The sequence below is a fragment of the Saccopteryx leptura genome, chromosome 9 (genome assembly GCF_036850995.1).
Source record: "Saccopteryx leptura isolate mSacLep1 chromosome 9, mSacLep1_pri_phased_curated, whole genome shotgun sequence".
Taxonomy (NCBI): Eukaryota; Metazoa; Chordata; class Mammalia; order Chiroptera; family Emballonuridae; genus Saccopteryx; species Saccopteryx leptura.
The window spans coordinates 23,987,007-24,229,331 of NC_089511.1; the positions used below are offsets into that span (position 1 = coordinate 23,987,007).

The following is a 242,325-nucleotide window of genomic DNA, read 5'->3' on the forward strand; positions in this document are numbered from 1 at the left end:
AGAAAGCAGTCAATGAACAACTAAGGGGCCGCAACAAATAATTAATGCTTCTCATCTCCCTTCCTGTCTGTCCCTCTCTCTGACACACACACACACACACACACACACACACACACTCTCTCTCTCTCTCTCTCTCTCTCTCTCTCTCACACACACACACACACACACACACACACACACACACACACACACGGCAAACAGGGCGATGTGGCAGGAGGGCAAGGGTGGGTAGGGAACTTCTAAGATAATGAAGTGGATTTCTTTTCCCCAAGCTAGAAAGATGCAGAGTAAGATCCTAACAGAAGCAGGGCAGCAGACCGCATTTTCAATCTGCTCTGCTAGAGTCTCGCCAAGGAAGACCCTAGCGGCTGCCAGGGACAAAGCGACTGTCAGTCCCAGAAGCCTTTTAACCCCTGGACTAGAGGGGCTTTGGCCTGCTATTTCTCATAGGACCTGGAAAGGCTCTCAAGGGCAGACAGAGCCCCCACACTCCTCACACTCCAGAGAGGCTGCGGCCCATCTCGGATATCCCGGTTGCACTTGCAGAAATTAACAGGTGTCCAGAATCTAGTTCTAAAGAGGCCTCCAAATCGCCTTCACCTTGGCGCAAAGAAAGACCGAGCGAGACCCTAACAAGCCCCCACGTGCAGGGGCGGGGCCGCAGCGGTGACGCCACGGCGCGTGCGCGAGTGAGATCACGCGCCGGCGTACCCTTGCTTGGGGGGCCGTAAAGCGCGGAAGGTCGCGGTCTCCGCTCCCCCGGAACACTTTGTCCCCTCCGTCCCACCCTTTCCCATTCCCTGTTCCCCCCTCACTTTTCCGCCCCGGGACCCCTGGTGACGGTTGTGGCTGCTGCCAGTCTTCCGCCGGGTGTTGCCGAGCGCGGAGCCCGTGGGGCCCGTGAGGTAAGGAGACAGCTGCGGCGCCGCTCTGACGGCCCCGGCCGCAGGGGCCTTAGCGCCCCGACCGCGGCGTCCTGTCTTTCCGCTTCGGTCTCGCTCGGGGTCCGCGCCGTCCCTCGTTTCCTGTCGGTTCTGCCTGGTTCTCCCGGGGAGACGCGTCCTGGCGCCAGGTCTCGGCCGGCGCGGCCGAGAGAGGCCCCGCCTGATGCCTCATACCCCGCGGCTCGGCTCCGCTCGCCGAGGCTGTCCCGGCCCCGGGACCTGTACTCGGCCGCCCCCTCCGGGTGTTCGGGGTGACCCCGCTTGTGCCCCGCGCCGCGGGCTGGCACCCCCGCAGCGCAGGTGAGGCCGGTCCAGCCGGGTCTTCCTCTGCAGGTGGAATGGTTTCCCGCGCTGAGACGTGCGGTCCACCTGTGCTTGACTAACTCGTGCGACTGCTGCAGAGTCCTGCAGTCAAGTCACCCGGGAAACCTCGGCTGGGGCAGCGTCTTAATGCTTGTCCGCTCGGGTCTGACGCGAATGACACTCGGAGTTGCTTCAGGAATCTTGAAGTCCATTTGCTAAGCATGTACGCCGGCCACACGGGGATGCGGGTGGGCCGGGCCCCAAGGCACGCTTTTCCCGTGCGGGGACTTACACTGGTTTGTTCAACTTGCCTGATGGCCTGGTACACTTGTTGAAAAATACAGCACCGTGTGAAAAAGAAAAAAAAAAAAAAGAAGAAAACAAGAAAAATACAGCACCGTGGACCAGGAGGATCAGAATCGCCGGAGAGGGAGCTCGCGAAATGTTTTTTTGTGTTTTTTAAAGAAGTGTCCTAGGTGGCTCTTCAACCGAGGCAGGTGTGGGAAATGTTCTGTTAATCCGTCTGTCCCCGCCCGGTCTTCCTTGGGGCCAGCAGCCCTGTGCACAGGGTGCGGTACCGTCCCGAGGAACAGCTCGGAGACTGGTTGATCTCTTCCTTTCTTTCACAGCATTCACATTAATTTTTTTTTTTTTTTTTTTTTTTTTTAAGAGGGAGAGAGACAGGAAGGGAGAGAGATGAGAAGCATCAACTGGTGGTTGTGTCACTTTAATTGTTCATTGATTGTTTCTCATACATGCCTTGACTGGGGCTGGGGCCTCAAGTTTAGCCAGTGACCTGTTGCTTAATTCAGCGACCTTGGGCTTCAAGCCAGTGACCACGGGATCATGTTCATGATCTCACACTCAAGCCGGCGACCTCAGGATTTCAAACCTGGGACCTCAGTATCCCAGGTCCACTCTACCCACTGTGCCACCATTGGTCAGGCTTCCCTCTCTTTTTTTAACTCACTACTTCATTGACTTTATATTTTTCCACTAACAAATACAGTATCGCCCCCCCCCCTTGCTTTCAGTCTGGCACTTTAAAGGAAAATTAAAAATTTTTTGATATACAATATTATATTAATTTCAGGTGTACAACATAGTAATTAGACATTTAACTTAAAAAGTGATCACCCCCATAAGTCTAGTACCCATTGATACCCTACATAGTTATTACGATATTATTGATTATCTTCCCTGTGCTCTACTTCTCTGTGATTATATTGATATATATATTTAAAGATTTTATTCATTGATTTTTATGGAGAGAAATGGTGGGGAAGAGAAGTATCAACTCATAGTTGCTTTACTTTAGTTCATTGATTGCTTCTTGTATGTACCTTGACTGGGCAAGCCCAGGGTTTTGAACCAGTGGCCTCAGCATTCCGTGTCCTGGCTCTGTTCACTGTGCCATCACAGGCCAGGCAGTATGACTATTTTTATTACTGGCAATATGTGCTTCTTAATCCCTTTCTCTCCCATCCAGCAACCATCAATTTGTTCTCTGTATCTATGAATGTGTTTATTTTGCTTATTTTGTTTTTTAGATTTCACATATAAGTGAAATCATATGGTATTTGTTTTTCTGTCTGACTTATTTTACTTAGCATAATACCTCTAGGTCCATATGACAAGATTTCATTCTTCATTGTGGCTGAGTAACATTCCATTGTATACGTGTACCACAGCTTTTTACCCGTTCATCTGTTGATGGACACTTAGGTTGCTTGCATATCTTGGCTGTTGTAAATAATGCTGCAATAAACATAGGGGTTCATACACCTTTTAAAATTAGTATTTTGGATTTCTTTGAATAAATACCCAGAAGTGGAATTGCTGGGTCATATGATAGTTCTATTTTTAATTTTTTGAGGACCCTCCATACTGTTTTGCATAGTGGCTGCACCATTTACAGTCTCACCAACAGTGCACAAAGGTTCTCTTTTCTCCACATTGTTGCCAACACTTGTTTGCTGATTTATTTATTTATTTACTTATTTTGAGAGAGGCAGAGAGAGAGAGAGAGAAAGAGAAAGGAAAAGAATGTCGAGCTGCTCTTCTGTGTGCCCTGACCAGGAATTGAACTGGCCACCTTTGCGCTCTGGAATGACATTCCAACCAACTCGGCTATCTGGCCAGAGCTGTTTATTGATTTATTGATGGTGGCTATTCTGGCAGGTGTGAGGTGACAATCTCTTTGTGGTTTTAATTTACATTTCCTTGATGATTAGTGAGATTGTCATAGTGTATAATCATTTTAATGTGTTGCTGAATTTGGTTTGCTAATATTTTGTTGGGGATTTTTGCGTCTATATTTATCAGGGATATTGGCCTATAATTTTTTTTTGTAATGTCTTTGGTGGTTTTGGTATCAGGATAACAAATGGTGGCCTTGTTAAATGAGTTCGGAAGCCTTCTCTCCAGTTTTTTGGAATTGTTTTTAGAAGGATCAGTATTCTTTGAATGTTTGGCAAAATTGTGAGCCATCTGGGCTTTTTGTTAGTTGGGAGTGTTTTGATAACTGATTTTGATTTTGTTAGTAGTTATCTGTTCAGATTTTCTGTTTCTGATTCAGCCTTGGAAGATTGTGTGTTTCTAGGAATTCATTCTTCCAGGTTGTCCACTTTCTTGTCATATAGTTGTTTGTGGTTTCCCTTCTTGAGTCATACACAGCAGTGAAATATCCTTAACTGCTCCCATCTAAATGCTCCACCCCAGTGGTTTTCAACCTCTTTACACTTGAGGACTGGTGAAAATACGAGAATTATTTTGGGGACCCCAAAGGCAGAACTCATCCTGAGCATAAGTGAATTTGACTAGGAGCATTGGGTCTGTAATCTTCATGCAACATCAGTGTGGTTAACTCTTTCGTGGACCGCTCTGACATTTCTGGCGGACCTGTCCACGGACTGGTTCTTGAAAAACACTGAAAACACTGCTCTGCCCCACATTCTCCCTCACTTCTGCCCCACATTTCCGCTTCTGTCAGAGGAACTGTAACGGAGCCGTCCGCACTCCACATCTCGCTTATCTTCAGTTTGCTCTTGTCTGTATTTCATCCCGTTCTCTTCCCTGAGAACATTCTTCCTGAGGACGCTGGGGCTTCTGTGCTGTCAAATCCCGGTGGCCACTTGGCTACCTGGCTCACCTCTCAGCACCCTCTGTAGTTCTCCACTTGGAACACTTCCTCTCTCGGCTGTGTGATACCTCAGCCTGGTTTTCCTCCTACCTAACTAACCGCTCCTTCCTCGTCTCTGTAGCCGCTGTCTTATGTGAACACACTGTTCTGCCCCAGCAGTCAGTCCTGTGTCTAGTCTTGTCTTTCTCCTCCCAATCTGTAAACATGCGAAGCCTCGGAGTTCTTGTTCCTCCAAGTGTTAGGCTTTAAATATTGTACTGATGTGTTACTGATCCCAAACCCCTTCCCGGTTTCCGACGTGTATCCACCGCTGCTTAGCGTGTCTGTGTGGATGCGGGATGGGTATATTTTACTTAACATCTAAAAGTTGAACATTCGAATGTCCACATACACACACACACTCACACACACACACACACTCACTCACACATACACACTCACACACACACTCACTCAATCCCCCACAGCCTCACAGCCTTGTTCCCTGTTCCTTCCCTTTCCTTCATGCTAGAGTAAGTGGCCTCAGTTGCTTAACTCAGAAACGACACTTCATCCTTAGTTTTCCCTTCATCACCTTTTTTTTTAATTTTTAAATTTATTTATTTATTTATTTTTTACAGAGACAGTGAGTCAGAGAGAGGGATAGACAGGGACAGACAGACAGGAACAGAGAGATGAGAAGCATCAATCATTAGTTTTTCGTTGCGCGTTGTGACACCTTAGTTGTTCATTGATTGCTTTCTCATATGTGCCTTGACCATGGGCCTTCAGCAGACCAAGAAACCCCTTGCTGGGGCCAGTGACCTTGGGTTCAAGCTGGTGGGCTTTTGCTCAAACCAGATGAGCCCGCGCTCAAGCTGGGGACCTCGGGGTCTCGAACCTGGGTCTTCCGCATCCCAGTCCGACGCTCTATCCACTGCACCACCACCTGGTCAGGCCCTTTGTCACATTTTAACACGCAGTTTGTTGACAACTGAGTTCTAGCACTTTTACTTCAAGACAATCCAGTCATGTCTCTGACTCCACTGCCATCATCCTTGTCCACCATGATGTCCCCCCCGGATTCCTGTCATAGCTTCCTAACCCACCTCAGCTTTTCCTCTCTTCCCACAATGCAGGCTCCACATGGAGCCAGAGTGATCTTGGAAGATGTATCCAATCATTTCGTTTTCTCCTTTAGTATTTTCCTTAGCACCTAGAATACAATGCCCCTATGCAGGGCAGTGCGTAACAGCGTCTGCCCGCCTTCCAGCTTTCTCTCAGACCATCTTCCCCTCACTCCTCATGCTGGGACATGCTGGCCTCCTTTCTGTGCTCGGGCTCACATTGGTCGGTGTCACGTCAGGGCTTTTTTTTCAGAGTCAGAGAGAGGGACAGATAGGGACAGACAGGAACAGAGAGAGATGAGAAGCATCAATCATCAGTTTTTCGTTGTGACACCTTGGTTGTTCATTGATTGCTTTCTCATATGTGCCTTGACCGTGGGCCTTCAGCGGACCAAGTAACCCCTTGCTCGAGCCAGCGACCTTGGGTCCAAGCTGGTGAGCTTTGCTCAAACCAGATGAGCCTGCGCTCAAGCTGGTGACCTTGGGGTCTCGAACCTGGGTCCTCCGCATCCCAGTCTGATGCTCTGTCCACTGCACCACCTCCTGGTCAGGCACGTTAGGGTCTTTGACACACTCCTTCCTCTGTCTGGAACACTCATAGCTGGTTCCATTTCGTCCGTCATGTCTTTTCAAATGTCATCTTCTTTCCTGACCATGGCATTAATAATGCTGCTAGTTACTCCTTGTGACATGTTTTATTTGTCTATTTCTGCCCCCCCCCCCAGTCATGTCACTCCCTCTCTCTCAGATGTGAGCTGCTAAAGGCAGGGACGCCTTTATTATTGCTCACTGCTGTATCGAACCTAGCACAATGTCTGGGATTAAGTCGGTCCTCACGTATTGGTTGAATGAACCATGATTGTTTTCTGTTGCATTGTTTTTCAGGAATCCTTTGCGCTCAGTCTATTGGAATGAACTGTGTTTGGTTTTTCTGTCTAGTTCGAATGCTGGGGATCTCCTGAGCTGAGTGAGAGCACATCTCCCATTGCTGACAGACATGATGTTCTACCGGTTGCTCTTGGTGGTCCGAAGACAGAGAACCAGCCTAAGATGGCAGAACTGGTGCTTGGCCAGAAGCAGTGCGTCAGCGGCCGAGGCGCATTCTGTCGCTCTGCCTGTGCAGGCGCAGGTGGTCATTTGTGGTGGTGGAATCATGGGCACATCCGTGGCCTATCACCTGTCCAAGATGGGGTGGAAGGACATCATCCTTTTGGAGCAGGGCAGGTAAGGGTCCAAGTGGACATGGATTCCCTCCTTCCCTCTCCTTTGGTGACATCTCACCACTCACTAATCGGTGTTGCTAAGTAACATGAGAAGAATCACAGCTAGAAATCATCTTATACTTTGCTTGGTTTGGCAATGCCTAACACACATGTTGTCGGCTTTAGAGAGCTGGCCAATTCCAACAACCATGTCTCTGAGACGTGGATTCATTCAGGGTTGCAGCACATCTGCTGTCTTGGCCTCCTTGTAGGCAGGCCGCAGCCTAAATCCTGTGCACCAAGGACTTCCTCTAGGGGTTGAAATGAAATTGCCTACATTCATGCTCTATTTCTTTTTTTTTCCCATTTAAGTAACTTATTTTGAAAGTTTTAGATTTACAGAACAATTGAGAAGATAGGAGGATGTTCCCATGTAACTCACTGCAGTTTGACTTGTTATTAACATCTTAATGTTAGTGTTACCATCTCAATAATATGAACCAACATTGACCCATTATTTACTGTAGTTCATAGTTAATTTAAAGATTTTATTCATTGATTTTAGAGAGAGGCGAAAGAAAGGTGGGGTAGGAGTGGGAAGCATCAACTCGTAGTAGTTGCTTGTTGTCATAAGTGCCTTGACCAGTCAAGCCTGGGATTTCAAACCAGCAACTTTAGCGTTCCAGGCCTACGCTTTATCTACTGTGCCACCACAGTTCAGGCTATAGTTCATTTATTTAAATTGTTTCATTTTCCCCATAGTGTTCTTTATCTGTTTCAGGCTTTTTATGTTCTATTGCTTACAACAAATTAGACATTTAAAAAAATTTAATATTTGGCCTTGGCCAGGTGGCTTGGTTTGGTTAGAGCATTATCCTGAAGCACAGAGGTTTCTGGTTCGATCCCTGGTCAGGGCACATACAGGAGCAGGTTGATGTTTCTGTCTCTCTCTCTCTCTCAAATCAATAAAATAAACATTAAAAAAACTTTTTTTAAATTTAATATTTGTTTCTTAAAAGGCAATACATGAGTCAATAGAAAATTGTAATAAAGTGTATAGAGAATACTCTGTCCCAACCCGACCTCTAGCCTGTTTCTCTTGGTTTAGGCAATGCGAGGGAATGGTCTGGTTGTATTGATTCAGATCCTCTCTCTGTATATAAACAGACACGTGTTTGTCAGGAAGCACTGGTGTGTATGGTGTTCGTTTATTTGTTCCCTGTTTTATACAAGGGGTAGCATTCCTTAAATACTGTTCCTTACCTTGCTTTTCTCAGTAAGATTGTTCCACATTGTTGCATAAAGCCTATTCATTCCTTTCTTTATGGCCGTGTAGTATCCCATTGCGAGGGTGAACTCCACAATTTGAAATCAGTGTCATGTTAGTGGCCATGTAGGTTGTTTCCACCTTTCAATATGACAAAACAGTGCTATAGTGTGGAACTTGAACTTGCTGCATTCACTGATGTGTGGGTCCACCTAATAGCCTTCGGCTCCATCCTGCAGGCTGGCTGCTGGCTCCACGAGGTTCTGTGCTGGCATTGTAAGTACCGCCAGGCACTTGAGCATCGAGCAGAAGATGGCAGACTATTCAAACAAACTGTACCATCAGTTGGAGCAGGAGACAGGGATCCAAACAGGTAAGTAGTGCTCTGCAGTTTTCTTGTCTGCCTGTCCATCCCCCATTCTTTCACTCAGTGTCATGTCTGATCCCATATGAGCTGGCCAGGTGATTGCTAATTCAGACCAGAGTGGTCGTCCAGGCTCTGCCACTAGTCAGTGTATTACCTGGACAGATTATTTCACTTTTGAGCTGTCTTCAGTTCCCTATTTTCAAAATGAGGGGATTCAGTTAGTATTCCAGATCCTTTTTAGATGCTGTAATTCTTACGAAAGTTTTCCTGGGCCATTTCCTCTGTATTTCACTCACTGAAGCATAGTCAGTGGCAGGACTGGTTCCTTCATGGTGAGGAGGGGGTGAGGTGTAGCTTAAGTTTAGGTGCTTGGTAGTTGAATCATAGTTTGACCCAGTGGACTCCACCAATTGCTATTAAGGATATTTTTTATTTTAAAGCATGACCACATTCTTCTTACCTGTGCAGTTAGGAGAAAGGCCACAGGGAGTTGTAAGCTACCCTGCACTGGAATACACTGGACTGTTCTAGGAGGCAGACTCATCTACGCTGTGGTCCCACATGGTCGAAGGTGGAAAGAATGGCTCTGTTTGTTGTAAGGTGACGGATTAGCCGGAAGCCCAGAGTCGAGCCTCTCCCGTGGCCGATGACACCGTTTGGTGAGCGCACTGATTATCATGAAGGAGCGAGGCCCAGTGGTGACATTTCTGGACACTCGCATCTGTCATGGTTGCTCTTTAGGAGACTTTGTATAGTTTAGATCGTGGATAAGTCAAGGCTGACCCTGACAAAGGATGGTAGGTTTTTCTTTTGCCAACTAAAGTGGCTCTGCCACGTGATCAGAATGAGCACAGTGCATGGTTCACCTACACAGCCCATGTAGAAATCATGTGACAGGTGACAGCATTTCATTAGAGGAAGACAGGTTTGAATTATCTGAAATTTTTACCGCAAAGTAAGCATTTGTAACATTTCCATTTTATATAGTTCATGCTTTCATGAAGTGTAACCTGATTGTAAACTGTAGAGTAAGACCACCTAGTGAGTCAGATTTGTTAGCCATGGATGGAGGTGCAGAAAGGAGGGCCAGGAGAGGAACTAGAGGCCTGGGGGGAAGGGGCCGTGTAACTTGAACACATCACTGGGCCAGGACTGGGGTGAGGCAAGTATGTATCCTAGGGTGACCCTGTACTGTCACAGCGCTGAGTGAGTGCCTCCTTATACGGTGTGCCTGGGCATCTTGAATCCCCACAGTATCATTGGTCTTGGCCAGGCCTCTTGTTGAGAGCCAGGGATCTCCAGTGAACAAAGTAAAAGTACTTCCTGCTGCTGCACTGTCTCTGGCTTTTATCACTTACTCGGCTACAGGCCGGATGGTCAGGAAACATTTTCTTTGGTTGGATTTAATGATGGCAACAAGGTACCTGAATCAGGTGTTAACCAGGGTTTGAGTTGACATAGGCAATGCCTGTTGGGTCAGACACTGGTACGTTGCTGAGCCTTGAATCCCTCAGGTGGTTGGATTCCAGAGGAATCAGGGTCATAGGCTTCTTCTGTAAGGTAAGTTAGCTTAGCTTCCTCTCTTGGTCACCGTCTGGAACCCTTATTGGGCCTGATTTCTTGCTGCTTGTGAGGCAGTCAGGGAGTCAGGGAAGTGAGAGTAGCAGATCTCCTCATCCCCCCCCCCCCATAGCTCACCAGCAGTGCAGTGACAGGTGACGCAGGGGCCTCCCTGGCGGAGAGGGCTCCTGTCCCACAGTGGTGCAGGTGTGCCTTGCCATGGTCACTTCATTCAGTGGACTGACATTGAGTTGTTAAATAGAGGTAGAATGATGTATGTCCATCTAAGGAGAAGATATTATCTGCATATCCTCTGAAACTAGTTCATTTACTTGAGGTTCATGTTAACTCTAATCAGTGTGACCAAATAATCCAAGTCCGCATTCCCCGATGTGGGAGTTAGTGTCCAGAGTGCCTCTATTTGAACGTGAGAGAACTCTGGTCAAGTGAATGAATGTGGTTGTGTAAAAGTTATAATCTTTTCTTTTCTTTTTTTTTTTTTTTTTGTATTTTTCTGAAGCTGGAAACAGGGAGAGACAGTCAGACAGACTCCCGCATGCGCCCGACCGGGATCCACCCGGCACGCCCACCAGGGGGCGACGCTCTGCCCACCAGGGGGCGATGCTCTGCCCCTCCTGGGGGTCGCTCTGCTGCGACCAGAGCCACTCTAGCGCCTGGGGCAGAGGCCAAGGAGCCATCCCCAGCGCTCGGGCCATCTTTGCTCCAGTGGAGCCTCGGCTGCGGGAGGGAAAGAGAGAGACAGAGAGGAAGGGGGGAGAGGCGGTGAAGAAGCAAATGGGCGCTTCTCCTATGTGCCCTGGCCAGGAATCGAACCCAGGTCCCCCGCACGCCAGGCCCGACGCTCTACTGCTGAGCCAACCGACCAGGGCAAAGTTATAATCTTTTCAAAGTGTTCCATTTATTACTTGATCTTATAATAAGGGCCATCCTTTTACAGCTAAAGAAGCCTAGATTCAGGGAGATTGAGCCATTTGGTCAAGTCAGTGATAATGCAATTTAAAAAAACGAATGGGTTAAAGGGAACATAAACAGTGGTACTTTTATGCCTAATCTATCGCAGTAAGTAGAAAATAATTCCAGAACCTTTAGTCTCTTGATATGAAATTCAGAGTGTGACTAGCCCACAAATCATGGACAAGTCAGGCAAATATACTTTATTTAAACACCAGTCTCTGACATTTCAGTTCTTCAAACTGAGACATTCTTGTCATGTCAGTGAAGGGTGTATTTATCTGAGGATTTCAATAAATTAAGAAAATAAATTACTCACTGTACTTCCTTTAGAAAGGTAACTGACTCAAGTCTTTCTTCATAAGAAGTAATAGTCTTCACGTTGTAGGAGGATTGTCTTTGACCCTAGTATAGTAATCATTGTGTCAGGTAGGTTGATTACAACCGGCAGAAAATGACCACTTTGGGCAAAGAGCGTTTGTTGGAAGGTTGTTGGGTGCCTGTTGATTTGGCAGGAGGGTGCAGCCGGCGGCAGCCTGGCCCCGGAATGTGGGTCCCACAGCAGGCAGTGCCTCAGCTGGAACAGAGCCATGGGCATGGATGCTCGCACACGAGACCAGTGACCTCCTGTGCTTCAACTACTGGCAAGCCCAATATTCCAGGGGTCTGACTGGCTGAGCTTAGGTCTCATGCCCACTGGCTGTACTGGGGAAGGCGGTGGGGCCCAACCCCCTGGGGGCTGATGTCCTGAGTTCCCTTCACCAAGGGTTACAGTCCCACCAAAACTACGGGAGAAAAACCTTTTTTAAAAAGAGTGAAGAATATGGTGGAATCTGGGTTCTATTCTTCCCCCAAACGGTTTTTAGCAATGGCATCTTTTATTTTTGAGATTGATTTTATGTGCATTAAAATTTCATTTGATCCTCACAAAACTCTGAGCTGAGATGGTTTGGATGGTGGCAGTCCCGGGACTCATCACAGGTCTCCTCTCTTATAATCTCGCGGGCTTGCGTCTTTGCCGTGGTACATTTGTCCTGGTCTGTCTCAGTCCGGGCTGACTTTTCTCGCAGGTTACATGAGGACAGGCTCCATCTTTCTGGCCCAGACGCAGGACCGGCTGGTCTCCCTGAAGCGCATCAACTCAAGACTGAAGTACGTATGAGGCTGGAAGCCAATCCCGGCTTTCCTGTCACACTGACCTCTGCCAGAGGGCCAGTGAATGTCATTGTCCCCTTGTGTTCTGTGGCAGTGTTATAGGCATCCCTTCTGAGATCATCTCCCTCAAGAAAGTGACGGAACTCCACCCTCTCCTCAACGTGCACGACCTGGTGGGGGCCATGCACGTGCCCGAGGATGCGGTGGTGTCCTCTGCCGACGTGGCTCTTGCCCTGGCAAGCGCTGCCTCCCAGCAAGGTAAGCCGGTTTGGGGTCAGGAAGGAAGCGGTTGTCTAGGAGAGCGTCTCACATTAGCCAGCTGCACCCCAGCCACTCCTTGTACACTGGGTCTTTGTTTTACTGTACTATCTGTTGATATTTTTCCTCGGGGGCACGCACTGCTTCTGGTACTGATTTAGTCCACATCAGACTTACGGGGCTCCTTTCCCCCACTGAGCCTGGAAGCTTCAAGGTAGAGCACACCATGGCGTTTATCCCCAGCAGGGATCGCGCCCTGGGTTTGGAATGACTGAGGGGAAGTCAGAGCAGTGTCCATGGGGTTGTGACTTTGAATGAATTGATTCACGATGTGGTTAGATTAGATTTCAGATGTCATATTTGAACTTTTTCTCTCTTGCCCCTTCTGTGATTCCTGGAGTTTAATTGTGCACTAAAGGCAGTTATTAAATTTGCCTGCCATTTTTAACTTTGGGAAGGTCTCATTTGTAGTCCCCAGATATGGGTCCTAGCAGTTTTTTGGTTTTTTTTTTTCTATCCATTGATTCTAGGGAGAGGGGAAGAGAGACAGACAGAGAGAAAGATAGACAGATATTTATCGGTTCCTGTATGTATCCTGACTGGGGATCGAACCAATAACGTCTGCGCTTTGGGATGATGCCCTAACCACCAAGCTATCCAGTGTAGGGTAGTATTTGTTTTTTGGAGTTAAAGCATTGACCTGGCCTTTTCATTTTCTTTTCTTTTGTATTTTTCCATTGATGTGAAAGAGAGAGAAACATCAACTCATTGTTCCACTTAGTTGCTCATTTAGTTGTGCATTTATTGATTGCTTCTCTTATGTGCCCTGACCGGGGATGGAACCTGTGACCTCGGTGTGCCAGGATGATGTTCTATTCACCGAACCACCAGCCAGGACGTGGCCTTTTCAATATTCCTTTTTTTTTTTTAGTGGGAGACAGAGAGCATAGAGAGGAACAGACAGGGACAGACACTCAAGAGGGATGAGAAGCATCAGTTCTTCTTTGCGGCACCTTAGTTCTTCATTGATTGCTTTGTCATATGTGCCTTGACCCGGGAGCTGCAGCCAAGCCAGTGACCTTGGGTTCAAGCCATTTTCCTTGAGGTTCAAGCCAGCGACCCCTGTGCTCAAGATGGTGAGCCCGCGCTAAAGCCAGATGAGCCCACGTTCAAGCCAATGACCTCGGGGTTTCAAACCTTGGTCCTCTGCATCCTAGGCTGACAGTCTATATCCATTGTGTCACTTCCTGGTCAGGCCTTTTCAATATTTCTTATGATTGAGAATCTGCAGTGCCTGACCTGTGGTGGCGCGGTGGATAAAGCGTCGACCTGGAACACTGAGATCGTCAGTTCAAAACCCTGGCCTTGCCTGGTCAAGGCACATATAACAGTTGATGCTTCCTGCTTCTCCCCCTCCACCCCCCCACGCTCTCTCTCCTCTCTCTAAAATAAATAAAACTTTAAAAAATTAAAAAAATTAAAAAAGAATCTGCTATAGATGCCTTAGTTCTGGAACAGCAGAGAACCGATGCCCCAACCCTGTCTTTACCTTGGAACAGGTGTTCAGATCTATGACCGGACAAGTGTTCTTCATGTGATGGTCAAAAAAGGTCAAGTTACTGGCGTGGAGACAGATAAAGGACAGATTGAATGCCAGTATTTTGTCAACTGTGCTGGTCAGGTAGGTGAGCATTAATAGGGGTCACCGGTTTTCTTATTTACCTTTTATCTCTGGGATTTTGGGTATTGATACTTTAGATTATACAGTGACAAACTAAGCAGATGCCGGGACCACTGTTTCTTTTTTTTTTTTTTTTTTTTCTGAAGCTGGAAACGGGGAGAGACAGTCAGACAGACTCCTGCATGCGCCCGACCGGGATCCACCCGGCTCGCCCACCAGGGGCGACGCTCTGCCCCTCCGGGGCGTCGCTCTGTGAGCGACCAGAGCCACTCTAGCGCCTGGGGCAGAGGCCAAGGAGCCATCCCCAGCGCCCGGGCCATCTTTGCTCCAATGGAGCCCTGGCTGCGGGAGGGGAAGAGAGAGACAGAGAGGAAGGAGGGGGTGGGGGTGGAGAAGCAAATGGGCGCTTCTCCTATGTGCCCTGGCGGGAATTGAACCCGGGTCCCCCGCACGCCAGGCGGACGCTCTACCGCTGAGCCAACCGGCCAGGGCCCGGGACCACTGTTTCTTGTGTGGGCTGGGAAGCTCAGAGTTCTCGCCCTTTACGTAGAAACCTGCCCTGTTCCTTCCTCCTCCCTGGGGATGGTGCCCTCCTGTCCAGAGGGCCAGCGGGCACTTGGGCTTTGATAGAAATCCTGGGCATTGGGTCTTTCTGTGGTGTTTTATTTCATTTTACGACCTAGTAAATAAAGTATTAGGCTGTTTTATTATGTCAGGAACATGGATTCAATTTTTCAGAACATTAAGCTGCTTCTGCTTTAAAGACAAATTTGTCCTTTCCGTCCACTCTGCAATCTAAAGTGAGCTGGGAATACTTTCTGTCATGTGAAGGTCATTTATAACTGGTACTTGGGGTTTGCAGTTGAGGCCAGGCATTTTTTTTAAAAGGTCTCATTGGCTTTTAAAAGGCCTCTTTTTAGCTGATAAATATTTCTTCTTTTGATCTAGGAGTAAGTTTTATGGTTAAAAAGTCTAGTGTTGCTCCCTACCCAAATTAAACTAAAGCAGGCTGAGTCTTGGCTTCCTACACCTGACGTAGTGGGAGCACTCATAAGCCACTTGAAATTAAACTTTTTGAGTGGCTGAACTTGCTCATTTGTCTTTCTGTTCCTCTTCCACCCACAAATCAATCTGTCCATTTGTAGTGGGCATACGAGCTGGGTCTGTCCAACGAGGAGCCGGTTAGTATCCCGTTACATGCCTGCGAACACTTCTACCTCCTGACTCGCCCCTGGGAGACCCCTCTGCAGAGCAACACACCAAGTGAGGACCTGCACTTTGTTGTTAATCTTGTTTCCTTGCCACTGCCCTGTCCTGGAAAGGAAGCCTTTCCTCCAAGGACAGACTTTGCCCAAAAGAGTCTTTCTAGAGCATGTTACAGAGAGGTAGCCCAGTTCTGACTTTTCTTTAAGAACTCTTTATGAAAGGATGGCCAATGTGGTCATTCCACTTAAGCAATTGTTTGGGGTTTTTTGCAAGCTAATTGTAGTTTCAGACCTACCTCTAAATTGGCAAGATTTGGAGTATAACCTGGAGTGTTTTATTTGAATGCCATTCATTGTAGGAACGTCATAGGTAAGCTATAAACTCAGAATCGTCAGTGACCGCGAGTGCTGTAGGAGAGGGCTTGAGTGCACTTGTAAGGTCTGAATCCCTGGAACGGGCCCAGCAGTGCCCCCTTTTTGGGGCTTTATGTGGCACAGTGGCAGTTGTGTAGTTTGTTAGTGAGGACTAGTCAAAGCTTCTAGGTAAGTGATCAGGTAAGGGGTAATCACAGAAACAGTCTCCACTATAACCTTGAGAGAGAGAGGCCTCCCAGATGGCCTGGAAAGGTATTTTAAAGCTACTATGTTCATGGATGCTGTTTTGTTAATAAAGCCAATGGCGGGAGTTTTTGCTTTGCCTTTTTCTGTCTATTTAGGAAGCTGCATACCTTTAACCCCTGTTTTTCTCTTCTACTCCCCACTCCCTTGTTATTTCTCTTCCTCAGCTGTTGTGGATGCTGATGGCAGAATTTATGTTCGGAACTGGCAGGGTGGCATCTTGTCTGGGGGCTTTGAGAAAACCCCGAAGCCAATTTTCACTGAGGGCAAGAACCAGCTGGAGATCCAGAACCTACAGGAAGACTGGGATCACTTCGGTGTGTGAACCAGATAATGATAATACCGCCTTGTACTTGTACAGTTGTCACAGCTTTCAAAGCATTTGCAAGAACAGTACCTTATTTGATCTTTGTAACGGCCCCATGTGGAGGTTCCAGAGTGCAGGTGACAGGGTTTGTCTGGTCACAGGACAGTTACTAGGTAGCAGGTTCAGGAAACCAAATCTTGGTTAATGGACTTTTGGCTTATTATTCATCTAAAATCACCGTGGAAATTTTAGGCTATAGGAGGAAACCTTTTCTTAGGATTTCATATAAGATTAAGAAATTTTTAGAAAGCATAATTATTTTGTTAATTTGGTCTTCTCAATTAAAACATAATCATAATTTTATTGAATAGTTAATATAGTCACATGGTTCCAAAATTTAAAAATATGATATGGTCTGTAATGAAGTTTCCTTTCCAACCTTAATGGAATTTTTTTTTTTTTTTTTAAGAGAGGGAGAGAGAAGAGTGAGAAGCATCAATTTGTAGTTGTGTCACTTTGTACATTGAACTTCTCATTCGTTCCTTGACTGGGGCCATGCCAGTGACCTTTGGGCTCAAGCTGGCAAATTTTGGGATTGTGTGAATGATTCCCCTGTTCAGGCCAGCGACCACATGCTGATGAGCCTGTGCTCAGGCCAGCGACTTTGGGGTTTCTAACCTGCAACCTCGGTATTCCAAGTCAGTGTTTTATCCATTTGCACCACCACCAGTCAGGCATGCATTTTTTTTAAAAAATACTTTTTTTTTTTTTTTGCATTTTTCTGAAGCTGGAAACAGGGAGAGACAGTCAGACAGACTCCCGCATGCGCCCGACCGGGATCCACCCGGCACGCCCACCATGGGGCGATGCTCTGCCCATCCTGGGCGTCGCCATGTTGCAACCAGAGCCACTCTAGAGCCTGAGGCAGAGGCCACAGAGCCATCCCCAGCGCCCGGGCCATCTTTGCTCCAATGGAGCCTTGGCTGCCGGAGGGGAAGAGAGAGACAGAGAGGAAGGTGCAGCAGAGGGGTGGAGAAGCAAATAGGCGCTTCTCCTGTGTGCCCTGGCCGGGAATCGAGCCCGGGTCCTCCGCACGCTAGGCCGACGCTCTACCGCTGAGCCAACCGGCCAGGGCAAAAAAATACTTTTTATTGTAGAAAATTTCAAACTTTGAGAAGTGGATAGGATGACATAAGGAAAGCCCACGTGCCCACCAAGCAGCTTCAGTCGGGGGTCATGTCACTGCCTCCCACTGGGTTACTCCAGATGACGGACTGACTGGAGACCAGGCTGAGCATCTGTCTCTGCGGCAGTTCCCGCTGAGGGAAGCCTGCCGGCAGTGCCTCTCTGTGTGCCATGTGAGAGCGTCACTGAGCCCCTCAAACCCACATGAGAGCGTCAGCTGAGCCCCTCAGACCCACGTGAGAGTGTTAGCTGAGCCCCTCGAGACCCTTGTCTGCAGCCCTCGCGTGTCGTTCACTGTTCCGTGGCTCCTTCCTTCCCAGAGAGGAGCTCTGTCTCGGTCTTCGTGCCGAGTACTCCGTAGGTGTTCCGTAATTCCACCCAGGTTTCTGCTTTCTGGTACACGGGTCAGTTGGCTCTTCTCAGAATACCTCTTCCAAGAGATTTCACGAAAGGCAAGGGAGTGGAGTAGGGAGGGACCAGGCGTGTAAGAAGGATCAGGAGTGGGAAGTTCTGCAGTCCCCGAAGCTGAGGACTCAGTTGGGCTTTGTTTCATTGCTCAGAGCCCCTGCTGAGCTCCCTCCTGCGCAGGATGCCGGAACTGGAGACTCTGGAGATCCTGAAGTTGGTGAATTGCCCCGAGACCTTCACTCCAGACATGAGGTGCATCATGGGCGAGTCCCCTCTGGCCCAGGGCTACTTTGTGCTGGCAGGAATGAACTCTGCCGGCCTCTCGTTTGGTGGAGGAGCTGGAAAGTAAGTCTTTCTCACACTCAGTTTGCTCGGCCTTTTTCTTTCTAGAGTTACTCGTTAAAATGGCATATAATATAAATATAATTTGATATGTTAGTAGTAAGAAGTAATTACCATAGAAGGCTTCTATGATATTCTTGAAATGATGATGTACAAAATGTTTTTGGAATTCCCAATTTGGAATAAGCTTTGGAGACTAAGATGGAGATTCTTGTGTATTCTTTCACTTGCAACAATTTTGAGTCCTTTGAGGGTGTATTTGAATTTGGAAATATCCAAGTGTGGTGAGATAGATGATCACACTGAGAATTTTAAGTTTTTATTTAAAACCAAGGTAATAAAAATTAGATAAGCCATTCATAAAAGGACAAATGTTGTGTGATTCACTTAAATGAGATCCTTAGAGTAGTCTAATTCATAAAGCCAGACAGTGAAGAGGTGGTTGCCAGGACTGGGGTCGGGCGTGGAGAGGGGCTGCTTGGATAGCGAGTTTGCGTTTGAGAAGATGAAGAGTTTAGAGATGGGTGGTGAAGGTTACACACACAATAATGTGCATGTACTTAATGTTACTGAGCTGTACACTTGAAAATGGTTGAGATAGTCAATTTATGTTATGTGTATTTCCACAATTAAAAAATTGTTTTTAGTTAATGAGGCCATTTTTCTTGAGTGAGTGATTTGTAGAATGTCTCTGAAAACAGTTTTGGAAGTAGAGTTTCCAAAACCCTTTGGAGCAGAGGAGGTATGGTCAGATAACTGTGTAATCTCCTGAGGAGACTGTTTTACAGAAAGAAAAATAAAAAACATACTGGGTGCATGAATTAGAGTACATTTGTATATATTTTAGTCATTTCTTTCTAGATGTGCTTGTGTCTTAAACACGTTCTAGGGAATATTAGAGCTAAAATCCTCATAGTGCTCTTGTGAGAGCAGCAGACAGTCCATGTTTGTTTCTTCTGGAAAAGTTAAGGAATTCCTCAACCAGTCCTGTTGGTTCTTGATTCCTGGTACAGTGCTGAGAGAATCACACCTGAGGGCCATCCCCCACCCTCACCCCCACCCCCGCCCAACAGGTACCTCGCTGAGTGGATGGTGCACGGTTACCCCTCAGAAAACGTCTGGGAGTTGGACCTGAAACGTTTTGGGGCCCTGCAGAGCAGCCGCACCTTTCTGCGCCATCGGGTCATGGAAGTCATGCGTAAGTGAAGCTTTATCCCAGCTGCACCTACTTGCACGTGTCTTATTTGGGGCCTGTTGTCATTCAGAGGGGCAGATTTTCCCTCAGTTCTTTAATAATTGCTTCAACTTGAGCTGATGTTTGACTGTTTTAGGCCTGTGTTGGGGATGTTGTGCCCCATGTGATATTTATGGAACACTTTCTTTTGTATATTATACCCGTTTTTACTTTAGGGGGCAGGACAATAGAATAGGGCGTACAGTGGTAACTCCTGTCAGACTCTGGACAGAAGCTCTCTCCCCCAACCCCCATTGATTTGAGGAGTGGAGAGGGAGAGAGAGAGAGAAAGAGAGAAGCGTCAACTTGTTCACTCAGTTCTATTTAATTGTGCACTCATTGGTTGCTTCACATATGTGCCTTGACCAGGGATTGAACCTGCAACTCAGCACGCTAGCCCAATGCTCTATCCATGATAGAGCATTTGGCTGACCTTTGATACCTGTATGGCCTATGGCAGAGAAGTCCTATATGTGGGAGAGATAGGACATGGCAGCAGTATGTGTAACTGCTAAGCTGATTGATTGATTGATTGATTGATTGTATTTTTCCGAGGTTAGTAGTGGGGAGGCAGTCAGACAGACTCCTACATGTGCCCTACCAGGATCCACTCGGCATGCCCACCAGGGAGCGATGCTCTGCCCATCTGGGGCGTTGTTCTGCTGCTCCTGGAGCCATTCTAGCGCCTGAGGTGGAGGCCATAGAGCCTTTCTCAGCGCCTGGGCCACCTTTTTTGCTCCAGTGGAGCCTTGGCTGCAGGAGGGGAAGAGAGAGACAGAGAGGAAGGAGAGGGGGAGGGGTGGAGAAGCAGATGGGCCCTTCTCCTGTGTGCCCTGACTGGGAATTGAACCTGGGCCTTCTACACACCAGGCCAATGCTCTACCGCTGAGCTAACTGGCCAGGGCCTGTTTTATTTATTGTTAAATATTTTAATTACTAAATTTAGAGAGAGGAGAGAGAAAGGGGGGGGAATGGGAAGCATCAACTTGTAGTTACTTCTTGTATGTGCCTTGACCGGTAAACCCAGGGTTTCAAACTGGTGACCTCAGCATTCTAGGTTGATGCTTTATCCACTGCGCCACCACAGGCCAGGCATGATCCTTTACCTTTAGCAAATACTTGGTTTAAAATGTTGAACTATCATAAGTTTAGATTTCCCCATCCATAGTTATTTTAGAACCTTTGCAGATCATAACTAAGCCTGAATTTTCTCAAGTTTGGTGTCGTTTTCTGATTCTCTTAAAATAGAAATGACAGGCATGATAGAAAATGGGGAAGGAGAAAGTAGAACCTAAAATACCAGAGATAGTCAGATTATCACAAGGTAAGAAAACCAGCATGGCTTCCTGTTTGTTTTTTGGTGATAGAGACAGAGAGAAGGACAAATAGGGACAGACAGGAAGGGAGAGATGAGAAGCATCAGTTCTTCGTTATGGCTACTTAGTTGTTCATTGATTGCTTTCTCACATGTGCCTTGACCGGGGGGCTACAGCCAAGCCAGTGACCCCTTACTCAAGCCAGTGATCTCTGGGCTCAAGCCAGTGACCATGGGGTCAGTCTATGATCCTACACTCAAGTCAGTGACCCCACACTCAAACCAGATGTGCCTTCACTCAAGCTAGTGACCTTGGGGTTTTGAACCTGGGTCTTTTGCATCCTAGTCCGAGGCTCTACCCACTGCACCACTGCTTGGTTAGGCTTGCTTTCTTTTTTAAATTTTAATGGAGAGAGAGAAGGGGGGTGAGGGGTGAGTAGTGGGAAACATCAGCTTGTAGCAGTTGATTCTCATGTGTGCCTTGACCCGGCAAGCCTGGGGTTTCAAACCAATGACCTCAGCATTCCAGGTTGACGCTTTATCCACTGCGTGACTACAGGCCAGTGGCTTCCTGATCTTTAGTCTGCCGCCTTCCCCCACTGCCCCAATGTACCTTCTGTGTGGAATGATGTGAGGTCAGTTCTCTTCAGGAGAGACTAGTCACACTCTTTCTGGCTATTTTTACTCATTGCTGTTGCAGATTGGACATTAGGAGAAATGAATTCTGATCCTAGCTTTGTTATGTGAATAATGTCACTGGGACAATGCTATGCAACCTGTCAGATTTTAGAGCCACCAAATCAAGGTATGCTATGTGCCCTTTCACTTCAGAAATGGGTTAAATACTAGTGAGAGAATGTAATGGGTCTGAGATCCCCAACAACACAGGCACTGTAAAGAATAAAGTGCCATTTATTTCACACTTTGTGACCACTGTGACCCTTTTTTTTTTTCTTAATTTTTTTTAAATTTTATTTATTCATTTTGAGAGAGGAGAGAGACAGAGAGAGAGGAGAGACAGAGAGAGAGAAGGGGGGAGGAGCTGGAAGCATCAACTCCCATATGTGCCTTGACCAGGCAAGCCCAGGGTTTTGAACCAGCGACCTCAGCATTTCCAGATCGATGCTTTATTCACTGCGCTGTGACCCTCTTAGATATCACCTTCATCTCTGCTGTGGGGCTTAGCAAAGTTTAGAACTATGACCTTTCTCCCATTGTTTCTCCTAGTAATTAGGAGCCATAATTGTGAACAGGGACATACAGTCATCGTGTGACTGATAGCTATATAACTATGAAGGGCTGACACCAGGTCTTGCAATATATCCTTTCCTCTACAGCTTGCTGGTTATACTGGCTGGGTTCTGCTTGGTAAATTATGCTACATTTACATGGAAAGGAAGCTCTTTTGAATAGGAGCAACTCAGTCTAATAGATAGTGGCTACTCAGCTCGGTGGCTTGGGCTTTCATAGACTCTTCTTACCTGTTCTAGCTCTGCTGTATGATTTGAAGGTTCCTCGCTGGGACTTCCAGACAGGGAGGCAGTTACGCACATCTCCTCTCTATGACCGGCTGGATGCACAAGGAGCCAGATGGATGGAAAAACATGGATTTGAGAGGCCAAAGTACTTTGTGCCACCAGACAAGGGTAAAAAGACACTTTCTCATTTTTGCTCATTTTCTTTGCTTTGAGGATTAATAAAACTTATTTTTTAAGTGTATATAGTGAGAATGTGGTCCTGGAAGAATAAATAGTAAAAACAGGTTCTATTAAACTAGACATGGAGATTTCCCAATATAAACCCCCTCCTTTTCTCTCTCCCTTTTGTCTTTCTGTTCCGTAGACCTCCTGGCATTGGAACAGAGCAAGACTTTCTACAAACCAGACTGGTTTGACATTGTGCAGTCCGAAGTCAAGTGCTGCAAGGAAGCTGTGTGTGTCATTGACATGTCCTCTTTCACAAAGTTTGAAATAGCAGTAAGTATGTGGGAACCAGTGTGACAGACTTGAAAATGGTGCATATTTATTAAATGTCTCCTTTATTCATCTCTTTAAACCTGATCATGTAAGAACTCTGATATGTATTTTATTTATTTATTTATTTAATTTTTCCCATTGATTTGAGAGAGAGGAAGGGAGAGAAGGAAGAGAGGGGAGGGAAGAGAGAGAGAAGCATCAATTCATTGTTCCATTTAGTTGTGCCATTGGCTACTTCTCATATGTGCCCTGACTAGGACTCAAACTGGTGACCCCAGGGTCAAGAAGGCATTCTCAGGATCAAACCAGTGACCCCAGGATTGAACCAGTGACCTTGGTGCTCTGGGATAGTGCTCTATCCACTGCACCACCAGCCAGGGCTTTGTTTTTTTACTGAATTTATTGGGGTGACATTAGTTAACAAAATTATATGAGTTTCAGGTGCCCAGTTTTACAACATATCTACACTGTATTGTGTGTTTACCCCTGACCCCCAAGTCAAAGAACTTGGGTATATTTTAAGGTCTTTTTTTTTTTTTGTATTTTTCTGAAGCTAGAAACAGGGAGAGACAGTCAGACAGACTCCCACATGCGCCCGACCAGGATCCACCTGGCATGCCCACCAGGGGGCGACGCTCTGCCCCTCCGGGGCGTCGCTCTGCCGCGACCAGAGCCACTCTAGCGCCTGAGGCAGAGGCCAAGGAGCCATCCCCAGCGCCCGGGCCATCTTTGCTCCAATGGAGCCTCGGCTGCGGGAGAGGAAGAGAGAGACAGAGAGGAAGGAGAGGGGGAGGGGTGGAGAAGCAGATGGGCGCTTCTCCTGTGTGCCCTGGCTGGGAATCGAACCTGGGACTTCTACACGCCAGGCCAACGCTCTACCACTGAGCCAACCGGCCAGGGCCTATTTTAAGGTCTTTATTACAACATTTTTCTGAATTTTAGCTCTGTTTTTGGTTTTTAATCTGCCTCCAGAGGCCCATTTATCATTAGAATCAATAGCTAGCTTTCTGTGGTGGTGCTTGCAGTGGTGTAAATCTGCAAATACTATTACGTGAGTCCTGGCTAGCTGAATTTTCTTAGCAAGTTGCATTGCTCATCAGGCCGTGTTACCAGCCTAATGCTCTCGTGCTATCTGCTTTGTTTCTTAACCCCGCAGTCCACCGGAGATCAGGCATTAGAAATTCTACAGTACCTCTTCTCCAATGACCTTGACGTGCCCGTGGGCCACATTGTGCATACCGGCATGCTCAACGAGGGTGGAGGGTATGAGAATGACTGCAGTATCGCACGCCTGAACAAGCGCAGGTGAGTCCGCTCCCCATGTGCCCCTCCAGCACTGCTTCCCTCAGGGCTCTGCAGCGGAGCAGAACACCAGCTTGTTTTTCCAGGAAACCAGAATTGTACCAAGGATAAAAACATTTCATTACCTCACGGCCAGTTCATTAGCAGTTCAGCACAAAAAGAAATCACTAGGAAAAAAAAAGAAAAAACTCACCAGATTATGTAAAACTCAATATGGAATGTTAGTTACCCTACTGGGAGAAGACATCTTGTCTTAGTAGGTCTGTGCAGTAACAGAAACCAGTCTCCCATTTGCCCTTCTGTGGCGTATCCCGGGCTTCTGTGCTCCTGGCCCTCCTTGAAAGCTAAGAGCTCATTTGCTAGTATACTACTCATTGCTTTGAAACAAGCTGAGAACTCCGTTGTTTCCTGATCCTATTTTCTGCTGCCTGGTTTTGATTACTTGTGGGTCTTACTTTCAGTTTCTTCATGATCTCGCCAACTGACCAGCAGGTCCACTGTTGGGCCTGGCTTACGAAATACATGCAAGACAGCAACGTGCTTCTGGAGGACGTCACCTGGAAATACACTGGTATTCCTTCCTGGGGGTCCTCTGGGGCACCTGAGTGAGGAGAGGCCAGCTGATCCAGATTTGTGAGAGTTAGAAGCATGGAAGAGGCTCTCTGGTTATAAAAAATTGGTCTCTAATACTTCCTGTGGTTTTAAGATTTTATTTATTAACTTTAGAGAGAAAGGAGAGAGAGGGAAAGAGAAAAAGAAAGGGTGGGGAGGAGCTGGAAGCATCAACCTGTAGTTGCTTCCTGTATGTGCCTTGACCAGGCAAGCCTAGGGTTTTGAACCGGCGACCTCAGCATTCCAGGTTGACGCTTTACCCACTGTGCCACCACGGGTCAGGCCTTCCTGTGTTTTTTAAGTGAAGAATGGAACGAGTTGTTTAGTTACTGTGTTCATTATTGTGCCCCCTACCGCCAGTATGTAGGAACGCAAGTATTTGTTGAATGAATGAGTAAATTTTTTTCTTTTGTTTTCTGGTCTAGAGTAAATTTCTAGAGCATTTTTATATTTATTACTTTCTTCAGATTTTCCCCTTAGTTTTTTTTCTGAGTGAATAATTTTTAAGGTTGACTTAAATTTACTATTATCTCTGTTATGTCAGGGAGCAGCCATCCTCTGTGCCACCCCATTCCAGGTCTAACCCCTTCCTCCCTTCACCCCAACAGGCCCTCATTCTCAAATTCATTGTGGCAGTAAATACGATAAACTCTTGCTACCAGATTGGCAAACTACAGAATCTTATTGAGCCAAAGCTGTTTTCTGGCCCTGTAAGGGTAGTTGAAGTGTAATTAGCACATGTTTGCTGTTGCAAACATGACAGAATCCACAGTGACTGAGCAGTCCTCAGGGCTCTCGTCCTGGTTTGGGATTGGGGCACTTTCCATCGTCCAGCCCCACTGGGAAGATGAGGGCAATGGGAACTGCGCAGGGGGTTACGCCCAGCCCTGGCAGTGGGCTCCCATCTCATTGGCTAGGATGTAGTCTCATGATCCAGCTGACTGCAGAGGAGGCTGTGGAATGTTGCTTTCCTGTGTCCCTGGGAGAGGGAACAGTCCGGTCAGGCCCTCCTGGGCCAGCAGTCAGTAGCTGATTCAGCAGGCCTGTCGGGGGAGGATCAGATGTACATTGGATTGCCTAAGCAAAGGGGTGCTTTTGTGGTCTTGCCACCCAGGTCTGCTCGTAGCTGAGCGGGTGCCCAGCAGACCTTTCCCACTGGCTCAGCTGTTTACCTGGAGCAGCCAGATATCACTTGTTCTTTTCCTTTTAGCTCTCAATCTGATTGGTCCTCGAGCTGTGGATGTGCTGTCCGAGTTGTCCTATGCTCCTATGACTCCAGACCACTTCCCTAGTCTCTTCTGCAAGGTGCGTACTGGTCAAGTTCTACTTTTTAAATGGGCAGGGACTCTTTTATAGAGATGACTCCATGCTCTTACTCTGGTGTTAACATCCACAGAGTATGTTGACTTTTTATTTAGTAAACAAATGACAGAATAAATTTATTTTTTACCCTTCAAGGTCTCTTAGCATTGGGATATATTTGAAGTGGATTTAACTTCTCTGAATATGAGTTCTGTATATTTATTGCTTTCTATAGCAGTAGATTAAAATTCTAAGTTAGCCCTGGCCGGTTGGCTCAGTGGTAGAGCGTTGGCCTGGTGTGCAGGAGTCCCATGTTCGATTCCCGGCCAGGACACACAGGAGAAGCACCCATCTGCTTCTCCACCCCTTCCCCTTTCCTTCCTCTCTGTCTCTCTCTTTCCCTCCCGCAGCCAAGGCTCCATTGGAGCAAAGTTGCCCGGGCACTGAGGATGGCTGTATGGCCTCTGCCTCAGGCGCTAGAATGGCTCTAGATGCAACAGAACAATGCCCTAGATGGGCAGAACATCGCCCCCTGGTGGGCATGCCGGGTGGATCCCAGTCGGGCGCATGAGGGAGTCTGTCTGACCACCTCCCCGTTTCCAACTTCAGAAAAATACAAAAAAAAAAATCCTAAGTTATATGGCACTGATGCCAGAAGATAACAGTCTGATCAGGTCCCTTCACTGTGCAGCGCTTCCTCTTCCCCGTACCCAGAGGCAGAGGGAAGCCCTAAACTACTATGTAATTTCCTTTCTTAGATTGAGTGAAATACACTGTGACTGAGGAAATAGCTGAATACTCTCTAGAAAGTAGCTGATTTGAAGTCCAAATAGATGTTTTTGTCCACCTATAACAAGCAGCTTTGGGGCAGTTACTGATGTAGGCACTTTGAAGTTCAAACCAAAGTTGGGATCCACCTGCTAATTGGATTTAAGGTTTTCCTTTTGTCCATGGCAGAGTGAAAGCAACGGTAACTGACTGTTCGCCATCAGTGACTCCTTCACAGCGCCTTCTGCGCTTCTTGAAGGAGCGCTCCACGTGTGTGCCTACAGAGGACCACGTGATGTCTGCTTCCTGTGCAGTTTGCTTTCATGCCATCTGAGACTTAGCACTTTCCTTTAAAAGAACAATAATTGAGACAGAGATAACTGAGCTCCTGTGACATGTTTTCAACATCAGAAGCCCAGTCTTAGACCCCTGGGGAGCAGTTAAACCATGTTCTGTGGGCATCAGACATCGTCTTTTGTGGGCAGCTGTCCCAGGACTGTCTGCCGGGACCCCAGAGGAGACGTTTGGCTGGTCTTCACTGCTCTGGGTGCACCTGACAAATCTTGAGCAGGCCTTTGCAAAATGTATTATTTCATGCTTGTCAAAGACTTTGCCTCCACTTCCCACCAGCAGCTTGGCTAGCACCCCTGAAGTTGATGATACTCATGAGAAGAGATATTATAAATTTCTAATGACCTGGATATCTGGAAACAGACCATTAAGAGGATGAAATTCATTCACGTGTCTCCTTTAAGGTCAAAGAGAGGTGTGTATTTCAGGCATCATCCTTCTTCCCTTGGAGTGTTGACGCGCTCCCTTTGTTCCCACAGGAGATGAGTGTGGGCTATGCCAACGGGATCCGGGTGATGAGCATGACTCACACGGGAGAGCCGGGCTTCATGCTGTACATCCCCATAGAGGTGAGAAACACGGAGAAGGGTGCCGGCCACCTGCCTGCTGAGCACTGGCAGTGAGAGAGCCGTGTGGCATTGAGCCTTGGTAACTGAAGAGGCTGTGTTAATACATTTTAACATGTTTAGGTTATTTGTTTTGAATAGGCAGTACATCACATGGTTTAAAAATAAAGGTCCAAAGTGACTTGAGTTCTACTTGACCAGTTCCCACCAGCTGCCACCAATGATCTTAGTTTTTAATGTCCTGTCAGAGATATCTGTGCAGATGGAAGCAAGTTCAAAGACATATTTTAAACCCCTTTTTAGAATCACAGAAGCATATTGTTGTTCTTTATCTTTTTTCTTAACAATTTATCTTAGAGATCTTTTCCTATGAAAACCTAAAGAGAGAGCCTCTTTTTAAAAAAAAAAAAAAATTTATTTTGTGACAGAGACAGAGTCAGAGAGAGGGACAGACAGACAGGAAGGGAGAGAGATGAGAAGAATCAATTCTTCGTTGAGGCACCTTAGTTGTTCATTGATTGTTTTCTCATATGTGCCTTGACTGGGGGGCTACAGCAGAGCCTTGGGTTCAAGCTGGTGAGCCTTGCTCAAACCAGATGAGCCTGTGCTCAAGCTAGTGACCTTGGGGTCTCGAACCTGGGTCCCCTCCACATCCCAGTCTGATACTCTGTCCACTGCACCACCACCTGGTCAGGCCTCAAATGCAAAACAGTTTGTCAGTACAGCTTTAATTTCCCTCATGTGGGAGACTGAGCTACTTTTCAAAACTGTCTCACTCCAAGTAAAAGCCTATCTACAGGGCCCTTCTCAGTTCTGCCCACTGTTCCCACTTATTCTCTTCTGATCTTATCCAACATGTCTCCTCTGCCTCTCTCACTCCCTGCCAGTCTTTGAACATGCTAGACTGATTTTGCCTCTGGGCCTTTCGACTCGCTGCTCCCTTCCCAGGCACATCTCTCTGCCAGACAGATACTCCTAAGCTCATGGCTGAATCTGCTTCAGGTCTTATTCACATGTCACCTTCTTGGTGACACCTTAAAGTTGCAACCCTATCCCTACCCCTACTCCCAGTACTCCCCATCCACATTTCCCGTCTTCTTTTTCCTTCATAGTGCTTACCACTTAATATATTTTATTTTGTTCATCGGATTACTCATTTAAATATAAGTTCCCTGAGAGCAGGGGTATTTGCCTGTTTTAACTTTATATTCCCAGCTGTTGGAGAAGTACTTGGCATATAATAATGCTTAATACATGCTGTATGAACAAATATTTTGGTACTATCCTTTGTCTGGTTTTGTATCAAATGGGTCTTTTTACCAATTTCTAGGCATTTTCTGACTCAAACCAACAGTCCTTGTTGAGTTGCAAATTTTTTTGCCAGTTTGCTGTTTGTCTTTTGACTTGTACTTTTTTGCCATGTAGAAGGATTTTTAAATGTTTCATCTATTGCAGAAATTGTTTTTTAAATGTGGTTGAATTGATCAATCTTGGCTTTGTGGCTTCCAGAGGTTATGTGGAAGGGACTTCCCCACTCCTAAGCTATAGCTTTCTTCTGGTGCCTTAAAGTTTTTTGTTGCTGTTTATGAATTTGTGGGTTTCTTTTTTGTTTTCTGGGAGAGTCAGGGAGAGAGAGGCAGGAACACCAAGTTGCTCCTGTATGTGCCCTGACCGGCACTCTGCATTGACACTCCAACCAGCCGAGTTATCTGGCCAGAGCTGGTATTTAAAAAAAAAAAATTTAAGTGCTCCATTCTCTTGCACTGTCTCTTGGTGTGTGTTATAATATATGGATCAAACTTTTTTTCCACATGGATAACCAATTGATTTTTGATTCTGCTCTTACCAGACACTAAGTTCCTATGTGTATTTAGGGTTTATTTCTGGACTCTTACTTTATTGGTCTATTCATGATCTAGGATCATACTGTTTTGTTATTATATATTTTAATATTTGTAGGTATTTATCCTCCCTCATAGCTTAGAAAGCTCTGGAAAAGGAAAATAATTGTCTCTTTATTTTCCCTGTGAACTTTATAATCATGTAGTTAAAACAATACCGTTTTTGGATTGTGTTATACTGTATTTACAAATTAGGGAGAATTGACCCGGCACATTCTTATGTGTTGAATCTTGGAAAGTATGCCTTTTATTTTTTATTCATTTTTTGGTAACCTTCAGAGAGATTTTGTTTTCATGTAGATGTTCTACTTTCTTATTTATTTGTTGTTACTTCTGTCATTGGGAAGGTTATCTGTGTTATCTTCTGTGATTGTGATTTATGAAAGCTATTTTTCCTATATATTGATTCTTTAACCTAATTCCTTACTACTGTTTATAGTTGTTTTTCTGGAATTTCCAGGGTGCACTCTTATCATATAAAGATAGTAAGTTTTTAACAATTTTTGTTCCTAAACTTTCTTTCCCTGTCCAGTTGTGAAAGCAGTGATCGCAGGCATCCTTGTCCTATTCTTAACAATCATATTCCGCATAGTGCTGGGTTTTAATTATTGAAATGAAATTTCATCTGCTTTTCCACACATAGATATACTACAACAGTAGGAAGATGAGGGGATTATTCACAATAAAAGAAGAGCTGATACAGGTGTAGCTGATATGTTCTGCCTGTGTGGACAGGGGTTGATTCTGAAGTGCCAGACAGCCATGCAGGGTTTACCACCTGGGGTCCGTGTCACTGGCCAGACCCTCTCAGGACAGGGAGGCTCTGTGGCTCCAGCAGTTTCCTTACTTGGAGGCCCTGGTTTCTGCCTTCTGATTTTCCTGGACTGGTCCCACTCTTGTGATTGTCACAGCATTAGTGAGATGAGTCAGTGATGGGGATCCACTTTTCGCTTCTCATCAAGCCCAAGCAAGATTGGTCACCTGCTTTAAATCATTCCTTTGTCGACCTCTTAATTCAGGTACCGAGTATTACAGCTCAAGCCACTCAAGCCCCAAACCCACCAGAGATTCTGGCTCTTTATTCTCCTTTCCCCGCCCAGCTCCCACTGGCCTCCACTCCCACTTTGCTCATTTAGGTGTTTCACTCCCATGTGCCACAGGCTCTTTCTCCTTTCCCACGTTTGCAGTTGTCTTGACCACAGTGGTGTGTTGGTAGTCACCCATTCAGCTGTAGTAGTGAAATTATAGAGCAGCATCCATTGCCAGAGTAAAGAATTATAATACCAGTGAAGCTGATGTTTTCTGGGTTTCCCCCCCAGTTTTATTGAGATATAATTGGCATATATCGCTGTATAAGTTTAAGTTTAGGCCTGACCAGGTGGTGGCGCAGTGGATAGAGCGTCGGACTGGGATGCGGAAGGACCCAGGTTCGAGACCCCGAGCTCACCAGCTTGAGCGCGGGCTCATCTGGCTTGAGCAAAGAGCTCACCAGCTTGGACCCAAGGTCGCTGGCTCCAGCAGGGGGTTACTCGGTCTGCTGAAGGCCCACGGTCAAGGCACATGTGAGAAAGCAATCAATGAACAACTAAGAAGTCGCAACGCGCAACAAGAAACTGATGATTGATGCTTCTCATCTCTCTCTGTTCCTGTCTATCTATCCCTGTCTATCTCTACCTCTGTAAAATAAATAAGTTTAGTTAGCATCCATCTCAAAGGTACAATAAGCCTTGGCCGGTCAGCCTGGCGTCCAGGAGTCCCGGGTTCGATTCCTGGCCAGGGCACACAGGAGAAGCGCCTATCTGCTTCTCCACCCCTCCCCCTCTCCTTCCTCTCTGTCTCTCTCCTCCCCTTCCGCAGCCAAGGCTCCATTGGAGCCAAGTTTGCCCGGGCACTGAGGATAGCTCCATGGCCTCTGCCTCAGGCGCTAGAATGGCTCTGATTGTGGCAGAGCGACACCCCCTGGTGGGCATGCCAGGTGGATCCCGGTCGGGCGCATGCGGGAGTCTGTCTTACTGCCTCCCCGTTTCCAGCTTCGGAAAAATACAAAAAACCCCACAAAAACAATAAAAAGAAAATGCAAAAAAGTTTTTTTTCTAGTGGTGAGAACTTGTAAAATTGACTCTTAATGTTCTTAAATATCGTACAGCAGTATTATCTCTAGTGCTGAGAGATTGTACATTATATCCCTACTCTTTTTTAAAAAGATATTTTTTTAGATAGAGGAGAGAGGTGGGGTAGGGAGGAGCAGGAAGCATCAGCTCGTAGTAGTTGCTTCTTGTATGTGCCTTGACCCGGCAAGCCCAAGGTTTAGAACTGATGACCTCAGCATCCCAGGACAACACTTGATCCACTGCGCCACCATGATTGATTCTTCTGAGTTTTAATTCCATATATAAATGAGATCATATAATACTTACCTTTCTCTGACTTGTATCTTTTCTTTTGTCTTTTTTACTTGTACAGTTTTTAAAAGTGCAGCCTATTCTTGGGCTTTAGACTTAACAGAGTATATTTAGATAGGGATTGAATATTTTGCTTTCAATTTGGAAAGCTTTCTTTCCATTTGTTATCTGATACATATTTTTGGAACCAAGAAAAGAACAATGTGAAAGGCTGGATGTTGTGGGCCATGAGTAGGAGAGCTCTGCCTTCCTGGTTCCTTCTTCTGTGACTCTAAGATATGCTGTAATCTGTGTGGAAAATCAGAAAATCAGATGTTATGCACACACATCTAGGGTGATGTGTAACACGTTTCATAGCATGGGCCAGCGCATAAGGGAGTTGGGTGAGAACACAGCCGGAACTGGAACAAAGCCAGTGGAGGGTGAGCGGGTTACTGGAGAAGCAGTTCTGAGGCTGGCCATTAGTTTGGAACTGTTCTGTTAAGTCCTTTGGGTATTCGCCTAGACAGTTTTGAGATGTGGAAAGGTATAGATGAATGCTGCTTCACAGAGCTGAAGTCTGGGTTAAGGGTAACCCTGGTTCATTACTCCTGGGCTGTAGCGCTTTGATTTGCTGAGACATCCTGAGACTCTTGTACAGTGCCCTCCCCTGTCTAGGTTAACAGTGTCAGCAATCAGACATGCTCCATGTTGAAAGCCGAAGGTCTGCTGTTCACTAACCTTTCCTCTCCCTCCAGTACGCTCTACATGTCTACAATGAAGTGATGAGTGTTGGGCAGAAATACGGAATCCGGAATGCTGGGTATTATGCTCTTCGTAGTCTCCGAATTGAGAAGTTTTTTGCCTTCTGGGGTCAGGACTTGAACACCCTCACCACCCCCCTAGAGTGTGGACGAGAGTCTCGGGTGAAGTTAGACAAGGTACTGTGTCCGTGGGCAAGCCGTGGTCACTCACCTCCCTGAGCAGGGCATATGCGTTCGAGCTGGTGGGAGCTGGGAGGTGTGACATCAAGCGAGCAGTGATGGGAGGATGGCCTTAGGATGAAGAGTACCTACAGGATAAAACACCCTAAGATGAAAACAGTTAACCAACAGCACTTGTTTTCAGCATTTTCTCTTTTTTAGACTGAGTGCTTTCTGGGGAAGTTTTTCTGAATTGATTATGGTAATGCATTAATGTGCCATGATCATTTGTAGAAATTAGTCACCTTCCATTCAACTGCCTCACATTTTCTTTTCAAAGTAATATATAAACATGACTTTTTAAAAAGTCATAATTTAAGAGAGTGTTCAGCAAAGTCTTTTTTCCACCTCTGACCCCCACCCACATCACAGCTACCTGACCCAGCAGTCCGCCTCTTAGAGCTGTGGTGTGGAGCAACAGCTGAGGGTACCATTTCCCCTCGCCACTTTCTAAGACCCAGATGGTTGATCACTACACACTTGCTCTCTTACTTTAGCAATCTGTCCCCTATCATTACAGTAGATCTACAGTATTCTTTTTGCGAAAATGTAGATAACTATTTTTCTGATATAAAAGTAATGACTGCTCATTTTGGAAAATAGGGAAAAGTACATATAAAGAAAATCATATTTTATCTGTTGAGGTGATCACTATTGTGATCATTCTGCTCTTATTTTTGTGCACAAGCACGGTAAGGACAGGTATACGTGCATGGACTTTTTGGTGGAGTTATATAAAAACATTGAATGCTTTTATATTGTGAATGCAGTTTTTCACATGGGAAACAGTTTCTCCAAAGCCCACTGGGGGACAGGGGAAGAGCATCGTACGCCACCACAGTGACACAGGCAGGGCCCCTCCCGTTGTGCTGCCTTTCTGAATTGATTATGGTGATACATTAATGTGCCATGATCATTTGTAGAAATTAGTCACCTTCAACTGCCTCACTTTTTCCTCTCTTAGGGGATGGACTTCATTGGCCGAGATGCCCTACTGCAGCAGAGGCAGAACGGGGTGTATAAGCGCCTCACTATGTTCATCCTGGATGACCACGACACAGACCTGGACCTCTGGCCTTGGTGGGGAGAGCCCATTTACCGAAACGGGCAGTATGCTGGCAAGACTACCAGCAGTGCCTATAGCTACACCCTGGAGCGCCATGTTTGCCTGGGCTTCGTGCACAATTTCTCTGAGGACACTGGGGAAGAACAGGTGGTAACAGCAGATTTCATTAACCGGGGAGAGTACGAGATTGACATTGCGGGGCATCGGTTCCAGGCCAAGGCAAGGCTGTACCCAGTCGCCTCCCTCTTCACCCATAAGCGCCGAAAGGATGACATTGAGCTAAGTGACTTGCACGGCAAGTAATGCCAGGCAGTCTCACCTCCTCTTGACTTAACCTTTGCCTCCCATCTCTTATCTCGTTGACATAATTTTAAACTTTGCTTTGCATCCTTTCTTGTCCTTTCACCTCCTCTGTTGCAGTTCCCTGTGTCCTAACACTCGCCTGGCTGTTTGTCCTGTCCCTCCACTCCTCGGATTCCCATGGAGATAGGAAACATGTGTGACAGGCAGGACAGGAACAAGCCTCACCTGTGCAAGCAGGCGATAGTCTGGTTTCAAGTGCTGTGACTGGAAGCGAGAGAAGCTAGTGGGAATAGGAAAGAGTCCGTCTCTGTGGGGCCGTGTTCTCAGAGTAGCCTGTTCGCACTGGTGGGTGCTGTGTGTTTGCTACAGGCCGTGGAGCAGTTTGTGCCTTCCAGCCAGGCAGCTTGTCCTCCTGTTCCCCTGTGCTGCAGGTTGGCACCCTGATCTAGAGTCTCTAGCAAGATGACCATCTACCTCACTGACGAGAGGCATTGTGTGGGTGTCCTTGGGCTGCAGCAGAGATAGTTAACCTGGCACCATTGCCGGCCTCCGTACCAAACCAGTTATCAGATGGTAGGGCCAGTGCCACCTGCCTATAATTTTCTTCATCTCGTGTTAATCCCTATAGTGAGGGGTTTTGTTTAGCTGAGTGAACAAGCCACAGTACTTGAAAGGGAAAAGCCATGTTGCCTTTTGTGTTGCTTTTTCCAGATGAAACGAAAGGTCTTAACCTCAGAAAGCACCAACACCAAACAATGCTGTTTTCTATTAAACTGTGCTGCTTTTCTTCCAACTGCTCAAAGTTCAGTCATTCCCATCTTGATTTTTCTCATCAGTTTCCTCATCTGTCCCTTCTGTAGTAGGCCCACTAACTCAGCAACGACTCTCTCCCTTGAGAAAAGGGAGGGGAAGTTGGGCATGCCGTTCTGGTTGAGTAACTAAACCTTGTTGGCCATGATGAGTTTAGGAGTGCTGGAATCCCCAGTTTGGCTTCTTCAGGCACAGGACAGAAAGGCCCACAGGTGACCCACATCGGTCTAGAGCAGCGGTTCTCAACCTGTGGGTTGTGACCCAGAGGTTGAGAACCGCTGCTCTAGAGAGTTCTGCTGGTCTAGAGAGTTCTGCGTGTGGACGGTGTGTGTTGTGAGCCTAGCAGACTGCTTTCCACCATTATTTCCCATCTCCTCTGTAACAGTGACTTGGATGCCCCCAAGAGAGGGCCATGCACAATTGCAGGGACCTTGTTCAGGGGTGAAACTTGAATGTATTAGTGACTGTACTGTCTATCCCAACACTTAATTTTCCCTTGAACCTAAGCTGCCCCTATTCTGATTTTTTAAAAGTATAAAGTGCTGTTAGATTTAAGTAATTAAACTAGCTTTTGTTGTCCTGGCTTCTTAGCAGCATTAGCTCGGATAGGTCTGTACGTATGCTAAAAGATGCTTTCGGGTGCCAGCCTGCTCTGGCATTTGTTTACCCACTTAATCAGACTGGACTGTTCTAGACATTTCTTGCCATTTCTCCAGCCGGACAACACCTACTTGATCAGTGTGCACCTTTTTAGGAAGACTTAGTTGATTTATTAAGGGAGCATATGATTAGAATCGCCCGGAGGGCCTTGCCATTTTGGAACAAAAGTATATTTGACTAGCTGAGAGATGCTGCTCCTACGCAGAGAGGAGAGAGGCGGGCGGTGTTGCCGGCTGGACAGCAGAGCTGTGAGAAGGAGCCATGCCGATGCAGGTGTCACCAGTAGGAATGGAAACGGTCATAACAGAGCTAAAGGTATTGCATACTCCGCATCATTACAAAACCATCTTTTCTAGACTTATGTATAAATTTCATTTTGCCCATAAGCAGAGGTCATACTCCTAATACTGACAAAATTATACTCTTTCCAGGGTGTCACTGTCTACTGAGCCCTAAAGTACACATTTTTTTGGCACTTTAAAGTTCATCCTTGAAGTCTCTTTTTCTTCATTCAAATACAGGCAATATGAATCTGGCAGTTTTCGCTATTTGGTTCTAAATCTGAAGGGGAGGACAATCAAAACATAGAATTGTGTGTCATTTCCATCTCTGGGGCAGTGGGGTCACACGCATTTGTCTTGTGGGACAACTCACCTCTCTCTAGGGACAAGTGGGGGCTGGACTTGTTTCAGGAGGCAGTGCTTTTTTTTTTTCTCTGAAATGACCCGGCCTCACATGAGCCATCTTGGGGAGGGAATCTGCACGTTTCTTCTACCTTGCCAGCAGATTCAATTGAGTAATCTTTGAAAACCTAGAAACACAAAGTGTGTTAGCCTCAAACAGATGTGGACCCAAGGCTGTACTCTCCTGTGCACCTTCTCCTTCCTTGAAATATCTTCTCAGCCCTTTGTTACTCGTGCCACATGTATGTCCTGTTTCATGGCATTGCCACAGTCATTTGACTTAAATTGCAACTTGCATCAGAAAGATTTCCTATTTGTGATGTCACTGAAGTCAGAAAAGCTCTAATTGGGCACATTTTATGAGCAAAAAGGGACAGAAACTACATGCTTGTAATAGCCTGTCTGATATCCTGTAACTAGTGATGAGTCGCATACTCTGCATGGGCAGGACATGTTCCGGGAGATGAGGGAACAAGTGTTAGTGTCCTGGGAGTGTCTGTACCGTACTGCAAATGTGAGCAATGCCATTCGGGCTGAGGCTCCAAGACCCTTTAGCCCAGCGATGAACCTGTTTCTGCAGGAGTAGAGCAATCAATCACCAAGCCTGACTCACCGTCTGCCTTCCCCCTGGGGCTCAGACCCCTGCTGGCAGCTGAGTGCGTCTTCCGTCCCTTCAAGAACCCGTGGCAGATCAAAGGAATCTGCTACGACCTGCTGGAACAGCTGCACTGGTTTGCACAGGGGTCAGCTAAAGGTTCATTTTTACATCTTTGTTGCTTCTTTGGCAGTGTAGTCAGCCAGGATCCTAATTACTGTCAAAGGTAGAGGCTTGGTCAACAGAGCATAATACTAAAAAACAACCTTGTTTTTCACTTTTTTCCCTGTATCTCACCCCCAATCCCTCACAAACTTTGATATAAGCAGCATTTTATCAGCATGAGATAGGGAACTTTTCATCTCACACATGTCATTTCCAGGCACATGGATTCAGAAGCACAATCGAATAGAAGAAACGGTAGGTGACAGTAAGATGTTTTAGGCATGAACGACCCCTAGCAATGAGCTGTGACTAACCGGTGGCCACCGGCCGGTGCTGCCTGCCACCCCCACTTCCAGGTGCTGAGTTACACGGCTCCTTCACTGTTGCAACCCCACGTCACTACCCAATGCACTACTTCTCCAGAGGACTGATATTTTTGTATGTGTCTGCCCTCTCCTTGTCCATGAAATGTCAGAGTTGTATAATGATTCTTGACTTCTCTGAGCAGAGTCTCTGCATTCTTTAGAGAAGTGCACATTTCTCATGGGCCATTAATCTCATGACATTTAGGGGCAGCTATTTTTATCCTTTGCAAATCTTCTGCCTTCTCTCTTTTCTGTCCCTCAAGGACAGAAATGACAAGAGATAGGAAGGATATTTTTAGCTTCCATTTCAAAAGATCTAAGCCAAGAATTCCCTCGCACACCAAGGACTGGGGCTTGGAGCACGTCCTTTCTCCACGCCAGTTCTCGTGCCTTAATGTCCCGTGCTGGGTGGAGAGAAGATGGATGAAAAAGAAACTCCATTTCAGTCTGAGGGTTCCCCTTACCCTGCTCAGCCTCTCCTTCCCCAGAGCAGGTGGGTGTGGGGTAGAAGCTGCCACAGCCTGTCTCAGCTCACACTTGACTCTGGTCAACTCTCGGGATGTATCAAAGCACCGTTGTAATTACTGTAAAGTGCCATACTCATTATTTGCATATGTAAATGTGCGGTTCCGTTCAGCCCCTTTCTGTCCTTGTGTGGCATTAGCGTGTGGTCCAGATGACATTTGGGGCGCTGAGGTAAATGGGATCTTTTCTCAAGAGCCCTGGTGACGTTGGGCACCCAGGTGACTGAGCCTTTCTGCCCTCCACGAGCACGCTGTTAACTGCGCATTGTGTTTGTCAGGCCAGATTTCAATTAACGTTTTCTTTTCATGTCATTAGGTTTGTAAATGAATAAACAGACATTTTAATTACTCTTACCATGTCCATGAAATACTCTTCATCTGTATGTGTTTGATTCCTCTGTTACCAAACTGGAGAGAATGTGGAAACCGAGGTAAAGCAGACACGGGCGTTCCGCGCCCTGCACGCAGTGGGGCCTCCGTCCTCCTCCTGCAGTCCCTGTCTGCCTCTGGATTTGACATCATGCCTTATGAATGACTTCACATTAAGAACCTGGTACTTGACTAACTGCTGACATAGCTGTGAGCCGCTGTCTGAGAGGGAAACAGAGCGTGCATTTTTAGTCATTCCTGTGCGGACAGAACATTATCTGAGAAAAGCAGCCAGCGAGCTTCTACTATCCTGAGATGCCATCCATGCATTCAGTCACTGCACTTTATTGTTTATCCTTTTTTTTTTTTTTTTTTTGTATTTTTCTGAAGCTGGAAACGGGGAGGCAGTCAGACAGACTCCCGCACGTGCCCGGCACGCCCACCAGGGGGTGATGCTCTGCCCATCCGGGGTGTTGCTCTGTTGCGACCAGAGCCATTCTAGTGCCTGGGGCAGAGGCCAAGGAGCCATCCCCAGAGCCCGGGCCATCTTTTGCTCCAATGGAGCCTCGGCTGTGGGAGGGGAAGAGAGAGACAGAGAGGAAGGAGAGGGGGAGGGGTGGAGAAGCAGATGGGCGCCTCTCCTGTGTGCCCTGGCCGGGAATCGAACCCGGGACTTCTGCACGCCAGGCTGACGCTCTACCACTGAGCCAACCGGCCAGGGCCTATCCAAATATATTTTTTAGCAACTACATCTGGGAGTCCATAGGTAAGCTAACATGTCTATACCAATTTCATAGTGTTCTAAACCTACCCCTTTAATTTCCGATTTCAATACTGACCCACATTTCTTACGACTGAAAGAGTACACAGAACATTCCAGTCTCTGTGGCTAACTCTAAAAGAGGAATTCCAAAAACATTTTGCACAGTGATATTTCGGGAATACTGGGAAAGCCTCCCATGGTGACAGCTTTAAAGAACATACACTCAAATCACATGTACTTCTTATTACATGGCATACAATACATTAACCTAGTATGTTAATGAGTAACTCTAGAAAGAAAAAGGCCCAGCCCGGCATCTGCTTAGTTTGTGTCACCATCAAAAATCCCAAAGATAGGTACATAAAAAACCAGTGACCCCTATTGTTGCTAACCTACCTGACCAGCACAGTTGACAAAATACTGGCATTCGATCCTGTCCTTTATCTGTCTCCACGCCAATAACTTGATTTTTTTCTTTTTAATTTTATTTATTGATTTTATGAAGAGAGAAACAGAACATTGATCTGTTACTGTATGTGCCCTGACCGGGAATCAAACCGGAACCTCTGCGCTTCACAGTGACGCTAACCAACAGAGCTTTCGGCCAGGTGTAACTTGACCTTTTTTGACCATCCCATGAAGAACGCTTGTCCAGTCACAGATCTGAACACCTGTTCCAAGGTAAAGACAGGGTTGGAGCATCGATCCTCTGCTTTCCCAGAATTAAGGTATTTGCTACAGACCGCCAATCATAAATGGTGAAGCCTGGCCTGTGGCGGCGCAGTAGATAAAGTATTGACTTGGAATGCTGAGGTCGCCAGTTCAAAACCTTGGGCTTGCCCGGTAAAGGCACATATGAGGCTTGATATTTCCTGCTCCTTCCCAATTCTCTCTCTCTCTCAAATTTATAAAGTCTTTAAAAAAATTTTTTTCTTTAAAGAAAAACATTTTAAAAAATACTGAAAAACAGGCCCTGGCTGGGTTGTTTAGTGGGTAGAGCGTGATCTTGGTGTGCCTAGGTCACAAGTTCTATCCCCGGTCAGGGAACATACAAGAAGTAACCAATAAGTGCACAATTAAATGGAACAACTAGGTAGAACAATGACTTAATTCATTCTCCCTCTCTCATCTCCTTCTGCCTCTCTGTTTCAAATCAATGGTAAAATTTAAAAAAAAACTGAAAAGGCTGGGTCAGTGCTTTAACTGAACAAAAAAACTGCTAGGACCCATATCTGGAGACTACAAATGAGACCTTCCCAAGGTTAAAAATGGCAGGCAAATTTAATAACTGCCTTTAGTGCACAATTAAACTCCAGGAATCACAGAAGGGGCAAGAGAGAAAAAGTTCAAATATGACATCTGCAGTCTAATCTAACCACATCGTGAATCAGTTCATTCAAAGTCACAACCCCATGGACACTGCTGTGACTTCCCCTCAGTCATTTCAAACCCAGGGTGAGATCCCTGCTGGGGATAAATGCCACGGTGTACTCTACCTTGAAGCTTCCAGGCTCAGTGGGGGAAAGGAGCCCCGTAAGTCTGATGTGGACTAAATCAGTACCAGAAGCAGTGCGTGCCCCCGAGGAAAAATATCAACAGATAGTACATTAAAACAAAGACCCAGCCTGACCAGGCGGTGGCGCAGTGGATAGAGCGTCAGACTGGGATGCGAAAGAGCCAGGTTCCAGGCCCCGAGGTCGCCAGCTTGAGTGCGGGATCATCTGGTTTGAGCAAAGCTCACCAGCTTCGACCCAAGGTCACTGGCTCAAGCAAGGAGTTACTCGGTCTGCTGAAGGCCCACGGTCAAGGCACATATAAGAAAGCAATCAATGAACAACTCAGGTGTTGCAATACGCAACGAAAAACTAATGATGCTTCTCATCTTTCTGTTCCTGTCTATCTGTCCCTGTCTCTCTCTCTGTAAAAAAAAACACACACACAAAAAAAACGAAGACCCAGTGTACAAGGAGTGGCTGGGGTGCAGCTGGCTAATGTGAGACGCTCTCCTAGACAACCGCTTCCTTCCTGACCCCAAACCGGCTTACCTTGTTGGGAGGCAGCGCTTGCCAGGGCAAGAGCCACGTCGGCAGAGGACACCACCGCATCCTCGGGCACGTGCATGGCCCCCACCAGGTCGTGCACGTTGAGGAGAGGGTGGAGTTCCGTCACTTTCTTGAGGGAGATGATCTCAGAAGGGATGCCTATAACACTGCCACAGAACACAAGGGGACAATGACATTCACTGGCCCTCTGGCAGAGGTCAGTGTGACAGGAAAGCCGGGATTGGCTTCCAGCCTCATACGTACTTCAGTCTTGAGTTGATGCGCTTCAGGGAGACCAGCCGGTCCTGCGTCTGGGCCAGAAAGATGGAGCCTGTCCTCATGTAACCTGCGAGAAAAGTCAGCCCGGACTGAGACAGACCAGGACAAATGTACCACGTCAAAGACGCAAGCCCACGAGATTATAAGAGAGGAGACCTGTGATGAGTCCCGGGACTGCCACCATCCAAACAATCTCAGCTCAGAGTTTTGTGAGGATCAAATGAAATTTTAATGCACATAAAATCAATCTCAAAAATAAAAGATGCCATTACTAAAAACCGTTTGGGGGAAGAATAGAACCCAGATTCCACCATATTCTTCACTCTTTTTAAAAGGTTTTTCTCCCGTAGTTTTGGTGGGACTGTAACCCTTGGTGAAGGGAACTCAGGACATCAGCCCCCAGGGGGTTGGGCCCCACCGCCTTCCCCAGTACAGCCAGTGGGCATGAGACCTAAGCTCAGCCAGTCAGACCCCTGGAATATTGGGCTTGCCAGTAGTTGAAGCACAGGAGGTCACTGGTCTCGTGTGCGAGCATCCATGCCCATGGCTCTGTTCCAGCTGAGGCACTGCCTGCTGTGGGACCCACATTCCGGGGCCAGGCTGCCGCCGGCTGCACCCTCCTGCCAAATCAACAGGCACCCAACAACCTTCCAACAAACGCTCTTTGCCCAAAGTGGTCATTTTCTGCCGGTTGTAATCAACCTACCTGACACAATGATTACTATACTAGGGTCAAAGACAATCCTCCTACAATGTGAAGACTATTACTTCTTATGAAGAAAGACTTGAATCAGTTACCTTTCTAAAGGAAGTACAGTGAGTAATTTATTTTCTTAATTTATTGAAATCCTCAGATAAATACACCCTTCACTGACAATCAGGTTACACTGCAGGAAAGCATGATCTATATAAAATGGAAATGTTAGGCCCTGACTGGCTGGCTCGGTGGTATAGCATCAGCCCGGCGTGTGGAAATCCCAAGTTTGATTCCTGGCCAAGGCACAGGAGAAGCGCCCATCTGCTTCTCCACCCCTCCCCCTCTCCTTCCTCTCTGTCTCTCTCTTCTCCTCCTGTAGCCAAGGCTCCATTGGAGTAAAGTTGGCCCAGGTGCTGAGGATGGCTCCATGGCCTCCGCCTCAGGTGCTACAATGAATCCGGCTGCAACAGAGCAACATCCCAGATGTGCAGAGCCATCACCCCCTGTTGGGCATGCTGGATGGACCCCGGTCGGGCACATGTGGGAGTCTGTCTGCCTGCCTCCCCACTTCTCACTTCAGAAAAAAAAAATTGAAATGTTATAAATGCTTACTTTCTTTTCAAAATTTCAGATAATTCAAACCTGTCTTCCTTAATGAAATGCTGTCACCTGTCACATGGTTTCTAAATGGGCTGTGCAGGTGAACCATGCACTGTGCTCATTCTGATCATGTGGCAGAGCCACTTTAGGTGGCAAAAGAAAAACCTACCAACCTTTGTCAGGGTCAGCCTTGACTTATCCACGATCTAAACTATACAAAGTCTCCTACAGAGCAACCGTGACAGATGTGAGTGTCCAGAAATGTCACCACTGGGCCTCGCTCCTTCATGATAATCAGTGCGCTCACCAAACGGTGTCATCGGCCATGGGAGAGGCTCGACTCTGGGCTTCTGGCTAATCCGTCACCTTACAACAAACAGAGCCATTCTTTCTACCTTCGACCATGTGGGACCACAGCGTAGATGAGTCTGCCTCCTAGAACAGTCCAGCGTATTCCAGTGCAGGGTAGCTTACAACTCCCTGTGGCCTTTCCCCTAACTGCACAGGTAAGAAGAATTTGGTCATGCTTTAAAATAAAAAATATCCTTAATAGCAATTGGTGGAGTCCACTGGGTCAAACTATGATTCAACTACCAAGCACCTAAACTTAAGCTCCGCCTCACTCCCTCCCCCCCATGTAGGAACCAGTCCTGCCACTGACTATGCTTCAGTGAGTGAAATACAGAGGAAATGGCCCAGGAAAACTTTCATAAGAATGATAGCATCTGAGCCCTGCCTGGATAGCTCGGTTGGTTAGAGCATTGTCCAGAAGCACACAGTTTGCCAGTTCAATTCCCACTTAGGGCACATACAGAAACAGCTCAATGTGACTCTCTCTCTCACTCACTCCCTCTCTTCCTATCTCACTGAAATCAATGTTAAAAAATAAAATTATAGCATATGAAAAGGATTTGGAATACTGATTGAATCCCCTCATTTTAAATATAGGAAACTGACCCTGGCTGGTGGCTCAGTGGATAAAGTGGTGGCCCAGCATGCAGACGTCCTGGGTTCAATTCCCAGTCAGTACTCACAGGAGAAGCGACAATCTGCCTCACTCCACACCATCTCTTCTCTTTCTCTTTCTCTTCCCCTCCTATAGCCAGTGGCTTGATTGGTTTGAGCATGGCCCCTGGTGCTGAGGATAGCTCCATTGGAGTGCATCAGTCTCAGGCACTAAAAATAGCTTTGTACTCAAGCATCAGCCATAGTTGGGGTTTCCAGGTGGATCCCAGTCGGGGTGCATGCTGGAGTCTGTCACACTATCTCCCCCCCCCCCCCATCATCTTAGAAACAAGCAAACAAAAATACAAAACCTAAGGCAGCTCAAAAATGAAAAAAAAAAAAGTGAAATAACCTGTCCAGGTAATACACTGACTAGTGGCAGAGCCTGGACGACCACTCTGGTCTGAATTAGCAATCACCTGGCCAGCTCATATGGGATCAGACATGGCACTGAGTGAAAAGTGGGGGATGGACAGGCAGACAAGAAAACTGCAGAGCACTACTTACCTGTTTGGATCCCTGTCTCCTGCTCCAACTGATGGTACAGTCTGTTTGAATAGTCTGCCATCTTCTGCTCGATGCTCAAATGCCTGGCGGTGCTTACAATGCCAGCACAGAACCTCGTGGAGCCAGCAGCCAGCCTGCAGGATGGAGCCGAAGGCTATTAGGTGGACCCACACATCAGTGAATGCAGCAAGTTCAAGTTCCACACTATAGCACTGTTTTGTCATATTGAAAGGTGGAAACAACCTACATGGCCACTAACATGACACTGATTTCAAATTGTGGAGTTCACCCTTGCAATAGGATACTACACGGCCATAAAGAAAGGAATGGGAAGCAGTGTGTGTCACTCTGTGTGTGTGTGTGGGGGGGGACAGCAATAGACAAAATGTCCCAAGGGAGTAACTAGCAGCATTATTAATACCATGGTCAGGAAAGAAGGTGACATTTGAAAAGACGTGATGGATGAAATGGAACCAGCTATGAGTGTTCCAGACAGAGGAAGGAGTGTGTCAAAGGCCCTGACGTGACACTGACCATGGTGAGCCCGAGCACAGAAAGGAGGCCAGCATGTCCCAGCATGAGGAGCGAGGGGGAGACGGTCTGAGAGAAAGCTGGAAGGCGGGCAGACGCTGTTACGCACTGCCCTGCATAGGGGCATTGTATTCTAGGTGCTAAGGAAAATACTAAAGGAGAAAAAGAAATGTTCGGATACGTCTTCCAAGATCACTCTGGCTCCATGTGGAGCCTGCATTGTGAGAAGAGAGGAAAAGCTGAGGTGGGTTAGGAAGCTATGACAGGAGTCCGGGGGGGACATCATGGTGGCTTAGCCAAGGATGATAGCAGTGGAGTCAGAGACATGACTGGCTTGTCTTGGAGGTAAAGGTGCTAGAACTCAGTTGCCAACAAACTGCATGTTAAAATGTGATGAAGGGAGAACTAAGGATGAAGTGTCTTTTCTGAGTTAAGCAACTGGGGCCACTTTAGCATGAAGGAGAGGGAAGGAACAGGGAACAAGGCTGTGAGGCTGTGGGGGATCGAGTGAGTGTGTGAGTGTGTATGTGTGAGTGAGTGTGTGTGTGAGTGTTCAACTTTTAGATGTTAAGTAAAATATACCCATCCCGCATCCACACAGACACGCTAAGCAGCGGTGGATACACGTCGAAAACCGGGAAGGGGTTTGGGATCAGTAACATATCAGTACAATATTTAAAGCCTAACACTTGGAGGAACAAGAACTCCGAGGCTCCGCATGTTTACAGATTGGGAGGAGAAAAGACTAGACACAGGACTGACTGCTGGGGCAGAACAGAGTGTTCACATAAAGACAGCAGTTACTGATACTGGTAGAGGGGCAAAGACACAGAATGGGCAGGTCCCCCATCCATGGTGTGTTGATCGAGAATCAGGAGGGAAACCCGACCGGTTTGCTCAGTGGTAGAGCGTCAGCCCGGTGTGTGGATGTCCCAGGTTCGATTCCCAGTCAGGGCACACAAGAGAATACCCATCTGCTTCTCCAGCCCCTCCTCACATCTCCTTTCCCCTCTCTCACTCTCTTCCCTTCTTGCAGCCATGGCTCAACTGGAGCAAGTTGGCCTCAGGTGCTGAGGATGGCTCTACAGACTCCAACTCAAGCACTAAGAAGAGCTCAGTTGCTGAACAACAGAGTAAAATCCCATATGGGCAGAGCATTGACCCCTAGTGGACTTGCCGGGTGGATTCAGGTCGCATGTGAGAGTCTTGTCTGTCTGCCTCTTGTCCTCCCACTAAAAAAATAAAAGAGGCTCTGGCCAGTTGGCTTAGTAGAGCTTTGGCCTAGTGTATGGAAGTCCCGGGTTCACTTTCCGACCAGGGCACACAGGAAAAGCGCCCATTTGCTTCTCTACCTTTCCCCCCCTCCTTTCTCTCTCTCTCTCCCCCTCCTGCAGCCAAGGCTCCATTGGAGCAAAGTTGGCCTGGGCGCTGAGGATGGATCCATGGCCTCCGCCTCAGGTGCTAGAATGGCTCCGGTTGCAATGGAGCAATGCCCCAGATGGTTAGAGTGTCTCACTTCAGAAAAAAGAAAAGAAAGAAAAAGGAAAAAGAGAGTCAGGAGATATTTCTCAGTTGCAAAGATCCTCCATGAGGAGTAGAGCCAGGCCCCCCACCTCAGGGCACCATTGCTGGGAAGACGAGACCCCACAACACCTGGCTGTGTTAACCAGTGGGGACTGGGGCTGAGCTAGAGGGCTGCTGGAGTCCCAGGGGTTCCTCTTGAGGGGCCATACATGTACTGGCTTCTCACAGACCCACTAGATTTGGGCTCCACGACAGGGGTAGCAGCTCACAAAGCACCAGAGACATGAGGAGGAGCTAAACAGACTAGCTTCAGGGCAAGTTCTGGTGGGCAGAGGTCAGGGTCAGGGCAATTTTCTCTGAGGACAGAGTGTGGCAGTTGCCATGCGTTCCCTTGTTGTACTCTCCTCCCACCCAGTGCAGGAAGGGGCCAAATCCGAGCTCTCCATTAACACTGCTAACACCATTCCCTGACCTGGTGAGATCCTCAGACCCGGCCCCACTCAACTCGAGCACCCAGCTGGAGCTGCGCCTAGCCGGAGCTCTTCCAGCAGCTTTTCCATAGGCGCAGACAGCCTTGCCTCCCAGAGTGGACATTTCTAAAATGTCTCAAAGATCCACAAACCCCAAACAAGCATCAGCTTGCCTCAGCGAGCCCTGTACTTCTTACTAAGCGACTCCAGCCCTGGCACAGGTGGTAACTGGTATCAACTTGCATGTACTTCCCACCAGGTGGCCCCAAGCCTGCCATAAGCTGCAGTCAGTGCTGGCCTGGAATGAAGCTTTGACTAAGCAGCCATAAGCCCAGCACAGTGATGGCCAGCCTCAACACACATCATGCTGCCCATCAAAGAATGTCAAGCTCAGTGCTAGTGACAACTGGCCTCAGTTCACAGCACAGCCTCTCCTAAGTACCTCAAAGCACATGTGGTGACCACCCCACAAAACACTTTGTAGCTCCCACCAGGTGGCCCCATGCTAGACACAAACCGTGCTGACCTTGACTAGCACCAGAGCTCCTTCTGAGGGGCTAAAGAAACACCACATCCAGGCCCTGGCCGGTTGGCTCAGTGGTAGAGCATCGGCCTGGCGTGCAGGAGTCCCGGGTTCGATTCCCGGCCAAGGCACACAGGAGAAGTGCCCATTTGCTTCTCCACCCCTCCCCCTCTCCTTCCTCCCTCTCTCTTCCCCTCCCGCAGTGAGGCTCCATTGGAGCAAAGATGGCCCGGGCGCTGGGGATGGCTCTGTGGCCTCTGCCTCAGGTGCTAGAATGGCTCTGGATGCAACAGAGCGATGCCCCAGAGGGGCAAAGCATCACCCCCTGGTGGGCATGCCGGGTGGATCCCAGTCAGGCGCATGCGGGAGTCTGACTGCCTCCCCGTTTCCAGCTTTGGAAAAATGAAAAAAAAAGAAAAAAAAATTAGAAACACCACATCCAGTAGCCAGCTTCAAACCACTGCAGAGCACCACCTAACCAGCTCCACAATGAGACACTCCAAGGGCAGATTTGGTTGGCACCAAAGTCCTGCTAAAGCGACTCATACTCCATGGGGTCAGTCCCCACACAACAGCTTGCCCACTGTAGTCACGACCAGCCCTCACAGCTAGTTAGCCTGGGGGTCAATCCTCCCATTGACATGCCAATAGCAATCAGGGCTCAACTACAACCTCAATGCACAAACAACCCACACAAGGGACACCTCTAAAGCACCCAGCTCGGGTGACTGAGGGAGTCTTCGCCACTGGGCCTCACAAGACACCTACTACAGAAGGCCACTCTACCAAGACCGGGAGGCATAAGAGATCTACCTATAACACAGAAACAAAGAGCGGTAGCCAGAAGGAGGAGGCAAAGAAACATGCCTCAAATGAAAGAACAGGACAAAACTACGGAAAGAGGACTAAACAAAATGCAGAAAAGCAATCTACTGGATACAGAGTTGAAAACACTGGTTAAAAGAATGCTCAATGACCATAGGGGAAGAAGAGATGAACTCAGTGCGAACTTCCAACAGAAAGAGAACATAAAAAAACTAATGAGAAATGAGGAATGCAATAACTGAAATGAAGAATGCATTAGAGGGAATCAACAGCACATCAGATGAAGCAAAGGAACAAATCAGCTATCCAGATGACAAAGAGGCAGAAAACACACAATCAAAACAGCAAAAAGGAAAAAACGTTTTAAATGAGAATAGTTTAAATGGGACAACATCCAGTGTACTGACAGTCACATCATAGGGGTACCAGAAGGAGAAGCAATAGAGCAAAGAATTTAAAACTTATTTGAAGAAATAACAGCTGAACTACCCTAATCTAGTAAAGGAAACACATACAAGTCCAGGAAGTGCAGAGTCTCCAACAAGATGAACCCAAAGAGGCCCAAACCAAGACACATCATAATTACATTACCAAAAGTTAAAGACAAAGAAAAACTATTAAAATATCAACAGAAAAGCAGTCAGTCACATACCAGGCAGCTCCCATAACTATCAGCTGATTTCTCAACAGAAACTCCGCAGGCCAGAAGGGACTGGCACAAAATATTCAGTGATGAAAAGCAAAGACCTATAACCAAGATTACTCTATGCCACAAGACTATCATTTAGCCTGACCAAGTGGTGGCACAGTGGATAGAGCATCAGACTGGGATGCGCAGGACCCAGGTTCGAGATCTCGAGGTCACCAGTGTGAGCGCGGGCTGATCTGGTTTGAGCAAAGCTCACCAGCTTGGACCCAAGGTCGCTGGCTCAAGCAAGGGGTCACTTGGTCTGCTGAAGGCCCACAGTCAAGGCACATATGAGAAAGCAATCAATGAACAACTAAGGTGTCGCAATGAAAAACTGATGATTGATGCTTCTCATATCTCTCCATTCCTGTCTGTCTGTCCCTATATATCCCTCTCTCTCTCTCTCTCTGTAAAAAAAAAAAAAAAGACTATCATTTAGACTCAAAGGAGAAAGTTTCCTAGACAAGATAAAGCTAAAGGCGTTCATCACCACTTCACCAGCATTAGAAGATGTTAAAGGGACTTCTTTAAGTAGAAAACATCAAAATTATGAGTAAGAAAATATAGGAAAGGAAAAAATTCTCACTAGCAATGGCAAATTTAGTAAAAGCAGTCCATCAACTAACTATAAAACTAGTATAAAGGTTAAAAGACTAAAGTAGAAAGATCATGTGTAATTACAACAATAAATCAAGGGACATATCAATACATACACACAGAAGTCAAAAGTAGTGACAAAAACGGGGAGCGGATACATAAAAATTGTAGTGATTCAGAATGTGTTCAAACTTAAGTAATCATCAACTTAAAACAGACCGTGATACACACAGCTGGGTACACAGGAAGCACAAGGCAGCCACAAAGCAAGAAAGCTACAAGATACATATGAGAAATAAGAGAAAAGGATCCAAACACAACACTAGAAAGTCACCAACGTACAAGAGGATACAGCAAGAGAATAAAAAAGGAACAGAGAAGGATTACAAAACAATCACAAAACAGTTAATAAATGACAATAACTACATACCATTTTCCCCCCATGTATAAAATGCACATTTTTCTAAAAAATTTGGGGTCTAAAACCTGGGTGAGTCTTATACAGAGGTTGTAGATTTTTTTTACTTGCATTTCCCACTTTTTCACGCTTGTTTTTACGCTCATTGTTGAAGACAGTGATTCGTCATCAGACACAGATGAGGACAAGCTAATAGATGGGAGTTTTGACAGTGATGAGGAGTTGTATGAATTTTATGATGACTAAAACCTGAATTCAATAACTTTAATACATTTTTTTTCAAATTTCGGGTCCCAGAATTAAGGTGCATCTTACACATGGCAGCGTCTTATACATGGGGAAATATGGTACCTATCAGTAATTCTTTAAATGTTAATGGACTAAATGCGCCACTCAAAAGACATAGGGTGCCTGGATAGATTAAAAAAAAAAGACCCATACATATGCTGCTTACAAGAGACCCAGTTCAGAAGAAATACACATGCTGAAAGTAAAGAGATAGAAAACGGTATTTCATGCAAATGAAAAAATTTTAAAAGGGTAGCAATCCTATAACAGATAAACAGACCTAAAAACAAGGGCTATAACAAGAAACACAGGTCAAGGTCATTTTATAATAATAAAGGGATTAATCCAATAAGAAGATATAAACATCTATGCACCCAACACAGAAACACCTAAAAAAATTTTTTTAGTGAGGGGGTGAGGTGGGGGGTGGAGGGGAAGAGCAGGAGAGATGGAGGGTGGAAGACGAGAAGCATCAACTCATACTTGAGTCACTTTAGTTGTTCACTGACTGCTTTTCTTATGTACCTTAAGCAGGAGAGTGGGGGATTCGCACGAAGCCAGTGATCCCTTGTTCAAGCCCACGACCATCGGATCATTTTGATGATCCCGTGCTCAAGTTGGCAACCTCAAGGTTTCGAACCTGGGACCTCAGTGTTCCAGACTGACGCTCTATCCACTGTGTCACCAGTTTGATGGACAGAAAGGGACAGAGTGACAGTACTACAGTCATAATAGGAGATTTTAACATCCCATTGACAACGATGGGTAGATCATTCAGACAGAAAATCGACAAGGACACAGTGGCCATAAATGACACATTAGACTAAGGTGGACTTAATTCAAAGGCAGCAGAATACACATTATTTCAAGTGCACATGGAACATTTCCCAGGATAGACTACATGTTAGGACACAAAAGACGTCTCAATAAATTTAAGAAGACTGAAATCAGATCAAGCATCTTCTCTGATCACAATGGTATAAATCTGGAAATCAATGACAAGAAGAAAACTGAAAAACACTAAAATGTGGAGGTTAAATAACATGCCACTAAACAATGAATGAGTTAACAAAATCAAGGGAAAAAAATCAATAGATACCTTCAGACAATTGAAAATGACTCAAAATCTGTGGGACAAAGTAAAAGCACTTCTAAGAGTGAAATACATAGCAACAACACATGCCCACCTCAAGAAACAAGAAAAATTTAAAATAAACAACCTAAATGTAAAAGAGAGAGAGAGAGAGAGGAAATATCTAAATGTACACTTAAAGTAACTAGAAAAAAAGCCCAAAGTGAGTAGAAGAAAGGAAATAATAAAGACCACAGTAGAGCCTGACCAGGCGGTGGCAGTGGACAGAGCATCAGACTGGGACATGGAAGACCCAGATTTGAAACCCCCAGGGCGCTGGCTTGAGTGTGGGATCATGGACATGACCCCATGGTTGCTGGCTTGAGCCCAAAGGTTGCTGGCTTGTGCAAGGGGTCACTCGCTCTGCTGTACACGCTCCCCCCCCCCCCCCCCGTCAAGACACATGAGAAAGCAATCAATAAACAACTAAGGTGCTGCAATGAAGAACTGATGCTTCCCATCTCTCTCCCTTCTTGTCTGTCCCTATCTGTCCCTCCCTGACTCTGTCACAAAAAAGAAAAAAAGAAAATTAAAGGCCAATATTCCTGATAAACATAGACACAAAAAGCCCCAACAAAATATTAACAAACTGCCTGACCAGACGGTGGCACAGTGGATAGAGCGCTGGACTGGGATGTGGAGGACCCAGGTTCGAGACCCAGAGGTTGCCAACTTGAGTGCGGGCTCATCTGGCTTGAGCATAAAAAGAAAAAGCTCACCAGCTTGGACCCAAGGTCGCTGGCTCGAGCAAGGGGTTACTTGGTCTGCTGAAGGCCTGCGGTCAAGGCACATATGAGAAAGCAATCAATGAACAATTAAGGTGTCGCAACAAAAAACTGATGATTAATGCTTCTCATCTCCCTCCGTTCCTGTCTGTCTGTCCCTATCTGTCCCTCTCTCTGACTCTCTGTCCCTGTAAAAAAAAAAAAAAAATTAACAAACCAAATTCAGCAACACATTAAAATGATTATACACTATGACAACATCACTAATCATCAGAGAAACAAAAATTAAAACCACAATGAGATTGTCACCTCACACCTGTCAGAATGGCCATCATCAATAAATTAACAAACAGCCCTGGCCGGATAGCTCAATTGGTTGGGCATCATTTCAGAGCATGAAGTTGCCAGTTCGACCCCAGGTCAAGGCACATACAGGAGCAGCTCGATGTTCTGTTCCTGTCTCTCTCTCTCCCTGCCTCTCTCTCCCAATAAACAAACAGATAAATACACTGATCTACAAACAACAAGTGTTGACAACGATGTGGAGAAAAGGGAACCTCTGTGCACTGCTGGTGAGACCATAAATGGTGCAGCCACTATGCAAAACAGTAGGGAGGGTCCTGAAAAAATTAAAAATGAACCTACCAAATTACCCAGCAATTCCACTGCTGAGTATTTATTCAAAGAAATCCAAAATACTAATTTTAAAAGGTATATGCACCCATTTATTGTGGCATTATTTACAACAGCCAAGATGTGCAAGCAAACGAAGGGTCCATCAACAGATGAATGGGTAAAAAAGCTGTGGTACACCTATACAATGGAATGTTACTCAGCCACAATGAAGAATGAAATCTTGTCATATGGACCTAGAGGTATTATGCTAAGTAAAATAAGTCAGACAGAAAAACAAATACCATATGATTTCACTTATATGTGAAATCTTAAAAAGCAAAATAAAACAAAAACACATTCACATATACAGAGAACAAATTGATAGTTGCCAGATGGGAGGGAGGTTGGGGGAGAGGGTTAAAAAAAAAAGGATTAAGAAACACAAATTGCCAGTAATAAAAATAGTCATAGCCCTGGCCAGATAGCTCAGCCTGGCCTGTGATGGCACAGTGAATAGAGTGTCAACCTGCCATGCTGAGGACACTGGTTCCAAGTCCTGGGCTTGCCAGGTCAAGGCATATACAATAGGCAACCAATGAACTACAGTGAAGCAACTATGAGTTGATACTTCTCATCTCGCCACTTCTCTCTGTAAAATCAATAAATAAAATCTTTGAAAAAATATATATAGTCAAAGAGAAGTTCAGTAAAGGGAATATAGTCAATAATATTGTAATAACTATGTAAGGTGTCACACAGGTACTAGACTTATTGGGTTGATCACTTCGTAAGAAATGTCTAATCACTACGTGGTACACCTGAAACTAGTAATATATGTCAAAAATTTAAAAAAAAAAATTTAAGTGCCAGACAGAAAGCAAAGGGCATGGGGTGGGGGCAATACTATAGTTGTTAGTTGAAAAAAAATAAAGCCAGTGAAGAGCAAGGGTCACTGGCTCAGCTTGAGCCCCCAGCCGCAGTCAAGGCATGTATGAGAAGCAATCAATGAACAACTAAACTGCAACTATCAGTTGATGCTTCTCATCTACCTCCTTGAAAAAAAAAATTAAAGTGGATGCAAACTGAAGGAAAGGAAGGGACCAACCAGTCTAGCCTAGTCCGTTTGGAAACAAAAGCAAAGTGAAGCTTGATAGCAAAGAAGGTAAAGCCACTGGAGAAAAAAAAACAAAATAAGATGTATAATCTCGTTTAAAATAAACTTTAAAAATAATAATAAAAAGAAAATGACTGCATAATGTTCCCTGCTAAGAATAACTTCTGCTATAAACAACGTCAATACTGGGGCTGGTTATGCTCAGATCCGTTCACACCAGCAAGAGCAAGAGGCCAGCTCTAACTCTCTCCGAGCTGTTCCTCGGGACGGTACCGCACCCTGTGCACAGGGCTGCTGGCCCCAAGGAAGACCGGGCGGGGACAGACGGATTAACAGAACATTTCCCACATCTGCCTCGGTTGAAGAGCCACCTGGGACACTTCTTAAAAAAAAAAAATTCGCGAGCTCCCTCTCCGGCGATTCTGATCCTCCTGGTCCACGGTGCTGTATTTTTCTTGTTTTCTTTTTTTTTTCTTTTTCACACGGTGCTGTATTTTTCAACAAGTGTACCAGGCCATCAGGCAAGCTGAACAAACCAGTGTAAGTCCCCGCACGGGAAAAGCGTGCCTTGGGGCCCGGCCCACCCGCATCCCCGTGTGGCCGGCGTACATGCTTAGCAAATGGACTTCAAGATTCCTGAAGCAACTCCGAGTGTCATTCGCGTCAGACCCGAGCGGACAAGCATTAAGACGCTGCCCCAGCCGAGGTTTCCCGGGTGACTTGACTGCAGGACTCTGCAGCAGTCGCACGAGTTAGTAAAGCACAGGTGGACCGCACGTCTCAGCGCGGGAAACCATTCCACCTGCAGAGGAAGACCCGGCTGGACCGGCCTCACCTGCGCTGCGGGGGTGCCAGCCCGAGGCGCGGGGCACAAGCGGGGTCACCCCGAACACCCGGAGGGGGCGGCCGAGTACGGGTCCCGGGGCCGGGACAGCCTCCGCGAGCGGAGCCGAGCCGCGGGGTATGAGGCATCAGGCGGGGCCTCTCTCGGCCGCGCCGGCCGAGACCTGGCGCCAGGACGCGTCTCCCCGGGAGAACCAGGCAGAACCGACAGGAAACGAGGGACGGCGCGGACCCCCGAGCGAGACCGAAGCGGAAAGACAGGACGCCGCGGTCGGGGCGCTAAGGCCCCTGCGGCCGGGGCCGTCAGAGCGGCGCCGCAGCTGTCTCCTTACCTCACAGACCCCACGGGCTCCGCGCTCGGCAACACCCGGCGGAGGACTGGCAGCAGCCACAACCGTCACCAGGGGTCCCGGGGCGGAAAAGTGAGGGGGGAACAGGGAATGGGAAAGGGTGGGACGGAGGGGACAAAGTGTTCCGGGGGAGCGGAGACCGCGACCTTCCGCGCTTTACGATCCCCCCCCCCCCCCCCCCCAGCAAGAGTACGCCGGCGCGTTATCTCACTCGCGCACGCGCCCTGGCGTCACCGCTGCAGCCCCGCCCCTGCACGTGGGGCTTGTTAGGGTCTCGCTCGGTCTTTCTTTGCGCCAAGGTGAAGGCGAGTTGGAGGCCTCCTTAGAACTTGATCCTGGGCACCTGTTAATTTCTGCAAGTGCAACCGGGATGTCCGAGATGGGCCGCAGCCCCTCCGGGGTGTGTGGAAGCGCGGGAGTTCTGTCTACCTTCGAGGAGCGTTTCAGGTCTAGTCCCACGTGGGTCTGCAGCCCCAAACTACCATAGTCTTAGGGCATTAAAAGGCTTCTAGGACTGACAGTCGCCTTTTTTCTGGAAGTTGTTCTGACGCTTCTGGACGAGACCCTGGCTAAACTGATTGGAAATCTTGTGGGTTGTATTGCCTCTATCTGGAAGGCGGGATTGTACTCTGCACCATTCACCATTCTAGCTTGTCTGGGCCAGAGAAAAAGGAATCACCCACCGCTCCCTTATTATCACATGACCCTGCTTTTTTTCTTTCTATAAAATCAAGAAATTCATCATTACATAAAGTATGTAAGTGTTTGCTGGCTGTCTTTCCTGCTGAATGCAAGCTCTCTTCCCACATGACAGAACCTTAATCTGAAGCAGAGCAGTGCTAAACACTTAGTACAGTGTTTGGCACACAGCCCAGTAAATGTTTCTTTAAATGGTTAGCATCTAAGAATATATACCTGTTCCTGAATGTTGCATCACACACTTCAGGTTCTCATTCTATGGATTCAGATCCATCTCACCATATAAGCCAATCTTATTTTATGGATGGCCTCTTGTGGCCAGGCACTCTGTTGGGTGATAGGATTCAGCAGTGCACAAGAAATGTGGCTTCTGCCTTTCTAGACTGGCAGTAATGTTCCAGGGACCCCTGTGTCACCATACCAGCCCACCAATCTGCATGCTTTATACACTCGTCAATTAATTCACACAAGACAGCCCAAATGAGATCCAGCTGCCTGAGAAGAGAAACTATGCCTCTTGCTAATTTGGCTTCAATGAAAGTTCAAGGCATTCTGGGTTTTTTGTCCTAGAATCTAGGACAAATATTTAATCTATAGATAAATATTTAATTTTTAGGCCCTGGCCAGTTAGCTCAGTGGTAGAGTGTCAGCCTGGTGTGTGGATGTTCCGGGTTCCATTCCTGGTCAGGGCATACAGGAAAAGTGCCCACAGCTTCTTCACCCCTCCTCCTCTTACTTCTCTTTTTCTCTTCTCCCCTCTTGCAGCCACAGCTCAATTGGACCGAGTTGGCCCTGGGTGCTGAGTATGGCTCCATGACCTTCACCTGAGGTGCTAAAAAATGGCTCTGGGCCCTGGCTGGTTGGCTCAGTGGTAGAGCGTCGGCCTGGTGTGCAGGAGTCCCGGGTTCGATTCCCAGCCAGGGCACACAGGAGAAGCACCCATCTGCTTCTCCACCCCTCCCCCTCTCCTTCCTCTCTGTCTCTTTCTTTCTCTCCCACAACCAAGGCTCCACTGGAGCAAAGTTTGCCCGGGCGCTGAGGATGGCTCTGTGGCCTCTGCCTCAGGCGCTAGAATGGCTCTGATTGCTGCAGAGGGACGCCCTAAGATGGGCAGATCATCACCCCCTGCTGGGCATGCTGGGTGGATCCCGGTCGGGCACATGCGGGAGTCTGTCTGACTGCCTTCCTGTTTCCAGCTTCGGAAAAATACAAAAAAAAAAAAAAAAAAGGCTCTGGTTGCAAGGGAGCAAGGGACCCAGATAGCAGAGCATTGCTCCCAAGTGGGCTTGCCAGGTGGATGGGTTGACCCCAGTGGGGGCACTTGCAGGGGAGTCTATCTCTGTCTCCCCTCCTCTCACTAAATTTAAAAAAAAATGTTTTTTTTAATAGGCTGCCTGGCCAGTGGCTGTGCGATGGATAGAGCACCAACCTGGAACACTGAGGTCACTGATTTAAGACCCTGGGCTTGCCTGGTCAAGGCACATACTCAAGCAACCAATGAACAGCTGGAACCGGGGTCGGGAACCTATGGCTTGCGAGCCAGATGTGGCTCTTTTGATGGCTGCATCTGGCTTGCAGACAAATCTTTAATAAAATAAATAAATAAATATATAATGGCCTGACCAGGCGGTGGCCCAGTGGATACAGTGTAGGACTGGGATGCGGAGGACCCAGGTTTGAGACCCTGAGGTCGCCAGCTTGAGTGCGGGCTCATCTGGTTTGAGCAAAGCTGACCAGCTTGGACCCAAGGTCGCTGGCTTGAGCAAGGGGTTACTCAGTCTGCTGAAGGCCCGCGGTCAAGGCACATATGAGAAAGCAATCAATGAACAACTAAGGTGTCACAACGAAAAACTGATGATTGATGCTTATCTCTCTATATTCCTGTCTGTCCCTATCTATCCCTCTCTCTGACTCTATCTCTGTAAAAAAAAATAATAATGTTAAAAATATAAAACATTCTCATGTATTACAATCCATTCATTTCCTACCGCTCATGTTCATGGTTGTGAGTAGCTGGAGCCAATCACAGCTGTCCTCCGGGACAACACCAAATTTTTATTGGATAATACATAACGGCCCTGGCCGGTTGGCTCAGCGGTAGAGCGTCGGCCTAGCGTGCGGAGGACCCGGGTTCGATTCCCAGCCAGGGCACACAGGAGAAGCGCCCATTTGCTTCTCCACCCCTCCGCCGCACTTTCCTCTCTGTCTCTCTCTTCCCCTCCCGCAGCCAAGGCTCCATTGGAGCAAAGATGGCCCGGGCGCTGGGGATGGCTCTGTGGCCTCTGCCCCAGGCGCTAGAGTGGCTCTGGTCGCAATATGGCGACGCCCAGGATGGGCAGAGCATCGCCCCCTGGTGGGCAGAGCGTCGCCCCATGGTGGGCGTGCCGGGTGGATCCCGGTCGGGCGCATGCGGGAGTCTGTCTGACTGTCTCTCCCCGTTTCCAGCTTCAGAAAAATGAAAAAAAAAAAAAAAAAATACATAACGTGCACAGATTGTGTGAGGTCAGGAAGTAAACTTCCCTCCTTTTAATCAAGTAGTCAGCTAGCTAATTGCAGAAACCCTTTTGACGAAGAAGATGGCTAAAAGAAAAAAAGATGAGGAGTATCGTACTTTTCAGCAGGAATGGACAGAGGAATTTGCCTTTGTGGAGAAAGCAGGTTCTGCAGTGTGTCTAATATGCAATGATAAAATTGCATTGGTGAAACGGTCAAATATAAAGCGGCACTTTGACAGACACCATATTACATTTGCATCGACATATCCAGCAGGGGACATCAGGAAGAAAGCATGTTGAGAGCTACTGTGCAGAGTGCAAGCTAGTCAGCAACAACTCCATGTTTGGACCCAACAAGGTGACTGGAATTTGGCTAGCTTTGCTGGTGCTTTAGCAATTGTGAGAAACGGAAAGCCATTCACAGATAGGGAGTATGCCAAAACATTCATGCTTGATGTTGCCAGTGAACTTTTTGACGACTTTTCGGATAAAGACAAGATAATCAAACGAATAAAAGACATGCCTTTGTCGGCAAGAACTGTTCACAATCATACCATCATGATGGCAAATCAAATTGAGGCAACACAAGTGAAGGACATAAATACAGCACCATTCTTTTCTCTCGCTTTGGATGAGTCAACAGACGTAAGCCATTTATCCCAGTTCAGTGTGATTGCAAGGTATGCTGTCGGTGACACACTACGTGAGGAAAGTCTTGCTGTTTTGCCTATGAAAGAGACAACAAGAGGGGAGGATTTATTCCAGTCTTTCACTGAGTTTGCTAAAGAAAAAAATCTACCAATGGATAAACTTATTTCGGTGTGTACTGATGGTGCTCCGTGCATGGTGGGGGAAAAACAGAGGATCCGTAGCGCTTCTTCGTGAACATGAAAAGAGACCCATCCTAAGTTTTCACTGCATCCTACATCAGGAGGCGCTTTGTGCTCAGATGTGTGGCGAGCAGCTTGGTGAGGTGATGTCGCTGGTCATTCGAGTGGTCGACTTTATTGTTGCCCGAGCTTTAAATGATCGCCAGTTTAAAACACTGCTGGATAAAGTTGGGAATAATTATCCTGATCTGCTTCTGCACAGCAATGTGCGTTGGTTGTCAAGAGGGAAGGTGCTCAGCTGTCTCGCAGCTTGTCTGAGCGAAATCTGGACTTTTCTTGAAATGAAAAACATTGAGTATCCTGAGTTAGCTAACACTGAGTGGCTCCTGAAGTTCTACTATCTTGTACTGAACATCTGAACCAGCTCAAGGTGAAAATGCAAGGTGTTGGAAATAGTCTTATCCCTTCAACAAGCAGTGTTTGCATTTGATAACAAGCTGGAACTCTTCATCGCTGACATTGAAACAGGTCGTTTACTACACTTTGAAAAATTGGGAGAGTTTAAAGATGCATGCACAGCAAGTGACCCTGCTAAACATCTTGATCTCCAGCAGCTGGCAGGCTTCACATCTAATCTCCTGCAGTCATTCAAAGCGCACTTTGGAGAATTTAATGAGCACACTCGTCTTTTTAAGTTCATCACCCATCCACACGAGTGTGCAGTGGACAGTGCCGACCTGAGTTACATCCCCGGTGTCTCTGTCAGAGATTCTGAGCTACAAGCTGCTGACCTGAAGGCCTCAGACATGTGGGTGAATAAGTTCAAGTCACTGAATGAAGATTTGGAAAGACTTGCACGACAGCAAGCAGAGTTGGCGAGCAAACACAAGTGGGGAGAAATGAAAAAACTTCAACCCGCGGACCAGCTGATTGTCAAAACTTTGAATGCGCTTCCCGTCACATACCACACACTGCAGTGTGTGAGTATTGCTGTACTGACAATGTTTGGCTCTACGTATGCGTGTGAGCAGTCTTTCTCACATCTAAAGAACGTTAAGACCAACCTATGATCACGTTTAATGGATGGAAGTCTCAACACCTGCATGAAGCTTAACCTCACCACGTATCAACCAGACTACAAAGCCATCAGCAAAACCATGCAGCACCAGAAGTCGCATCAATGGTAAGAAGTACTTTATTCATCATTGGTTAGCAACAGTATAACAACGTTATTAAAAAGAATTCAGAGACTTATTGTACTTTAAAAGTGTTGGTCTTACATAAAGTGCACACGTTTACTTGTATTTAGTGTTAAACATATTGTATGGCTCTCACGGAATTACATTTTAAAATATGTGGCGTTCATGGCTCTCTCAGCCAAAAAGGTTCCTGACCCCTGGGCTAGAATGAAGCAACTACTTCTGATCCCCTCACCCCGGTAAAATCAATCAATAAGTAAAATGTTTTAAATATATATATTTAAGGCATTAAGCTAAAGTTTTAAAGCTTGGGGTCATCAACCTGCCCAGAAAGAAGAAGTGATAGACTTACAGATCTGAGGTATAGTCTTGAGGTAGCCCTTTCTAATACCCAGATGTGGCAATTTGAGTAGAAAAACTTCACAAGTTTTTTTAGAAGAGTCCGTCATTTGGCCTGTGCCATTTCTGTGCATAGGAATTTGGGAGCAACCTAGTTGTCTGTAGGAAATGGTGGATGCAATGGAGTGAAATCTAATGTGTTAATTACATTTTGTTTACATGCAGTAATTTGTGAACAAGCTGTATAGATTTCTGCCTGCTTCCTCACCTGTCACCATTTTTTACCTCCACTTAAAAATGCTAAGTCCTGCCCTAGCCGGGTAGCTCAGTTGGTTAGGGCATCATTCAGCATGTCAGGGTTGCAGGTTCAATCCCCAGTCAGGGCACATACAAGAAAAATACCAATGATTGCATAAATAAGTGGAACAACAAATTGATGTTTTCTTTTTTCTCTCCTCTCTCTAAAATCAATCAATTAAAAGAATTTGCTAAGTCCTAAAGCTGCTTTCAGTTGTCACTGTTGACCTGTACTTTGCAGGCTGTCATAACCACCAGTGCACTATTTTTCAAGAAGATGAGTGTTTTTGGCTTTTCTTTTTCCATAAAATGTCAGTTGTCAGTTATACCTTGTGTGATTTTTGACCTCTCAGAGCAGAATTACACATTTCTCATGAGCCATTTTTCTCATGATATTTAGGTGCAGCTATTTTTATCCTTTGCAAACCTTCTGCCTTCTCTTTTCTGTCTCTTAAGAACAGAAATTACAAGAGGTGGGAAGGAAGCGCCCTGGCTGGCCAGCTCAGTGGTAGAGCATTGGCCCGGTGTGTGGAAGTCCCAGGTTCGATTCCTAGCCTGGACACAAAGGAGAAGCGTCCATTTGCTTCTCCACCCTTCCCTCTCTACTTTCTCTCTGTCTCTCTCTTCCCCTCCCGCAGCCAAGGCTCCATTGGAGCAAAGTTGGCCAAGGCACTGAGGGTGGCTCCATGGCCTCCACCTCAGGCACTAGAATGGCTCCTGTTGCAACGGAGCAACGCCCTAGATGGGCAGAGTATCGCCCCCTGGTGGGCATGCAAGGTGGATCCCAGTCAGGTGTATGCAGGAGTCCGTCTCTCTGCCTCCCTGCTTCTCACTTCAGAAAAATACAAAAAAAAAAAAAAAAAAGACAAGGTGGAAAGGATATTTTTAGCATTTGTTTTAAAAGATCTAAGACAGCCCTGGCCGTTGGCTCAGCGGTAGAGCGTCGGCCTGGTGTGCTGGGGACCCGGGTTCGATTCCCGGCCAGGGCACATAGGAGAAGCGCCCATTTGCTTCTCCGCCCCCACCCCCTTCTTCCTCTCTGTCTCTCTCTTCCCCTCCCACAGCCAAGGCTCCATTGGAGCAAAGATGGCCCGGGTGCTGGGGATGGCTCCTTGGCCTCTGCCCCAGGTGCTAGAGTGGCTCTGGTCGCTGCAGAGCGACGCCCCGGAAGGGCAGAGCATCGCCCCCTGGTGGGCAGAGCGTCACCCCTGGTGGGCGTGCTGGGTGAATCCCGGTTGGGCGCATGTGGGAGTCTGTCTGACTGTCTCTCCCCGTTTCCAGCTTCAGAAAAATACAAAAACAAAAACAAAACATAAAAGATCTAAGACAGGAATTCCTTTGCACAGGAAGGACTGGGGCTTGGAGCACACCTTTTCTCCACATCAGGTTCTCATGTCTTACATTCCAGAATGTCACATGGTGGGAGAGAGGAAGGATGTTAGGCACCCAGGGTGACTGAGCATCTGTGCCCTCCATTAACACAGTATTAATATTGTGCACTGTCTTGATATCAAGCCAGATTTCAATTAAGATTTTCTGTACATGTCACTAGGTTTGTAAATGAATAAACACACATTTTAATTATTTTTGCCATGTGTGCTTGTGAAATATTCTTTATCTATAGTAACTCAGTGTACGTATTTGCCTTCACAAAAGATAAACATGATACATGAAACTGTGATGTTACCAGGTGTGGAACAGAATTTGGAAACCAAGGTAAAGTAGATGTAGGCATTATGCAGTGGTGGCCAGGCTGGAGAGAGAAAGCCTCCAATCCTTCTTCCTAAGTTACTACTGCTGTCACTGGATTTGGCATCCTGTCATGCCGGAAGGACTGCCTTGCACATCTTATGTTTCAAATCTTTAGAATGTTAAAACAGGGCAAAATAACCTTTGGAATGGGTCTAAAGCAACCTTGTTTTCCAAAGAACTGTTTGCAAACATAATAAGAAAGCAGTTGTTATGACTACTGGACTATGAATTTAAAATATTATTTAGGGCTCTGGCTGGGTAGCTCAGTTGGTGAGAGCATCGTCCTAATACAGCAAGGTCAGGGCACATGCAGAATCAACAAATAAATGCATAAATAACTGGAACAACAAATCAATGTTTTTCTCTCTTTCCCTTTAGAAGCAATAAATTTAAAACAGTAAAATAAATATTACTTAGAATTAACATCACTATGTTGTTATATGCACCAACAGAAATGCCTTATTTCCATTGATATAATTGTTGCAGTTTGCCTTTGTCTCCTAAATGAAAAACTGTTAGAGTTTCTTCCTGAATCAATGTATCCTGAATATTCTTTTTTATCTTAAATAAATGTTTGTTCCCTCTCATTTTTAAAAGTCTTTTAAAAATTTTAGGTTATCAAATAAATTGGAAAAAGTGGAGAGCAAAAGCTCTGTTTGCCCATCTGTGAAATGAGGTTAAGATTAGAATCAAATTAAGATTTCTTTACTGCCTTTGTCCATGTTAATTGAACAGTAGGTGGTGCTGTGGCACAGGGATTTACGGTATTTCCCCCTGGTGGGATACTCTGTATAAGATGCCTCCTTATAAACTGACCAGGTGGTGGCTCAGTGGATAGAGCATCGGACTGGGATGCAGAGGACCCAGGTTCAAGACCCCGAGCTCACCAGCTTGAGCGCGGGCTCATCTGGTTTGAGCAAAAGCCCACCAGCTTCAACCCAATGTCGCTGGCTCGAGCAAGGGGTTACTTGGCCTGCTGAAGGACCGCGGTCAAGGCACATATGAGAAAGCAATCAATGAACAACGCGTAATGAAAAACTAATGATTGATGCTTCTCATCTCTCCAATCCTGTCTATCCCTCTCTCTGACTCTCTTTCTGTACAAAAAAAAACCAAAAACCAAAAAACAAACCTTCCTTATATAAGACGCACCTTAATTTGGGGCCCAAATTTGAAAAAAAAAGTATTACATAGTTATTGAACTCAAGTTTTTTTTTGTTTGTTTGTTTTGTATTTTTCTGAAGCTGGAAACCGGGAGAGACAGTCAGACAGACCGGGATCCGCCCGGCACGCCCACCAGGGGGCGTCGCTCTGTTGCGACCAGAGCCACTCTAGTGCCTGGGGCAGAGGCCAAGGAGCCATCCCCAGCGCCCAGGCCATCTTTGCTCCAATGGAGCTTCGGCTGCGGGAGGGGAAGAGACAGAGAGGAAGGAGAGGAGGAGGGGTGGAGAAGCAGATGGGCACTTCCCCTGTGTGCCCTGGCCAGGAATCGAACCCGGGACTTCTGCACGCCAGGCCGACGCTCTACCACTGAGCCAACCAGCCAGGGCCGAACTCAAGTTTTATTCATCATAAAATTCATACAACTCCTCATCACTGTCAAAACTCCCATCCATTAGCTTGTCCTCATCTGTGTCTGATGATGAATCACTGTCTTCAACAATGAGCACAAAAACAGGCGCAAAAAAGCAGGAAATGCAAGTAAAAAAATTACCACCCCTGTATAAGACTCACCTAGTTTGTAGACCCCCAATTTTTCGGAAAATATGTGCGTCTTATACATGGGAAATATGGTAGGTTTCCTGGGTTCACAGGCCTGTCATAGTGTCAGGATTAATTAGAAACCTAGGTCAGACCAATAAAATCTCCCCTGACAGGTGATAACCCAATGTGGCCCCTGTGGCACAGAAAGGACTGAGCAGAAGCTCCTTTGGTGCAGCCTTGAAAAGAGGGATGTGACCTTTCCCTCCCACTGTCCCCATGAGAGGCGTTAGGGACCCTCAGACATCATTGGACTGAAACCCCTCACAGTCCACGATAAAAGGTTTTTTTGAGGTTGGTCAAGAGCATGACTTTGGAGCTGATCTGTCTGGGTCTGAATGTCAGCATTGCCTCTTGGTGGGTGACCCTGGGACGCTATGTAACCTGAGCTTCCGCATTAGTCACCAGTAGAGACTATATGTGAAGAGAGTGAATCAGTAGGGTGTGCGTGTGTATAGAGAAAAATTTATCTTAAAAAATTATAAACTTCTACCCTGGCTAGTTAGCTCAGTGGTAGAAAGTTGGCCCGGTGTGTGGAAGTCCTGGGTTCGATTCCTGGTCAGGGCACACAGGAGAAGCGCCTATCTGCTTCTCCACCCTTCCCCCTCTCCTTCCTCTCTATCTCTTTCTTCCCCTCCTGCAGCCAAAGCTCCTTTGGAGCAAAGATGGCCTGGGCACTGACGATGGCTCCATGGCCTCTGCCTCAGGCACTAGAATGGCTTTGGCAGTAACGGAGCTACGCCCCAGATGGGCAGGGCATTGCCCCCTGGTGGGCATGCCTGGTGGATTCTGGTCGGGTGCATGCGGGAGTCAGTCTGTCTGCCTCCCAGCTTCTAACTTCGGAAAAATAGAAATAAATAAAATAAAATAAAATAAAATAAAATAAAATAATAAACTTCCAGTCAAGATGGCCATGTAGTAAATAATGAGAATACTAAAATTGTAAAAATAAATGTTAAATTTCCCTTAAAAAAAAGTTAATACAGAAGAAGAATTCCCTCACAGGACTGTGGGGGCCGGTAAGTCAGAAATGTGCAGGGCAGTCTGGCAGGCTGGAAAGCCAGGGAAGAGTCGGTGTTGTGGTCTCACATCTGAAAGCACATCTGAGATCTGGAGGATCTCAGTCTTTTCCCAGGGCCTTCAAATGAATGGATGATGCCCACCCACATCAGGGAAGATAATGTACTTTATTCAAAGTCTACTGATCTAAATGTTAATCACATCTAGAAAATATCTTTACAACAATATCTACAGTGGTGTTTGACCCAAGATCAGAACCATGGCCTAGCCAAGTTGTCACATAAAATTAATAATCACAGCCACTATTTACTTGCTTGTGAATGGGCAATGATACACTTTTTTTTTGCAAGATTTAAATAATGTGTAAAAATACTTGGCCTAAAATAGAATACATGACAAAAGAGACTTAAAAAAATTCTACTGGCCTGACCTGTGGTGGCGCAGTGGATAAAGCGTTGACCTGGAATGCTGAGGTCACCGGTTTGAAACCCTGCACTTGTCTGGTCAAGGCACATATGGGAGTTAATGCTTCCTGCTCCTCCCCCCTTTCTCTCTCTCTCTCTCTCTCTCTCTCTCTCACTCTCCTCTCTAAAATGAATAAATAATTTTTAAAAATTTCTACTGTGGTGTTTCATTACCAAATTTACTTATACTTGTCCTGTTATCTCAAAAATTGAAAAGGAAAAAAACAAAAAGTTTTGAATTTTGTTGGTCTAACAAAAACAAGGATTAATTTAAAAACTGAACTTAAGTACATGTACTATGAATAAATTACTACAGATTCTAACGTGTTATAATGAATGTATATCATGTCCAAATGCGATGGTTAAGATTTACTTGGCTATATTATGTTTCCTACTATTTTATAAGTATGTTTTATATGATAAATTTTATAGTCAATGTTTAACTTGTGCACTAATATGTTAAAATTTGCTTAATAAATGTTTTTTTAAAATGAAAAAACAAGTACTTGGCTTATTGCAAAATTTTTCAATGCATAGCAGTGTTTTTTTTTTTATTATTTTCACGAGGAGAACTGCCAGGCCTAGCACCGGAGGCTCCCAGATTGTGGGAGATCGTGGGAGATGAGCAGAACTGACTGTCCTAGGAGGCTGAGACGTGCAGCTCGAGGAGCAGAGGGCTCGAGCCCAGACCTGTTAGCCAGAAGCTCAGAATGGAGCTGGGCTGGAGTCCCCAGGTGCCACTGGAGCTGATGTCTGTTAACTGAGCTCTTAGTGACTTGCTTATGAACTACTTGGGCTTGGTGTAGGCTTACTCCAGGGAGTTCAGTGCAACTGTCTGAGCTCAGTGCGTATCTTTCCATGCACAGGACACGCACCTGAGTGGGTGATCTGGGAGCAGCTCTAGTCCAGGCCCCTAGTGACCTTGGTTGACTTCGCCTCTGTGCTTTCCAGCTTCTTTAGGGCTCTGCATGAACTGCATGATGGCGCTTCATGCCCTGCTTGGGCCAGCTGGACCCACTCTGCTGGCTCTGCTTAGAACTTCTTCACCGGCTGACCAGTTTGGACCCCCGACCTCTGCGCCCAGACTCTGGGTGGAAACACCACAGCAGCCTCCCAGAGAGACTGTTCAGTCTCCCCAGCCCATCACCACAAGGGACCAGCTCCTTGAGGAATAAAGGCAGCCAGGACCCCTGGTCACAGAGAAGAGTGTGCACATGGGGGAGCCTGGCCAGCGTCCCACCCAGTGACATGTTCCCCTTCTGGTGGCTTTTTAAAACTGAAGCTCAGCAGAATCATGGGAGGGAGAACTCCCAGTGGCAGCAGGCATGGAGGACTTGGAAAAGCACGGTCCTAGCCTCTTCTCCAGTCTGCTTACTCCAGATCTCTGGGCCTGACAGCATGCTTGCTTGTTCTAGGTGCCACCTCCTCTTCTCAAAATCCTTTCTAAATGTCTCCTCAGTAAGGATTTTGCTAGACTCTCTCCATATAAACTGGTGTCACACTTCATCTCAGATATAAAATTCTCATTACCTAGCCAAACCATGCTTTCCTCCTTCAGGCAGGCCTCCAGGATCACCAGCTGCAGCTGCACAGCCAGTCAAAAACCCAGATGAACAAGAGAGGCAAATAGGGATATAGCCACCAAGCTCCTGCAACCTCCAATTCCCAGAGCACCAGCTGAGGCAGGGGCAGTGTCTGGAGACTCTGGATGGTGAGGGGCCCCTGCAGCCCCCTCAGCAGCCAGGAACCCTTCCCAAGGAAGCCAGCCTCGGGCAACTTGCTTTCACTCCTCACCTTCCACCCCAACCAGGTGAAGGCCTCCAGCTGTAGACTCACATAGGACTTGCTTATAACGTTTCTTAGAGCTTAAGTATTGGCTTTTTTTTTTTTTTTTTTTTCATTTTTCCGAAGCTGGAAACGGGGAGGCAGTCAGACAGACTCCCGCATGCGCCCGACTGGGATCCACCCGGCATGCCCACCAGGGGGCGATGCTCTGCCCCTCTGGGGCGTCGCTCTGTTGCATCCAGAGCCATTCCAGCGCCTGAGGCAGAGGCTACAGAGCCATCCCCAGCGCCCGGGCCATCTCTGCTCCAATGGAGCCTCGGCTGCGGGAGGGGAAGAGAGAGACAGAGAGGAAGGAGAGGAGGAGGGGTGCAGAAGCAGACGGGCGCCTCTCCTGTGTGCCCTAGCCGGGAATCAAACCTGGGACTCCCGCACGCCAGGCCAACACTCTACCACTGAGCCAACTGGCCAGGGCCAAGTATTGGCTTTTTGTTACTACCTTTTAAAATTTAACTCTTATCAATCAATATAGACACTTAGCTTTAAGTCAAGTAATACTACAAGGCTTATAATGATGAACAGCAATTCTGTGACCCACCCCAACCTTGTGATTCTCTACCTGCAGGGGTGACCAGTCAACTCATAACTCTTTCTTCTGGAAGCAAATTCTTCATTTTTTTTTTAAAGATTCTTTTATTGATTTTACAGAGAGGAGGTGTACGGGGAACAAGAGTATCAACTTATGGTTGCTTCACTTTAGTTGTTTGTTGATTGCTTGTTGTATGTTCCTTGACCGGGCAAACCCAGGGTCTTGAACCGGCTCCCCTGGACCTCAGTGTTTCAGGTGAGACACCCTCTTCACTGTGCTACCACAGGCCAGGCTAAAGCAATACTTATTTTAAAATTTGCCTGTTTAACCTGACCAGGTGGTGGTGCAGTGGATAGAATGTCAGACTGGGATGCAGAGGACCCAGGTTTGAAACCCTGAGGTAGCTGGCTTGAGTGCAGGTTCGCTGACTTGAACATGGGATCATAGACGTGACTTCATGGTCGCTGGCTGGAGCCCAAGGTCGCTGGCTTGAGCAAGGGGTCATTCGCTCTGCTGTAGGTGCTCCCCCCTCCCCAGTCAAGGCACATATGAAAAAGCAGTCAATGAACAACTAAGGAGCCACAACAAAGAATTGATGCTTCTCATTTCTCTCTCTTCCTGTCTGTTCCTCTCTCTAATTCTGTCTCTGTCAAAAAAAAAATTGCCTGTTTACAAAATAAGATCTGAGTAGATGAGTTGGTTAGAGTCGTCTGATATACCAAGGTTATTGGTTCCCTCTCTGGTCAGGGCACATATAAGAATAAAACAATGAATGCAGAAATAAGTGGGACAACAGATTCATGTTTTTCTTTCTCTCCCTCTCTCTAAAAATCAATCAATAAAAATATATATATATATATATTTTTTTTGTATTTTTCTGTAGCTGGAAACGGGGAAAGACAGTCAGACAGACTCCCACATGTGCCCGACCGGGATCCACCCGGCACGCCCACCAGGGGGCGATGCTCTGCCCATCTGGGGCGTCACTCTGTTGTGACCAGAGCCACTCTAGCGCCTGGGGCAGAGGCCAAGGAGCCATCCCCAGCGCCCTGGCCATCTTTGCTCCAATGGAGCCTCGGCTGCGGGAGAGGAAGAGAGAGACAGAGAGGAAGAATAGGGGGAGGGGTGGAGAAGCAGATGGGCGCTTCTCCTGTGTGCCCTAGCCTGGAATCGAACCTGGGACTTCTGCACGCCAGGCCGACACTCTAGCACTGAGCCAATCGGCCAGGGCCAAAATATTTTTAAAATTTAAAAATAAAATTTCTTGCTTTTCTTCCTGTCCTTCTCTGGGGTTAGGGTTTAAGCTCTCCAGTGGCAGCCTGTGATGAGGGCACTGGCATCAAGCCACATGCTCTGTCAGCGGATGGATCAGTTAGAACAGCGCTACTTGGCTATGGTATCCTTGAGTCACACCTGATAGTGGATGCTTCTAGAATCTTCTTTTCCCTTCAAAGTGTAAATGAATCCGTTTCACTGCTGCTCCTGGGAACACTTTGGAACACTTGCACAGTTATGTTGATGGTGTGTCATTGAGCAAAACCTGTTTTGCCTCCATTTTGAAGACTCCTGCCCTCACTAGACAGCCAGATGCCCCACATTGAGGTTTTTTTGTTTGTTTGTTTGCTTAACCAGAAATTTATTTTTTCACAGTTCTGGAAGCTAGATGTCCAAGCTCAAGGCGTTATCGGGTCGGTCTATGGTGCAGCCTCTCTCCTCAGCTTCCATGTTCACTTTCTTCACTGTGTCTCACGGGGCCTTTCCTTTGTGTGCCTATGAAGAGCCCACACTGAGCTCTTATGTCACAGGGAGAGGGGGCTTGTAGCTGTTTTCTGCCTCTTACCATGCTTGACTAAGTGACTACACCTTTTCAGGAAGACTCGAATACCACTGCAATGCGCTCCCTTCGCTCTCCACTGTTCACTTACACACAGCACACCCTGAGTCTTAGGGGGAGAATCTGCCCGTTATTGGTCAATTTCTGCTTACTGACTTGTTCCTCAGTTAGGAGACTTGATATACATTTTCCTGCCTATAAATTGCAACAATAGCTGAGTGACAAATTGTAACTGAATAAAAGAAAGGATAACTGAATACTCTCTAGAAAGCAGCTGACCTATATGTGCAAGGAGGAGACAGTTTCCTCATGGAGGCTCTCGGAAGTTCAAACCAACATTGGGATCCTCCTGCAAACTGTTTTTACACGTTTCCCCTTTCTGCACAGCAGAGCGAGAGCGAGAGCAAGCTCTCCACGGTAGGCCATCAGCGGCCCCTTCGCAGCACTCTGATGCGCAGAGGAGCAGTCCGTACGTTTGTTCCTAGAAGGGCCCCATTATGTCAGGTTTCTTCTGGAAGCGGTTTGCTTTAGTCACAGATAGATTGTCTAGTAGAAATTAATGAGGGGCCTTGAGAAGTAGGGGTTTCAGGACTTGCCTGGAAGCTCTTTCATTATTTTGGGGGGAAGAGCTGATGGCAATTCCGGGGGCTCTAAAGCGCTTCCAAACTTGCACCTCATTGGTGCCAGCAGTTGGGCTCTGGAATTGGGACGCTGCCTAGATGAGATTGTGAGTTAATGAGCCTGGGAGAAGGGGGCTGCCAGCAGTTGTCTACACCTCTGAAGGGGCTGCTCAGTCCTAGACACAGCTGCTGCTCAAGAGGTGGGGACCCCATGGAGCAAATGTGGGAGGGCCAGGAGACCAGGACACCCCACTGGAAGATTTCCAGAGATGCCCCATCTTCAGAAGTCTAAGGAGCACTGGGCACAGGCCAGCTTCTCACTGGGAAGCCAAGTTCAAGATGCTGCTCCCTGACCACCAAAGTGCTGCTCACCCGAACACCAGACAGTGAACACTGGAAAAGGCCACAGGAATTAGACTCAGACAGACCTGGGTTCCCATTCTGGTTCCGGCTCTGGCTGGCTGCTTGATCCCGGGCAAGCTATTCCACTCTTTGAGACTCAGTTTCTTCATCTATAAAATGGGGTAAAATAGTTATCTGGCACACAGTATAGAAGAAAACTGTATTTAATATTTTTTATGTATTAGTAATTTGAATTTGCCCTGGCCAGGTAGCTTGGTTGGATAGAGCGTCATCCTGATACACAAAGGTTGCGGGTTCCACCCCCAGTCAGGGCACAGATTGGTGTTTCTCTTTTTCTCCCTTCCTCTCTCCCTAAAATTAATCAAAAAAATAATAATTTGAGTTTACTGACTTTATTAAAATTTATTAAAATTTGCATTTCAGTTTTTAAACAACTTAGATAATACAAAAATTTTAAGTTCCAAAAAATATACATTGAAAAGTCACCCCCCACACACACTCTTATTCACTCTCCTTCCTGAGTAACATGTTACTTTTTGCATCACAGGGTAAATGGTAGTAGTGTTAATAGCTACTACCTATCTGGGGCTCACCCTGTATCAGGATGGTGCCTTATAACATTCACCCCTGTTTGGTAGACAGTGTCACCCCTATCCTGGGGTCAGGAAATAGGCTCAGAGGGGTGGAACATTTTGCCTGGCAATAGGAGAGAAGCCAGGATTTAAAAGTCCCAAGTGATTTCATGTTTGTAAATCACCTGAAAGAGTCGGTATTATCTCCTCCCACTCATACACCTGATGCTCTTCCTTCAGGAGCGGACCAGCCAAGCTCCCCAGGAGTGAGGGAGGGAGGGTATTTTCATATCCACACAGATATTAGACAACACCATAGTCAAAACAACAGTACCAGGTGTCAGGCTAAGTCTGCTATGTTCTTTACATGGATCCTCTCATTTAAACTCCATAACCACTTTCTTAGGTAGGTACTACCGTTCTCATTTTTATAGAAGATACTTTTGAGGCTCAGAAAGGTTAAAGTATTTGGTTAACTTCTTATAGCTTAGAAGAGACAAGATTAAAACCCAGGCAGTCCAACAGGAGAGCCTATGCTCTTCAACCTTCTATTCTGTTCCCTGGGGAGGTGGCTAAGAGAAGGTGAAGGGTGGGAGGCGGGACGAACACGAGGGAGCTAGAGTAATAGACCTGGAGAATGTGCTGGGTCTGCGGGAGGGGGGTTGCCATGAGGAGAGGGTGAGTGGTCAGACCTGTCTTATCCGGCAGCACAGTCAGGAACAAGGCTCTGGGGTTAGGATTCCAGAAATGAAAGACATGGTGTCTGTATTCTAGGGGCTGAGGGTTTATCGAGACAACAAATATAAACTGCGTGTGAATGAACAGAACTAGGTCACTAGTAATGACAACATCACAGCTATCAGATTTGCTCTTCCACTTACTATTGCTGCACAAAGCCACCCCCAGCAAAGTGGTTTAAAATATCAATCATCTGGCTTTATGCAGTGACAGTATCATAACCAATGAGGTTTATCTGAGGTGCAATTATTGCTAATTAAAATACCAAGAATCTATTTTGCCTATGAATTGGCAGTTTGGGCTGGGTCTGGCAGTGGGGGTGGGAGTGTCAGCTTGTTTCTGACCGTATGGCATCAGCAGGGTTGGCTTGAACATTAGGGGTTGAAACAATTGGGGGGTCTGCTCACTTACATGTCTAGCAGTTGAAGCTGGTCATTGGCCTCTCCCTGCCGCTGCTTGGCCTCCTCCCAGCACGGTGACTGGGTGACATCATTAGTCATTAGGGAATGCAAATTAAAAACACAGTGAAATACCACTACAGACTTAGTAGAATGTCTAAAATAAATAAATAAAAAGACGCACCGTACCCAGTGTTGTCAAAGATATACAACCACTTTGGAAAATGGCTTGGCAATTTCTTAGGAAATTAAACACATACGTAGCATATGACCCAGCCACGCCACTCCCACATAGCTACCCAAGAGAAATGAAAGCACGTGTCTGTCACACAGACTTAAACATGAATATTCACAGCAGCTTTATTGGACTAGCCCATAATGGGAAACAATTCAAATGTCCATCAACAGGTGAATGGATAAGTCAATTATGGCAAAGCTACACAATGAAATACACAATTCAGCAACAAAAATGAATTAACTATCGATAACATGCAACAACATGGATGGCTCTCAAAATTATGCTGAGTGAAGTCAGACAAAAGTGTATGTGCAGTATTACTCAACTTATATAAAAGCTTAGAAAATGCGAACTAACCCATAGTGTCAGAAAGCACACCAACAGTTGCCTAGGTGCTAAGCGTAGGGTGGAGGGAGACATGCCAAAGGGGCACGGGGACACTTTTGGGGTTGATATTATAGATATGTTCAATTTTTTTTATAGTGGTGATGGTTTCGCAGGGGTATACATAACAAAATTTACCAAATTGTACACTTTCAATTAGGTGCAGTTTACTGTGTGTCAATGTCAGCTTTTAAAATAACAAAATACTAGGATGGCAAAGAAAGAAGGGCATGTGAGATGAGGTGTGTGGTGGTGGACCTCTTGGAAAACACAACCTACCTCCATTCACCAAGTGTTCCCAACATGCCAGGTACTGTGTGTGCTAAGTGCTTCACAGGACTGTCACTGAATCGCCCAACAACCCAAGCTGAGGGGGAGATGAGGAGGTGGCCAGTTATCTATTATTGTCATCTTGGCTGTTCTCATGTTGCCATGAGGCCTTGGTCCCTTGGAGGGAAGGGTGTCTCAGGGTTCTGGTGATCAGGACCTCAGGGTTTTTCTACCTGAGCTGCAAGAGAAACTGCCGCCCACTTCTTGGGACCTATAAGAAAACAGAGGTATACTTTAGGGGAGCGACATGAGAGGCAGTGAGGTGGAGACTGGGAGCAGAGGTCACCCTCCTCAGCAGGGGTGGTCCCCCTTTTTCTGTTATATTAGCCCCTTTATAATATAACAGGCCGACAGGTAGCCGCCGGCTCACCACCCTTTAGTAACTAAATCCAGCTTTCCTCTGGGAACCACCATGTTGTGACTTGAAATCCTCAGATTAGCTGACATTGTCCCCCACCCTTAGCTTCTAGAGGGCACAAGGTACCCAGGCCTAGCTAGCCTCCTGCCCACAGATATTGGTTTGGGCAAACACATTATCCAGGCTCAGGTGAACCAGAACCACCCTCGGACCTGTGCTCTAGGTAACAGGAAGGAGATTTGCCCTTGCTGCTGGGGTGGCTAACTGGGCAGACTTGACTCTTTGGTGCCTGGTGGACATTTCTCCACCTCATGTGGACAGCTTGACCGAGAACCAAACCGAAACAAGGGAGGCAGAACAGAGAGAAGGAAAGGGATGTTTCTGACATCACAGTTGAAGTCCAAGGATCCAGCCATGCCTGAAGTTGGGGCCTCCCAACTTGTTTTATAGGACCAATAAACTGCCTCCTTTGTTTAAATCAATTGTAGCTGTGTTTCTGTCCCTTGCAAATGAAGTGGTCCTCTGCCCTTCAGCCCAGCACTGACATGCCCTACCCCTCAACTCCAGGGCCCAGACTAGGGGCTTTCTGATACCGGGTATTGGGGTCGGCACACAATTGCACTGCATCTGTGCCTGCCCGCCCCTTCCACACCAAGGGAGGAAGCAGATACCGAGCCTTTGGTTCCAAGGCCACAAGGAGAGGTGCTTTAGAAGTGCTGCACCCTCTGTCCTGGGGCTAATGTGGAAATGTTAACCCGCCCAAAGCTTCAGATAGGAGCCACGATGCCCCACCTGGCTGGGCCCTGCCAATCTAGCGGCTGCTCTCTGCCGCAGGTGAGGTCCTCCTTTCCCTCTGCCAGGTCCTGAGCCTCTCTCTTCCTCCTTCTTAGTAGAGGTGGGGGTCTTCCCAGCAGACACATTCTGGTTTAGGAGACCACGAAGGAGAGGTCTCTCAGGCTGAGGTGAATATTGGAGGCCAGGGGCCAAAGCAGCTGGTGCACATCCTGTGGCCCCTCAGCGCCACCCCGTGAACACAGGTCTGAGTGATGGGAGGGCAGCAGGAAGGGAGCGGGCGCTGGAGAAAGCATCATCCGCCAGGTGTCTGGGCCAGACCTGGAAGGCAGCGATCTTGGGAAGGGCACCAGGCAGAGAGGCAGTGCTCTGACAATGGGGAGCCACCTGTGCAACGCTGTCCAACTAAGCCTAACAGAAACAGTAGACATAGGTGACACTGACACTTTATTTCACTTAATCGTGATGACAATTCTGTGAGGTAGGTTTTACAATCCCCACTTTACAGCTGAAACTGGGGCTCAAGTACTGAGTCCACAGTCACTCAGCCAGGGCCGGCAGGACTGATCTGGAGGGAGGTGGATGGGTGGGTGGGCCGCCGTGCCAGAGGAAGGTGCGGGACTGGAGGTGGGAGAGGCTGGTCTGCAGGCTGGTGAGGCCCCTGTCTGAGGTGGGGAACGGGCGGCGCCTGCTCCTCGCTCGAACTGTGGAGACGAGACCAGAGACACACTGCGGAGTACGCAGCAAATAGTGACCGTGGTGCACTTGCACTGGAGACGGGAGAGACGACGTGGTGAGGGAGAGAGCAGCCAGGGACCAGGACGGAAGGCACCGCAGGGACTGATGGGAGAAGAGGGAGGAGAAGCCTAGGGTGGTGAGGACAGAGAAGGATTTGACAGAGGTGGTCGTGGGTAAGGGCTGCAGAGAGTTCAGGAGGGATGAAGGTGAGGGGACACTGTTAGGCATTGGGTGCTCATGTGTGGTGCGAGAGAGGGGCTTTTCTTTTCATAATGTAAAACTTGTTATTTTTGTTTGGTTGTAATAGTAAAACATGAAAAATACAATTAAACCCAGGACTAGAAATATGATATTAAAAGGTTTAAGACCTCCCATAATCTTAAGCCCACACACTGCTATTATTGATGGTTTCAAACATTTCTGCTAGATTTTGAAATATGAACAAAGACAGATAAATCCATATGTATGAGAATTCCAGTTGATCCACATCATTGACAAATAACAACTGGTTTTTTTCCCCTTCATTTTAGCCATTCAGGTGTGTATGCATCTGATCTCATTGTAGTCTTAATTTCAGTTTCCCTGATAACTAATGAGACTGAGCTGTTTCATATGTTCATTGAAATTTTTTTTGGATGTCCTTTCTAGTGAAGATCCTGTTCAAATCTTTTGTCTATTATCTATTAGTTTGACTTTTTCTTACTGATTTGTAAGAGGTCTTTATGTATAGTCTAAATAGGACTCCTCTGCTGATTATATGGGTTGTGAATACTCCATGGCTCTTTTCACTATTGTTAATGGTGTCTTGATCAACAGAAGCTCCAGTTTTACTGTTGTTCAATTTATAGTTTCTTCCATTATCACTGACTTGGTTTTTGGTGTTGTATTTTAAAATCTTTGCCTGCTAAAATTTCTAAGATTCTTTCTAAGATTTACGCTCATAAAGATAATCTTTGTTCTTTTCTAGAAGTCTTCCTGTTTTACCTCCTACACTTTTATACACAATCCAACTGAAACTGGCTCTTGGCTGTAATCTAAGAGTAAAGGTTAATATTCATTTCCTGTGGATATCAAGTTGAGCCAGCACCACCTGTTGAAAGGACCATCCTTTCCACACAGCCTTGTGGTATCCCTCTGTCCTCAAACTGCATACAAATTTTGGGTTCTGCCTTCTGTTCCAATGGCCCATTGTCTATCCTTGCACCACAACACAAAAACCAAAATAAAACTCTAACATGTTCACCCATGAGTTTTACCACCTACTGATGTTCCTTGCCTGAGCAATTATTACTATGGTGGTTGCTGAATTGTTCCTAGGGCTTTGCTTTGCCCTTTAGGTGAGCTTTCAACAGAAATCCTGGTGTATTCACTGGGGTGTCTCCTTTTGAGAGATCTTGAATCTGATCTTTATTTTCTTGGCACTGTGGTTCTGCAAAATTCTGGTCTGCTTTACAGAGGTTTGGGCTTAGCATTTTAGGTTCCCAACTTGTCAAGTTTAAGACTTCAGTACATGGTATAAAACCTGAACCTATTTTTAAGGTCCCTAAAGCCTTCAACTTTGTCACTCCAGCCTGTGAGACTATTAAACAACTCCAATTTCTCTTGTCCCCCCAGAAGCCTTCTGCCTGGGCAACACCTGATCCCCAGCCTCTTGCCAGAACTGGCAAATCCAAGTGGCTGCAGACTGTCCACTTGCCTCTCCCTGGTTCTCTCCTCTCTGCAATCTCAACTTCCCTGGTTACTGTTGCTTCTGCAACTCTCCTATACCACAAAAACCTTGTTTCACAGCTTTTCTAGTTGTTCTCACTGGGAGCATTATGCAGCTGCAAACTACTCTATCCTTCCCAGAAGTAGAATCCTACATTTTCCTTTCTGGAGGCTGGCATAGTATCGCTCTAATTATAGTTGTGTAGTTTCTCATTACACTAACGCAGGGGTCAGGAACCCATGGCTTAGAACCCGTGGCTCTTTTTTTTTTTTTTTAATTTATTTTATTTATTCATTTTAGAGAGGAGAGAGAGAGAGAGAGAGAGAGAGAGAGAGAGAGAGAGGGAGGGAGGAGAGAGACAGGGGGAGGAGCTGGAAGCATCAACTCCCATATGTGCCTTGACCAGGCAAGCCCAGGGTTTCGAACCGGCGACCTTAGCATTTCCAGGTTGACGCTTTATCCACTGCGCCACCACAAGTTAGGCTTTTTTTTTAAAAATTTATTTTATTTTATTTATTCATTTTAGAGAGGAGAGGGGGGGGGAGGGAGGAGAGAGACAGGGGTAGGAGCTGGAAGCATCAACTCCCATATGTGCCTTGACCAGGCAAGCCCAGGGTTTCGAACCAGCGACCTCAGCATTTCCAGGTTGACACTTTATCCACTGCGCCACCACAAGTTAGGCTTTTTTTTTTAATTTATTTTATTTTATTTATTCATTTTAGAGAGGAGAGAGAGAGAGAGAGAGAGAGAGAGAGAGAGAGAGGAACCCATGGCTCTTTTGATGGCTGCATCTGGCTCGAAGACAAATCTTTAATAATAAAAAAAAAAAAGTTAAAAAAAAATGTTAAAAATATAAAACATTTTCATGTATTACAATCGATTCATATCCTACTGCTTATGTTCACGGTTGCAGGTGGCTGTAGCAATCACAGTTGTCCTCTGGGACAACACCAATTTTTATTGGATAATGCGTAATGTACATGGGTCATTGTATGGCTCTCACGGAATTGCATTTTTTTTTTACCCTTTTTTTTTTTTTTTGGTATTTTTCTGAAGTTGGAAACCGGGAGGTAGTCAGACAGACTCCCGCATGCGCCTGACCAGGATCCACCCGGCATGCCCATCAGGGGGTGATGCTCTGCCCATCTGGGGCATTGCTCTGTTGCAACCAGAGCCATTCTAGCACCTGAGGCAGAGGCCATAGAGCCATCCCCAGCGCCCGGGCCAACTTGTGCTCCAATGGAGCCTTGGCTGCGGGAGGGGAAGAGAGAGACAGAGAGGAAGGAGAGGGGGAGGGGTGGAGAAGCAGATGGGCGCTTCTCCTGTGTACCCTGGCCAGGAATCGAACCCGGGACTTCCTGCACGCCAGGCTGACGCTCTACCACTGTGCCAACCAGTCAGGGCCAGAATTACATTTTAAAGTATGTGGCATTCATGGCTCTCTCAGCCAAAAAGGTTCCTGACCCCTGCTCTAAAGATTATTATAATAATAGCCTTGTAGGCATACCAATATACATGAGTTCAATTCTTTTTATAGGATAAATTTATGAAAGTAGAATTGCTAGAGCAGAGGGTATGATGAAGTATAGTTTTCACAGGTATTGCCAAATGGCTCTCCAGAAAGACCTCACACTAGTCTGAGCTGAAAAGAAATGTGTAGTAAATGACCACAGAGTAATTTCAAGTGGTCACTATCCTTTCTGCCTCTTTAGGGGCCTCCAGCCTCTGCCTTCTGTGATGAGTTAACAAGGTGACCCGCAGATCTGGTATGTCGTGCAGGGCAGCTTTGCCAGGGCCCATGTCTCGTCTTGGTACCAGCAGCTGGTGATTCAGCTCCTGAGTCAGAGAGAAGGGCTCCCCTGACCTACAGTTTCAGTATGAATCCTCCTTCCTGGCAGATACTGACCTGGCCCAGAATGCCAGATACCTTACTGTGGGCAATGCCAGCCCTGCTGACAAGGGCATCTACTGCTTGCCATGTGGTTTTCAGGCCAGTGTATCTTTGGAGAAGGTACCCATCTGTTTTATCACGGTGAGTCTGAGGGTGTAGGGCCCCAGGGACCCTGGTGTGTAGGACTGCAATGGAGTGGGTGGCAGTGGGTTTGGGAAGGTGTAGATGGTGCAGCCCCCTAGAAGAAAGCTCTGGTTGGTAGTGATGGGAGAAGAGGGGGAGGCAGGCTCAGAAGAGTGGACTGCTGTCAGAGCAGAAGCCCACGGCTTTTGATGAGGGAACAGGCCAGCAGCATCTGAGCATGGACCTAGACACCTTAAACCAAGACTTTCACACCCAGCCCAAACCATCTCTGCCCTTACAGAACTTAAGTCTAACTTTTCCATCTGTGAATGGGGAATAACACAGCCTCTAGGAGGATAAAGTGAGCCTGAGGAAAGCTCTTTGGAAGGAGGCAGTGAATGGCAGGGAGGAGAAGACCATGAAAGCATAGTGTCTGAGGGCTAGGTGGGCCCACTGTTCACCCTACGCCTCTCTTTCCTGCAGTGGAGCTGGGACAGACTCCTGGTGCCATTAACTACTGCCAACTGGGGCTGCTGGGCGCAGCTCTGGTCTGGTACTGACTGCTCTCTGGATGAATCACTGCTGTTGGGACACACCCTAGGGAGCCCCGCACCCGAGAGGGTCAAGGAGCAGCCCCCGGCACCAGGATGCAGGCAGGTGGAAGGTGCACTTCAACCTGGAGTGTGCGTGCTGGAGCCCAGCAGCTCCAACATCCTCCTAGGAGCTGCCCTAGAACTCCCTCCTGGCTCCAGCCAGCTTTTCTCCTAGTCTTTGCTTTTTGTTACCCCCTCAGACCCCTCTTTTCTCTCCAAGACTGTACAATTTTCTCCCCCAAAACAGGGAATCTGAGAAGACACTGCTGTGCTGTGGGTTGTTTTGGGTAAGGTGAGAACCCAGGACCAAAGCCAACAGCTCCCAGGGGACGCCAGTTCAGGGTCTGCAAACTTGGAGCCAGGTCAGCTGACCCTGGCTGGAGCTGATAGGGCTGGGATTTTAGCTTGGTCATTCGGGTCCCAAAGCCAATCTGGGTGGTCAGAGGAAAAAGCATATGGAGCAGCAGGCCTTCTCATCTTGCTAATTAGCTGTCTGTGAAAACAAGGCCCCTTCCCTTCTGTGCACCTCACTCTTCATCCAAATTTTAGAGAGTTAGAAGTCTAAGGTTCTCCCCTTTTGGGCTAAAATCCTTTTTGTTCTTAGTTCTTTTTGAGAATTAATGCTAAATGCCTCTGAGGACTGAAGCTGGCCAAGGATCTTTTACCAGAAAAATCAAAGACCCAAAACTTGGGGTGGGGCAACTGCTGAGACTTCAGCTGGGCAGTGAGGTCCCTGTCACAGCTGCACATCCCCATGGGGGGGCTGCGTGCAGCTGTGCTAGGCACACCACTTCTCCCTTGCGGGGTACTGGGACAGACAGCTTAAACCCTGCACCTCATTTCCCACACTTACACCAAAGAAGGCAGCTTCACCAGGACATCTGAGAGCACCTGGAACTAGAATGCTCTCATCAGGACTGAGAGCTGCCCGCGCTCCCTACACAGAAGGAACTGAAAAGGCCCTCAAACCCTCTTCCTCCTTTCTTCTTTTTACCTTCTCCTGGCCTCCACTCTATACCCAGGCCCAATACCTCTTAGGTGACAGCTGCCAAAATGGATTTGAGGAGTTCTAAGGAAAACCTTAGGTCCCAGGTTACTCATTCCTTTCTCACTGAACATCCCATTACTCGAATCCTAGTATGGATATTACGACTTCAAGAAATCTTTGCTACTATGCCAATTCAATAAGCTATTGCTTTTTACTGTAATTTTTATTTTTTTATGCAGGGGGAAAGGAGGGAGGGGGAAGGAGGGAAGGAAGGCAGATGAGAAGCATCAACTTGTAGTTGCATCACTTAAAGTGCTCACTGACTGCTTCTCATACATGCCTTGATGGCAGTGCAGGGGTTCCAGCCAAGCCTGTGACCCTCTGCTCAAGCCAGTGACCTTGGGCTCAAGCCAGTGACCTCAGGCTTAAGCCACATAACATAGGATCATGTCAATGATCTCATGCTCAACCCAGCGACCCCGTGCTCAATCCAGCGACCTCAAGGTTTTGAATCTGGGACCTCAGTGTCCCTGGTCAAAGCTCTATCCACCGAGCCACCCATCAGTCAGGTAAGCTATTGCTTTTTATACACTCAGCTGCAAATTATCTTTGCTGAGTGGAGGAGGTAGAAGAAAAGGCTCAGCAAGGGTGTCACAGCAGCCACTGACTCCAGGACTGTGAAAATAAATGTAGCCTAGCTCAGGGCCTGAAATGGAAGGCGGCCAATAGACCAGGCACCATCCATATGTCATACCTCTAAGGGGATGTTCCAGGTAGGTGCTCTACCCAGGAAGGAGCCTCAGGACATGGATAAAACATATCAGCAGAATGAGTAATTCTGGATACATCAGCCTGAGTGTCAGAAAAACCCAGATCTGACTTCCATCTCTCCTCTAAAAGTCCTATGGTCCTCATCTCCTTGACTTAATTAGGCAAAAATACTAAAAACCTAACAGTAGGTTTTGTGAGCATCAGTGACAAGTTCACAGCCAGTGCTCATAGCTCTGTAGACACCTACTAGCAGAGCAGGTGGTTGGAGAGTCCTCCCAGTCACCACAGAGAAGATTTAACAAGTAAAAACCTGCAAACTCTTTATTAAATTCTCCCATTTCATCTGTACAGAAAAAAAATGCACATTATGTTCAGAATCTCAGTAACATCTCAAAATTACACAGCATGAACATGTAAAAACAAGAAACTGCAGGGACTTTATACACAGAAAGGAAAACCATTTACAAAAGAGGCTTGTTACTTTTACTTTTCTCTCTTAAAAAAAAAGTTAAAAGCCTAAGATCTGACGCACTTGCTGCACGGTCTGCTTTCCTGCTGGGACTGACCCGTGGGCCTGTTCAGACCACCCTCACAAGTCTGGCATAGGGCCTACTGGGCTCGGGAGCCAGGTGTCAATTCTATGTTGGGGGAAGGCAAAAACAGAATATAGAGGCACTGTCTGAATTTTCTCCTTGCTCAGGGAGATTTCTCCACTGCCTGTACCCCAATATCCCTTCCTGTGCGTCGTGGTGGGTCTTGGGAAGGGGTAAAATGCTGCCACCACCAGCTCAAGCTGACCATTGACCTTTGTGCTCCGAATGTAAACAGGCCCTGGGTCTCCACAGCGATCTCACTAAATGGCCTGGGAGAACCTGTCACTCTGAACAGTCAGTTGAGGTTGCTAATGACTTAATCTGCTGTCTGAGGTCTAGGCATGATGGGAGATTAGGCTTCACACTTGATTGCCCTAACATGTGACTCTTGATTGCCCTAGTGGAGAGGAGGAGGACCAACAGCAGTGTAGAGAGGTGGTCAACCCAAGACAAATGAGAGAGAGAGAGGCAGGCCAGAACTTCTGCTCTGGGCCCAGGCCTTTGGGAATTAAAGAGCAGTGTGGAGGTGAGGAGCACCCCTTAAAGTCCCAGGAGAAACTCAGGGCACTGGAGTGCTGCATTTTATAAAACTACTTTGGTACTGTCCAAATGATTAAAAATAAAAGAGATCTTTGAGGTTTTTCACATTTGAGGTTTTTACAATTTACAAGAATCTGAAATACAAGTAAACGTACCAAAAATACATATCATTCAAAAGCCCTAGTCGTCTTTTTGTTCTATGGCCAAAATTTAGGTTGAATGTGTCAGGCTAGGCTGGCTGGCTTCCAAGGGTCCCTACTGCAGCTTCCTTCTCCATATCTGCTTACTCAGTGTAAGTTAAATGTGAAGAATGTGCATGTTTTTGGTGGGGCGGGGGTAGAAGAAATGGGAAATGAAGGCCTTTTCTCAGAGGAACTTGAGGTCAGCTAAGGAGGGCCCATGAAGCAATCTACCCTCCCTGGTGACTCAACAGGGAGACCTTTGGGCTAGAAGTAGTATCACAGCCTGGGGGTGGGGAGGATGGGAGACATCTCTAGAATTCACACTCACACAGGAGAGGGACTTCTCTTGGGAAGATAGAGGAACTCAGCACATAACTCCCTTTCTACTTTGTCTGATAAAATGTAAAGAAAGGGATGCTACAGACCTCCTGACCATTGCAGTAACTATGTGACTTCAGGAAATGGGAAGAGATAAAATCTAATAGTAATTTTCTGTCGCATCTTCCAGGAAAGCAGAATCTCCCTCTCTCCCCACTATTAGAACTGCGCTCTGTCCCCCAGAAGAGTAAGTGCAGGATGTGAGATCACTGAAGGCCTGCAATGAATTCAAGTCAACACGTGCTAAGTACCAGAATTCCCCTAGCTTCTAAGGATGCACTGGCTCAGAGCAAGCTGACTGGATCCACAGAACTGGCACTGGGAATGCTGGCAGAGGGGCCCTGGGGAATGCAAAGAACTTGAGCCTCTGCTGGGGCTTCCGTGTCGGCACATCTTGCTAACAGGTTTCTCCTGGGACAGCAGCAATAGCAGAGGAGGGCCAGGGACGCAGCAGGGTGAAGTCTCCCTCCCAGAGCCATCCTCTGTGGGAGATGCTCCAGTACAGAGAGCAGTCTTGTTCTTGACATTCTGCCCAGATTTCTGATTTCCTATACACAGCACCTCCAGCCTAGGAGACTGACCTCCTGGTGCCTCTGGAATGTCATGGAGCACACTTAAGTGTGAGTCCCTGAGACACTGGAGTGAGCTAGTAAGGCCAGGTGAGTCACCTGGCTCCTGTAATTTTCAGCAACTGCCAGGAGCCTTGGCCCTGGCCAAACACCCCACCTGATGCTTATGTTATTGTTCATAGGCTAGATATCAGAAGAGATCACTGTCATGGTCTGTCACCAGCTCCTTACTAGGGCCATGGTTTCTTCTTCTTGATTAGTTCTTGACTAGTTGATTTACTCCTGACTGAACTATGAGGCTGATAACCAGAGGTGCCACAGAACCTGTTCTGTTCTACCTAATGCAGTACAGAATAGATACAGTGGGGCTGCAGGTTCAGATGGGCTGGGTGTGGAAAACTGCTCAGGACCCTGCCAGAGTCTCAAAAACCAGTCATATAAAATTATTCATTCCAAGTAGGATGGGGAAATGTTTCTTGCAACAAGCAATTAAAGATACAGGTAGAATTATCCCTTCTATTCTGACCATTTCTGAAGGTGCCAAGTGTTTCAAGAATCAAACTCCTTTCAAACTTCCAGATCTGTTGCAGACATGAATGGGATCATCTCAGTTCAGATAGAACAGAAGCATCAAGCAAGACACATTAAACTACAGAGATGTTCTTCATGTACTGGGAGTGAGACAGCAGAGATGAGAATATCTGTCTCTCCACATGGTGGACATGATTAACCCTCTCCAGTAAACCATACCAGACACGTCGGTGGGGGCCGGTGTTCAGAGGACATTCCCACTTCTTGATGCCAAGCCTGAGCAGCCCCCCCTGGAAACCCCTGGGACAAACTGTTGGGACCAGCTCAATTCAGTCCAACAGTGGTGGTGGTAGGGGGTGTTACTCAGACTCCAAGAGTTTCAAGTTTTATGAGAATAAAGAATCTCACGACAGTTGCCGAGAATCAGGAAGACCCTAAGAGCAGAACTGAGGGGATCAAGCAGCTTAGCAGCCCCCCTCAGTGACTTGTATTACCCTAGGCAGGGGGGATATACAGCTGGCTTCTGGAACCTACTGCCTCCAGGAAGGGCAGCAAGGAGAAATGAAAGAAAAAGAAGAAAACCACAGTATCAAATATACATCAGTCAGGTTAGACAAGGAGTAATTTGGACCAACTGATCCACAAATTGAGCCACCTTGTATTAAACACATTTCAGGGAAGACAAATGCTGCGTAAGTCCGGAGCACACGTGGACAGTGGCAGAAGGGCGCCATGGTCTATGTAGACAGTTTTAGGCACATGATTTATAATACTTTGTGGACGTCTATCAGGTTAATAAAATATATATGATATAAATATATCTCCTACTGTACATGCCACCCTCTTGTGCAGCCACTGTGACTCCATGCCCCGAACGCAAGCCAGGTGTGCCAGGGAGAGTCGTGAGGCCTGTTCATCTCCCTCTGTACACTCCAAACTGGAGGGCTGAGGGAGGGTGGCCAGGAATATTGCTTCCATTAAGCTCAGATTCTGAAAAGATTGATGTATCACCAAAGTACAACATTTAGCCAAAGCCTACTACAGTGGGTGTACACAGCAAATGGACAGAAAGGAAAAAAGAAGGGGGGAAAATAACGAAGAAAAGCCTCCATCGTTTAATGAAATAACTTCCACGCCCTCTCCATGTAGAGGCATAAAGGAGCTTGTCTTGGAAGGTGGCCTTGAGCCTGCAGAAAGGTCAGGTTGGACTGCCAGTCACACCGAGACCACACTATATCTTTATACGCCATTGTCTCTGACCTGCATCGTTGCCAGAAAAATAAAGCAAAGTAAATCAATCCTATGCTCCTCCTTCCTGCCCCCAGCCCACTCCCCCACACTCACTGCTTCCTGGTAGGACTTCTGGAGCAACTGCTACCCCAGCAGGGTCCATCCCAATGCAGCTGAATCCTGCACTAGCCTGGAAGAGGACAGTCACTGGGACTCTGCTGCCTGGGGACTCAGGAACCAGCCTCTCAGTGCAGAGCAGCATCACAGCTTTTTCATCCCCTCCCCAATCCACTTGCCCTTGGCTTAGGGAGGCTCATGCTTTACTTCACTGAGGTGAGGAGGTCACAGAAATACCCATGGCCTTGGGGGTCTTGACCAGCAGTGGCTCTATTAGGGTGGAAATTGGAAGGCATCGCTGTTTCAGCAGAAGAAAACAGGACCCAAATCAGGCTGATTAGTGGTTTCCCACCACTCAGTGAAGTCCACGGCCCTGACACGGCCCAAAGATGCTTTGGAGAAATGAGCAAGACATCCCAGTTATAGCATATGGGGCGGTATGTTTCCCCTCTAACGTCCTGTCTTCATTTTACAGTCACACGACGAAATAACCCCATTGCCCAAAGCAAGCCAGGAGGAGATGTGTTACTATATACATTTTTTTTTTCTTTCTTCAAAAAAATCTTTTTTGGGGTGTTTTTTTTTTAAAAAAAAAATCATTTGAGTTGCAGGTCAGGTGAGTTGGTTCTGGAAGAACTGGTAGTTCCACTGATATGAGAAAGACTTGTCTACAGGCAGGTAAACCCAAGTTTGCCAACAAAGGCGATAACCAAAGCGGCCAGCTGCTGATGCTGCACAGATGGTTGAGAGGAGAGGGACACCATGACATGGGCGAAGTTCGAGATGGGACAATGCAGTGGATACCTGCTGTTGCTCTAACACGGGTGTTGGTGGCACCTCTGAGAAGAACGAGGTGAGTGGGTACGCTATACAGGAGGGCTGTACAAACTGGGCACTGGACAGGTAGTTCCTTTGGTGGTCAAAGTGGCTCTACCTGTCCTTGAGCTCTCGTGTCACTCGTTTGGTGATACGTCCACACATCAGGCCAATCAGGAACAATATACAGATGCTCCCACTGATCACAGAGAGAATGTAGTTCTTTGATGGGGATGTCATCACTTGCATGGCTAGGTCAGAGAAGCCATCTGCTGGAGCCACCTGGAATGACATAAAATAGCATCACCCTCTGAGAGAGAACCAGGCTGGAGGTGGTGTGAGCTATAACCCACCATACCTTGATTTAACATATGTCATTTCTTTTGAGGAGCAAGGGCAAGGAACAAGAGCTACAATTCTTTTCTCTGATCATAATATTGTATGTATCTACTGTGCAATATAGATGGACCTGGAGAATGTTATGCTAAGTGAAACAAACCAGTCAGAGAAACCCAAATACCATATGATCTTACTTATATGTACAATTTTATTTATTTTTTATCTTTTTTTTTTTTTTTTTTTTTTTTAGCAAAAGAGAAAGAGACAGAAAGGAAGAGAGAGAGATGAGAAGCATCAACTCATAGTTGTGGCATTTTAGTTGTTCACTGATTGCTTTCTCATATGTACCTTGACTTGGGTGCTACAGCTGAGCCAGTGACCCCTTGCTCAAGCCAGCCACCTTGGGCTCAAGCCCAAGCAACCATGGGGTCATGTTTGCGATTTCACGCTCAAGCCGGATGAGCCTGTGCTCAATCAAGTCATCTACCTCAGGGTTTTGAACCTGTGTTCTCAGCATACCAGGCCGATGTTCTATCCACTGTGCCACCACCTGGTCAGGCAAAACTTATATGTGAACTTTTTTTTTTTACAAAGACAGAGAGAGAGTCAGAGAGAGGGATAGCTAGGGACAGACAGGCAGGAACAGAGAGAGATGAGAAGCATCAATTATTAGTTTTTCGTTGCAACACCTTAGTTGTTCATTGATTGCTTTCTCATATGTGCCTTGACCGTGGAGCTACAGCAGGCCGACTAACTCCTTACTCGAGCCAGCGACCTTGGGTCTAAGCTGGTAAGCTTTTGCTCAAACCAGATGAGCGCGCACTCAAGCTGGCGACCTCAGGGTTTCGAACCTGGGTCCTGCGCATCCCAGTCTGACACTCTATCCACTGTGCCACCGCCCAGTCAGGCTATATGTGGACTTTTAATGAACAAAATAATTTAATATACAAAATAGAAACAGAAGCATAGATACAGAGAACAGACTGACAGCTGTCAGGGGGATTGGCTGAAAAAAGGTGATGGGACTAAGAAAAAAATATATATATATAAACCACACAGACACAGACAACAGTGTGGTGATAGCCAGAGGGGAAAAGGGTTGGGGAGGTGGAAGGGGACAAAGGGAGGGATAAATGGGGACAGAAAGAAATTTTGCTTTGGGCCATGGGCACATGATACAGTGTGCACATGTTTTGTTGAATTGTACATTTGAAACCTGTACGGGTTTGTTAACCAGTGTCACCCGAATAAATTCAATTTAAGTAAAAAATTTTTAAAAAAAGGGACTGTTAAGAAAATTTTTTAAAAAAGGAAAAATAGGTTAGAAAATACACACAAATCCAAAGAGGAGGACTCAGTGCAGCAATCATTACCACTAACAAAGTAAGACCCTCACACTGAGGACGACCACATGCTGGACCCCAGCATGGGCGCAGCCTGTTTCATCCTGTATCCTCACACGGATCCTCGCAAGTAGACTTTATGCCTCCCATATTACAGATGAAGACCCAGAGGCCCAAGGAGTGGGAGGTGTTTTAGTGACTTGCAAAAGATCACAGGTTCTTATGTATTCTGATTTATTTTCTTCATCATGTTTGCTGCTTTTAAAAAAACAACTGAATTTGTATTGTATGATAATTCTATATCTTGACTTGTTTACACTAATTATTATATCATAATTGTTCCCCTACATCAAAAATAACGCACATGGATGCACTTGAGAACATTATACTAAGTTAAGTAAGTATATCAGAAAAAGCTAAGAACTCTAGGATTTCACACATAGGTGGCATATAAAAAACTGAGACTCATGGACATAGATAAAAGTGAAATAATTACCAAGGGGAGGGAAGTGGGGTGTGGGGAGTAAAGAGGGACAAATATATGGTGACAGAAAATGATTTGATTTTGGGTGATGGGTACACAACACAATCAACAGTTCAAATGCCACAGATATGTTCACCTGAAACCTATATACTCTTGTTTTGTTTTGTTTTGTTTTTTTCTTTCATTTTTCTGAAGCTGGAAACAGGGAGAGACAGTCAGACAGACTCCCGCATGCGCCCGACCGGGATCCACCCGGCACGCCCACCAGGGGCGACGCTCTGCCCACCAGGGGGCGATGCTCTGCCCATCCTGGGCGTCGCCATGTTGCGACCAGAGCCACTCTAGCGCCTGAGGCAGAGGCCACAGAGCCATCCCCAGCGCCCGGGCCATCTTTGCTCCAATGGAGCCTTGGCTGCGGGAGGGGAAGAGAGAGACAGAGAGGAAAGCGCGGCGGAGGGGTGGAGAAGCAAATGGGCGCTTCTCCTATGTGCCCTGGCCGGGAATCGAACCCGGGTCCTCCGCACGCTAGGCCGACGCTCTACCGCTGAGCCAACCGGCCAGGGCTGAAACCTATATACTCTTTTTTTTCTTCTTTTCTTCTTTTCCCAAGGGAGAGGGGGGGAGACAGTCTCCCACATGTACCCTGACCGAGATCCACCTGATGACCCCTATCTGGGGTTGATGCTCTGCCCATCTGGGGCCATGCCCGCAAGTAAGCTATTTTTAGTGCCTGAGGCGAAGGCTCCACAAAGCCATCCTCAGCACCCAGGGCTGATGTGCTTGAATCAATTGGGCCATGGCTGTGGGAGAGGAAGAGAGAGAGAAAGAGAGAGAGAGAAAGAGAGAAAGGGTAGGGGGAGGGTGGAGAAGTAGACAGTCGCTTCTTCTTTGTGCCCTGAACTGGAATCAAACCTGGGCCATCCATATGCTGGGCTGATGCTCTACCACTGAGATAACCAGCCAGGGCCAAAACCTATGTACTCCTATTGATCAATGTAACCTCATTAAATTCAATTAAAAGAACAGAAGAAAAAAATTTTAAGAAAAAAATAAACAAGAAATGTCTGTCCCAGTGCAAGGAGATATAAAGAGAGTGGATCCAGACACCTGACTTCATCACCCTGGGCAAGTAATAATTTCTGAAGTCACAGTTTCCTATACCATAAAGTGAGAAAATAATCATTTCACTTACCTCGTAGGGTTTCAAGGTTTAAATGAGGTACTATATCCATCAAAGTGATGTGCAAACTACAAAGCAATGTGTACATGAGAAGAATTATCATTCTTCTCACGAAGGGGGAACTGTTGAAAAGTCTCCCCCAGCCCAGCCCTGCCTGGTATCATACACTTTCACTAGTGTCCTGATGTTTCTCTTTATCCTATTATTTTCCATGTTCCAGGCTAGCTGAGGGGCAGCCTCACATACATATTCTTCTCCCACAGATCGTGTATAATTAGAAAACAAATCATACAACAGAGTGGCTGGATTTCTTTCTTCTCCCTGGGCATGATGGCTAGTTTTTCTTTGCACAGTTGGCTTAAGTCACATCCTTCGAGTGACTCACTTTTTTTTTTTTTGTATTTTTCTGAAGCTGGAAACGGGGAGAGACAGTCAGACAGACTCCCGCATGCGCCCGACCGGGATCCACCCGGCACGCCCACCAGGGGCGACGCTCTGCCCACCAGGGGGCGATGCTTTGCCCCTCTGGGGCGTCGCTCTGCCGTGACCAGAGCCACTCTAGCGCCTGGGGCAGAGGCCAAGGAGCCATCCCCAGTGCCCGGGCCATCTTTGCTCCAATGGAGCCTTGGCTGCGGGAGGGGAAGAGAGAGACAGAGAGAAAGGAGGGGGTGGGGGTGCAGAAGCAAATGGGCACTTCTCCTGTGTGCCCTGGCCGGGAATCGAACCCGGGTCCCCCGCACGCCAGGCTGACGCTCTTATCGCTGAGCCAACCGGCCAGGGCCGAGTGACTCACTTTTTAGAGGTGGACTACAGGCAACTGAGAGAAGAAAGTAATGGTCCTGGAAAAGCCTTGTAGACACAGCCAGTGCAAAGCAAGATGGTGGTTTCAGATTGATAGATGGACAAGGAGGCTTAAAGGTACACTGATGGATTTTTCACTTACAGCTCCTGCCAGCCTCACACGGACAGGAAAACCAGTACATAATCTACCCGATCTTGAGGAGACTAGGAATGTGACAGAAGAGATGGCCACTTCAGGAGATTCTTGTGGTCGTTACCTTTGCTGCGTAACTCCACATTTCAATCCGATCATTGAGGCGTTTCTTGCACTCAGGTTGTAGCCTCACCCGCTTATCCTCCAGGGCCTCCATGAGGCAGGACATTTCTGTGAAGGAAAGGGACAAGACGAATCTGAAACCACACAGAACAGAAGTTTTGGTAAGGTTGGCAGAAGGGTACCTAACCACTAGAAACTTCAGATTTATTGGACAAAGTAAACTCATTCTAGGAGATGTGACCCAAGATCTAACATGGAGAATAATGATACTTCATTTCCAAGATGGACTGTCCAAAGTCTCTCCTAAAGATCTCTCTTATTTTTACAGGGCATGCATTGCACAGAAACAGCTTTACACCTGTCCAGGTTCTATTCATGTAGAACCTGTTTACTGGGCCCAAAGTGGCCGCTGGAGAAGCAGATGAAGCTGTTCTAGACTGGACAAGGTGGGGCAGAGGTCCATGATGATGGCTTCACTTATGCATCCCTGATACTTCAATGTCATGGCTAGGTCAGTTCAAATTGCAGGATTATTCCAAAGTTTCTTTTGCCACAAAGGCCTAGTCCCAGCATCAACCAGGCTCCCAGAGGATGTTGTCTGTAGTTGAGCTGCAGTTACAGAACAGAGGGAGTCTTTGCTTCTCCCAAGATAGTTCAGACAGGGTCAGGGTGAACACAGTGACTTACGACGCCCTCGGCCAGGGGTGATGGCTGCACAGTGGTGTTTAATGTCCAGGGCACAAGCTGTATGAAGAACTGGGTCCACAAAGATGTCTGCTTTGCTTTCCTTCAGCATGTTTAACACTTCCTAGGAAGGGAAGAGTGTTGCAGAGAAAAATTTTATAGAGAAAATACATTAAATCTGTTGTTGGCAAATACTTTAGGTATAAACAAAAAGTAGAGAAGGCTGAGGGTTAACAACAGAGCCTACTCTGAGACAGACAGCAATGTTGTAATGATGCAAAGAGTGCATTTTTTTTTGTATTGTTCTGAAGTGAAGCAGGGAGGCAGACAGACACCCACCATGCGCCTGACCAGGATTCACCCAGCATGCTGACTAGGGGGTGATGCTCTGCCCATCTGGGGCATTGCGCCATTGTAACCAGAGCCATTCTAGCACCTGAGGCGGAGGCCATGGAGCCATCCTCAGCGCCCGGGCAAACTTTGCTCCAATGGAGCCTTGGCTGCGGGAGGGGAAGAGAGAGTCAGAGAGGAAGGAGAGGTGGAGGGGTGGAGAAGCAGATGGGCACTTCTCCTGTGTGTCCTGGCTGGGAATCGAACCCAGGACTTCCACACACTGGGCTGATGCTCTATTGCTGAGCCAACCAGCCAGGGCCAAAGAATGCAGATTTTTAGAATCCAATTTAATTCAATAAACACACTTGGAGATCTAGTGAATGCAAAGCTGTTTGCCAAGCAAAGCAGGAGATTTTAAGATTGGAATTGGGGTTTTGACATTCTGGTAGACCATACTATTAAATATTAAATGTTAGTTATTCATTATGGTGTAATAGTTATTTTGTTACTTTAAGAAGTAAGAAAATGGCCTGACCAGGCAGTGGCGCAGCAGATAAAGCGTCAGACTGGGATGTGGAGGACCCACTTTCAAGACTCCAAGGTCGCCAGCTTGAGCGCAGGCTCATCTGGTTTGAGCAAGGCTCTCGAGCTTGAGCCCAAGGTCACTGGCTTGAGCAAGGGGTCACTCAGTCTGCTGTAGCCCCCCCCCCCCCCCCGTCAAGGTACATATGAGAAAGCAATCAATGAACAACTAAAGTGCCGCAACTAGTAATTCATGCTTATCTCTCTCCCTTCCTGTCTGTCTGTCCCTATCTGTCCCTTTCTTTGTTGCTATCACACACAAAAAGAATCAGCACACAATATTTACAATGACTCAACAATGACATCACCAAAACACTTCAAAAAAAGATAAAACGTTTTAAAAAAAAGATCAATTATTTCATTTAAAAATTTGCAAGATAATGTATGCTTAGCAGTCATATTTAGATAAATGCTTTTATATGATGTTTCTGAAATGAATTAAATTTTGTTTCATTGATTTTTATGAATTCAATATACTTACTGATATATTGAAATTGACATTTTGCTTTGGCATTTCACTCAGAGTGCCCTTTAAAATGATCTAGTCATGAAAATGAGACATTCACAAATAATTAGTACACGTGAAAGACTAAGTTATAGGCCATTAATGGTCAAGAACCAAATTAAAGTTTGGTAAGAGGGAAGAACATAGTGTGCTGGGAAGGAAGATTTAGATTTTATAACTAAGAAGTGCAGACTATAGCATTAAAAGGAAAAAGAAAAAGAGAGAAAAGCCAGTGGAGGAAAATGGTGATCAATGGTGATTACCTTTTTACACATTTCTGTTTTGATTTTGAGCAGGTTAACTTTGAGGCACTCCTCTACTTGACCTGTCTGCTCCTGGGCTGCTGCTTCCTCGGCACACAGACTGGAGATCTGTTCAGGAGACACAAAGAAACAAGGCACCCTGCTCTCACCGGAAAACTTGTCTCTGAAACGTGTAGATTTGGTGGTCCTCCCACACATGTGCCTGGGGCTCTTCTCAGACAGATTCTTGGAGGATTTCACTCCCCTCCCTCCAGAATGAAACACCAAGCTCTGTTTTCCTTCACAAGGACTGGTACACAGAGTCAAAAACCAGTCAATGCATGCATCTGTATGCCATCAACCCTGAGGCCTGAGACAGACTGTCCTAGGACTGGTCAAGGACTAGAATCAAGGACTACTCCCTGATTCCACAAAAGGAAAAGGAAGGTTATATAGCCAAGTGAAATACTAAAAGCAAATAATTGACATTTACAGAGTTTCAGGGCCAACCCAGACTCACAACTTAGAAACACACACACACACCCACACCCACACAGGGGTCCTGAAACACAGCCTGCAGCATTGACTAAAAAACTGAATTTTCAAAAAAAAAACCCAAAAAAAGAAAACTGAATTTTCTTTGGATAGCTTTGAGTAATCTTTTTTTGAGGTACTTTTAGCTATGATTCACTAAAATTCACATATATTGAACAAGGTTCTCCACATGGCCTTTCTAACTAGGAAGTCAACAGGCACTTCTTAAGAGTTATTACAAGAGCACTTCTATCTTTCTGACAAGTCTTGAAGTATTCTGGTTGACCATAAGAATAAGGAGAAGGGAAGAACAAACTATGTATAGATCGATTCAATAATAGAATGCTATTGTTTAATAGAGAAAATGGAATCAACACAATATAGTGACAGGACTAGTGGCAAGTCTAATTCAGTGTCACAGAGAACCAGGAACTCAGACAATAGAGAGCCTAAAAGATGAGGCTTCAACTAACCATGAAGTTAGGACTCAGGCAAATAGAGTAAAGAAGTTTTCTCAAAAAATACTTCTCTGACCAGCTCTGTTAACAACCAGTGTCATACCCAAATCCTACCTCATCTGAGCAGTGTAGCTGGAGCTGAGGATCAAGTCGGTAATCTAGGGCAGACTCCTGGATAATAATCCGGATCTGGTCTTCACAGTCAGAAGACAGGCGCTACACGTGACAAAGAAATAATATGTCAGCCTGTTAGACAACCACAGCTTTTTATCTGACTTGGGGAAGGTCTTGTGAAAGTAGAGGTGGGACCTTTCAAAGAGAACCACTGCCAGGAATAGAGGTGGCTCCACAAATATATCTCTGTGGAGATCCCAGCCAATTTACCTGATCAGCATATCTCAGCTTGAGGCAAGAGATGACTTGACCTTCTAGCTCCGAATCCTCCTTGGCCTTAGTCAGGATACCGTGACAGAACTTAGGAATGTCAGCCTTACAGGCTTTCCTTAACACAGGGTTTAAGCGGTAATCTAGAGCAGAAAGTAGTAAAACCATGACAAAATATTCCAACAGAATTCACGAATTTTTAGAGACCCATCTTCCAAAAAGTGGCATAGTATATTAATGACTATAAATAAACCACTGATTTGTTTATTCAGTAAATGTTTACTGAGCTCTCACTTAGTTGTTATTAGAACTATAAATCAGGAATCCTTCTACATTGCAGCAGTTCTGTAGGGCCTTAGACTGCTATTCTAAGCAGTCCTCACAAAAAACAATCAGATATCAACAATCTTCCCCATACCAGCTATTTTTAAAAACCCTGAGAACAGAATATGCAACTCACCTGGCTCATTAAGGTACAAGGTCTTGCAACTCAGAGATAAAATTTGTCTATTCTAAAATGGATTACCCAAATATGCATCTGCCATATACAGGAAGTTTTATTAATCTCTAGACTTTTCAAGAAATATAGCCCTGATTTCTTTTTTTTTTTTTTCTTCTGAAGCTGGAAACGGGGAGAGACAGTCAGACTCCCGCATGCGCCCGACCGGGATCCACCCGGCATGCCCACCAGGGGCCACGCTCTGCCCACCAGGGGGCGATGCTCTGCCCCTCCGGGGCGTCGCTCCGCCATGACCAGAGACACTCTAGCACCTGGGGCAGAGGCCAAGGAGCCATCCCCAGCGCCTGGGCCATCTTTGCTCCAATGGAGCCTTGGCTGCGGGAGGGGAAGAGAGAGACAGAGAGGAAGGAGGGGGTGGGGGTGGAGAAGCAAATGGGTGCTTCTCCTGTGTGCCCTGGCTGGGAATCGAACCCGGGTCCCCCGCATGCCAGGCCGACGCTCTACCGCTGAGCCAACTGGCCAGGGCCAGCCCTGATTTCTTTTGTATGCCTTTCAACGGCAGCTTTCCATTTTTTCAGCCTCTTTTTCTTCTTTTTATTTTTAACGTTTATTTTATTGATTTTAGAGGAAGTGAGAGACGGAGAGAGAGGCAGGAACATTTATCTGTTCCTGTATGTGCCCTGACTGGCAATTGAAACAGCAACCTCTGCATTTGGGACGATGCTCTAACCAACCAAACTCTCTGGCCAGGGCCAGCCTCTTCTTTCCCATGGCTTTCGTTCTGTTCCTCTGGATACTATTCAAGGAAGGAGTAAATCATTTTGCTTACATTCAGGCTCTCCATTAAAATTCAGAAACAACAGAGCTTCTACAGTTTAATTAGGCAAGGATATGCCCACTCAATTCCACTGAAGTGTGGGACCAGGAAATCCAAGCCAAGACATTACCTGTGTTCTGGGTGATCTGGCGCTTGGTTATCATCTGTTTGCATTTGGGATCCATCAGTTCGCTGTTTTTATTTTGCTTCAAGCACTGCAACATGGTTTTGGAATCTGCTTCTGGACAGAATCTCTGCAAAATCAAAGTTTTACAAAAACAGCTATTCAAACACTGCAATTAACACCATTTATATCACCTATATCACTCAGACATCTACTGAGAAGCTTACCACAGAAGCAGCCTGAACATATCACCTGGTATAAGAAATGGCTTAGCCTGAATAAGCACTCAGCCTCCAGTTCCCATTCTTTACTCATTCTCTACTGTGGTTCTCACCTTTCTTTCTCTCACCTCTGTGTTTCCTACTTTGCACTGGATTGATTTCTTACCTTCATGGCTGTTACATTACATGGCATCTCAAGAGCTTAAACATTAAGCATGAATATAACAACTGTACCATGTGGCCAAATATCTACCCAATTCCAATGGGAAACTCAGGACTTACCCACTAACCAATGCGGACAGGAATGTGTAGAAAGGGTTATTTCTTATCTACAGAGCTAGTCTCTATACACTTGTTAGTGTCCTTGAAGTCAGAGCCTCATCTGGATAAGTAAAAACCCCATCTCTACCTGTTAATTACAGTCTACTGACATCTGAAATGGGTGTGGATTGCTGAACGATTTATATAAAAGTTATCAAAATCTTATAGTTCTCGCAAATCATAGCCTGATATTTCCTCTATTACAGAGGACTGAATTCTACCAGGCCCAGCTAGAAACTTCTAACTTCGACAATTATCTCTGTTATCTATTTGAAAGGATGAAAAGAAGCATTTATTTTACAGGGAAGCTGAAATAAGGAGATAGAACCTTAAGCTGAATCTCTCTGTATATATGGACAGATCCAGGAACTGACACTAGGTGATTCCAGTACATGGCAGAGAATGTTCTCTGGAGAAGTAAACAAAGCAAAAAACCTGTGGATGGAGAAGCCTTCTTGATTGTGGTGGATGAATGAGCAGGACATCTGATAGTAGCTTTCTCAGTATACTACCACGAATCACCCCCAAAACCAACCATTTATTCATTGGGCCTCTTATTACTTGTGGCTCAGGTCAAAGAAAGGCCAGTTATCTCAGCTCGAGGGTCTCACTATTGAGCATCAGAACTGCCTGGACAGCCTGCTAAACCAGACTGCTCCACTCCCAGAGCCTCTGATTCAGTAGATCTGGGGGGGGGGGGGGGGGGGGGGGCAGGAAGCTGTCTATTTCCCAGGTGATGCTGACACTGCTGGTCTAGGCAATCAGACTTTGAGAACCCAGCTTTGGACCCCTTACCTTTATCATCTGCTTGCAGACTCTCATGAGCGTATAATCTAATTCTGGGTCCATCATCTCTGTCTCCTGCAGCTTAAAAACTTTCTGGTGGCAACGGTTACTTAGCTGCTTCTTGTTTTCTTTCAGACATTCAATAATCTAGGGCGTAAGAATTATGGTCAGGTTAAGGGGTGTATCCAAAATTGATAATCCACATATTTTTTTTTTTTTTTCCATTTTTCTGAAGCTGGAAACAGGGAGAGACAGTCAGACAGACTCCTGCATGCGCCCGACCGGGATCCACCCGGCACGCCCACCAGGGGGCGACGCTCTGCCCACCAGGGGGCGATGCTCTGCCCATCCTGGGCGTCGCCATATTGCGACCAGAGCCACTCTAGCGCCTGGGGCAGAGGCCACAGAGCCATCCCCAGCGCCCGGGCCATCTTTGCTCCAATGGAGCCTTGGCTGCGGGAGGGGAAGAGAGAGACAGAGAGGAAAGCGCGGCGGAGGGGTGGAGAAGCAAATGGGCGCTTCTCCTGTGTGCCCTGGCCGGGAATCGAACCCGGGTCCTCCGCACGCTAGGCCGACGCTCTACCGCTGAGCCAACCGGCCAGGGCCGATAATCCACATATTTTGACTAAAGTATTCAGATCTTGTGCATCCCTATTTTTCTATCCAAGTACCTTTCATTTCTAATTCCTAGGTAATAGAAATCAGGATTTCCTTATCAAGAAGAATTATATTTATAGATTTACAACTTCATAGCTAATAGCAAACCAAACTGCATAAAAATAATGGATGAATGGCAGGCTGCACTGGACTCTAAATGGAAGGAAACCCACTCAGGATTCCTGGTTTCTTTTGCCTTCTAGAGCTGTCCCTTGTCAAGATTCCTCCTGGAGCACACATGAGGCTGACTTTCCCTGGAGCAACAACCCTGACAAGACAGCAAGCACAAGCGAGGAGGTTCAGTTCAACTCACCACTTACCACACAAGAATACAGTATTAGATGCCAGTTATGAATTAGACCCAGTCCTTACCCCTCATAGGGCAAACTCATAAAAACAAACAACTACAATAAAAAAGATGAGTGGATAAACATAAAAGCATAAAGCACCACAGGATGGGTTTTTTTCTTTCTCTCTTTTTTTTTTTTTTGTATTTTTCTGAAGCTGGAAATGGGGAGGCAGTCAGACTCCCGCATGCGCCCGACCGGGATCCACCCGGCACAACCACCAGGGGGCGATGCTCTGCCCATCCGGGGCGTCGCCATGTTGCGACCAGAGCCACTCTAGCACCTGAGGCAGAGGCCATAGAGCCATCCCCAGCGCCCGGGCCATCTTTGCTCCAATGGAGCCTTGGCTCTTGGCTGCGGGAGGGGATGAGAGAGACAGAGAGGAAGGAGAGGGGGAGGGGTGGAGAAGCAGATGGGTGCTTCTTCTGTGTGCCCTGGCCGGGAACTGAACCCAGGACTTCTGCACACCAGGCCGACGCTCTACCACTGAGCCAACCGGCCAGGGCCGGATGGGTTTTATGACAGTGAATTAAGTCCATCCTGGAATCTCCCCATTCCCCTGTCATCTGTAAACGATATAGAAAGGAGGCAGAAGGCAAGCTGCCTGCAGTGGCCACAGCTGTAGCACAAAGTCAGGAGACTGCTAGGAAATCCTTAAAGCACAACCAAGAATCATCAAATAAGCAAGGGAAAAGGTAACAGAGTAATTAAAACATGTTTTTTTTTTTGTATTTTTCTGAAGCTGGAAACGGGGAGAGACAGTCAGACAGACTCCCGCATGCGCCCGACCGGGATCCACCCGGCACGCCCACCAGGGGCTACGCTCTGCCCACCAGGGGGCAATGCTCTGCCCCTCCTGGGCGTCGCTCTGCCGCGACTAGAGCCACTCTAGCGCCTGGGGCAGAGGCCAAGGAGCCATTCCCAGCACCCGGGCCATCTCCGCTCCAATGGAGCTTTGGCTGCGGGAGGGGAAGAGAGAGACAGAGAGGAAGGAGGGGGTGGGGGTGGAGAAGCAAATGGGCGCCTCTCCTATGTGCCCTGGCCGGGAATCGAACCCGGGTCCCCCGCACGCCAGGCCGATGCTCTACCGCTGAGCCAACCGGCCAGGGCCTAAAACATCTTATTTAATATCCTCAGAACAACACAGAAGAAAATAGTAAGAATTAAGAAGAGGTTATGAAAAGAATCAATTACAGATCTTGGGAATGAACACTGCAGAATGACATGCATTCTGAGATGGAAAGAGCCAACCAGAATAAAGAAATTTTAAAAACCACACCTAATTATATCACAGGGAAATTCCATATTATTAAAGAGGAACTCAGATATAGATGAACCACATAGAAATGAGAATCAGATTGACTTTACACATCAGCAATAGTAGAGACAAGACAACGAAACCCTTATCTCAAAGAAAAGCTCCATGGCAATGCCCTGAGCTAAAAGAGGTAGCCGAGTCACTGGGAGAACACTAAAAAAAAACATTTGTTTGCATTTCATTCCTGATGATTCTGGGTAGGACCCTGTTCCATGTATTTTTAAAAAAGTGTCCTAGGTGAGCCCTGGCCAGGTAGCTCCAGTTGGTTAGAGTGTTGTTCCAATACACCAAAGGTTGTAGGTTCGATCTCCAGTCAAGGCACATATAAGAATCAACCAATGAGTACATAAATAAGTATAACAACAAATCGATGTCTCTCTCTCTCTAAAAAAACTCAATTAAAAAAAACCTTGAAAAAAAGTTTTCTAGCCTGGCCTGTGGTGGTGCAGTGGGTAAAGCATCAACCTAGAACGCTGAGGCTACCAGTTCAAAACCTCGAGCTTGCCCAGTCAAGGCGCATACAAGAAGCAACTACTATGAGTTAATGCTTCCTGCTCCTCCCCCACCTTCTCTCTCTCCTCTCTCTAAAATCAATCAATAAAAATCTTTTAAAAAATAGTTTCCTAGGTGATTCTTGTGGGGTTTTTTTTGTATTTTTCCGAAGCTGGAAACGGGGAGGCAGTCAGACAGACTCCTGCATGCGCCTGACCAGGATCTACCCAGCATACCCACCAGGAGGCGATGCTCTGCCCATCTGGGGCGTTGCTCTGTTGCAACCAGAGCTACTCTAGCAACTCTAGCACCTGAGGCAGAAGCCACAGAGCCATCCTCAGTGCCTGGGCCAACTTTGCTCCAATGGAGCCTTGGCTGCAGGAGGGGAAGAGAGAGAGAGAGGAAGGAGAGGGGGAGGGGTGGAGAAGCAGATGGGCGCTTCTCCTGTGTGCCCTGGCTGGGAATCGAACCTGGGACTCCTGCACACCAGGCTGACGCTCTACCACTGAGCCAAACGGCCAGGGTCTTTTGTGCTATCTTTAATTAAGAACAATGCAATAGCTGCCAGGCCTGTGGTGGCACAGTGAATAAAACGTCGACCTGGAATGCTGAGGTCACTGGTTCAAAACCCCAGGGTTGCCTAGTCAAGGCACATACGAGAAGCAACTACTTATACTACGAGCTGATACTTCCCACTCTTCCCCCTCTTTCTTTCTATCCTCTCTCTAAAATCAATAAATAAAATCTTTAAAAAAATAAAAAAGAACTGCAATGGTAACACAGTGAGTGAATAATTAATTATGGAGGTGCAGAGTATTGGGAAAGCTATAGTAAAGAGGAGGCATTTGTAGGATTATTAAGAGGCTATTAGGCAAACAAGGTAACCTGAAAGAGGAAAGAGAATAAAGAGGAGACAAAGAGAAACTTTTGGAAAAGTCTGACTGCAGCTTGTGAAGGGATGATTAGGCTTAGATAGGATGTGATGAGGCCTATCCCACCAGAGAACACCACCTTCACATTACTTTCACAGTTAAAAAATAACACAAAGTTACCTGAGCATTGCCATACTGCACAGAGGAACAGTAGTTCTTAATGTCACTCTTGCAGGCTTCATACAGATCTGGTTCCAGACGGATGTCCTCTGTCTGCATGAGGGAACCAGCACAGTAAAGGGAGGTTACTCTGAACTGGAGATGTCAAAGGTTCTATATACTTATTTGTTGACTGGCTCTTGTTTATAACCACAACTTCTACACAGAGAAGTGGCAGGAACAGGGGTTTAGTTTCAGTTCTGCCACTAACTAGCTACATGGCCTTGGGCTTTCTTTGCCCAAATAAATGCTACATTTATACTAACCTCCCCCACAGAACTGCTGTGAGATGATCTAATACGATGTGGAAATCACTTTAGAAAGTTAAAACCTTTATATACATGTAGGATTCTTCGTTTATTATAATTATTTTACCGAAAGAGCTAGGTTGAAAGCTAGGAACCCAAAGTCCCAATTACATGAGACATTTAGGCCAGCTCCACTTAAACATAGTTATCACTGAATCACTACCACTATATGTGAAAATCTGGTAATTCAACTTTTGTGATATTAATGGTGTTTGTTCATTACTAGTTTTTGCTTAGACTGAGGTAAAATAAGTATGATTCACAACATAAACAAATTAAAAATATTTTTAGCTGTTTCCTTAACATAGTTTGGGCTTAACCACAAAAGCAAAGCAAGAATTTTTCTCTAACAGTGCACACTGGGGGGACTTCCATTTTACCCCAGTGATCAGTCAGCCCATCAGGGCATGGCACAGCTTGGCATAGCATAGCACACCCCAGGTGACAGCGGTTGGCCAGAGAGTAGACACAGACCTCCAATCAACACAATCAGATTGAAGGGAAAGGCCTTTGTTTCACGCTGGGGGAGATATCTCTTGTTTATTTCCCTGCTGTAGATGAATTCTGGAGCAGGTGGCCCAGGTGTCACAGGCAGCTGACATGAGGGAAACAAGCCTCATGACAAAGCTGGTACAAGGACAGGAGAAAGGGAGAGACCCTTGAACCTTGAGGACGTTACTGATGCAACGATCGCACTGCATGCTTACAGCTTTGTCTTACTCTGGACTTCAGTTACACGCAGTAAAAAAACACTTTATCGTTCAAAAAGAAAAGTAAAACAAGCTGTCATGTGGTAATATTTTAGCACACGGTTCCAAGTCTTAACCATCACAACAGTGGCTAAAATCTTTCAATTCGCCCTCGCCCCTCTCCCAACTCTCGATCTCCTGCCCGGTGGTTTTGGGGACTGGAGGCTGTGGTATGAGGCATTACCATCTCCAGCTCCTCCACCCGCAGCTGCTTGCGGCACTTCAGGGACACCCTGTGCTCTTTGGCTTCCTGTAGAGTATCGTTGCGCACGGTGGTGCTCAGGCAGATCACCACGTCCACCCTGCCAAAGAAAGGAGAAGGCCTGAGATGGGCTGGAGCCACAGAAGGGCAGACAGCTGAGAGCTGAGCCAGGCCAGGGGCAACACCACCTCCCAGAACGCATGTCCCCCTTTCCCACCTTTCTGAGTGCCTTTCATGTAAGCCTCACTGTGTTTTTAGAGCCCTAAAAGTAGCAATTTGTATACATCATAAAAGCCAGGAGGCCACAGTCCAAATGCTGACTATATTCCTGACTGGCAGGGAGGCCAGAGAGGAAACATGCATGCCAGGGCAGTTCAACTCTTGTTTTGTTAAAAACATGTGACCAGAGAGGAATGCTGCTCTTAACTCTGGACTGTGACTCTGATGTACTGTGAAACTCATTCCTGAAGTACAGAAACCTGAGCAAAATGGGAATGTGGTTTATATGGGAGGTAGTGTGTTCTAGAAACGTGATTTTGCTAAGAGTGGTCTACATGGAAGGATCTGTGTAGCCATGCTATACAAGTTCACCACTTTCCTCATTAAGATGTCATTCTTAGCCCTGGCGGTTGGCCCAGCAGTAGAAAGTCGGCCTGGTGTGTGGAAGTTCCAGGTTCGATTCCCGGTCAGGGCACACACGAGAAGCGCCCATCTGCTTCTCCACCCTTCTCCTCCTCCTTTCTCTCTGTCTCTTCTTCCCCTCCCGCAGCCAAGGCTCCATGGGGGCAAAGTTGGTCTGGGCACTGAGGATGGCTCCATGGCCTCTGCCTCAGGTGCCAGAAGGGCTCTGGTTGCCACAGAGCAATGCCCCAGATGGGCAGAGCATCGCCCCTTGGTGGGCATGCTGGGTGGATCCCGGTCAGACACATGTGGGAGTCTGACTGCCTCCCCGCTTCTAACTTGGGGTAAAGAAAAAAAAAATATATATATGTCATTCTTAATAAACAAAGTTTTTGTTTCTTTACTAGAGCTCTAACGCAGTAAAAGCCTCTGCTCCTTCCCTGAAGAGATAACATAATGGAATTAGGTCAGGAGGAAGCCAGCTAACCTCTTATAGCCACACTGCAATTCGTTCCTCTAAGTACACAATCTGTATCTGCTTCATGAGTTACAGAGCCTGCACTGGAAAAATTAAAAATGCTCCTTTAACCTCCAGGCTTCCATATCACAACTACAACCACCACCAGGTGTGGCTCTCAGCAGCTTTAATGATGACGTCCAGTCAATGCAAGTGTCGGGCCACAGTTCCAAAGGAGTGTGTAGGAGGCCTGGGCTGTCAGACAGTGGGAGACCTACTGACATCTTGGATATTCATTCAGTAGCTAAGAGGGATTTTTAGAGAAGCAGAACAAATCAATTAAGTTCTACGTACTTCTTCTTTATGTTGGGGCAAAGTTTTAACACGTCCTCTTTGCAGGCCATTTTAAACTTGTAAGAGAACCGAAAATCCTTCATCTGCACCTAAAAACAATGGTGAAGAAAATCAGAAGCTCTGTGGCAAGTTCTAACAAGCAGCACTGGGTGACATTGTGTTCGTCTAGTTTGCAGGAGCCAGCTTTCCAGGCTCTGCACAACTGGCCCTCCTGTCCCCCCACAGGCATCACAAACTGCTAACCTCCCCGCTGCTCCCCTGCTACCCGTGCACCAGTTCCCTGCCACTCCCATCACAGACAGCCCGTTCCCTCGGCCAAAAGGACCCTTCCCCTAGATCTTCCCAGTTCCCTGCCATCACAGACAGCCCGTTCCCTCGGCCAAAAGGACCCTTCCCCCAGATCTTCCCAGTTCCCTGCCACTCCCATCACAGACAGCCCGTTCCCTCAGCCAAAAGGACCCTTCCCCCAGGTCTTCCCAGTTCCCTGCCACTCCCATCACAGACAGCCCGTTCCCTCGGCCAAAGGACCCTTCCCCCAGGTCTTCCCAGTTTTCTGTCACTTCCATCACAGACAGCCTGTTCCCTCGGCCAAAAGGACCCTTCCCCCAGGTCTTCCCAGTTTTCTGTCACTTCCTTGGCATTTCTATTCAAGTACCTCCTTCTGAAGTCCCTTGTCTCCCTCACCCTCCAGTCCTTACACTGTGTTATTTTTCTCCATAGGCTCACCTGAGACTAAATATATCTACTTGTAAAAGTGTTTTGTGTCTTTCTCTTACTAAAGCATTGTCGAAAAGGGCTTGTTCCGCCGCTGTGTCCTGGTGCCCGTACTCCCAAGGCTCCGAGTCCAATTGTTAAAGGCTATATGCCCTAGAAGAGGGCAATTTTACCCAGATGCCTGGATTTCATCCTCCCAGGAAGGAAATGCTTGCTTTACCACTTCCTTTAGACATATGGTAACAATGACAAGTATGATTTAACTTTCTTATTCAAATGTCAGAACTGGGTAGTATGACTTTTAAAAAAAGGCTTAAAATCCAGTGTATTGATACCTATTTGGGTTGCTGCAATGAACAGTAATCCAAAACAGCATATCTCACTGATACCGTTAAAGGAAAGGCTAAAATACCTATAAAAGCAAACGATGTGACTGAAGCAGGAAATGCCTATTCACTTGTCCTATCCCAGTAGACTATATGCTCCCTAAGGTACAAACTATGTATTTATCACTGAATTTCCAGGAGTTTAACACAGTGCCTGACCACAGCAGATAAAAACCACATTTACTGAGAACTAACCAAAACAGGACATGTATTGAGAAAAAAAAAATTTTCACAGGAGGTGCTCTGATGTCCTAAAAGAGGAAGGGATTTAGTAACCATCCAAGCAGTCAAGACAAGAAGGCTCTGCCAGGTGTTACTGACCAGTTGGAAGTGGGTGACTCCAATGGCACACTTCTCATTCATGTCCTTCTGGTGTTTGTTTTGTATCAGACACTCCATCAGGTCCCCAGAGTCTATCTGGTTATCTGCCACATCCTGGAAAAGATAGTGCACATTTATACTTATCTGTAAACAATGAACAAATCTTGTACCCCAGTCTATGAAAAATGCAAACATGACTGATTCTAGAGCCTATGCAAACAAGGTAGGTATTAAATTATGTCAAAATAAGCCTGAGAGCCTGACCTGTGGTAGCACAGTGGATAAAGCGTCAACCTGGAAACACTGAGGTTGCTGGTTCAAAACCCTGGGCTTGCCTGGTCAAGGCACATATGGGAGTTGATGCTTTCTGCTCCTCCCCCCCCCCCTCTCTATAATGAATAAATAAAATCTTTAAAAAAAAATAAGCCTGAGAAATCACAAGGGACAAACATCTGGGGAAAGGACACAGCAAGCTGCCCTGCATGAAGCTCCAACAAGAACATATGATATATGCAGCCCTTTCACGCCTTTCCTTATATGATGTCAGCAGCAGGCTTTGCTTCCTGGCTGTCAGATCCTCACAGTCCCTGGGTGTGTTTTGCTCCCACAACTTAGGTAATTCAAGAAATGAATAAACCAATAAAGTAACAGAATTTGCTTAATATCCAGGTACAAGAACCCAGCTGGAAGGGAAGCTACTATTACTGGTAACAAATCCTACACTGATGTATTGGAAGCAACTCCACCATGTCAGTGGGCAGTTCCCAGGTCCCTCTTCCACGTAAAGCATGTCAACAGCTGCTGCTAAGCACATATCTGGGCACCTTCAAAAGATAATCAAATAAGGTTTCCCAGGACAGAGGCGTCCCTTATTGGTTTTGTTTACTTCTCAAAGTTAGCCACTCAGGAGTAATGTATGCTGAAGACAGAGATCTCCAACACACTGGAAGTCAGAGTCCTAGTAAATTTGGTTTCATTTCTAACTCTTGTTTCCCCAGACATCACTTACGTGGCAAAAGTTCTGAATTATGGGCTCGCAGGCTCTCATCAGCAAGGCTTCTATCTGAATATCCTGTAGAAGATTAAATATATTAATTCTGCCTTAGAAAGAACCAGGGGTGGGAAGAGGAGCAGTTTCTTTCTCTGAATCAGTCACATCTGATGGGCAAATAATCTGATATGTACATTTGGAGACTATTCTAGCCTTTACACTAGGTAGCCCCACCAGCAGAGACAGAACTGCACCTCCACTGTACTCGGAAAGGCTAGTTTCCTAGAAGTAGATGCAGTATTAAGAAGAGTGAGGAAAAAATAAACATTTAATAATAATACTAGAGTATATAAAGCCTTTCAAGTTTTGCCAAAAAGCTAAGTAGTTCAAAATGAAAACAGGGGTAGCTGACATCTAACTTTAGTTTATGAGCTCCTAAACCAGATCACTATCCTCGAACCAATGATAAACCTCTGCCTCTGGGGAACACACACCATACCTTTAAGCAGAGAGTAAGCCCTGGACAGCACTAGCTGCTGAAATAACACCTTCCTTTAAGGATTTACACCCCCAACATGTCCTCATAAGCCCACAGGACAATGTGAATGGAGAGGAGATGACAGAAGATGAAAGAAAGCAATAAGCTTTTGAAAAATAAAAAGCACACACAAAAAAGAAAAAGATAAAGAAGAAAAGAAAAAGACTTGCCAATTTTGACAATTCAAATAGTTCTAAAAGGCTTATGATGAAAAAAAAGCAATTCCCTGATTTCTGCCTCACAAGACAATTAAACATTTTCAGCTGCCTCCTCCCCAGTAATAATCCCTACATTTTAAATACTATGCCTATGCTGAAAAAAACCCAAACATTAAAAATAAATAAATGCTATGCCTATGCTTATGAGGTTTTTAATGCCATTATACATATTTTAATGGGTTTCAGGATGGAACAGGGATAAACACATTTGTTTAATCTTCAATGTGTAACTAACTATAAGTCCCAGGCTTTTATTTTATCAAACACAAACATTAACAAATGACCTAACTGAAAGAGCTAATGATAACAGGAATGCTTAGACTCTTCCTGAATGTGATTAAGAGATTTAAAGTATAGCCTCTATCTTTTCTTTTTTTTTTGTATTTTTCCGAAGTTAGAAGCGGGGAGGCAGTCAGACGCCTGCATGCTCCGGACCAAGATCCACCCAGCATGCCCACCAGGGGGCAATGCTCTGTCCCTCTGGGGCGTTGCTCTGTTGTGGCCGGAAACATTCTAGCACCTGAGGCAGAACCCATAGAGCCATCCTCAGTGCCTGGGCCAATTTTGCTCCAATGGAGCCTTGGCTGCAGGACAGGAAGAGAGAGAGAGAGAAGAAGGAGAGAGGGAAGGGTGGAGAAGCAGATGGGTGCTTCTCCTGTGTGCTCTGGCTGGGAATCGAACCAGGAACTTCCACACGCTGGGCCGACGCTCTACCTCTGAGCCAACTGGCCAGGGCCTCTATCTTTTCTTAAAGTGGAAAAAAATGATTGGTCTAATGACTGTGACAAATCTAATTTACAAGGTAAACCAAAGGGCTAACTATAGAGTGTTTTTCTGGAGAAATGAGAAAAGGGGTTCAGGAAGCATCACAATATTCTTTATAAAGCAAACAGAGAATCTGACGAGATTTCTTCTGTTTTCCAGAGAATCTGTACTCTCAAGAGAAACAGGACCAAGGAGAAAGGAAAATCTGCTGACAGGGCACTCTCCTACGAGCTGCAAACTGCTTACCTCAGATTCTAACTCGGTGAGGTTGCCGACTATATCTCTGCACTCTACAGCCAAGTCATCAAGATGGTCCTGGAGGCACTCAAGCTCCTGCAAACAAAAAGGCAATCCCTTGCGGTTTGTCAATTACATAAATGATCAAGGGAAGCTGAGATATCAGTAATAGACAGCATCAGTCTATTACTATTTCTCTTAGAATTTTAGAGGTGTTTAAGTATAACAGCTCATTTTCCTAAAGCACACCGATAGCTGTTTCTCAGCAAAGGGCTCCGTTAAAGGACCACGCTTAACTTACTATTCTGCAAGAATCTGTTTTGAAATTAGAATGGGAAGGGAGGAGAATGGCCATGGGAATTATACAACCTAAAGGAAAATGCATACTTTTGGGAGTAAAATAAATGGCTAAGGGAAAATCACCATTCATGGAATCCTGTCCTAAGTTTAACTTCACTGGGATGAGCTGCAACATGGGGCAACTTTCTCAGTGTTCCTTTACAGGGGGCACAAAAGGAACCTGTTTCCTGGGATTCTGTATGGCCACATTCCTTGTTTCATTAGACAGAGGCAGCAGAAAGCACAACAAGAGGTATTTTCTAACAATAAACTTGATAGAGCTGGAATAGGCCTGGGGAGCAGACTGCTAAAAATTATATTCCCAGGTTTAACAGAAATGTGTAAGCAGCCATTGCTTCTTAAAAATGTCCAACTCCTGTACATCTGACTTTTCAATAGTTGAATCCCAGAGAGTGTTTTGGAGTGGTACAAATGGAACCTGGAAACCTAGGTTCATGCCTTGCTAGTATCAATGGGCTTTAAACAAGTAGCTACTCCTCACTACTTGGTTTCCTGCATGAAAATAGAAGATAAGCTACCTTCCCACTTAATTTGATAGAATGCAGTAATGTACCATTTTTTTTAAAAACTAGGAACAAAACCCTAAGGAACCACTCACAGCTTGCATATAATTCTTGAGGGTCACTTCTTCTTCGTACTTTCCTGTACGGAAGGCAGTTATAATGTAATGGAACAAATGCCTCGCTAGGATTAGACCTGTGTTTTAGGTAAGAAAGTCAATACACTTTACTTCTCTGAGCCTCAATTTTATCAATTACTAGATAGAAAAATCCCATTCCTGCTTAACTTGTAAAACAGTTGTAAGGCATGTGCACCATTCACGCACACCAGTATTTACATAAATATGCATGCATCTATATACTCTGCCTTCCCTCAAAAGGGCATAGTGTGGCTTATAAAAGTAAGAAAAGGAAAAAAAGGCAAGATAAAATAAATAAAAAATGAGCAAAAAGAGAGGAGAAAAAAGAGAAAAGAAAAGGAAATTATGTTAAAGAAAGTGGGATGGAGCAAGTAGTAAGAATGTAAAACGCCTACCATAAAATCTTATGTATTTGCTAGAGGTAGGCCATATTTCTTTTGGCTCTAGGCTTTTTAAGAGGCAACACAAAGAGGGAAACAATTATAAAATACAGTAACTATAATGTAAAAACAAACTACTCAAGAAAAGTACCATTTTTCCTGATTACATAGACAAAGCAGAAAATTTTCCTGAGGATTCTGTATAGAGAGAACATCAAATAATATAACAAACCATATAAACAAATATAGATTTTATGAGGGTTTGTACTCTGTACAAAACGTTAATCATGGATATTATTAATATCATGTCTACAAGGTAAATAGGCAGCTGTATCGCCTACCTGTCCAGTCTCTGTTTTTTCGCTGCACCATTTCCCCAGATCAATCAGGCATTTATCTTGGAGAGCAGGGTCCAGCTTAACGTCCATGGCACGTTGGTGTAGGATCCTTTGGACTTCAGCTCGGCACTCCCGTGAGAGCTACATAAGAACAAGCAAAGCACTCTACAGGTACCAAAACTGAAACCAGAGACACTTGATAATGTCAGGAAACTAACAAGTAACTCTATACTTTGAATCTCTTCCAGAATAAGAATTAAATCTTCTAGGAGGCTTCTAAAAACCCACCTCTCTTGGAATGAGATTATACATTTAGCCTATTCTACTATATGAAACAACATCCTTTTTCCAGAGTATCTTGATAAAAAGGAAACTAAATTTGTTCAAGATTAGGTTAGAGAGTTTTTGTTTAGCAAAATCAATCTGCTATTACTTCAGGAATGCAGAGTAGAATGCTGGGTCCAATTCAGGAGAGAATATACATGGGTCAGGAGAACTGAGTTCAAATTTACCTAAACTCAGAACAAGCAGGCAACAACAGAAGCAACAGTTATCATGAGTCAGGACCAGACTTTTCTAGATGAGTTAGAAAAAATTAGCGGAGGGTAAAACAGATGAAAACTAATATTTTTGGAAGGGTTGTAAGAAAGCCGTCGTTGACAGGTAGAGGGTCCCTCTTCCTCAAAGGGCCCACACACCTGGGGAGGGGGAGAAAGGTGGGGAGGGGTTTCTTTTTAGAGACATGGAAATGTTTTAGAAGTAGGCAGATGTGATGGTTGCACAACTTTGTCAATGTAAGAAATACCATTGTTTTTCTCTTTAAAATGGTTCGTTTTATGTCATATGAATTTCACCTCAATTTTTTTTTTTTTTTACAGAGACAGAGAGAAAGTCAGAGAGAGGGATAGACAGGAACAGATAGAAACAGAGAGATGAGAAGCATCAATCATTAGTTCTTCATTGCGTGTTGCAACACTTTAGTTGTTCATTGATTGCTTTCTCATATGTGCCTTGACCGCGGGCCTTCAGCAGACCGAGTAACCCCTTGCTCGAGCCAGTGACCTTGGGCTCAAGCCGGTGAGCTTTTTGCTCAAACCAGATGAGCTCACGCTCAAGCTGGCGACCTCGGGGTCTCGAACTTGGGTCTTCCGCATCCCAGTCCGACACTCTATCCACTGTGCCACCGCCTGGTCAGGCCATCTCAATTTTTAAAGAATATTAAAAGAAAAATACAGCATACCAGATTCCAACCCTTTCTTCATTTATAAGGCAAGGAACTTCCTACTATAGTGGCTATAAGATGCCAGCTCCTGTGATTAATGATGAGCTCATTATATGAATAAAAAAGTAACAAATTCCCATATTTTCTTATATAGCAGTATAGAAACTGGGTTAAGACTGCAGTAACTGAAGTATAACATTTATTTCTGAGTCTCCTCATTCTGAACACTAAACTTAGTCAGACTTTTGTATTAAACTTAGAAGGGGTATTAGTTAACATGCATGTGAAATAACACCACCTCAATTTTCTGTAACAAATGCAGGACTAAAATGCAGTCGAGACCTCAGAAGGTTTAAAAAAGCCATCACGGAGAGTAAGCAGCACGTCAGTGTGACACCAGATGGCATTAAATATTGCTTGAGAGCTAAGTTCACACAAATATCCCAACAACAGGTGGCCATCAGGGCAGACAAATACCAGAGATTGGGGCATGGAGGTTTCTGCCCCAACCAGTGTGCTGTGAGACAGGCCTATTAATATAGGCATTATGTGCTCTGATGCCAAGAGCAGAAGACTAAAAACCATTTGTATCGTGGCTAAGAGCTTCTAATGGATCATTAAAGCTAAATAAAGTGAGGGCAGCAGAATTTAATTGTTTATTTGTGATTTAGATTTTGGTAATTTAAAGAAAAAAATGGAAATGCCCTTACTTTGTTTAAAAACAAAAAATCAGACAGAAAGAAGCTGGTAGAACAACTCACTGAATGAAGAAGTTTCTATTGTAGTAGTGCAGCAACCCTTACCCACCCAATACTCTAAAAAAGTTTTCCTAGGATGACAGAAATCAACAATATATAGCAAACTAATTAAAAAACAAGTGACGATCAGACGAAATGAAGTCAACAGTGACGCATACCCTCCTGCCCTGTTCCTCAGTGCGGTAGGCATGTCTATACAAGCAAGAGAACACAGCTCCAGGAGGCATCAGTTCACTGGTTTCATTCCAACCGTGGGTGTGGCAAAGACGTGATGCATCTCCCTGGCACTTGCGGTATAAGACAGGGTCCAGCCTATAAAGTTAAGAGTTAAAAGATAACCACTCTTTACTGTACCTTTACTTCTAACACATGCTAAAGGTTTTTACAATGTGCTTGTGTACTCATTAATAATCACCTCCAGGTTAGTGGAGACAGTAGGTAAGCAAAAGTATATTCCTCAATCTGTCCTTCATGAACACATAGTGGTCAATCTGCAGAAGTATTTTAACCTTAGTATAGAAGGTTTAAATTCTACCTCAAAGAGATTATCTTAGCTATGTAAGGTACATATTTCACTAACAGGCTCAATACTCTAACATGCCCTGGCTGAAATGAGAAAATAAGGGTTGTAGCTACCAGCAGGCAAGTCACAATTTTTTACTCAAAGTATAAATGAAGTTCAATCCTACCTGACATACTAGATTCAGTAAGATCAGGAAATGGCAAGGTAAACAGAATCTCTCATTCAACTTCCTTTCTAGTAAAACTGTTCCTCTTTTTTTCCCATGCAAGATAAGGCCATTATCATTTTAGTTGACCTGAATATGCTTATCAATTTCAAAATCTTGACATTTAACTTTGACTCTGGAAACAGTGGTTTAATCAATGAGCCTGCTGCTTCTCTGAATCAAGACCAATGGATGCTAATTCTGTCCACATCATAAAGTCAACTTTGGGGAAGGGCTACTTAATGTGAGGAGTAAGGCTAATATATAGTTAATGAGTAGCTTGTAAGACTATGAAGCATCTTTTAATCATGGTTGAAGGAATTATTGAAGAGGAAAAAAACAGGATTTGGTTAAGGTAGTAAACTCTGTTATTTTGGTTTGGATGGTCTGAATAAGCACGGGGAAATTCCGACCAGCTTTCTATAGTGTTCTCCAGAACAAATTCGAGGAAACAGAAACAGAAATACATTGAATCTTCAAGTAATCTTTCCAGTCAAGTAGATGAGTAAAATATATTAATCACCAGGAAAAGTTAATGACTAAAATACCATGGCTTAAACCACTGAATCAGGAAGGAGCTGCCCTTGGGAAGCAGGAGGAAGAGCCTGCTCCTACTGGCTGCTGGGGAAGTGGGGGGTGGGGGTGGAAAGGCAAAATAAGGCCTGGGAAGAGGAGGGAATTGCAGCCAATAAGCTACAGTGATTATGGTAGTAATTTATTCCTTCTCCTATCTCATCTCCTCCCCCTATTTTTTGGCTAACAGGATGAGAAGAGAATCAAGTTATCACTTATTGATTAAGAGCCTTTTAAGGTAGAATAAATTCAGTAACTCTGAATAAAGAAATAAAAGCAAATTGCCACACCTAGTGCAAATCAATAAAAATAAAAATAAAAATAAAAATAAAAATGCACTATTATCTTCTTAGAAACATATCTGAAGATGCTTCTGCTGCCCTAAAGGTGCCTGAGTTCCTTCTAGGTAGATGTTTGTGCTATCAGAAACATTTGATCTTGACCTCCAAAGTAACAGTGAATGAGGACACCTGGGGACAGACCTGCAAGGGCTACCTCTGCTTTTAGACACTGTTCCAAAAGTAAGAAAGAGGTTTTTCAGGGAATTAAAGTTCTCAGCTATCCTATAAATTAATAAAACAAACTCCTACTGATTATTTTTAGAAAAGCAAATACAAGGGATACTGACTACACAGGAGAACAGGCTGAGGCTTACACTTATTCTGGCTTCAAAATACTCACTTCCAATCTCGAGAGATGAAATACTGTAGCTCTAATAGACGGTGCTCACAGTCCTCTACCATCTTCTCAGTGTATAAATGTTCCATCAGGCATGAAAGGATCCTGGGCATAAAACAAGGGTGAAATTGTAGCAAGAGACAGAAGAGTTCTGACAACATGTGCAGGACTCTCACATCAGTATTTTCTTGGCCTGTAGAAAAAGCCACTTAGCTATTTTCCTAGGGCAATGAGGCACTTACTCTGACAGTGATCAATTATATCAACTTCAGAGCCACTTTGCACTTAGGATTCAGCTTGCACAAGGCCCTACGTAGCTGCTTTATTTTTAACTGTTTATTATGAACACAGAGGTGGAGAATCATGGGACATCAACCTCTCCTTCCCATAACTTCATCTACTTATGGCCCAGGTTGTTTTTAACCTTGTACCCCTCTGCGGATATTTTGAAATCTCACATAGCATATAATTTCGTGATAAGGGCTACAGCATGTTTCTCTATAACATGAGATGATAACAGCATTATCTACCAAAAGAAATTAATTTTTAGACGTCTATAATGTTATGTACTGGCTGACCAGGCAGTGGCGCAGTAGACAGAGCGTTGGACTGGGATGCCGAGGACCCAGGTTCGAGACCCCGAGGTAGCCAGCTTGAGCACGGGCTCATCTGGCTTGAGCAAAAATAAAAAATGCTCACCAGCTTAGACCCAAGGTCACTGGCTTGAGCAAGGGGTTACTCGGTCTGCTGAAGGCCTGCGGTCAAGGCACATATGAGAAAGCAATCAATGAACAACTAAGGTGTCACAACGAAAAACTGATGACTGATGCTTCTCATCTCTCTCCGTTCCTGTCTGTCTGTCCCTATCTATCCCTCTCTCTGACTCTCTCTCTCTGTCCCGGTAAATAAAAATTAAAAAATATATATATATCATGTACTATCCAGTCAGCTTTCAAAATTTTTCAATTACTCCATGCCTTTTTATACATTTGTTCAAATCAAGACCCAGAAAAGATCCACACACTGCATTTAATTGATAGTATCTTAAATTTCTTTTAATCTGTAGTAGTTCCCTCCTTCCTTCCTCTCCCTTGCCCCCTTCATAGCTGACATAGTTATTTTTATATTGGTAAATATGCTTAATTAGTTTTAAATGTATATGTCTATCTCCTCCAAACACACAAAAAGCTTTAAGACAGTGGTTCTCAACCTGTGGGTCGCAACCCCAGCGGGGGTCGAACTACCAAAACACAGGGGTCGCCTAAAGCCATCGGAAATACATATATTATTTAAAAATGTAATGTAACCTGGGGTCGCGACCCACAGGTTGAGAACCGCTGCTTTAAGGGAAAATACCTTTTTAAATCCCCTATCTCAGTGTGAACAGCAGAGCGCATGCATAGCAAAATGATGATAACCACAGACTACATTCACTTTATTGTTGGGCACTGCCAGCTGTAGGCTATAAAGATTTCTGCAGAATGGGAAACCTGTTCTAACTTGCCACCTGGTTTCATTAGGAATAAAACTAATGCATGCGCTTTACATACTTCATTATGGAATTTTACAGCTTTCCTAGATCTTGGATACAACTTCAGAGTTCATTTTGTCCCTGATTCCCCCTTCCAACCACCACATTTTGCTTTATATTTCAATAAAGATTACTCTTAAATGATTATCAGGTAACCAATATATATGTCAATATACAAACAGGATAAAAAGACTAGAGTCAAAATATGCATGGCACTTTATTTTGAGTTCCTCTAATTTTTATTTGACCATCAAATGGAATTATTCAGTGATATAATGGCCCAACTCTGCTTAGTCACTGTCAACAAACATCATCACAATGCTGGGTCTGGGTGTGTCCACACCATGGATGAGGCATACCAGTTTTAACAAAAGTTGGTATTTAACAAATAGTGTTGCCCTTTAACAAAATCCCAATTGTAATGTTGAGGGAGTGTTCCCTGTGTTACGCTGCCAAATAGAATACAATACAGATAAATATCACAGATGAGATAACCTACATTGGATCTCCCGATCTTATGTGTTTGCAGGCGGTCTGTATGACAGATTCACAAGCTTCATTCAAAGCTCTGTCAATGCGGTAATCTGCACCAGGGTCAGTCTCCTGAATCAGTGTTTGAAGCTGAATTAAAAAAAAGAATAAGAAAAGAAAGAAAGCCACTTACACATTAGGAAAGAGCAATGTCATCTCTTCACAGAATTAGTTACTAAGTCTGGTACATCACAATGACTCTTAACAAGGTCCTGCAAGTATCACTGGCCAACCTCAAGAGCTTTTACCAAATACAGGGATGGGCAAAAGTAGGTTTACAGTTATAATACAAATAAGTACAGTAATTAATAAATAATAATACAAGAATAAACTGTTTCATGTCCCCAAGACTATAAACCTACTTTTGCCCACCTGTGTAGTTGCCAACTGGTTTTTCTCCCTTGATTAAGAGTTTTTCTGTTTAAGCCATTATGGAAATTATTTGCCTACTAATCTGAATCATTCCCGGACATTGGCAAAAGGCTTTTACAATATAAAGGCTGCCTTTCCCCTCATATTCACCTATCTATTAATCAGATTACTAAGTCTCACACTCACTGCCAAGAAAGAACTTACTATAGAAAAGTAAACAGAAGACATTTCCAGTAAGAGACCTAATTTGGTCATAAGAATCTAGAATTTAAATTTTGCTGCAAAGACACAGGTATTAAAACAAGCATACTCTGGTTTTATTAAAGATCGCTGTGAGACTTCATTTAGCTTGCAAGAAATATCAATCAGTTACAAAAAATAAGAATATAACACTTATAATTTCCTATTTTCCCTTAGCTATCTTTTTACAACCAAGAGGTAAACCAGAGCTCACTTATAATAAGTATACAGAAAAATATCTATCACCATGCAGTTGAAAATGAGAATATAGTCTTTAAGATTTACGCCTAACCAGGCGGCGGTGCAGTGGATAGAGTGTCGGACTGGGATGCAGAGGACCCAGTTTCAAGACCCCGAGGTTGCCAGCTTGAGCACAGGCTCATCTGGTTTGAGCAAAAGCTCACCAGCTTGGACCCAAGGTCACTGGCTTGAGCAAGGGGTTACTCGGTCTGCTGTAGCCCCACGGTCAAGGCACATATAAGAAAGCAATCAATGAACAACTAAGGTGTCGCAACGAAAAACTGATGATTGATGCTTCTCATCTCTCTCCGTTCCTGTCCATCTCTATCTATCCCTCTCTCTGACTCTGTATCTGTAAAAAAAAAAAAAAAAAAAAAAAGATTTACTTTTCACTCGGTTCATACCTTGTCATGTCATAAGCGAAAGTATGAGATATGCCTTAAACTCTTTTTTCCTGTCTTTGAGCAGAAAGCAGTAGGGGCACAGAGGAAACAGCTCTAAATTAAGAATCAGAGGACTTGGGTTCTATTAATAGTTCTGGCTCTGGCACATATTAGCTTTGAGAACATTGGCAGGTTGATTAACCTCTAAATTCCAGTTTTTTTTAACTGCAGAGGATTATAAGAATATATAAAAGGTTGTATAAACTGTATTTGACAGATGCAAAAGATCATTATTACTAAAGATGGGTAGCAGATGGTGTTTCGGGGTGGTGATCTTAAATAACAGAAAGAAAGATTGAAAATTATAATCCTGGTTTGGGTTCCTTTTTGTCCAAGTTAAAGACCTGGAACCCTTTCTGTGTAAGAGCCTTCTCTGATCCTCATACATTTGACCCACGATCCTACAAGGTCTCATATGAAAGTACTGACCCCATCACATATTGATCAGAACACAGATCAGAAAGAAATGAAGAAAGAAAGTCTCCCATTCTGTTGCCCTGACTGGATAGTTCAGTTGGCTAGAGCAGTGGTCCCCAACCTTTTTTGGGCCATGGACTGGTTTAATGTCAGAAAATATTTTCACGGACCGGCCTTTAGGGTGGGACGGATAAATGTATCATGTGACTGAGACAAGCGTCAAGAGTGAGTCTTGGATGTAACAGAGGGAATCTGGTCATTTTAAAAAAATAAAACATCGTTCAGACTTAAATATAAATAAAACGGAAATAATATAAGTTATTTATTCTTTCTCTGCGGACCCGTACCAAATGGCCCATGGACCAGTACCAGTCTGCGGCCCAGGGGGTTGGGGACCACTGGGCTAGAACATCATGCTGAAGCACAGAGGTTGCCGGTTTGATCCCCAGTCAGGGCACATACAGGAACAGTTCAATGTTCCTGTCGTATCTGTCTCTCTATTGCCTTTCCTCTCTCTCTAAAATCAATAAAATAAACATTAAAAAAATAGAAAAAAAGAAAATCCGATTCTGTCTATTTTAAAAGAAATCAATAACCAGATGAGAGAAATATGAAAGATTTCCAGTATTCTGGGATGAAAGTCATTTAAACCAATTCTTGGTGGCAATTTGGAGAAGCTACAGAATGCTGTGGTTAGTGGATAGGATTATTACTGTCAAAGAATTATCGATTTTAGCAATAATGTTTGTTGACAAAGATGAAATTTCCCTTTTTCTGAGAGAAATTATAAGCATCTTGGGAGTATGAAAGTCTCTGCAAGAACTGTATCAGTTAAATATCCAAGACTGATGACTCACAGGCAAACTTGGAGTATTCAGAATAAATGCACCAGACTGCAACTACTAAAATGATGCAATGAATGAACTATAAACTCTAGTAGGCTAATGACTTCAGAGATCACTACCACTCTGAAATCCAATGACAACAGTGTGGGAAATTAACACTAAGAATGTAAATTGCTATACGATTATATACATACTCCAGTAGCTGACTGCTTAGGAAAAACCTGGGTAAATGCTTTTTAGAAATTATCAGTCTAGACCAGTGGTAGTCAACCCAATCCCTACCACCCACTAGTGGGCATTCCAGCTTTCATGGTGGGCGGTAGCGGAACAACCAAAGTATAAATAAAAAGATAGATTTAACTATAGTAAGTTGTTTTATAAAGATTTATTCTGGCCCTGGCCGGTTGGCTCAGCGGTAGAGCGTCGGCCTGGCGTGCAGGGGACCCGGGTTCTATTCCCGGCCAGGGCACATAGGAGAAGCGCCCATTTGCTTCTCCACCCCCCACTTTCTCTCTGTCTCTCTCTTCCCCTCCCGCAACCAAGGCTCCATTGGAGCAAAGATGGCCCGGGCGCTGGGGATGGCTCCTTGGCCTCTGCCCCAGGCGCTAGAGTGGCTCTGGTCGCGGCAGAGCGAAGCCCTGGAGGGGCAGAGCATCGCCCCCTGGTGGGCAGAGCATAGCCCCTGGTGGGCGTGCCGGGTGGATCCCGGTCGGGCGCATGCAGGAGTCTGACTGTCTCTCCCCGTTTCCAGCTTCAGAAAAATACAAAAAAAAAAAAAGATTTATTCTGCCAAACTTAGCAAAAATCTGACATAAAGTACTTGGTAAGTAATTACTATTATATGCTTTAACTTGCTGTAATTCTGCTTTATAAATTTTATAAAGTAAAGTTACTTCCCTACTTTATAAATCACCATTACTGTGGAACCAGCGGGCAGTTAGAAAATTTTCCTACTAACAGAGATACAAAAGTGGGCGGTAGGTATAAAAAGGTTGATAACCCCTGGTCTAGAGAATAGACTGGACAGTTGTCCTTGGTCTGGGAGAAACTGGGCCCAGACTCGTTTAGCCATAACTAAAAAGAATTTAACAATTTCATGATTATAGTGAGTTTGGAAAAGTATGTACTCATTAAGATAACATTTATTTTTATGCCTCACAGTTTTAGTATTTGTTAAGAGGTCACTACATCAAAGCACAGCCAAGCAGAAAATAGAGAAAATAGTCAACCACAGACAGATATGAAAGTCTACTATATCAGGGAAGAAAACTTTTAAGAAGAAAAAAACCCACTCAAAATAAATTATTTCAAAACTTTCTTCCATTTGACTAAGAATGGATAATGTAAAAATTTTTCCTTTTCTTCAATTCTTAAAAACCACAGACCCACAGAAACCCAAATACTGTACAGTGTTTATTTCCCACTTGGCTAAAGTTAATGTGGGCAAAACCACATATTCACTATCTGAGGTTTGGAAAGCACCTTTATTCCGGCAAAAAGGATGAGTGAGGTAGGCTGTACTTTAACTTTCAATTGTTGAGTCACTAGCTCTTTTAACAAGCCAAATTTCTTTTTTATTTTTATTTTATTTATTGATTTTAGAGAGGGGAAAGGGGGAGAGGGGGAGAGAAAGAAAGAGAGGGAAAGAGAGGGGTGGTTTGTTTTTCCACCTATTTATGCATTCATTGGTTCTTTTTTTTTTTGTGGCAGAGACAGAGAGTCAGAGAGAGGGACACATAGGGACAGACAGACAGGAAGGGAGGGAGATGAGAAACATCAATTCTTCGTTGCGGCTCCTCAGTTGTTCACTGACTGCTTTCTCATATGTGCCTTAATGGGGGGGGGGCCTACAGCAGACCAAGTGACCCCCTGCTCGAGCCAGCGACCTTGGGTCCAAACTGGTGAGCCTTGCTCAAACCAGATGAGCCCACACTCAAGCTGGCGATCTAGGGGTCTTGAATCTGGGTCCTCTGCATCCCAGTCCAATGCTCTATCCACTGTGCCACAGCCTGGTCAGGCCAAGCCAAATTTCAAAAAGCCCTAGAGATGAGCTAGATGCTGCAAAATAGAATCAAACCAGTTTATTTTCTTTTTTCTGTACACCTTAGTAAAAGTGTAGCCTCACTAAAAAAGAGGGGGTTTATTCCTAACCACTCCCTCCCCTTTCCATGAATTAAGGATGAAATGCAAATATAGGATGCCTTGATTAATTCTTGGCCTGAGGCCCAGACACACATATTGTCACAGAGGTTTCCTAGGACAATCACCAGCAAGGACTGCTCCTGAGGAACTACACCCAGCTTTCCGTCTAGCTAGGCTTGCTATCTAATACTCACTGTGATACCAGAAATGATGCAGATACAGCTGAGACAGTGTCAGGAAGAGGCTCCTCAGCTGATAAAATGTGACATTCAAAATGGCAGAAAAATTCTCCTTACCGCCTGCTGGCAGTTCATTCCAAGGTTCCCTTTCTCCCCTCGAACTACTTTCATCAGGCAATGCAGGGTTCGCCCTTTTCGATGTAACCCAGAACAGTGGTGTTCAATCTCCCCCCGGCAGCTCAGGATGATCTCAGGGCTCAAAGAAAAGTCTTCCATCAACATGCGTCGGTAATCTAACATCTCCCCCTGGCACTCACTGCTCACTTGTCGCCCTAGATTAGGAATTAAACCACAACATTATGATGAGCATTAAAATCCAGTATCACTACATATGAAACGTACAGACTTTCCCCTGGAATATAATATACCAATCATGCAATTATCTAGACTGAAAAGCTTAGAATTTAGCAAAAGCTTTATCTGCATAAAATGAGTTTAAGATTCCAGAAACTAGGATTTATCTTTTTAGTGTCTGGATAATACAGCTTTTTTTTTTTTTTTTTTTTTTTTTTTTTAAACAGAGACGGAGAGTCAGAGAGAGGGATAGACAGGGACAGACAGACAGAAACGGAGAGATGAGAAGCATCAATCATTAGATTTTCGTTGCGTGTTGCGACACCTTAGTTGCTCATTGATTGCTTTCTCATATCTGCCTTGACCGCGGGCCTTCAGCAGACGGAGTAACCCCTTGCTCAAGCCAGCGACCTTGGGTCCAAGCTGGTGAGCTTTTGCTCAAATCAGAAGAGCCCATGTTCAAGCTGGCAACCTCGGGGTCTCGAACCTGGGTCCTCGGCATCCCAGTCTGACTCTCTATCCACTGTGCCACCACCTGGTCTGGCAGGATCATACTGCTTTTATACTAATAAAATAATAATGCAAATGTTTTGCCAATGAAAGTCTTAACAATAAGATAACTATTTGGGTAAAAATGAAAGCCAAGAACAATCTCTACTGACCTACATAGTTAAAGCTTGTGGGAAAGACTATACTTCAAATATTCCCTATAGCTTCCTACCTTCCCTCAGCTATAAATACCAATTGGGAAAACTAAGACATGTTTTTAAACACAGCTTTGTTGCACTGTCATATAATAAACTATACTTTTAGAAAAACAATTGGTAAAGTTTGACATATATATACATTGGTGAAACCATCACCATCAAGTACTGAACATACCCATTAATTTCAAGTTTCCTTATGCTCCTCTAGAATCCCTCCTTTTCTTTCCTCTCCACCCCACCCACCCCATTCCCAATCAACCATGGATCTGTTTACTGTGACAATAAATTATTTTACTAGTTTGCTTTTTTTTTTTTTTTTTTGCATTTTTCCGAAGCTGGAAATGGGGAGGCAGTCAGACAGACTCCCACATGCGCCCGACCAGGATCCACATGGCATGCCCACCAGGGGGCTATGCTCTGCCCCTCTGGGGCGTTGCTCTGTTGCATCCAGAGCCATTCAAGCGCCTGAGGCAGAGGCCACAGAGCCATCCTCAGCACCCGGGCAAACTTTTGCTCCAGTGGAGGCTTGGCTGCAGGAGGGGAAGAGAGAGACAGAGAGGAAGAAGGGGGGGGGGGGGTGGAGAAGCAGATGAGCGCTTCTCCTGTGTGCCCTGGCCAGGAATCAAACCCGGGACTCCCGCACGCCAGGCCGACGCTCTACCACTCAGCCAACCGGCCAGGGCCAACTAGTTTGCATTTTTTAGAAGTTTCTATAGTCTGACCAGGCGGTGGTGCAGTGGACTGGGATGCAGAGGACCCAGGTTTGAAACCCCTACAGGCTCTTCCAGCTTGAGTGAAGGCTCACCAGATTGAGTGTAGAGTCACTGGCTTGAGCAAGGGATCACTTGCTCTGCTGTAGCCCCTCACCCCCCCCCCCCCCAGTCAAAGCACATATAAGAAAACAATCAGCCTGACCAGGCGGTGGCGCAGTGGATAGAGCGTCGGACTGGGATGCAGAGGACCAGGTTCGAGACCCCGAGGTTGCCAGCTTGAGTGCGGGCTCATCTGGTTTGAGCAAAAGCTCACCAGCTTGGACCCAAGGTCACTCGGTCTGTTGAAGGCCACGGTCAAGGCACATATAAGAAAGCAATCAATAAACAACTAAGGTGTTGCAACGGAAAACTGATGATTGATGCTTATCTCTCTCCGTTCCTGTCTGTCTGTCCCTATCTAGCCCTCTCTCTGACTCTGTCTCTGTAAAAAAGAAAGAAAAGAAAACAATCAGTGAACAACTAAGGAGCCGCAATAAAGAATTGATGCTTCTCATCTCTCTCCCTTCCTGTCTGTCTGTCCTTATTTGTCCCTCTCTCTGTCTCTGTCACAAAAATAAAAAAAAAGTTTCTATAAACAGAATTATGTCGACCTGATGAGGCAGTGGTGCAGTGAATAGAGTCAGACTGGGATGCAGGGGACCCAGGTTCAAAACACCGAGGTCGATGACTTGAGTGCGGGCTTATCAGCTTGAGCACAGGGTCCCTGGCTTGAGCTCAAGGTCACTGGCTTAAGGGGTCACTCACTCTGCTGTAGCTCCCTCTACTCAAGGCACATATGAGAAAGCAATCAATGTACAACTAACGAGCCACAACAAAGAACTGATGCTTCTCTTCTCCCTTCCTGTCTGTCTGTCCCTATCTGTCCCTTTCTCTGTCTCTATCACAAAGAAAAAAAGAAAAACCAGAATCATATCGTATGGACTCTTTTTTGTTTGATTTCTTTCAATCAGCTTAACTATTCTGAGATTCATCCATGTATTGACAGTTCCTTCCTTTATTTCTTTTTACTTCTAACTAATATTATTCCAATATGTAGATATATTAATTGTTTATCATTTCAACTATTGATGAACATTTGGATTATTTCTAGTTTTGGGCTACTAAAAATAAGCTTTACTAGTATTCATGTACAAGAGTTTACAGGGACATATGCTTTCATGTCTTGGGCAAATACCTAGGAGTTACATGCTTGGGCCATATGGGAAATACATGTTTTTTTAAGAAGCTGGCAAACTATTTTCCAAAGTGGTTGCACCACTTTAGATTCCCATCAGCAATGTATGATAGTTATAGTTTTCCCACATCCTTGTCAACACTTAATATCTTTTTTTAACAACATGTACAACTTTGCCAAATTATCCGTTCCTATCCTTTGTTCATTTATTTACTAAGTCTCTTCTGTGCTTTTCTTGTTTGTAGTTTAAGGACATTAACTCTCTATTTTTCAAATACTAAATTAGATTATATTATGCATACTGTTTTATAATATGCTTTCACTAACTAGTTAATAATCTCCACCTTTCCATTTTAGGTAAATTTCACCTAATACTCAGACCATAATCAACATTACCCAATTGTTTCCAAAGTGTCCTTTGTTTGGTATTCACTCCAACACCATAAATTGGCTCTAGTTGCTATTCCATTGTTTTTAACATCCAGATATGAAAAAAAAAAAAAAATCACCAAAAAGTTCTGTGTTTTCTTTAATGATTGATTTTTCCCCACAAAACTTTTTAATCACTAATCAAGTGTTCCAGCACTATTTATTCAATAAGAGGTAGAAATGTCATTTTTGCAGCCTATAGTCATTTTTAAGAAAGACAACCCCGGCCTTCTTTCTATACCCACCCTTCTCGGTTCCTTTGTCAGGGATTGCCTTTCGGACTAATCCGAGCATAAGCCTGACTCTCCTTTCACCTTTTACTGTTTAATTTAATATCATCATTTTTATAATAATAACATTACCTATCACTTATCATGCCAAATAACCTCATGAAGTCATGCTCAGCTGATTTCAACTGTTCACATGTATCTCTCATGGCCAAGTACATGTCAACAACTGTAACAAAACTCAACATAGGTAATACTATTTTTTAAAGATAAAAAAAAAAGGTTTGGAGAAATTAAAAAATGAAAACAATGAACAATCAGCATTAGTCTGATGACAGAGCCATAACTTAAAGAGATGTCTCTCTGACCCAGAGCTCATGTGTTAAATCATTACATGACACCAACTCTCCTGAAAATGCTGTATAATATATACATATTTTAAAAAATTAAAATATTTGGATTTGAGAAGTATTCTTCACTTTGTATTTTTTAAAAAAGCAAGCCACGATATATAAGAAAAAGAAATTTGGGGACTGTTGAGCTAAGAGGAACGGCCTTCAACAAGGTGTAGGGATACCAACCCTTCAGTTCCCAGAGTCATGCTTATAAAGACTCCTAAGTCACAAGGCAAAGCTGTACTCAAAACAGCAAATACAGGCAAAAGGTATGGTACTCAGAACTTTAGACTGTGAATCCAAAAGGAATAGAAAGGATAAAAAGAAAGAAATCTCACCTCTATGCACAGCTGACTCCAGACACATCAGAAGGTAGGACAGCCTGGCTTCTCGGGACCGGGGAAGGTTTTCCACGTTGCACCGGTATTTTTTTAGGTCACTTTTACAGGATTTGGCCAATGAATAACTGACCTTGTAATCTTGGGCAATCAGCTTTTGGCGGGTTGTTAGTGCTTCTCGACACTGAGTAGAGAGTGCAGCAGTAGAGTTGTAGGACTGCTCAGCTGATTTCAACTGTTCACATGTATCTCTCACGGCCAAGTACATGTCAACAACTGTAGTTGTTACCAAAATGCCTATCCTTTTAAGTTTGGTTAAAATTGAACACAAACATGCTAGTACGGTAAGAGGCAGAGGTAAATGGGTGGGGAGCCCCGGAATGCTATAGTGAATGGCTGATTGTTGCTGCAACAGCAGCTGTCCTAAACACATACATATTTGGTAGACTCTAAAACATGAACCTGACAAAGTATTCTTTCCCTCTTCACCAATATCCCTAAAATAAATTTCACCAGAATCAAAGTGGCACTAACATAATACTCTGGAAGAGATCATATATATATATTCATATATATATATATATGAATATATATATATGAATATATATATATATATATAATTTATTTATTTTAAACAGAGACAGAGAGAGGGATCGATAGGGACAGACAGACAGGAAGGGAGAGAGATGAGAAGCATCAGTTCTTTATTGCAGCAACTTAGCTGTTCATTGATTGCTTTCTCATGTATGCCTTGGCCAGGGGGCAATAGCCTGAGCCAGTGACCTGGGCTTCAAGCCAGAGACCTTTGGGCTCAAACCAGCAACTATGGGGTCATGTCTATGATTCCATGCTCAAGCCAGCAACCCCTCCCTAAGCCGGATGAACCCTTGCTAAAGCCAGCAACCTTGGGGTTTCAAACCTGGGTCCTCTGCTTCCCAGTCCAATGCTCTATCCACTGTGCCACTGCCTGGTCAGGCTCTATTCTATACTTTCTATATAATTACTCAACATTAAAGGAACTGAAATGAAAAACATTTCTTTAGCTGCATAGGGAAGTATCTGACAGGGTAAAAAATAAAACCAAAAATAATTACTTTTAAAAGTTATAAAAAGATTCTTGAGCCTGACTGGCTTGAGCATGGGATCACAGACATGACCCTATGGTCGCTGGCTTGAGCCTAAGATTGCTGGCTTGAGCAAGGGGTCACTTACTCTGCTATAACCCCCACCCACCCCTTGGTCAAGACACATATGAGAAAGCAGTCAATGAAAAACTAAGGTCCCGCAACGAAAAATTGATGCTCTTCATCTCTCTGCCTTCCTGTCTGTCCCTCTGTCTCTGTCACCCCCCCAAAAAAGATTCTTGCAGTCATCTAGGAACAGAGGACTAGCAGTAATGAAAATACTTAATGAGGCCCTGGCCGGTTGGCTCAGCGGAAGAGCGTCGGCCTGGCGTGCAGGAGTCCCGGGTTCAATTCCCGGCCAGGGCACACAGGAGAGGCGCCCATTTGCTTCTCCACCCCTCCACCTCTCCTTCCTCTCTGTCTCTCTCTTCCCCTCCCGCAGCGAGGCTCCATTGGAGCAAAGATGGCCCGGGCACTGGGGATGGCTCTGTGGCCTCTGCCTCAGGCGCTAGAATGGCTCTGGACACAACAGAGTGACTCCCCAGAGGGGCAAAGCATCGCCCCCTGGTGGGCATGCCGGGTGGATCCCGGTCGGGCGCATGCGGGAGTTTGTCTGACTGCCTCCCCGTTTCCAGCTTCGGAAAAATGAAAAAAAAAAAAGAAAGAAAATACTTAATGAGAGATCTGCTGAAAAATTAAATAGCTAATTACCCATGAAACATACTGGTTTGGTTAGCCTAAACTTCCTGAGTATGTAGGACTGACTTCAATGTGATTCCAAAATAAAATTCATCCATTTTATTCTCCATACCGATTCCCAACTGGCTTTCCAATGTCCAGATATTACACATAAAGCTTCATATTCTTGGCTTCAGCAAAAGATGCTTTAGTTCCCTACTAAAAGCCAAGTATCTTGCCTCTAAAAAGGGTAATCTTTATCAGTAATTTATTTATATCAGTTTATAAGAATATTATTGGAGATGAATTGAGGAAGCTTTTAAGAAATAAGCAAAATACTGATTTGTTTTAAACTAATACTTACCTTTTCACTCATGGATTCTTCAAATTTATGGTTGAAGAGGCACTTATATACTCTGCCTTCACCAGCTTGCGTCTACAAGATGAAACACAGACATTAAGGTGATGATGATTAGCTAAGTAATTATGCTGGACATTACTCATAATACTATATAGAACTTTCTGTTAAATTTTTTTTTTTAAGATTTTTAAAAAAATTTTATTTATTCATTTTAGAGAGAAGAGAGAAAGGGAGGGAGAGAGAGAGGAGAGAGAGACAGAGAGAGAAGGTGGGGAGGAGCTGGAAGCATCAACTCCCATATGTGCCTTGACCAGGCAAGCCCAGGGTTTTGAACCGGCGACCTCAGCATTTCCAGGTCGACGCTTTATCCACTGCACCACCAGAGGTCAGGCTTCTGTTAAATTAATATATATAATTTGAGTACCTTTGAACAAATGGCTCAGCCATTTATAAAATATACTAGCCTTGAAAGAAAATAGTGCCTATAGTAAAGATGAATTTTTCCCCCCATGACTGACTATTGTCATTTATTCCCAGATAGACTGTTAATTAGGGAATCAAGAGATGTGTCAATGAGTCTACCTTTTTGCAACATAAAACTCTTATAATTAGCGGCTTTGACAGTTAAAGCTGTTAAATCAAAAAACAACAGGCAGTGGGAGTGTACACAAGTTATGCTCAGTTCTGTGCTGTAAAGATAGAGACTCTTATTTTTAAAGTGTTAGTTGTCCAGTAAGGGTCTATGGGTAATAATCAGGAATTTGGTTTTAAAAACTAGCCAACTGTTGTTCTTTTTCATCTTAGTCAAAAACATATAGCTATAAATATGCAACACGGAAAAGTTTTAGCAATGGAATAGATGTGAATGGGATTCCCTGCTAAAACAGGATTCCTATCGATAAAATAGATTCCTAAGAACTGAAATTGAGAAGTTAGATAAAGTAAAAAAAAATGAGTGGAGACTGTCAGAAGCCTAATGTTAACTAGATGTTAAATCAAAGCTGAGCATCATGTATCATTTTCTGTTACCCTGATACCAGTTATACCTTCCATTTTCAGTAGCTTTTCTACATGTGAGGTTTCTGTTAGGTTTTTGTTGTTGTTGTTGTTGTTTAAATTTTGGAATAGAGTACTTAAAAATATTTAAAAAGAAAAAAGAACAGTTTCTGAATTGACTTACATTTTCACAAAACCGTTCCCGATCATCTCGGCAAGCAAAGTATAAATGCCGATCTAAATGAAAGTCATCTGAGGACAGCTCCGCCACTCGGAGAATGGCTTTCTTGCAGAGGTCAGAGACTTGAATCTTGGGATCTCTTTCTTCTGCTTCCTTCACCAGGCCTTTCTCCAAGCATGATACCACCTCACCTTGTGAATGTGCATCCTAAAATAGTAAGGATGCTAATATTTTATTATTCATTCATTCATTCATTCATTCATTTTAAAGATACTAATATTTTAAAACTCTCACAATGACTTTCAAATAAACATCATTTGCATAAAAAAGAAACCTGAACATATAGTTACTGGTGTGTGTGTGTGTGTTTAAATTTTATTTATTGACTTTTGAGACAGAGGCAGGGGGGAGAGAGAGGCAGAGACATCCATCTCTTCATTGAATGTGCCCTGACTGGGGTTGAACCTGCAACCTCTGCGAATTGGGACGATAATCTAACCAACTGTGCTACCGGCCAGGGCTGGAGCTTGATGTTCTATTGAGAAATCAGGTAGGAACCAATCACACTATGGAAGTTACAGAAAATGTCAATAATCTTTGGTTAGAATGTAATACTTGAACGGTAAAAATGGAAATAGAGATCCTGGGAAATTACGTAGAGCTTAGTTAGCATTAGAAATATTATAGGAATCTGAGTTTTTCAAGTTTAAAATGTCAGAAACATTTAAAAGAATTAAATCAGCTGAATGCTCTAATCATAGCTCATGTCCATACTGAAATAACATTGCATAAATCTGTTTATTTACCTCTGAAAGGCTAAGTATTTCCCAAGTAATATGGTGCTTTTAGTCAAGTTAAAAAAAACAAACAAACAAACCACAGAATCCATAGATATAATAAAGACTCTTCTTTCTCTTTTCGTCTATTCTATTCTGCTCACAAAGACCCAAATATGTACAATCTGTAGTATAATATTCACTTTGATGTTTGGATTTATCTTAATGTGATTTTAGAAAGATTACCATCACTTATACAAACCGCTTTTGAGAGCTTTCCTAAAACTATCCAATTACTTTTCATTGTACAATGCATCATCCCCGTAGCAACCACAGTATTCATTCATTCAAAATGAGAAACTTCCCCTAGATAGTTTCTATTCAATCCTAATCTTCTATATTCAAAAGATATGATTCAATAATTTGAGAGGTACTATAACCATTACTACAGCAAGCCAAAGCAGCAGAAAATACAGTGCTATCATTTATTTACACACATATAAAAAATCTTGTTATAGTAAGATACCATGCCTATAAAGTCATCTGTACATGATAAAAAGATACCTAACATCTACTTTAAACAAAATTTTAATTCAACCAGAAAAAGTATAGTTTTTTTCCCCATTTTGTTGTAATAGAGGTTGTTCTATAGCACACTACTTTCCAAGTAGTTCATGAAAATTTTCACATTACATTCTTTCCTAATAGACTTGTGAAGAGGTGGTAAGAGAGGTGGTACTGGCCTGGCTGGTTGGCTGCTAGAGTGTTGGCCCAGCATGTGGATGTCCCGGGTTTGATTCCTGGTCGGGGCACACAGAAGTGCCCATCTGCTTCTCCATACGCCCACCCCGCTTCTCTCTCTCTCTCTCCCTCCTGCAGCCATGGCTCGATTAGAGCGAGCTGGCCTCAGGTGCTGAGGCTGACTCCATGGCCTCCACCTCAGGTACTAAGAAGGGCTTGGTTGCTGAGCAATGGGGCAATGCCCCAGATGGGTAGAGCATCACCCCCTAGTGGGTTTGCTGGGTGGATCCTGGTTGGGATGCATGCAGAAACCTGTCTCTCTCTCTCCTCCTCTCACTGAATTATAAAAAGAAAAAAAAGAGTGGTGATATCTATTGTGCGGATGAGTAAATAGAGGCTTAGAGAAGTTTATAAACTTATCCAAGTTGCAGAATGTAAGGTGCTTGGCTAAAACCTGGGGTTCTATGAGACTCCTAAAATTTGTATGTGGGTTTTGTATATTTTTCCCAAGGAAGATTCATAGCTTTCATTAAATTTCAAAAGGTTTGGTGATCCAAAAAAAGATGAGGAAGCAGAGTATACTAGCAGATTCTCATGTTTTTTCTATTTTGTTGTTTTCTTTGACAGACACAGAGAGTCAGAGAGAGAGATGAGAAGCATCAATTCTTCATTGCAGATCCTTACTTGCTCAGTGACTGCTTTCTCATATGTGCCTTGACGAGGGGGCTCCAGCAGAGCAAGTGACCCCTTGCTTAAGCCAGCGACCTTGGGCTCAAGATGGCAACCATGGGGTATTGTCTATGATCCCATGTTCAAGCCAGCGACCCCGCACTCAAGCTGGTGACCTCAGGGTTTTGAACCTGGATCCTCTGTGTCCCAGGCTGATGCTCTATCCACTGCACCACCACCTACCTGGTCAGGCATCTTTTGTTATTTTAACATACAACCCTCACTGTTCTGTCTTTGGGCTCTAGCACTACTATTTTCTGCAATCATTTCATTCACTGCAAACTTAACTCATACATGACACTAAAAGCAGGTTTTATGTTGACAATTCAGATGGCTAGTGGGAAGCTAACTAGTGACTGATTATCCTGGCAGCCAAGAGGAAAGAACTACAAAGAGAAGTGAATTGTAATGGTCTACTCAGCAGCATGGACCACTAATCAAAAATATGGAAAAGTACTGGCCAGACCTGTGGTAGTGCAATGGATGGGATGTCGACCTGGAATGATGAGGTTGCTGGTTTGAAACCCTGGGCTTGCCCAGTCGGGGCACATGCAAGAGGCAACTACTAAGAGTTGAGGCGCTTCCCACTCTTCCCTCTACCACTTCCCTAAAACCAATAAAAAATCTTTAAAAAAATAAAATAAAAAATATGAAAAAGTATCATTACTGATTCCTGAAAAGTGTGTCCGGAACACTTACGTGAAGATTTTAAAAAGAGTGAGTGTGGCTGCCTGACCACGTGGTGGTGCAGTGGATAGAGCTTTGGACTGGGACGTGGAGGACCCAGGTTCAAAATCCTAAGGGTGCTAGTTTGAGTGTGGGCTCATCCGACTTGAGTGTGAGGTTGGTGGTTTGAGCGTGGGATAACAGACATGACCCCATGGTTGCTGGCTTGAGCCCAAAGGTCACTGGCTTGAGCAAAAGGTCACTGGCTCAGGCTGTTGCCTCCTGGCCAAGGCACATATGAGAAAGCAATCAATGAACAACTAAGGAGCTACAACAAAAAATCGATGCTTCTCATCTCTCTCCCTTTCTGTCTGACCCTATCTGTCCCTCTCTCTCTGTCTCTGTCACACACACACACATACACACACAAGAGTAAAAGTGGAAATTGGATATAATCTCCAATAACCCTAAGTAAGTCAAAGAAGCTCCCTGAATTATCAGGGTGACTTAAGTGCTTCTGTGCCATTTCTAGAATCTGCTGGAAAGGGAAAAAAAGTCTGCCTTCATTATTAAACCATGGCCTTCTTTTTTATTTAGCTGCCTGAAAACTTCACGCCAAGTTCACAGTGCTCTCAAGATAGAGGTACCCTGAGAAAGGGCCAGAGCCCTGTGCTGGTATGAGGGAAAGGGCACTTGGTGACAGCAAGACAATAACCAGCACTAAAACCTTTATCTGAACTGTGCGTGCAGTTTGCAGCTCTGGCATACAACACCAGGCCCCCTTTCCTCCGCGATGGAAGCCTGCCAAGCATGGTGCAATGAATACACAGGGCAGAGACAAAAGTATTTTATTTTTCTTCCTATTTCCTAAACAGCAAATTAATGAACAACGGCAATTAATACCTGATGCCATACACGGCCCTGGACTACCTTTCTTACTGGAATCTGTTAACTTCTCAGGAGTTTCTCTCATATTTTCTGAGCAAACAATTCAGATTAAACCTGGTCAAACCTCCATTGTGACCTTCTGAACAACAGACTAATAAAGATAAAAATTAGAACAGATATAATTAAGGAAGAAGAAACTACTTAGGTAGTTATTTTCTTTTCTGTCTTTACTAAAACAAGTTCTTCTGATGATGAAGATAATATATATATTTATGTATATCACATTTATAGAGTACCTTTCTTCTAACTAGAAGTTCTTTCAAATATCTTAAAATTTTCTAATATTTAAAAATCTTCCTTTGTACTGGCATGCTGAGAGTTTTTTTTAATGGCAACAGTGAGGTGTATTCACAGAAAGTCTTGAGAACTCAAGTCTCTCCTAACCCAACTACTATTCCCACAAGACTACAAAATGCCTTGCCAGAGAATGTTATAGGTAACCAGCAAATGTTTTAGTATTCTGAAGGTAACACTACTCTTAGCAGGCATTAATTCTTCTATTTCTCTATAGTTTTGAAACATTTTGTCTCAAAAAGATAAAATGCATTCACAGGTCAACTAGCTTTGGATATTGAGACTGTCTGAACTTCAACTTAAGGGCCACCTCCAGCCCTAAATTTTTTTCCCAAGCCAGTTATACAAAGTTTTTCATTTATTAATTCATAATACCCCTTTGGTGAGGCCAGTGTAGTACACACCTTTTCTCCAAGCCGAATGCTGCCACATTTCAGAATGTTGATGTCATTTTTACAGTCATCCATGAAGCCACATATTAGACGGTAATCACTGAAAATGATGGCTGTCATCTTGGTGATGTACTGGTGACATTGGTACTCAGTGATGTTGCCTCGGTGATCCACCAAGCATGAAACCAAGTAACCTTTTCCTACTGGTTCATCAGCACATTCTTTAATCTGCTCAACAGAAAGTGGATGGTTTACACAAATATTCTGTTCTCACATCAAACAACTTTTACAAAAGAAAGAGTTTCTGATACTTTCTTGTTGATGGTGTGTGATACCTATTCAGATTGTTTTGCCCTCTAGGAAATACCTCATTAATGTGTTTTTACAAGACGTTAGATAGAACTCATGTCCAAGTGTAGTTAAAAGAGCTGTTAAAATTTTCAGCTTTGTTGCCCTGGCTTGTTGGCTCAGCAGAACTTCGGCCCACCGTATGGATGTCAAAGATCTGATTCCTGGTTAGAGCACACAGAAAAAGCAACCATCTGCTTCTCCACCTCTCCTACAGCATGGCTCAACTGGTTCGAGCGCATAAGCCCAGGCACTGAGGACGGCTCTGTGGAGCCTCCACCTAAGGTGCTAAAAAATAGCTCAGTTGCGAGCATGGCCCCAGATGGGCAGAGCATAGGCCCCAGACAGGGGTTGCTCGGTGGATCCTGGCAGAGGCACTTGCGGGAGTCTGTCTCTCTTATCTCCCCTCCTCTCACTTGGAAAAAAAGGAAAAAAAAATTCAGCTTTGCCCAGGTTGGTTAGTTCAGTCGGTTAAGAGTGTCATCCCAAAACAACAAGGTTGCACGTTTGATCCCTGGTCAGGCACACATGGGAAGCAACCAAAGAATGCATGACTGGAGCGGAATAACAAATGAATGCTTCTCTTCTCCCTCCCTCTCTCTCCCTTCCTCTCTCTCTCTAAAAATCAAGAAAAATTAAGCCCTGGCCCAGATAGCTCAGCTGGTTGGAGTGTTGTCCTGGAGAGCAGAGGTTGTCTGTTTGATTCCCTGGTCAGGGCACATACAGGAGCAGCTCGATGTTCCTGTCTCTCTCTCCCTTCCTTGCTCTCAAAAAACAAACAACCCAGCTTTACTGAGATATAATTAAAGAGAGCTTTTAACATTCTAAATGGTTCTACTGAGAAATTCCTTTATGCATGCAAAGAATGCAATGGACAGTGAAGAGATTAATCTGCAGGGGTCCCCAAACTTTTTACACAGAGGGCCAGTTCACTGTCCCTCAGACCGTTGGAGGGCCGCCACATACAGTGCTCCTCTCACTGACCACCAGTGAAAGAGGTGGCCCTTCCGGAAGTGCGGTGGGGGGCCGGATAAATGGCCTCAGGGGGCCGCATGTAGCCTGTAGGCCGTAGTTTGGGGAAGCCTGAAAAGAATAGGTCTGAAAAACAGGTGCAAAACTGAAGTCAGGCTGCATGTCCCAAGCCAAGCTACAAAGCAAACTTGTATTGTTAGATAAACCTAATGGCCAAGGGGAGGAAGGAGGAAAGGCATAATATTACTTCTTGACATGACATTAATGTGTTCTGAATGAATTACAAATATGGACATGTGTTTTTGAACTTATTAAAACCTCAGCTTCACCACTGTGGTTTGGAAAAGAATCATGTTTAAAGTGATGTTTAGTGCAGTCTGGCAAGAAGTTTGGGAAGAGAAAAGCCACTGCAGATCTAATTTGGGTGGTTTAGACATAATCTAGTAGATCAAGCACACAGTGATTCCACATGGTTAGGGGTCCTGCAAAGTGCATATCAAACCACAAGTTCTAATGGAGCAAACTAACCAAAAGACATTGAAATTCAGGCATAAAAAAGTGAAATTCACTTGTAGGGTTACAAGTTTGAAACAAAAAGAAGGTTATTTGGAAAAAGCCTATTATTACATTTAGAGCAATAAATGAAAACAAACAAAAACGGCAGTTTGACAAGAGAGGAAGGAACCAAATGTAAATATTTATTCTGAATATAAATCAGAAGGGAATTTTTTCATTCTATTGGTTTTCTGAAATCAAGGGAGACCATTCTCCACTATTACATCACTTACCATAAATGTGTACTATAGGGCTAAACAAAAACAATCTCTCCCAAAAGGTGCTGCATGAGGACATCTGATACACTTACTACCCTATGGGCCACTGGGTCTCTTTATGTCTAACTCCAGACCAAGTCAAAGACTCAGTTCAAGACAGAGAGTTGTGTTTACTTTTAAAGAAGCAAACTTTGGAATTTAAGTAAATAATTTTACACTGGCTTCAAAGAGGCAGTATGGATATTCAACAGTCAAGATGAATGCCATTCTTTCAGCCTAACCTGAGTTCTTCCCCCACCCCCGCCTGCCCCAACGCCTAAAAGGACGGCTAATAAATGTTATTCCCAGGAACAGAATTTTTTTTTTGAGCAAAACAGAGTTCATTTTCAAAAGTGAAAGGGAAAATAGCTCCTTGTAAAATCTCATCATTTGTAATTCAACCACTGAAAAAATCATGTATTTAAAAACAAAACAAAATAGGACTAATGGCAGACACCTGGGTATAAAATTTTACTGCAGCAGAAGCATACAGATAGGCTCTAGTAGTGGGTAACTGGCAGTTTAAAAATCTGAAGAAAAAACAAGAGCACAATTTGAACGGAGCCCCAATAAGAAATTAAACATATATTTACTTTAAATCACTTGAGATTTTACTGAAACACAGAGGTATCTGTATTCAGTTCACCACCAACTAAAATAGGATAGTGCTTGAATTAGAAGTTTATGCTTTTCTTTAGGCATTCTACTGGACAGAAGTTTAATATGATAAAAGGAAAATTTCTAGGAGTAATAGCAAAAACCAGCATTAAATCATCAACATATTTATGATTGAGAGTAAACCTGAAGTGGCTGGGGAACTCTATTTCTGACATGAAGCAGGAGGAAAATAGGTAGTATTTGGCTCAATCATGGACAGTATATAAAAGCTTGGTTTGCAGGTATTCTTGTGATGTTGTTTTTCTCCTTGAAAGTAGTATTCCAAAAATTAAAAAAGAAGATAGAAGGGAGATGTAGAATAAAATATCTATTTGTTAACTGTGTTTCTCCTGATATTTAATTTTCCTGACCCTGTTACAATCTCCCTCTAGGAAGGGGAGAGTGCCCTTGTTATTTGAATCTTTTATAGAATCACAACACCCCAAAAAGTTACAAGAGGATTATCATTACATATGTATTATAAGGAAGTCAGCGTGTGTGTGTGTGTGTGTGTGAGAGAGAGAGAGAGAGAGAGAGAGAGAGAGAGAGAGAGATTCCAGAGTCTAGTTTCCAGGCATACCTATCTTCACTCCTTTAAACCCTTTGACCATATATATTATAAGCAAGCAAAGAGTGAAATTATTCTGATGAATCTGCATATACTCTGAGTTACATTCGCCCATGGCAGTCAAACTGGTATGTATAGCTAGTCATATAGCTAGCCAAGTTATTCTGAGGAGCGGAATACTGAAACTAAAGCTAAAAATCAATGTTTCAAAGATAGAACATTCTATTCTGAAGCCCGAGGGTAAACATGAAGAAGGGTCAGAGAATAAAACATACCTAATCCAAGATTAGAAGGTTTGAGGAAGAAACAGTTTCTACAAAATCCCATAATGACTTAAGTGAGGAACACAAGCTGAGAGCTTATCTGGTTGGAACAGAGTCTTAAGAGCTCAGGACAGAACGGTCCCAATTTAAGTCATCAAATAGGGTAGTGTGAGGACAGATCTACATGTTGCAAGATCTATGATTATTAACTTTGAGGTGGAAAATAGCACCTGTGGGCTTTGTGATTCTTATACATCAATATGCAGAAATCTCTGACTTCCCAGAATTTCAATCATGGATTACAAAAAATACAATAAAAATTTCTATATCACAATTTTTCACTAGTATTAGTTGTTCATACTAAGCCAAGAGAAATAACTGAAAAACTTTCCCAATTAGCATCTATCTCTACAATGCTAAATATTTTCATTAATTGTCTTTATATTCAACATCCATTTATAACAATCTATATAATCTTTTTATACACCTTTTTAATACTGACTCCTATTATTTGAAGCACATGCCTCTGTAATTCAATGGATCTAACTATATAGTCAAAATACTTAGAAATATTTACAAGCCTCCTGGGGAAACCACACTGGTATGCCTCAGACATAAGCAGACTATAAAATGTGGGAGAGCAGCGCTGATGACAGAAGCAGTTGTATTCTCTGGGTACCAACAGAGCCTGATTATCAACTTGTCTGAATCAACAGCATCCTACTATTAAGTGTAGGTGAATGTTAACAAAAAGAAGTCGAATTACACTGTCCTTGTTCTATCTTTCAATCAATACAGATGTGAATTCCAAGAAAAGTAAAGTAACTGAATGAGTCATTCCTCCCTTAATGACTAGTCTGGTAAAGAGATGTAATTTTCTCTTCTATCACATTAAATGTCCACAAAATTCTTTTACAACCTACCTCTGATATAGTAGATTTGCAAACCTCTCTGGCCACCGATTCAAATTTGGGATCTGTAGTTAGGTTCAGCTTATAATTCCACAACAACTAGGTACAAGAGAAAGAACAAATAAACTTCAGTTAGAATTATATGAAATTTACCATCAATTATAACAAATATAAGTGATTTATGATAAACTATCACACAAATAAATTATAAAAGTTCTTTGTACAAAGTCAGATAAAGTATAGTCACACTTCAGCTAAGAAACATATAAGGAAAACAAAATGTATTTGCATTTTATAGATTATAAAAAGGTACAGGCAAAATAAAACACTACCATTCAGACTTTTTTTTTTTAGCAAGAGACAGGGTGAGAAAAATGAGAAGCATCAACTTGTAGCTACATCACCTTAGTTGTTCATTGATTGCTTTCTCATATGTGCCTTGACGGGGGGCTCCAGCTAAGTCAGTGACCCCTTGCACAAGCCACTGACCTGGGACTCAAGCCAGCGACCATGGAGTCATGTCTATCCACACTCAAGCCAGTGACCCCCACGCTCAAGCTAGTGAGCCTGCGCTCAAGCCAGATAAGCCCATGCTCAGGGCAGTGACCTTGGGGTTTCACCACCAGGGTCCTCAGCGTCCAAGCTCAATGCTCTATCCACTGCGCCACCACATCATCAGGCTCACTGCTTACTCTCTCTTTCTCTTAAATTGATTTCAGAGAGAAAGCAAGGGAAAGAGAACCAAAAACATTAATCTGTTCCTGTATGTGCCCCGACCAGGGATCAAACCCACAACCTCTGCTTTTTAGGACGTTTTAAGCAACTGAGCTATCTGGCCAGGGCATACTTTTTTTTTTTTTTTAATTAAGGAAATTTTTTTTTAAAAGTCAAGAAAAAGATTAAAACCAAAAATCCCTGATGAAGTTTTCAGAGAAAATATAAATAGGTAGTAGAAGATAAATTCTGCTTAAACCAAAAGGTCTAACTGTGAGCTTAGTTTTTGGGGTTTAGCCACAGATTTCTCAATCAACAATACTTTCATAGATCAGTTTTTATGACAGAGAGTGGCCAGAGTCTAGTTTCCAGGCATATTTATCTCCATTCCTTTAAAAACCTTGACACCATAAGCTTAACTACATTCCTTTTGTTATATTCATTCCTATATATTTGATTCATTTTTGATGCTACTGTAAATAAAATTTTCTTAATTTTATTTTCAATTATTCATTGCTGCTTAACAGGAATACGACTGATTTTTGTAGATTAACCTAGACTGCAATCTTTAGTCTAATTATGCATGTGGAAAATTTCCCATATTAAAAGCTCAAAAAACTAGTATTGAATTTAACCAAATGGTTTTTAAATATGTATGTTTACTGAGAAAACATAATTTTTCTTCTTCATTGAAATTAATTTTATAAATATTAAATTTAATCCTAGTTCTAGAGTGAAAGCAATTCAGTCTTGATGTATTTCCCTTCTTATATTTTAATGGATTCAATCTGCTACTAATTTGCTTACCATTTTTCCATCTATGGTTCATGAGTGACACTGCTCTGTGTTTTCTTTCTTGTTACATCCTTGTTGGGAGATATTAAGGTTCTGTTAGCCTCATAATGAACAGGAAAATGTTTCCATGTTTTTATTCTCTGAAAGACTGGTGTTATTCTTCCTTAAATTTTTGTAAAAATTAACCGATAAATCTATCTGGTCCTGGAGTTTTGTTTATTGGGAAGGTATTTATTTACAGATTCAATTTCTAAAATAAATATTGGGTTAATATGAATAACCATATTCATATTTTTGAATTCTTACATTAGTTTTGCTAAGTTTATTTTTTTAGGAATTTGTCCACTGCATCAATATTTTCAATTTCATTGGCCAAAAATTTGTTCATAACTATCTTATTTCTTTCTTAATGACATTAATTCATCCCTGAACTCCCTATTAAGTGTAAAGTTATTCATTTTAAAAAATTTGTTCCATTACCTATAATGGGAAAATTATAGTGCCAAACCACAAAGGCTGTCATAAAAATACAGACTGAGTGGCTTAAACACAGAAATTTATTTTCTCACAATTCTGGAGGCTATAAGTCTGAGATCAAGGTGTTGACAGTACTGATTTTTCTGAGGCCTCTCCTCTTTCAGATGGCCATCTTCCCCTTGTATATTCATTCACAAGTTCTTCTCTGTGTGTGTCCTAATCTTTTTATGACATCGGCTCTCCTGTTTTCTGTATACTATTTGTCCTTACTTTCCTTTCATATCCTTCATATTCTCTAGCCCTTGGGGCTCTAAGGCACACATCAGCTTTGTTTTGGGCTTTCTCTCTGCCAGATTGAGTTTATTGATGAATTTTGACTTTTCCCCCCCTAATCTTTTGCTTTATAAATAATGCCATAACAAATATCCTTTTTATAAATAGTTTTTAATCTAGCCTGACCTGTGGTGGCACAGTGGATAAAGCGTCGACCTAGAACGCTAAGGTCACCAGTTCGAATCCCTGGGCTTGCCCTGTGAAGGCACATACAGGAAGCAACTACTACAAGTAGATACTTCTTGTTTCTCCCCCCTTTTTTTTACTCTCCCTCTCTTTATCTCTCTCCGCTCTCTTCAAAAATAATAAAATCTAAAAAAAAAGAGACACTTTTAAACCATTTTTAAAGTATAACTACACATAAATTCCCAGAAGGAGAAATGTGAGGCCAAAGCATATATACACATTTTAAAATGACTGATTTACGTTGACCTGGAATGCTGAGGTCGCTGGTTTGAGGCCCCGGGCTTGCCCGGTCAAGGCACATGTGGGAGAGTTAATGCTTCCTGCCCCTTTCTCTCCCTCTTTCTCTCTCTTCTCTCTAAAAAAATCAATAAATATTTTTAAAAGACTGCTTTAGCCTAACTGGTGGTGGTGCAGTGGATAAAGCATCAAAACAGGGAACACTGAGGTCGCCAGTTCGAAGCCCAGAGGTCTCCAGCTCTGAGTGAGGGCTCATTAGTGTGGGGTCACTGGCTTGAGTGGGGAAATTGTCCACATGATCCCAAAACTCCCCAGCTTAAGCCTAAAGGTCACTGGCATGAAAAGCCCAAGGTTGCTGGCTTGAGAAAGGGGACACTGGCATGGCCCCAGTCAAGGCAGGTTGGGAAACTCAAGGCATAACTCTCAAGTGAAAGCAACTATGAGTTGCATTCCTCTCTCTCTGCTCCCTCTTTCGGAAGCAATAATCAATGCACAAATAAAGTAAAAGCAGGCCCTGGCAGGTTGGCTCAGTGGACAGTGTTGGCCTGGCATGCTGACATCTTGGGTTTAATTCTCGGTCAGGACACATGTGAGAAGTGGTCACCTGCTTCTCTTCCCCTCATTCTGACCCTTCCCTCTCTTTTCTCCTATCATAGCCAGTGGTTCCAGTGGTTCAAGCATCAGCCCTGGGTGTTGAGGATAGCTCAGCTGGTTCCAGCATTGGCCTCAGGTGCTGAGGATAGTTTAGTTAATTCGAGCATCTACCCCAGACAGGGGTTGCCAGATGGATCCTGGTCGAGGTGCCTATGGGAGTCTGTCTCTCTATCTCCCTTCTTCTTACTTAAAATAAATAAATAAATAAATAAATAAATAAATAGTGAAAGCAACTATGAGTTGATGTTTCTCTCTCTCAAAAATAAAAAACTGCTTTAATAAGTTTTCTTATTTATATTGCTATCCATAGGACAGAGCAGTTTAGCAAACCTTTTCTGCAAAAGGCCAGAGAGTAAACAGTTTAGGCTTTGAGGAAACTACAGTCACTTACGTAACTATTAGATGATTTTATGATGACTAAATGAAAGAACTTTAAAATACAGAAATTTATTTTGTAAACTTCATAAGCACAGAAACAATTATCAATACTTCATATGGTAGCTAAAGAAAAACTTAAACTTAAGTATAGAAATTTTACTTGGCAGAACTTGCTGGTTTCTACAGTGAAAGGGTATTTTTAAATTACCATGGTCTGTAAAAAAAGTTTATTATCCTCTTTTTAAGATTAAAAAATTTAAAAAACATAATGTTCCCCACAACAACAGGAAAAGTATCCAAATATTTGTCATCATATATAGATACATATATATAGCACATATAGCAAATTATAAGAAAATCATACTTACATGATTACAATCTGAAGAAATTTCATTATCAGGCTAAAAGGAAAAAAAAGAAGAGATGATGTTTTAAAAAATCTCTAATCTCAAGTTTTCAAACACCACCAAAATAAACTCAAATCAATAAATCTGAATATTCAACTACATGTTTTTTCATTAATGTAAGGCGTAAAATGGGGCTTATATAGCTTTAAGATTTCTGGGGAGAAATACACCAAGAAAGTAGATGAGATATAATCTCTTCCCAATCAATGTTACCATCTGGAAATGGAGAAAATGAAGAAGAATGTATTTGTAATAAAGCAAAGTGACATAAGGATCCTTGTACGACACTTCATAATTCTGAAAGCTAAAAAGGATCAGGCACAAAAAGGGTGTCCTTTCTTTAAAGAAAGTTAGGTATTTAAAAAGCAGGCTTATTAGAGAAGACAAAAAAGATTCATCTATTATTTAAAAATTAGTCACCTGTCACCATCAGGAGAAGCCAGGTGACGGGTACATAGGACTTCTATGTACTATGTTTGTAACTTCTATGAATCTATAATCTTTCAAGTCTATAATTAAAAACAGAATTTATATATATTGCCATGAACACATTTATTTTATAAGTCAGATACATGTACCAGAAATAAAATAAACTTTTTTAAAAATTTTACAACACTGCACATTATTTAATGTACAATTGCAAAGCAAGTTATAAAATAGTGTATTTGTTTAATATCTTTACAAAGTAAATATACAGTAGAAAAAGTCTGAAAGGATTTAATCAGTTTCAAATGGCCATGAGGTTCAGATAAACCAATTTTAAATAGCTTAAACAAACAGGTGTTTTTGATTTATGGGTGGCTTTTTTGTTTATTTATTTTTGAACTTTCAATTCCGTGACAAAAAAGTTTTGAACTTTCAATTCCATGACTAGGTTATGCTTAATACTGCACATAGCTTTGCAATACACATCTCCTTTAATTTCCTTGTTCATAACATTAAAGGAGATACAATACACATCACAACAATACATATCATAATAAAGCACCATTTCCTCTGAGTTTCTATAGCATTCCAACCTGCTCAAAGTGAATTCTGTATGTCTTCTATGAAATATTACTAATGTAGGTTGTAAAAGGTGTCATTTTCAAAATAAAAATTTTCTATTTAAGAATAAATATAAGGCAAAAAGAAAATAATAAATATTAACAAACTGAGCAGTCACACCTAGCATCACTGCAAGAAGAAAAAAGCTTCTAGGGAACTACTAATTCCACTGCAGGATTTAGTAGGCATCAATACTAATATAAAAACTCATTTTTGTACTTAATAAGAAAATATTGGCCCTGGCCAGTTGGCTCAGTGGTAGAGTATCAGCCTGGTATATAGATGTCCCAGGTTTGATTCCTGGTCACGGAACACAAGAGAAGCAGCCATCAGCTTCTCCATCTCTCTACCTCCCCATTCTATCTCTCTCTCTCTTCCCCTCCTGCAGCCATGGCTCCATTGGTTCCAGTAAGCTGACTACCTCAGACACTAAAAATAGCTTGGTTGCCAAGCAACATCCCAAAATAGGAAGAGCATCAGCTGGTAGGGGGCTTGCCAGGTGGATCCCAGTCCAGCAAATGTGGGAGTCTGTATCTCTGTCTCTTTTCCTCTTACTTAATAAAAAAAATGTTATTTAATACTGCTTTTAATAAATTGCTAATCAGCCTGACCTGTGGTGGCGCAGTGGATAAAGCGTTGACCTGGAATGCTGAGGTTGCCGGTTCAAAACCCTGGGCTTGCCTGGTCAAGGCACATATGGGAGTTGATGCTTCCTGCTCCTCCCCCTGTTCTCTCTATCTCTTTCCTCCCTCCCTCTCTCTCTCTCTCTCTCTCCAATAAAAATGAATAAATAAAATCTTTAAAAAAAAATAAATTGCTAATCATACAATTATAACATAGCACTTCTGAACTATACCCCTACTTGTCTAAATAACAATAGATATTTTTAATGTCTTTTCTGCAGTGCCTTTCTGCATTTCTGAAATCAACCTTCACACTAAGAATTAATCCAACTTAACTCTGTCTCTCTACTTCAATTCCAAGTGCTTAATTTATATTAAGCTTACTAACAAGAATGCTTTCTGTTTAGGCAGTTTTCTACTTTATCCCCCTTTAATCCCTCCCTTAAATTTTTTCAATCAGCAATTCTACTTCTTTTTCAAACAAAGCATGGAAGGCAACTAATATTGCTATCATTTCTACTCATATTTATTTCTACTAAAAAATAACTTTAAAGAGGTATTCTTGAAAGAAATTCAGATCATTGGAGAATTTTCAAAATAAGGTAGTCAAATAAGATATGTTACCTATGGAAAAATAGTGTTGTCATTTTTACAGTCCAAAAGAACCTATAGTAGCACATTTATGATTGTTTTAATGGCATGCTTCCCTACAGTGGTAGACTGAATTATTTCCATCAGTTTTTCACTCTTTAATATGATTTGATATCCAGATCCTTTGCCCTGTAACTCTGCACAGCCTCCTGCTGTGGAGTGAGCACACATAAAACCTGCTCCACTGACGTTAGCCTAGGCCACTCACTGACTTGCCTTAGCTAATGGGATTTTACCAGACATAATAGAAGCATAGACTTTGAATGTGCTTGGGTGGTTTGACTTGTACTCTCGCACTCTTGAGAAGAACATGTCCAGGATGCTGCTGGTACAAGAAGATAAATGGAGCAGACCTAATCTAACCCCTAGCCCAGAGCAGAACCATCCCAACTGACCTGCACAGCCATGAGCAAGAAAAAGAAATATTTATCATTATAAGCCCTTGAAATTTTGAAACAAAAAGGTGACTGATACATCTGTCAGGCAAATTCCAACACCTTTACATTGCAATTGGTAACAGTGATCTAATTTAGTGAATTTTATTGGTAAGTACAAAGTAGTGTACTTTTTATGAAAGAATGATGTAATTCACAAAGACACCAAAGAACTCTAAACTGGGAGACCAGCATTTGGCTTTCATCTATTTTGTTATTCTGATTTGCAGTTGACAATAAACTTCTTATTTTTTTTGTTCTAGATTTAGTTTCTCTACTGAGAATAAGAAGATGACTATAGAAATATCATAACAACAAGGTTATGATGTTAACACACTGATAATCATACAACTGAATAGCTACGATTTCTAAGTTAATTGCAAATAATTTTAATTTTTTAATTTTATTTATAAAATTAACTTTAATATGGTGACATTGATAAATAAAGAGTACATGTTTCAGGTAAACATTTTTATAGCATTTGAACTGTTGATTATGTTGTATACCCATCACCCAAAGTCAAATCATTTTCCATCAGTTTATAAATTGCAAATAATTAATTTCAAAAAAAAATTTATTTTTTTTGTATTTTTCTGAAGCTGGAAACAAGGAGAGACGGTCAGACAGACTCCCGCATGCGCCTGACCGGGATCCACCCAGCACGCCCACCAGGGGCAACGCTCTGCCCACCAGGGGGCGACGCTCTGCCGTGACCAGAGCCACTCTAGCGCCTGGGGCATAGGCCAAGGAGCCATCCCCAGTGCCCGGGCCATCTTTGCTCCAATGGAGCCTTGGCTGCAGGAGGGGAAGAGAGAGACAGAGAGGAAGGAGGGGGTGGGGGTGGAGAAGCAAATGGGTGCTTCTCCTATATGCCCTGGCCGGGAATCGAACCTGGGTCCCCCGCACGCCAGGCCAACGCTCTACCGCTGAGCCAACCAGCCAGGGCCTAATTTCAAAAATTTAAAAGGGCTTTTACAATCAAAGGAGATAATATTGGCCCAGAACAGCAATCTTCAACCTTTTACATCTTATGGCACACATAAACTAATTACTAAAATTCTGCAGCACACCCAAAAAATATACTTTTTGCTTATCTGACCAAAAAAAAAAAAAAAAAAAAAAGGTATAATTTTGATTCATTCACACCAGACAGCTATTGTGTTGGCTGTTGACATTTTTTTTCTATTTGAGGGAAAAAGAGGTCAGCGCCACTGGCTGAACAGTTCAGTATTACTGCACACTTTAAAATTTTTGCAGCACACTGGTTGAAATTCACCGGATCAGAACAGAAATCTGCAAGATATAAAATATAAAAGCAGTACACTCAAACAGAGGGAGCATGTATAACACCATCACAAATTAACTATACAGAAAGTAGAAAAAGAAAATGCTATGGGTTAGCACTCAGCCATTATTTGGTAAGACACTAAAAGATAGAAATTTTTAATTATTTATTTATTTTTAGAGAGACAGGTAGGGAGGGGGAGAGACAGAAACATCACCCTGTTTCTGTATGTGCCCTGGCCAGGGATCAAACCGGCAACCTCTGGATATCTGGATGATGCTCTCACCAACCAAGCTATCCAGCCAGGGCAAAGACAGAAATCTTAAGAAACAGAAACAGATGTGGGTGCTGATATAGGTGTTCTCAAATGGGTATTCCTGTGATACCTCAATCAAATCATTTAATCATTAGACATAGTATATCTATTTCCACAAAATTGTAAATGGAGATAGACTTGATTATCCTTACTCATACTAGATGAATAATATGAGAAATAAAATCCGTAACTGCTAAGGTAGAATAGGGCTAAGGATGTTTTTTCCCTTTTGTTAATAATCAATGAAATGCTACTCTGAAATGACTCCACTAAATGAACCAACAAGTACATACAGTACTGAATAGTTACGATGTACACAAAACTGTGCTAAGCATTGTTGTTGGATACAGAAGATAAGACATTGTCTCTAACCTTGGGTACTTTATAATTCAGTTTTAGAAATGAAATGGTGTAAGCTACAGTGCTCACAAAAATTAGGGGATATTTATAGCTTCATATTCATTTTGAAATACTCCCTCATTTTTGTAAGCAGTATATTAAACAGGAGTCAGGGCTTGAGCTGGGTCCAAAGGATTAGACAAAAGAATGATTTCCAAAGACAATGCAAGTTAGATGAGCCCCCAGTGCTCAGGAAGAAAAGAATAGAACCTCCCTTAAAAAAACTCATCCTAGCCCTGGCCGGTTGGCTCAGCGGTAGAGCGTCGGCCTAGCGTGCGGAGGACCCGGGTTCGATTCCCGGCCAGGGCACACAGGAGAAGCGCCTATTTGCTTCTCCACCCCTCCGCCACGCCTTCCTCTCTGTCTCTCTCTTCCCCTCCCGCAGCCAAGGCTCCATTGGAGCAAAGATGGCCCGGGCGCTGGGGATGGCTCTGTGGCCTCTGCCCCAGGCGCTAGAGTGGCTCTGGTCGCAACATGGCGACGCCCAGGATGGGCAGAGCATCGCCCCCTGGTGGGCAGAGCGTCACCCCTGGTGGGCGTGCCGGGTGGATCCCGGTCGGGCGCATGCGGGAGTCTGTCTGACTGTCTCTCCCTGTTTCCAGCTTCAGAAAAAAAACAAAAAAAAAAACTCATCCTAGCCTGACCTGTGGTGGCGCAGTGGATAAAGCGTCGACCTGGAAATGCTGAGGTCGCCGGTTCGAAACCCTGGGCTTGCCTGGTCAAGGCACATATGGGAGTTGATGCTTCCAGCTCCTCCCCCTCTTCTCTTTCTCTGTCTCTCCTCTTTCTCTCTCTGTCTCTCCCTCTCCTCTCTAAAAAAATGAAAAGAAAAAAAAAACCTCATCCTAATTTACATTTTAATTTTTTATAATGTCTATGTTGGAATAATTAACATATTATGAATAACTACATAACTACTAAGGGTAAGCTTAATATTTTCAAATAATAAGAACATAATCAAGATCAAGGATTAAGAGCTGAAATTTTTCTTATCATATTACAAGTTCTACCCCCACCCCTTCAAATCAGAGACAAAGTGGTGGCTCTTGGCCTGTGTAAGCATCAAATCAGAAGCTCAGCTTTGCCCCATTTTAGCTGTTCTCTATCACTTTAGAGATAGAAACTTGGACTTCAAAAAGAAGAATCTCTTATATCAAGTATTTCCTTATTGGAAATAAAATAATTGTCATCTTAACAATAAAAAACTAAGAGCAGAAAATTTTATATAAAGCTTCATAACTAGTTTTCTGTTAATTTAATGACCAAATATTGTAGAAAAGATGGCTTAAGTTGCTATTAGTATCAATAAAGAAATTATGAGAGACGAAAATGAGAACATGACATATCCCCCAACCCAACACAGCAGTGACTAAAATGAAGAAACTTTGTTAATGCTGAATAAATGATCCAACAATACTGCAAAGGAGATAAGCACTGAGTACAGGGCCACACCCGCCTAGCTCCAATCAAGAATGTGACGGCCTGACCAGGTGGTGGCGCAGTAGATACAGCATTGGACTGGGATGAGGAGAGCCCAGGTTTGAAACCCTGAGGTCTCTGGCTTGAGCGTGGGCTCATCTGGTTTGAGCAAGGCTCACCAGCTTGAGCCCAAGGTCGCTGGCTCGAGCAAGGGGTCACTCGGTCTGCTATAGCCCCCAGTCAAGGCACACATAAGAAAGCAATCAATGAACAACTAAGGTGTCGCAATGAGGAATTGATGCTTCTCATCTCTCTCCCTTCCTGTCTGTCTGTCCCTCTCTCTATCTCTGTCTGTTACCAAAAAAAAAAAAAAAAAAAAAAGAATGTGACAGATGTTAGCAGGAAATAGTGAAAGTTGTCGCTTATTTGAACCGGTGCTACATTTATTTTTACAACATGATGGCTGTAAGATAAATGGTAATATGTTCAATTTTATAGATGAAGATATTAAAATACAGAGAAACTGAGTAATGCGATGACAGGTACATTCCTAGGAGACAACAAAACCAGAGTTAGCTAATGAGAGTAAGTGGCAACTTACACTTACTGTGATGTTTTCCACTTGGTACCTCCTCCAAAAGGCTCGGTAAGTCAGGATGAGCACAGTAATTGTGTGTGGGGGGGTGGAAACTTTCGGAGGTACAAGAAAAAGAAAGGTAGACAGGACGAATAAACAGAACTAGTGCTCTAGAGCAGCAATTTTCAACTGGTGTGCCGGCAAAAAATTTTAAAACACGTAATATTTGACTGTTTAGTCAGGGGCACTGACCTCTTTTCCCTTAGTCAAATAAAAAAATGACAACAGGCAACAAAACCCATCCTATGTGAATGAATCAAAATTATACCTATATTTCTGTCAGATAGGAAAAAAATATATTCTTTGGTGTACTGCACAATTTTAGTAATCAGTTTATGTGTGCCATGAGAGGAGAAAGGTTGAAAATCACTACTTGTGATTTGACAGACGTATGATGAATTTATATGTAAGCAGCCTACATCAACTAGGGATCTTGGATTAGCCCTTGAATAACCACAGCAAATAATAAAAAAAAACTTTTCTTAGTTCTCTGGCTTTTCTAAATCAATGATTTAAATATTTTGGGGCCCCTGGCTAGGTAGCTCAGGTAGTTAAAGAGTGTCGTCTCAACATGCTGAAGTTGTGGGTTCGATCCCCTGTCAGGGCACATAAAAGAATCAACCAATGAATGCATAAATAAGTGGAACAATGAATCAATGCTTCTCTCTTCGTTTCTTTATAAAATCAATAAAAATTTTAAAAAATGTTGTGTCTTACTGTACTTTAATCTCCTAGATGGGTAAACCAAAGCTGAAACAGTTGATTTTAAACTTAAAACTCCTAGTCCTTTCTTTAAGTTTTGTAAATTCATAACTGGTTTTAAGGACAGAAACAGAATGGTGGAAGAACAATAGATGAATAGAAGCGGTCAGCTAGAGGAGTGCTTGTGGATGGGTCACATAACTTCTCCTGACCCCTGAGGACAGGCTTGGAACTAGAACAGGGATTTCTTTCACCTAGGATCTGTGAACAGACTAGGAGTGAGAATATCTTAAATCTAAACAAACTTTTGTATGCGAGTATATTTTTCTGACAAGAGAATCCATAGCTGTCATGATAATCTCAGTAAGATCCATAAGAAAAGATTAAAAAACAGTGATCTAAAATGATTGATTCTTTTTATTTAATTTTATTTTTTAAATTTAAGTGAGAGGAGGGGAGATAGAGAGACAAACACCCACATGTGCCCCAACTGGGATCCACCAGGCAACACTTGTCTGGGGCTGATGTTTTGCACTTCAACTGATCTGTGGCCAGTTGAGGGGTTTTATTTGTGGTGTGTTTTTTTTTTAAGATTTATTGATTTTAGAGAGAGGAGAGAGAGAAAGGCAGGGGAAGAGCAGGAAACATCAGCTCATAGTTGCCTCTTGACAGGTCAAGTCCACAGCCTTGAACCAGCAAACTCAGCATTCCAGGACAAATGCTCTCTATCTACTGCGCCATCACAGGTCAGGTTGGTTGAGATTCCTTTTTAAAAATAATTAATTATTTTTATTGATTTTAGTGAGAGAGAGAGAGAGAGACAGGAATATCAAGCTGTTCCTATATGTGCTCTGATCTGGGATCAAACTGGCAACCTCTGCACTTCGGCATGATGTTCTAACCAACTGAGCTGTAAGGCCAGAGCTGGTTGAGATTCTTTTCAGCTTTGAGTCTTAAAATCTGAGATGTGGAATATAAAAACAGAAATATTTCTTGAATTCCACATCTTTTAATGTTGGTAATTTACATATTATAATTTTGGTTTCCTTCTTCATCTTAATCATTTTCTGCTGTCAAAGTCACAGCAAACAGGTTTCAGGATAAATTACTGAAAAGCTTGAGTCTGAATGTTGAACCACCACATTCATTGAAGGGGATGGTTTGTACAGAAAGTATAAATAAGAGTCTGGAACTATGCTTTTCCCAAGGTAAACAAACTGAATTAATGAGTCTGGCAGGAGATATTAAAGGATTCACAAAACTAACTTGGAAGTTGTCCCAGTTACTGAAACAAAAATTCTTGGGAGTTGGATTATGTCTAAAATATAGAACATTTTAGACACTTCAACTGAAGTTGAACTACCCACCAGATCATACCTAGTACTAACTTAAGTTCTGTTTATTAAACACAACAGGTTCTGTTTATTAAGCACAGGGGAGAAAACAAACAGAAAACATCAATAGTATCATCAGTACTTTCATGGCCTTGCAAAAATCTGAAGGCTGGGCAACAAATCAATGTCTTCTGATTAGAGACATTCTGCTGCAGTATTAAGTAAATTCTTCTGGGAGTTTATTCATGAAGAACCTGGTAAACTATATAAACAAACCATTTATTAACTTGGCCCAAACTACCTGCCCACCAAAAAAGCAAAGTCAATATAATATAGTTAACAATGTTAGATAAACACAGTCTTTTAGTCTTGATAAACTTTCCCTGAACAATTATAAAGTGAATCTGAACTCTTAGTCATAATTAAGTTCCTTTTAGTGCCTTATTCTGGACTCAGAATTAATTTTTATTTGTACCCAGAAATAGCTTCTAAGTATTTTTACCAAAAGGACAGTGATCAACATGAGCTTTGTGCCCTTCAACAATGTTCTGATTCACTGAAGAGCTTTTCTTTTTTTTCTTTTTCCTAAGTGAGAGGCGGGGGAGATAGAGAGACAGAGCCCTGCACATGTCCTGACCTGGATCCACCTGGCAACCCCTGTCTGGGGCCAATGCTCTACCATCTGGGGCCATGCTCGAAACTGAGCTGTTTTTAGCACCAGACACGAAGGCTCTACTGAGCCATCCTCAGCACCAGGGCTGATGAGCTTGAGTCAATCGAGCAACGGCTGTGGGAGAAGAAAAGAGAGAGAAAGAGAAGGGAAAGAGATAGAGAAGCAGCTGGGCACTTCTCCTGGATGCCCTGACCGGGAACTGAACCTGGAACATCCACATGCCGGGCCAATGCTCTACCACTGAGCCAATGGGCCAGGACCAGAGCTGTTCTTTTGTATATTCTTTAGCATTCATCCATCTTTTCAAGAAAGATATACAGGTTTAGTAGGAGAATACCAAAAGGTATGAGACAGAGATTCCAGATGCTACCTCTCAAGTAAACTGTGATAAAGGAAATAAAACACAAGTCTGTACCTAAGCATCATACAAAGCTTAATGTGAAGTTTGTGGGCATATGGGAGGGCCTGATATTTTCAAGAATGAAAAAAGTAACACCATCCCTTAGGAGCCAGATGACAGAAAGGAAATCAGAAAGTCTAATGGAGGAGAGTACATTTGAGTTGAACCTTAAAAGGAGGTTGTGATTTGATGCTGTAATGCTGTGTATGTTGAGGAAGACAAGATGAGGGCTGTGAGTTGGAAAGGCACATTCTGGGCAGAGGGCAGGACTTGAGTGAGATAGTGAAGAACCTATAGTTACCACTCTTAGGTTTTTTTATTTGGCATCGCCTAATATGTGATGGGATAACTACAAAGTTCCCCCCCCCCCAAAGCTAGAAACGGGGAGAGACAGTCAGACAGACTCCCGCATGCGCCCAACCGGGATCCATCCGGCACGCCCACCAGGGGGCGACGCTCTGCCCACCAGGGGGCGATGTTCTGCCCCTCCGGGGCATCGCTCTGCCGCAACCAAAGCCACTCTAGCGCCTGGGGCAGAGGCCAAGGAGCCATCCCCAGCGCCCGGGCCATCTTTGCTCCAATGGAGCCTCGGCTGCGGGAGGGGAAGAGAGAGACAGAGAGGAAGGAGATGGGGAGGGGTGGAGAAGCAGATGGGCGCTTCTCCTGTGTGCCTTGGCCGGGAATCAAACCCGGGACTTCTGCACGCCAGGTCGACGCTCTACCACTGAGCCAACCGGCCAGGGCCAAACTACAAAGTTTTAATAAAATCTGAACACTGGCCCAATGGTTCCTAATCCAAATTAATGTTATACTAAACACAGTGTAGAGAACAAGGATTTAATTTACTGTTATTTACCTATGGACTTCCCCAATGGGTGATGGGATAGCAGCAGGGAAATACTGTACAGTTATGTCTTCCTCTTTTTAACCTGTAAACATTTTAACTTTAAAGAAGGCATAAGAACAGCTATTTAAGAAACTAGAAAGCCCGGCAGTCATACGAAATGACCGCTGTTCTAGATATTATAAATTGTAATTAAAATGATTTGTGCAAAGGTGTCTGCTAATTCAAACTGAATTACCCAGGGCAGGCGGCGAGGACACCCCTTTGCTTAGTGCCCCACGGGGTTTCCCCCTTCTACTTGCTTAATTGCTTAAAGTAGAGTGCAATGAAGGAAACCACTGGCGGTACATTTCTTAAGAGCCACCGCTAGCTCAATAAATAAAGGTGGTTTAAATATGTTTTAATCCTTTTTGCGTTTCGGTCAGCATTACTCCGTCGTTTTTTTTGCATTTCTCTCCTGCCTTTGTTCAAGGGACTCATTTTGTCGAGACAGGCTTTTTTGTCTTGCATCTGAGGCAAGCCTTGTTTCTCTATGCTCATCAGTCTCATTTTGCCGAGAAAGATGCATTTGCTCTGCGACTGAAGCAAACCTTGTCTTTCACTGCTCAGTGGTTTCTTTTTGTCGAGAAAGCCATTTTTGTGCAGCTTTAGCTCCTTTTCTCTCCTCTTCAGTGCTGTATTTTCTAGGAGGCATTCTTAAAAGAAATTACGTTAAGACGTAGTTTTTATGTAAAACAGATGATTGCCAATGCAAACAAATGTTCACCTTCGACCTGACATGCTCAATTTGCGTTCAGCCTTAAATTGTTTCAAAAGCAGATGATTGCCAATGCAAACAAATGTTCACCTTCCCCTTGACCCGCTCAATTTGCATTCAGCCGTGGCAACTTCACCCCATTGGCTAGTACAGTTACACAAGCAACCAATAAGCTATCGGCAACAGACAGACACTTAAGCCGCATATAATAAAGATTATACTGTCCCCTAATTTTTGTGAGCAGTATAGAAACACTCAAGTACTGATCATTCATAGAGACTCTAAAAGCTGAAGAAGCTTAAAAAGTTTACATTAAATGGACAAAAATAATACAGAAGACTTAAATACATAAAGATTTCAAAAAATCCATGTCTAGAAAGCAGGTCAGATGGACTCAAAGACCTCAGTGAATGTAGCAGAATCAATGGGAAGCAATGTAAAGCCTTCTGCTGGGGCATAAAGGTAGAAACCAGTCCACATAGTCAAGATAACGTTCCTTTCCTCCTGATCTAAATGTTTGCCTCTGGTCTGGGTTCAGAGAAAGGGCCTGATCATTTGAACTGGTTGTCAGTCAAGGTCCCCTTCATTTTCGCTTTCTTGGTTTCCAGTTCAGCCAGCTCTTGCAGACTCCTTCTGCTCAAGTCCTTGAGCTCCAGCTGTTATTCAATCACTTTGGTATTCTGTGCATAAATGTCAGCAACTTCCCTACCCTGAGTCTCCTCTTCTTCACAAATAGTAGACACACTGACAAAGCTGAACCTGTCCATGTCTTTGGTATCTTTAGTCATCAGAGGCTCTTGTTTCTGAGTATATATATTTGTTTTCCCCAAACCCCGGCCAGCCCTCACTACTGCTACATTCACAATGAAGGTCACGAGAGCATTTTTCTACTGGGACTGGTAGAAGAGCAGCAGCCCACACAGTATACTTTCTCCTCTTCTGTCATTCAATGACTTTAGGGCTCCAAAGATAGCTCCTCATCTTCTGTGTTACAAAACTTGTGGGTGTATTTGGCACCATCAACTACACAGGACAGATGCCGGGGCCTGATGGGCAATTTCTCTTATAGACCAGGACCATCTGGCTGCAAAACAGTAGATATGCAGAGGCTTCTTGTCATTGTCATATTCCTCTCAGTCCCAGGTGCTGGAGGAGACTACTGACCAGGACGCTACTCTAGGCATAGCTCAAAGGAGCAGCCAAGAATAACGTACAGTTACTTATATATTGAATAGTTTTAAAAGGGGTAAAGATGATAGGCAAGACCCTAAAAATTAGGGTCCATTTATCCCTGATTCTTAGGGCTATGTTGAGGTCAAAACTTACCTGTCTTATATTCTTTTTTTTTATTAATTTTAATGGGGTGACATTGATAAATCAGGGTACATATGTTCAGAGAAAACAGCTCTAGGTTATTTTGATATTTGCTTATGCTGTATTCCCACCACCCAAAGACCAATTGTCTTCCATCACCTTCTAACTGGTTTTCTTTGAGCCCCTCCCCTCCCCCAACCCGCTCCTTTTCCAACGCCTGCCCCGTAACCCCCACACTCTTGTCCATGTCTCTGAGTCTCATTTTTATGTCCCACCTATGTATGGAATCATATAGTTGTTTTTTTCTGATTTATTTCATTCAGTATAATGTTATCAAGGTTCATCCATGTTGTTGTAAATGATCCGATGTCATCATTTCTTATGGCTGAGTAGTATTCCATAGTATATATGTACCAAGGCTTTTTAATCCACTCGTCCGCTGATGGACACTTGGGCTGTTTCCAGGTCTTCGCTATTGTGAACAATGCTGCCATAAACATGGGGGTGCATTTCTTCTTTTCAAACAGTGCTATGGTGTTCTTGGGGTATATTCCTAACAGTGTGGATAGCTGGGTCAAAAGGCATTTCGATTTTTAATTTTTTGAGGAATCTCCATACTATTTTCCACAGTGGCTGCACCAGTTTGCATTCCCACCAGCAGTGCAGGAGGGTTCTCTTTTCTCCACATCCTCGCCAGCACTTATTCTGTGTGGTTTTGTTGATGAGCGCCACTCTGACTGGTGTGAGGTGATATCTCATTGTGGTTTTAATTTGCATTTCTCTAATGATTAGTGATGTTGAGCATTTTTTCATATGCCTATCGGCCATCTGTATGTCCTCTTTGGAGAAGTGTCTATTCATGTCTTTTGCCCATTTTTGGATTGGATTGTTTGTCTTCCTGGTATTAAGTTTTACAAGTTCTTTATAAATTTTGGTTATTAATCCCTTATCAGACGTATTGTCAAATATATTCTCCCATTGTGTAGTTTGTCTTTTTATTCTGTTCTTATTGTCTTTAGCTGTGCAAAGCTTTTTAGTTTGATATAGTCCCATTTGTTTACCTTGTCTCTTATTTCACTTGCCTGTGGAGATAAATCAGCAAATATATTGCTGCGAGAAATGTCAGAGAGCTTACTGCCTATGTTTTCTTCTAAGATGCTTATGGTTTCACAGCTTACATTTAAGTCTTTTATCCATTTTGAGTTTATTTTTGTGAATGGTGTAAGTTGGTAGTCTAGTTTCATTTTTTTGCAGGTAGCTGTCCAATTTTCCCAACACCATTTGTTGAAGAGGCTGTCTTTACTCCAATGTATGCTCTTACCTCCTCTGTCAAATATCAGTTGTCCATAAAGGGGTGGGTTTATTTCTGGGTTCTCAGTTCTGTTCCATTGATCTATATGCCTGTTCTTATGCCAGTAGCAGGCTGTTTTGAGTACAATGGCCTTATAATATAACTTGATATCAGGAAGTGTGATACCTCCCACTTTATTCTTCCTTTTCAAGATAGCTGAGGCTATTCATGTTCTCTTTTGGTTCCATATAAATTTTTGTAATATGTGTTCTGTATCTTTGAAGTAAATCATTGATATTTTAATTGGTATTGCATTGAATTATAAATTGCTTTGGGTAATATAGACTCTTTTTTTTTTTTCATTTTTCTGAAGCTGGGAACAGGGAGAAACAGTCAGACAGAACACCCGCATGCGCCCGACCGGGATCCACCCGGCACGCCCACCATGGGGCTACGCTCTGCCCATCCTGGGCGTCGCCATGTTGTGACCAGAGCCACTCTAGCGCCTGAGGCAGAGGCCACAGAGCCATCCCCAGCGCTCGGGCCATCTTTGCTCCAATGGAGCCTTGGCTGTGGGAGGGGAAGAGAGAGACAGAGAGGAAAGCGCGGCAGAGGGGTGGAGAAGCAAATGGGCGCTTCTCCTGTGTGCCCTGGCCGGGAATCGAACCCGGGTCCTCCGCACGCTAGGCCGAAGCTCTACCGCTGAGCCAACCGGCCAGGGCCAATATAGACATTTTAATGATATTCTTCCTAACCATGAGCACGGTATATGCTTTCACTTGTTTGTATCTTCCCTGATTTCTTTTATCAATGTTTTATCATTTTCTGAGTACAAGTCTTTAATCTCCCTGGTTAAATTTATTCCTAGGTACTTTATTTTTTTGGTTGCAATGGTAAAGGGGATTGATTCCTTAATTTCTCTTTCTGACAGTTCATTGTTAGTGTATAAAAATGCCTCTGATTTCTGAGTATTAACTTTATATCCTGCCACCTTGCTGAATTCATTTATCAGGTCTAGTAGTTTTTTGACTGCAACTTTAGGGTTTTCAATACACAATATCATATCATCTGCAAATGATAGTTTTACTTCTTCTTTTCCAATTTGGATGCCTTTTATTTCTTTTTCTTGTCTGATTGCTGTGGCTAGGACTTCCAGAACTATGTTGAATAAGAGTGGTGAAAGGGGGCACCCCTGCCTTGTTCCTGATCTTAAGGGGATTGCTTTTAATTTTTGCCCATTGACTATGATGTTGGCAGTGGGTTTGTCATAGATGGCCTATATCATGTTGAGGTATGTTCCCTGTATTCCCACTTTGCTCAGAGTTTTGATCATGAATGGGTGCTAGATTTTATCAAATGCTTTTTCTGCATCTATTGAAATTATCATGTGGTTTCTCTCCTTCCTTTTGTTTATATGATGAATCACAATGATTGATTTGCGAATATTGTACCAGCTTTGCCTCCCAAGAATAAATCCCACTTGATCCTGGTGTATGATTTTTTTCATATATTGCTGGATCCGGTTGCTAATATTTTGTTGAGGATTTTAGCATCTAAATTCATCAGGGATATTGGCCTATAATTTTCTTTCTTTGTGTTGTCTTTGCCTGGTTTTGGAATCAGAATTATGCTCGCCTCATAAAAGAAGCTTGGAAGTCTCCCTTCCTCTTGAATTTTTTGAAATAGCTTGAGAAGGATAGGAGTTAGTTCCTCTTTGATTATTTGGTAGAATTCACTTGTGGAGCCATCAGGCCCAGGACTTTTCTTTTTTGGGAGTTTTTTGATAACTGTTTCAATCTCATTTGTTGTAATTGGTCTGTTTAGGTTTTCTGATTCTTCCAGATTAATTTTTGGAAGATTATATGTTTCAAGGAATTTGTCCATTTCATCTAGGTTGTCTAGTTTTTTGGTGTACAGTTCTTCATAGTATTTTCTTAAAATATTTTGTATTTCTGTTGTGTCAGTTGTTATTTCTCTACTCTCGTTTCTAATTTTATTTATTTGAGTCCTCTCTCTTTTTTTCTTGGTGAGTCTGGTTAAAGGTTCATCGATCTTGTTTACCTTTTCAAAGAACCAGCTCCTGGTTTCATTGATCCTCTGTATTGTTTCTTTAGCCTCTATGTAATTTATTCTGCTCTGATCTTTATTATTTCCTTCCTTCTCCTAGCTCTAGGCTTTACTTGCTGTTCTTTTAGATGTAGGGTCAAGTTGTTTATTTGACCTTTTTCTAGCTTCTTGAGGTATGCCTGTAATGCTATATGAACTTCCCTCTCAAGACTGCTTTTTCAATGTCCCATAAATTTTGAGTTGATATATGCTCATTATCGTTCGTTTCTAGGAATTTTTTAACTTCTTCTTTGATCTCATTGTTTACCCATTCTTTATTTAATAACTTGCTATTTAGTTTCCAAGTGCTTGAGTATTTTTCAGTTTTTCTGTTGTGGTTGATTTCTAGTTTCATGCCATTGAAAGTGCTTGATATGATTTCAATCTTCTTAAATTTGTGGAGACCGCTTTTGTGCTCTAATATGTGGTCTATTCTAGAGAATGTACCATGAGCACTTGAAAAGAATGTATATTCTGCTGCTTTAGGGTGAAAGGTTCTGAAGATATCTATTAAATCGAGTTGATCTAGTATGTCCTTTAAGTCTGCTGTTTCTTTGTTAATTTTCTTTCTTGAGGATCTATCTAGTGATGTTAGTGGGGTATTGAAATCCCTACTATTATAGTATTGCTGTTGATCTCACCCTTTAAATCCATCAAAGTCTGCTTTATATATTTAGGTGCTCCTATATTTATAACGGTTATATCTTCCTGTTGGATTGCTCCCTTTATCACTATGTAGTGACCTTCTTTATCTCTTACTATAGTCTTTGTTTTAAAGTCCACTTTGTCTGATATAAGTATTGCTACCCCAGCTTTTTTTCATTTCCATTTGCGTGAAATATTTTTTCCATCCTTTTATCTTCAGTCTATGTGCATCTTTTGTTTTAAGGTGTGTCTCTTGTAGACAGCATATGTATGGGTCCTGTTTCCTTATCCATGCAGCTTCCCTATGTCTTTTGATCGGATCATTTAATCTATTTACATTTAAGGTTATTACTGATATGTAATTGTTTGTTGCCATTTTATTCTTTAAAATTGTATTCCTCTTTTGCCATATTCTTTTTCTCCTTTGATCTGTTTACAACAGGCCCCTTAGCATTTCTTGCAGCCTTGGTTTGGTTGTAGTGAATTCCTTGAGGTATTTTTTTGGTCTGGAAAGCTTTTTATTTCTCCTTCAATTTTAAATGATAGCTTTGCTGGATAAAGTAGTCTTGGTTGTAGGCTATTGTTCTGCATTACTTTGAATATTTCTTGCCATTCCCTTCTGGCCTCAAGTGTTACTGTTAAGAAGTCGGAAGTCATCCTTATGGGGGCTCCATTGTAGGTGATAGTCTTTTTCTTTTTTTCTCTAGCAGCTTTTAATATTTTCTTTTTATTACTTAGCTTTGGTATTTTATTTTATTGGGGTTTTTTTTTTTTAATTTATTCGTTTTCAGAGAGGAGAGAGAGAGAGAGAGAGAGGAGAGAGAAAGACAGAGAGAGAGAAGGGGGGAGGAGCTGAAAGCATCAACTCCCATATGTGCCTTGACCAGGCAAGCCCAGGGTTTCGAACCAGCGACCTCAGCATTTCCAGGTCGACGCTTTCTCCACTGCGCCACCACAGGTCAGGCAGCTTTGGTATTTTAATTATGATGTGTTTTGGTGTTGATTTCTTTGGGTTTCTCTTTAATGGAGTTCTCTGTGCTTCCTGAACATGTGAGATGTTTTCCTGCCTTAACGGAGGGCAGTTTTCAGCTATGATATGCTTGAACAAAGTCTTATCCCTTGTTCTTTCTCTTCTTCTTCAGGAACCCCTGATGCGGATGTTATTTCTCTTCATGTTGTCACTGAGCTCTCTTAAGAGTTTCCTCAGACTTTTTGAGTCTCTTTTATTTTTTTTGCTCTGCTTCCATGCCTTTATTTATCGTGTCCTCTAACTTGCTGATTTGATTCTCAGCTTCATCCATCCTGCTTTTAATTCCTTCCACTGTGTTCTTCATTTCTGATATTGTGTTTGTCATTTCTGACTGATTCTTTTTTATTATTTCAATGTCCTTTTTTATATTTGCTATCTCTATTTAGGTGTTCGTAATGACCATCTATTGTTGTTCTAATATCTTTGAGCATCCTAACAATCTTTATTTTAAACTCTGCATCTGGTTATTTGGTTATATCTGATTCATTCAGGTCCTTTTCTGGGGATTTCTCTTGATTCATTTGTGTTGCATTTCTCTGCCTTCTCATCTTCTCTGTGTAAAAGAAGGTCTTGGCCACTGGAGTCCACTGGGTGTGGCCTCTGTTCCCTAGGTATGGTCTGTCTGCAGGCCCACCACCCCCTCTGCTGTTGCTGCCTAGGGTGTTTGGGTATGGGCATTGCCAGTGCCTGCCCACTGGGGCTATTGCTGTGGTTTCCACCTCTCCTTCACGGGGTGGCTGTGATCACGTGCTCGGGTGTACAAGCCTTGGTGGCCTTGGCATTCGCCCCGCCCCCATGGGTGGCATTATGCTCAGCCCTGAGGGCAGTGACAAGCACCTTTGCTCAGCTGCAGGTCTCCGCCTGTTTCCAGGCTTTCGCCTCGCTCTTGCAGGAAGAGCCCGCTCGTGGAACGGCTGCAAGCCTTGGCTCCACAGGCAAGGCGGGACTGCGTGCCCATGCTCAGTAGCAGGACTCTGCCTGTTCTTGGTTTTTGGCTCCACCCCTGTGGGAGGAGCTGGCTCCCAAGTCAGGCCACAAGCCTCAGTTCCGCAGGCAGGGCAGTGCTGCACTCCTGTGCCCTTGCTCAAGGGTTGGTCTCCACCCCTTCCGGGGTTCCTGCCCTTCCCCTGCAGGCTGGATTACAGGTGGCCCAAAGCTGGGCTTGACCACTTTTGCACGCCCCCTTCTCCACAGCTGGGCAAGACTGAGCTCACACTTGGGCCCAGTGGTGGCCACCTGGCTTCCGCCCTGCCGAAAGAACCGCGCTTCTGTGTCCCGCCGCCGCCCACCCTCCGGCGAGCCCACAGCCGTGTGGGTGGGGGCGCTGCAGCTCAGACCCTAACACTCACTACTGTATTCCTGAAAGCTCCCTCCTTCTAAGCGACTCTGCTCTGAGTACCTAGGGAGAGCTTGTTTGGCTGGTGTCCTGTTTCCCTTTGCTGGTATTGCTGTTTCTGGGGGAAATATTCACTTCAGATTTGGGGAGTGACTTGTCCAGGGGTTAGGGTGGCTGTCTCCCAAAATGTTTCTCCCTGTGCCTCCTAGATTACACTCTCCTCCTGTTACTCCGGTCCTCTCCTCTCTACCTGACCCCCAGAGCTCTGGGTGAGTGGTTGTGAGAGAGGTGTTCTGCGCAGTCCCTTTAAGAAGAATCTTGGGTCTGAGAAATCAGTCTCTTTCTCACAAACAGTATCTTGACTTGTTTTCAGCTAAATACTGTCCATACGCCTCTTCTAGGCTCTGGGGCTGCAGGCTAGGTCTTTGTTCCTGGGACTCAGGACCCTCCCCTCTGTGCTAAACTCACTTCCCGCCACGCGAGTCTCTCCCGGCTGCCGTTCGCTCCAGGGAGCTGGGCAGCCCTCTCCAGTTTCCGCTTTTCCTACCAGTCTTGGTGTGGCTTCTTCAGTGTTCCTTGGCTGAAAAGTCCTCTTAGTTTAGTCCAAAGTTAGTTTTTCCAGATGATAGTTCTTAAAATTAGTTTGTAATCCACTTTGGTTCTGGGAGGTGGGAGTTGGTATGTCCGCCTACTCCATCGCCATCTTCATCAATGCTGTCTTATATTCTTAAAATGAAATTACCCTCGCCTTGGCCAGTTTGCTCAGTAGATAGAGCATCAGCCCAGCATGTATATGTCCTGAGTTTGATCTCTAGTCAGGGCACACATGAGAAGCAACCATCTGCTTCTCTTCCTCTCACTCTCCCCTTCTCTCTCTTTTTCCCTCTTGCTGCTAGTGGCTCAACTGGTTGTAGCATCAATCCCGAGTGTTGAGGATAGTTTGGTTGATTCCAGCACTGGCCCAAGATGAGGGATCCCGGATGGCGTGCATGTGGGAGTGCTTTCTCTATCTCCCCTCCTCTTACTATTAAAAAAAAAAAAAAAAAAAAGCCAGGCCCTGGCCGGTTGGCTCAGTGGTAGAGCGTCGGCCTGGCGTGCAGAAGTCCCGGGTTTGATTCCCGGCCAGGGCACACAGGAGAAACGCCCATCTGCTTCTCCACCCCTCCCCCTCTCCTTCCTCTCTGTCTCTCTCTTCCCCTCCCGCAGCCGAGGCTCCATTGGAGCAAAGATAGCCCGGGCGCTGGGGATGGCTCCTTGGCCTCTGCCCCAGGTGCTAGAGTGGCTCTGGTCGCAACAGAGCAACACCCCGGAGGGGCAGAGCATCGCCCCCTGGTGGGCAGAGCGTCGCCCATGGTGGGCGTGCCAGGTGGATCTGGGTCGGGCGCATGCGGGAGTCTGTCTGACTGTCTCTCCCCATTTCCAGCTTCGGAAAAATACAAAAAAAATAATAATAAGCCAAAGATATAGTACAGTAGTCCACCCTAATCCATGGGAGTATGTTGCAAGACCCCCCAGTGGCTGCCTGAAACCATGGTACCAAACCCTACATACACTACTTTGTTTCTGTACATACATACATCCATACCTACGATAGAGTTTTATAAATTAAGCACAGTAAGAGATTACTAACAATAACTTAAACAATAATAACAATATACTATAATAAAAGTTACGTGAATATGGTTTCTCAAAATGTCTTATTATACTAGACTCATCTTTTCACTTAAAAGCAGCACATTACAGCTTCTCTTTGGCACACCGAAATTGCTACCATCACTACTCTCGCACTTTGGGGCCATTATTAAGTAAAACAAGGGTGACTTGAACACAAGCACAGCAATACCATGAAGTTTGATCAGATAATCAAGATAACTAACAGACAAGTAGCAAACACAGAGTGGATATGCTGAACAAAGGGATGATTTACACCTGGGTGGACAACATGGAGCGGCACTGAGATTTCATCACACTAGTCAGAACAGCATGCAATCTAAAACTTATAAATTGTTTATTTCTGGGATTTTCTTTTAGTATTTTCAGCAGCACAGTTGTCCGGAAGTAACTGAAACCTTGGAAAGCAAAACCATGGATAATGGGGGACTACTGTAATCTAGTTATTAAATTAAAAATATCATTATGGCAAAAGGGCACACATTAGACTATGGTTTTACACACCTTACAATTTATAAAGAATGTAAATTACAAAAAAACATGTACTTTATTATAAGAAACACTGTTAACTCTTTTCCCATATTCCTCTCTATTTTAATAGACATAGCTATAAACTGTAGGAAACAGATCATCATCAAAAGGATTTTAGAGATTATTTCTTTTCACACATAGAGTTCAGTCAACCTTTTCATCAATTTCCTTTTTGGGACTGCCCAAATATTCAAGAAACATAAAACTGTTTTGTAATAACAAGCATTTTAAAATCCAACCATGGCCTTGCAAGGACTCTGCCTCATTTCCCCATTGTGAATGAATGAATTTCTCTGGGAGTAACTCACCAGCATGAAAGCATACTGTCAGCAGGAGGAGTTACCTTCCACACTCATTTTTTCTTCCTAGAAGTTAACACAGAAATCTATCCAGTTTGATGATGCCGGTGGGGAGTATTTTGACCTAATTTATGGGGAAAGGAAACAAAGTCAAATATTCTATGAAATGCCTAGCCTAAATTCCCCTGTAGCCTCAAGGGAAACCATCTTGGACAAGTCTATCAACTTGGTTCCCAGCCATGGCCGGCACACAGCTCTAAAGGGATAAAACCTTTGTTCTCCATTGCCCAGTCCCCTAGTCAGTTTTGGTGCCTATGTTACAAGAGTGGCATTATTATTTAGTCTTTAAGTGGCTAACATTTATAAAATGTTTTGTAGGAAATTCACCAAAAAGGCCATACAACAGGTACTAGAATAACACTGTTTCATTTGCTGTCATTTCGTTATAATGTTGGTGAGGTGCTATAGGAACTTAACCCTTGTTTATGTAGATTATGTTCCTTATTTTCACCTCAGGAAGCAAGAAAAAAGGTTGCTTGCATTTATGTGAGATACACCCTATCTCTAATATATACTACATAAAGTCCACAAAATGCAACAAAGACAGTTTACACACCTAGGTTGTAAACAGTACTGTACACACAAAGAAGCTTACTCTTCTGAGTCTTTTGGTGAGAACTCTTCCAACGCATGGGTGGTCAGCTCTACCATCAACACAAAGGATTCAGAAGCATAAACACAAGTCAATTTATGTGCTTCAGGAAAGATTTTTTTTTTTTAATATAGAGACAGAGAGAGAGAGAGGGATAGATAGGGACAGACAGACAGGAACAGAGAGAGATGAGAAGCATCAATCATCGGTTTTTCGTTGCGACACCTTAGTTGTTCATTGATTGTTTTCTCACATGTGCCTTGACCATGGGGCTACAGCAGACCGAGTAACCCCTTGCTTGAGCCAGTGACCTTGGGTCCAAGCTGGTGAGCTTCGCTCAAACCAGATGAGCCCGCACTCAAGCTGGCGACCTCGGGGTCTCGAACCTGGGTTCTCTGCATCCCAGTCCGATGCTCTATCGACTGTGCCACCACCTGGTCAGGCAGGACAGATTTTTTTTTTTTTTTTTTCATTTTTCTGAAGCTGGAAACAGGGAGAGACAGTCAGACAGACTCCTGCATGCGCCCGACCGGGATCCACCCGGCACGCCCACCAGGGGTGATGCTCTGCCCACCAGGGGGCGATGCTCTGCCCATCCTGGGCGTCGCCATGTTGCGACCAGAGCCACTCTAGCGCCTGAGGCAGAGGCCACAGAGCCATCCCCAGCGCCTGGGCCATCTTTTGCTCCAATGGAGCCTTGGCTGCGGGAGGGGAAGAGAGAGACAGAGAGGAAAGCGCGGTGGAGGGGTGGAGAAGCAAATGGGCGCTTCTCCTGTGTGCCCTGGCCGGGAATTGAACCCAGGTCCTCCGCACGCTAGGCCGATGCTCTACCACTGAGCCAACCGGCCAGGGAGGACAGATTTTTAAAATAAAAATTTAGGACATAACTCACACTGCGATAGTTTAGAATATTTTATATAATTAAGACACTAAAAAAACCAAAAAAACAAAACCTTAGCCAGAATTTTTTAAACTTTACCTAAAAATATACATTTTTTTAAAGCAAGGGGGTGGGGGTTAGGGGATGAGGGAGAGAGAGAAAAAGCATCAATCCGTAGTTGCATCACTTTTAGTTGTTCACTGATTGTCTCTCATACGTGCCTTGACTCGGGGGGTTCAGTTGAGCCAGTTGATGCCTTGCTCAAGCCAACAACCTTTGGGCTCAAGTCAGTGACCATGGAATCATGTCCATGCTCAAGTCAGCGACCTCAGGGTTTCGAACCTGAGGTCCCGTGTCAACACTCTGTCTATCCACTGCATCACCACCAGTCAGGCTATTAAAAACAAAACAAAACATTTATCTCTGGTAGTTTCTTTCTTTCTCTTTTTTTGACAGAGGCAGAGAGAGAGAGTCAGAGAGAGGGACAGATAGGGACAGACAGATCATAAAGGGAGATGAGAAGCATCAATTCTTCATCTCTTTCTTTCCTTCTTTCTTTTTTATAAAGATTTTATTTATTGATTTTAAAGAGAGGAGAGAGAAAGGGGCAGAGGAGAGGGAAGCACCAACTTGTAGTAGTTGCTTCTCGTACGTGCCTTGATGGAGCAAGCCCAGGATATCGAACCAGCAACCTCAGTGTTCCAGGTCAATCCACTGTGCCACCACAGGTCAGGCCAAAGACACATTTTAAAACATAAAATAAATTGGATAATTCTGGTCTAAGAGCAAGTTAATAAAGTTTGAAAAGAGACCTGTGGTGGCTCAGTGGATAAAGCGTCGACCTGGAAATGCTGAGGTCGCCAGTTCGAAACCCTGGGCTTGCCTGGTCAAGGCACATATGGGAGTTGATGATTCCAGCTCCTCCCCCCTTCTCTCTCTCTGTCTCTCTCTCCTCTCTCTCCCTCTCTGTCTCTCTCCTCTCTAAAAATGAATAAATAAAATTAAAAAGAAAAAAGTTTGAAAAGAAAGAAGTAAGTCTGACTAGGCGATGGCGTAGTGGATAGAGCATCAGCTTGGGACGTAGAGAATCCCGGTTTTAAACTCCAAGATTGCTGGCTTGAGCGCAGGCTCATTCTGCTTGAGCATGGGCTCACCAGCTTGAGCATGGGGTTGCCGACTTGAGCGTGGGATCACAGACATGACCCCATGGTCGCTGGCTTGAGCAAATGGTTACTCAGTCTGCTGCAGCCCCCCAAGTCAAGGCACATATGAGAAAGCAATCAATGAACAACTAAGAATGAAGAACTGATGCTTCTCATCTCCTTTACTGTCTGTCTGTCCCTGTCTGTCCCTCTCTCTTACTAAAAAAAAAAAAGAGAGAAAAGTGAATATAAATATATTAATAATTTCTTTCTACAAGGCTTAACAATGAACAAATGATTTTAATATTCATGACTTACAAAATAAACTTATTCAACTGGTTACTAAAATTGTCCCTGCTTTTAGAACAAGGAAACATTGTGTTAGAAAGTTGACTTCCCTGGCTTAAAACTGCTTCCTATTAGTTCATTCTGGGGCCATTAAAAATGTCTAAGCTCTTCTAGCTTTATTTTATTCCTCTATCCCCTTGAAGGTGGTAGTACCACAATTAAAAACAAAAATAATTCCTATAAATGTTAAGTTACTTCCTCAACCTGTTCCGTTTCACCAAAAGTTTATTTAATATAATTCTAATCCTCTCTAAAAATATCAGAAAAACCAAAACAGAAAAAACAAACAGAAGATTCTTTTTCCAAAGATGACTAATAACCATTGCCTTAGAATTTAGATTAAGTATATAGAGCTTACATAATTAATTGCCACCAAAATAGATCAGATACAACAAAAGTGTCTTGCATCTGTACACTGGCTTAAGGGTAGGGACTGTTTCCATTTATGACAAAAAAATTTTTTCATAGTTTTCTTTCTGCATAATGAGGAAAGCAGCTGACTGGGTAAGACTATGCAATTGTTCATTCCAATTCCTATTCTACCAGTTAACTCATGCAATGGTTTAGGAGAAGCCAATCATTAATCCCATCCTCTGCCATTAGAATGCCTGAATTTGAACTATGGTGAAAAAGGAAAAACACATATTTTAAACCTAATTTTCAAAATTAGAGGCATACCTTTCTGAAACCCTCTGACAATCCCAATAGCAGAATTCCCAGCTCACAACAGTTTACATCTGTGAAAAATATTTACTTCCAAACAGAAGAATCATTCAAATTGTCTGATACCAAAAGCTGTATTCTTGTGATACATATAAAGAATTTACTTCATCCATGAATGACAGCTTAAACTTGTGTTTTTTTAGAAAAGAATAATTCAGAATGAAAAAGTGAAAGTCTGAAAGTTGATATTCAATATCAGTTTCTGAATGAGATTCTGATTCACAGCAAGCTTTTGCAGCTCTGCCATTCTAAAAATATTTGGAACACCTTATTCAACTGAAATTGAATAAGAATTTCAAATCTATATTCTTTATTCTTACATGGCATCACAGAGCAGGCAATGGCACAAATAACTGTTGATATAACTTCAGCTCCGAGTTATATACTGAAATTCTTTCTGAAAATATTAGAAACCTAATGAAATAAATCCTTGGTTGATCACAAGAACGTTATCATCTCTGGGAAGAATTTTTCTTCTTCTTAAATTATACTTAAGGGAGATCCAAAAAGGCAGTAATTACAGGCTGAGCTACCATAATACCAGAAACATACAGTAGCATTCTATATACATTTGTTACGTGGTTGACAGAAATTCTATCTGATCTCTAGGTTTCCAAAGGCAAACAAACTGTCAGTCACTGAGGTCACAATGAAATAAGTGCTTCTCCCAATTTTTTTCCTTTCTGGTCTATTTTTCAAGCAATTAAAATTTAACATTAATTCTCTAATATAGTCCCAAATTAAGACCAAAACTGTGCAATAACTTCAAGCTGACAGGACAAGAAATAGAGGACTAGTCTCAGAAATTAAGTCCACTAATTTTGATTTCTTGATGAAAAAGAACTAGGATGGGAAAGAAAAAGATTATCAAGAAATACATAGCTAGGGGGGAAAAAAGAATTAAATTTCTGGGGTTTGCCTGACCTGTAGTGGCACAGTGGATAGAGCGTTGATCTAGAATGCTGAGGTGGCCTGTTCAAGATCCTGGACTTGCCTGGTCAAGGCACATATGGGAGTTGACACTTCTTACTCCTCACCTCTTCTCTCTCTCCCTTCTCTTTCTCTCTCTCCCCCCTCTAAAATAAATAAAATCTCAAAAAAAAAAGTAAATTTCTGGAGTTCCTCTGCATACCTCTAAAGGAATTCATTACCATTATGCATTTAAATCCAATTCTCCCAGGAGAAACTGCTCATCACAAATAAACACCAATAAATTAGATCTGAAGGGGAAAAGAGAGAGAGAACTTCTGAATGAAGTTATAGACCTATTTGTTTTATGAGGACAACTTTATGTTGGTTTATTTATTTTTTTTATTGAGAGACAGAGAGACAGACAGACATAGAGAGAGACAGACAGGAAGGAAGAAAAATGAGAAGCATCAATTTTTTGTATTGCATGGCCTTGGTGACATTCAAATGCAAGTCACCCACGTACCCAGAGGCCAAGGGGTAGCTGCTGGCTGCAGCATTCATCTCACCAGTCCCCACCACCAGAGTCCACTAGAGGACTTCTTATAAGGTACCACACAAGGCAGAAGTGATTCTTCTCAGCACCGCGACTCACAGGTGGCAGAGTGAAGCTGAGAAACTAGAGCAGTTCAGAGACAGTGGACTGACTGGGCCGAGGACTACTGGACGGCTTGTTCAAGACTGCAAGACTGCAGACAAAGGGCTCTCAGAAACAATATGGCCCTACCTGGGAGTTTGTAATCTTCAGCTGTCCTAGTCCAAACCTCCAAATTTCCAAAAACCAAATTTTTTAATTGAAATTGGGACTCCTTCCAAAATAAAAAAAAATTCAGGAAGCTACCAAACTGTGCCCACAAGGCCCCGGGATACCCGTTTCTAAGTATAGACCTTGGGCTCCTGGTAGTTTAAGATTACAGCAGCCAAGGAAAGAGAAATAAAATATGCCAGAGCTGATCTGGGGAGCCCTGGGACCCAGTGCAAGAGGAGGGCGGGGCCAGCCTGAGAGGAGGTGCCTGGACGCTGCAGGGCAGCACAGAGACCGACAGACCCCCAAACACAGCAGCAGGCCCCTGCAGAAGCGGCAGGCCAGGTGCTTGCAGAAGTGACTTCTTCGCATGTTCTCCGAGAAGGATTCACTTTTTCTTTTTTTTCTTCAGATTTTAAAACATTTTTAGGTTAAAAAAATCTTTTTTCCTCTTTTTATTCAAGCTGCTGGGCCCGAAAGCAGTGTAGGCTACAGCGATCCTGGACAGAGAGAGGCAGCCAGTCAAAGGGCACATGGCAACCTGGGCCCAACTTTCTCTTTTAACTTCCTCTCCAAATACACCCTTTAAAAAATTTCTAATAATTAGTTATAAGCTGGTTACAATATAAGTATAAGGTAACTTTCTGCTTTACAAATATCTTCATGTGAAATCTCAGGAAATTCTCCTTCATTTCTTTCTTTTTTTTTTTTTCTTTTTTTTTTTCCCCCATTTTTCTGAAGCTGGAAACAGGGAGAGACAGTCAGACAGACTCCCGCATGCACCCGACCGGGATCCACCCGGCACGCCCACCATGGGGCGACGCTCTGCCCACCAGGGGGGATGCTCTGCCCATCCTGGGCATCGCCATGTTGCGACCAGAGCCACTCTAGCGCCTGAGGCAGCGGCCACAGAGCCATCCCCAGCGCCCGGGCCATCTTTGCTCCAATGGAGCCTTGGCTGCAGGAGGGGAAGAGAGAGACAGAGAGGAAAACGCGGCGGAGGGGTGGAGAAACAAATGGGCGCTTCTCCTGTGTGCCCTGGCCGGGAATCAAACCCGGGTCCTCCGCACGCTAGGCCGACGCTCTACCGCTGAGCCAACCGGCCAGGGCTCATTTCTTTCTTAAAAGCACCTATTTAGGAAAGTTAGAAGGCAGGTATCCCCAGCGCTGGTAGAGAGGTGCACGGCCAGGACGTGGAGAAGTACCAGTCAATCTCATATAAGGGGCAGAAAAGACCTGTATTTTCTCAGGCCTATATGGAGAGGGAAGAAATATTGAAAAGGGAGAGAGATTGAAAAGTAAGAGAGAAAAAGAGAACAGAATGAAACAGCAAAAGGTGATGATTATGTCTCTAAGATAACAAATGGAAAAGTAATTTAAAAGGTAAAAGGAAATAATGGAAAAGCCATCTCTTATAAAGAAAAGCCCCTTTCCTTAGTTTCTCAACAGTTACCTAGAAAAGACATTCTTGCTTGCTTCTACCGATTCCAATAAGCCATTTCTTTTTTGTAATTGACTGATTTTAGGAACACAGAGAGAAAAAGCAGCATTCATTTGTTGTTCCACTTAGTTGTGCATTCATTGGTTGCTTCCCTTATGTGACAGGCAATGGAACCTGCAACCTTTGGCATTTGGGGGACACTCAAACCGACTGAGCAAACTGGCCAGGTCCCAATAATTCATTTCTAATTCTATTCCCTTTCCCACTCTGTTCTTCACCAGTTCACTCTGTGTTCATGAACCAAGTATCCTGAAAGTCTAAGTAAACAAAGATTCTGGCCTGACTGTGGTTGTGCAGTAGATAAAGCATCAACCTGGAATGCTGAGGTTGCCGGTTTGAAACCCCTGGTCAAGGCACATATGGGAGTTGATGCTTCCTGCTCCTCCTCCCTTCTCTCTCTCTCTTCACTCTAAAATAAATAAATAAAATCTAAAAAAAAAATGACATTCACTAAATTTTAAAACATTAAAAAATGATTCTGCATAAAGCTTAAAATATTCTCTATTCAACTAAAATGTGCTGCTAAATAAATGAATAAAAGAGAATTTACTCTTTTGTAAAGGGAAAAATACAAATAGTGGTATTTACTTACTACACAGGAAATTGCCTCTACCTGTATCAAACCTCTGCAAACATTCATTTTATGTGAGTGGCAATTTTGTTTTGTGAGAAATGAAACTATAAACTATGCTTCTGTTCTATAGAAGTAGAAGGCTTTTCTTATAAGAGAGGGGAGATAAAAGCCAGAAAAATCCGTTTTAGCCTTAATTAAAAAATAATTATAAGGGAAATACAGATTGCTATGTGTCTTTAACTTTATAGGATCTACTGATTCTTTAGATTATGTGTAACTTTAATAAAAACTAAAACTTAAAATTAAAAAAAAATTTATTTTGCATTTTTCCAAAGTGAGAAGCAGGGGACGGCAGACAGACAGACAGACTCTCGCATGTGCCCTACCGGCATGCCCAACAGGGGGCAATGCTCGGCCCATCTGGGGCACTGCTCTGCGGCAGCGGGAGCCGTTCTAGTGCCTGAAGTGGAGATCACGGAGCCACCCTCAGCACCTGAGCCAACTCTGCTCCACTGGAGCCTTGGCTGTGGGAGAGGAAAAGAGAATAGAGAGAAAGGAGAGAGGGAAGGGTGGAGAAGCAGCTGGGCGCTTCTCCTGCATGCTCTGGCTGGGAATTGAACCCGGGACTTTCAAAACTTAGAAAATTTAAACTCGGTCCTAGCCAGCTGGCTCAGTGGGAGAGCATTGGCCTGGCTTGGGGATGTCCCAGGTTTGATTTCTGATCAGGACACACAGGAGAAGGAACCATCTGCTTCTCTACACTTCTCCCTCCTCCTCTTTCTCTCTCTCTTCCCCTCCTGCAGCCATGACTTGATTGGTTCACGCATTGGCTGGGGCACTGAGGATGGCTCCATGGAGCCTCTACCTCAGGTGCTAAAAATAGCTCAGTTGCGAGCATGACCCCAAATGGGCACAGCATCAGCCCAGATGGGGGTTGCCATGTGGATCCCAGTCGGGGGACATGCAGGAGTCTGTCTCTGTATCTCCCCTCCTCTCACCTGGAAAATAAAATAAAAAGTTTAACCTAAATTATAATAAAATTAAAGCTGATAAAAAGAATTCTGAAACTTGTTAAAGATATCTTTTTTGTGTGTGTGACAGAGACAGAGAAAGGGACAGGAACAGACAGACAGGATGAGAGAAAGATGAGAAGCATCAATTCTTCATTGCAGCACCTTAGTTGTTCATTGACTGCTTTCTCTTATGTGCCTTGATCGGGGGGACTACAGCAGAGCAAGTGACCCCTTACTCAATCCAGCGACCTGGGGCTCAAGCCAGTGCCCTTTAGGCTCAAGCCAGTAACCCCACGCTCAAGCTGGTGACCCATACTCAAGCAGGATGAGCCCGCACTCAAGCTGGTGACCTCGGTGTTTTGAACCTGGGTTCTTTGCGTCCCAGTCTGATGTGCTATCCACTGCATCACTGCCTGATCAGGCAAGATATCTTGTTACTAAAACTTTGCTGAGTTTATTCTTGTGAATTTCAAAACCTAAAACTGCTGTTAGAATAAGCATTAACTATACTTTCTATTAAGGCTTGATCTTTTTTTTTTTTTTTCTTACAGAGACAGAGAGAGGGATAGACAGGGACAGACAGACAGGAATGGAGAGATGAGAAGCATCAATCATTAGTTTTTTGTTGCGCATTGCGACACCTTAGTTGTTCATTGATTGCTTTCTCATATGTGCCTTGACCGTGGGCCTTCAGGAGACCGAGTAACCCCTTGCTCTTGTCTAGCCAGAGACCTTGGGTCCAAGCTGGTGAGCTTTTTTTTTTTTTTTTTTTTTTTGGTGAGCTTTTGCTCAAACCAGATGAGCCGGCACTCAAGCTGGCGACCTCGGGGTCTCGAACCCGGGTCCTTGGCATCCCAGTCCAACGCTCTATCCACTGCGCCACCACCTGGTCAGGCTTAAGGCTTGATCTTGATTTAGTGTGAGAAAAGGTCTGGTGATTTTGTAGGGGAACAATCAAAATTATAAGCACCTGCATCAAGAAAGCTAGAAACCCCACCCATAGATATCAAAGCATGTATTCTATTTTTTAAAAAAGAGAGGCCCTGGCCAGTTAGCTCAGCAACAGAGCGTCAACCCAGCGTGTGGAAATCTTGGGTACAATTCCCAGCCAGGGCACACAGGAGAAGCACCCATCTGTTTCTCCACCCTTCCCCCTCTCCTTCCTCTCTATTTCTCTCTTCCTCTCCCACAGCCAAAGCTCCATTGGAGCAAAAGTTGTCCCAGGTGCTGAGAACGGCTCCATGGCCTCTGTCTCAGGTGCTAGAATGGCTCTGGCCACAACAGAGCAACACCCCAGATGGGTAGAGCATCGCCCCCTGGTGGGCATGCCAGGTGGATCCCAGTAGGGCACATGTGGGAGTCTAACCGCCTCCCGCTTCTAACTTCGGAAAAATACAAAAATAAAAAGAGAGAGAGAGAGAGAGAGAATTTTATTTATTACAGTTCAGGGCAACCCTCGAAGTTCAAAAAGTAAACTTTGGTACACATGTACAGATGCCAAAGGTATTTTATAGTAAGTAGATGATCAATTCCCAATCAGATACGTTTGGAAATGTGATAAAGAGACACTTTTGTTTATCACACTGACTTGGGAAGCAACACTGGCATTTAGAAGGCAATGTCAGAACTATAATTTACTGCTTTCAGAAACAGTAAATTAGCCTGACCTGTGGTGGTGCAGTGGATAAAGAGTTGACCTGGAATGCTGAGGTCACTGGTTTGAAAACCTGGACTTGCCTGGTCAAGGCACATATGGGAGTTGATGCTTCCTGCTCCCCTCCCATTCTCTCTCTCTCTCCTCCCCTAAAATAAACAAATAAAAATCTTTTAAAAATATAGTAAATCAGGAATACATAATGATATTGACTTATATTTAATAAAAATACTAATTTAAACCATGTTCCTACTGTGTTACCCTGAAAATAAGACATTGTCTTATATTAATTTTTGCTCCAAAAGACAAGCTAGGTCTTATTTTCAGGGGAGGCCTTATATTTCTAAGCTTGAAAAAGATTGCACTAGGTCTTATTTTGGGGGGATGTCTTATTTTTGGGGAAAAGGGTAGATGGTTAGCATCTCAAAAGATAAAGTACCTACAGACTTTTATTTTATTTTTTTAGATTTTATTTATTCATTTTAGAGAGAAGAGTGAGTGAGAGAGAGAGCGAGAACGGGGGAGAAGTAGGAAGAATTAACTCCCTTGACTGGGCAAGCCCAGGGTTTTGAACTGGCAACCTCAGGGTTCCAGGTCGACACTTTATCCACTGCGCCACCACAGGTCAGGCGTACCTATAGACTCTTATTCTAAAATATTTAAATAAAATTTATTTATTTATTTATTTATTTATTTTTCATTTTCCCGAAGCTTGAAACGGGGAGGCAGTCAGACAGACTACCGCATGCACCCGACCGGGATCCACTCGACATGCCCACCAGGGGGCGATGTTCTGCCCCTCTGGGGCATCGCTCTGTTGCATCCAGAGCCATTCTAGCGCCTGAGGCAGAGGCCACAGAGCCATCCCCAGCGCCCGGGCCATCTTTGCTCCAATGGAGCCTCGGCTGCGGGAGGGGAAGAGAGAGAGAGGAAGGAGAGGGGGAGGGGTGGAGAAGCAGATGGGCGCTTCTCCTGTGTGCCCTGGCCGGAAATCGAACCCGGGACTCCTGCACACCAGGCCAACGCTCTACCGCTGAGCCAACCGGCCAGGGCCTAAATAAAATATTTAACCTTAAAAATCACAACTACTATTCAAATTTTAGAAATAACATCAAATATTTAAAGACAGCCTGACCAAAAAAATAAATAAATAAAAAATAAAGACAGCCTGACCAGACAGAGTAGGGCACAGAGGACTCAGGTTTGAAACCCCAAGGTCACGGGCTTGAGCATAGGCTCATCTGGCTTGAGCACAGGATCACCAGCTTGAGCCCAAGGTCACTGGTTTGAGTGTAGGATCATAGACATGACCCCATGGTCACTGGCTTGAGCCCAAGGTCACTGGTTTGAGCAAGGGACAGTCACTTGCTCTGCTGTACCATCCCCCACCCCTATCAAGGCACATAGTATGAGAAAGCAATCAATGACCTACAAAGATGCTGCAACAAAGAATTGATGCTTCTCATCTATCTCCCTTCCTATCTGTCTCTTTCTGTTTCCATCTGTCTCTGACAAAACAAAAAAAACAAAAAAAAAACAAAAAAAAAAACACAAAAAAACCTGTACTAAAATAAAAAGAATAACTGAATAAGGTTATTGAAAGTGAAGGGGCCTAATCTGTGGTGGCACAGTGGACAAAGTGTCAACCTGGAATGATGAGGTGGCCGGTCTGAAACTCTGGGCTTGCCTGTCAAGGCACATATGAGAATTGATGCTTCCTGCCCTTCCCCCTTCTCTCTCTCTCTCTCTCTCTAAAAATGGATAAATAAAATCTAAAAAGAAAACATTTTATGACCTATCTACAGGGCAGGGCAAACCTTTCATTACTGAACACACTCTTATCCTGTGAATGACCTTCTTTCCCCATGAAGCTCCAAGGGGCCTTACCTCATCCTAAGATCAGAATGTCATATATACCTCATTTTTCCTTTCTGTCTCTGACTCTCTCATGTATATGGGGTTCTCATATGTACATATGTAATTAAGTTTGGTCATTTTCTATTGCTAATCTGTCTCGTGTCTATTTGATTATTAGACTAGTTGAAAGAATCCCCAGAAATAAGACAGTGTCTTATATTAATTTCTGCTCCTAAAGACACGCTAGGTCTCATTTTCAGGTGATGTCTTATTTTTATACTAGAGGACAGTTTTATACTCCCCTACAAAAGTTAAACATAAATTTATATGACAAAAAAACCTACCTGTGTGCCTTCAATTTCAGGAGAATAAGCTATACTGGAAAGCCTTAAGAGTAATTTTATAAAAATGAGAAACATTTAGATCAGTGGTAGTCAACCTGGTCCCTACTGCCCACTAGTGGGCATTCCAGCTTTCATGGTGGGTGGTAGCGGAGCAACCAAAGTATAAATAAAAAGATAGATTTAACTATAGTAAGTTGTTTTATTAAGATTTATTCTGCCAAACAGCGAAAATCCGACATAAAGTACTTGGTAAGTAATTATTATTATATGCTTTAACTTGCTGTAACTCTGCTTTATAAAGTTTACTTCCCTACTTGATAAATCATGATTACTGTGGAACCGTTGGGTGATTAGAAAATTTTACTACTAACAGAGATACAAAAGTGGGCCGTAAGTATAAAAAGGATGACTACCCCTGATTTAGATAAAGGTCACAATGAACTAAATGATTGTTCTAGCATAAAACAAAGAACAGGCAGAAAGCAGTTATTTTGAAAACATAATACATAGCCTGACCTGTGGTGGTGCAGTGGATAAAGTGTCGACCTGGAACTCTGAGGTTGCCGGTTCGAAACCCTGCACTTGTCTGGTTAAGGCACATATGGGAGTTCATGCTTCCTGCTCCTCTCCCCTTTCTCTTTCTCTCTTTCTCTCTCTCTCCCCCCCTAAAATAAATAAATAAAATTTATTTTTTAATTTTATTTATTTATTTATTTATTTGGTATTTTTCTGAAGTTGGAAACGGGGAGGCAGTCAGACAGACTCCCGCATGTACCCGACCGGGGTCCACCCGGCATGCCCACCAGGGGGCGATGCTCTGCCCATCTGGGGCGTTGCGCTGTTGCAATCAGAGCCATTCTAGCGCCTGAGGTAGAGGCCACAGAGCCATCCTCAGCGCCCGGGCAAACTTTGCTCCAATGGAGCCTTGGTTGCGGGAGGGGAAGAGAGAGACAGAGAGGAAGGAGGGGGTGAGGGGTAGAGAAGCCAATGGGCGCTTCCCCTGTGTGCCCCGGCCGGGAATAGAACCCGGGACTCCCGCACGCCAGGCCGACACTCTACCACTGAGCCAACTGGCCAGGGCCAAAAAAAGTTTTAAAAATAATGAAAACATAATACATCTATTCAACAGACAATACACAGCAGGAAGAGAAGTACAGCAATTAGTCCCTTCGACTTGTCATGTTCTAAACTCTTTTCATCACAATTCAGCCTCCCTTCCAATAGATATACCACATTTAAGATCAGTATTTGCAACCTCTTTTCCTTAAGGATATCTGGTCAACAAAATGGGGTAGGCAGGAGATTATTATCAAGAGAGGTGGTGGAAGGGTGCTAGCAGTTAAGGGGTACTAAAATAATTATCGATTGCATTCCGAAAGGTACGTACTTTCTTTTTTTTTTTTCTGAAGCTGGAAACAGGGAGAGACAGTCAGACAGACTCCCACATGCGCCCGACCGGGATCCACCCGGCATGCCCACCAGGGGGCAATGCTCTGCCCATCCTGGGTGTCACCATGTTGTGACCAGAGCCACTCTAGCGCCTGAGGCAGAGGCCACAGAGCCATCCCCAGCGCCCGGGCCATCTTTGCTCCAATGGAGCCTTGGCTGTGGGAGGGGAAGAGAGAGACAGAGAGGAAGGCGCGGCGGAGGAGTGGAGAAGCAAATGGGCGCTTCTCCTGTGTGCCCTGGCTGGGAATCGAACCTGGGTCCTCCGCACGCTAGGCCGACACTCTACCGCTGAGCCAACCGGCCAGGCCACGTACTTTCTTTTCTTGCAATAATCATTCAAAAGCTTCTTTCTGAGGTTGGGTATGAGGTTCCATGAACTTCTGAGTATGTGTTTTCATAATATGGCTAAATGTTAAAGCTGGTAGAAAAAGCTGTAAAACTCAACTGATAAGATAACGTGAAGTCCTAAAATCTTAATATATCTTGGTCAATATTTTGGCTTAAAAAGTCAAGCATAGGCCCTGGCCTGTTGGCTCAGCGGTAGGATCCGGGTTCGATTCCCGGCCAGGGCACATAGGAGAAGCGCCCATTTGCTTCTCCACCCCCACCCCCTCCTTCCTCTCTGTCTCTCCCTTCCCCTCCTGCAGCCAAGGCTCCATTGGAGCAAGGATGGCCCGGGCGCTGGGGATGGCTCCTTGGCCTCTGCCCCAGGCGCTAGAGTGGCTCTGGTCGTTTGGCAGAGCGACGCCCCGGAGGGGCAGAGCATCGCCCCCTGGTGGGCAGAGCGTAGCCCCTGGTGGGCGTGCCGGGTGGATCCCAGTCGGGCGCATGTGGTAGTCTGTCTGACTGTCTCTCCCCGTTTCCAGCTTCAGAAAAATACAAAAAAAAAAAAAAAAAAAAAAAGTCAAGCATATGGAGCCCTGGCCGGTTGGCTCAGCGGCAGAGCGGCAGCCCGGCGTGTAGAAGTCCCGGTCAGGGCACACAGGAGGAGCAGCCATCTGTTTCTCCACCTTTCCCCCTCTCCTTTCTCTCTATCTCTCTTTACCTCTCCTGCAGCCAAGGCTCCACTGGAGCAAAATTGGACCGGGGGCTGAGGACAGCTCCCTGGCCTCCGCTTCAAGCACTAGAATGGCTCCGGCCACAATGGAGCAACGCCCCAAATGGGCAGAGCATTGCACCCTGGTGGGCATGCCAGATGGAACCTGGTTGGGTGCATGCAGGAGTCTGTCTGACTGCCTCCCTGCTTCTAACTTGGGAAAAATACCAAAAAAAAAGTCAAGCATACGGGAGTAGTGGCTCTGCTTTATGCCAGGCAATGCCTCCAAAGGGTTTGGGTTTCCTAGTATAACAGCAGTCACACCATATGGTGCTGCGTTCACTGGCATGGGCAGGACAGAAGCTGCCAAATATCAAATGTGTTATTTTGGGCCATGAAACGTGATAAATCCCAAATTTAAAACATATGAATTTTCCAAATTAAAACAGGTAGTTTTAATTTTAAGGTTTCAAAACGATTGTACTTTTATAATTCTAAGCTCAATTGGGTAACAGTTCTCAGCCTTTTGAGGTAAGACAATGACTCAAACAAAAGTCAAGAGATGGGAAATAAGCTTAGTAGTAATTCTCTGAAAAAAATTTTTTAAGGATTTAAATAAAACCTCTTTATAGTTATAAACACGAAGATATAATGTATAAAAACAGCTTATGGAATACTATGTCTTGATAAAATCAAACAAGGGCAGCAGATATGAAAAGATGAAAGATAATTCATCAATGTGATGAATTCTGTACAGTGATACCTTGAAATACGAGTTTAATTTGTTCTGTAACCGAGCTCGTAAGTCAGTCAACTCGTATATCAAACAAATTTCTCCCACTTAAAATAACTGAAATAGATTTAATCCATTCTAGCCCTGTGAAACATCCTCAAACCATCCTAAATTATGAAAAAAGACATGTTTTTAATTAAGAAACATGTATACTTTACCAATGCATAACAAAATATATGAAATAAAAGAAAAAAGTGTTATTTAGTACTGTAGTCTTACCTTGGAGACAGACGAGTGCGGCTAATGGAGGTGAATGGCAGAGGAGGAGGAGGGAGGGAGGAAGGTATGCAGGCACTGTAGACACGTAAACTAAAACTGCATTTTCTTTAAACAAAACTAAAACTGCACTTTCTTAACTTAAAGTGAAACCACAAAAACTTAATTGTAAAAAAAAATGCACTTTCTTAACTTTAAACTTAACCTAAGCTTAACATTATGTATTTTTCATTTAATCATCGCCTGTTTTTGCCTTTTTGGCTGCACTTTCACTTACAGGACTTTTGAATAAAAATATACCCAAAGAGGTTTGCTTTTGGCTGCCTTTTAAAATGTTACGGAAATGTGACAAACAAGTTTCATTAAAAAGTGCTGAAGCATGATCAGTTGAAACTTTTTCTGGGTGTTTCTTTTCAATGAAACTTGAAAGCTTCTCCCACATTGCCAGCATATCTTTAATTTCACTTGTAGAAATCACTTCCTCTGACTCTACCTCCTCCTCACTACTAATCTCTTGCAGAAGCTCTGTATGTTGCATCATCCATAGCTCCTTCAACTCCTCAGTTGAGAGTTCCTCCTCATGTTCCTTGACCAGCTCGTTTACATCACCCTCATCTACCTCCAGACCATCGACTTTCTGAGGGGCACAATCTCTTCCAACGCTTCTACTTCGGTCCCGGTCTCTGGTTCGAATCCTTCAGAGTTCCTGTCTGCAACAATATCAGGCCCTAACTTTTTCCATGCCAAGTTCAAGGTTCTTGTAACCTCTTGCCATGCCAAGTCAATAATGTGTAAACATATCACGATGTCGTAGTGATCTTTCCAAAACTCTCGAAGGGTTCGATTTGTATTCTCAGTCACCTCAAAGCAGCGGCAGAACAAGTGCTTTGTGTAAAGCTTTTTAAAGTTGGAAATGACCTGCTGATTCATAGGTTGCAAGACTGAAGTTGTGTTGGGTGGGAGGTAGAGGACTTTCATGAATTTGAACTCATCGAGAATGTCATCTTCAAGACCAGATGGGTGGGCTGGAGCATTTTCAAGGATTAGTAATGCTTTCATAGAGAGTTTATTTTCTTGAAGATATTTCTTCACTGCAGGACCAAAGACGAGATTTACCCATTCAATAAAAAACTGCCGCGTCGCCTGACCAGGTGGTGGCGCAGTGGATAGAGTATCGAACTCGGATGTGGAGGATCCAGGTTCAAGACCCCGAGGTCGCCAGCTTGAGCATGGGCTCATCTGGCTTCAGCAAAAAGCTCACCAGCTTGGACCTAAGGTTGCTGGTTCGAGCAAGGGGTTACTCGGTCTGCTGAAGGCCCATGGTCAAGGCACATATGAGAAAGCAGTCAATGAACAACTAAGGTGTTGCAGCGAAAACTGATGATTGATGCTTCTCATCTCTATGTTTCTGTCTGTCTGTCCCTATCTATCCCTCTCTCTGACTCTCTCTCTGTTGCTGTAAAAAATAAATAAATTTAAAAACAAAAAACTGCCACGTACATGCCCTAGCATTGACACGCCACATAACCTGCAGTTTTTCTTTAAGAATCTTGTGAGTCTTAAAGCCTCAAGGATTTTCAGAATGATACACTAGCAGTGGCTTGGCTTTACAGTCACCGCTAGCATTTGCTCACAATGCAAGGGTCAGATGGTCCTTCACGGGTTTATGGCTTGGCAGCTTCTCTTCTGCGGTGATGAAAGTCCTCTGGGGTATTTTTTTCCAAAACAATCCTGTTTTGTCACAGTTGAACACTTGTTGGGGTATGTAGCCTTCCTTTGGGATAAGCACAGCAAAACGTGTGATGTACTCCTCAGCTGCCTTAACGTCAGCACTCGCAGTTTTACCATGCCTCACCACCAAGTGGATGCCAGATCTCTTCTTGAAATTTTCAAACCAGCCGTGACTTGCCTTAACCGTATCCTCTGCTGCCTCTTTTGAGGTTGATGGTTCTTTCTTTTTCAAATCGCCTAAATATTATGTGCCTTTTTTGCATATTACAATCTCCGTCACTGTATCTTCTGGCAGCTTTCTCTTTCACCCACACCAACAGAAGCTTCTCCATTTCTTCATGTATATTTGTCCTTAATTGGGACAGAATTGTAGTTAGTTCCTTTTGCTGGATTTGCATGTTTGATGGCATCCTTTTGTTTAAGGATGGTACAAATTGTAGATGTATTGCAGTTGTACAGCCTTGATAGTTCAATCACTCATACACCATGCTCATGGTTTTCTATTATTTTTTGCTTTACTTCTATCAACATCATTCTTTTCTTCTTCTCACCGTTGTCCTTTACACTCACTTTCTTCGGCCCCATGATAGCACACAAAAAAAGTTAGTAAAAAATGCAAAAATGATGCAAGAATGAGTACAGCGCACAAGATTCAACTTGATTCTGCAGGTAACACGTGAGAAAGAATGAGATGAGGGTGTTCTGCTGCCGATACTGGACTGTGTGCCAATGTGCCAACTAGTGGCAGCTTCCCGAATCACGACTCGTATCTCGGAATTTCACACGGATCTTGAACAAAAATACAGACCGAGCCATAGCTTGTATCTTTTTTTTTTTTTTTTTCTCTGAAGCTGGAAACGGGGAGAGACAGTCAGACAGACTCCTGCATGAGCCCGACCGGGATCCACCCGGCACGTCCACCAGGGGGTGACGCTCTGCCCACCAGGGGGCGATGCTCTGCCCCTCCGGGGCGTTGCTCCGTTGCAACCAGAGCAGAGGCCACAGAGCCATCCCCAGCACCTGGGCCATCTTTGCTCCAATGGAGCCTCGGCTGTGGGAGGGGAAGAGAGAGACAGAGAGGAAAGAGAGGGGGAGAGGCGGAAAAGCAGATGGGCGCCTCTCCTGTGTGCCCTGGCCGGGAATCGAACCCGGGACTTCCGCACGCCAGGCCGACGCTCTACCACTGAGCCAACCGGCCAGGGCCCATAGCTTGTATCTTAAAAAAACCTCGTATGTTGGTCTGCTCATATCTCAAGGTACTGCTGTATTTCTCTCTAGCCACTTCTCCAAGTTTCTACACAATAACACAGCTCTAACTATTCTAATAAGCTGATAGAATGTTTGAAGCTAGAGCAACCTTGGAAGTATTCAGTTGACTTTAATAGACAAATTCTTTAGCCCTTACAAACTCAGCATTAGCTTTGAGGAACTAGGTCTAGGATTATAAAAATAACAATTCCAAATGCTAGAATGAAGTTGTTTCAAAGAAGCAATTTTTGAGCTTCTTTTCTTGTTTGAATGCTAGCCTTTCTCCCAAGCCTGCTGCTTTCTCCTGAATCAGGTTAATGACTATAGGTAATAAAAGTAGCTTTTAGTTTGCCCCAAGCTGGCAAAATTGCATTTTATGATCTGCTTCATATAAAACAAGAAAATTTTAAGGATTAGGTTAACTCTGAAATCACAAGTGAAAACTCCATTTTCCTACCAACCCACTACTTTGCCAAACAATAAACACAAATTATCTGGAGTAAGGTGAACTGTAAACTCAAACAACATTCAATTAAGGAGGGCTTTGGCCTGGTCAACACAAATACAAATGTAAAAGCATTCAAACAAGCTCCAGTAGTTCTCAAAGTGCATCAATATGTGCACCTGCAGGGCCTGACCTGTGGTGGCGCAGTGGATAAAGCATCCACCTGGAAATGCTGAGGTCACCAGTTCGAAACCCTGGGCTTGCCTGGTCGAGGCACATATGGGAGTTGATGCTTCCAGCTCCTCCCCCCTTCTCTCTCTCTCTCTCTCCCTCTCTCTCTCCTCTCTAAAAAAATGAATAATAAAAAAAAATCTTGAAAGATTTATAAAAATATATATATATATCTCTGCACCTGCAAATTCTTGGACCCCCACACTTAACCAACTGAATCTGTGTTCTAACAAGGCTTCCAGGTGATTTGATGGAGTTTAAGTTGAAGAACCACTAAGGTAAGAGTACTTAGGCCTCAGATATGAGAAAAACTATGTTAAATACAGGTTATTGTTGGAAGAGAAAGGACATCTGGTCCTGCCTTGGTGAGGTTACTACTCATAGGCAGTGGTGCAAGCCATGTAAAGCCCTTGCAGTAATAACCTTTGGAACAGCTCACCTTGACTGACAACATCAGTACTGTACTTGCTAGCTAGTTGCCCCAGAAGGCGAGAGACCTAAGCCAGCCAGCCAGCAGTCGATATAGCCAGCTTTTAGCTGGAAGGACTGATTCTACCAAGAACCAAACCTGGGGGGAGGGGGAGGGGTACAAAAAAAACTGGATAGAGGGTGACGGAGGATGATCTCTCTTTGGGTGATGGGTATGCAACAGAACTAAATGACAAGATAACCTGGAAATGTTTTCTTTGAATATATGTACCCTGATTTATTGATGTCACCCCAGTAAAATAAAAATTTATTTATAAAAAAAAAGAGGCCTGACCTGTGGTGGCGCAGTGGATAAAGCGTTGACCTGGAACGCTGAGGCCCCCGGTTCGAAACCCTGGGCTTGCCCAGTCAAGGCACATATGGGAGTTGAAGCTTCCTGCTCCTCCCCTCCCTCTCTCCCCTCTTCTCTAAAATAAATAAATAAAATCTTAAAAAAAAAGAAAAAAAAAAAGAAAAGAAAAGATGTAGCATAGTAATATGCAAAAGAAGAGAAAGTAATAGCTACCAGTGTCCATTTATTGGCAATAAAGATAATTCATGTTTAAAATAAATAAAAAAACTGTCATTGTTGTGGATAAAAATGTAACTTCTAACTCATGATTAAGGAATTCACTTTACACACAAAATAAAAATTTAAACAGCAAAAAAAAAAAAAAGAACCAAACCTGGAGGAAGGTACTAAATTTGAGCCTTATTTCTTTCCTCGCCCCTTTGCCTGGAACAATGATATCATTAATCTATCACTTGGAGTATGTTATTTACTTATTGACTTATTAAGAGACATTATCCTGTATGCTATCGATTTATGAGTTATCATAAATTACAATCCCCCACAGGGAACCTATTAAATAAATTACTGGCAAAGACAATTTCAGATTCTGAGAATAATTTGCCCCAAACAAAAGACTCTTTGTGACACTAACTCTCAGATTCTCCTACACTAATTCTATGTTAAACAATTTGTGGATAAAAAAGGGAACTTGAATAAATCATGGGCAGGTCAGGTTACATAGTCATGCCCCAAACCTATAACTTCTATTTCTTAAATTTATTTTTTGACAAAGAGAGAGTGAGTCAGAGAGAGGGACAGATAGGGACAGTCAGACAGGAAGGGAAAGAGATGAGAAGCATCAATTCTTCGTTGCAGCTCCTTAGCTGTCAGTGATTGCTTTCTCATATGCGCCTTGACCAGGGGGCTACAGCAGAGCAAGTGACCCCTTGCTCAAGCCAGCGATCTTGGGCTTCAAGCTAGCGACCTTTAGGCTCAAGCCAGCAATCATGGGATCGGGTCCATGATCCCATGCTCAAGCCAGCGATCCCTCGCTCAAGCTGGTGAGCCTCTACTCAAGCCAGATGAGCCCATGCTCAAGCCGATAACCTCAGGGTTTTGTACCTGGATCCTCCGCATCCCAGTTTGTTGCTCCATTCACTGTACCACCACATGGTCAGGCCAAACTATAACTTCTTTAGTGAAAGGTTTTTAAGTAGGCCCTGTGCATCTAGGTTAATACATTTTTAAAATGCAAAAAGTAATTCCCCTTGAAAGTATAACCACTCACGAGAGCATATAATCTTGCTAACTATCGCGTGACCAGGTGGTGGCACAGTGGATAGAGCAATGGACTGGGATGCAGAGGACTCAGGTTCAGAAACCTGAGGTCGTTGGCTTGAGTGCGGGCTCATCGGCTTGAGTGCAGGCTCACCAGCTTGAGTGTGGGGTCATAGACCTAACCCCATGGTTGCTGACTTGAACCCAAGGTTGCTGGCTTGAACAAGGGGTCACTGGCTCAGCTGTAGCACCCCAGTCAAGGCACATATGAAAAAGCAATCAATGAACAACTAAGGTGCTGCAACGAAGACTTGATGCTTCTCATCTCTCTCCCTTCCAGTCTGTCCCCATCTGTCCCTCTCTCTGTCTCTGTGACACACACAAAAAACCTTGTAAAGTATCCTCCTATAATCCAATACATACCTTGCTTTTTACCACCTTCAAGTCATCTTTCTTAAACTCCCTCCTTAATTCCAACTGCATAAAAGAAACTGCAAGATGTTCTTGGAGCATTTGAGATCTTACTTTCCAAACACCATTGTCAGTTTGCAATCAAATAAATTTTTAAAAAATATTTTATTTATTGATATTAGAGGAGAGAGAGAGAGAAGGGGAAGAGCAGGAAGCATCAACTATAGTTGCTTCTCATATGTGCCTTGACTGGGCAAGCCTGGGGTCTCAGCATTCCAAGTTGATGCTTTATCCACCACACCACCACAGGTCAGGCTAGCTCAAATAAATTCTTATAAAAATTCTCCACAAGTTTGGGGTTGGTTTACAACACTGGTAAATCTTTAAAGAACTAGGTGCAAAAAAAAAAAAAAAAAAAAAAAAGAAGAACTAGGTGCAGCACAGAACAGTTATCTACAGGAGATACCTGGGAATTAATGTTGCATAACATCAGTCTTAGAAAAAACCCTACAATTTTTCAGAATTACTTACTTAAACCCTACCTTGTTCCAAAATTATTTAAGACAGAATTTCTTCTACAAATGGGTTAAAACTACTGCACTTTTCTCAACATATTAACAGTTGGTCTTTTAAAGTCAGATGGCTTCATTAAATCATGATAAAAATAGTGAGGAAAAGAACTAAGTTATAGAGAGGAACTTTAGTAAAATATATGAATAAAATTATCTTTTGATAACTAATCTTATTAATATTCCTCAGCTTGCAAATTCAATGACATCATTGTTTGTGACTATAACTCTTGGCTCAACAGTGGACCTACTGATAGATACTCAAATAAAGATGAGATGCTAATATACAAAGATGTAACTTCCTTCAGTTTTACAAAATTTTTGTGGCGAAATAAAAGAAATCAATAAAAACTTTAAAAAAATAAGATATAGCCTGACCAGGCGGTGGCGCAGTGGATAGAGTGTTGGACTGGGATGCAGAAGACCCAGGTTTGAGATCCCGAGGTCACCAGCTTGAGCAAGGGCTCATCTGGTTTGAGCAAAAGCTCACCAGCTTGGACCCAAGGTTGCTGGCTCGAGCAAGGGGTTAGTCAGTCTGCTGAAGGCCTGTGGTCAAGGCACATGTGAGAAAGCAATCAATGAACAACTAAGGTGTTGCAACGCGCAACGAAAAACTAATGATTGATGCCTCTCATCTCTCCGTTCCTGTCTGTCTGTCCCTGTCTATCCCTCTCTTTGACTCTCTTTCTGTCTCTGTACAAAAAAAAAAAAAAAAAAAAAAGGTTAAAGCTTGCTTGGAAATACCAACTAGAAGAACTATTCTCACAAACTGATCAAATGACTACTATGGTGGCTTTAAAAATGTTTACAAATTATAACTTTTTCTTCTTTGAAAACTGGATCAGGTCACCAAACTCCTCAAGTCATAATCTTGTCTTTGTTCAGTGGCTTTGTTCCAGACTACCAAACATAAAATATATCAATTATTTATTCTGTAAAAGGATCCACTATAGAAAGAAAAACAAAAAGTTTAAACTTAGTACATACAGGTTTCCTTTAAACTGTAATTCCATTACAGTTTATTTAAAACGATTCCATTCTCCAAAGAATGATTTACAACTATTCTTCTGTTTCTGTGTAAAATTACTAGGCATAACACCAAGACAACTGTTAATGAACATGTGTGTTAATCAGTTTCTGTAATACAGTGCAGTAGTGGCACATTTTTCACAGACAGCAGAGGATGGCAGAAAAGAAGTCTGCTAGCTCCTCCCTCCTTCAATGGCAAGAACCAGGATCATTCTCAGGATTTCTCTCACTCATTTCTGCTAACTAAAGAACTTGGTCTGGTATATATAAACCCGTATTTATAGTTTGCTTTGGCACATCAAATGTTACAAAACATATGGATCAGCAATAGATTAACTTTATGTTTCCCTTGAGAGAATTATTACAATGTTCTCCCATTCCTGAATGCAGACTGGCCAATGGCTCAGCAACCATTAGCCCAGGATTTAAATTATTTCTGTTGGAAAAAATAGTCACTAACTCATATAGGAACAATTATAAGCTGGTGATAATTCACCTAATTTATATTACTTTACAGTAAGAGTTAATTCTAAATTCCTAAATCACAGAAAGTGCTTTTGCTTTTACTATAAGAAAGCAAGAACAATCCACCCTGGTCGGTTGGCTCAGTGGTAGAGCATCGGCCCGGCGTGTGGAATTCCTGGGTTTGATGCCTGGCCAGGACATACAGGAGAAGCACCCATCTGGTTCTCCACCCTTCCGCCTCTCCTTTCTCTCTCTCTCCTCCCCTCCTGTAGCCAGATCCATTGGAGCAAAGTCGGTCTGGGCACTGAGGATGGCTCCATGGCCTCCACCTCAGACGGGCCAAGTGTCGCCCCCTGGTGGGCATACCAGATGGATCCTGGTCAGGTGCATGCGGAAGTCTGTCTCTACCTCCCCGCTTCTCACTTCAAAAAATTACAAAAAACAGGCCCTGGCCGGTTGGCTCAGCGGTAGAGCGTCGGCCTGGTGTGCGGGGGACCCGGTTCAATTCCCAGCCAGGGCACATAGGAGAAGCGCCCATTTGCTTCTGCACCCCCCCCCCTCCTTCCTCTCTGTCTCTCTCTTCCCCTCCCGCAGCCAAGGCTCCATTGGAGCAAAGATGGCCCGGGTGCTGGGGATGGCTCCTCGGCCTCTGCCCCAGGCGCTAGAGAGGCTCTGGTCGCGGCAGAGTGACGCCCCGGAGGGGCAGAGCGTCGCCCCCTGGTGGGCGTGCCAGGTGGATCCCGGTCGGGCGCATGCGGGAGTCTGTCTGGCTGTCTCTCCCCGTTTCCAGCTTCAGAAAAAGAAAAAAAAAAAATTACAAAAAACACACAAACAAAAACAACAGAAAGCAAGAACAATCCAATAGGAGAAAAGTATGATGAAAACAAGCATCAATAAGAACATATCAATTATCTCATCACTTTATAAAACTTGACTTTGAATACTAGAAGTTCTTTTACTAGAAAGTTTAAAGTTTTTTAGTAGGAGAAATGGACTTCTCTGCACAAATTTTTGGTGTTTTTAGACTTCCTATAGGAAAAAAATTTTTTTTTTTGAAAAAAGTACTGACTAAAATTAAATATGCTATACCACAGGAATCCAATCTTGTCTCTTCATCTAATGAGTAGGGGGTATTGTGGAATACCTCTTCCAACTATTTAATATATGAAATAAAGAATGATAGGGGCAATGGCAAAAAGATGGGGGACATTTTATTTTGTTGAGAGAATAAAGTGTGAGTTGTCCAAGTGTTGTTTCCTTTGCTTTTTTTTTTTTACAGGTTTTAAAGTTTTCTCTTTGAAAAGATGGTATCTTACAGTACATACAAAAATACTCTGAAAATACATACAACTTCATTTACAAAACACTGAATCAACATATTACAAGAATTACATGGTTATGGATTTTAATAAACTGAGCATGCATTCATGAAACTTAAAAAATATTACTAAATGCACTGAAAAAAAGCAGTGTAAAAAAAAAGACAACTCACCTAGTTAAATAAAAATTACAAAGGTCCTGAACCAATTAATAGTTGGTAACAATGTCAGTCAAAAATGCCTTTAGGTTTCACTAAAATCCACTGCTTATTTCTGCATGCCTAGTCCATGAAGAAAATGTTTGAACTTGTGGGGTAATGGTCAGGAATTATCATGCCAATTTAATTTTACACCTCAAAAATACAATTTTGCCATACTTAAAGGTATCTTATTGTTGATGGCTAGAATGAGTTGCTTCTCAGTAAAAAATACCAGCCAGCTAACAAAAATGGTATGACACAGGCTATGTAACAATTTCACCATTCATACACTGTCTTTTAGTATCTGGGTTCTATTTTGATTATTATTTTTTTTCTTTTTCTGAAGCTGGAAACAGGGAGAGACTGTCAGACAGACTCCCGCATGCGCCCGACCGGGATCCACCCGGCATGCCCACCAGGGGGCGATGCTCTGCCCCTCCGGGGCGTCGCTCTGCTACAACCAGAGCCACTCTAGCGCCTGGGGCAGAGGCCAAGGAGCCATCCCCAGCGCCCAGGCCATCTTTGCTCCAATGGAGCCTTGGCTGCGGGAGGGGAAGAGAGAGACAGAGAGGAAGGAGGGGGGGGGTGCAGAAGCAAATGGGCGCTTCTCCTATGTGCCCTGGCCGGGAATCGAACCCGGGTCCCCCGCACGCCAGGCCGACGCTCTACCGCTGAGCCAACCGGCCAGGGCCTATTTTGATTCTTAATAAAGATACATTTTGAAGACCTCCACGGGAGGCAAAATATAGAGAACTTATGGTGCCCAACTCTTATGTAATCACTAGATTAATTCTCCCTGGTAACTATGCAACATTTGGACAGAAAGGCACACAAAAATATAAAAATTTAAATATTCCATGTGCCAATCGAGAAAAAAATAATTTAAATCAACAGAAGAGACAATAAGTACATCTATACAAACAAGGAAAGCAGAATAGATACCTCACTTTCAGTTATCTCAGGTTTTACAAAGTGGTTTCAATGCTAAAGGAAAAGTGTTAACATTTGGAAAATTACAATTTTTTTTGTTCTGTTTTCAACTTTTTCAATTCTATACAATGATTACAACAAAAGACAAAAAAAAAGGAAAAGGGGGGGAGGTACTTGGGACTTGTTTTATCCGTGTCCGAAGAGCTAAGAACTGGTTCCCATAATAGACAAGCATCAGAAGTTAAGGCAGTAAAACCTCCAACACAAAGCCATCACATTGCAGATGACAATCTGACAGCAGGTGATACTCAGAGAAGTGTGTGGAGCAATCAATGAGAGAATGCTATAGCATCTGTAGGTCAAAGTGTGAGAGTTCAGGAGAAGCGCCCATTTGCTTCTCCACCCCCCCCCCCTTCCTCTCTGTCTCTCTCTTCCCCTCCCGCAGCGAGGCTCCATTGGAGCAAAGATGGCCCGGGCACTGGGGATGGCTCCTTGGCCTCTGCCTCAGGCGCTAGAGTGGCTCTGGTCGCGGCAGAGCGACGCCCCGGAGGGGCAGAGCGTCGCCCCTGGTGGGCATGCCGGGTGGATCCCGGTCAGGCGCATGCGGGAGTCTGTCTGACTGTCTCTCCCTGTTTCCAGCTTCAGAAAAATACAAAAAAAAAAAGTGTGAGAGTTCAAAAACCACTTCAAGGTTGTTAGGTGGGGACTGTAACTTTCACCTTATTTTATGTATGACAGCCACTTCTACTTTTAAAAAAGTGGCTGCATCTGTGTTACTAATGATTGCATATTCACCTAAATAAGGAGGCACTGCTTTTACCGATTAAGGGTCAGTCGGATGGAATTTTTGATGACACGAATATTATTTGCTGGAATCGGAGACGATGAATCTGGTAGTTCTTTACTCGGCAGTCTCTTTGAATAAGACTGTTATCTTTTTGCATGAAGTATCAATAGTTGGAATAGGCATACATTCTCCCCCAATGGCATCCACTGGTTTTCTTTTTCTGTTTTCTGCAGCACGCGATTCCTTAAACTTTGATTCAAGTCGAATAAACTTTTCTATATCTTTCAACCTCTTTGAAGACCCATCTATAGATGGGGAATGGGATCTTTTGGGTACCACATTCTTAGTTAAATTTGACATTCCGTTTAGATGTAGCTGTCCCTGGACAGGGCTGTGCGGTGTTGTGATGCTAGGAATCACGTTTCGTCCTACTACAGTAGGAATGGTGCACACAGCGGGGGGGTGATACAGCTTTTACTACAGAGTCAACTTTTGCACCAATGACTGGAATAGATAGTCCCTGAGCTGGTGGAACACTTGGTGGCTTTTCTGCAATTACAGCAGCAGGCTCAATGTTATTCCTTTCTTTTTCTCCTGAAGAAGAAATATCAGGTTTGGAAGGTTTGTTTATAGACATTGGGGAATTAAAAGGTGTTCCATTATCAGTGTCTCTGGAGCTAACCAAACAACTGCTATCCAGAGATGATCTTTTGGATTGAGGTCCACTTGAACTTCAATTGACATCAGAAAGACTTTGCTTTTTCTTCTTTTGCAGAATCTCTGCTGGAAGATAGTGATGAAGTTGTTTCTTTTTAACATGAGTTGCTTCAATTTTCATTCCCTCCTTTAGCATGTATATATTATTTGCCTGTCTGTACACTGTATCAGTAAATGACTGTATATCATATGTCAAATCTATGTTAACACTTTCTGCATTTTCTACTCTCCAAAAAATTATTCCGAGGAACCGCACAGATATGTAATTATTGTCTTTATAATGTTCCTTATTTCCTGGGAATGACTGGGGATTTACATGCACAAGAGTGATAAATTCGTTCCGTTCCAAGTTTCCAACAAGTACAAGGATTTTAGATTCTACTAATCCAACCCACTCTAGATGGTTTTCTTCTGTTGATGCACTGGCAGTCAGTACTATATAATGCCTATACTTTTGAAAAAAAATTGGTGGCTCAAGTAGTTTGGACCAGTCTGATTTCCCTTGAAGAATTTCACCTGTGACTGCGAGACCTTGTTTAAATTCTTCTACCATTACTGTTCGAGTTGATGTGGACATATTATACGTAGAATTCTGTTGTGGGTAGGCAGGGGTGATTATGGGCATGAGATGGTACCTATCTGATGGATTTAACCGAGGATCCCAAACAGGCAAATTCAAACTGCTTTCTTCTGGTTGCTTCAGCAGCACAGGATTTGGCCATTCCCACTTGGAAAAAAACTAAAAAGAACTTATGAACTAAAGTAGAAGCTGCTGCATTTGGAAATAATTGGCAAGTTCTTGCAACCAGCATTGCCCAAGAGACACCACCAAGGAATCCAAGCATGTTGGAATAAATACCACGTCGTTTTGCCCATAATTTGACTGCTCTTAGGGTGAGTCTAAAAGTTTCTTTATTTGGCACTAAATGCAAAATTTCATCAGTAATTCGACATCCATTTAGGCTGCGAATACACCTTATATCAAGGCTTCTCAGTCAAGAGTCATCTCTTAGATCTAAATTATCTGATATGGTTTGTATTGCCAGTCTTGCAAAGACTAGATCAATTTCAATTCCATCAAATTCAAATTTTATAACAGGTACAAAGGCATCCTCTGCAGCTCTTAAATTTCTAATGCCATCTTGATGTTTCAATTTTTCAAAAAAAGACTGAAAAAAATCAGCTCTCTCCACATGTCTTGGAGCTACACAAAGCGCATCAATGTCAGCTCCTTTGGTGTGTACGCCAAGCCTGAAGGAGCCAAATGTGAAAATTTTACCAACAGTAGCCACAACAGAAGATGGGAGATTCTTACTCTCACTAACATCGGAAATCCATTCTTTTACTAAATTGTTCAATTTACCAAGAACAACCCAGCCTGTGGTTCAATTCTTCCTCATCTTCAAACACTCCAAATGGTTTCATGGCATCAATTAGTTTCTGTGTGTAAATGTGATCAATTTCTTTAGGACATGCCAAGCTAATTGGAGAGGTGATCCCATAATGCTTTTGTTGATGCTGACTGTCCAGCACAGTGTTTGCAGACGTTTCTTTCATCGCTTCCTGTGTCTCCCTCACCCGCGAGGGTCTCTCGCTCTGGAGTCCCGTTCTTGCCCTTCCCTTCTCTCCCTGTCCACTTTCTTCTGTGGCTTGCAGCTCGCTTGCTTGTTCACTTTCTCACTCACTACGGCCGAGTTACCCAACCGGGTAGTGAAAACACTACATAACCAGCTCTATTTATCTCCTTTGCTTTTAAAGAATGTTAATAATATTTCTAATGAGAAAAGGTTTAAAATTGGTGTTTTTTTTAGATTTTTAGAGAGGGGGTGAGAGAGAGAGGAATAGAGAAAAAGAGGGGGAAGTAGGAAGCATAAACTTATAGTAGTTGCTTCCTGTATGTGCCTTGACCAGGCAAGCCCAGGGTTTCAGACCATAAACCTCAGTGTTTCAGGTCAACACTTTATCCACCGTGCCACCACAGGCCAGGCAAATTATTGTCATTTTTAATATAAGAATATATGATCGCATAGAGGTTGAAAACTTTGTCTGTTTAAGTGAGAGGAAGAGAGACAGACTCTCGCACATGCCCCAGGATACCATCCGAGCTATCCTCAGTGCCTGGGACCAACACTCAACCAATCGAGCCACTGGCTGCAGAAGGGAAAAAAAGAAAAGAGGGAGAGGGAGGAGGAGACAAGCAGATGGTTGCTTCTCATGTGTGCCCTGACAGGGGATCAAACCCAGAATTTCTGCATACTGGGTGAATGCTCTATCCACTGAGCAAACTGGCCAGGGCTAACGTTGAAAACTTTAAATCAACAAATCAAAATATCATTATTGCAAAGTTCTAAAGATTATTGATGAGGGCCCTGGCCGGTTGGCTCAGTGGTAGAGCGTCGGCCTGGCGTGCAGGAGTCCCGGGTTCGATTCCCGGCCAGGGCACACAGGAGAAGCACCCATCTGCTTCTCCACCCCTCCCCCTCTCCTTCCTCTCTGTCTCTCTCTTCCCCTCCCACAGCCAAGGCTCCACTGGAGCAAAGTTGGCCCGGGCGCTGAGGATGGCTCTGTGGCCTCTGCCTCAGGCGCTAGAATGGCTCTGATTGTGGCAGAGCGTCGCCCCCTGGTGGGCGTGCCGGGTGGATCCCGGTCGGGCGCATGCAGGAGTCTGTCTGACTGTCTCTCCCCGTTTCCAACTTAAGAAAAATACAAAAAAAATAAATAAATAAAAAGATTATTGATAAGGACAGACAGCTAGGATCTGTAGTACAGGTTATGAAACATGGGCACTGGTCTCTTGAATGAGAGAGAGAGAAAAAGGGAAAGAGAAAAAGGGGGAGAGAGAGAAAAAAGAGATCTCTTTGTTTGTTTTGTTGGAACATCTCCCTCACTTGTAGCCTGACTCACAGTTTCAGTAAAGTTTGTGATGCCAGCTCCTTAGAATGTGAAATGAGCAAATAGGTATTATAATGAAAGAAGAAATTTAAAAACATTAGCATTTCCTAGGACACAGAACTCTTCTTGATTTGGGTCATCTTAGAAGTAAAACCCCCAAAGATAAAAATCACTACTTCCTATACTGAAACCCTACTCTATATAGTGAATTTTTGTCTCTCCCAAGAGACAAACTCTACTCTTAGTCCCACTCTAAGTTCAAGTGCTTCAGGTGAGATTTCATTTCTGAGACGGGAACAGCAAATGACTCCAATCAGACACATATATCATTCATAAATGGTTCAGGGACTCTGACAGTGACAAACAATAAAACATTTACAAATAATGCTGACACAAATGGAGGCGTGGGGACAAGAGCTACTCTGGCCACCTTGCCATCACATGGAAGCTGTGAAAGAAGCCAGCCCAGAAGCAGATGTTAAGGAGAAATCAGTCCAGCTAAACAGTTGAGGCCCAGCATCTAGCAAAGTCCAAAGCCAGTTTACATAGTTATATGAAAGAAATTCTCTTTTTAGCTTACGGACTTCTGGTTCCTATAAGAATAAAAAATGCTAAATATAGTGAGGAATATGTGCTTTTACTTAAATCTCACTCTGATAAAACAAAGGTGAAAGAAACATTAGAATAATTTTACTACTCTTTAATCTAGCCCATGTTTATTTAAAGTTGCAATAATAACAAAGTAACTAGGGTTTTTTTTTTTTCTTTTAAAGAAATCCGGTGGTGCCCTGGCCCAGTAGCTCAGTTGTTTAGAGCATTGTCCCAGTTTGCCAAGGTTGTGGGAATGATTCCTGGTCAGGTACATATAAGAATTAACTAGTGAATACATAAAGAAGTGGAACAACAAATTGCTGTCTCTCTTTCTTTCTCTCTCCCCATCCTTTCCTTCCTCTCTTTAAAATCAGTGTGTTTTTTTCAAGTGAGAAGAGGAGAGATAGACTCCCTTATGCACCCTGTTTGGATCTACCCAGCAACCCCTGTCTGAGGACAATGCATGAATCAACAGAGCTGTTTTTAGTGCCTGAGGCTGACACTCAAACCACTTCAGCCACTGGCTGTGGGAGGGGAAAATGGAGGGAAGGGGAGAGGAGGGAGAGAAGACAGAGAGATGAGGGGGAGCAGTGGGGGAAAGGAGGGGGAGAAAAGCAGATGGTCGCTTCTCTTTTGTGCCCTGATCAGAATCAAACCAGGGACATACATATGCTGGGCCAACACTCTATCTACTGAGGCAACTGGCCAGGGCCCAATAAATTTTTTTAAAGCAAGAAATACAATGGTATTATGCACATTATCTGCTAAATGCAATGAAGTCACCCAGTCAAATTTAAGGAGGTATGGAAAAAAGAAATTTTTAAAACATTAAAGCTAATTATTCTATCTGGCAAATGGGCCTGTTTAGTTCCAAAGCATATTTAACAACAACTTCTATCCAGTATTTTCCAAAAGTAATATGGCACACTTTCATAACCTGTATCATCTAATCTCAATGAGATTCATCTGCCTCCTAAATCATATTTTTCAATTTAGGCCTAGAAAAGTGACTAAATTTTCACCGGCTTATTTGAAGTCTCACTTGTTTTTAATGGGTAGAGGGCAAACTAAGTTTATATCTCAGTATTAAATAAATTCTATTAACAGATCCCTGGTTACAGCTATAGTATGCTGAGAACTCCAAAGAGGATTTCAATGATGGTCTCACTGAAGAAAAAGAAAATGAGTTTGTTGAACTATTAAAAAAACAAAATGTGTGCATCTCTGGAAGGTCCTGAAGCTGATGATCTTAATTTTTTTTATAAAGATTTTATTTATTCATTATAGAGAAGGGAGAGAGGGGGGGGGGGAGGAGCAGAAAGCATCAACTCCCATATGTGCCTTGACCAGGCAAGCCCAGGGTTTTGAACCGGCAACCTCAGCGTTTCCAGGTTGACGCTTTATCCACTGCGCCACCACAGGTCAGGCCTGAAGCTGATGATTTTAAGTAGCTCTGGAAAGAAGTCATCATGTTTGTCATCTCAGAAATAGGTCTGAAACAAAATCCATCAAAAAAGAGTTTTGTGGCTGTTGACAGTAGTAGCTGCTGATACAACTACTTCAAGGATGCAAAATTCAAGAAAAAAAGCAAAAAACAGTGCATTAAACAAAAAGACAAGTGTAGGAAGAGAATTTGTTCATGTTTTCATAAGAAAGGGGCTAGATCACTGATGTAAAAATGTGGTAAATGTGCCTGACCAGGCAGTGACACAGCGGATAGAGGGTCGGACTGGGACACGGAGGACCCAGGTTTGAAACCGCAAGGTCGCCCAGCTTGAGCCCAAGGTTGCTGGCTTGAACAAGGGGTCACTCAGTCTGCTGTAGCTGCCCCCCCACCCCCAGTCAAGGCACATATGAGAAAGCAGTCAATGAACAACTAAAGTGGCACAACAAAGAAATGATGCTTCTCGTCACTCTCCTTTCCTGTCTGTCTGTCCCTCTGTCTGTCTCTGTCACACACACACACACAAAATGTGGTAAATGTTTATAGACTGGTAAATATTAACATGCTCAATTTTGCAATTCAAAGCATTTTGAATTATTTAGCGCTTCGATTAACTCCAGTTTGACTTGACAGTGACTATTTCAACTCACAATGATCCAAGACATAATTCATTGTACAAAATGTAAACAGCAGTGTTGATTTTAATGCACAATAAACTGAAGTGCTATGTATGAGTATGTTAGAAGGCACACACAGTTGTCAAAATAGGGGCAAAAATTTCATTTCTTAAGGCACAACAACATTGATTAATATAGTTATTCTTTTGCCCTTATAGGATTCAATGTGAGTGGTGATAAAAGTTAGGTATTCATTCACCTTTATACCAATTTGATTCACTCTCTTCCATGTATCTGACACACTGCTCTAAAATACTTGTTTTCTGTTCAAGTAAAGACATATCTAATTTGAAATAGCTAACCTCAAGACTCAAGACCCAAGTCTCACAGCAACAGCCTATTATAAATCACCAAAATATTTAATCTTCCTCTAATACTTAATTCTTAGCTTGTGTAGCCAGAGAAACATATAGTGAATCACATTCTTAAAGAAGATCAGCAAGCAAAGCCACTTATTAAGTATTAAGAAAAATGGCCCGACCAGGTGGTGGCGCAGTGGATAGAGCATTGTACTGGGAAGCAGAGGACTCAGGTTCGAAACCCCAAGGTCACCGGCTTGAGCATGAGCTCAGCATCTTGAGTGTGGGGTCGCTGGCTTTGAGCATGGGATCATAGACATGACCCCACGGTCACTGGTTTGAGCCCAAAAATCGCTGGCTTCAGCAAGGAAGGTGTCACTAGCTCAGCTGTAGCTCCTGGGTCAAGGCACATGAGAAAGCAATCAATGAACAACTAAGGTGCCGCAATGAAAAATTGATGCCCCTAATTTCTCTCCCTGTCTGTCCCTTTCCCTGTCTCTGTCACAAAAAGAAAAAAGAAGGAAAAGAAGGAAGGAAGGGAAGAAGGAAAGGTCATTTCCTTAGCTACAACAATGTATAAATGTAATAGAAAATAACAGGGTAAGAAAGATTTGTTTTTAGTGGAAGAAAAATACTTAGTAAACAAAATAATCAGAGAATATCCTTCATATCTCACCTGTAGATTTAAACTGGAGAATGTCAAGTTATAATTGCTTAACCACATACCTATCAGGTAGCTTAAAAAAGAGATCACTGTAAAAAAATTGAATCTTGGATGCCTAAATTAAGTAAATTACTAGATTTAGCTATCTTCAAAATAAGGTTGATGTAAGAGTTTTAACTTCCACTAGGCATGTCATAATACTTGGGTGATCTGCCATCCAGGTATTATATAGCAGCCATCAGTGTTTTGGTAATCACTTTTTTTTTCATACCAAGCCTGAATTTTTTATACTGATAAGCTCTCAACTATACTATAGCCACAATTATATCTGGCCAACTCAAAAGCCCCAATATTAACAAAAATATTTGTTTCAGCCTTCTATTAACTTAAGAAAAGTAAGTTTTTGGCTGGTGTATGTGTGTCTAAACTGAAATGACCACTACCCATTGATTTTATGACTCTTGGGTTCTCCCTCCTAAAAATGTGACTCACCACCTATTTCATTTTTATAGTTCTATATATTATCTACCATTTGCAAAGTGCTTAATCAGTGGTATCCTAAATCTGGTGTCCATGTGAATTAATAGGGAAGCCCAAAGAAAAAGAAATAGATGTGGTGATCCATTTCTGGTAATGGTGGGTTAGATTATTTGGAACCCTAAAACTATAAACACTAAAAATGTTGAAAGATAAAATGTCTTCTTAAAAGCAACAAAGACGCCTGACCAGGCGGTGGCGCAGTGGATAGAGCGTCGGACTGGGATGCGGAAGGACCCAGGTTCGAGACTCCGAGGTTGCCAGTTTGAGCACGGGCTCATCTGGTTTGAGCAAAAAGCTCACCAGCTTGGACCTAAGGTCTCTGGCTCAAGCAAGGGGTTACTCTCGGCCTGCTGAAGGCCCGCGGTCAAGGCACATATGAGAAAGCAATCAATGAACAACTAAGGTGTCGCAATGCGCAACGAAAAACTGATGATTGATGCTTCTCATCTCTCTGTTCCTGTTGAAGCTTTTCCCTTGAAGGCACTTGCTAAACCCACCATAACAGAGCCTCCTTTCTAAAGGGCCATGTGAGTAGAAACCAAGCCTAAGATCTGCTTATGGTAGAAATCTAAGACTATTATACAGTAGAATAAAGTAAAAGTTAAAGCCTTTATTAGAAATCTTAATATACATCTTAACATAGTAAACACAATTATTTATTCTACATTTTCTTGAATTTGAAGATACACATATCCAGCCGCTTACCAACTATCAACCACAAACATGGAATATATCCACCTTGTAAATAGACTCCAGATTTCAAACACATCTCTAACAGATCCTAATTTACCATTACTTCTGGTTCTTATTGCATTTGCATCATCAAACTGCAACAGTTTTAAAAAATTTTTACAGCTCATAATTTGTTAAGAACAAGGCCACCTCTTATTTCTCCATAACTGCAAAACATTTTCAAAATATTAATAAAAACTAATTGGAACAGATCCAAATATACTCATTTCATCTATTTCCTTCTATTCACCTTTGTATACACACTTGACTTCAGTATTTTTTCACTTTTTTAGTCAATTTGGTAGAAAAACATCATGAAAAATGTACAAACACTGTCACATATTTTCCTAGCAAATGAAGGCATGCTAGGTACTTGTTACAAAATATTGCATGACAAGTACTTCTTGCTGAATGACTAATTAGGTGAGAATAATATATTTTCTTTTTATACTTAGAAATAATTTGTTCACACATTAAATTTTGAGTTTCAGAAAATTTATCTGGTATACTGTCATCTGAAGATTCAGTTTAAAATGTTGCTCCTATACTATTAAGAGTATAGACCAGTGCTGCCCAACAGAAATATAATATGAGCAACATTTATAATTTTACATTTTAGTGGCTAGATTAAAAAAGTTAAAAGAAACTGTTGAAATTGACTTTAATATATTTTATTTAACTCAAAATATCTTCAATGTTATTTGAACAATGTAATCAACATAAAATTAAGATATTTTAAATTTTTTTCTCTTTCCAAGTCTTTGAAACCCATGTATACTTTATATTTACAGCACATGTCAACTGTACTTTGTAAGTGCTCAATAACCACAGCAGCTGACAGCTACCATACTGGAAAGCATAAGTGTATTTGTCTCTTTACATTTATCTTCTAGTCCACATAATTGTGAAATATTTTTTCTGTCAATGTTCTTCTCTTTGCCATTATGGGCAGAAAATGAAAAACTCAGCTGTGTTCAATGAAACTTAAACTACAACTACAAAGATGGTAGTTGCATCCATATGTTCAAAGATGGTAGTTGAACAAAAGAGTTCAATGCATCCATATAGTACCTGCAAGACAGAAAGCCAATTTTCTCTTTGTTTTTTGAAAAAACAGAATGAAGGTCATGAGACATCAATCTTCACAAATATTATTGTTCAGGAAAAAACTCAAAAATTAAAACTGGATCCACTAGGATTTCATAGCACAAAACGTTAAAGAAGACAAACTTGAAAAACTTTCAGCCTGATCAGGCAATGGTGCAGTGGATAGAGCATCGGACGGCGATGCAGAGGACCCAGGTTAAAACCCCAAGGTTGCCAGCTTGAATGTGGCCTCATCTGGCTTGAGCATGGGATCATAGACACTGACTCCATGGTTGCTGGCTTGAGGCCAAAGGTTGTTGGCTTGAAGCCCAAGGTTACTGGCCTGAGCCCAAGGCTGCTGGCTTGAACAAGGATCATTTGCTCTGCTGTAGCCCCCAGTCAAAGCACATATGAGAAAGCAATCAATGAACAACTAAGGTGCTGCAACAAAAAATTGATGCTTCTCGTATCTCTTCCTGCCTGTCTGTTCTTATCTGTTCCTCTGTCTCTCTCTCTTTTGCTAAAAAAGAACAAAATAAAAACTTTACAACAGGGGAACAGGAAAATCTAAAAAGGAATAAAGCATATCAGAACTCAAAGAGTATAACAATTCTGAAAAAGAAAATTGGAAGACTAATATCACCTGATTTCAAGACTTACTATAAAGTGACAGTAATTAAGAGTAATATTGCTGAAAGCATAGACATAAAGATAAAAGGAATAAATCTATGCATGTGTTAAAATTCAGACTGTGTACCAAGCGAAAAAAGGGGCAAATTTATATTTTACTGCACGTAAATTGTACCGTAGTTCAAAAAGAAAGAGATGCCTGACCAGGCAGTGGTGCAGTGGATAGAGCATTGGACTGGGATGCGGAAGACACAGGTTCGAGACCCCGAGGTCACCAGCTTAAGCGCCAGCTCATCTGGTTTGAGCAAGGTTCACCAGCTTGAGCCCAAGGTTGCTGGCTCAAGCAAGGGGTCACTCCGTCTGCTATAGTCCCTCGGTCAAGGCACATATGAGAAATCAATCAATGAACAACTAAGGAGCTGCAATGAAGAATTGATGTTTCTCATCTCTCTCCCTTCCTGTCTGTCCCTATCTGTCCCTCTCTCTGACTCTCTCTGTCTCTGCCACAAAAAAAAGAGAGAAAGGGAAAGAGAAAGAAAGAGAGAGGGGAGGGGAGGGGAGGGGAGGGGAGGGGCAGAAAGTATCAACTCATAGTGGTGGGGGTCCTCGGGTTACAACATAGTTCTGTTCCTACGACAGTGACGTGACCTGAATTTTGGTGTAAGTTGAAATACACTCTAGCCTAAGTCACTTACCTATCCTAATACACTTGTAGAATCATAATCTAGAACATAAAAACACGACTAAGCCACAGAAAATGAATACTGCATATTTTTCCGCTTCACACAACCAAACTAGTTCACCCACGTAATCCGTAAGTACAATGTTAACGGTTTTGCTGCAACACCCACGTCTCAAAAATTTTTAAAGTTTTTATAGGAGTGAGCATTGTAAACTTAAAACATTGTATGTCAAGACTGTTATAACCAGCCTGACCAGGTGGTGGCGCAGTGGATAGAGCGTCGGACTGGGATGCAGAGGACCCAGGTTCGAGACCCTGAGGTCGCCAGCTTGAGCGTGGGCTCATCTGGTTTGAGCAAGAGCCCACCAGCTTGAACCCAAGGTCACTGGCTCTAGCAAGGGGTTACTCAGTCTGCTGAAGGCCCACGGTCAAGGCACATATGAGAGAGCAATCAATGAACAACTAAGGTGTTGCAAGGCGCAATGAAAGACTGATGATTGATGCTTCTCATCTCTCTTTCTGTTCCTGTCTATCTGTCCCTGTCTATCCCTCTCTCTGACTCATTCTGTCTCTGTGTAAAAAAAAAAAAAAAAAAAAAGTGTTATAACCAGAGCACCTTCTGTATTTGCTTCTTGTATGTGCCTTGACCAGGCAAGCCTGGGGTTTCAAACTGGTGACCTCAGCTCTCTGGGTCAACACTTTATCTACTACGCCACCACAGGTCAGGCACAATTCTTCTTTACAGTAGCTACTTATGGTGCTTTTCTTAACTGTTTTGGATCTGTTCCAGAATGGCATTTAGACCTTTTGGATCTACTTTCTTTAAGGCCTCCCGGGCTCAGTAAATATCTTTGAGGCACAAAGCCCCAGGGGTCAAGCTCTACCCCAAAACTATCTTGCAATATTAACCAACATGACAATTTAGAAAGTGGCCACAGTATTACTGTGGACAACAGGGTTAAACATTTCTATTTACTTTTGCTGAAATTTAACTTCAGAGTGAAAAGGTTCTGAGGAAGGAAAAAAGAGAGAAAAACAGAACATCTTTACTCAACAGATCATAAGTGAAACCTGAGATAGCAACTCTCTTGTGAGCTGATAGATTTATGAAATTCAAAAAGGCTATAGCTTTTAAGTACTTCAAAAAAAAATTATAAATCATGCCTGAACTGTGGTGGCACAGTGGATAAAGCGTCAGCCTGGAACACTGAGGTCGCTGGTTAGAAACTCTGGTTAAGACACAAATGGGAGTTGATGCTTCCTGCTCCTTCCCCCTTCTCTCTCACTCTCCCTTTCTCTCTCTTTCTAAATCATGTTTTCTGATACCAAACTGATTTGAATTTCCTCCCTCTTTCTTTATGAGCATTTATAGTCACCTTCTTCCTTCAGCATCTATCACTCACTCTCTGCTGGTTGCTTTCTCTTTGCCTTCAAACTATTATAAAATAGATTTCCTTAATCTGGACAAATCTTTATTTAACTAGGAAGTCCTCCCTTCCAAATAGCCTCACTTCTTGTCATTAGCAAACTTCTGAAATAAACTGAAATAGTCTCAAACAGTCCAAATCTGGGTTCTATACAAACTGTTGTACCCTAGTGATTACTACCACCTCCTTTCAAATTTCCCTTTCCTGGGCTCCCACAACTAAAATTCCCCCCCTTGGCTTCCACAACTAAACTCCTCTAAATCTTCTTTTAACTCTCAACCACTCCTGTTCCCTGTAATTTCCTCAATAAGCCACTTTCTAACCCTTAATTTTGAGCATTCCCCAGGGCTCAATCCTTGGAATCATACTCTTCTATTTACACATACTTAAAGAGGGCTCAGCCATTTTCATACCTCCAACTATAGCCTTTTAAGCTGGATGACTCTAAAATTTAGATTTGGCTCAAGATTAGTTGCTAATTTGCATCTTCTTACTGGAAATTGCTTGAAGTGCTGAAGTGCTTGGCTGTCATTTAAAATTCCACACAAGCTAAGATTATATATTTCTGGAGGTAGCCTAACAGTTTAACTTTGACTTCTCGTCACCTGGTTAAATTCTACCATTCCTTCGGCTCAATCATCATTTTCTCAGGAAAACATTTCCTGACAATCTCATCAGCAAAATGCCCACATTGCTCTCTTTCATAGCACTTAATCAGAGCTATAATTTTCCATTTATTTTGTGATTCTCTAATGGCTACCTTTTCCACTAGATAGCAAGCTCCGTGACAGCAGGAGTCGTGTCTTTCATGAGCAGAAGGTGAAGGGTATAATAATCACCATTTTCCCAGCACCTACCATTAAGTTTTAGGCATCTAGTAAATAATTTTCATCCAAAATTTGCCAAATGAATGAATAAAAAGCACTCTCAATTTTTCTTCCGTAATGCATCTGCCATCCATCTCATTTCCATCTCCACTTCTACTAGGTCCACTGTAGTTCAGGTCTTTACTTCACAGCTTAATTACAAAGCAGTTTACTTAATGAGCTCCTTCAGATTTACTTTACTTCAATCCACATTGCCACAAGAAGAATTTCCTTAACTCTTTTACCATGCCATCCTTCTACCCAATAATCTTCAGTGACTTCCTATTTCCATAAAAAACAAATCTGAGCTAATGCAGACATTTCACTGAAGAGCTCAATTTGCCAAGAACACTCATGTCTGCTGCTCAGGACAGCCTATCCCACTAGCCATGGCTCTGAAAACAACTAACTGCATCTCTTTGACTCTTCACTCTACTTTATTCAAAGTCCTCTGAAGACCACCACTGGTGATATTACCTTGGCAATTCATTGCATCAAAAATGTCTAACAATGATTAACCAAGTTTTGTTGGAAACACATCTATAACCATCTTTTAGGAAGTATTTCTTACAAGGTACGACTGTATTGTTATTTATAATATTCTTCTCAATTATAGTATTAGACAGTATCATTTTATAACTTTGTCCTTATATTCTAATGATCATAAATTCAAATATTCTAAGTAAAATTATGGCAAATTAAATTTAGCTATCTGAAATAAAAGATAAACACTAGGTTCAACATTAGAAAAATCTATTAAGCCTGACCAGGCGGTGGCACAGTGGATAGAGCATCGGACTGGGATGTGGAGGACCCAGGTTCGAGACCCTGAGGTCACCAGCTTGAGCCCAAGGTCACTGGCTCGAGTAAGGGGTCACTCGGTTTGCTGTAGCCCCCCAGGCAAGGCACATATGAGAAATCAATCAATGAACAACGAAAGAGCCGCAACGAAGAATTGATGTTTCTCATCTCTCTCCCTTTCTGTCTGTCTGTCCCTCTCTCTCTGAATCTCTGTGTCTGCCACACACACACAAAAAATCTATTAATACATCCCATTAAGAAACAGCAAGTTTCTTTCTCAAGGGATTGTTTCTGTATAAAATAGAATTTACAAAATATATACCTAAAATAAAAAAATTCAATGATAATGTATTATTATACTATGATACTAAAACCTTTATGAAATAATAGTATTTGATACAATCAACTGCCTTAGTTTCTCTTCATTAAGTTCAATAATTTAAACTTCGTTTTCTAAGGCTCAGTATAATGTTTCTTTCCCAGGTGGATGGATGAATCACATCATTTATACTGACTACAGAGGAAGAAACATTACAATCATTTAAAAGATTTTTTATTTTCAAAATCCTTATAATACTTCTAAAGTGACTTTAATCCCATGCCTGCCTAGTTTTATGCATGTTTCAATACAAAGAAATTTCTGAACCAAAAAACTGTATCACTAAAGTTAGAATATCTCTGGATTAGGAAAAGATTTAGACAGGTGGTCAAACAGGCAGAGAAATACCACACCACTAGAAGACTACTAGTAAAGACGACCCAAGAACCTTACAGGGAGGGGAGGACTACCAGTCATGCTAAATTTAGTGCTTACAGAAAATCAAATGAGTTCATAATTAAATACAACTTTTAAAAAATATTTATTTTTGGCCTGACCCGTGGTGGCTCCAGTGGATAAAGCATCGACCTGGAATGCTGAGATTGCTGGTTTGAAACGCTGGGCTTGCCTGGTCAAGGCACATATGGGAGTTGATACTCCCTGCTCCTCCCCCCTTCTCTCTCTCTCTCTCTCTCTAAAAATGAATAAATAAAATTCAAACAAAATAAAATATATTTATTTTATTGATTTTTTAAAATTGATTTTAGAGAGAGGAAATGAGAGAGAGGGAGAGACAGAAACATCAATTTGTTCCTGCATCTGCCCTGACCGGGGATCAAACCGCAGTCTCTGCACTTTGGGATGATGCTCTACCAACCAAGCTATCCAGCCAGGGTTAACTACAATTAAAAACAAAACAAAAAAAACCCTTAGCAATTATACTCCTTGAATTTTATAAAATAATCCTCTCCTCACAACATATCTAAACTTAAAAAAAAGAAAAAGAAAGAAAGAAAAGGGCCTGACCAGGCAGTGACGCAGTGGATAGAGCATTGGACTGGGATGTGGAGGGCCCAGGTTCGAGACCCTGAGGGTCGCCAGCTTGAGGGCAGGCTCATCTGATTTGAGCAAAACTCACCGGCTTGGACCCAAGGTCACTGGCTTGAGCAAGGGGTTACTCGGTCTGCTGTAGCCCCACGGTCAAGGCATATATGAGAAAGCAATCAATGAACAACTAAGGTGTCGCAACAAAAAACTAATGATTGATGCTTCTCATCTCTCTCCATTCCTGTCTGTCTATCCCTCTCTGTGACTCTCTGTCTCTGTAAAAAAAAAAAAAGTAATTTTACCACAGAGGATTCCAATTTTTTTTTCCAAAAGGAACTGAACAAGACTCCAAGAGTTTGTGTCGAATCTCCAATGTTATATTAAATCCAGAGACATTAGGCAATTTGCCCAAAACTGAAATGAAAGAGAAAGGGTAGAAAAAGGACATAGTGGTATATATAAAGAACCTGTTTTAAAACGGTACTCAATAACTACCCTAACTAGCCTGACCAGGCAGTGGTGCAGTGGATAGAGCATCGGACTGGGATGCAGGACTGGGATGCGGGAGACCCAGGTTCGAGACCCGAGGTCCTCAGCTTGGGCGTGGGCTCATCAGATTTGAGCAAGGCTCACCTCAAGCAAGGGGTTACTCCGTCTGCTGAAGGCCCACGGTCAAGGCACATATGAGAGAGCAATCAATGAACAATTAAAGTGTCGCAACGAAAAACTGATGATTGATGCTTCTCATCTCTCTCCGTTCCTGTCTGTCTGTCCCTATCTGTCTCTCTCTCTGTCACTAATTACTCTAACTACAAGTTTAGAGCAGCCCTGGACAGGTAGCTCAGTTGGTTAGAGTCTTGTCCTGACATGCCAAGGTCACAGGTTCAATCCCCAGTCAGGGCACATATGAGAATCAACCAATGAATGCATAAATAAGTAGAACAAATCAAAGTTTCTCTCTCTTCCCCTCTCTCTCTCTCTCTCTCTCTCTCTCTTTTTAAAGTCAGTAAGTAAAAATAAAAAATTTAGAGAAAATACAGAGGTCAAGGCCCTGAAGCTAAGCCAAATGATAAAAACACATTATAGAAAGATTTTTATTACTAAGTTTATCATTAACATAAAAATGTTAGTCTAAACTAAAGTATTAAATCAATTGGCTAATAATACAACAATACATTAATAGGAATAATTCCTTTAAGTTATTTAAAAATAATTTTAAAGTACTTGTTCATAAATTGTCTTGAACCTTGAATGAAAGAGCCATAATTCTTCCATTTAACACTAAGTTGACATCAGACAATCTGTCAACTGCCACAAGACATCCTTATCAGTAGTAGAATTCTTTACATACCACAAAAGACTTTCCAGTTTACAAAATGCTTTCAGATCTATAATATCTCACTTAATCTTTATTCCCTGTAACTGCTCATTTTTACAGTTAAGGAAACTGAAACTCACCAAATTCACTTGTACAAAATAATTTCATCTCTACGGTCTTCTGACTCAGTTAAAAATTATATGTATTTATATAACATTTATATACTATTTTCCCTGAAATGGTTAATTTTTTCCCCTTGCAACATTTTAGAATCCATCAAACATTTTGCATTAAAAAAGAAAGCAAATTCAACCAAGGTAAATTTTTGTTTGTTATTGGCACAGAAACAGATTATTCTAGAAACAGCTGTTATATTTTCTGCAGTAAAATTTGGTCATTTTGCATGACCTGTGGTGGCACAGTGTATAAAGTGTTGACCTGGAACCCTCAGGTTGCTAGTTTGAAACCCTGGGCTTGCCCAGTCAAGGCACATGTGGGAATTGATGCTTCCTGCTCCTGTCCCCTTCTTTCTCTCTCTCTCTCCCTCTCTCTAAACTGAATAGTCTTAAAAATATATTTTTAAAAATGGCACTGGCCGGTTGGCTCAGTGGTAGAGCATCAGCCCAGCGTGTGGAAGTCCCGGGTTCAATTCCAGGTCAGGGCACACAGGAGAAGTGCCCATCTGTTTCGCCACCCTTCTCCCTCTCCATCTCTCTTACCCTCCTGCAGCCAAGTCTCCACTGGAGCAAAGTTGGCCTGGGCGCTGAGAATGGCTCCATGGCCTCGGCCTCAGGTGCTAGAATGGCTCCAGCTGCGAGTCAGAGTATCTCCCCCTGGTGGGTGTGCCAGGTGGATCCCAGTCGGGTGCATGTGGGAGTCTGTCTGACTGCCTCCCTGCTTCTAACTTTGGAAAAATACAAAATCAGAAATTTTTTTTTGGTCTTTTTTTTTTATTTTTTTTATTCATTTTAGAAAGAAGAGAGAGAGAGAAAAGCGGGGAGGAGCAGGAAGCATCAACTCCCATATGTGCCTTGACCAGGCAAGCCCAGGGTTTTGAACCAGCGACCTCAGCATTTCCAGGTCGACGCTTTATCCACTGCGCCACCACAGGTCAGGCCTTTTTGGTCGTTTTGCACGTTAAAAGTGGTGATGTTCTACATTACCTTGTGTTTATTTTAGTTATTTTTTTAATTTTTAAATGTTTATTCAGTGGGAGGAGAGGAGGCAGAGACAGACTCCTGCATGCACCCTGATGGGGATCCACCTGGCATGTCCACTAGGGGGCAATGCTCTGCCCATCTGAGCAACAGAGCTCTTCTTAGCACCTGAGGCGGAGGCCAGGGAGCCATCCTCAGCACCTGGGGCCAACTCGCTCCAATCGAGCCATGGCTGCAGGAGGGGGGGGGGGGAGGGAGGGAGAGAGAGAGAGAGAGAGAGAGAGAGAGAGAGAAGTCAGGGGGGAGTGGTGTAGAAGCAGATGAGCACTTCTGTGTGCCCTGACCAGGAATCAAACCTGGGACATCCACACGTCAGTCCGAAGCTCTATCACTGAGCAAACTATTCAAGGCTCTAGTGCTTATATGTATTTTTAATTTTTCCCTAGCAAATTAAAAAACTGATGAGCAAACATTTAAAGGTATTCATTGAGCCCTGGCCAGATAGCTCAGTTGGTGAAGTGCAGAGACTGCCAGTTCAATCCCTGGTCAGGGTACATACAAGAGCAGCTCAATATTCCTCTCTCTCTCTCCCCCTCTCCATTCCTCTCTCTCTCTCACAAATCAACACAATAAACATTTTTTAAAGAATAAAGTTACTCACTGAAGCGAATCTTAATATCCAATTCTGGGTGTCACACAACCTAGTTTAGAAAGTAGTTGCTTGTTCTGGCTGATAACGCCTATTCTGCTAGTGGTGCCTTATTTGTTGATGAACAAATAGTGGTGCATTTATTTTTAACTAGGGATGAGCATCATGTACATATTTTTTCTAACACAACTCTGATCTAAGTTTACCTTAAATCACTGCAATGTGCACTTTAACTGAAATAAAATGCAAACTTGGCTAGCAATAACCATTTCAACTCCTCTAACATTGTTAACCCAGCATTCAGTTTTTAAATAACACTTTTTTCTTGACCAGAACATGTGTTTTTGTGAGACTGCCCCATTGGTAATACTTTGTGTAGAAAAACCTACAATTCTGTCGACATGGAGCCCAGAGAAGTAAAACTCTTTTTACTTTCTTTGGAATTCTGTGGCATCCAGTGAAGATACAGCTAAAATATCAGTGCTGTGTGGCTCTTAAAAAGTTATCCCATCCTTTCCAAGTCACTGGGTCAGATACTTTAAACAACAATGCCACTGTCCAGTTTCTACTGACAGGCCTAAGGGTTACACTAAACACCTCAATTATTTTGGAAAGAAATTGACTTCTTCCAGTCCTATATGTACCTCTTATGTGCAATATAATGAAAACAAACATATGCAATATTAACTCCATTAGGTTGAAGGGCAAGTTAACATCTTTAATTTTTAGTTCCCTCTTTACATCTTTCCTGAAAATAAAATTCAATGAAGTGAGGTCACACAGAGTAGCAATTGCTCACATCATCCAAGACCACACCATAGAGAATGCAGTGCAAGACTAATGAGTGGATCCCTTCATTGACACCACAAAATAAGTGGAAAAGCTTGGGCTTTGAGATCAAGTAATAATTTCTTATAAGTTAGATATGCTTGATTTAAATTCTCATTCTTTAACTCTGGAAATTTTATTTATCCTAAGTATTTAATTCAAAAGGCTGCTAGTAATACATTTATATAAATAAATTTGTCTGCATCAGCAAGTGGCATTATTTCACAAATATTCTAGTTTATAACCACATAAAAAAAATAAACCAAGCCCTGACTGGTTGGCTCAGTGGATAGAGCATCGGCCAGCCCAGTGTATGGACTTCTGAGGTTCAATTCCTGGTCAGGTCACACAAGAGAAGTGACCATCTGCTTCTCCGCTCCTCCCTCTTCCCTTCCGCAGCCAGTGGCTCAGTTGGTCCAAGTTTTGGCCTCAGGCGCTAAGGATAGCTCGGTTAATTCCAGCATCAGCCCCAGATGGGGGTGGTCACGTGGATCCTGGTTGAGGTGCATGCAGGAGTCTGACTATCTTCCCTCCTCTCACTTAAAAAATAAAACAAAAAAATAACAGGATCCAATTTTCAATGCTGTTTTTGTAAAAAGCAGTCATTACCAATACCAATTGCACTTTAACATATGTCTAATCATATTAAGTTGACTCTTAGAAACCTATAGGTGACAATAATCTTCTGAATCCAAGAAATAACCTATGTCTAGACTTTAGTGTGTTGATGAAATTAATTTGTCAATGCAGAAGACTGATTTCCCAATCATCCAATGAAGAAACAAAATAATGGATTTTTTAAAAAAGCTAAATGACATTTCAAAAGGTGAACAACATCCTATGAAGGGTATTATTATTATAACTAAATCATTAAACAATTATTTGGGGTGATGGCAGATTCTGGATTAGAATTAAAATTCAGCATTCTGGCTACATTTTACTTGCTAAATTCTAATTAACTTAAAGAATAAATCTAGCCTGACCAGGCAGGCGGTGGCGCAGTGGATAGAGCGTCGGACTGGGATGTGGAGGACCCAGGTTTGAGACCCCAAGGTCTCCAGCTTGAGTGCAGGCTCATCTGGTTTGAGCAAAGCTTACCAGCTTGAGCCTAAGGTCACTGGCTTGAGCAAGGGGTTATTCGGTCTGCTGAAGGCCCGCGGTCAAAGCACATATGAGAAATCGATCAATGAACAAATAAGGAGCCGCAACGAAGAATTGATGTTTCTCATCTCTCTCCCTTCCTGTCTGCATGTCCCTATCTGTTCCTCTCTCTGACTCTCTATGTCTCTGCCACAAAAAAAATAGAATAAATCTATTATTGTCACGATACAATATATAAGTCCCAATTCCATAGCACTGCTAAACTCCTAAGAAACAGCAAAATATGTATCAATTTGAATTGTCATGCCATGCTGCAGCGTCTGCCATTCAAGAGAAAGCTCAATTTCCCAAATTTAGTGTAGCTTGAATGATCTGAAATTCCTTTTGGATTACATAAACTGATACTTAGGATAACTGAAAGGACAGATCCAGAAAGAAACAAATGTGAAAATAACCTCTTCAGAAACTACAGAGAAAAAAAGAAAGTCTAAGGATACTGGCTCATCAGAATAAAAAGAAAGTTGACTTGCGACAGAAAAGATACTTGCTTTCCCAAAAGCTTGAGAAGGGGGGGAAAAACCAGACTCATACAAAATAAATGCATTTGTATTCTACCATACTTTATTTTGTAAAATTCCGCAGTAGGAGGGTGTTTTGATTTTAATAAGCACAATAAAAGCTATGAATCAAAATTGATATGGAATACAGTTTTCATGTAGCTTCCAATAAGTGTTTGAAATTAACAATTTGACATAATAAAGTACAGTTTTGACTCTCGAACAACGCGAGTATTAGGGGTACTGATCCTCCATCTCCTACAGTCAGAAATTCTGGGTATAACTTGGACTCCCCCCAAAATTAAACAGCATCCCTTTTGTATCCATGGGGGGTTGGTTCCAGAATTCCCACAGAATACCAAATTCTGCAGATGCTAAAGTCACTTATATAAAATGGCATAGAACGATGCATACATACAGCCAGGCCCCTGCACACCCGTGGATCGAAAATACTGTTTTCGATCCATGGTTGGTTATAGCCAAGGATATGAAACCTGGAGACATAGAGTCTTTTATTTTTTTGTATAGTTATTGAAAAAAAAAATCCACATATACCTAAGTGGACTACACAGTAGTTAAATTCATGTCGTTCATAGGTCAACTGTATGGTAAAACTGTTAATGGTAGAATTTCAGTGATTGGATGTATATGGATGTTCAATGTATGATTTTTAAAACTTTTATGTTTGAAATTTTTCAAAACTAAATGGGGGTTAAAACTAAATCTATTTGTAAGTGTAAGAGTGATAATTAAAACAAGATAAAGCATGCAAGCACAAAGCAGTTGCCCAATAAATATCTCCTTGATCCTTTTGAAAGATGTCAGCCAAAGAAAAGGCTGCCTCAATAGTTAAGAATTTCAGCCTGACCAGGCGGTGGTGCAGTGGATAGAGCATCGAACTGGGACGTGGAGGACCCAGGTTCAAAACCCCAAGGTCACCAGCTTGAGAGCAAGCTCATCCAGATTGAACATAGGCTAACTAGCTTGAGCACGAGGTCACTGGCTTGAGCCCAAAGGTTGCTGGCTTGAAGCCCAGGGTCTCTAGCTTGAGCTCAAGGTCACTGGCTTGAGCAAGGGGTCACTCGCTCTGCTGTAGCACCTCCCCATTAAGGCACATAAGACAACACAATCAATGAAGAACTAAGGAGCCACAATGAAGAATTAATGCTTCCCATCTCCCTTCCTGTCCCTCTCTCTAACTCTGTCTCTGTCAAAAAAAAAAAAAAAAGTCAAGAACTTCAGGTTTCAACAATTATGTGTTCTCCAGCAAAGAACAGAATCTGAAAGACTTCAACAACAAACACTTAGAAATATACACCCAGTCCTTTTAAAGCAAAGATGAAGTCAAAAGACAGGGGAGGCCCTAGCCGGTTGGCTCAGCGGTGGAGCGTCGGCCTGGCGTGTGGGGGACCCGGATTCGATTCCCCGCCGGGGCACATGGGAGAGGCGCCGATTTGCTTCTCCACCCCTCCCCCTCTCCTTCCTCTCTGTCTCTCTCTTCCCCTCCCGCAGCCAGGGCTCCATTGGAGCAAGGATGGCCCGGTGCTGGGGATGGCTCCTTGGCCTCTGCCCCAGGCGCTGGAGTGGCTCTGGTCGTGGCAGAGCCACGCCCCAAAGGGGCGGAGCATCGCCCCTGGTGGGCAGAGCTTCACCCCTGGTGGGCGTGCCGGGTGGATCCCAGTCGGGCGCCTGCGGGAGTCTGTCTGACTGTCTCTCCCCGTTTACAGCTTCAGAAAAATACAAAAAAAAAAAAAAAAAAAGACAGGGGAACCCCCTTGTTGCCAGGAAAAGGAAGAAAGGGGGATTAAACACCATGGCACTAAAAAGGGGGAGAAGAAGGCAGAGTAGGGGCTTAATGACGAGGGTCAGGACTTTCAGCAAATATGAAGTTGAAACTGAAATCACTAAATAAAGCTTAAACTGATGCTGTAGTTTAAATCAAAGCGATTATAACACTAAAAGCTGATCAAAAGAAAGTGTCTCCCTTTCCACCCATTTAGAGCAGAAAAAAGAAAAAAAACACTAACATTCCCCGTGAAAATAGGAAGAAACATTATTTCTTGACATGACAATCAAGTACACAAATTTGCCCTGACTTTCCTAGATAACTGTGATAGGGCTTGCTAGTTGTCTGCAGGCATTTTGTGTGAAGCTTTCAAAGTGTGAAGCTGTCACTAGGAGTGTGTTACCCACTAATTACCCCCTGTATCTAGGTGCTGCATGTGAAGAGTTCTGGTCAATGGAATGTAAACAAAAGCAAGGTTTTTAAAAATAGGAGGTTAAAAGGGTGAATTTTACAGTATGTAAATTTTATGTCAATAAAGAAGGAAGGGCCTGACCAGGCAGTGGCACAGTGGATAAAGCGTCGGGCCTGACCAGGCGGTGGCGAAGTGGATAGAGCGTCGGACTGGGATGCGGAGGACCCAGGTTCGAGACCCCAACGTCACCAGCTTGAACGTGGGCTCATCTGGCTTAAGCAGAAAGCTCACCAGCTTGGACCCAAAGTCGCTGGCTCAAGCAAGGGGTTACTCGGTCTGCTGTAGCCCCACAGTCAAGGCACATATGAGAAAGCAATCAATGAACAACTAAGGTGTCGCGGTGTGCAGCGAAAAGCTAATGATTGATGCTTCTCATCTCTCTCTGTTCCTGTCTGTCTGTCCCTGTCTATCCCTCTCTCTGACTCATTCTCTGTCTCTGTAAAAAAATAAATAAATAAAATAAAATAAAAAGATATAATATTAAAATTAACTAAGGAAATTAAATAAAGTTATGCCATCTGGATAGGAATTAATATAGTGTGTGCAGATGTGATAAACAGACTCTGACTTTCCAGTAGGGCCCAGTTGGTGTGTGTGTGAAGTTTATACATAGAAAAGAAGTGGCCTGATGTCATAACTGTAAGTTAACAAAAACAAGACACGTCCCTAGGAACATCTTAAAAGTGGCTTGACATAAATAAACATAAAAAGGGCTCCCTGCAAGGAACTCCCAAAAAGGTGGTTTGAGGTGATAATCAGGTAGATTGACACCTGTTAGAAAGCATTAGCCAGACCTGGCCAAGCGGTGGCACAATGGCTAGAGCTTTGGGCTGAGATGCAGAGGACCCAGGTTGGAGACACCAAGGTCGCCAGCTTGAGTGCGGGTTCATCTGGTTTGAGCAAAGCTCACCAGCTTGGACCCAAGGTCGCTGGCTTGAGCAAAGGGTTACTCAGTCTGCTGAAGGCCCACGGTCAAGGCACCTATGAGAAAGCAATCAATGAACAACTAAGGTGTTGCAACACGCAACGAAAAACTAAAGATTGATGCTTCTCATCTCTCTCCATTCCTGTCCGTCTGTCCCTATCTATCCCTCTTCTGACTCTGTGTCTGCAAAAAAAAAAAAGAAAGAAAGAAAGAAAGCAAGCAAGCATTGGCTAGGAAAGGTACTAAAGCTGAGGGGTCCCCCTGCTGCAGTAGTCACCCAGACTCCAATGTGGACTGTCTCCACGACACTCTGACCAAAGACAGCCGAGAGGAGCACACCAACGGGGCCCCCTTAAGCTGTACTCAGGCACACCAAAAGGATTTGTGAATAATAAATTGCTTGTGTAATTCTTGCAACTAAGTTTTATGTCGGTCTCGTGTCTTTCCTCCGGTGGCAGTGTCAGCACTAATAAAGTAGAATCCTCATAGCTGCTTCAAGAGTAGTATCGAAAATGTTGCCAGCCCTGTTGATAAGCAGGAGTGTCCCACTGCACTGGTCAGTGGAATCAGGGACGCTTAATCAACGTAGAGCTTGGGCTCTACTGGGACAAATAAATAAACTAACAAACAAAATAGAATCTGACTCACAGATACAAAGAACAGATTGACAGCTGAGAGAAGAGGGGTGTTGGGAAGCTGGTTGAAAAAGGTGAATGAATTAAGCAAAACAAAACAGACACAGACAATGTATGGTGACTGCCAGAGGGAAAGAAGAAATGGGGGGGGGGGATAGAAGAGGGTAAAGGGAGGATAAATGGTGACAGAAGGAGACTTGACTTTGGGTAGTAAACACACGAGGCAATATACAGATGACATATGAAGCTGTACTCTTGAAACTGATAGATCAGCTGCCATCCCATGGGCAGTGCAAACCCATGGGGGTAGGGGTAATGGCTTGCTTGAAGCCACGGCCTGGGACCTTTCAACCAGCCCAGGCCTCTGCTTTTTTACAACTGACGCTGATAATAGACAGTTGAGCCAGGAGATAAACAATTTGGAGGAGCTGTGGCACCACTCCAATCCACATACGAAGAAATATTACCTTGAACCTATTGAGGCAGCACCGTCAGCCGCTTTTCCAAAACCCCTGACTAACCTATATAAACCCTGCTCCATCCCTCCCTAGGGGCTGACATGGCTTAGTCTGTCTTGGCCAGCCTGCACCCAGGCTTTTAAATAAATTTTCCCTTTGGAACATACCAGCCTTGAGTTTTCGGTCCAGCTCTCTCCAGTACCCACCTATAGACCCAGGAAGGGGTTTAGCTTGTCAATTATCTCACATGGGATAAGGCAGTCCAGCTGGAGTTCTTTAGGTCTGACCTAGTTGGGGGTTTATACCATCTGCCAGTTACTAAGGGAGACTGAAAATAGGATTTTCCCCCTCCTCAGTGAACTGGCCCCCCAGTTTCAACCTTTCAGAAACTAGTACAATTCTATTAACCAATGTAACTCCAATAAATTCAATTAAAAAAAAAAGATAATTTGAAACAAACTCCAAAACTAGTGTTAAATAAGTAACATACACAAATGGCTCGTATTTTCTTTAAAAAATAAAAACATAACACAGTGGAAAGTTTCCCACCTACTTTATTTTTTATTATTATTTTTAAAGATTTTATTTATTGATTTTAGAAGAGAGGAGAGAGAGAAATGGGGGAGGTGGAGAAGTGGGAAGCATCAACTCACAGTAGTTGCTTCTTTCTTGTATGTGCCTTGACCAGGTAAGCCCAGGGCTTCAAACTGGCAACCTTAGCATTCCAGGTAGATATTTTATCATCCACTGTAACACCACAGGTAAGGCCCCACCTATTTTAATCCTCCATTAATCTAGTTTCTTCTGTATCCTTCCAGGGCATTTGAATACAAATATAACAAAAATATTAATAAATATTTTAATTCTTTTTTTAAAGATATTTATTTTATTGATTTTAAAAAGATAAAGGGAGAGAGCGAGAGACAGACAGGAACATCGATCTGTTCCTGTATGTGCCCTGATCAGGGATGGAACTTGCAACCTCTGTGTTTCAGGACAATGCTCTAAACAACTAAGCTATCTGGCCAGGACAATATTTTTATTCTTCTTGGTCTTCATCCTTGATTACAAAATGATAGTCTACTATACTGAGCAATAACTTTACTTTTTCATTTAACAACAGATCTTGAAAATCTTTCCATACCTGGCATAAAGAGCTACTTTTCCACAACTATGTAATAATACATAGTTCATTGTATGCTGCACAATAGTTTATTTACTCCCTTATCGAAAGGTGCTGAGTTGCTCCTAATTGTTTGCTATCACCAAAAAATGCTTCAATGAAACACCTCCTACACATTCATCATATTGGTATATATACATTTTCAGAAGTAGGACTACTGGGTCAAACGATCTATACATATATTTGCAATTTTAATAAATAATTCTCAATCTCCTTTTCCAACAATTTCTCCCCATCCATTTCCATTTGATATGACAGAAGTTAAAATTCAAGAGATGGTGCCCTGGCCGTATATTTAGTTTGTTAAAGCATTGTCCCAAATCACAGAGTTTGCCAGTTCGATTCCCAGTCAGGGCACATACAGGAGCGGATGTTCCTGTCTCTTGCTTTGTCCTTTCCTCTCTCTAAAAGCAATTAAATAAATAAATAAATAAATAAATAAAATAAAAACAAAAAACAAAAAATTTAAATAAAAGCAATAAAATAAACATTAAACAAAAAATTTTCTTGCCTGACCAGGCAGTGGCACAGTGGATAGAGCGTTGGCCTGGAACACTGAGGTCTCAGGTAGGAAACCCCAAGGTCACCGGCTTGAGTGAGGGCTCATCCAGCTTGAGCCATGGGCTCACCAGCTTGAGTACAGGGTCACTAACTTGAGCGTGGGATCATACACATGACTCCATGGTCACTAACTTGAGCCCAAGGTCGCTGGCTTGAGCAAGAGATCACTCACTCTGCTGCAGCCCTCAGTCAAGGCACATATGAGAAAGCAATCAATGAACAACTAAGGGACCACAATGAAGAATAGATGCTTCTCATCTCTCTCCCTTCCTGTCTGTCTGCTCCCATCTGTCTCTCTCTCACACACACAAAAAAAATTAAATAAATAAATACATTTTTTTTAATTCAAGAGATGGAACTTTTACTTTCATTCATGAAGAATTAATTACTCCAGGAATTACCCCCACAGTAATTAACTAGGCAAAATACAAAAAATAGCCTGACCTGTGGTGGCGCAGTGGATTAAGCCTCGACCTGGAACACCAAGGTTGCCGGTTCGGAACCCTGGGCTTGCCTGGTCAAGGCACATACAGGAAGCAACTACAGTGAGTTGATGCTTCCTGTTCTCCCTCATCTCTCTCTATCTCTCCTCTCTCCAAAAATCAATCAATCAATAAATTTAAAAAAAAATAATTTTCAGTCATTGGATAACAGGCAGGTTAGGACTATGAATACTGAAAGAAGGGAAATAAATAAGATGAACCCAGTAGTGGGATTCAAATAATTTAACAGCCGGTTCTTTGCCCTAATGACTGTCTTATGTATAGAAATATGATATACTGAAAGGTAGTTTATTATTTCATGTATTTAATACTTAAATAAGAACAATAAAAGAGGTCCACAAAGCTAGATACTAAAAGTTTTAAAATATTAATGAAAAAAATATTAAATAAAATAATACTTGACAAAAAAACAATAAACTGTTATTTAAGATATTCCTGGCTGGTCGGCCCAGCGTGTGGAAGTCTCAGATTCGATTCCTGGCCAGGGCACACAGCAGAAGCACCCATCTGCTTCTCCACCCTTCCCCCACTTCTTTCTCTCTGTCTCTCTCTTCCCCTCCCACAGCCAAGGCTCCACTGGAGCAAAGTTGGCCTGGGCACTGAGTATGGCTCCATGGCCTCGGCCTCAGGCGCTAGAATGGCTCAGTTGCAATGGAGCAAAGGCCCAGATGGGCAGAGCCTCGCCCCCTGGTGGGCATGCTGGTGGATCCCGGTTGGATGCATGAGGGAGTCTGTCTCTCTGCTTCCCTGTTTCTCATTTCAGGGGGAAGGGAAAAAAAAAAAAAAAAAAAAAAAAAAAAATATATATATATATATATATATATATATATATATATATATTTCCAATGACAGCTTGTCACCCCCTGGTTGTTTGGCACTTTTTCTCTTTATGTTATGTTTGTTTACTAAAGTAGCAAACACAAGGAAATTAAAATGTAGTGTTTCATCAAAGGTGCAATGAGTTTTATAAAATGAATAAATAAATATTACAGGCATAGTTCCACCAAGTTTTTCACCTATGGACAGAATGAGCATTACTATAGGCGCTTAGAATACACTGTTGCACAGATGAACGTTAAAAAAGAATAAGGAGCCTGACCAGGCGGTGGTGCAGTGGATAGATCGTCAGGCTGGGATGTGGAAGGACCCAGGTTCGAGACCCCGAGGTCTCGGTCTGCTGAAGGCCCACGGTCAAGGCACATATGAGAAGGCAATCATGGAACAACTAAGATGTCACAATGAAAAACCGATGATTGAAGTTTCTCAGCTCTCTCTGTTCCTGTCTGTCTTGTCCCTATCTATCCCTCTCTCTGACTCTTTCTCTGTCTCTGTAAAAAAAAAAAAAGGAGTAAGGAATGTAAATCTGTAAACTCCACATTGGGAGACTGCCCAGGTGCCCACCTTAGAGAAAACCCTGATTACAAGTGCCATTTTAAGAACCAGTTCGCCAAACTCAACAAAAAATTAGATATTGGTTCTGCTGAACTGGTGCAAACAAGCTGAATCCCACCACTGAGTGAACCTGATGATAACCCCAGACACAGAAGCCCTCATTGTTATCCTGTTCCAAGAATACCATCTCCGTGTGCTGCAAATGTTAACTACCCTATACCCAGCAATGTAAAAGAATGTCTTTCCACTATATTCTTTATCCAATCTCAGAGATTTCCCACTTTGCTTTCTCCTGCCTCCTTAATCTACCACCAATGAATTTCATATAATACCCCTTAAGTCTCCTCCTTTGATTTTAATGTATAAAATAAGATGCAAAACTGCCATTCTCTGGAGTTCTTTCTTTACTCTTTTTTTTTTTTTTTAGAAAGTTGGAATAGCTATATTTTTTAATTTTTTAAAAATTTTTTAAAATTCATTTTTAGAGAGGAGAGAGAGAGGGAGAGAGATAGAGACAGAGAGAGAGAAGGGGGGAGGAGCCGGAAGCATCAACTCCCATATGTGCCTTGACCAGGCAAGCCCAGGGTTTCAAACCGGCGACCTCAGCATTTCCAGGTCGACGCTTTATGCACTGAGTTCTTTCTTAATCTGTTGAGATTTTGCTTCTCAGCAATTGTTGTCAGTTTGGCTCAAATAGATCTAAAAAACCTCTACAGGGTTGGTTGGACATTTCTTACATTGGCAATTTTTTTTACTTTTTCTTTATTTAATTGTGTTTACATAGATTCTAGGGTCACCCCGAATGCCTCCCCTCTTCCCCTTATTCCCCTCAACATCTCCCTTGCCCCCCATCCTACAGCGTCCTCCCCCCTTCCCTTCAGGTTTATCCCATCCTATCATTCCCTTTCCCTCTGTCCTCTTTTTCTCTGGTCCCTTTGATCCCTCCTCTATCTCAATTCCGTTCCTCAGTTCTCATTATTCCTTGGATTCCTCAAATGAGTGAGGTCATATGATATTTTTCTTTCTCAGCCTGGCTTATTTCACTCAACATAATAGTTCCAGGTCCCTCCATATTGTTGCAAAAGGTAAGATATCCTTCTTTTTCATAGCCCCATAGTATTCCATTTATATATGTACCACAGCTTTTTAATCCACTCGTCCACTGACGGACACTTGGGCTGTTTCCAGATCTTCGCTATTGTGAACAATGCTGCCATAGCTCCAGTGGCGCAATCGGTTAGCGCACGGTACTTATACATTGACAATTTTTATATTTATCTGGTTTTACAAAGGGCAAAAAGATACAATCAATGCCTGTTGTTTCTCAGCTGATAAAATAGCTGTTCTTAGTCATTCCATCGATGGAGGGAGGATATTTTAAGTATAAGTAGTTCAGTCTCCAAAATGTGAGAGCTATTTTTTTTCCTCTTCTATAAGAAAATGGATTACTTCTCAGCCTTTTGGCTAAGATCAAGTGGAGAAAATGGAGTTTTCCTTCGTCTGGCAGGCAGTATAATTCCAAATTTAGTCATTATTTAGGCCAACAGAACTAAAAAACAGTTGGCAGAACTGAATCCTTTCATCTAGAGAATTCATCTTCATTCTTTTGCACTCCATAATCTCAAAGTATATACATTTTAAATACCTCGTAGGACTATTTAAATGTTTTTTATCTTACTCTTCTAGTAAGTTCAACTCAAGTTTTCTTGAAGGAGCCTTGAAAAGATTATATAGAAGGTATGCAGCATTATAGTTCACATTTCTCTTAAGAGGGTGAACATAAAGCCTTATCTTAAATGATTTTATCTACAACAACAAAGGGAATGAGAAAGAACAGACCACTTATGGGCAAATGCAATTTGATGGATGGTCTACATATTCAAAAATTTTCCATCCCCATCATAACACTGTTGGAAGTAGGTTTCATATCTGTTTTACAGATAAGAAAATTGAAAGTTCAAGAGATTGATTTATCCAAGGTCATAGTAAGTGGTAAGTGAGCTAGGATTTTACCTATACTTTATCTACACATAAATTTTTATCTATACACTCTGTAGTTCCAAAGCGCATTCTATTTTTCCATTCACCATACTGTTTTTCCTACCACGGGCTCCAATGACTATAGGACATTATCTGTTCTGATTTTTATTTCATAGTAATAGCTCAGTAGATAACACTAATTAACAGATGAGAGATTTTGTTCATGATTAAAACTCTCCGTTACATCCCCTCCCTGCTTCATGCAGTTTTTGTCCACTTCATGTTATTTTGTTGTTGTTTTTTAGCGAGAGAGACAGAGAGAGGGATAGACAGGAACAGAGAGAGACGAGAGGCATCAATTCTTCGTTGCAGCACCTTAGTTGCTCATTGTTTACTTTCTCATATGTGCCTTGATTGGGGGGCTAGAGCCAAGCCAGTAAACCCTTGCTAAAGCCAGCAACCTTGGGGCTCAAGCCAGCGACTATGAAGTCATGACTATGCTCTTATGCTCAAGCCAGCAACCCTGCACTCAAGCTGGTAAGCCTGCACTCAAGCCAGATGAGCCCACACTCAAGTCAGTGACCTCAGGGCTTTGAACTTGGGTCCTCAGAATCCCAGGCCAATGCTCTATTCACTGCACAACCGCCTGGTCAGGCCACTTCACGATGTTTTTCATATTACAGAGCTAATTTGGCCAGTGCAGGAATTTTGGGAGTTCTGTTAAAAAGACTTGCAGGCTGTCTTTCTAACTTTAACTTCATTACAAATGAAACCTTCCTAGACACAAGAACAGTTCTTTAAACATGATTTCTTTGTCTTTGATTCTTTTCTTTTTTGTAATTTTGCCGTTGGGTTGATTTATAATTTATATGTACATTCTATGGCTAATTTCATTTCACTTCACTGTTTATCTTGCTTATTATTTTAAATATACTGTATGTCACTTTTTTATTTTTTAAAGAAACTCAAAACCATTTTAAGAGCATGCTCTATTTTACAAGTGTACATATACAGGAATTTAAGTCAGCACTCATTTTCACTATGACTCCCCCTACAAAGTTATACATGTTATTCAAGCTTTTAATAGAATTTATAGGTACTGTAAATACTATGCATTCAGCCTAGCATAATTTTCTAATTTCAGTAAAGTTATTAAAGATGAATGAAAACAGATGGTTGGTTCTCTTAACCCATCGTTTTTAGATTCCAGTCCACACTGCTTGTTCCTCCACACTCTATTTTAATGCAGATACAGGGTTAGTACTGGTACAGTTCTAAGGGCCATCCCTGAGATTCTTAAATTTCAAATGTATCTAGCTCAACCAAATAAAGATGAGTCACTTATGACTTCCTGTTTCATAAGAATATTGTTTCTCTCAAGTTGCAGGAGCTACAGCACCCCTGACAACTCATAAATTAGGCATGCCAAAGATGAGATCCATCCATTAACCAGACTGGGAGGCATTTTAAGGTAGCTAAATTAAGAAAGTCATATGAACCACCAACTTGAGAAGAATATAAAGTATTAAAGAGCTTTTTTTCTGATCCTCCCAACCACTTCCTCTACTGTATGCCCATAGAATTTTTTTCCTAAATATTTTATTTATTTATTTTAGAGAGAGGGGAGAGAGAGAGACAGAGAGAGAAAGTGGGAAGCATCAACTCATAGTAGTTGCTTCTCATATGTGCCTTGACCAACCAAGCAAGCCCGAGTTTTGAAATAGCGACCTCAGCATTCCAGGTCGACACTTTATCCACTGAGCCATCACAGGTCAGGCATGCCCATAGAATTTACTTTATCCTTCTCTTATTGTACTCACTACTATATAGCTTGTATTATGCTTTTCAGTAAGGATACCCTATTCTTCTTCCAGATCAGTGATGTCCAACAGAAATACAATGTGAGCCACATATATTGTTCTATGTTTTCTAGTAGTCACATTAACAAATAAAAATTGGCTTCAAAACCTAATATATCCAAAATATTGTCATTTAAACATGTAATCATATAAAAATTAATGGAATAGTTTACATTTGCATGGGGGGGGACTAGTCTTCAAACTCAAATGTGTATTTTATACTTACAATTTTTAACTATCTAACAGCTACTTTTAGCTGGCGACTACCACATTGAACTACTATAGAAATGGGGGAGAGGGAACGTCCGGATATTTCACAGCTGGAGAGACTTACTTTCAAATCATAAATCCATGCCCTGGCCAGGTATCTCAGTTGATTAGAGCATCATCCCCCTACACCAAGGTTGCTCCCCAGTCAGGACACATACAAGAATCAACCAATGGCCTGACCGGGCTGTGGCGCAGTGGATAGAGTGTCGGACTGGGATGCAGAAGACCCAGGTTTGAGACCCCGAGGTCGCCAGCATGAGCAAGGGCTCATCTGGTTTGAGCAAAAGCTCACCAGCTTAAGCCCAAGGTCGCTGGCTCGAGCAAGGGGTTACTCGGTCTGCTGAAGGCCCGCGGTCAAGGCATGTATGAGAAGGCAATCCATGAACAATTAAGGTGTTGCAATGCGCAACGAAAAACTAATGATTGATGCTTCTCATCTCTCCGTTCCTGTCTGTCTGTCCCTGTCTATCCCTCTCTCTGACTCTCTCTCTGTCTCTGTAAAAAAAAAAAAAAAAAAAAAAAGAATCAACCAATGAATGCATATATATATGTAGACCAACAAATCAATGTTTCTCTCTAAAATCAATGTACACAAATTTTTTTTACAAAATCTTAATTTCAGCCCTGGCCAGATGGCTTGGTTGGTTAAAGTATCATCCTGAAGTACAGAGGTTGCTGGCTTAATTTCCTGTCAGGGCACACAGGATGAAGGCAAGATTTTATACTTCAATGGCCATATATTTTGTTTAATATACATTGGAAAAATATAATTAATATGTCAAGCTCAAGAATCCATGTACATCTTCACTTACCATAGGACTAAAGTATACAATCCCTACTTAAGGAGGAGAAAATGATATAATTTTTAAGCTCAGAGTGGCAGAGCTGAGTTCCACCCAAGTCTAAATACTGGCCCTGGCCAGTTGGCTCAGCAGTAGAGCATTGGCCCGGCATGTGGAAGTCCAGGGTTCAATTCCTAGTCAGAGCACACAAGAGAAGTGACTATCTGCTTCTCCACCCTTCCCCTTCTCTCTCTCTCTTCCTCTCCCAGAGCCGTGGCTTGAATGGTTGGAGCAAGTTGGTCCCAGGCACTGAGGACAGCTCCATGGCCTCACCCCAGGTGCTAAAACAGCTCTGTTGCCAAGCAACGAAGCTATGGTCCCAGATGAGCAGAACACTGCCAGGCTCAGGACTTGCTGGGTGAATCCCAGTCAGGGTGCATATGGGAGCCTGTTTCTGCCTCCCCGCCTCTCAATTAAAAATAATTAAAAAATAAGAATTTAAATCTTAATTTTGTGCTCTTTTCACTGCTAAAGAACTTACTGTCTGTATGACACCGAGTGATTAACACTGTCTTCTTACATAAATGTTTCTCAATAACAGTCTCATTTATCAAACAAACTATAAGCAATGGTGGTGTCTTAAAGTACTACTGTTTTTCCACAATGACAGGTGCAGAATAGGAGATCAATAATGCCTTGATTATGTGGTTAGATTGCTTCCAACCACTGAGAGTTAGCACAGGAGGAAATTCCTATGGCTCAAACAAAACAATCATAATATACCCTAAAGCCAAACAGTTTGGATTAATTGCTGTTTGCATTATTCACATCACTATTTCCCCCCACGAATGAAAAATCAGGAGATAGTACACAATAAATACTAGAAACTATAGGCATATCTCATTTTACTGCGCTTCATGTGATTGCACTTCACAAATGTTTCAGTTTTTACAAATTGCAGGCAATGCCTTCCACCAGAAAAAGATTATGACTTACTTTACTGTGGTAGTCTGGAACTGAACCCAGAATTCTTCCCAGGTATGACTGTATACAACATATACATATAGAGAATATATATAAATACAGGGAACAACTCAGTGATCAAATAACAGGGATCTTAAAATTGTACTATACTGCCCACAAAAAGAAAGGGATATTCCAAAATGAATATGAAGTTATAAAATATCCCCTAATTTTTGTGAGCAGTGTATTATCTAAACCTTCCATTTAACATATGGAAAACTGAGACTCAGAGTGGTAAGATGACTTGCCAATAGTCATGAAGTTAGTTAATGACAGTGTCAGCTGCAGTTCTCATTCACTCTTCGTGATGTTCCATGGATTAAACACAAATAGTAGGGGGATATATACAATATATATCTAGATTATTACAATATAGTAATACAAATCCTGCTTAAGGTAAGATGGAATTTTAAAATCTTTTCATTAAGCATAAATGCTGCTCAATATGGACTCAGACTAGTAATTAAATTAGCTTTGCCTAATAATGCTGGCCTATCTGTCTGAGAAAGCCACAATACTTGACCACAAAGAGCTGTTGCTATCCAACTGTTTTTGGTAGTGAAGTAAAGAAGATTCTAATTTCAGGTCATCGTTTTCATTTTGTGTCCATTTATGAACCCCTGGCATTCTCAACAGTTACATACTAAGTTCCCTAGCTGCAAACATCCATTGTAGATTGGAAAAAGGATAGTCTTTGAAGTCAAAAACAACTTCTGAATACCAGCTCTATCACTTAGAATATAACATTGAACAAACTACTTCATCTCTCTGGGCCTGTTTCTCAACTAAAATAATAAGATTACACTATCCACTTCACAAGGCTATCAAAAATATTACATGAGATAATACAAATAGTACAGTACACTGTCTTAGGACATAGTTAAGTGAAAGGTGAAGAATAGAGTAAGAAAAATGTTCACTTATGAGTGTGAAAGTGAGTTTATGGTTTGTAACGTTGAAATGTTAACTCCTGTTCAATACCTAAAATAGTCCACCTTAAATAAATATTTACAAAGCCTTCACTCTGTGCATAACTCAGAGACAGTTGTTCACAAATTTATGGTCTGATATTGATATACCAAGAGAAGATACCAAGAAATTCAGAAGACATATTTCATGATGCTTTTTAATACTAAAAATAACACTTAGGTTCTAGTTTTATTTTTAAGTCCTTATCAGAAACATACATTGAAGTCTTAAAGAAAAATAATATAGTCCCCAAACAGAAAACTGAAGTTGGGTGAAGTATACATAAAGAATCATCATACTAGTCTCTCTACTGCAGTTCATGTTTGAAATTTTCCAAATTAGCCTGACCAGGCAGGGGTGCAGTGGATAGAGCGTTGATCTGGGACACTGAGAATCCAGGTTCAAAATCCCGAGGTAGTCAGCTTGAGCATGCATTCATCTGGCTTGAGTATGAGCTCACCAACTTGTGCGTAGGGTCACTGGCCTGAGCATGGGATCATAGATATGACCCCATGTTTGCTGGCTTGAGCTCAAAGGTTGCTGGCTTGAAGCCCAAGGTCACTGGTTTGAGCAAGGGGTCACTGACTCAGCTGGAGCCCCCCAGTCAAGGTACGTATGAGAAAGCAGTCAATGAACAACTAGTGTTACAAGTACAAGTTGATGCTTCTCATCTCACTCCCTTCCTGTCTCTGTTTCTCTCTCTCACTTAAAAAAAAAAAAAATCCAAATTAGAAAGCTTTGTTTGCCCTGGCTGGTTAGCTCTGTGGATAGAGCATCAGCTGGATCCACAAACCTGGATATGGACATCCCAGGTTCAATTCCCAGTCAGGGCACACATGAGAGCGACCATCTGCTTCTCTTTTCCTCCCTCTCCCTTTTCTCTCTCTTTCCCCTCTCACAGCTGATTCGAGCATTGGCCTAAATGGGGGCTGCTGGGTGGATCCTGGTCAGGGTGCATGTGGGAGTCTGTCTACCTTTCCTCCTCTCACTTAAAAAAAAAAAGCATTGTTTTTTTAAAAATCTAACAGCAACAAAAAAAATTAACTACACATAGTACTAATAAACTTCTCCTAAGGAACCAACGTCTCCATCTAAAGCTTTTTCTAAACCAAGAAACTATTGGTCATTTCAGCCAAAATTACACAAAGTATTTTAAAATTATACTCTCAACATAAGCATGTCTTATCTTTTAATTATAGAGCAGTATCTTTTCTTGCTTTGGAATTACTACTACTACACCTGTTAGAACAACCCACAGTGTATTTTTCCTTTTCCCTGTATGTTCTACAGTTGATCCGAGCCAAAACCCCAAGAAGCGATTTCCCCTATACTTTCTAACTATTTTATCAGTAACTAAAACTAATAACAGTTACACACACACACACCAAGAACTCTAATATCCCACCATTACACCTACTATTTATTAGTGGGCCCACTGGATACCTGACCTTTTAAAAAACATGATTCATCTCAAAAGAAACAAATATGATTCATCTGAGAGTGACAAAAAAAGCAAGAGCCCTGTCCAAATAGTTTAGTTGGTTAGAGCACCATCACCATAGGCCAAGGTTGTGGGTTTGATCCCCAGTCAAGGCACATACAAGAATCAACCAATGGCTTGGCCTGTGGTGGCAAAGTGGATAAAGTGTCAACCTGGAATACTGAGGTCACGGGTTCAAAACCCTGGTCTTGCCCAGTCAGGGCACATCTGACAAGGTGTTTCTCTTGTTTTTCTCTCTCCTCACCCTGTCCTCTCTCTCTGAAAAAAGAGGCCCTGGCTGGTTTGCTGAGAGGTAGAGCATCGGCCTGGCGTGCAGGAGTCCCAGGTTCGATTCCCAGCCAGGGCACACAGGAGAGGCGCCCATCTGCTTCTCCACCCCTCCCCCTCTCCTTCTTCTCTGTCTCTCTCTTCCCCTCCCGCAGCCAAGGCTCCACTGGAGCAAAGTTGGCCTAGGCGCTGAGGATGGCTCCATGGCCTCTGCCTCAGGCGCTAGAGTGGCTCTGGTCGCAATGGAGCGACGCCCCAGATGGGCAGAGCATCACCCCCTGGTGGGCGTGCCGGATGGATCCTGGTTGGGCGCATGTGGGAGTCTGTCTGACTGCCTCCCCGTTTCTGGCTTTGGAAAAATACAAAAAAAAAGAAACATTAAAAAAAAATTTTTTTTTTTGAAGGAAGACTTCGGCCCTGGCCAGTTGGCTCAGTGGTAGAGCATCCACCTGGTGTGTGGAAGTCCTGGGTTTGATTTCTGGTCAGGACACACAAGAGAAGCACCTGTCTGCTGCTTCTCCTCCCTTCCTCCTTTCTCTCTGTCTCTCTCTTCCCCTCCCACAGCCAAGGCTCCATTGGAACAAGTTGGGCTAGGTGCTGAGGATGGCTCCATGCCTCTGCTTCAGGTGCTATAATGGCTCCCGTTGCAACGGAGCAAAGCTCCAGATGGGCAGAGCATCGCCCCCTAGTGGGCTTTCTGGGTGGATCCCGGTAGGGTGCAAGCAGGATTTCTGTCTCTCTGCACCCCCTCCACTTCTCACTTCAGAAAAATACAAAAGAAAAAAAAAAAAGAAAGACTTCTCCACATAACACACACCTTCAAAATAATGGCCAAATGACTGAGAAAATGCTATGAACATAGTCTGTATTCAATTTTACTACACTTTCTACATATATTTTTAATTTGTTGGCATATGATGCATTAGCCAAATTGAAAATATCAGTTGAAATTCTTTTTTTCCGCCTGACCAGGCGGTGGCGCAGTGGACAGAGGGTCAGAGTGGGATGCAGAGGACCCAGGTTCGAGACCTCAAGGTCGCCAGCTTGAGAGTGGACTCATCTGGTTTGAGCGCAGGCTCATCTGGTTTAAGCAAAGCTCACCAGCTTGAACCCAAGGTCGCTGGCTCAAGCAAGGGGTTACTCAGCCTGCTGACAGCCCACGGCCAAGGCACATATGAGAAAGCAATCAATGAACAACTAAGGTGTTGCAACGAAAAACTGATGATGGATGCTTTTCATTTCTCTAAGTTTCTGTCTGTCCCTATCTATCCCTCTCTCTGACTCTCTGTCTTTGTAAAAAAAAAATTTTTTTTCCACTTTTATTGAATTTATTGGAGTGACAATTGTTGTTAATAAAATTATACAGGTTTCAGGTGCACAATTCTACAACACATCATCTGTATATTGCACTGTATGTTCATACCAAGTCAATCAGTTGAAATTACTTAAAGGTAACTATAAATGCCTTTAAATACATTTTGTAAGTGAACTGCTACATAACTTTGAACACTGTATTACAGAAAACCTTAACATATTTGAATTTAAGACTTGGTGAACATGCGGTGCAGTGTACAGATAATGTATTACAGAATAGTACACCTGAAACCTATGTAATTTTATTAATCACTGTCATCCCAATAAGTTCAATTAAAAAAAAAAAGACTTTACCTGGTAACCTATATGAATGTCTAGCCTCTGTGCTATACACCTGAAACTAATACAAAAAAGCATTGAATGCAAACTGTAATTAAAAAAATAAAAATAAATAGAAAAAAGACAACACTATATTCCCCCATGTTGTTTCAAAATAAAAACATGGTTTACTATACAGCTATCTAAATACTCACATGCTTTGCCTTTTTCACAATTCTAATAGCAAGCACACAGAATTTGTATCCAAAATGATAAAGAAGTACATGTCTACTTACTGAACAGCAAATACAAAACAGATTCCATAATTTTACTTCAAATGTGCCTAGTAGTTTACTTTTTTAAGTTACGCTCTTTCAAGCACATAAATCAGATTTAACTAGTTCTCAAACTAAGTGGAATAAAATTTCCTCTGCTGTTTTTAAAAAGGTTTAAAAATAGTTGTTCATGGTACTCTTCCTTATTTCTATGTGTATAAAATTTTATGTATAGTGTCTGACCTGTGGTGGCGCAGTGGGATAAAGCGTCGACCTGGAACACTGAGGTCGCTGGTTTGAAACCTTGGGCTTGCCTGGTCAAGGCACATATGGGAGTTGATGCTTCCTGCTCCTCCCCCTTCTCTCTCTCTCTCTGTCTCTCTCTAAAAAATCAATAAATAAAAAATATTTAAAAAAAAAATTTTATGTATAAAAATTGGAAATTTAGAATCCTCCTTACCCCTCCAAATACCCACACTTTCAATTTACATGACATCTTTCCTTCCTCTGGAGTATAAAACTGATGCTATTAGTTTACTCGTTCTCAATTGACAATATTAACTGACTATGCACTGAATTAGGTACTCTGGAAAGTTACAAAGGAAACATAAGACTCAGTAACTCCTCTCAAAGAGTACATCATCTTATAAAGGAAGAAAAATGTAGTTACTGAAACAATATCCTTGCTGAGAATCTTACAGGCAAAGGAGCAAGGACTACATTTCCAGGCCAGGTTCTTTACAGTAAGTAAAGCAAGAAAGATAGTACCTACTAAATTAAACAGACTCCAAAAGTGGTCAGATCTACTTATATGTATGCTGCTACACTTCTACATGCATGACAAAAGGAGACCATTCCAGTAAATAGAGGTTTCCATATGCCCCTGATGCACACAAAGAAAGAGACATGAACTCCTTGAATGGGCCACTGCCATTTTTCCTGATAATGTCCTGTTCTGCCTGAACCACAAACAATGTGTTTGATCACCAATATCAGGATCCCCGTTTGAGGGGACAACTTCTACTACATATCATCAACAACACACAGAAAATTCCAAAAAGCTTGACAGTTAAAAGAGTTTTCGCTGCATCTACTAGAGGAGTAGCTGAAGAATAAAGAATAACAAGGGATTATTATCCTTCTAATATTCAAGTTGTAGCTGAGAAGTCACTGAAGGAAGGCCACATATTTCTGCCAGCTCTGGAAACTTCTTTTCTCTCTCTGTCTCCAGCCTATATATGTCTTTTCCTCTCCTGAATTGCTTTGTATAAAATACTAGATCAAATATCACCACTGTGGGATTGATGGCTGGGGGTGGGGACAGACTGCTAAAAGAAGCAATTTTCTACAATGGTCTTCCCATTACCATGAACACCTTAGACAACTCGAATGACACAATCTGCCAAACAAAATTGTATCAAACAGTAACTGCATTCTACTTGTCGACCTTTGGGCCTAATTCTATACACCTAAACACCTCCGCTTTCTTTTAAGTGTCCCGATCAGATTTGCTCCAAACTTTGAGAATTGTCAGATATGCAAATATGTCTGCAGCATTAAATCTAGAAAAGAAATGCTCTGTCACTTAACTGAATCACGTCAAATAACAAAAAACCTAGATTTCATTAAGAGGTTCTGTTAAAATCATATTCGTATGTCTGAAAGACAAGACCTCACAATCCAATCACAACTACTGTATACGTATTAGTTTCAAATGTTGCCCCAGCTTTTCAAGCTCTGGGATTCTAAATCACTTGTAATACTAGTTTAAACAGTACAAAAAGACCAAAAGAAGTGTAGGGGGTTTGAGGGGTAGGCAAGCATACATTCGTTTCAGCAACCGGTAAGAGAAATTTTCGAATTACAAAAGAATGGGGTAAAAACAGTAAATTCGTCTGTTGACTACAATACACATCGGACAGAACCCAAGTTACCTAAACAAACATTCTCTTCTGGTAATAAACAGCAGTTCACTTCTTTAACAGCGTTTAAATGCGTCAACCATTTTCATGTTAAAAGAGAGTTGCTACAAATTGTCAACTCGAAACCGACGGCAAAATACTGAACCGGCCTTCAGCAAGAAGCCACTGTGTTTAGAGCATCACACAAAAGACCCGAGGCAAACATAAACACGCTCTGGGCCTTCGCAGACTGCGGCCAGGAGCGGGGTCTGCGTTCCATAGCCCCGCACTAGAGAGGGAACCAGGGGTGGGGGTGGGGTCGTCTTCTCGGAATGCGCCGAGGAGCGAGGCACAGGGAGGGAAGCAGCAAGAGCAGCACGGAGGAAGCGAGAGAAGCAGCAGACCGGCGTCATTGGCTTCCAAAGCTGGCGACACCCTCCGGCCCGCACCAGGCCTGGCCCTCCCGGCCCCGTCCCGCCTCCTCACCTCCCTCACGTCCTGCAGGCACTCGAGCACCGCCAGGTTGTTGCTCCAGGTGTGCTTGGGACACACACGGGTCACGTCCTCCCTGCAGGACTCTTCCTCTGCAAGCTTCCAGCCCCCGCCAGCCCCTCCGGGCCCCGCTCCGCCCCGCCGGGCCGGAGGCCCACCCGCCGGGAAAGGTGGTTGCGGCGGCTGAGGTGGTTGTTGCTGCTGCTGTTGCTGTTGATGTTGCTGCTGTTGCTGTTGATGCTGCTGCTGCTGCTGCTGCTGCTGCAGTTGGAGCTGAGCTGACTGAGGCATCTGGGGCAACTGCTGACCCACTGGCCCGCCGCCTCCAGCCTGCCCTACGATGGGCACAAAGTTGGCGCCGGGGCCTTGGCCCTGGCTGTGGCCGCCCTGGCTCGGTATTTTCTGGGCCCCAGCCGCCACGAGCAGCAGCAGCTGCAGCGCCGCCGACAAGCGGAACATCCTCCGTACACGTCCACACACCGCCATCTTGGGTCGCGGCGAGCTCGACGCAGCCGCCGGCGCCGCGTATTTAAATGAGGGGGAGGGACCGCTGGGCGGGGCTCGGCAGGCTCACCCGAGCCCCTCCCCGCCTGGCGCGGACCCGGGAGTTGAAGCACAGCCGGGTAGGAGGGCGCTCTCGGAACAGCCCACGCCCAGGACTTCGGCGGGCTAAAAAGCCGCGCTCCTTGCCGGGGGTGTTCCCGGTGCTCTTTAAAAAGCCTAGGTTTAGCGGTTTTGCCTTATTCCTTTGGTTGTCGGGTTGCCACAACCAAGATGGCCGGTAGAGTAGGTTGCCCGTTCAATATATTGTAGAAGTGAACTTCACACGATCAGGTGTACTCCAGAATATAAGAAGCCCTTCTTATATCTTTCCCTGCTTCCTTCAACCTGCTTCAAGTCTTTCTTACCCAGAAAAGGCAGCGCTGAATCCTGAGCACAGGTGACGAGGAGGAGCTCTAATGTTAAGTATAATTGTGAAGATTAGAAATAATAGTGAAGTGCCTGACACACAATATGGAATTCAAAGTTACAGCCAGCATTATAAAATCAACTGAAGCCTTTTTGTGCGTGAATCCTGATTGTAAGCCAGAACTTAAACTCATGTTTAAAAGAGAAAAAGAAAATAAAAAATGTTAAGTCTGTACCTGGGTAGCTTTTCTTGCTGACTTGAATGAAGCACTTTAGTCAGGGATTGGTTGTTTCACCTCACAGTAGTGTGCCCTCCCTCTCTTTAGGAGAGATGATATCTTCCCAAAGCTTTTGCACATTCGTTGTGTCCTTTGGGCCATGCATCAGGACTGGGTTGGGTTCTAATTAAACTGAGGAATGGCACAGAGATGGTAACATTTCTGCACCGCAGGATTAATTGATTTGTCCAGGATAACCTCTGCCAGCCTAGGACCAGAATCCCTGGGACTTCCACTGTTCTGGTGCACTTTTATCCTACTCTGCCAATCCAGCATGTTAGAGAATGATGGCAGCTTGGAGCATGTGACACCAACTAGTCAAACATGTCCAAAAATGCAGTTTTTGGATAAAGCGTCGACCTGGAAATGCTGAGGTCGCCGGTTCGAAACCCTGGGCTTGCCTGGTCAAGGCACATATGGGAGTTGATGCTTCCAGCTTCTCCCCCACTTCTCTCTCTCTGTCTCTCCTCTCTCCTCTCTCTCTCTCTCTCTCTCTCTCTCTCTCTCTCTCTCTCTGTTCCCCCCTCTCCTCTATAAAATGAATAAATAAAAAAAAATTTTAAAAAATTTAGGCCAAAAATGCAGTTTTGGCTATGCTGGACCACAAATAGGCAGTCAAAAACAGATCTGACATAACGAGAGCCTGATACCGAATATTCAGGGGGATACAAACTGCCCACTGTGGCTGACTCTAGGTCTCTGTTTCTGAGACTGAGGGTACGTTGGCATCTCGACCAACACTCACATTTACTACTACTGCCATAAAATGGTCCTGAGACTGCTGCTTATCTCAAGCATCGACTAATGCAGCCCAGGGTAGACCAGATAAGTGTATGTACTTATAAACAGATACACTACACTGCATAGGTAACTCAATCAGGCATGCAAGAGACATCACCAGAAGTTCTTTAAAAGGTCACTAGAAACCATTCATTCTCAATGATGGATCCGCACATACCCAGGCAAAAGGAAGATTATTTTAAGCTGGTTTAGGCTAGAAATTGACAATCTGCTAAAAGAAGCCAGTAGTTGTTTATCTCTCATCCTGCAATGAGGAAACCCTACACCCAGCCACAGATTGCCTCTGGAGATAGAGAGGAGTATATATGAGCCTATCTTGAAATCACAGTGACCAAGTAGCTAGAAACCAAGAGAAATCTGGGAACCTGGCCAGCTCAGGCTGTGGCAGCTAGTCTAGACTTTCCATAAGGCAAACCCCCAAGTCAGTGGAAAGAGGGTTGACTTCATCCGGATCTCAAAGCCTCCTTGACTTTTCAAGATAAAATATATTACCTCTGTCACAAACTAGAAATTCATTTTACCTTTTATTGTACTTAGTTTTTTGATGCTCACTTCTTTAATTTATTCTGTTAGTTGAGGGTTTGTTTGTTTTTTGTTTTTTGGTTGTTTGTTTTTACATGCCAAGGCATTGCTCAGTTGGTTAGAGCATTAGACAGATATGACAAGGTTGTGGGTTCAACCCCTGATCAGGGCACATACAAGAATCAACAAATGATACATAAATAAGTGGAGCAATAAATTGATGTTTCACTCTCTCTTCCTCTCTCTTTCTCTTTATAATTAATCAATCAGTAATAATAAAAAAAGCAAAGTATAAGAGATACATGATATAGTCAAAAGTTCTAACATACGCATAATTCAAGTCCCAAAAAGAGAGAAGAGTATGATGCAGCTCAATATTTGAAGAAACAATGCTATCGTGACAACGCTTTAACCAACTGAGCTATCCAGCCAGGGTGAGAGAGACAATCATAAAAGCAAACAAAAGACATAATATTGCCCTGGCCAGTTGGCTCAGCAATAGAGCATCAGCCTGGCATATGGAAGTCCCAGGTTCAATTCCTGATCAGGGCACACAGGAGAAGCAACCATCTGTTTCTTCTCCTTTTCCCCTTATCTTTCTCTTCCCCTCCTGCAGCCTCCAATGGTTTGAGAAAGTTAGCTCCAGGTGCTGAGGATGGCTCCATGGCCTTGCCTTAGGTGCTGAAATAGCTTGGTTGCCGAGCAATGGAGCAGTGGTCCCAGATGGGCAGAGCATTGCCCTATAGGGGGCTTGCTGGGTGGATCCTGGTCAGGGTGCATGTGGGAGTCTGTCTCTGCCTCCCTGCCTCTTGCTTAAAAAAAAAAAAGACACAATATCTGAACAGTAATACCTAACTTTTCAGTAAAAACTATGAAGGCCAGAAAACAGTGGAATAACATAATTTAAATACTGAAAGAAGACAATGGCTAACCTAGAATTCTACACCCAGGGACAATGTATGTCAAAAATGAAGATAAATTAAATATGACACCAAAAGCACAAACAACAACAGCAACAGGATTGTGTCAGATGGGTGCAAGATTTATCAGGATGATCACTTCATAATTTATGTAATGTCTAATCACTGGGGAGTATACCTGAAACTAATATAATAATATGTCAACTGGGATTGAAAAACAAAAAAATGGTTGCATGACCAGGTGGTGGTGAAGTGGATAGAGCATCAGACTTGTACAGAGAGGACCCAGATTCGAAAACCTGGGATCGCTAGCTTGAGCACAGGCTCATCTGGCTTGAGTGCAGGCTTAACAGCTTGAGCGTGGGGTCACTGGCTTAAGCATGGAATCATAGACATGACCCCATGGTCGCTGGCTTGAGCACAAAGGTCACTGGCTTGTGCAAGGGGTCACTAACTCTGTTGTAGCCCCCAGTCAAGGCACATATGAGAAGGCAATCAATGAACAACTAGGGAACTGCAACGAAAAATTAATGCTTCTTATCTCTCTCCCTTTCTTCCTGTCTGTCCCTATCTGTTCCTCTCTCTGTGTCTCTCTGTCTGTCACACACACACACACACACACACACACACAGATTTATAAAATAAAAAGTGAAGACAATCTACAGAATGGGAGAACATATTTACAAATCATATATCTGATGAGTCTAGTATACAGAATATGTATAGAACCATTATAACCATAAACAAAAACGTTTATTTTATTGAAGAGGAAGGAAGAGACAAGAATATGGATCTGTTCCTGTATGTGCCCTGACTTGGGGTTGAACTGGCAACCTCAGCTCTTTTGGATGGATTGTGCGCTAACCAACTGAGCCACCATGCCAGGGCTATTTTATTTTTTAAATAAGAATTTTAAAAAATTAATTTGCGAGAGAGAGAAACATCAATTTGTTTCACTTATCAATACATTCATTGGTTGATTCTTGCATGTACCCTGACTGGGGATTGAACCTGCAACCTTGTTGTATTGGGAGGATGTTCTAACCGACTGTCTACCCAACCAGGACTCTTCTAGGATTATTTATGGTTCACGAATTACATTTAAGTCTTTTATCCATTTTGAGTTTATTCTTGTGTATGGTGTAAGGAGGTAATCTAATTTCATTCTTTTGCACATACCTGTCCAGTTTTCTTTACAGCATTTATTGAAAAGACTATCTTTACTCCATTGTATATTCTTCCTTCTTTGTCAAATAATCGGCCATAAAGGCATGGGTTAATTTCTGGGATCTCTGTTCTGTTCTATTGATCTATATGCTTGTTCTTATGCCAGTACCAGGCTGTTTTGATTACAATGGCCTTGTAGTATAGTTTATCAGGTAGTGTGATACCTCCAAGTTTGCTCTTTTTTTTTCAAGATTGCTGAGACTATTCAAGGTCTTTTTTAGGATCTAGATAAATTTTGGAATAGTTATTTTAGTTCTGTGAAATATGCCATTGGGCCCTGGCTGGGTAGCTCAGTTAGTTAGAGCATTGTCCCAATACATGAAGGTTGTGAATTCAAAACCCAGTCAGGGCACATACAAGCAACCAACAAATGCATAATTGAGAACAAGTTAATGTTTCTCTCTTCCTAAAAATCAATAGGTAAAAAAAAAAAATGCAACTGGTATTTTATTAGGAATTGTGTTTAATCTATAGATTGCTTTGGGTTGTATGGACATTTAATGATGTTGATTCTTCTAATCCATGAACACAATATATGCTTCCACTTAATTTGTATCGTTCACCTGACCTGTGGTGGCGCAGTGGATAAAACATTGACCTGGAAGTGCTGAGGTCGCCGGTTCAAAACCCTGGGTTTGCCTGGTCAAGGCACATATGGGAGTTGATGCTTCCTGCTCCTCCCCCCTCCTCAATCTCTGTCTGTCTCTCTCTTCTCTCTCTCTCTCTCCTTTCTAAAATGAATAAATAAAATAAAAATAAAATCCAAGTCTTAAACTCTTAAAAAAAATTTGTATCTTTCTCAATTTTTTCAGTATTCTACAATTCTCCGACTACAGGTCTTTTATCTCCTTGATTAAATTTATTTCTAGGTACCTTACTATTATTTTTGCAATAGTAAATGAAATTGTTTTAATTTTTTCTAATAATTCATTATTAGAGTGTAAGAATGCCACCAGCTTCTGAATATTAATTTTGTATTCTGATACTTTGCCAAATTCATTTATCAGATCTTGTAGTTTTTTGGCGGTCTTTAGGATTTTCTATATATAGTATTATGACATCTTCAAATAATGAGTTTTACTTCCTCCTTTCCAATTTGGATGCCTTTTGTCTTGTCTGATTGTTGTGGCTAGGGTTTCCCTGTCTTATTCCTGATCTGAAGAGAAATGCTTTTGGTTTTTGCCCATTGAGCATGATATAGGCTGTAGGTTTGTCATAGATGGCCTTTATCATATTGAGGTATGATCCATCTATTCCCACTTTGTTGAGATTTTATTATAAATGAGTGCTGGATCTTATAAAATGATTTTTCTGTATCTATTGATATGATCATGTGAATTTTATTCTTCATTTTGCTTGTGATATATCATGTTTATTGATTTGCAAATATTGTGCCAGCCTGGAATCCCTGGGATAAATCTCACTTGATCATGGTGTATGATCTTTTTAATGTATTGCTGGATTTGGTTTGCTAATATTTTGTTCAGGATTTTTAGTATGTATGTTCATCAGGGATCATACAATAGGATATTATTCAGCCCTAAAAAGGAATGAAGTACTGATACTAGAACATAGATGAACCTTGAAAACAGTGCCAAATGAAAGAACTCTAATACAAAAGGCCACCTATTGTATGTATTTATATTATAAACATCCAGAATAGGAAAATCCATAGAGACATTAGATTAATGGTTTCTAGATGAAAGGAAATTTTCAGAAGTATGGGGCTTCTTTTTGGGGGAGATGGAACTATTCTGAAATCAGATAGTATTGATGATTGCTTGACAGTGTGAGTATATTGAATACCACTGATTGTACATGTAAAAATGGTTAAAATAGTGAATTTTAGTGTATTTTATCTCAATATAAGTAAAAAAAATTTGGACCTATTTAAAAAAAAAGAAATAAAGATATTTTCAGACAAACTGAAGCTGAGATAATGAGATAATCCATTGCTAGCATACCTACATTACTCTAGACCAGGGGTCCCCAAACTACGGCCCGCGGGCTGCATGCGGCCCCCTGAGGCCATTTATCCGGCCCCCACCACACTTCCAGAAGGGGCACCTCTTTCATTGGTGGTCAGTGAGAGGAGCATAGTTCCCATTGAAATACTGGTCAGTTTGTTGATTTAAATTTACTTGTTCTTTATTTTAAATATTGTATTTGTTCCCGTTTTGTTTTTTTACTTTAAAATAAGATATGTGCAATGTGCACAGGGATTTGTTCATATTTTTTTTATAGTCTGGCCCTCCAACAGTCTGAAGGACAGTGAACTGGCCCCCTGTGTAAAAAGTTTGGGGACCCCTGCTCTAGACTGAGGGAAAGGGATCTCAGATGGAAATATAGGACTGAGGGGAGGAATAAAGAACACTGACAGGGTAAGTATGTGGACAACTGATATTGTTTTAAAAACTAATGAAGGCCTGACCTGTGGTGGCACAGTGGATGAAGTGTTGACCTGAAACACTGAGATCGCCAGTTCAAAACCCTGGGCTTGCCTGGTCAAGGCACATGTGGGAGTTGGTGCTTCCTGCTCCTCCCCCCTTCTCTCTCTCTCCTCTCTAAAATAAATGAATAAAATCTTTAAAAAACAGTCGAGAAAAAATAATAATGAAGAATTTATAACATATGCAACAGTGAAATATGACTCCTACAGCATATAATCAAGAATACAGACTGTAATCTTTAGGCCTTGGAATCGGGTAAACACTAAAAAAATACTACAGCCTGATCTGTGGTGGCACAGTGGATAAAGCGTCAACCTGGAAATGCTGAGGTCGCCGGTTCAAAACCCTGGGCTTGCCTAGTCAAGGCACATATGGGAGTTGATGCTTCCTGCTCCTCACCCCCTTCTCTCTCTCTCCCCTCTCTATAATGAATAAATAAAATCTTTAAAAAAATAAAAATTAAAAAATACTACAGGAATGTGTAAGTATAAAGCTAATAAAAGAAAAAGAAATACGAGTGAAAAGCTCTTGATCCCCCCCCCAAATAAAAGGCAAAATGGGTGAAAATAAAGTGACAAAGAACACATAGGAGAAACAGAAAATTGTATTAGGTTTTTTTTTTTTAATTTTATTTATTCATTTTTAGAGAGAGGGAGGGAGGGAGGGAGTGAGGGAGGGAGGGAGAGAGAGAGAGAGAGAGAAAGAAGGGGGGAGGAGCTAGAAGCATCAACTCCCATATGTGCCTTGACTGGGCAAGCCCAGGGTTTCGAACTGGAGACCTCAGCATTTCAGGTCAGTGCTCTATCCACTGCGCCACCACAGGTCAGGCTGCATTAGGTTTTATTTAAATTTTAAGCCGTGAAACTTAAAAGTTTAAGCCATTAAAGGGGTTTTCACCAGGAGTGTGATTTAATTGCCAAGCAAAAGCTAGAAATGGTAGTAATTAACCACCTCACAACTATACTCACAGTGCTCAGCAAGATGTTGGACACAAAGGCAATCAATGAAGACCTACCTACTGCTCCTCCCACTGCTGAGTGGCTGACAGGTTCCTCCTTGCCTGAGGCTCTCCAGTTTGCTCTTATCCACACTCGGGCAAACAAAGTGAAGAGATGACTGGGCAGAGCACTTTCCCCATCCTCCCATATTTCTTACCATCTTTCTCATCTGAGGACTACTGCAGTTTCTAAAGTACAAGCATACTTTGCTTATCTCAAGCCTCAACATTTTGAAGCCTTCCTGGGAAATTTTACCCACTGTCATGTCATTATTATATTCATTTATTCAGTAATTATTTTCTAAGCACTTCCTATGTATTTTCTGCCTTCAGGATAACACATGGTTAGAAGAACCAGCCTAGACTGACTGGGTTTCATTATCTACTCCCTATTTGCCTGCTGGTGGGTTATTTTGGGTTCTGTAAGAAGCACTCTCCAGACAGGATTAGCTATGGAAGACTTATTAGGACAAAAGCCTCCCAGGAATGGGCCTACTTTAATATCTCTGCCGTGCTCAGTCATTGGCTAGGAGCAACCCTTTGAGTGTGGCCTCAGAGTAAACACAATGGTGGATTTCAGAGCACAGTAGCTGGGGCATTGGTTAATTACACTCCCCATGGTTGGACATCTGAGGCATATTTCCATGACCATTACAAGCCACCCCTTGTCCCTCACAGATTATTCTGCACTAGTAGGGTGAGCAAGCTACTTGTTTCCATGGATCTGAGAACAAGCCAGAACAGCTTCACCACCTTTTCTTCCTTTCCCTTGACCTGCGATGTGCCCTGAACAGGTGGTTCTAGCCCGTATGTCATGTACTCTAACTGGCCAGTGGTGTTCCCAGCATCAGCATCAAGAAACAGACAAATTAGGGCATGCAGAAGAGTACAAATAGTTGCAATAATGTGCATGACTGTGTGCTTTATTTTCACTTTAAATGTAGTTGTAAGGAATTAGCCCAAGCTAATCTGTAGACAGGTATCAAAAACTGAAAGAGACCTTTCACCCAGGTTTCCCAATTCCTACTTAGCTGTCAGTAATGTAAAGTAAAAAATGGGGAAAAACAACCCCCCCCAAAAAAGGGGGGGAACTAGGATATGTAAAATTTAATTAAATACTTCCTAAAATTTCCTCTTAATAGGATTAACTTGTTTCTTGCCATGTAAATTATGAGTAACAATACTTGTTCTACATCGTTGCTTAAAAATCAATATATTGGGAAGCAGCTTTGTAAAATATAAACAGAAGTTGACAATTAAAGGACAGGACACACAAACATCTATTTTTAGAATTTCACTTATAGTCAATCACTGACATGGGAAACAAAAATACAGTGAAAGAGCCCGACCAGGCGGTGGCGCAGTGGATAGAGCGTTAGACTGGGATGCAGACGACCCAGGTTCGAGACCCTGAGGTCACCAGCTTGAGTGCGGGCTCATCTGGTTTGAGCAAAGCTCACCAGCTTGGACCCAAGGTCACTGGTTTGAGCAAGGGGTTCCTTGGTCTGCTGTAGCCCCTGGTCAAGGCACATATGAGAAAGCAATCAATGTCGCAATGTGCAACGAAAAACTAATGATTGATGCTTCTCATCTCTCTCCGTTTCTGTCTGTCTGTCCCTATCTATCCATCTGACTGTCTCTGTAA

General features: G+C 43.4%; 3 protein-coding genes, 1 long non-coding RNA gene and 3 pseudogenes across 6 annotated transcripts; 2 read left to right on the forward strand and 5 right to left on the reverse strand.

The window, feature by feature from the left end:
* Nucleotides 1-696: 696 nt before the first annotated feature.
* On the forward strand, nt 697-38,238 carry PDPR (pyruvate dehydrogenase phosphatase regulatory subunit). Of its 2 annotated transcripts, XM_066349419.1 has the most exons (18): nt 697-905; nt 6,435-6,719; nt 8,204-8,337; nt 11,934-12,015; nt 12,113-12,276; nt 13,836-13,957; nt 15,103-15,220; nt 15,948-16,097; nt 17,833-18,025; nt 19,096-19,220; nt 22,062-22,217; nt 22,414-22,547; nt 23,704-23,852; nt 24,311-24,420; nt 25,672-25,766; nt 27,362-27,451; nt 32,489-32,671; nt 33,678-38,238. In XM_066349419.1, the coding sequence occupies exons 2-18, from the start codon at nt 6,493-6,495 to the stop codon at nt 34,080-34,082; spliced, it is 2,637 nt and encodes an 878-aa protein (XP_066205516.1). In that variant the 5' UTR covers nt 697-905; nt 6,435-6,492; the 3' UTR covers nt 34,083-38,238. The 2 variants fall into 2 exon arrangements, with proteins under 2 accessions (XP_066205516.1, XP_066205517.1); XM_066349420.1 differs by lacking the exon at nt 6,435-6,719 and having other exon boundaries at nt 698-905.
* On the reverse strand, nt 30,204-36,265 carry LOC136381100 (uncharacterized). The gene is made up of 3 exons (XR_010747014.1): nt 36,207-36,265; nt 32,706-32,802; nt 30,204-32,039 (listed from the first exon to the last, which is right to left on the reverse strand). It is a non-coding gene; the product is annotated as an uncharacterized lncRNA (long non-coding RNA).
* Nucleotides 38,239-38,284: 46 nt separating the features above from the next.
* On the reverse strand, nt 38,285-54,941 carry LOC136381449 (pyruvate dehydrogenase phosphatase regulatory subunit, mitochondrial-like). Its single transcript, XM_066350186.1, has 5 exons — nt 54,772-54,941; nt 44,147-44,280; nt 41,323-41,404; nt 41,062-41,225; nt 38,285-38,475 (listed from the first exon to the last, which is right to left on the reverse strand). Exons 2-5 carry the CDS (start codon nt 44,205-44,207, stop codon nt 38,285-38,287), a joined length of 498 nt encoding a protein of 165 aa, XP_066206283.1. The 5' UTR covers nt 44,208-44,280; nt 54,772-54,941.
* A 17,397-nt stretch (nt 54,942-72,338) lies between these two features.
* LOC136381588 (U4 spliceosomal RNA) lies at nt 72,339-72,447 on the forward strand (annotated as a pseudogene).
* A 429-nt stretch (nt 72,448-72,876) lies between these two features.
* Nucleotides 72,877-233,072, reverse strand: GLG1 (golgi glycoprotein 1). Of its 2 annotated transcripts, XM_066349412.1 has the most exons (27): nt 232,571-233,072; nt 141,605-141,637; nt 137,475-137,561; nt 132,944-133,159; nt 128,389-128,592; nt 127,212-127,283; nt 125,046-125,229; nt 120,766-120,980; nt 115,739-115,860; nt 113,712-113,813; nt 111,888-112,041; nt 109,753-109,890; nt 108,041-108,127; nt 106,292-106,354; nt 105,283-105,396; nt 103,862-103,950; nt 102,412-102,529; nt 101,132-101,224; nt 97,275-97,412; nt 95,944-96,067; nt 94,537-94,679; nt 94,267-94,368; nt 93,182-93,289; nt 91,502-91,622; nt 90,816-90,922; nt 86,530-86,693; nt 72,877-73,704 (listed from the first exon to the last, which is right to left on the reverse strand). In XM_066349412.1, the coding sequence occupies exons 1-27, from the start codon at nt 233,060-233,062 to the stop codon at nt 73,644-73,646; spliced, it is 3,651 nt and encodes a 1,216-aa protein (XP_066205509.1). In that variant the 5' UTR covers nt 233,063-233,072; the 3' UTR covers nt 72,877-73,643. The 2 variants fall into 2 exon arrangements, with proteins under 2 accessions (XP_066205509.1, XP_066205510.1); XM_066349413.1 differs by lacking the exon at nt 72,877-73,704 and having other exon boundaries at nt 81,750-86,693.
* Nucleotides 153,716-154,348, reverse strand: LOC136381342 (STING ER exit protein pseudogene; annotated as a pseudogene).
* Nucleotides 190,567-193,080, reverse strand: LOC136380592 (poly(A) polymerase gamma pseudogene; annotated as a pseudogene).
* Nucleotides 233,073-242,325: the final 9,253 nt, after the last annotated feature.

Excerpts from the sequence above, each read along its gene's own strand:
- PDPR (XM_066349419.1), top strand. The coding sequence starts at position 6,493 with ATGATGTTCTACCGGTTGCTCTTGGTGGTCCGAAGACAGAGAACCAGC. Across the intron at positions 19,221-22,061 it reads TCGGGTCATGGAAGTCATGC|CTCTGCTGTATGATTTGAAG; the intron begins GTAAGTGAAGCT and ends TACCTGTTCTAG. Across the intron at positions 23,853-24,310 it reads GCACGCCTGAACAAGCGCAG|TTTCTTCATGATCTCGCCAA; the intron begins GTGAGTCCGCTC and ends TCTTACTTTCAG.
- LOC136381449 (XM_066350186.1), bottom strand. The coding sequence starts at position 44,207 with ATGGCAGACTATTCAAACAGACTGTACCATCAGTTGGAGCAGGAGACA. Across the intron at positions 41,226-41,322 it reads CGCATCAACTCAAGACTGAA|TGTTATAGGCATCCCTTCTG; the intron begins GTACGTATGAGG and ends GTTCTGTGGCAG. Across the intron at positions 38,476-41,061 it reads AAGCGCTGCCTCCCAACAAG|ACAGCGGCTCACAGCTATGT; the intron begins GTAAGCCGGTTT and ends TTTCCCTCTCAG.
- GLG1 (XM_066349412.1), bottom strand. The coding sequence starts at position 233,062 with ATGGCGGTGTGTGGACGTGTACGGAGGATGTTCCGCTTGTCGGCGGCG. Across the intron at positions 94,680-95,943 it reads CCAGATCACCCAGAACACAG|ATTACCGCTTAAACCCTGTG; the intron begins GTAATGTCTTGG and ends TTTCTGCTCTAG. Across the intron at positions 91,623-93,181 it reads AAACAGAAATGTGTAAAAAG|GAAGTGTTAAACATGCTGAA; the intron begins GTAATCACCATT and ends TTCCCTTCCTAG.